This window comes from Prionailurus viverrinus, chromosome D3, assembly GCF_022837055.1.
Source record: "Prionailurus viverrinus isolate Anna chromosome D3, UM_Priviv_1.0, whole genome shotgun sequence".
NCBI classification, from domain to species: Eukaryota; Metazoa; Chordata; class Mammalia; order Carnivora; family Felidae; genus Prionailurus; species Prionailurus viverrinus.
In genome coordinates, this window is record NC_062572.1 from 38,494,460 (window position 1) to 38,782,817 (window position 288,358).

Genomic DNA, 288,358 nt, shown 5'->3' on the forward strand with positions numbered 1-288,358 from the left:
TATGCTTTCAAACTTGGTCACCGCCATGGTTTCCCAAAGGGTTGATGTGGGCTGTGACAAGAAAGGATCCAAGGGACTCAAGAGTTTTGACTTGAGGAACTAAAAACTGTTGCTCTTAACTGAGATCTTAAAAAACTAACATATGGTTAGAATGGATTTTGGCACAGAGATTTAAAAATTCACTTTGAGACATGCTAAGTATGGAATGTTTTAAAGGGGGATATTTTTGCTAAACTGGATAAAAATTTTGCAGCACCAAGATTTGATGGGTTCAACTATCATGTACTCTTAGTTGATGTAAAAATCCAACATCTCCAGGATAAAGATAATTGGAGCTCTATTAAGATTAATTGGATATACAGTAAATGGATTGGTAAAGAGATGAAGGGAAGATTGCTGTCTGATAGAAAAAGCCAAATCCTAATGATCATATATGTATTCCTTGTATATTTGTATGCTAATTGGGTTGAACATAGATTATGGAGGGAAAGACTAAAAAAAAAAAAAAAAAAAAAAAAGGGTGGACGTGACCTTTTCTCTGTCTCTGTGGAAATCTGACCTTAGGTTAACTTTCTGGCTTCTTGCTTCTGGGAACCTGGTAAGAGAATATGTTAGTTGTACTACTGGGGAGCATTGTTTTTAGTAAAAGGTAGATCTTATGATGCAGATCTATGCTTTCAAACCATGAGTTTTGTAACCTTCTCCTCCTGGAACAGAAAACCCTTGCCTCCACATAATGGGCAGTGCAGTGTGTGGATATGTGGTTCTGGATCTATTGGGTACAGAAAGACCAAAGAAAAAATAATTCCTCAGACTCATCCCTCTGTATGAATTACGGAGGAAGAAGACCCAACGTCAGAGAAACACCTGCGACTGCTCCATGGTGACCTCTTTGAAATCTCCGCATAATGATTTTACATGGTGTCCAAAAGATGAGCGAGTTACTGTTATTTGTTGTTGTTATCTGTTGCTTGTCAAGCAAGCTTTTGATATTTGTAAATTCTTACATTCCTTTAAATAGAGGTTGCTAATGGCACACAAGTGTCCTGAGATTTGTTTGTTTGTGAACCTTTTGGTTATAACTATGGGCAAAATGTCATGGAGTGATGTTAACTTGCTAAGCTGACATGGAGGGTGTTAAATTTTTATGTTCAGTATATTTTGTGTTTATTATATGCATCACTATATAATACTTCTTGAACTATTGTATTTCAAGAGTTGTAGTGTTAGAGATTATGTAACTGACAATATATTTGAGAATGGGATAACTGTGGCTTGCTTGTTAGAACTGGCAGGTTACTTTGTAACTATTTCCAAAACATCTGTTATTTAAACTGAAGCAATAAGTCACTCCTTTAAAATAAAAAGCAATGGGGCAACTGGGTGGCTCAGATCTGGGTGGCTTAAGCATCTGACTCTTGATTTCAGCTCAGGTCATGATCTCACAGTTTGTGGGTTCGAGCCCCACATTGGGCTCTGGGCTGACAGTGCAGAGCCTGCTTGGGATTCTCTCCCTCTCCCTCTCTCTGTCCTTCCTCCACTCATGCGCACTCTTTTTCTCTCTCAAAATAAAAAAATAAACATTAAACAGTAAATAAATAAATAAAATAAAAAGTTGTTGCATCATTGAAAGTTTTAGGACACTACAAAATAGCTTCTGCAACCCTGTTTGGCAATGGATTAGTAGAGTGGTGGATTCACTGATTATTAGTGATGGGTATGTTCTTATTGATTTTGGTACTTTTTTTTTTTTTAGCATTTATTCATTTTTGAGAGTGAGAGAAACAGAGCATGAGTGGAGGAGGGGCAGAGAGAGGGAGACATAGAATCCAAAGCAGGCTCCAGACTCCAAGCGGTCAGCACAGGGCCCGACGCAGGGCTCGAACTCATGGACTGTGAGATCATGACCTGAGCCAAAGTCGGATGCTTAACCGACTGAGCTACCCAGGTGCCCCGGATTTTGGTACATCTATGTTCAGATCGTTGTTAAGTCATTGGGTTGGAGCCCTGGGGTGGCGTGGAGTGAGATGTAGTGAGTGCGGGTCACTGATGGGAGAGAAGCCCCTGTCATTTAAGGACACAAGTTACGCCCCAGCACCGGCCCGCAGCTGCACAGTGAAGGAACTTACGGTGAGGTTGCTAAGCAAATACTCGGAATGAATTACTGTTCCCTATAAGCTCATAAGCAAATTGTTAAAAATACACATGCTTGCTAGTTGACATAGTTCAGATAAAACTTTTCAAAAGCATACTCTCCTCATTCCCTTTGCTTCTCACCCCCACCCAGAGCAAGTGTAATTTACTACAGGGAAGATAAAAAGAAACATCTAAGGGGACCCCAGCATTGCCCAAAGTCCTGATTCTCTTTAATCTGCTTTTATGTTTTTATGTTAAGAATTTTTTTTTTTTTCAAAATTCTACAGAAAATTTCAAGCGTAGAGAATATTACTTTGAATACTGGTATACCTACTGCCCTTCCATCGGAAGTATTTTACTATATTTGGCCTGAAGCATATCTATCTTTCTATTGATTCATCAATCTATCTTATTTTTACACATTTCACAATAATAAATTACAGACACCGATACACTTCCCCCGAAATGCCCCAGGATGCATATCATTACCTTAAGTTCAAGATTTCTTATTTGCAAATTATTGTCTTTTGAGGTAGCATTTACATATAATGAAATGCAGGAATAGTAAGTAAACATTCACTGAGTTTTGACAAATATATACATCTTTGTAACCCAAACACTTATCAAAATATAAAACAATACTATCCCATAGAAATGTAACGCAAGTCACATATATAACTTAGAATTTTCTAGTAGTTACACTAGAAAAGTAAACAGAAACTGCTGAAATTTATTTTACTAATACATCATTTTAAATATACAAAATATTAGAATCTAACATGTAATAGTAAAATATTACTAATGAGATGTTTTATATTCTTTCCTACTTACGTCTTCAAAATCTGGTGTGTATTTGGAACACATCTCCATTCAGACTAGTCACATTCCAAGTGTTCAACATGCCCATGTGGCCTGGCCAGTGGTCCTGTATTGGATGGCACATATAGAATGTTTTCATTCCCTGGAAAGGCCCCATGCCCCTTCCACCCAGTCTCCATACCCACCCCCATAGAGGCTCCATCGTTCTAGGTTTTCTCCCCTCTCACTTATTAGTGCTGCCGGTCCTATCATTTCATGTCAATGGAATTGTACAGTATGTATCTTTTGTGTCTGGCTTCTTTCACTCAGCATAATGTTTCTGAGATTCATTTATGTTGTTATCTGTACTCAGCAGCTGGTAGTTGTATAATTGGTCTGAGAGAAACTGCTAGACCCTTTCCAAAATGGCTGCCCTACTTTATATCAGCAAGTATAAGAGTTCTGATTCTTCCACCCTCAAAGTGATCAATCTGTTTAATTTTAATCATTCTGGTGGGTATGAAGTGGTATCTCCTTGTGGTTTGTTTTGCATTTCCCTAATGACACATGATGTTGAACGTGTTTATATCTGCTTCTTAGCCATTTGTGTTATCTCCTTTCATGTAAGTATCTGTTCAAGTCTTAATGCCCTTTTCAAAAATGTGCTTGTTTTTCATTAGAGAATTCTTTATATATCCTGAATGTCAGTCTTTTGTCAAACATATACTTTACAAATATCTATTTTCCTAATCTATGGTTTGCTTGATTTCTTAATGGTCCCCTTGGATAAGCAGCAGTTTTAAATTTTGTTGAAGTCTAATTTAGCAAATTTTGTTTTCTTTTAAAAGTGTTGCTTTCTGTTCCTAAGAAAGCTTTGCCAATTCCCAAGTCACAAAGCTAGTCTCCTGTGTTTTCTTCTAAAGGCATTATTGTTTCAAGCATTATAATTAATACTCTGATCCACTTTGGATGAATTTGTGATATGCATATCTAGTTGCCCTAGCCCCTTCTGCAGAGGGTTTCCTTTCTCCATAGGGTTACTTTGGCACCGGTGCTGAAAATCAAATGATGATGTAAGTGAGCACCACCTTCTGTGCTGTTTTGTTTCATTGATGTAGGTGTTGACCTTCATACTGTATCATAGTATCTTAATAGCTGTAGCTTTATAGTAAGTCTTGAAATCCCTCATTCTAAATGTAATCCCTCATTCTCTTTTTGAGGTAAGATTACTTTAGATGTTCTAGATCCTTTGCATTTCCATATAAATTTTATCATTAGTTTGCCAATTTCTACCTAAAAAGCCTACTGGTGTTATGATTGGGATTGCATTAAATCTACAGATCTATTTGTGGGGAACGGACATCTTGCCAATGTTCTTCCATCCATCTCTTCCCACACAGAAACATGATCTGTCTATACATTTATTTAGCTATTCTTTAATTTCTACCAAAAGTATGTTTTAGTTTTTCCATAAACTTTTTTGATGCTATGGGAAATGGAAGTTAAAACCCTTATTTTCCAATTGTTTGCTAATATAAAAAATACAATTGATTTTGGAGCACCTGATTTTGGGTGGTTCAGTCGGTTAAGTGTCCAACTCTTGATTTCGGCTCAGATCATGATCTCAGAGTTTGTGAGATCAAGCCCCACCTCGTGCTACACTGACAGCATGGGGCCTGTTTGGGATTCTCTGTCTCCCTCTCTCTCTGCCCCTCCCCTGCTTGCTCACATTCCCATGTGTGCGTGTGCTCTCTCTCTCTCAAATAAATTAAAAACCTTCAAAAAAAAATACTATTGATTTTTACGTAATAGCCTTATATACCATGACCGTACTTAATTATCTCACTAGTTCTAATAGTTGAAGATATTCAGCCTTTTCCATATAAATACTCATATCATTTCCAAATAGAGACTGTTTTCTTTCTAATCTTTTGCCTTTCTTTCTTGCCTTTAGCACAAGATATACTGTAAAATGTTGAATTTACAAAAAAATATCATGAATTAGTACTGAATTTTGTCAAATGTCTTTTCTGTATCCATTGAAAAAGTTTTTTTTTTGTTGTTGTTGTTGTTTTTTAAAGACACATTAAAAACAACATCATAACCATCCATTACTATAGTGCCACATGGGTTTTGCACAAGGCCACCATCCAGCAAATGAGTGACAGAGTGGGCTCACACATGTGCCTGCTGACTTGAAAGCCCTGTTGTTGTTTTTTTTGTTTGTTTGTTTGTTTTTGAGAGAGAGAGAGAGAGAGAGAGCAACCTCGAGAGTAGGAGAGGGGAAGAGGGAGAGAGAGACAGAATCTTAAGCAGGCTCCATACCACCACAGAGCCCATCACGGGGCTCGAACTCATGACCGTGAGATCATGATCTGAGGTGAAATCAAGAGTCGGATGCTTAACCAGCTGAGCTACCCAGGCCCCTCAAAAGCCCCCATTCTTTCACCAGGCACATGGTGCCCTTAGACTGGTGGAACATAAGAATTCTTGGGACAACGTTTTTCTTTTTTTCTCTTTATTTTTATGGATAAATGCAACATACATATTATATTTAACAATGGAAGCCAAGACAAAAGAATTAATATTAACTTTTGCAACGGGAGACAACATAAAACATTGGCATTTCTTGTGACATTAAATCATTTTTTAATCAGATCACAGAGTTTTAGAAAATAGTTGAAAAATGGCTGAAAGATTTGTTTTTAAATTAAGGTTATGTGTGTGTGTGAAACCATTTAAAATGTTTGAAAGAAACATTTTAATCCATGTCACGCTATTTTTTATTAAGTGACATATTTATGGAAAATAGCTGAAAATGCCTGTCAGAAACTAGGAACTATTTAATCCCATAATATATATTCTTTTCAGGCATGTTAAACATTTGTGAAAAACAGTTGAAATATGCTTGACAGAAAGAAGGGAATTTCAATCTCATGTTGCTTTTCTGTCAAGTGCAATATGGGTAGAGCAGTTGAAAAATGCCGGAAAGCAGAGATGACTCTTAATTCCTACACTTGAAAACCTGCACTGCAACGTGGTGAAACACACAAGACAATGACTAAGGGACACGAATTCTCTCAGAGTATACCACAGGTCACAGTTACAGAGTATTTTTGGCTTTAAAGCTTTTGCTAACAATATTTTACATCATTAAGTGTGTATTATTAAATGCACATTGAAAGCTAACTGAAGTGACTTAAATAATAATAAGACTCAGGGACAGTTTGTAACAAAAACTGTTAAAGTCCATTAATTTTTTTCCCAAGAAAGGCAAGTGAGGTAGTTTATACTGTATACCCATTGTAATGAAATTAACATTCCAGTTTATTTGAAGATCACTGAATCCAAGAATCATATCCTCCAAGAGCTGCTAAACAAAGGGATCCTCTTCCACAGAATGCAGAAAACAATGAGCCAGCTCTAGGTTTATTTTCTGGGTAAGTGTCACTAAAATGTTAACTTCCTCTAATACTTTCCTGGATATTATTTTCCTAAGTGGGAAGCTAGTGAGAACTGAATCTAGAAGCCCGGGATCTGAGTCTTCTCTTGTTTGCAAACATACTACTCAATTTTACTGACTACTGTAACTATTTTAAAACAACCCTTGAAAAAGCAAAAATAGTTTCAGTAATTATTTGACAGACATTTTTGAATTGTAATTGTAGAGGTTTGTTTATTCTTTAAGAATAAATTGAGTAAAAAGAACCTCTACTCATACAAAATTAGTCTGTATGTCTACTGGAAGTTCTCCTCAAATCAGTCAGTTATCCTAGGACAAAGAACAAAAGTTGTATCCAAAGATAGTGGTATTGACATGGCCTTCCATATCACATAGCTATTTGAAAGTTGTCACACATCCTTAAATACGTTCAGGTGATTCATTTAAAGCTATTTACTCAGCTGAATCTTTGACATCTGACACCACACAAAGGGGGGTAAGAAACTCAGAAACTTACTGTTTTTCACCTGTCATCTGTTACCCACTTATTTCAAAATGATAAGTGGAGTAAATCTCAAAACGTTTAGAACTTATGTATAGGTTCTAATGTGTTTTCAATTCAAAGATAGGAAAATTCTCAAAAAATTAAATGAATATGATCCGTACATCTTCTATGTAAACACGGTAGAATTTAATGATTCTGAAATACAGGAAACAATAAGAAAAACCAGTCCCTGTTTTCATATGTACACGGAAGTATAAGATAGCTAATTTGAAGATTATCTTCCATGTGTGTGGGCATAAATTACCGCCATCTTATGTCCTGGAAGTTAGCAACTGCATAAAGTAAAATGTTTACTCCTGTAGTCTGAATTATAAAATGATAAGAGCATTTTTTGGACTCTTGAAATTCATTATGTAAACTTGCACGCCACTGATTAGCCAACCATGGAAAACTGATGAAATGTAGGAATAAATAAAAACTGATAAAACGCTTTTATCTCATAATGGGTTTTCAGGCACAGGAAATAAAAATTCTCAAACAAATAAAATGAATGGATATTTGCGTTTTTTATAAAAATATAACGAAATATTAGTGGCCAGAAACACAATTATCTACATGGTGAATACAAACAATGTTTTAAGAGATATCAAGGCATAATGCAGCATATAAAAGATTTCTTCTATACATGGGCTTCAGTTATCATCACATTACGTTTTGAGAATTGGTAAGTAGATGAAATGTCTTCTGTATCTGTGAGCAACTTTATTGTTTGAACCGCAAAAGAGAGTCATCTGGGCATTAAATCTCATTAAAATTGATACAAATTCATCAAAATCTCAATCTGTGGATTCTAATCGAAAGCATGCATGTGGGATAAATGAGATTTCTGTCCCCAGTTCTACTGACCCTAGAAGAACTGTATCTGCAGTCTCAAGATGAAAGGCAGAGCCGTCTGACCCCTTGGCACATTTCAGATTTGCTCTCCATTAGCTCGTGGAGAACTGTATGTTCTCACCAAGTGCCGGTCTGGAAAATGCCTCCACAGGATCTTCACAGTGAGACAGTTTCCAGCTCACCAAAACTGCATCTGATTTTAAAGCCTGAGGCTAGTCCACAGTGCTTGGCCATGTCTATGGTTGATGAGCAGAAACAAAATATGCTTTTACAGCATATAAAATCTGGATATGACACTATTTTTCAGTATTCTTGGATAAAGAACAGTTGGATAAAGGCAGTTCTATATTTTTAAATTGGGGTGGCAGAAGTGACTATCTACAGTTGTGAAATATAAAAAAATGATATGTTTGATCAGGAAAGGAAATCTGTGTCTGGCACAGAGAAAGCTATTCGTTGAGCACCAGAATCATGAGGAGAAAATAGTGGTTCTGTGACTATTAACCACGCAGAAGGTCACGAAAGAATAAGGACACCCTCTTTCAGACTAACCTTTGCTATACGGACCAGTGCTCATCAGAAAAGCTTTAAAATTATCAATTTTCAATAGTCCACGATAGAGAAATGGTCACTTGCACCAGAATGCTGATAGTCATAATACAGTACAACATACATAACAATACAGTGTTCCTTCAACAGGAGTTCGCCCTCCTCCAATTTGGGAGCAAGTCAGAGCATAAATATTGTATGCATAACTTCAGGAACCGATTCCCTTTGAAAAGTAGATCTGGATTATTTTACAGAGCAAAAATTATTGATATTTCTGGCATTCTTGTTCAAAAAGGTCCACCTATGTATATAACACAGGTATGAAAACAATTCTCTTCTACCTCTTGTCTTTGGTAGCATTTGCTACATAAAGAAGTGTTTCTTATCTCTAGGTATAGGGCCAAATTCATTTCTGATATGAAACCAAAGTACTAGAAATGATTAGAGTTCCACATACTAGATTGGCCTTTCTTCTGGAAGGATCGCATCATCTTTCCTTCACTCTTATCAAGGAATCATAGGAGAAAGCCCCAGCTCAAACAGCCAACCAGTGCCTCCTCCATGGTTCATGTTGACAACGCTGGGAGACACCACTTGGGCTGAGAAACACCAAGAGAGTTATTGGAGCAAACATGTCAAAAGTAGTCTTGTTTTTTTCCCTACCACATGCAGAATCTTCTTGGCATGTGATACATGATAGCTGCCATCCTGGAGGGTGTTTCAAAAACTTGGTTGGGGTTTAATCACCCACTCTGCTTGAGGATTGACATGATATACATCCAATATATAAGCATCTGGATCCAAGCAATGCTGCCCTAAAGGAAAGAGAAAATCAGAGGATGTTTTTGATGGTGCACACTTCTATGTGTGCATGTGCATGTGTGTGTTGGTAAGTTCGAATAAGGCTAATATCTCAGCCAAAAGTAAGTAGATACATATTAAAATTTCCTTAGCAAAGCTAGTCGGCCTACCTTCTTGCCTTCCTCTATCCCTTCTTTGTTTCTTTCTGACTGTGAAATACTTCACATAAATCCCATGCAAAATTGTGGAAAAACACAGACATACCAACTACAGGCAAACTGTTCCCTAGACTCACCACATCAAGTAGGAAAATCTGGAAAGAACTTATTTAAGGTATAAACTGATCATTTATAAAATAACACACGTCCTCAAATGGTTTTACAGATAGTAACTTGACCAGGACTAGAAAAGATTAAAATTACGTTCATTTTAGGAATGGTCATTTTGTTTCTTTACTACTGATGCAATGCCCAAGGGCAGGAGATCTAGAAATGATAACAACAACAACGACAACAACAACAACAAATCATTCCATGAGGCAAATACATTTGAAAATCTTTATGTACAGTGTTTGAAATGTATACCAAATCTCAAACAAAACTACCAACATTTGATTGCTTGCTTCATTTACTCATTCATTTATCAAATTGTTCTTGAAAGTTACTATATTCCAGGTACTACTCCAGGGGCTAGGGCTACAGAAATGCATCAGATGATCAAAAACACTTGCCCTCGGGGCACTCACATTCTCAAAGTGGTAAAAGGCAACCAGCAAACTAGCAAGCATAATATAAAGTAAGTCTGGCGGTGATGAGAACATGAGAGAACAAAAAACCGGGAAGGCACACCTAGAGAGGGTGAAATCCCGGAAGGTCTCTTTGAGGTGACACAGCGGCCAACACCTCCAAGAGGTGAGGGAGGGAGAAATGAACACTCTAAAGGAGAGCATTCTGGGAAAAGAGCACATGCAAAGGCTCCATGGCAAATGTGCCTGGTGATGAGCTCTGCAAAGTTGGTGTTGAGTGGAAGTCTGGATAGAATATGAGAAGCATCTGCACGCTGGTGTATTTAAAGCGATGTGACGGATTGGGCTCACCAAGGAAGTAATATGTAGGGAAGAAGAGCTTTGAGGCCTGACCCCACAGCTTTCCACGTTGAAGGTTGAGAGGATGAGAAGCAGCGGGCAAAAGAGAGTCAGAAGGAGCCACCAGTGAAGTGGAATGAAACCCAGAAGCTTAGGTCGTCCTTGAAACCAGGTGAAGAAAGTGTGTTTTCAAAGGGAAAGATCAACTCAGCAGGCAGTTATCAAGACAGACGAAAGACTGGATTTCACAACATAAGAGTTCTCCGGTGGCCTCAACAAGAGAGCAATTTGGGTGAAGTGTTGCGGGGTAACGCTTGCCTGGAGTGGTTTCAAGAGAGAACGAGAGGGAGAAATTGGAGGACAGACAACAGCTTTAAGGAGTTTTTGCTGTAAAGTGGAACACTGAAATGGAAGTGGGCTGGAAGGGGGTCAAGAGAGATTTTTGGAAATTTCTCTTATCTTCACAAAACTGTTCATGCAGTTGGAAATAATGCAGCTGGGAGGGAAAAGTTGGTGGTGCAGGAGAATGGGGGACTGGAGCAAGGCTCCGAGTGGCAGGCGGGGACATGAAGCGAGGTACACACAGAGGTGCTGGCCTTCAGTGGAAGCACCGGTCGTTCATCCAGGCTGTGCAGGGTGCAAGCAGAAGACATGGACGAAGGGGAAGGTAAGGACACAGATGAAAGCAGAGGGTATTTCCCTTTGATTCCTTTTTGCTCCCTCTCAGGGAAACAAGAAGAATGAACCTGGGTTGAGGGTGAAACCAGGAAAGTTCAACAAAAAGGGTGTCACGATTTCAAAGTTCCATGATGTTTCTCTGTTTTGCAGGGATCTCTAGGAAGAGACTTGCCAACTCTGAGGCACACTGAAAAGACCCACAAGTCTACTTCATGTCAACTGGAATATTCACATGTAAAATTTGGCTATATTTTAGGAAATTCATACAACTGTTCTCACATGGGATTAAAAAATCAGAATCTTACTGATTTTGAATTTATAATCTAAGAAACTGGTAAAATGTGCTGTTACAATAACAGCATCATATTTCTTTTAGACTAATCAGAGAATTTGAGTAAAGACTGTTAGAGAATGCTTACCTATATTTCCTCCAATTTCATATAACCGTTGGTTCTGAATCTTAATGCATTCTGATGAACCATAACTGAAAAAAAAAGGCAATGCAATTTTAACCCTGTTCTATGATCTGAGGTAAATCTGTGGATTAAATAACCATGGCAACAAACAATTCCTTCTGCCTTGAGTGAAATACACCCACAAATCATTATTACAATTGAAGTTATGATAAAAACTTATTATTTTTTTTACTTGTTTGACACAGACAAGCATTCAAGGAACAGAAAGGATGGGACTATCCCAAACCAAGACGGATGCTGCTGTCCCCTGCAGCAACCTGGAGCCCATTCTGTCCCCAACTGACAGCTTCATTTAAGAGAGTAAACTGTTAGAGACACGCCAAGGCTGGCTAAGGAGCAGCTGGATGTTTCATATTGCCTTGTCATTGGTCACATTACTCTCGGTTCGAAAGAAGTCAGGTTTCATTTCTCTTTTTGCCAGAAACTGAATGGGATTCTCTCCTCTGTCCATGCCATGTTTCTAAACTTGCCTAAAGCTTTTCAGACTGTTTAATGTTGACTTCATTGGATGTTTCTGCTCTATGAAACATGGTGAAAGCAAGTCAGAGAAAATAATTGCCCAGTTTAATTTCAGCATCCTGGAATACTGCAGTAGAAAAGTCTAGAAAGACCACTGCTGATCTCCACCTACATGAGGAATGACTTTCAGCTTGGTTTCTTCAAAAAGATTGCCTTCAGCTCTTTGTGAGGAAGAAACATGTGTGGCCTATTTTATTGTTTACTTAAACATTTTGAGATAATTGTAGATTTGCATGTAGTTTTAAGAAATTATACAGGTAGATCCTGTCTACCCTTTACCCAGTTTCCCCCAATAATAACATTTTGCAAAACTCTAGTTTGCTACCACAACCAGAATGTCAACATTGATTCAGTTAAGATACAGGATATTTCCATCATCACTAGATCTCCCGTTTACCTTTTACAGTCCCACTCACTACCCTCTCCATCATTACTATGCTCATCCCTTGTCCCTAGTAATGTCTACTCGATTCTACATTTTCTAGAAGCTTCTAATTTCAAAAATGTTACACAGAGTAAATGGAAACAGAGTACAGAGCTTTATTTGTATTCGTTTTTCTTTTCTTTTTAAATATAATTTATTGTCAAGTTGGCTTCATTCTGTACGGGCTTTTTTTTCTAATCAGCATAAATCACTGGAGACTCACCCAAGGTGTTGCATTTTCTTGATGAGTAGCATGCCATTGTATGGATGCACCAGTTTGTTTTTTACCTGTTGAAGAACATCTGGTTTTTTTCCCCCAGTTTTTTACTGTTTTAAATAAAGTTGCTATAAGCATTTGTGTTCAGGTTTTTGTGTGAATATTATCTTCTTTGAGCTAAATTCTCAGGAGTGTGCAAGCTGGATCACACGGTAGTTGCATATTTAGTTTTATGAAAAACTGTCAAACTGTTTTACAGAGCAACTATAGCCTTTTACATTCTCACCACCAATGTAGGAGTGATCCGGTTTCTCTGTATCTTTGCCAGTATTTGATGTCATCGTTATTTTTTATTTTAGCCATTCTCAGATGGTTTAATGATAGTCCTTGCGGCTCTGCATTTCCCTAATGGCTACTGAACATGTTTTCATGTGCATATTTGTATCCATATATCCTCTTTAGTGAAATATCTGTTCACAGCTCATTTTTAATTTGGATATTTTTATTGTTGAGTATTGAGTGTTCTCTATATATTCTAGAAACTAGTCATTTGCTGTATATAAGGTCTGTATACATCCTTAGTTTGTCTTTTCAACCATTTCACTGAGTCTTTCAGTATCTAAGTTTTCAGTTTTGAAAGATGTCCAATTTACGGATCATGCTTTTGATATCAACTTTAAGAACTCTTTACTAGCCCTACATCACAGAGGTTTTCTCCTGTTATTTTCTAAAAGTTTTATAGTTTTACATTTTCAATTTAAATATGCACTATGGGTTAATTTCTTTTCTTTCTCTTTCTTTCTTTCTTTTTTGTCTACAGATATTCAACTGCTAGAGCACCATTTATCATTTGTTGAAAAGGCTGTCCTTCAGCCATTGAATTGCTTTTGTACTTTTGTCAAAAATCAGTTATTAGAATAGTCACATTCATAGAGACAGAAAGTGGAAGAGCAGTTACCAGTGCTTGGGAGAGGGAGAAATGAAGAGTTATTGTTTAATGGGGACAGAGTCTGAGTATGGGATGATAAAATCTTTCTGGAGATGGATGGTGGTAATGACTGTGTAACAATGTAAATGTACTTAATATCATTGGAATGTACACTTAAAATTATAAACTTTATGTTATGTGCATTTTTATTTCTTCCTTTAAAATCTGTATGCCTGCTTGCCCACCCACCCTTCCTTCATTCTTCCCTTCTCCCTTCCTTCCTCCTTCCCTCCCTGGCTTTCTCTCCTTCTCTCCCCGCTCTGCCCCTCTCCTCCCCTCCCCTCCCTCCCTCCCTTCCTTACCTTCCTTTCTCTTTCCTTATATTGAGTGGCTTCATCCTCCAATAGTATGTTGAACACAAGTTACAAGTAGTGTTTTTTTTTTTTAAGTAATTTTCTTGATCTTGGAAGGAAAGCATTCAATCTTTCATCATTAAGTATGAGGTTCCTTATAGGTTTTTATAGATGGTAGTTATCAAGTTGAGGAAGTTCTTCCCTTTTCCTAGTTCACTGAGAGTTTTTATCATGAATGGGTATTGGATTTTGTCAAATGTTTTTTTCTGTATCAGTTAATATGATCTATGATTTTTCTCCAATCTGAGGATGGATTACATTACTTTCTGAATATTGACCTAAACTGAAACGAATCCCACTTGGTCATGGTGAGTAACTCCTTTCATATATGTTGGATTAGATTTGCTCATGGTTTGCCTAGGACTTTTATCTCTAAGTTCATGAGAGATATTGGTCTGCGGTGTTTGTTTGTTTATTGTCTTTGGTGTCAGGTCAACACTAGTTTCATAAAATGAGTTAGGTAGTGTCCCTTCTTCTCTTCTATTTTCTGAAAAAGAATGTGCTAAATTGCTATGAATTCTTTAAACATCTGCTAGAATTCTCCAGTGAAACCATCTGGGCTTGGAGATTTCTTTTTTGGGGAAACTTTTAAATTAAAAATTCAGGGGTCCTTGGGTGGCTCAGTCGGTTAAGTGTCTGACTTCAGCTCAGGTCATGATCTCATTGTTGGCAGGTTCAAGCCCCGTGTCAGGCTCTGCGCTGACAGCCTGGAGCCTGCTTCAGATCCTGTCCCCCTCTCTCTCTGCACCTCCCCCCTCACTGTCTCTCTCTCTTGAAAATAAATGTTAAAAAACAAATAAATTAATAAATTAATTAATTAAAAATTCAATTTCTTTAATGGCCTCAAAACTATTTCATCTTGGTTGTGTTTTGGTAATCTGTAGTCTTAGAAGAACTGGTCCATTTCTTTTAAGTTTTCAATTTTGAGCATATAGGTTGTTTATAGTATTTTCATATTATCCTTTTAAGGGAAATATTACATACAGTGATATTTTTTGCTTTAAAATTAGTGATTTTTTTGCTTTTCATTTCTAGAAGTTTATCAATTTTATTGTTTCTTAAAAGAACCAGCTTTTTGTTTCACTGATCTCTATCATTTTCCTGTTTTCAATTTCACTGATTTCTGTTCTTCTATCACTTCCTTCATTTTGTGTTTATTTTGCTCTTATTTTTCTAGTTTCTTGAGGCAGAAACTTACTTGATTATTCTGAGATCTCACCCTCTTTTTTAATGCAAGTATTTACTGCTATACATGTTTCTCTCAGCATGGCTTTAGCTGCACTGTACAAAATTTGGTAAGCTGCAGTTTTATTTTCAATCTATGTACTTTAAAAAAAATCTCCTTTAACACTTCTTCTTTGACCTGTGGAGCTTTTACAAGTGTGTGGTTTAATTGTTAAGTATTTAGAGATTTTCACGTTGTCCTAATGTTACTGACATCTAGTTTGATTCCTTTATGGACAGAAAAGATACCTTGTGTGATTTAAATTATTTTAAATTTACTGAGGTTTGTGTTATGGCCCATGATATGGTCTATCTTTTATAATTACATCTTGATTTATTTACAGAATTTTTAAATATACTACTTTGTATTTTGTGTGTGTGTGTGTGTGTGTGTGTGTGTGTGTGTGTGTGTGTGGTTTCTCAGGCATTACAATACACATATGTAACTTATCATGGTCTACTGGGATTGAGGTTTTACTACTTCTAGTGATGTGTAGAAACCTACTTCTGTCAGTTCTCTTTATCTTCATACTTTAAGAATAAACATTTAATTCTATTTATTCTTAGTTCTTTGAATTAAAAATAACATAAGTTAAAGGAAGAAGACCACTAATGCATATATTATTTCATTTTTAAAACAGAAAGATAATCCTGACATTCTAGCATAACTAAACTTTACCTATTTACTTTGAAATTACTTTACCATTAATGACCAGTAAGTAGTTCTCCTAATTGGTAGAACCCTAACAAGTTTTACAAATAAACCTAATTTTAGAACTTTTAGATTTACTTAAAAATTGTGAAAATAGTATAGACAGTTCCATATTCCCCACACCTGGTTCCCCCTATTATTAACATCTAACATTAATATGGTACATTTGTCACAACTAATGAATATAATACATTGTTATTAACCAAAGTTCATATTTCATTCAGATTTTCCTAGTTTTTACCTAGTATCTGTTTTCTGTTCCAGAGACCCACCCAGAGTATTGCAATATATTTAGTAATTATAGTTGGTTGAATAGTGTCCTTTCCAAAATTCATGTCCACCTGGATCTTTAAGAATGTGACTTTATTTGAATACAGGGTATTTGCTGATGTAATCACTTAAGAATCTTGGGATGAAATCATCCTGGATTCAGAAGATGCCCTAAAATCCACTGAGTCTTTATTAAGAAGGGAAGAAGACACAGAGAAACATAGGGAAGAGGATGATATGAAGATGGAGAGATTGAAGTGATACGTCTATAAGCCATGGAATGCCAAGGATGCTGGCAACCACCAGAAGCTAGGAGAGAGGCATGAGAAAGACTCCCTCAGAGCCTCCAGAAGGAACCAACCCTGTGGACATATTTGTTCAGACTTCTGGCCTCCTGAACTGAGAGAATACATTTCTGTTGTTTTAAGCCAGAAGGTTGAGGTAATTTGTTATGCAAATACTGGGAAACTAATACCTAGTCATGTCTCGTTAGGCTCCTCTTGATTCTGTTTCTCACCTCTGTCTTGTTTTTGACATCCAAGACATCCTGTCTTGTTTCAGGAAGACACATCAGGTATTTTGTAGAACATTTCTAAGTTGGGATTTATCTGATGTTTTTCTCATGGTTAGGCTGAAGTTGTATGTTCTTGGGAGGAAAGCAACAGATGTAAAGTGCCATTTTCATCATTTCTTATCAAGGGTACATACTATGAGCATGACTTAGCATTGTTGATGTTAATCTTGGTCACCTGGCTGAGGTCAGATTTCATGACTATGAAGTTGTTCTTTTTCCCTCTTTACATACTGCAATCTTTGGAAGGAAGTCACAATGCAGACAATAAGGGGTGCTGAGCCTCAACCCTTCTTAAATGTAATTACCTTAAATATGTCCTCTACTTACACTGAGCAGCATATCAGATGTAAAAGTTTTTGCTTCAACCATTAAATATGATTTAAGAAATGCATAACGAGTAGGATAATCTCTTACATTTACTACTGTTTACCTATTCTGATGTTCTCTTTTCCTTTCTGATGCTCCAAGCCTTTGTTAACATTTTCTTTCTATTTAGAGAACTTCCTTTATCCATTCTTTATGGGTAAGTCTGAAAAATCTTAGTTCGGCTTCACCCAAGAATGTCGTTTCCCCTTCATCCTGGAAGGGTATTTTTTGCAGGACTTAGAATTCAAGGTTGACAGTATTTGCTTTCAGTACTTGGAAAAATGTTATGCCACTTCCATCTGGCCTCCAGGGTTTCAGACAAGAAATCTGCTGTCACTGGAATTGGTGTTCCCTATAAGAAAACCATTGCTTCTCTCTGAATACTTTCAAGGTTTTTTTCTTTGTCTTTAATCTTTACAAGTTTAATTACATTGTTGTGCCAAGGATTTCCTTTGGTTTGTCTTATTTGGGTTCACTTAGTTTCTGGAATATGTTGGTTTACACCTTTTGCTAATTTGGAATGTTATCAGCCATTGTTTATTCAAATACTTTTTCCGTTCCTCTGTTTTCTCTACTTTCGGTGCTGCAATGATGCGAATGTTAGCTTTCTTATTATAGTCCATGGATCCCTGAGACTATATTCATTTTTTTAGGTCTGTCTTCTTTGTTCAGAATAAATAATGCTAGTGATATGTCCTCAAGTTTACTGATTATATCCTCTGTCAATTCCACTCTACTATTGAGCCGAGCAAGCGAGTTTTTATTTTAGTGATTCTATTTTTCAGTTCTATAATTTTCATTACATTCTCTTTATAACTTCTATTTGTTTGCTGAGGTTTTCTATTTCTTCATTTTATTCAAGAGAATCATAGTTGCTTGTTGAAGCCTTTTTTTTTCCCTTTGAGAAGGCTACTGTAAAATTCTTGTCAGATTAATTCAGACATCTGATTCCATTTAGCACCAGCATTTGTCCATTGTCTTTTCTCATTCCTATTGTGATTTTCCTGGGTTTAGGTATAATGAGTGATTCTGTATCATACTGCAGACACTTTTGATATTATGAGACTCTGGATCTTATTTAATCATCATTTTTGGCAGGCAGTCCTGTGGAAGTATAGCACAAGGTCTGGGTGGGTGTGTATGTTCAGCTTTTTGCTGGGCCCCACTGACACCTGCCCAGTGAAAGTGGGACACCAACTGGCACCGTTCTGCTGCCTCTGATTGAGGGTGTAAGATCAGCCGCCTGCTGGGCTCTGCTGCCACCAGGGAGGGGAAACAGAAGGCTGCCTCAAGCTGCTTGGCTGCTGCCGGGTGAGGGTAAAGCTCAGCTTATCGTTGGGCCATACTGACTCTGAGGGTGGGATGAAGCTGGGGGATACTGTCTGCCTCGCACAGACTCGTCAGGTCTCCCCGCTGCTGGGTGGAGGTGCTGACACTAATGTGGCTGGGAACTGGATCACTAAGGGATTCTGCTGGGTGGGGCATGCAGATCAGTGGCCTGCTTGGTCCCACTGAGACCAGAGGCGTGATGGTGTGCTCTTCCAGTTCCTGTTTGGTTGGAGCAGGGTAGGTACTGCCAGAATGGTGCTTTGTGGTTAGACCACCCTCTCCCCAGTCCTTTGGCTGGGAGCAGGCTCTTCTTGGAACTCTTTTATTGTCTGCGTCTGTGCCACGTTGGAGGTTTCTGCAGTTCCTGCCTGGATATGTGGGAGGCAATAAGGAAACCCAAGAATTCACCACCGTGTTGTTTCAGAGGCCCGATGTCCTTAGGTGGTCAGCACTCGTTTTTCTACCTTTCAGTGTCTTCCTACGCTTGTCATTAGGTTATGCCCAAGGGTTTTCAGTCCTAAGAGGGAGGATCTGGGAGAAGGAGACTTCTCTCTTCTTTTTTTTACTTACACAGAACAGCCTCTAGTGAAACAGGCAAAAATGGGCCACTTTACAACTAAACTGAAATTGGCCACAGTTCTAACTGGTGAAGAAAATGGACTGGACAAAATCTGTTGAAGAAGTTCATACAAAGAACTTGCATCTGTCTGCAGTCACTGATTCTGACTTACTTTTGCCAGAAACATTTTCATTCTACAAAAGGTCTACATGACAGCACAGAGGCAGTTTTGTCATGCATGTGACTAGGAATCTATTGTGTGTTCAAATCCCCCCAGTGGAATTTCAAGTCTTTCTATTACTGTCTAGTGGTAACTACTTATGGTGTCTTCACAGTGAAGAGAAGTAAGTTTTTGGGGCTCCTGTTGGCCCCTATTATTTTCTTTTTTTATATAGTACATACATAATATGCACATATCCTACATAAAAACACTTGAAGAATTTTCACAAAGTGAACATACCATGTAACCAGCCCCCATAGTCTAAAAAAAGAACTTCTTAGAAGCCACTATCATGGCTTCTTGGTCACTATCCCTTCCACCCTTACAGAAAGCCACTAACCTGGCTTCTAATACTACAGGTTACTTCTATTGGCTACTCCTGTTTTGTTTTGTTTTTTTTTAACTGAAATATTTCTATCAAGTTAGTCGATTCTTACACGTATGAAATATAATATAGAAAGATTCTTCATACTCTTTGCCCACTTTTCCCCAAATGGTAACAAAAATACAGTATAATGCTAGTTAGAATCCTGACATTGATACGATCCACCCATCTTCTTTAGATTTCCCATTTTACATGTACTCATTTGTATGCTTGTGTGTATTAAGTTCAGTACAACTTGTACAGGTTCTTATCTACCACCAGAGTCAAGATACTGAGCAGCTCCAATATCTCCAGGTCCTTGTGTCACCCTTTTATGACCATACCCATCTCTCTCCCATGATCTGCCCTCCCCAACTTTTGGCAACTGCTAATCTACCCTTCATTTCTAAAATTTTGTCATTTCAAAATGTTATATAAATGGAGTGTTACGGTATGTAACCTTTCTCAACTGGCTTGTTCCCACCCTCAACATGGGTACTCCTTTTTAGTATGATTGGAAAGCTTCTCTTTAAGAACCTCCATCAGTTTTACTAGAAACCCTCAAACTGTACCTGCTGTCTAATGGACAGATTTAAACTAGTGCTTCTCATCTTTTAAAAACCTCAGGGCAAATGTTTATCCTTTAATAAGTATGCCTAGACAAAAATTATCCTGATTTATGGTGCTTCAAGATGACTTAGGGCAAACGAGGAAAGGATTTTTTTTTTTTTTGTAAATAGAATTCTGATCTCAAGATTAATTAGCAGTAGGTTTTAAGAAAGACAACAGCAATGATGCCTATTCAACTACATAAGCTTTATGTATAGGCTTTATATATAGGCATGTTGAAGCCCAGTGAAGCCTGGAATGGTATTCTAGGTATCTATAAAACTAACTTGCTATATTTTTTATTCTAATAAAAAGTAAATTCATTGAGTAAATGAAACCATCAAGATAGAAGATATCTATTAAGAATTCTATTTGTAGAAATTTCTTCAAAAAATACCCCTCCCCAAAAGAAAAAGAAACAAACCAAACATTTCTGTTATCAACAATTCTATGGTCTACTTAATTTCTTTCTCTACTTTTCACTTACTCTATTGGTAAAGTCCCCAAAATAACAGGTTCTAATTTTTCAAAAAGGCCAAGTTTGTAAATGCCTGGGAGTTACTTATCTGATAAAAGATCATCTTCCTTGTACAGAGACCTATACTCACTTTTACTCACCTGTTCTCATATTGAAATTTTGCCAGTATGTCTTTGGCTTTGGTGTGACTATTGAGTTGAATGGCCATGGACACCTTAGAGAGAAGCGGAGCATGGACCCTTATGACTCCTTCCGGCACGTCAGACTGCCAATGAGGAAAAATTTGGTACATTCTGTCAAACTAGGATGAATATCGCTTTAATGATTGCACTTTAAAGATGTGAAAATCAGTGGCATTATGAATTAGGAAAACATGTAAATATGACCAGTATTTAACCAGAATGAAACACTGCTTTCTTTTTTTTTTTTTTTTTTTTAAATTTTTTTTTTTTTCAACGTTTATTTATTTTTGGGACAGAGAGAGACAGAGCATGAACGGGGGAGGGGCAAAGAGAGAGGGAGACACAGAATCGGAAACAGGCTCCAGGCTCCGAGCCATCAGCCCAGAGCCTGACGCGGGGCTCGAACTCACGGACCGCGAGATCGTGACCTGGCTGAAGTCGGACGGACGCTTAACCGACTGCGCCACCCAGGCGCCCCAACACTGCTTTCTTTTTAACAGGAGATTCACTAATGAGTAAACTTAACCTGGGATTTTACTTTTGTTACATACTTAAGGCACTTGCTATAGTCCCTTAAAATAATAAGACAAGTAACACTAGGTAATGACAAAATCTCATGTTTCTATCAGTTCATTTTGTGCCCTAAATAAGCTTACTTCAAGCAGGAGTCTGTATTTCAGTATATTTTAAGAAGAGTCACCTTCTGAAAAATTTGAGAATCAATTAGAGAATACAGCTTTTTAAAAATCCTTTTTCTTTAGTTAGTAACAATGATTGGCTGGCCCAAGTTGAATTCCAGATGGGGATTTAAAACTTGATCCCTCAAAGTGTGCTGATAACACTCTGAAGAGCAGGTGTGGACTGCTGAGCATCTCTGCTTTCATATGACAAGACTGGCCTGGAGACCTACCTTGGAGCTCTGATTAAATGAAATGGTCAGAGAATGGCACTTAGGTCTAATTAACATCAACTGATGTTTTTTCAGGACTGGAAAATTTCTTTTGTTTCAAAATTTGGAATGTTTTTAAAAATGAATTCTCCATCTAGGTATGAACGGAAATAAATTTCTACCTGAGGATCTGGCTACTCCTTAGGCATTTTATCAATTTGAACATTCTCAAAAAATGGCATTGTTGATATAGAAAGTTTATGTTGAACTGACTCAATATATACCCTAGAATGAATATATTATGGGTTGAATTGTGTCCCACAATAGATATGTTGAAGTCTTACCCCCCAGCAGCTGAGAATATAATCTTATATGGAAATAGGGTCACTGCAGATGTAATTAGCTAAGACAAGGTCACATGGAACAGAGTGGACGTATATCCACTATGGCTACCGTCCTTCTAAGAGGAGAAGAGACATAGACACACACACAGCGTGTAAAGATGGACACAGAGATTGGAGTGATACATCTACAAGCTAAGGAACACCAAGGATTGCTGGCATCACCAAAAGCTAGGAATGATGTCAGAAACAGGTCCTTCTCTCAAGGCCTTCAGAAGGAACCAACGCAGCTGACACCCTGATTTCAGAATTTTAGTCTCCAGAACTGTGAGAGAATACATTTCAATTATTTTAAGCTGTTCAGTTTGTAGTGCTTTGTGACAACAGCACTAGGAAACTAATAGAAAATATTTTAAAATACAGTCAGTTCTTACGGTCCTTTTCTACTATTACCAGCAAGAACCAGGACAGCATGCCAGGGAATGGATGCTGAGAAAATTGGACTTGGTGGGGGGAGGTGCAGAGCGTCCCCAGAGTCTTGGAGTCAAGACTATACTCCTAAAACCCTCTCTTGGTCATTTCATGCCCTTCCTCTCCCAGCTCCCCAGAAGCCTCTGTAAGATAAATTCCACATTCCTGACATTACTGAACCTGTGATCATAATCACATTTTCCCTATTAATATTTATAGTATTCATACTTGCGTACAGAATGCCTAACCATACATTTTGAGTCATAAGTTAGCATATTCTCTCCCTATACTATTCCTTCATGTGCCACATGAAATGCTAAGTCTGAAGGATGTTTCATGATCAAATTTAAAAAAAGATATGGTACGGGGTGTCTGGGTGGCTCAGTCGGTTAAGCACCCAACTTCAGCTCAGGTCATCGTCTCACAGTCCGTGAGTTCAAGCCCCGCGTTGGGCTCTGGGCTGACAGCTTGGAGCCTGGAGCCTGCTTCAGATTCTGTGTCTCCCTTTCTCTCTGCCCCTCCCCCATTCATGCTCTGTCTCTGTCTCAAAAATAAATAAACATTAAAAAAAATTAAAAATAAATAAATAAAAATGATATGGTAAATATATCCAGAGAATATCATGTAGGGAGTTAATACTTAGAGAGGAAAGGAAATTACTTATTTTCTTACCATTCTTCTTGAAGAGGGTGATTTTTGCAGTACCTTTGAAGTCTTGGGGCTTATAACCTAAATAAAACACATTTAGTCCTCAGGATTAACATTAGGACAACGAGCACATGCTGCTATTAGAAGTGTAAATTGTCACAGTCTTTATGGAAAATATTTGGGGAATATTTATCAAAGTATAAAATGACCCAACAATGTCACATCTGTAAGTTTATCCTACAAATATACTTCATTTGTGAGAAATAATGTCTATACAATTTTGTTCACTGATGCATAAATCTTAATAGCGAAAGGCTGGACATGATCTCACCTTTCACCAATATGAATTGCTTACATAAATTAAGTTACGTCTACAGGACATCATGCAAAAGAAGCAAAGAAGGCTTTGTGAACTGATATAGAATGAACACCATGATTTCTTAAGTCGGTATAGCAAGACAAAGGACAACATTTCATGTATATTACCGTTCATGCTAAAAGGGGGAAGAACACTATTGAGAATTCAGCTCAGCTATCCATGGTGTTGCTGCCTTAGCATCCATTTTGTTTGGCCAAGCAGCCTGCAGTGACCTTAAATGGACAGTAGTCCCTTGTGTAAGCCTATGCCCTAGATAACAGCCCATGGAGTCACAAGCAAATCATAGAGTGCTGTTATGACTTTCCCTGTAGCCCTTCTGATCAACAGTCTCCCCACCTCTCATGGTTGTGCCCTTGTGTGAACCTTAGATAAGACCATAGTGGGATTCGCAAAAATCCCACTCTTTTGGTTTGAATTGACCAAATTGGCCTTAGCCTGGGAACCCCAAAGCATTGCACCCATCGACTCTAACCAAGGAATGTGCCCCAGGTTCTGTGGCTCAGTCTACTTCTTGCCTTGACATGCACTTACAGCTCCTTGGGGGCATGCTTTATACTTCCTCCAGAACCTCTGAGTAATAAACTTTTCTATTTCAATTTCTCTTATGGTTTGTTTTTGAGCTGTGATTCACCACCCAGTGCCTTTGTTCCACTTAACAAATGTTAATTTAACAACATCATAAGAAACATATATTTATATTTGCTTGCATGTGCATAGTGCTTCTTTGGAAGTATATACGCCTGCATATTCCTGGGCACACCCACCCTATCATGGTGACATGATAGTAAGCTCATGGAAGCTCATGGTAAGCTCATGGAATAGACTTCAGTAGCCACACAAAACAAAGAATTCAAACTTTACGAAATTAGCTCAGCAGAAAAGTAATTAAACAAAGCAACAACAGCTACAACAAGAAGCAAGAAACCCTGGGGAGGAGGGGAGAATCTTATTTCCAGAGTTGCCACATTATAATATTTAAAATGTCCATTCTGCAACAAAAAAATTATAAGACAGACAAAAAACATCAAGAAAATGTGGCCCACAGACAGGAAAAAAGGAGTTCCAAAAGTTTCAAAAGAAACTCCTTTAGGAAACCCAGACAATAGACTTACTAGAAAGAGCCTTTAAATCAGATATTTTAAATATGTTCAAAGAACTAACGGAAACCATGTTTAAAGAACGAAAGGAACGTATCTCACCAGATTGGGAATATCAAAAAACAAACAGAAATTATAAATAAGGAATCAAATGGAAATTCTGGACTGAAAAGTCCAACTGAAATAAAATATCCACTAGAGGAGCTCAACAGCAGATTTAAGGATGCAGAAGTAAAAAATCAGTAAATCTGAAGATACGTCCATTGACACTATCCAGTCTGTGGAACAGGAACTAAAAATGAAAAAAATAAACAAAACCTAAGAAGAATTATAGGATAACATCCACCACGAAGTGCACCAACACATACATAATTAAGAGTCCCAGAAGAAGAAAAGGAGCAGAGAATATTTGAAATAATAATGGCTGAAAACTCCCCAAATTTGCTGATAGACATTCATCTATCGATTCAAAAAGCTCAACAAACTCCAAATTGGATAAATGCAAAGAGATCCACAGGAAAATACATCATCATCAAATTGCCAAAAGACAAAGAACCTTGAAAGCAGCAAGGGAAAAGCAGCTCAACACACACAAGAGATTTTCAGTAAGATTAACAGTGATTTCCCAGCAGAAATCACGTAAGTCAGAAGACAATGGGATAACACACTCAAAGTGCTGAAAGAAAAAAAAAAGCTGTCAAGCAAAATTTTCTCTGGCAAAACAATACTTAAAAATTAAGAAGAGGACTTCTAGATGCCATCCCCCGACCATCCCCCGAGAGCTGCCTGTGTTGCCCACCCATGGTCAACCCCTCCATGTTCTTTAATATTGCTGTTGCAATGTTTTTCCTTTGAGCTGTTCCAAATTCAACAGAAAACTTTCATGCTCTGAGCACTGGGGAGAAAAGATCAGGTTACAAAGGTTCCAGCTTTCACAGATTATTTTGGGATTTATGTGCCAGCGTGGTGGCTTCCCATGCCATAATGGCACTGTCAGCAAGTCTACCTATGGGGAGAAATTTGATGATGAGAATTTTATCCTGAAGCACACTGGTCCTGGCATCCTGTCCATGGCAAATGCTGGACCCAACACAAACAGCTCCCAGTTTTTCATCCGCACCATGAAGAATGAGTGGCAAGCATAAGGTGGAAGAGGGCATGAACTCTGTGGAAGTCCCAGAGCACTGTGGGTCCAGGAATGGCAACACCAGCAAAAACATCACCACTGTTGACTATAGGCACATCTAATAAATCTGACTTATGTTTTGTCTGAACCACCAGACCATTCCTTCTGTAGCTCAGAAGAGCACCCCTTAACCCCATCTGCTTAAAAGAGCCTATGATCTTTGTGCTCTTGACACAGTTCTTTAGCTTCCATATTTTCCTTATCCCCCTCTAAGTCAAGCTGATTTACAAAGTTAAGTTTATGATTATTAAATAAAAACTAAACAATCAAAAATGAAGAAGAAATTAAGACATTCAAAGATAAATAAAAGCATTCCTAGTAGTCCTGCCCTAAAAGAAATGTTAAGATAATCAGTCCTTCAGGCTGAGATTAAGGAACACTAGATAGTAACTTGAATCCGTGTGAAGAAATAAAGAACACCAGTAAAGAAAACTAGGTAGGTAAATATAAAAGGAAGCATTAATGTATTTTTAAAAACTCCAATATTTTTCTATCTAATTTAAAAGAAAAGTGCATAAAGCAATAATTATAAATCTGTGTTGATGGGCACACAATTTGTAAACATGCAACTTGTGGCAAAAGCAGCATAATGTAGGAGATATGGAAGTCTCTAGGGAGAGTATTTATATACTATTGAATTGAAGGTGAAATTAATATGAACTAGATTGCTACAAATTAAAATGGTACTTGTAATTCCCAAGGCAACCACTCAGGAGATAATTCAAAAATGTGTAGTAGAAGAAATAATTGTTTCTTTCAACAAAAATATATAGTAAAATAGTTAAAGTGGTATATTAGGAAACACTTATACACAAATGAAGGCAGTAATGGAGGAATTGTGGAACAAAAATCATATAAAACATACAGCAAAAAAAAAAACCCACAAAGAATTCAAAGGATAAATAGTTCTGCAACAGCTAGAGACTTCAATACCTCACTTTCAATAACAGAAGAACTAGGCATAAGATCAGAAAGAAAACAGAAACCTTCATCTAGACATAACAGACATCTATAGAACACTAGCAACAGCAGAATCTGTTTTTCTAAAGTACACGTAGAACAGTTTTCAGGATAGACAAAATGTTTTTCAGGCCATAAATCTCAGTGAATTTAAAAATACCAAATTAATATAAAGTATATTCTCCACCCACAATGGAATTAAATTAGAATTCAGTAACAGAAGGTAATCTAGGAAATTCACAAATGTGTGGAAACTATACCGTACTCTTAAATAATGAATGGGTCAAAGGAAAATTAGAAAGTACTTTGAGACGGACAAAAATGATACACAATATACCAAAACATATTGGATAGAACGAGAGTAGTTCTCAGAGGAATATTTATAGATGTAAATGTCTACACTGAAAAAGAAAGAGCTCAAGTCAATAATCTAACTTTCTATAGTAAAAAACTAAAGAAAAAGGACAACTAAACTCAAACAAGCTTAAGAAAATAAATAATAAAGATCAGAATTTTAATAAGGAATAGAGAATAGAAAAACAAGAAAATCAATGGAACAAAAGTTGACCCTTAAAAACAAGTCAATAAAATGGACAACCCTTTAGCTAGACTGATGGTGTAAAAAAGAATGAAGATTCAAATTATTACTCCAGCATATAAGCAGGGACATTACCACCAACTTTACAGAAATAAAAAGAATTATAAGGGAACACCATGAACAACTTAGATGCTAATAAATTATATGCCAACAAATTAGATAATGTGGATGAAATAGACAAAATCCTAGAAACACACAAACTCTCAATACTGGCTCAAGAAGAAATAGTAAATCTGAATAGAGTTATAGCAAGTAAAAAGATTGAGTCAGTACTCAAAAAAATTCCTACAAAGAAAAGTCCAGGACCAGATGTTTTCACTGGTAGGTTCTACTGTAACACCAATCATTCATTCTTAAACTCTTCTAAAAAACAGAAGGTGGGGGGGGCAGGGGGGGCGCCTGGGTGGCTCACTTGTTTAATGGCTGACTTCGGCTCAGGTCATGATCTCACAGCTTGTTAGTTCAAGCCCCACTATGGGCTCTGTGCTGACAGCTCAGAGCCTGGAGCCTGCTTCAGATTCTGTGTCTCCCTCTCTCTCTGCCCTTCCCCCGCTTGTGCTCTGTCTCTTTCTCTCTCAAAAATAAACATTAAATTTTTTTAAATAAATATTTTTTAAAAATTGAAAAAAATAGAAGATGGAGCACTTCCTAACTCATTCTAAAGGCTAGTATTTCCCTGATACCAAAGTCAGACAAAGACACGACAAGAAATTAAAACTATAGATGAAGATCCCTTATGAATGTTGATGTAAAAATCCTCAAGCAACCTGTCTAGTAGCATATTAAAAGGACTGTATACCTTGACCAAGTAGGATTTAACCCAAGAACGCAGGATTAGTTCAATAAATGAAAACCAATAAGTGTAATACATCATATTAATAGAATGAAGAGAAAAAACCCAATGATCATCTCAACAGATGAAGAAGAAGCATTTGACAAAATCGAACACATTTTGATGGTAAAAACACCCAACAAATTAAGAACAGAGTTTTCTTGAAGCCCATCCATGTTACCACAAATGGCAAGATTTTGAGGGCATCATGCTAAGTGAGATAAGTCAGACAGAGAAAGACAAATACTGTATGATCTCTCTTACATTTGGAATCTCTAGTTCATAGATACAGAGAATGGATTGGTAGTTGCTGAGGTGGGGAATGGGGTACAAGAAGGAGAAATGGGTGAACTGTTTTTTGTTTTTTAAATTTACATAAATTGAATTTTAAAAATGTAAGAAAAAAAAAGAATGGAATTTTCTCAAACCAATAAGGGCAATCTATGAAAAACCCACATACAAATCATACTTAATGATGAAAGACTGGGCTTTCCCCTTAAGATCAGAAACAAAACAATGATCTCTGCTCTTGCCTTCTTATTTAATATTCTACCAGAGTTCTAGCCGGGATAATCAAGCAAGAAAAATAAAAGGCACAAAGACTGAGAAGAAAGAAGGAAAATTATCTCTATTCACAGATAACATGACCTTATATGTAGAAATCCTAAAGAATTAATACACATAAAACCAAACTTTTAGAGCCAGTAAATGAGTTTAGCAAAACTGCAGAATACAAGATCAATATACAAATATCTGTTGTATTTCCACACACAAACAATTAGCCATCCTAAAATGAAATTAAGAAAAACAATTCCAAGGACACCTCGGTGGCTCAGTTAAGTGTCCGACTTCGGCTCAGGTCATGATCTCGCAGTTTGTGGGTTCAAGCCCGGCATTGAGCTCTATGCTGACAGCTCAGAGACTGGAGCCTGCTGCAGATTCTGTGTCTCCTTCTCTCTCTGCCCCTCCCCTGCTCATGCTCTGTCTCTCTCTCTCTCAAAAATAAATAAACATTAAAAACAGAAAAAGAAAACAATTCCATTTGCAATAGTACCAAAAAGAATAAAATACTTAGGAATAAATGTAATCCAGAAAGTGTAAGACTTATATATCGAAAACCATAAAACATTGTTAAAAGAAATTATAGAAAACCTAATAAATGGAAAGATAACCCATTTTCATGGGCTGGAAAATGTAATATTATTAAGATGGCAATATTTCCCAAATCTATCTACATATTCAATGAAATCTCTATCAAAATCCCAACTACTGTTGTTTTTTTCTTCCAGAAATGAAAAAACTGATCCTAAACCTGATATGGAAATTAGGGGACCCCAAATAACAAAATTTATTTAAAAGAAAAAGTTGGAACTCTTAATTTTCAATTTCAAATCTTAAAACAAAGCTACAGTAATCAAAACAGTGTGTTGTTGGCATAAGGAGAGACATATAGATAAATGTAACAGAAGTAAGAGTCTGGAAATAACTACTACATCTATGGTCAATTTTCAACAATAGCGTCAAGACCATTTGTTGGGGGAAAGATTCGTCTTTTTAATAAAAGATGCTGAGATACTGGATAGCTACATGCAAAAGAAAGAACTTGTATACTCCTACTTCATATTACATACTACAAATAACTCAAAATGGAAGCAAGATGTAAACGTAAGAACTAAAACTAGAAAATTCCTGGAAGAACACAAAGAGTTCAAATCTTCATGACCTTAGACTTGACAAAGGATTGTTTGATATGACAACAAAAACATGACCATCAAAAGAAATAGTAGATAAATTATACTTCATCCATGACTAAAAACCTTTGTGCATCAAGGGACACAAACAAGAAATTGAGAAGGCAACCCACGGAAGGGGAAATAATATTTTCCAATCATACATCTGATAAGGGACTTGTATCTAGAATATATGAAGAACCCCTACAACTTAATAGTAAAAGGACAACCGAATCAAAAATTGGGGAAGAAGCTAAATAGACATTTCTCCAAGGAAGATCCATAAATGGCCAACAGGCACATGAAAAGACGCTCAACATCATTAGTTTTCAGGGAAATGAAAATCAAAACCACAATGAGGTACCACTTTATGCCACTAGGATGGCTAGAATAAAACTTTCTGATAATAAGTTTTTGTGAGGATATGGAAAAATCTAAATCCTCACACACTACTGGTGAAAATGTAAAAATGGGGCAGTTGCTTTGGAAAACAGTCTGGCAGTTCCTCAGATGACTCAACATAGAGCTGCTTTATTACCCAGCATACACCCAAGAGAAGTAAAAACATATGTCCACATATAAACTTATAAATGTTTGTAGCAGCATTATTCATAATAAGCCAACAGTATAATCAACCCAAGTGTCCATCAATAAATGAATGGATAAAAAGATATGTGGAAATCCATATAATGGAATACTGTTTGGCCATGGTACATGGATGAACCATGAAATATAATGCTAAAGAAAATATACCAGTCACAGAAGACCACATATTATATGACTCAATTCATTAAAAGTCCCAAATAGGGAACTCTATAGAGACAGAAAGTGGATAAGCTGTTGCTTAGGACTGGCAGGAGGAAATGGTAGAGGTGTGCCTAGGGCGATGATAGCCAAAGGGTATGGTATTTTTTTCCAGGTGATGAAATGTTCTAAGGTTGATTGCATTGATGATTTCACATATCTGTGAATATACTAAAAACTATTGAATTTTACACTTTAAATAAAAAACTGTATGATATGAGGATTGTATTTCAATACAGTTGTTTATCTGTTACACAAACTATGCTAAAGCAAAAATTCTTTGAAATGCAATGAAGATTAAAGACTAATCTTAAAGACTAAATATTCTTTTATTATCCAATCACTAAAGAAATCGTTCTCTATTTATTAGACATACTAGATACTGGAATGCCCTAATTCTAGTTCACACGGGACTAAAAGGTTGACTTTTATCTTTTGTGAGAACCATTTTAGACTTAAGTACTTCACAGAGTATTAAATAATCTTCCAGATAGACCTATTTCAAGAACTTAAACCAGAAGCACATATTTCAACAAAATGGAAAGACCACAGTACTCTGTTATGAACACCATTTCCATAATGTTTATGGTCACAAGACTGATATTTTGTGAGAATATTTTGGTTATAAATTACAAGCTACTTTGTGTTATGCTTTGAGGAATAAAAACCTGGGCAGTAACAACATTTGCGCCCTTAGTTTCTTGCCATTACCTCTCGTTCTATGGTCTTCCTCCTCAGCAGCTTTCTGACACTTGGGAGCTGCTTCTTTAACAGCATCGTAGCTTCGTTCATTCTTCTGACTTGCATGATTAGGAAAGATGGAACCTGGAGAAGAAACACTACTTGAATCGAAAGGAAAGTGTTTGGATTAAAACTCCCCGGTAGACTCCATCTTCAGTTATGGTAACTCCTTCTGGCCACTCAGTATCCTGGAAACAGACTGTGGCATTTGTCTTTACATATTAGAGAAAATGAGAAGCACTCCTGTCTAAGAGGGGAAACATATTCAGGAACAGTCATGAAAGTATTTACAAAGATGCCACAGGCAGCCTGGGATGATCTTCTCATATTTCCTCCTGTGACTAAGGGTATCGCTCGCTCGTGGAGTCTTTACATTTCCTGGGTGCTGGTGGACTTCCAAAGAAAACATCACAGTCATCACACCGTTACTCACCTTCCACAGAATCTTTTGGTATTTAAGCATTAGGCGGATGATGTGGGCTGCAGTGTTTGCTAACTGTAGTTCTTCATAATCAGAATGTTTGCTTCGACTGAAGAAAAGGTTTGGTGCCATTACAGTAGAAATGTTCCATACACTCATTCGGTTTTTTGATTCGTTGGCAATCACTTTATTGAAGAATGTCATGAGGGCCTAGCAAGAAACGGCAGTCACACTATTGTAGATTATCAAAAGGCACCACTAGGTGCTGTCATTCATTTCTATACCCATTCATGGTGCCCTCTAGAAAACTGTCAGAACTACAGCATGGCTATATAGCATGACTAAATGTGTAATGCTGTCCCCTTTATTACTTAAAAGTGCTAATGAGATATGTGAACTGTTCATTCAATTGTCTGCTTCATGAAAGTATTCCATTTTTATAGAGTTTATTATATTGGAGTCTCTATAAGTAAAAGTTTGCATTGTTTTATTTTCTTTATCCAAAATGAGGTTGACAAATATTAAAGTTATGTAGTAAAACCGGGAAGAGGAAACACTGCAATTCAAATAAACATGAAGTGAAGTTTTGTTATGAAGGAAGAAAAGGAATCCTTAAAAACACCTTAATTAAAATAAAAATTAATGTTTATTTATTTTTGAGAGGCAGTGAGAGAGAATGAGCAGGGGAGGGGCAGAGAGAGAGGGAGACACAGAATCTGAAGCAGGCTTCAGGCTCTGAGCTGTCAGCACAGAGCCCGATGTGGGGCTCGAACCCATGAACTGTGAGATCATGACCTGAGCCCAAGCGAAGTTGGATGCTTAACCGACTGAGCCACCCAGAACCCCTAAAAACACCTTAATTTAAAGCATTGTCATTGAAAACTATTTACTGTTTCCTTGGGAAAGGAAAACCCATTAAAAAAAAATGTGTATCTCATTAGTCAGTACAAATGTAAGCTCAATTGAAAAATTAAAAAATTTTACTTTCTGGGGGTCATTTTTCCATGCTTTTCAGTTTTCAAATCTTCAGCAGACCAAAGGGAAATGCTTACATGAAGTTGTTCTTGGCATTTAAAAAGAGAGAGAGAGAGGGGGAGATTTGAGAAAGCTTAAAGTTTGGCTAAGCCACCAAAGTACAGATACTTATCAGAACCTTCTGAAATTCACCAAGAGGGCTGAAATCTTTAAAAAAGAAAGAAAAGAGAATAAAAGATATTCTTTAGTTTTTCAAGTTTGAATCTGTTGTAGTATTCTTAATGAGAAAATGGGTAGCACATAATAGTAATTAATAGTTAACATTAATTTGAGGGTTGATTGTGAGCCAAGCATTATTCTTAATACTTCATGTATATCACTGACTTTGTCATCATTACAAACCCTGTGAAGTGGGTACTATTATTAATTCTGTTTGACAGATGAGGAAGCTAATGAAAAAATTAAAGTAGCTTCACCCAGTGTGCATTAAGTAAGTGGCAAAGCCAGGATTTGACCTGAGGAAATCTAATTCTTGAGTCAGAGCTCTTGACCTTCTACCACACCAGCTTCAATCCTAGATCCAGTCACACTGTAGAGTGGGAAAAAATGTGTGTGTGTGTGTGTGTGTGTGTGTGTAACCTCTTCACCAGTCCCATGATGTTTTTGAGGATCTTGTTAGAAAAGTATCGAATTACTTGTTTCTGAACAAAATATCTGATAGCAGATGCATCCTTTTTTCCCTTTATATATAAAAGAACATTGTTGAACACAAACCCCAAAAACAAGCTAATAAATTTCCAGCTTTTGAAAAATTATTGAATTACATTAGACACAGACATTCTCATGCCATATCCAATTCCCATCCTTGGGCTGAGGATATGATATAATTGACATACATTATAATTGACCTAGATATTTTTATTATGTAGGAGGAAAGGTCCTCACCAAATTGAAATGTCTGATAAGAGGCAGCAGAAAGAATCACCTAATCACCTTTGTTTTCAAGTGTTATGTTTACTGGCCTCAAAATTACGGGCTCTTTCCAGCTCATCTTAACTCAATTTCATTTCAAAGATTCCAAACACCTGTTGTACTTATAACAAATTTCCCACTGTATACAGAATCATTACAAAATAACAAGAGGACCTTTTGATTTTTGCCGACATACAGCAAAGAAATAAATCTGAAATAAAGCAAAGAATATTCGGGAGAATAATGGAGTGTGAATCGATTACATGTTCTATTATATATTAATGGAGAAATTATTTTTCTGAGTCTAATTTTCCTAATCTGTAAAATGAGGAGACCCTATCAGGTGATTTCCAAAATTCCAAGATCTTAGGATTCTTTAATTAAATTATTTTTGTAAACTTTAAGACCCAAACATTTTACAAATTTCATTTAAATCAGTGATTTCAAATTTCCTCCATGAGTACACTCCTTGGATCTTTTACCACTAGACTGGAGTGAGCAGCTTATACAGTTTTATATTCTGCAGCTTACATAATGGTCTGATTTACTTCTAGCATTACGTGCTTCTCCTCCTGCTAACCCTAGCCTGGTGCCGGGCACTAGACAGATACTCAGTACCTCTTAATGGATTGAATGAATAGAACTGAAATGTTCAAAGAAGATTCCAGGATTTACATTCTTTCCTGCCTTCCTCAGGAGAACACCAGTGGGAATGCGCAAAGACAATTATAAGTTGGCAGTGTGCTGAGCTGGCTTAGTCAGTTGTCATCCTGGGTTCCATTTTTCCATCTGAACCATTTTCTCTAAGAAGGGCCAATCACAGACCATGAGGTTGATACCACATACCTGAGCTGTGTCCCTGTTGGCATCGGGCAGGGCCATGACCATGAGGTGTAAAGCTTGAAACTGTACTTTGATGGGAGGCCCTCCTAACAAGAAAACAGAAATAACCACACATTTTGAACACCACTGAAGCATTCTGACAGCATTTCTTCCTAACATCTGGTGGCACAGGAGGGCTCCTGACAGCTTTCAGTGGTAAAGACTCAGGTTTTGTGCCCAACAATGTAAATTTGTTAACCTGGACAAGAGCCTCAGTCTATCAGCTCCTTTTTCACATCCCATGATGCCACTGTAGAGACAGGTGGCCAGTGAGAGCCTCAAAATAATTCTAGATTTGTATAACATTTCCCTTTTCAAAGTACTTCCAGTGGCCCTGCTTTACTTGTATGCTATAAACAGAAGGTTTAAAAGCTCAAGTCAACAGAAAGTAAGTCTTGTTTCCACATGATGAGGCAGCAAAGTATAATTATTAGGAGCACAGATTCTAGAACCAGGTTCAAATCCTGCATCTACTACTTAGTTACTGAATGACCTTGGGCAGGCTATTTAAGCCCTCATTGCTACTATTTTACCATCTGTAAAATGGGAGTAGTCATACCTACCTCACTTGGTTGTTACAAAGACTAAATGAGTGAGTATGTACAGCGTTTGCATCAATGCCTGTACATAGTTACCTCTGTATGTGTCCGTTCTTTTTATTATGATTAATGACACTTATTTTAGATCTACAGTTGGATCTCCAGAGATTCTTGAGTATTTTATTCCTGGATAATGACAGAAGATGGCGCCAGAGGGCTGGCATTCATACTTGAGTATTCTCAAAGCTGGCTTTTTTCCCCCGTTTTAGGGAAAGAGTTTTAGGGATTCCATCCACAACTGGATAATCCACAACCAGCTGTGCTGAAAATGTAGAGCATATCAGAGCATTCTAGGCTTTTCTTTGTCTCTCTGTATTCTCTTCACAATGGTCTCTTGGTGGGGAGTTCCTGAAGGGAAGCATTATGTTCTAGCATCCCTGGAGAGTTTTCAAGTTGAAGGAAAATCTATTTATATTCAGTGGATAAAAGGTAGTCAACTGCCTGTAAAGCTACTCAGCTTTACAGCAGTGGAAACACTCTTGTAACAAGCTACTGGGTTACAGGAGATGGTGCACATCCTAGTTAGCAGCAGATGACTAATGTATATAATCATGTAACAGACAAACAGTTGGGAACATTATTATAGGGCTGTATCATTCTCTTGGCATAATCCCCATGTGGATTTTTGGAAATTTATGTAAAACTTGTAAACAAGAATGACACAGGTTCAGGATGTTTTTGAAAATGGCCAATGTACACTGATGTGAGTTTACCTGATTAATAGGAACTATCAGGAGCATATCTCAGTATAAAGCACTGAGGGACACATAAGGCATTATTGTAATGCATAAACTGCAGGCTAATCTTCTCATGCAACCAAAAGTGTTCTTTGGCTGGCTGGGGGAGCAACAAATGCAGCTGCAGGTTCTGTATTTCTACTAATTTCAGAGCAATTATGAAAATACTTTTAAGACTAAAACTCTGTAAACTGGCAAATAATCTATTTTCATTTTATTTAGGTAACTTGCCCCTACACCATTTCGTGGTTAACCGTTTTGTAGTTAATTCATTTACTGCACCCTGGTTAGGATTATTTTCCCAGGAAGTTATTAAACTTTTCATAAAAGCATCTAACGCTTGATGGATGAACTATTAGTGTTTTAATTTTGTGGACAATTTTGGGGCCAAGTTTGGGAAGAGAAAGCAATTACACTCAACGATTACATTCTCCAAACCCCATTTTAGAGAATAAAGAATGGCAGCTTAAACACACGTATCCACAATTTCTTCCTTCAGAAAATCTCGTTATAACTAGAGCTTACACTAAGGTAGCAAAAAGGCCATTTTCCCTGCTGGTAGGAGTCCAGAACTCTGGGCTTCCTGCGGGGTCGGCTGCTATCAAATCAATCACTGCAACATAGTATTTTTCACTTTCAAAGTCATACAAAGAAACGTGGACTCCTCTGTGAACCTTTTCAGGATATTTTCCAGATTTTCTCCCTTCAATGAGGTGTACTGGCTGCGGTCAGATGGGGAACAATGATGCTACAGAAACTAGTGTATTTGTATACCTTTCTTAATAGGATTCTCTGACCAGATCTGGCATAATTTTATAATACCAAGAAGCCACAAACACAATAAAATCCTCTGTGGCACCACTTTGTTGTAACGAAATTATTTAGTATATACACGACAGATTAAAGTAAAGATAATACTTCTGCAGCCCATTTTCCAGGAGAGCAAACTATGCAAAAAATCCTATTTTGGGGGGCTTATAAACTGAAGGGAGGAACTCTTGCTTCTGTATGGCTAAGTAAGCTCCTTCCTGACCAATCCTCCTGAAGGGAACTATAAACGCTGGACAAAATACAAAAAACAACTCCCTAAGGCAGTGGAGAGTTAATAAAAGCAGGCAGATTCAGAAGACTGGACACCTGGAATTAGAGAATGGCACAGGCAGAGTTTCCCACTTCTCTAGCTTTTAGTCTGAGGTCAGGCTATAGTCAGTATTGCATGAGGTAGCTAAAGCTCCAAAAGAAAACTCCAGTCTTTCTGTCCTCAACAGCTAAAAGACAGGATTCAAGATGCCTACAACCACTGGGAAATTATGGGCAAAGGCCCTGATTCTGGCATAAAGTCCTGGCTGACCTAAACCAAGAATGTATGGAGTAGCACAGGTAAGGATTAAATAACTAGACTGATGGTTGAGCTGCTTCCAAAAGACCACTGGCAATTTGAGTTCAATTTGGGTCGAAATAAATGGTTGGCTTAAATACAAACAAACAAATGACAAAAACCATAACAGAACTCCAAACCTCACTCTTTGGGGAAATTATGGAACACAGAGTCTCCAAAACACAATATTTACACTGTTCAGGATACAGTTTAAATTTACTTGACATGCAAGAGTGGTGCATTCTCAAGGGAAAAGACAATCAACAGAGACCAACCTTGAGATGACCCACATCTGTGGGGATTAGCAGACAAGGATTCCGAGGCATCTATCATAACTATGTTCAGTGATGTGAAGGAAAGTATTCTGATAATGAATGAAAAGATAGGCCATCTCAGCAAATAAATAGAAAATACTTAGGGGCACCGGGGTGGCTCAATCGGTTGAGTGTCTGACTTCGGCTCAGGTCATGATCTCACAGTTCGTGGGTTCAAGCCCTGAGTTGGGCTCTGTGCTGACAGCTCAGAGCCTGGAGCCTGCTTTGGATTCTGTGTTTCCTTCTCTCTCTGCCCCTCCTTTACTCACTATCTGTATCTCCTTCAAAAATAAACATTAAAAAAAAAAATACTTAAAAAGGAGGCAAGAATATGACAAAAGAGGCAAAAATATCCAATGAGGAAAAGATAATCTCTTCAACAAATGGTGCTGGGATAACTGGACAGTCACATAAAAAGAATGAAACTAGACCCCTGCCTTATACTATACACAAAAATGAACTCAAAATGGATTAAAGACCTAAATGTGAGACCTGAATCCATAAAAATTCTAGAAGAAAGCACAGGCAGTAATCTCTTAACATCAGCCATAGAAACACTTTTCTAGATATATCTCCACAGGCAAGGGAAACGAGCAATATTAAACTATTGGGACCACACCAAAATAAAATACTTCTGCATAGTGAAGAAAATCATCAACAAAACAAAAAGGCAACCAACTGAATGGGAGAAGATATTTACAAATGGTATATATGATAAGGGGTTAGTATTCAAAATATATAAAGAACTTATATAACCCAACCCCCCCAAACCCCAAATAATCTGATTTTAAAAATGGGCAGAGGACCTGAATAGACATTTCCTTAAGAAGACATACAGACATAAAAATGGCCAACAGACACATGAAAAGATGCTCAACATCAGTAATCATCAGGGAAATGGAAGATCAAAACCACAATGCGATATCACCCTCACCTGTCAGAATGACTAAAATAAAAAACACAAGAAATTACAAGTGTTAGCAAGGATGTGGAGGAAAAGGGACCCTCGTGCACTATTGATGGGAATGCAAACTGGTACAGGCACTGTGGAAAACAGCATGAAGGGTCCTAAAAAAATTGAAAAGGTAAATACCATATGATCCAATAATTCCAGTATTCAACTAATAAAAACACTAATTCGAAAAGATATATGCACCCCTATGTTTATTGCAGCATTATTTACAACAGCCAAGACAGGGAAGCAACCCCAGCATCCACTGATGGATGAATGGATAAAGAAGATGTGGTGTGAAAAATAAAATAAAATAAAGAAGATGTGATGTGTGCATGTATGTGTATATACACATTCGATGTATACCATGTGGGTATGTATATACATATGTACATACAATGGAATATTATTCAGCCATAAAAAAACAAAATCTTAACATCTGCAACAACATGGATGGATCTACAGGATATAATACTAAGTGAAATAAGTCAGAGAAAAAAAGGGTCACATAATTTTACTCATGTGCAATTTAAGAAACTAAACAAATGAACACAGAAAAAGAGAGACAAACAAAAAACCAGACTCTTAAATATAGAAAATAAACTGGTGGTTGCCAGAGGGAGGTGGGCAGGGAAGGGATGAAAAATACAAAGGGGATTAAGAGTACACTTATCATGATGAGTGCTGAAAAATGTATGGAATTATTGAATAATTACACTGTATACCTGAAACTAATATAACACTGTGTATTAACTATAATTCAATTTTAAAAAAGCACCAACGAGAAACTCTACAACTGACAAAACAGAGTATCTGAAATACAAAAAGAATGAAGCTCTTTGAGAGTTTCTCTCATAAAACAAAACACTACCTCATACGAAGAAAAGAGATACTGGTCACAGATGGCATGTGAATTAAAGCTTAAGAAAAAAACCTGCCTTGCCTATCATATTCTCTTCTATGAAGACCCAAAGGATTATATTATGAATCTGGTTTAGTTAAAATTTTTACAGACTTAGAACCTATTAATATTTAGGACAAGTTTTGTCATAAAAATTAGAACCTGGCCATTATTTTCTTTCTGGTGGTTTTAAGGATTTTATACTTCTGGTAAACCTGCAGAAAGCTGTAAACTGGCAGATATAGATATCATTTGTTAGGCTCACACAGTGTTTTCACATTTGAATCTGTGGCTGATATTTTCAAATTAACAGTTTCCCCATTAAAGTGTGGATTTTGGCTCTCACTCCCGCATGGTAACCATTATCTAGAGTTGAGCAGTGGCCAACCTCTTTATATGGGGTGTGTCCTTTCTGTTTGTCTCTGGTGTTTTCTGTCCATGTGGAATTGCCATTTATTTAAGGTTTGTACACAGTTAGGCTTGTGACCCCCGAGTTCCTCAGGTTAGCAGGCAAAGCCCCCATCATGTAGCCCCATTCTACTTTCCTAAATTTCTCTTTTGTCACATCTCTATAATAGTCAACCCTGAGGCTGAAACCATGCCAAATTATTCCCTCACTGCCAAATACAACACACACTTTCCAGTTTCCATGCTTTTATCCAAGTTCCTCACTTAAGGCCTAATCTAGGGGACTGTAATTTTCAAAAACACTATAGTGATATTGTAATTTTCAGAGACAAAACATCTTCTGTGTAGCCTATATTGTGTGTTACACATCATCAAACCCAGGACTTCAGATTTAAAGAAGGGAGAGACCTTCTATATTTGGAAGGACTATTACACATGAGGCACAATTCTAGATGTCTTCATTCAATAACCATATCAACCCTGACAAGCAATTATTATACGTAATTTGTAGGTACAGCAATGAAGCTGAGAAAGGTTGATTACATGGCTAACAGATGGCTGAGCACAAATTCAAATCTCAAGAGCCTGACTCTCAACATCTTCTCTTTTAACAATTACAAAACCCTCTAACTTTTATCTACCAAACTTAATATATAAATATGAAAAGAGATGACTGTCTACCATCGAACTCAATACTTCACTAAGTACTTCCAGGAAATAGCAAATCTGTACATTTACAACCACATGTGATTATGCATTTTTCTTCTGCTCTGTGGCACTTTATTGACCTGATATGTTAGTCCATTCACACTTAACTTCTTCTACCTACTTTCCATTAGAGTGATGAAGGCAGGTATATATTCCACGGGGAAGAGAGAGGTGGGTAGTTCTCTGAAAAATGCTTTCAACATTACTGCAGCTTCTCTATGGCACATTCTGTCCCATTTAAATTTATCAGAATTAAACTTGGCATCCAGTTCTTCACGGTATTGCTGAAAATCAAGAAAAACAGTCAACATTCAAGGCGTTTTTTTTTTTTTTTTTTACCACCTGACCCCTTTCTCCCTTATAAAAACTGTCATTACATAAATTATTTTTGTAAACAGACTGAAAAGCCAACATCTCCAAAGCCTTACTTTTTCAACATAATTAATGAATTGAAATAGCTATTTCTGAATGAATTCTTCTAAAACCTTTTAAGAATAATGTTAATATGGGGCGCCCGGGTGGCTCAGTCGGTTAAGCACCCAACTTTGGCTCAGGTCATGATCTCATGGTTTGTGGTTTTGAGCCCTGCGTCAAGCTCTGTGCTAACAGCTCAGAGCCTGAAGTCTGCTTTGAATTCTGTGTGTGTGTGTGTGTGTCTCTCTCTCTTCCCTTCCTCCACTTGCTCGCTCTCTCTCTCCCAGAAATAAATAAACATTTAAAAAAAAGAAAAGAATAAGGTTAATCTTGGGACCCTTGGGTGGCTCAGTCGATGAAGCATCTGGCTCTTGATTTCAGCTCAGGTCATGATCTCATGGTTTGTGAGACAGAACCCCATGTCGGGCTCTGTGCTGACAGTATAGGGCGTGCTTGGGATTCTCTCTCTCCCTCTCTCTCTGTCCCTCCCCCATGCACACATGTGTGCACGTACAGTCTCTCACTCTCTCTCTCTCTCTCTCAAGTTTTTTGTTTCTGTGGTTTTGGCAGAATATCACCTATCCCCACAGGATAAATGTACTGATTTGACAAAGCCTTCACTACCCTTTTTTTGGTCATAATCTCTTCTTTCTGCCATCCTTGTCATCTACTTCTAAATTAGAACAAGAATGTATGCCTCTCAACTAGTTCTCATGCAGAACAAAAAATATCCCAATAAAGGAACTCTGACCTCACTGCAACATGCAAATCAATGACATCATCCTGGAGCAGTTACAGTGAAGTTTTAAGCCATGTCTTCCACATGTTTGCATGCTTGCCCAATCCTTCATAAGGTTTGGAACACTGTGTAAATACTTTAAAAAAATTACTAAGCCTCCCTAAGTTTTAGTTGGGTTATACATTTTTCTTATGATTCATTTGATTATCAGTGCCACCATTCTCCACGATTCTTTTTCAAAGCCCAACTCATATCCTACTAACCCCCTTGAACTACATACAGAGTTTGCCTATTAATACTAGGTAGTTGTGGTCAGTTCCCCAACTGACACTACTCCAAAGAGAGAATTTTGAAAACCCTCAGTTTCTTTGAGCCCTCTGCTTTATTTACTGAGTGCTTTGAGTCACACACAGTCAGAGTCAGTCTGCGCATCCGACCTTTCCCAACCAAGTTGCTGCTCATTAACCAGCCCAGACACTAATGCTCTCATCGTTCCCCGAGCCCGCAACACTGGGGACACTCTGGCAGGACACATTCCTTACAGAGACAGACATGATTCCAAGCCACCCTCTAGCCCTTACTAATGACAGCAAGAGATTTTTTTTCTTGTCCTTGAGAAGCTTTCAATCTAATAGGAATAATAGAGCAAATAAAGCAATGTTTTGCTGATAAATACACTCTGTAAAGCACTGAAACATACATATAAAGGCTTTCCTAGAATAAAAGAAGTAGAGAATAGACTGGGCTCTGGTAAGAGGAGGATGCATGAGATCCATTCTCTGCCTTTGGGCATCTTGTGGTCCAGTGAATGGGACTGTCTTGTGAGTTCACGATGTAACTCAGAGCACATACTAGATGCACTACAGCCATGATAGAGGAGAATCTAACTCTTCTCAGGCCAGCTCTCGAGTCTGAGGAGCTTGTCAGGGGAAGAAGAAACAGAAGGATACTCCAAGACAGCAGAAAGCGCTCTAGTGGTGGTTCACATGCAAGGAGACCCACTGTGTTTGGGGAACTCCAATTAGTTCAGTGTTGCTGAAGCATCACGGGCAAGGAGGAGAGAGAGAGAGTTGAGGCTGGGGGGCAATCCAGAGCCGACCCTCAGGGGACTGAACTTTATTCCATGGGCCATGAGGCAACAAGGAACATGTCCGAGCAAGAGAACAACAAGGTGAGATTTATCTTTTCTGACAACCAGATGGGAAAGTGATTTGGAGGAAAATAGAGCTTGGTGCTGACTGGGGAATGGACTAGAAGCAAGGAGACTAACTACTGGGCCATGGCACCATTTCTGGAAAATGGAGGACTAACCTGGATAAGCAGCCAGAAGACAGAAAGGAGAGGTGGCACTGAAGAAATACCTGAGAGAGAAAATTCTCAAGAATCAGTGATGGGTTATTCAGAGGAAACTTAACAGTCCAAGATGACTCTGATTGTGAGCCTGCGTCATGGGTAGATGGTGGTGGTGTTAACAAGGCCAGGGAAAGCAGCAAATGACTTCCATCCATTGCTTGGTGCCACTGCCACACAAAGCAAAGGGGAAACAGATTTCAAGGAGACAGGAAGCACCAGCGTGAACAGAATAATTCAAATTCATCTCCCACGTCCCTCTGCTGTAGGAAGCTGTCTGAAACGTAACGTGACTACCATTCTAACCTGTCAGCTGTTCCCTGCGGCTTAAGAGGCAACATGGCTCCAGAACCAAGAACAGGATCTATGACCAGACTCTTTAGGTTTTCCTCCCAGTTCTACAACTGACTAATTCTAAGGCCTGTGCCCCACATTTCTGTGTAATAGGGATATTGAAATGATTTCACAGATTAAATCAGATCATACAACGTAAAGCTCAGGGGAGAGGGCCCGCCACACAGTAAGCACTCAATAAATGCTGGCTGTTCATAACTCCCCCTTCCTGTTGGTCTGTAATAACCTTTAGTACTATTACTATGGGAAGCCCATGCATATGCAGTTATTTGGGTCATAGTATCTCTTCATCTTGTCTGGATGGCTAGTTTAAAACAAAACTGAGAGAAAGAATGTCCTCTCTTCCTTCTGACTAAAGCAAACTGAGGGACATAGGGGCAGAGCTAACATTTCCACGGCGGTCCTAAACATGAAGCCATATAAACCAGGCGTTGGATTTAGTTTGCCAAAGACAGGAAGCATTTAAAGTTTAAAGAAGTCATGTTTTCTGTCCAGTGTTAATGAGAAAACTAGGCAAGGGTCAGATGCCACGTCCTTAAATCTGCTCTGAGCAAATATACAACCTGCTTCCATTTCAGAGGCTGTTTTATGAAAATGTAAATGACCCACCTTCAGCTTCAAAAACCGGATCAGGAAGGGAAACTAGCAGACCAAGTAACATAATTATGAAACACTGAGAGCAGCTAGTCACAAAAAAAGAGAACCTCGCATGTCAAACAGTCTGCCTTCTTCCATAAAATGTATTCCCTAGTGTTTGGCTCAAATTTCTGTCATTTTTGGAAAAGAAAATCATTGGAAACACCAAAGCGTTAAATTGGTTCCAAATGATCTGAGGCCTCAAATACAGAAATGGGCTCCACTGCTGTGTTCCCTGTGCGGTCAAAGCTAGCAGCTGCCCCCCAGGGCTGTGTCCCTGTTCGTCTCACCAGGCCCTGAAAGCACAAACCTGGGCTGGATTGTTCATAACGATACGTTAGTGTTAGCATCATCCATTTGGCACAATTCGAGGATAATTATAATGGAGGGTTTTTTAACTGTCTTTCCCGAAGCACATTCCTAGAAAAACTAGTCTAACAGATGAACTTACAAAAGTAGTTTAAAGTTTGAACAAAGGAGAGAAATAAAGACCCCTTTAATATATCAAGTTACAATGTCTTTCTAACTACGATAGTCCCCTGTTTCTGTTCGCTGGCCCAGATTTCTTTCACATTGGTTTTCCTGGAGCTCAAACCATGAAAACATCTGGATTACATTTTCAGACTAATAAGAGATGGAAGAAATAGGCTGAAACTACATAAACCCGATTAGGGGAGAAAAGGGACTTTTCCCTAAATGTGGTTCAGGAATGCATGTGCCTGTAAGAACACTCTTGAAGGGATTATTAGCCTCTGGCAAGCATTTTTCAGTCAAAGATTAGCTAAAGAAAAGTAACTTGTGCTATGGTGTTAAACTTCGTGCACACAACAGATGTTGTGTAAGGCTGACTCCTTTTGATTATTTTGAAAAAAAATTTTTAAATCATTTCCATTATGTTTTACACACACACACACAGAGGCCAGGAAGAATGTGCAAATGCAGCTTCCCAATTATGGAGAGAGGTTTAGGGGAATGAATTCTAATTGTGTCTAGGAAGTTTGTTTCCCTGACTTTCCTTTGGTTCTCTGACCCAACAGAGATGACAACTTTCATTCTCTGATTCAGGGTACATATAAGAACCATACCCATCAGAACCTGAGACAAAAAGCAGACTCGATTTAGGAATAATAAACCATGGGATACCTGGGTGGCTCAGTTGGTTAAGAATCTGGCTCTTGATTTCAGCTCGGGTCGTGATCTACCAGTTTGCAAGACTGAGTCCCTTGTCGGGCTCTGCACTGACAGCACAGATCCTGCTTGGGACTCTCTCTCTTTCTCTCTCTATCTCTCTGTGCCCCTCCCCTGCTTGTGCTCTGTCTCTCTCTCTCTCTCAAAATAAATAAACATAAAAACAAAGAAAGAATAAATCTTGAGGAGTCATTAGGATTTTTCTTGCCTTTCAAATGACTTTGTGCCAGCACTTAGCAATCCCCATTCCCAGGGAGGTTACAACTCTCCAAAATGCCCTAATCCCTTCTGCCACTGGCAAAGCATGGTGCACTGCTCAGATCTCCCTTGCAAAACGAATTACCTGCACAAAATAATGCAGGTGACTCCCAGCCAACCGACTCCCCCACAGTTAACACCAGCTCTTCTGCCTCATCCCCTTCTTCACAGGAAGCCCAGCAGTGGCCGAGTGCGGTGTGGAAGCTGGCATCTGGCCCCTCTGCCAGGTGGGGCAACAGGGAAGGACAGCATCAGCCCTGCATCTGGTCTGAGGCACGGCCTTCCCAGTCCTGCAGCAACTCTATGCCCAGAGAACCCTCTTCTACTCCTGACTCCACCTCAGAATCTTCCAACAGGCACAGCTTACTTATTTTCAGTTTCAACTGACAAAAACAGCTCATCACACCTCTAAATAAAAACTCTGAGATTTCTGACACAAATAGGATTGCCCAAACCATGTACCAAAATGAAGTAATGAAGAGATGCTCTTCTACCTCTACACACTGCAACCAAGTTAATTTTTCCCTCATCCTGAGACTTTTTTACTCAAGGACTGACTGTTTAAAACTGCTCAGGTTCTCATGTCTACCAGCCAGGGAGTGATCTGAGAAGAGTGGGACTCCTTCCTGTGATGCACCCCCACCACCAGAGACTAAGTGGAAGGTCTTACTGGAAATTTATAAGAAAAGCTTTTCAGTGCTTCTTTCCATTATGGTACTGTACAGTTTGCCACTATAGAAAAGCAATAAAGCAAAGCAAAAGGAATCATGTTACCTGGGTGGTTTCATATGGAGAAATTAACATCACCTTAAATGGAACTGGGCTGAGTGACTATTCCGCTGGTGACCACCATTCTTACATATTCTTATAAGGACATTCATTAAAAGGAAAGCCAAAGAATGTTTCTCAGTTCAAAGCAACTGATAATGGCAACAGGGCTCACGTAACATTGGGTTGGTGAATTCCATGACTGAGAGGAACACAGCCAACTAAAATGTTTAACCCAGAAAACAATGCTGGGACATTTCAACTTTTCCAAACTAAAGAAAGATAAGCGGCAGTTTTTGATGGTGAATTGGTATGTTGTTTCGCTGTTGTTGGTTTTTTAGTGTTGTTGTTTTAATTTAAAAGGATATAAAACATTTAATCATAGGTATCCAGGAACACGAGGATCAAGTGGTCCTATCAACAACAACACAGCTACAACAACAACAGAGGACTTGCAACCTGGGGCCTGTGTGAACCAGGTCTAGCTGGCTTAGATCTCCAAATAGAAAGAGAGAAAACGTTCAGTACCTTGACTTTGGCGGTACATCCAGAAAGTCGAAAAATTCCTTCAGATTCCAGGCCTGATTCCTCAACTTTCTCAAAAAACTAGAAAGCAATGATATGTTATAAAAATAAATACCTCCATATAATTATAAACATCTGAAATAATAATGATGGTGACAACAATCAATAAATTACCATGCATATATATGTGACTGGTACTTGAATGTTTTGTTCAATGTTTACAACTGCCTCTGAAATCAACAGTCGCCTCCAATTTACAAATGAAGTGGAGACTGAGAACCTCCTGGGGGTTTCCCAAGACCACCTTCAAAAGTAATGGCTCTTGACCACTAAAGTTGGTGGCCACTTGCCCACTTTAAGATCTGACTACTCTATCTCTTTCTGCAGATGGACCAATAGGAAAGATTCTAAATTTGCTATTATCAGATGCAACAAGTTTAGCTGAGAGACTACAGGAATCCTAAAAGTATGACCAAGGAGGTAGAAACTGTAAAGGTTTATACCTCTCATGAGTTCTCATGGCGATGATGATGATGATGCTGTTATAGTAATAATAATACCTAATGTTTATGGTGCACTTACTGTGTCAGATACCCCATTCTCAGAACTTTGCATCTATTAACTCATGTAATCCTCACACTGATCCTATAAGGCAGGTGCTAACCATACCCCCAACCAACTGCTGAGGAGACTGAGGCATGGGAAGGGTAAAGGACTTGCCCCTATTCACACAACACAGGAGGACCCAGAGTCTCTGCTATTTTCCTTTCAAGAAATAATGGTGCCTGGAACTAAGGTAGTTCTTGTAGGGTATGGAGAGAAATGGATATTTAGGCCAAAGAAATATGTCCATAAAAAAAGACTCTCCCATAGGAGTAGACGAATAATACCTCTAGCTGTCTTCAATGAGGAACTCCTGACCACAAGGGGAGTAATAGCTAACATTTATTGAGTTGCTAACATGGTATAAATCCAGATTGAGTTGAACTAGCATTTATTGTGCACCTTCCATTTGCTAAGTTCTGTGCTAGGTTTTTGCATCTACACAATAATATAAATTCATGTGTTGAATCTTCTCAGTCTTAGACTTTTTACGTATTGTTTTCAAACTCTGTCCTTTACCCAGAAGACAGAAGTCATAATTCTATTTCGAGGAAGGAAAGAAAATCTTAGTGTCACCATGGACTTTGGCTGAGGGTGTATATGCTGTGCTCCCTCTGACCCTTCCTCCTTGCTGGCTGTGTGTTCAAGGGCAAGGTAGCTTATCCTTTTGTGCCTTGGTGGCCTCAGCAGTAGAAAACACAGTCCCCTCTGGCTGCTTGCTGCTGACTCCCCACGCTATGATATGGATGGTACCCACACAGGAGAGGTGCCCTACAGATGCCCCCGTGCACACTGGCATATCACCAGCACCCTTTAGCTCTCTCTCATCATCATCCCCTGTCTTCATCAGCAGCAATCAATCAATCAATCACCTGACTTCAGGAGTAGCTCAATCTGAGGCACTGGGAACAAAGTTCAGAGAGAACACAATAAACAGACATAGCATTGTTATGGTGAATAAGATAAGTGTTATGCTTCTGCAGTCAATTATTTTCCTATATTACTTAAAAACTCAATTTAAAATGCAACAAGATTTGTGTTTAGGGCTTGGAATTTTAAATGTGCCACTGGATGTCACTGTTGAATAAATGCACACTTGGGTAAACCCAAGTAAATTGTTGTCTATAAAACACATGACTTAAATCAGGTATTGAGCAATCATGGTCTCAGAGATATTGGCAGATGACAGTTCAGATAATATCATTTTTCAAAACTCCCTTCCACCAAACTTCTTCTTTGTCTAAATATGCCCTATCTCCCTAGTGATACCTGAAAAACCACCAGAAAAGCTGATTTTTAGGCTTTATTAAGCTTTGTTTGGTGAATTCATTTAAATGATTACACATACATATTTAAAAACAGCCATCCTGTGAGATAGCTCAGCAAATACTTGTATAATTAGTCAATGTAATAGCTGATAATTAATGGTCACCTTATATTCTAGAGAGAATAATCAAATACTAACATATAACACAGACAAGCAACCTTTAGAAACTACCGGAGAAAACATAACAGAAGGAAGCCATGTACAGAGTATCTGTGTCCATCACCTGATGCTTTAAGGTCAGACAGTGTCACAGGTTCCACAAGTTCACAGCAAGGCAAAGTGGCCCCGGTGCTGTGGGGATGTTATGGGGATGAATAAGCAAAGCTGAAAATCACCAAGGGCCTGAGGCTTAAGAGGGCTTTAGTGTCTCTAAATCTAAACGAAAACTCATCAGCGGGTTTCCAGATACCAAGCTGCCAGCATGAGGCTCTATCCTTTCCCCATTCATTTACATTCCACTCACTTTTTGCAACACCAGGGGAACCTTCACTCCAGGATCCTTCTTTCGGTCATTGTCCAACAGGACTGTGAGCGGAACTCCAAAAATCCCAGTGTCTTCATTGTAAAATGGGCAAGAAAGAAAGAAAAAAGAATCAGAAAAGCGCTTATTCCAGTGCGCCAAAGAGTTAAAATCAGAAGAAACCTGTCTTAACTACCTCGTCCTTTTACTCTCTCAGTTTTGTTTCTTTTCAGCTGGATTCCAAAGGCATCAAAAAAGGCAGTCAGTTCAATCAGAGACAGATGGCGGATCTTCTTCATATCTTCAGAAGACAGGTCTCCTGCTTCAGTTAGACCGAATCTGGTTTTCTGGACAATAAATTTCTACAATACATATGAAGGATATTTATTTTTTTATGGCAAAGGAAAAGTATCATCCCTTCATTTAAATGTCACCTGGGCATCCTAAATCTGTATAGCAAAACATGCTACTTGTAAGAAATCTGTGAGGAGCAAGCTGTGTCATAGAAAGATTATGAATGGTTTTTAGAACATTTGCAGAACGCTCTTGTGCTACATTAGGAACAAAACAGTGGACTGAAGTGTACTACCACATTATCATCACAACCGTGAAAACTTGTTTCTTCGAAGAGACATCCTCTGTTGTCAACTGATGTCCCAGGCACCATGTGGAATGTACCTACCACGGGCACATGTGACCCAGGAATATAAGGCACAACAGCTAAGTGCTCCCAGAAGAGCTTTTGATGTATCTTTTTGGGGGTGGGGGACCATCAGTCCTTTCATCAGATACAGTCTGTTTTCTTCTACAAACTCTAAAACACGAACGAATCTCCCCACTGAATCTCACTGCACATGCCTGCTGAGACAGCAGTTACTCTCCCTTGAAAATCAAATCGAGAGGACTCCAAATATTCATAAAAAGGAAAAGTACATAGAAAGTGCCAAATAATCCTCCTATAAGTTTTGAGACAATGATATTGCTGTATTCTCTATTTCCACAATAGGAAACAAAATACAGCAAAATGAAAACAAAAAGTCTTTGACAATCCAAAAATACTTGTGAAGACTAACAAGTAAGACCTTTTAAAGGAGAGACTGTTCTCCTATAATAACCACAAGTATGCTTTGTTCTCAAAAAACCTGCTATTGAAACAAATGCTAAAGTAGAAAAATCCCAGTTATTTCAATTACAAATCTTTGTACGTTCTCCATAGGGGCTCCCTCAATTAGAGCTTTCTTGAGGTTTTTAAACCAGCCACTCATTCATTCATTCGTTCATTCAGTCGACAGCTGTTCTGTGGAACCTCAAGTATTTTAAAATTAAAACAATAAAATGCAGAATGTGGTTTGGGGCAACCTTGTCCTATAAACGCTGAGCTGTTTTACCTTCTTTCTGAGACCAAGGCCCCACATAACGGTAATATACAGCAACAACAATAGAGACAAGAACTGCAATTATTCATGGAGTAATTACCACTTGCTAAATCCCACGCAAAGTTCTTCATCAGAGACTGACCTGCACCCCAGATGACCCAAATCTCAGAAGGCGACAGACAGCCTGGATGAGGGAACTGGGGACCAGCATCCTCTCTTGGATGACTCTCCCTAAAGATTGGGAGGGATGCCCCTGAAACCAGAGTCCCACTGGATTTCCTTTTTGCCCCAGAATACTCTTAATGCCCTACCAACATGGAAACTGCTTAGGGACCAGGAGGGGCTTTGGAGTTTGACACATGGAGGTTTAAATCCTGTTTCTACCTCCTATTTGTTGATGGGCTTTGGATATATTTCTTAACTTCTTTGGGCCTCAGTTTTCTTTTTTTCTTTTTTAATGTTTTTTTCATTTTTGAGAGACAGTGTGAGCGGGGGAGGGGCAGAGAGAGGGAGACACAGAATCTGAAGCAGGCTCCAGGCTCTGAGCTGTCAGCACAGAGCTCGACACAGGGCTTGAACTCATGGACTGTGAGATCATGACCTGAGCTGAAGTCACACACTTAATCATCCCATGGGCCACCCAGGACCCCATGGGCCTCAGTTTTCTCAGCTGTAAAATGGGAGCAGTCACCGGGTGATTACAAGAGGATACCTAATGCAGCATCAAGCTGGTAGAAGGCACTCAGTGAGTCTTACAGTTCTTGCTCTGCCCTCCTGCTCCCCTCCATCATGGGGAGGTTGTCTGGGAACGGTCTCTAGGCTACCTAGGCAAAGACTGCCAGTTTTTATATGACCCATTCCTTTAGCCATGAAACTGCCTGACCCTGCTCATCATGCCTCCAGCTCTCATCAGCATAGAATATTCAGGGCTCTACATCATGAATGCTTCACAAATGCATTTATCGAGTAGCCAACAGATCAATGTAACATATTTCTTGTAGTGGGCTTTTAAGATAGAATATCCTGGAGATATATATACATACATACTGAGGCTTTCAGGATAATGAAGTCTATAGCTCTACTTGCCTATTCCATAATAATAATATAAACTCTTGAGTCTATATTTGATGAATTTTTAGTACCTGTCCCATTAAATGCTCACTTCTTATTGTAATGACTGTGACTTTGCAGTACCCCCTTCTGATATGTGGCTTCTAGAGGTACAACTAGGTATACAGTTAGAATCTGCACTAACCTATAAGTAAAGTAATGATATAAAGTGCATGAAAGCACACAAGCCAGGAAATCCTATTTCTTCTATAAAACAGTATTCAAGCGTATACCCTCACAACTCTTCCTCAACCTAGTCCTGTTAGGCAGGCTGTGCACTGCACAATAAATGGTGCCCTGGTGTTATGCAACACCGATGCCTGACCTTTCCTCTACACACAGATGTGGGTTTTGTTTTGTTTTGTTTTGTTTTGTTTTAAATACTAGTTTGTCCCATGGAAAAGTTACAGGAAGTTACTGGAATAATCATGAAAGGCTTTACATACAGTTAAGGCGAAGTCGTCTTTCTTAAATTCAGACTTCTTAAATTTGTTTCTTTTTGGAATCTCTGTAACCATTTCTGAATAAGATACTTCGAAGGACAGCTCTTCAGTTTCTGGCGGAATGTTCTTTTCCAGATAAACATCATCTAAAAAAAAGATGCATAATATTTTATAAGTCACTTAATCAATTACAATCATTTCCTGTAACGTAAGTACAAAATATTTATAAGTTAACTTATAGGCATGTCAGAATGTTTACATCCAAGAAAGCATCAGACTCACTCAGAGGATTTCAGTTAAAGGATAATGTGGGGTCATCAGATTTCCATATGAATGAATTTCTATAATCATTATCCAAACAAACTTCCTATTTCATCTCATGTTTTTAATCTTACTTTTTACATCTCATGAAAGGCACTAGAGGATTACTAGAGGAAAGCCCACAAATGAGGTAGATCTATGTTACCATGATATTACAGTTAAGTCCACCTAAACCCAATGTTGCCACTACTGGGGAAGCAGAAGCTTAAGGCAGAAGGAGGAAGGGCAGAGACCCCACTACACTTCCTGCCTAAATTCATTTCTCTTACTGTTTTTCCCAAACTATGGGATTTTTGTCTCCTAAGATGTGTTCAAATTAAATTTGGACTTCACTGCTAGGTTTGTTCTGGTAAATTAATCCAAATTCTTAGGATCTGATTTGGTTACCTGACCTTGTGTGCTGTTTATTAAGAAACAGCCCAATGGGTATAATGTCCCACATAAATATTTTCCCTGAGGTAGTTTGGAATGTGAGACAATAGATTCCTTGACCAAAAACAAGTGAATCCAGAAATCATCTGAGTAACCCTAAACTCTAATATCTGACTAAGATTCTGGCTTGCCATTTTTTTTTTTCATTGCTTGGAAAAATTGTTCACATGCAATGAAAGACCAATTTGATTACAAAAAGAGAACTCATCTTTTCTACCCTCTTCTATAGACAGTGACCAAAGGACAACCAAATAGAACAAAAGGAACAACAATGAAAAGAAATAAGAGAAGACCTAAAGAATCTTATGTTAAAACCTAAATGGGAAAATTTGCAAATCAACAGTTTGTAAAGTTCTGAACTGAAATACTGATTAGTATTAGTATTTTTGATTAAAAATACAATAAATGGATGCAGTAAAAACTTAAGAAATGGCAAAGGGGGAGTTTTGATGTTCACTCCTCATACAGAGGCTTGCATTTAAAGTGGAAGAAGATGAATTGTTAAATAATACTCTAACTTCTTATAGCTCTATACATAGATTTTTTTGGAGAGTGGTGATTACAGTTCTCCAAACCAACAAACCACCCCCAGTAGACTTTTATCTCTTAGAGGTGTAATTTGAACTGAATAACAAACATCAGAACATTTTCATCACCCCAACTCATTTGAATTTAGAAGTTAATGCTAAAAGTATGAAGCTCTGTTGTATATAAGAAGAGGCACATATTTAAGGAAAGGTTCAAGGACTCACCAGAGTAGGGTCTTGAAGGAGCCTACTTCCTATAAGGAGGATTTCGGATTCCATACTGAGCCCCTGGAGCATGCCCAATGCTCAAGTGGAAGAGGCCCAGTTAAAAGCTAAGCCTGTAACCTCGTATGTTATAAGCTTCTCTGGTGCTGCTTACACTTGAGCGTAAGTAGAGATTTCTGGAAGTGTCCTACTTCCTGGACCACTTATAACTATTAAGCAGATCCAGATTACTTGTGAAAGAGACCTCAAATCAAAGACACTACCCAAGTGAGTACTTTCTAAATGATGTGATGGTGGTGAAGGAGAAAAAGATTCTGCTTCCAATTTGGCTCAATTAATTTTGTCTGGTGTGACAGAATGGGGTGTTTGGAGCTGGCAGGGAGTGAGTACTAGAGTGACAGAATCAAAATGGGAAGAAAAACACACACTCTGCCTTGACAACGTTATTGGTAACTGTGCTGAATGCCAGAACAAAAGCAAGAAGACACAGCTTAAGTTCAATAGAGAAGGAGGTGTTGCTCACCACTCACTGCATTCTGAACTGACTGTCCAGGGTCTGGAGATCCATTGGAATGAACTGGTAGAGCTGGAATGGTCTCAAGTATAGACTGTGAAACAAGGGAAGATGAACACAAGACATTATATCATGTAAGTACGGACTGCCTCACATGCCAATCTGATTTATGTTCTGCAGTTTACAAAAGTTCTTTTCACACCAAGCAATTCTTGATTTCATACAGGGCCTGCACCTGATTTTCTGCTCCTTTGTTCAATCCAGAGCCATACAGCTCACACAAGCTTCTCAAAGGAGAACTGTGTCAAGGTCAAAATAACTGTGTCTTCTTAGCTCTGGAGAATTTGCTATTCATACCCTTCCTAAGATGTAGAAATTACAATGCTTGATGTCACACAGTTTGACAATTACAGTATTTGTTATTTTTGGTGCAGTAGCCACACATTTTAGGCTTAAATTCCAGGTGATGGGGGCACCTAGACAGCTCAGTCAGGTAAGCATCTGAATTAGGCTTAGGTCATGATCTTACGGTTCATAAGTTCGAGCCCTGCATAGGGCTCCACACTGACAGCGTGGCAGTGTGGAGCCTGCCTGGGATTCTCTCTCTCCCCTTCTCTCTCTCTGCCCCTTCCCCACTTGCATGCATACTCTTTCTCTCTCTCTCTCTCTCAAAATAAATAAATAAACTTAAAAAAAGAATTCCAGGTGATGACATAGCTACATGGCTAATGGAAAGGACACTAGGGCCACACTGCTGGAATTCTAATCCAGGCTCCCCCACTTGTTGTGCGACCTTGAGCAAGTCACTTAGGTTCTCTGTTGGTAGAATATTCAAAGAGTTATTATGAATTTCACATGACTTGTCCTGTATAAATTACATCAAATAATATCTGATACACACTGAGCACCATATGGGGGTTGGCTACTGTTGATGATTAACATATTAATTCCTTCATGACAAAATAAAGAGTGATAATAACTACCAAAAGCCTAAGTATGCTCTTCTAGTCCAGCTTCTAATTTGCTAGTTTCTTCACTGAGATCCTGCCAAAGCATTGCCCTCCCCTGCAATATTGTCAGGAGTTGAGTATCTTTGTAAAGCACCCTTCAAGTCTGGAAGGGTACTAGTAAAAAAAAAAACTACACACAAATCTATCATTTCTGCCAATAGAGATTTGAATGTGGGAGTTATTATCTATGAATGTGTGTGACGATGAAAATCTGCTATTCAATCAGCAATCTTTTCAGTATAAAGTCTGTTCATTTTTTCCACAGAGCCTGATGTTATTTCTTTTATTCTCATATTTATTTAGCAATTACTGAACACCTGCTTCATGAAAGATCCTTTATCATGTGCTACAAATTACACAAGGAAAGTCTAAATTTTTGAGCCTTGTGTGTTCTTTTTCCTATTTTATTTCAAAGGAGATAACACACTTGTAATTGTGTAAAAATCATGTAAAGACATGGCCAATTATTAAAACATGGATGCCCAATTACTGGAACTGGTAGGAGAATGAAAAGACATAAAAAGGTCTAAAGCCACACAATTTACTGCCAATCAGATTTCTGGTGGCTCTAAAAACCAATCTGTACACTAAAATCCTTAAAATGATATGGACCACTTTTCAGTGGTCTTCTGAAGTTTTCAAAAAAAAAAAACTTTCTCAAACTTTTAAATGACTCACCTATGGTAGACAACAGTCTTGAAAATGGAGAGGCATTTATTTACAGTCTGAAACTGATGGTTTGGGATGTTTAGACCCTAGTAGATGCCAACTTCTTAATCTGTGAAGTGGAGAAGTATCCACCTGCTGAGTTGGTTTACTTGGCCTATAGCCAACCTACTGGACTGAAGGCATGCATGCCCTTTGTAATGTAAACTATTCTGGGACTATCTTGGGGGAGGCAGAAGTTTAAACTGTGATCCCTGCTCTCGAGCTATTCATAACGAGGAGTAGAGAGTAACATTTATGGAACATTATTGAAAAACGGTCAACCCGCTGTTAAGAGCTAATTTCTTCTACAACACAACTGTGTGTTTACTGGAGGGTAATGGAGAAGGAAGAGGTGCAGCCTGGAAGGGTTTCACCCAGAGGTGGGTAAACTGGAACTGGAATTCAAAGCTTGATGGAGAGGACTTACAGAGCCAGAGGAGGCTGGCACAGGCATTCAGACACGAAATAAAGTTAGAAAGTTCAGGTATGGAAATACCTGAAACATTTCAGCTACCAACCAGGAGAGACTGGTTTACCAGGAGTTGAGGCAAGGTATTATAAAAACCTGAGAAATAAATTACTCAAGACAGTCAACTACAATTATGGAAGGCTCAGAAAGCCAGGCAGAGGAGCTGAGACTCTCATAAGGGTTAAACCAAAACAGAACAGAACAAACAAAAGAACATTTAACACAATTCCCCATGTTAAAGCAGGAGAATGACATGGTAAGAATGAAAAAGGAAGATAAATCTGCTAGTGAATGGACCTTGAGTTCTGAAGTAGGTTGAGTGAAAAGGCTAGGTGCTCTGTATTTACAGTTTTAAAACATCCATTCACCCATTAAACACACTAACACTAGCATCGTTTTTAAATCTTTACTAGTTATTTTAATATATTTCAAATGTTAATGCCATTCCTATTTAAAACACACTTCCTCTGCTTGTCGATAACAGATCCTACCATTTCCCTATGTGCCTGACCACAAGAGGCTGGGCTTCAATGGTAAGGAAAAGGAACATTTTCCAGCCAGTGAAACTTGCTCTGCTGTCCAAATCATGTGGCACTGGGATTGGAGAGTATAACTTATGGGGGATAATGATTTTTCAATTCCAACCTGTGAAAGGTTGGCACTACCGCTGGAGTTCTTTCAAAACCAGACTTTGACTATATGATATTTCCTTCACATTACAGAAACACCATACCAAACATTTTCCATGTTCATTACTTACAGGAGCTGTTTCTGACCTTCCAGACTGGCTGTTTCCTTTTTTCTCAAGGTTTGAGTGTGTGTGTTATAACTCTATGTATACAAGTTGCCTTGAATCAATACAGGTAATAAGGTTCCCCTTCTTCCTCTTCTGCACCTGAGATCAGAACTGATAAATCTACATCTTACTAAATTCTCCATAACTACTCTTTTTTTTTTGAGATTGAAATGTAATTAACATACAGTGTTATATTGGTTTCAGGTGTCCAATATAACGATTCAATACTTGTATACATTTCTCAGTCCTTGTTGAAGTTAAGTGTACTCTTCATCCCCTTTATCTATTTCACTCATCCCCCTGCACCTCCCCTCTGCAACCCCAGTTTGTTTTCTGTACTTAAGAGTCTGGTTTTTTGTCTCTCTTTTTTTATTTTGTTCATTTGTTTTGTTTCTAAAATTCCACAGACGACTGAAATCATATGGTATCTGTCTTTCTTGGTCTGACTTATTTCACTTAGCATTATATCCTATAGGCCCACCAATGTTGTTGCAAATGGCAAGATCTCATTCTTCTTTATGGCAGAGTAACATTCCATTGTATACATATATGCTGCATCTTCTTTATCCATTCAGCTATTAATGAACACTTGGGTTGGCTCCATATCTCAGCTATTGTAAATAATTCTGCAAACACAGGGGTGCGTATATCTTTTTGAATTATTTTTTTCTCTTTGGGTAAATACTCAGTACCCTAGAGATAAACTTAAATAAGTCACATTCACTGACAAATATGCAATCAATTTTAAAATAAAACATATAATAATAATTATAAAATCTATCCAAATGCGAATTTAAAGGCATTCCAATGATATCTTAGATTAAAAATTAAATCACATGTGAAATTATAAGCTAAATGTTAGACAATAAGAACAATAAATTCCAAAAATCCATGATAAAAGCTAAAATATTATTCAGAGATTAATTCTTGCCCTTAAATGCAAATAAGAAAGATCAAAAATAAGTGTTTATAATCCAAGAGACTAGAAAAAATTATACAAGACCAAGAATGAATGAAAAATAAAGATTAAATAAATTAACACAACAGAAAAAGTAGGCTTCAATAAAAAAGACAGTCTTTTTAGCACATAGTGTTGGGAAAACTGGACAGCAACATGCAGAAGAATGAACTTGGACCACTTTCTTACACCATATACAAAAATAAACTTAAAGTGGATGAAAGACCTAAATGTAAGACAGGAAGCCAATGAAACCCTAGAGGAGAAAACAGGCAACAACCTCTTTGACCTTGACCACAGAAAATTCTTATTAGAAAATTCTTATTTCCCCAAGGTAGGGGAAACAAAAGCAAAAATTAACTATCATCAAGATAAAAAGCTGCACAGAGAAGGAAACAATCAACAAAACTAAAAGGCACCTGACAGAATGAGAGAAGATTATTGGCAAATGACACATCAGATAAAGGGTTAGTATAAAAAATCTATAAAGAACTTATCAAACTCAACACCCAAAAACCAAAAAATCCAGTGAAGAAATGGGCAAAAGACAAGAACAGACACTTTTCCAAAGAAGATATCCAGATGGCCAATAGACACATGAAAAGATGCTCAACGTCACTCATTATTAGGGAAATATAAATCAAACCACAATGAAATACAACCTCACACCTGTCAGAATGGGTAAAATTAACAGCTCAGGAAACAACAGATGTTGGTGAGGATGTGAGAAAAGGGGAACACTTTTGCACTGCTGGTGGGAATGCAAACTGGTGCAGCCATTCTGGAAATAACTATGGAGATTCCTTTTTTTGAGAACAGAGCTACCCTACGACTGCAACTGCACTGCTAGGTATTTATCCAAAGGATACAAAAATGCTGATTCAAAGGGGCACATTCAGGGGAGCCTGGGTGGCTCAGTCAGTTAAGCATCTGACTTTGGCTCAGGTCATGATCTCACAGTTGGTGGGTTCGAGCCCCACCTCAAGCTCTGTGTTGACAGCTTGGAGCCTGGAACCTGCTTTAGATTCTGTGTCTCCCTCTCTCTCCCTGTTCCACCCCCACTTGTACTCTATGTCTTTCTCTCTCAAAAATGAATAAAATATTTAAAAAATTAAAAAATAAACAAAGGGGCACACGTACCCCAATGCTTATAGCAATGCTATCCACAATAGCCAAATTATGGAAGAAGCCCAAATGTCCATCAACCAATGAATGGATAAAGAAGATGTGGTATATACATGCAATGGAATATTACTCAGTGATTAAAAAGAATGAATTTTTGCCATTTGCAACAATGTGGATGAATCTAGAATGTATTATGTTATGCAAAATCAGTCAGAGGAAAAGAAATACCATTGATTTCACTCATTTGTGGAATTTAAGAAACAAAACAGATGAATACAGGGGAAGGGAAAGAAAAGATAAAAACAGAGAGGGAGGCAAACCCTAAGAGACTCTTAAATACAGAGAAAAAAACTGAGGGCTGCTGGAGGGGAGTTGGGTGGGGAGGAATAGGCTAAATGGGTAATGGGCATTAAAGAGGGCACTTGTTGGGATGAGAACTGGGTGTTACATGTAAGTGAAGAATCACTAAATTCTACTCCTAAAACCATTATTACGCTGTATGTTAACTAACTTGGATGTAAATAAAAATATAAAAAAATAATTAGAAAAGAAAAAGTAGGCTTCCTCAATTAAAGGAAGTGATTTCTTAAAAAATATTGCTGATACAGACAACAATTTACATTCTAATTGGGATAAAAGACATAAATATTAGAAATAAAAAAAGGGCAAATAGCTGCCTCGCAGAAAATTTAGAAAGTATATGCCTAAATAAATATGTGTATATATTTGTATACATGTGTGTACACACACTCAAACATCTACATATATTAAAATGATAAATAAATTGGATATTTTGCTAGAACAAACATACATTACCAAAACTCATACCAATTGGAATATAAAGGAATATAACTTCAAAACCATATCCATTGAAAAAGTAAAGCACTATATCTACATTGATGCCAGACCTTGGAGGTTTCATAAACAAATTGCAATACAAACTTATATATAATAGCTTTTATAGATTATATATTTACACCAAAATTTAATATATGGCTCCAAAATACTGAAAAAAACAAAAAACAAAAAACCAAGCTTCTTAACACTTTCATACCAAGGTCACTATAACTCTGTAACAATGAAAAGAAATTATATATATATATATATATATATATATATATATATATATATATATAGGCTAATCCCATTTATTAGAACAGCAGTTAAAAAGGCTAAAATTGGGGTGCCTGGGTGGCTCAGTTGGTTCAGCATCTGACTTTGGCTCAGGTCATGATCTCACCGTCCATGAGCTTGAACCCCGTGTCAGGCTCTGTGCTGGAGCCTGCTTCGTATTCTGTGTCTTCCTCTTCCTGTACCTCTCCTCTGCTAACGTTCTATCTCTCTCTCAAAAACGAATAAACATTAAAAAAGTGTTTTTAATGCTAAAATAGTAGTAAATGATATATTCTGCATTGTAATAAAAGAATAATGTAACACAATAAGTAGGGTTCATTTTTATCAACAAAATTATAGTTCAATATTAGAAAGACATCAATAGAATTTCCTTAAGTAATTGCTTCAAGATGAAAAATATATTTATTTTAATAGATGATGAACAATTATTTTATATAATTCAACCTCCATTTCTAATAAAAACAACTAGATGTCTCAGAAACCTAGAACAAATAATATTCTACTTAACAATGAAACTTAAAAGAATTCATGAGAAAATCAAGAACTTATTCAAAGATCCCCATAATTATTATTCAATATAATCAGTGATTGTGATCGGTCCAATTAAACAGGGAAAAGAAATAAAATGACTAGGGATGCCTGGGCGGCTCAGTCGGTTAAGCCTCTCTTCTGACTTCAGCTCAGGTCATGATCTCATCATTTGTAAGTTTGAGCCCCACATCAGGCTCTCCACTCTCAGCACAGAGCCTGCTTCAAATCCTGTCTCCCCATCTCTCTGCCTCTTCCTCGTTCACTCTCTCTTAAAAATAAAAATAAACATTAAAAATTTTTTTTAAAAATGACTATTTTAAAGATTGAGTAAAGAAAACTTTCACTATTTCAGATGATATCTATAAATTATAAAATCAAATGAAAAGTTCTTAGAAGAAGAATTTTCAGAAAGGAAGCTATAAAATATACTCTCGTGAGAAATCCAAAAATTTACTTCCCTTACAGTGCCACAAAAACAAACTAGAAGGTATCATAAAAAAAATCTACCATTAAAATATCAATGAAAACTATTAAGTTCCTAAGTAATTAATCAATAAAAAATGTATAAGAAAGAATATTATGAACTTTTATTGAAGAGCAGAAAACATAAATAAGTGGAAAGACAATTACTATTTCTCAGTGGGAAGAGTCAGTATTTTAAAATGTGAATTTTCTCCCCAACATTAATCTTTAAATTCAATAAAATTCTTAGTGAAGTCCTAACAAGACTTATTTAATGGCTGGTTATAGAGTCATCCTAAGCTCACTTGGAAGTAAAAATTCCTGAGAAGAAAGAAAATTTTGATCCAGAACAACAAGGGTGAACACACCCCAAAAGACATCAAAAACAAACCACAGAGTCATAGTAATTAAGATAGACCCCATACATACAGAGGTTTCAATTATCATAAAATAACATTTCTAATGTACATAAAAGATGAAAGATTGAAAAAAAATTGATCAAGCCAAGGTTATCCTTTTGGAAAAGACCAAGTTAGGTTATCTACTTTATACCATTTCACAACGTAAACTCCAAGGGCAAATTGTTGGGGCCCTCTGAAGTCTTGAAGATGACAATGAAATGTCCTTGGGAATTCACCCTGCCAAGTAAGATATACTTTACAGAAGTCATGGCCAGGACCCCTGAAGTCCTTGCTACCACTTCACTGAATTACTAGAAATCTTACCATCTAGAAGAAACTGCAGAACCAACCTGGGGTGCCAATGCCTCCTTATAATCAAGAAGTGGAGAGGTCAAAATGTATTTCCCCGGTGGTAAGAAGTTCTAGAACGATTTTCAGTATAGGTGCAGTAAGGGTTAAGTTCTCATCTCTCTAGCAACTAGCCAATTTGTTCAACATTTCTAAATAAAGATATCTGAGTAACAAACCATCCAAAGTAAGTCACACTGGAGACTGATACAAATCAGATTTTTTTGAGTCCCAATACTGACACTTTTATTTATATCATAATTAGCATTCAATCAGTTTTCAGAAAAAAAAAGATTTAGTTTTTTTTCTTTCCTTTTAGAAAATCTGAATGATTAACTTACTCCAGGAAACACTATCTATAACTGCTACACGAGACCACGGTCTTTCTCTTATACTCTCAAGCTTTCAAGTATCCTATTTGCAGACAATATGTGCCTAACAAGGATTTGGTGAATGAATGAATGGATTAATGAAAACCTAGAAAATAAGGCCTACCCAAAATCCTCCCCCTCAGCAACTCAATTATGTAACCATTCTGCTTCAAGTGCTACTTGGTGTGTGCATGGAACCACATGCAGTCCTGTGTTGGCTTTTATAAAATGACTGGGGCAGTAAAGTCAGCTAGAGAGAGACGAGTAAGGTGGGTCAGGAGTGTTTATGTTAACTAGAAGACGTGGGGGAACCTCAGTAGGTGTTAAACAAGGCTCGCACTTATTGTATCTATCTATCTATCTATCTATCCATTCATTCATTATTTTACTTTTTATTTATTTATTTTTTAATATAATTTATTGTCAAGTTGGCTAACATACGGTGTATATAGTGTGCTCTTGGTTTTGGGGGTAGATTCCCATGATTCATCACTTACGTACAACACCCAGTGCTCATCCCAACAAGTGCCCTCCTCAATGCCTTGCATTTTTATAGATCAATGACTTTCAGCTGTGGGAAGGATGAATTTGAGGGGTATAAGCTAAAGTCAGGGACAGATCACTTAGGAGGCTATCTCAGTAATACAGTAAGATGATGAGCTTCTGTACTAAGTAAGTAGTTACAGGAAAATAGGGGAGTAGCAATATTCTAGAATGTAGAATATTCTGGAATGCAGAATATTCCAGAATGTAGAATGTAGACATATTCTTTTTTTTTAAATTTTTATTTATTTTTGAGAGAGACAGAGCACAAGTAGGGGAGGGGCAGAGAGAGAGGGAGACACAGAATCTGAAGCAGGCTCCAGGCTCTGAGCTGTCAGCACAGAGCCCTATGCGGGGCTCGAACTCATGAACCGCGAGATCATTACCTGAGCTGAAGTCTGACGTTTAACTGACTGAGCCACCCACGCACCCCTAGAAATATTCTTTATAAGGCAAAATCCATAGGTCTCAGAGATGAGCATGTAGAGGGAAGCATGTAGGTAGAGTTGACGCTAATGCTTAGGGATGGTACCCTGGGCACATGGTAGCATCACCAGCCAAGAGAATATATAGGATCCTATGCAAAGCTTTAGGCAGGAGTCCCCAGTCGCAGGCGCACAGCACAACTCTGAAAGGTCTACTGTAGGTAACTCCTCATTTTAGTAGTTGTCAGAGTTTGTGAATGACTTACTCTGTTTTCAGCCATCAGTACTGGAGATTATCTCTAAAACAGAGACATCCTCACTCGTTTGCATTCCAATGCACAGTCTTAAATAGGATAGTAGCAGCTGAATTTAAAGCCAGTAGGTCAGACACTGTGGGTAACCCCTAACCTATCTGTGCCATAACCTGTAATGCTATTTATAAGTTACCCATCGACGAAGACACTCGCATTCTTTTATGCTTTTTATAGATCACTGTAGCAAAGCAATTTCAAAACCAAAACTCTGAAAACACAACAGAAAAGCTCCTTCACCTGGGGCTAACAGCTTTGTCTCTCTGAACAGTGGGGATCTAATGTGTTATGCATGTGAACATCAACTATCCTTTCTCTCAAACTGGACGCCAGATGACAAACTACTGCCCAGAGGGACTTGTAAATGCGCCCCCTCCATTTGCCTGACTAATGGGCTCTTGCCTTCCAATCATCCTGTCATCAAAGAACTGCTATCTCATTTACCAGGGTCTCTCACTTCCTCTGGTCCATTGTAACCCCCCTGCCAGAGCAGTTACAGAGAGACCCCAGGCGGGGATCCCCAGTGGTTCTGGGGAGGGGGAATGATGAGACTTTCTGAGAAAGAAAAGTACAGAATCTGTCTGAATTGGAGGATTTATATGGGTGTGATCTAAGGCTGGAAATGTAGGCAACAGTGCCTTCAATATCAGGATGAGGGCTCTTTAATTTATCCTGCAGGTAAGAGGACCTTTGGGTCAAATGGCAGAGTTAGGCTGGATCACTGGTGTGAACTCAGCCCAGAGGACCAAAGGTAAATTCCTCCGTGCTTGATACATGTAGAGAACATCCTTTGTTTTCTGACCATAGAGGTATTAGTTTATGGAGCCCTCTTTTAAACTAAGATCTAGTTGTTCCTCAGTTTTGAGTCTCCTACTTCCTAACTGTTCCAACACTGGTGGGTCTACTGGCAGCTGTGGTTTCTTTGCAATCTCAGTTCAAGTTTTTCTTATCTGTTTTGAGGAGATTGCTTCTTCTCGCCTTGAACTTGCAGTTTTGCCCTGATGTGCAATTGTCTTGGCATGTGACGACTTACCACAGAGCCACTCCTGGGAACTGTAAAACTCCCTTCTTCATCTGGGGACCCATCTGACAGGGCGGTACTGTTGAGAGAAGCATCATCTGGCTAGACGGAGAAACGAAAGTACCATTCTTATTCAGGCAGACACTTCTAATGTGTTTGTGTCCTGCACTGTGTGTATGTATTTAGATGTGTGTGACAACATACAAAGTCGTGACTGCCTGGGCAGCCCTTCAGGGAACATTACCGTGAGTGCCTAAATGCCAGGCCCTCTGGCCGACACTGGACAGACGCTGGCCCCCGTAGCAGACACTGCCGTTGCCCGCCACAAACTCCCTTTGCTTTAACAATGTCTTGGTGTGGTTCCAGGGAGTTAAACCAAAGAACTTCATTTCCAGGATTCGTTGCGGCTAAGAGTGATCACGTGACAAGTGTGGTCCATGAGATGCAAGTGTAATTTTACCAAGAGGGCTTCCGGAATGGCTGAGGCTTTCCTGACCAAAAAAGAATCTGGTCAGCTCCTGTACACTCATGACAGCACCGCAGATGACAGCCTACAGTTGCCGGGTATCTTGCTCGAATAAGCATGATGGCCACGGCAAAGGATGGCAGGGGCAGAAGATCAAACCCACCTGGGTTTGTGCAAAGGTATCAGGTGAATGCCCTGTCAGACTTGGACCTCCAAATCAACATGTGAAGCAAAATAACTCCAACGCTTCCATTACACATGGCCGAACACAAACCTGTCTAATCTTACTTTTTAAACACACCCTATGATTATCTTCTGCAGTGACGAGAATTCAGCAGCAACTGCACCACATTATGTTTATAAAGCTGGAAATAGATTTTTGCTTTAGCAGACAACAGCTTCACTAAAATTTAAGACCTCAATATTCTTTTCTTTACTGAAGGAACCTTACTGCAAAATACGATGCATTTGATACTTATGAATACATACAGTATTCTTTTAAAAAACTGTTGCTCACCTTGCTTGACCACATTTTCTAAATTTCTTTTTTTCTGTAATTTTTTAACGCTTATTTATTATTGAGAGACAGAGAGAGACAGAGCTTGAGAATGGGAGGGGCTGAGAGACGGGGAGACACAGAATCTGAAGCAGGCTCCAGGCTCTGAACTGTCAGCACAGAGCCCAATGTGGGGCTCGAACTCACAAACTGAGAGATCATGACCTGAGCCGAAGTCGGATGCTTAACCGACTGAGCCACCCAGGTGCCCCTCTAAATTTCTTATAGAGGACAGGCATTACTTTACAAGGTGAGAAAAGGGCTTTTTTTTTTTTTAAGGGACAAATAAAACACAAGAACTAGTATAAGAAATTTAAGTCAAGATGGTGAACTGACAATTATCTACCCTTCCTATCCCCAATCACTGAAATGGCAGAAAACATATAATTTTTTAAAGGAAGACTTTTTTTTTAAAGGACGACATTTTTAATAGCACTGGGAACCAGTACAGAATTCTACAGCAGACCAACTCATAGAAATTTGTAGATGAAAAGAAAATAGAATGCGTTTGGTAAAATAAAAATCTTTACCCCGAGCAGCATGAAAGAAAATTTCCAGAGAGGGAGAAGAAAAACAAACAACACAGAATTGTACAAAGACTAGGAAAGAGTCCCAGGTACATAGTTAAAAAATGTTTGCAAAATAGGAGCCAAGCAGACCAGCTCCTAAAATATGTAGACAGCCCCTAAATATAACCGAGGAAACCCTCCCAAAATGTAGTCCAAATAAAATGAACTAACTACCTTGGGCGGTGGGTTCCTATTGTGAGTATAAGGGTCTGAGAGAGAAGGAAATCAGGAGGCCACAACAAGAGTCATGGAGGGGAGACTGAAATGAAGTCAGCTTTGCCTGTAAGTAATGACTTAGGTCCTTCATCCTTCATCCTTGGCATCCTTCGCATCTGGGGACAACGTTTACCAACCTACCTGCCTCCTCTATGCACCTTAAAGCTAAGGACACTCCACTCGCTCACAAGAACACACAATCAAAATTTTGGCCTTCAGAAAAATTGATCCACTCAAGTGCAAAGGAAACATACAGCAATTTCCTAATTGATTAAAAATTAATAAAGTCCTGTGCTATGATTCTGCAGAGGATTTTGAGAGCCCACAGGGCTTGTAGTTCCACCTGAGAGTGTGCTGGTACCTTCTGCCTTGTGGAACACTTTCCACCCTATGCCTCCTTGGATGGAGTCTCGGGTGGATTACCTCACCCTCTTGCTGTGACAGGATTCTCAAGGACAGTGTTATGAGGGAGGGACTAGGGAAAGAGATGGGAAAAAACAACCTGGATCCGTAGTCTTCGTACAAAGCTCTCTCTGCAGTGGACACAAAACCTAAAACCTAAAACGCTTGCTGCCACCTAATGGGAGATATGCACTTTCCTGATCAGATGGTTCTCACACTCGGGCACTTCACTGTTTGTGTCACTTATTATTACACATTCTAAAAGCTGGCATTTCTCCACTTAAGAGGTTTATATTTGAAAAATAACTGGAAAAAAAACCCTAAATATTTATATCTTAGTTGATAGTGAAAATACTGAAAAAAAATTTTTTACATGGTAGTCTGTTGTTTTTCTGTATGAGCTTACCCCCAAGGACCAAGCTTTAGCTGACGACATCCTCCACTTGGGAGACACACACAAAAAATTAGTTTTTGCTGTTGCTTCTCCCTATAGACGCTTTTTTTAAAAGATAGAATTTAGTTAGGGGCGCCTGGGTGACTCAGTTGGTTAAGCGGCCAACTTTGGCTCAGGTCATGATCTTGCAGTTTACGAGTTCAAGCCCCACGTCGGGCTCTGTGTTGACAGTTCAGAGCCTTGAGACTGCTTCAGATTCTGTGTGTCCCTCTCTCTTCTCCTCCCCTGCTCATGCTCATGCTCTCTCTCTCTCTCCCTCAAATTAAAAAAAAAAAAAAGAATTTAGTTATTTTTGATTTACCTATTATTTCTTTCTGAGTTTATGAGCTATGGGTGATGGCCTGTGGGTAGGTTGTCTGCCAAAAATCTAAATTATGTTGCATCTTTACCCAAGAGAAATGATGAGAATACACATCCTTTATATGATATGAATGTTCATTGTGGTAACATGCATAATTGTTCAAAACTGGAAACAATCCAAATGTCTATCACCAGGTGAACAGATATACCAATAGTATATTTATGCAATGGATTATTGATAGTAATAAAAGGACCAACTTCCAACACATGCATCAAATGGATGAATCTAAAAATTATTTTGAGTGAAAAAAAGACAGACACAAGAGTACATTGTATTTATAATTCTACTTATATGGAAGTTAAAACCAACCTAAGGGTTAGAAATCAGTGCAGGGCTTGCCTGGAGGAGGGGCAGGAGGATAAGGGAAAGGGCCCCAAAGAGATTTCTGGGGTGATGGAAATTTTCTCTGTTTTGACTAACTTGTGGTTATGTGGGTAAAAACATATGTTAGAACCAATTGAATTATACACCTAAAACACACGTATGTATTGTTTGTAAATCTACTTCAGTAAAAAAACATAAAAATATTTTGATTCCTTAAAAAAATGTGATTCTTTGCAGTACCTGGGTGGCTCAGTTGGTTAAGCGTCTGACTTCAGCTCAGGTCATGATCTCACGGCTCACGGGTTCAAGCCCTGCATCAGGCTCTGTGCTGACAGCTCAGAGCCTAGAGCCTGCTTCAGATTCTGTGTCTCCCTCACTCTCTGCCCTTCCCCCGCTCACTCGCTCTTGCACAAGCATGCTTTCTCTCTCTCTCAAAAATAAACATTAAAAAATATATTTAAAAAAAACAAATGTAATTCTTCTCTTCAGAGTGATTTAAGGGGCTATGGCTACTCTGAACCAAGAGCCCACTGCTACAATAATGGGAAAAAAGAAGACCATGTTTACTGAAATTCAGAAAAAGAGTGAGATAAGCTACAATAATACCATCGTGACCAAGAAAAAACTATTAATCTGCAACATAAAGATGAAGAAATCCAAGCAAACAGGCTAACAGGAGAGGAAATTTTGGAGGTACTGAAATTCAATCAAAGAAACAACCATTTAACGTGTGTTCTAGAAGGCTGGAAACACAGAAAATGGGGAGAAAATAATGTAAAACATAACAGAAGACAGTGTGCAAAAACTGGAGGGAAAAAAAAAAGTCCTTGGATAGAAGGAACTTGCGGAGCAATGGCCAAAATGAATGCAGTAAAGGGCAGATCCTCATGATGGTTCAGAACTCTAGCAGTAAATTCAAAATCAATTAAAAATGCCAAAGTTGAGGGGCGCCTGGGTGGCTCAGTCGGTTAAGCACCTGACTTCGGCTCAGGTCATGATCTCACGGTCTGTGAGTTCGAGCCCTGCATCGGGCTCTGTGCTGACAGGTCAGAGCCTGGAGCCTGCTTCGGATTCTGTGTCTCCCTCTCTCTCTCTCTCTCTCTCTCTCTCTCTGCTCCTCCCCCGTTCATGCTCTGTCTCTCTCTGTCTCAAAAAAATAAAATAAACGTTTAAAAAAAATTTTGTTTTTTTAAAAATGCCAAAGTTGAAAAAATCTGCACAGTGAACAAACAAACGAACGAAACCACTTATACATAAAGGAATGAGATTCAGGTAACCAAAATAAGAAAAGAAAAGAAAAACAATAATATAAGAGTGCAACATTCAATGAGCAATAAGAGGAATTCTGCCATAAAGGTTTTCCCTGACAGCTAAGGTCTTCTGTTAATAAGCGTCACTCATTTTACACATATTCCAATCAGGAACATCAACATGGTATTCAGAGTCTGCTGGATTAAATCCGTACGCTACAGTGGCAGCATAAAAGGAAAAAGTTAAAAGTTCATGCTAACGCTGGCATTGCATTGTACACAGTGGTACCAACCTTGGCCTACCCACCATTGGTTCCTTGTTTTGTGACTAAAACAAACCCCCACTTGTTTAAATCAAAGTTCTTTAGATTTTCTTTTCCATGAAGCAAACGCAGATGTAACTGACATTTTTTAAACAGATGGTATGATGATTGTATTCTGCAGTAAATTATGAATCAATATCAAGTGTAGCCATTTGATTTCACTCACTTAAGACATTGGAAATATACTAGATGAACTGCTTTGCTTTTCGACTAGACTAACACCTCAAATGACTAATTCATTTATGTGGACTGCACATTTTATCTATATAAGGAGTGGTTTGTAGAGTAGGTTTGTTGATGGAAGACTGAGTTGTAAGACTTTTGTCAATGCCCAAATTCAGTGGCATTTGCAGTTCAGAGTCAAGGGTCCACCACATATAATACATAAAAAGACTATTTCTTTACTTAATGTAGCTTGTTGCAAAATAAACACTTTGGATATTAATGAAATTATAATATATTATATGAACTCTGTTTTAAAGGTTTATTTAGGTATAACCTACAATTAACTGCCAATATTTAAAGAGTAAAAGCATGCATTTTGATGTCGTTTTGAGAAATATTTAGACCAGTGAAACCATCACCATAGTCAATACAGTGAACAAAAGGAGCACACCAAAAACTTTCTTATACCCCTGTCAAACCTTCCTTCCCTCCTTTCCTCACCTATCCCCAGGTCTCTAGGCAATCACAATCTCCTTTCCCTCACTATAGGTTAGTTTGCATTTTCCAAGATTTACAGAAGTTGAATCTTTTTGGTCTGGCCTTTTTCACATGGCATAATTATTCTGAGATCCATCCATGTTGTACATATTAATAGTTCATTGCTTTTTATTGCTGAGTAATATTCCATTGTATGGATATACGAGAATTTGTTCATCCACCTGTAGGTAAAAATGGTCGTTCCCTGTTTGGGTCTATTACGTGAGAAACATTTGTAAGTAAGTCTTTGTGGTAATATATATTATGTATGAGTAAAACGGCTGGGTTTTAAGTAGGTATATGCGTAACAGTTGAAGGTTGCCAGGGGTGCCTGGAGGCTCAGTCAGTTAAGCTTCTGACTTCAGCTCAGGTCATGATCTCCCAGTTTATGGGTTTGAGCCCCGCGTGGGGCTCTGTGCTGACAGCTCAGAGCCTGGAGCCTGCTTTGGATTCTGTGCCTCCCTCTCTCTCTCTGCTCCTCCCCCGTTCGTGCTCGCGCACGCGCGCGAGCGCTCTCTCTCTCTCTCTCAAAAATGAATAAACATTAAAATAAGTTTTTTTTTAATATTTAAACAAAAAAGAAGTTGCCAAATTATTTTCCAAAGTGGATGGACCATCTTACACTACCACCAGCAGGGCAGCAGTGTCAACTGCTCTGCACCCTTAGCAGCAGATGAGAGGGTCAGTCCTGCATTCGGCAGGTTATGTAGAGACACCTCCTTGTGGCTGTATTTGCATTTCCATAATCACCAGTGATACTGAGTACCTTTCATGAGGTTAATTTGCCATCCCCATATTTTCTTTGGTGAAGCATCTGTTCAAATCTTTTTCCCATGTTAAAAGGTGAGAAAAGACCAAACAAACCTTTACCAATGGAAAGCTCGGGGTATGTTCTTGAAAGAGAAAGTTGATTTGTTTTCAAAAGTAAAGGATTTGTGTAGTTAAGTTAAGGGAATCAAAGGTCAAATACCAGCAGGGAGCAGACTGGGGATAATTTTTAATATCAAAAGAAATCTTGTGTTATTTCTGTAAACAACCGGGGTTATATTCTGGGATTAAATGGGAAAGTTAAGTCAGATGATCCAAACTCTCTTTCCTAAAACCTAATAGAGTGAACAAAACATAACTAAAAAATAGGAAAAAAGATTCCCAGCAACATTCATATGAGGGGTGATTGGACAGAGATGTTCCAGGAATAACACAAATTCCTTTCTACAGTCCAACTCCCTCTCCATCAAAACTGCACTACTGAAGAAAGCAAATGGAGAAAATTTTGAAAAAGACAACTACCATCATGTCCAAATTAGGAGAGAGGACAACCAAAGGTATGAGTAACCACAGGTGAGCTCAATACATGCACATTCAAACAAAGACTCCCCTGCACCATCTCAGCAGGGAGGAGGGAACCTATTGGGATTCCCCATTCTGCCTTTTGCTAATCTGGGAGGAAGCCAGGACAGGGAACATGAGCATGGAAAAACAAAAAAGAAAACACTACACAACCTCCACCAAAGGAGAGAAAAGACTGCTTGAAGGAGTGTACATAGAAACGTGTGAGAAAAGGCTCTGGGCTGAACTGTGAATAAAGTAAACTTTCTGGTTGTAAATGGATATAACCTTGACCCTTCTTGTGAGGCTTGCCTGACTTTTCCCTCCTCTGGGTCAGCTGGGAGAAGAAGTGGGGATGGGTAAAAGTAGGGAGAGGGAGAAGAGAAAAAGGCACTGGATACCTGGGGTTACATGTATGGTCAGAAGAAAGGTGCCTGGTATTCACCCTGCACTGGGAAAACAGTAGAAAACCTGAGGACACCTGCTTCTCCTCCAACAGATGGACCTATGACTCGATGGAACTAGCACTTATGAGAATTTTTTTAAATAAAAGAAAAAACAAAGAAACTAAATCTGCCCCAGAAACGGCCTACCGTCATTGGTTTTCTGGGTATTTATCTGTTTTTATAGAGCATGTAATTATTTGTGAGCTTAACTATTAAACTTGGGTTTGTTTACTGCTGAATGTTTTCCTATAAATTGATTAAAGGTAGACAGGTATGTTGACAGCTGTGGCTGTCCAGTCATCTTAATTATGGTGCACTGTTTTGAAGTTTTGCCTGATTGTCTTAGGGAAAAAAAATGGCCTCTTCATTCATCCCTACTCCCAACTTTCCTGCTATAACTTACCAAGGAATCACTTGTTTTCATAACTCCTGGCAGCTCTTTTTCCTCCTGGGGACCATCCAACTGAGCAGTATGATTGTCACAGGTATCACCTGGCTAATAAGAGAAACAAAAGCCATTTTTATTCAGGCATATCTGTCCCAACATGACTGTTTATTCAATTATTCATTACACAAACTCTATAAATGGATAGCCATGTGGTGATATACAGAGTTAATGACTGACCTGTGCAATGTCAAGGGCATTTGCCAATTCATCCACAATTATACTGATCCTCATAAATACTGTGTACTATAGCAGAAGTTGGTCTCAAGAGCAGACACTGTTAATTAATTACCTGCCAAAATCCACTTTTATTTCCTTCTTAACTTACGAATATCATGATCTGTTCCAAGATGCTACATCTAAACTAAAAAGACTAAAGTGTGATCATGTGATGGTTATGACCAATGAGATACAAGTAAAATCCTACTTGGTAGAGCATCCAGGAAGGCTAGTATTTTCTTGTTTAAGTGGATAGAATCTGCTGGCTGATGCTTCTTCCAGAACAGGGACATGATGCCTGTGATGCCCAGGCATTAAATATAAGCCTATAAGCATTAAATATAAGCCCACATGCTGCGTGGAGCAGAATGGAAAGATGAAAAAGTCGGTAGATTCAGGGACACCAGCCACACCAGCCTCAGACTTCTTATTTTATAAGGACAATAATCTCTAATTGTCTAAGTCATGCAGCTTACTGATAAAACTATGCTACTTTAAAATCAGACTTTATGACTTTTGGTAATGACTTATAAATCAGCAAAAGTAGTCAGTTTTTTTTTTTTCAATTAAGAAACTAGAAATACAGTAGATTGATGGTCTCACAAATACCTGTGACTGAACCAAACATTTCATTCCCATTCACTGAATATTGTAAAAGCTCTGATTTTCATTATGCAGCAAGTATATTTGGAGACTATTCCAATTGTGATCGATGGCATTATAGGCTTTGTGCATATGCTCTAAGATTTTTAGCAGCACTTGTGATATAATGGCATTCCCCCAAATAAGATGCAATTATTCTGTTCTATGATTGAAGCAACATTGTGCCAAATTAAACACACTGGATAATAGTGAAATCATAAACTTCTACATGAAACTTCAGAAACTGTTATTTTTCATCTTGCTTTTCCATATTTTCTAATTTTCCCCCAAAGTGTACACATTATATTCATAAGAAAAACATACATCTGTTTTGAAGTGAAAACAATGCTAATGAGGCAATACAAGAAGCCAGGTCAGGACAGAGGACTGAGGGCACACCAGTCCCAATCACTCAGAATTAGAGAACGGGATTGTAAGACCAGCTCCAAATGGCACTGGAAACCAACAAGGTGTACTAATAACAGGTGAGAAATTGTTAGAAATTCCTGGGGAATAAAACATAAATAATGTATTTCATAATTGCACAGATTTTAGCCTAAGAACAGCATAAAACAACACTGCTGGCAAGGAAAAGATAAATCTGCAAAAAGCAAACAGACAATCAAGTAACCTCAGTGTGAAAATTAGAAAGGGTAGGATGGGGCCCTAGCGGAACAACTGCAATAATTTATCGTAAAATGTTTTGTCAATGGAGAGGCCAGACAGACCTCCCAAAAGCTCCCTTTACACTGAACAGCAGGCAGCAGCTAAAAGCACTCTGGGTCCAGTGAACCACCTGCCATGGGTAGTAGTCCGAGATCAGAACTAAAACAGACCTCAGTATCAGGTTAGTCTGGGCCGCCATGAAAGACATGGAAAGGAGAATAATGGGAAAACATCAGTTTTGTCTTGGATAGCAAGAAATGAAATCATTTACCACTTCTCCCTTTGGTGTATGCTTGTGTGTGTGTGTGTGTGTGTGTGTGTGTGTGTGCGCGCGTGCACACATGAGCATGCATACTCACCCATATATACAGTGAAACTAACTTCCATTCACACAACGTTCACATACCTTACTCACTTACACAGTACCCGAAATCAACCTTCTTATTCGATAAAGAGTCCTTTGGGAAAATATCTATATCATGGCAGAGAAATCATACAGCAATGACATATCCTAAGTAATTAATTAGTCAACCTAGTCCATTAATAAATATAAATCAATCATTAAGAACCATCAGGCACCAGAGAAAATCAATGTTAGGAAAAAGTCACTCGTGAAGAAAAAAAAAAACCATTCTAAAAAGGTACAGTGATAAACATTCTGTGAAAAAGAATTGAGAAAAGGGAAAAGGCTTAAAATGAAGTAATTTCAGAAATATTTGAGAAAATATTGCAACCATAAGTCAGGAGTAACTATAAAAATAAAGGGAAGTGAGTGAAAAAGAAGGAGTTCTTGTCAATTAGCAGTATGACTACTGAATTAAAAAATCAATAGAGGCTAAATTATAACCACTCATGGCTAAAAGGAGAGTCAGGGATTTACAAAATGACATAGACAAAATCTACTAGCATACAGAACAAACAGAAAAAAAAGACAAGGAAATATAACAGACAATTTAAGAAATATAGAAGTTTAATATAGAGGCAATAAAAGGAAGAATAGAGAAAATGGAAATGATGAAATAATTAAAGAAATTCTGGGAAGAGAATGGTCATAACTGAAAGAAAAGTAATGTTTTTCAGAAACAAAAAGCTGAGTGCTGATCATGATTAAAAAAAAAAAAAAGATTTCATATCCTTATGGCAGTTCAGGTCTCCTGGGTGGCTCAATCAGTTGACAGGTCATGATCTCAGGATTCATGAGTCTGAGCCCCGCAAAGTGTTCTCTGCGGTCCGCACAGATCCTCTGTCCCCCTTCTTCTCTGCCCCTCCCCCGCTTGTGCGCATACATGTACCTGCTCTCTCTCAAAAATAAAAACAAAACTTCAGAAAAAAGATAAATGCAAAAGGCTTCCAGAAATGCAAAAATGAAAGGATACAAAATAAGATGTAGAGAGAAATCAAACTTCTCAACATTAGCACTATATGAAAAAGCAAACATTAATATTTAAAAATTTCTGAAAAATTAATTTAGGGCCTAGCACTTTGATACTCACCAATTTAGGATTTAAGTTTTTATTTTTTTTTTTATTCTTTTTTTAATGTTTGTTTGTTTGTTTATTTTATAGTGAATATAACTTATTGTCAAGTTGGTTTCCATATAACACCCAGTGCCCATTCCAACAGGTGCCCTCCTCAATGTAGGATTTAAGTTTTTAGGTATGAAAATTTAGTATCTGGAGAGATTTCTTGCCAGTCTCGCTCAAAGGATAAAAGGTACAATCTGCTAAGAAGCTGTAACATTTTGTAATATGTAGGATTATGCAAGTTAATATTTTTACTGTTCTCTGTAGTCATTCTGCTATGTTAGCCCTCACCATCTTCCTGGGAGAAAGAATGGTACTCCCTTTCTCATTCTATAAACTGCTCAGTAGTTCAGAGCAGGGCCTGGAATAAAACTTTAATGTCCTCTTCCGTCTTACTGCTAGATTTCTTCGATTGTTCGGCACCACAGTTGCCCCTTGACTCACCTTTAAAAGGTGATAAGACCTTCCAGGAATTGAAATTAAAAAAAAAAATAGTGAAAAAAGGGAAAAGAAACAAAATAAGCCTAGACAATCACGGGAGTCCATGGTTAGGATGGTGTGTTAAGTGTGGCAAGTAAGACTTCAAATAAGCCTCTCTTACATGCTGCCTTGACATCTGGTAAAAGCAGAAGGGCCATAAATGGTCTAACTACAAGCCTCCGTCCCACTCTGCTCCCTTATATAAGGTGCCCTAGCAGAACAATGCTCCTTATCCAGGAGGCCAGACACAATTCCTGCTTATCCTTCAGTAGTGGCTTTCAGTTCCCCATCAGCCTGTGGAATTATTCAAACAAGCCAATCACATCCTCCTATGGGAACCAAGGGGAGCCGTGCTCTCTTGATACTATACAGCCTGCTTGCTACAACCCTTGGTTATTCACTCTGTTCCCAAGTGCACCCCACATGTAGCTCTGTGTGGTGTCTGGTGTCCTCCTAACCCAAGCTGTGAGAACATGTGATAATAAATTGCTGTTGACCTTCTCTGTCCATTGTCAGGTGTCAAGCCACCCCTATAACCCTAGGGTGGGAATCCCTCCCTTACCTACAGGGTAAAGAGGAGGCAATTAAAAGAGAAGATAGAGTCAGCTAGGGTGAAACCTCATAGAAATCCATCATTTGAAAACACTAGTGTCTATTCTACCTGCCCCTCCTCTGGTGGTCTGAGGAGTCAGGGGCAGACAGAGGAATCACAACTCAGATCAAGTGTCCTGGTTGGAAGTAAGGTATGTAAGACTCCCTGTAATTCAGGAACAATCTAAAACCTGAGGACACTTGCTGCCAGCTCAACAGAAAAGTAAAGACTTCTGACTAAACGGAGTTAACACTTCTATGAGAAATATAATGAAATTGGAGGGAAAAACAATTAGAGACAAAATCTACAAAACGGGATTGCTCCCAGCTCCAGCTAACCACATTCCTCCTCCAGAACTTGACCTACCCTCAGGCAACAGAGGAGCAGCCAGAACATCAGGCCACATCCAAACCCTTAAGCAGCATTTGCAAGCGACAAAGGGCTAGCCTGTATTAGGACAATTTTTCGAGATCCAGACAGAATGTCCTACATAAAGTATGTATAAAATGAAAATAAACTGTACAGAAACTAAAGATCATCATCAGCATCATTATTCATCAGATCAAAAATGGTACAAGGGTCATTCTTAAAACAGCAAAAGAATCCCTCTTCCTCTACTAGGAAAGAAAAAAAAAAGTAGAGCTAAAGAGAAGGAAACATGAGTCATACCAGAGGAAAGTCTCTCACCATAAATTTCTGCTGCCATGAGTCCAAGTGGAGGCAGATGTCAATAACTCCATGTCTTTCTACGTCTCCTACTCTGGGCACCTCACTTCAGTAAGAGGACCTAGGCCTTAGGCCAAATGGTACAGATGATGGCATGGCATTCATCTCACACACTCACACACACACACACACACACACACACACACACACACACAGGCCTTCCACTGAGATCACTTCATTGGCAGTGATGAGCTCAGATTAGCCCTTTTTGAAACTTTGTACTAAGATAGACAAGGTGGGCTCCAATGAAAGGTGTTTACCTCCTGTGCTAGATAGTGCACTTTCCCCACCTCCTGTTACACATTGAAGATGCTACGGGGCTGTCCCCCAACAAAATATCTATCTGTAGAAAATAACTGAAACGTCAAGTATTTCATATGTAGAGAACTAAATTAATATTGACAGATACATGGAGAGTAGCAGAAGGTCTTCCACTACATGTTCAGCAAAAAGAACCAAAGTTTAGCTGATGACCCCGCTGACATTTTGACTTCTGGCTGGGGCTGGAACTGCAGCTGTGGTTTTGTTACTCGAAGTGCAGACAGGCCACGGAGTTATTTGTGGATTTAGCTATTTAATTATTCATTCCTGAATTTAAGAGTCTTTGTTTCCTTCTTTGTGACAAGGCAAGTAGGCATTTTGCTCAAGTTCTCCCAACTGCCTTGAAATAATTACTTTTTCTAACCTTCTTACTTTCAAGTCCCCTTGCTTTATCTTACCAGTTGACCATTTCTGCAGGGAATTGCTGATATCACTTCTTCATCCAGGATCATTTCCAAAAGAGGAGTTGGGATACAACAAAAATCATCTGGCTATTGAGAAAAATGAAAGTGCATTTTTATTCAGGTATCTTCTCCCCAGTGTCATTGTGCATTCAGTCATGAGCTCTGCATGACATGTGTCCATTCACACAGACGTGTGGGTACATCCATAGATTTGCCTGCTGTGCACTGATCACCGCAAGTAGCCATCCATCAGCCAACACTGAGAGCCCACTATATTCGGGGCACAATGACAGACACTCTGGTCTCTGTGGAGTATATTGTCAGCTGTTTACTCCAAATCCAGTCACCTGCCTTCTTTAACAGGATCCTGATTTTTTTTTTCTTTTTCAGGGACTTTTGTGTCCAACTAAAAAAGGTCAATTTCTTAGGCTCTTTTGAAGCTAAGGATGATCATAAAACATTTCTGGGCAATGAAAGGTAATTGGAATTCTACAGAGTAAGATTTCCAGGACACTAAGGTCGGGGAGACAGAGTAAGATGGTACAAGTTCCAGGACCATGGATATAGCGCTAGAAGTAGCCTGGCCAACTTGTAAGCATAAGGATGAAGGTTGCATATGAATGACAAAATAGAAAGACAGGAGGAAGATGGATCCATGCTACTGCAAAGGAACACCTACCTTACCTTCTTAAAGAGAGAAAAATACACCTGTATTTGTACAACTCATGATTTCTTGGGTTTTCTGTTACATGTAGTAAAATGTATATACAGGTGATATAATCAAGTTTTTAAAAACAGGGTGCATGACTATATTTACACAATTATGTCAGTCCCACCTCTGACTAGTTGTTTATCAATTATGAAATTGGAAATAAATTAGGCTGACTATTTTACTCAATTAAATGTGTTACTGAAAGGAACGTTTGATTCACATCTTCTAAATATTAGAAACAAATGTATTTGGGTCCCAGAATTCTGCTCATGATGAACAGTACTGCAGATCCTGTCACATATATCCAGAGGCTGATTTAGTATTTGTGATTTAGTGCATAATAGCTCTACTAACACAGGGGTTAAATATTTTATTCCTTTACAGTTAGAATTCCACTGAAAACTTTATTTATTGGATATTTAATTAAATCATAAAATTTTATTTGGGCCCATAGAAACAGTCATTTTTCACCTTGCTTGTTCATATGTCCTAAGTTTCCAGTAAAGATTATGTACTATTTTTATAATAAGGAAAAACACATTTTTTGGAAGGAACAAATATTACTGAAGAATCAGCACAGAACTGGGTCAAGATAGCAAAATGAACACACTGCTTTCTCCTCCCCCCACAAATCACTCAAAGTGTCAAAAGAGATACCTTTTTCAAAGAGGAGATCTAGAAACCACTAAACATTTCCATTAGCAGAACAGAAATTGTTGGATGTTCCTGGAAGATAAAAAGCAAGCAAGAATGGCTTGATAAGGGTAGAGGGAAACCTCGGCCTGAAAAATGTTACAAGAGAAAAACATATAGAAGATAAACGCTCATCTAGAAAAAAAACACATAATCAACACTGAGAATAAAGAGAGCAGTAAGGCATCCCCAATTCAGAGGCCAATGGCCAAAGTGACCGAAGAATGTTTTTCTGAACAAAGCAGCCAGGAGAGCTTCCCTCCCTCTAACACTGAACAGCGGGCAGCAGCTAAATGCAATTCCAGGATAAAACCCAACAAGTGTCCTCTTGTTGACAACATGACCACTTGCTTTGGCGGGGCGGGGCGGGGGGGGTGTGTCCTGGTATAGTGGTCCTGGACAGAAAGTTAAATTGCCCTTCATTGGGGCCTTCTGAAAGAACACAGGAGTTTAAAAAGGCAAGTTAAGCTTGCCTGAAAAGCAAAAAAAAAAAAAAGTAATTCTTTAAGATTATCATTACTTTTGCATTGATACTATATTTGTGTGTCTTTAAAGTGAAGTGTGACAGCTGACTGACACATTTCACCACTCACACAGGTCCAGACTGCTATCCACCAGGAGAGTTTTAGGGAGAAAATAAGTCTACGTAACTGCATAGGAAATATACAGTCATTACTTATACTCATCAATCAATCAATCAATCAATCAACCTAGCCCTGCATTAATAGGAATTAACACCCAAATATCCAAAATCAACTGAACAATAGTAATGTAATGATGCCAAAAGTAAGCAGATGACCCTGAAGAAAACAGTAATTCAAGGAAAAGAAGACCACCTTGGAATTTAAGGTTTAGGGCTATTGCAGCCAAGAAACAAGAACAGATCACTAAAATAAAGAGGAAGTCAGGGGAAAGGAGATGCCTCAGCAAATTAACAATACGGCTGTTAATTTTTTTTTAATTAATGAAAGGCAGAAGTATTGATACCACCATGAATATACGATGGTATTATGGTATTACAGTAAGTTACGGATATAAAAAAATGAAGTGGAAAGGACAGCCACAGATACACACAAACCAAGCCCGGAATAACAAGAGAACATTTAAGAGATACTGAGGTTCAATCCAAACAATGCAACAATTATCTAACGGGAGTTCCAGAAAGAGGTAAGTGACAGAAGGAAGGGAATAAATACTGGTTTTAAATGTTAGAAGGCAATATGCAGAACCTGAAGAATGAATGAGCTCTCATATTGAAAGAGCTCTTTTAGCGGTGACTAGGATGAATGTTTTCAAAAGGTAAAACTGGTGAAATTGCAAGGTTCCAACAATAAACATAAAGTTCAAAAAACTTCCACATTTGTATATAAAGGAACTCATTCCTCATTGGTGGAGATACTGTGCTTCCCATAGACCAACAGTACATGAGAGAAGATAATGAACGAGTAGCTCCAAAATTCTGGAGGCAAATTATTCTGAGCATGGGATTCAGTGTGCAAAATACATTAAGAAAAGAGGAGTGTAATCTACATATCTATCTTTTAAATTACTGAATTTATATCTTCACTAGGTAAGTACACGGGGTCAGATTCACATGCCTAAGATTAATGCAAAATTACCTTATGACACTTATGATGTTAAATCTTCGTTAAGAAAATGAAATGGAAACTTTAGGTGATTTTCTATCAATGTACGTAAATGATGACAAAGAAAGAAACAGCGTAGGAGAGGATATGTGGTGGTGGGGGGGAGACAGAGAGAGAGAAAGGCCTAATAGAGACAGGGGAAGTGAAGGAGGGGGAGACATTGAGAGAGACAGACCAGGGCTGACAGATACTTTGGGCAAGAGAAGGAGGGAGGGATGAATTGGCATTTATGCTGTCAAATTCAGATAGGAAATTTTAAAAGTTTAGGTACTTTTCTAAGAAACTTCCAAGTCTACTTGCAGAAGCAGATGCTGATTTTTTTTTTTTTTTAGGAAGAAAGTCTGTGAAGATGTTTATTAGGCCTGATAGACCTGTAAACTTACCATATTTTTTTAAAACGCTAGATTTATGTATTTTTTATGAAGAACAATCTGAATTTTGTAATGCCAGGCTTTCACTGACTTCCAGGTGCTGCGCTTCTATGGACAGCACAAAGACCTCTACTCCCTAGAATATATGGATTTCTTTTCAACCACTCTCCCTGTTGCACACCCATTCTCTATTCACTTCAGAACTGGGGCTTCAGCAGCAAGACTGGAAGGGAGAAGAGGAAGGTGGGCAGGGGGAAGAGCCCCGGGGGAGCATTCCCTTTATTTACCACAAATATGGTCCTTTCTCTGCCTTTGCTGGAGTTAAACACCAGTTTCCTGCACCTGCATGTTATGGAGAAGTAACAGATCTTTCGTTTCTTTTTGTACTTAAAGCCCCAATGAGTAAGTGCCCACTTTATACTTCCCTTTAGGGTCTGTGGGAAGACCACTGTTTCTATGCATCTAGGAGTCCAAAGTTTTTGGAAACCTAAAGACACACTGAATGCATTTTCTTCAGTACCTGCAGGATTCGGAGAAGCTATAGATAGTTAACCGTTTGGCAATTTGCTAGGGAAGAGCAAAAATCTTAGCCTGAAGTAGTTGGAAATAGAAATAAGAAAGGAAGCATGTAGGTCAAGTTGTTAGGATTCTCTGAAGACGATCTGGGACATACATGTGAAATGACTCAGGGAATTTAAATCAGCAGGGTAAACCTTTTCTTTCATAGGCACCTTGGCCAGGACTCACATGGCTGAAGCCCTTGCTTCAAGTTGTGGGTGTTACCTTGACTCAACTACAGCTACAGAAAATCTCCCTTCCAAAAAGGTACGGGTTTCAGCTAGATTGTAAGTTCGATCAGCACAGAACTCAAAATGCACTGCCTCAGGTATATAATTTTGTACAACAGAAGATTCTAGAACTGTACTGCTCAGTACATTAGCTGCAAGCCATATGTGATGATTTAAATTAATTAAGATTAAACAAAATTAAAATTTCAGTTCCTTACACTAGCTACACATTGGACACACTCTAGCTACCCATATTGGACAGCACAGAATTAGATCATTTATTTCCATCACTAGAAAGTAAGTTCTCAAGGACACTGCTATTCTGGGGCATTATTAACACAAACGCAAAGGTTAACCTGGAAATGTGAGCTACCCTGGCAACTACCCAGTGTGATGAATATATCTAAGAGAAGACTAGACTTACAGATAACCTAAAATAACTCAAAGTGGAGAGTGCCTTCAACCAAGCCTCCTACCCAAATATCCTTGAAGTTTTAATTTATGTCATTATTGATATTACAATTAAACAGATAAGAAATGTAAATCAGAGTGATTAACTAACTTGCCCCAGGCAACTCTCTGTAACTGCAGAAGAATATCCAGTTTCTTTTTTCTATAGACTAATTATCCCCAAAATTTGAGAATCCTATTTGCATAGAGCCTAATATAGGATCTTGCACAGAGAATGTATCCGGTAAGTATTTGTTGCATCAATAATGCAGTTATTGATTTCAGTGATGCAATGAGTGAATGAATAAATGAGTGGTAAGGCAGAGCTAGCAGCAAAACCGTCCTAGCAAGAGGAGAACATGACTAACACCATCAGAAGTAAAATCTGTGGCCATGGAATTGCTAAGGGTAAGCTGGAATTTCAACTAGCCATTTCTCAGAAAACATGTGATGCTTTCCTTATGGTTTTTTGAATCACTCTCTTGCCCACTTAATTAATGTTGGCATCTTTCACTTTTTACCATTTTAATTTGAACATAAAGGCTACCCTACCCACTCTCCCACTCCAACCTCCATTTAAAATTAACTACCCGAACTTGCTTAGAATACTTTGGGCCCACTTCTCTGGGGCTCCTTTGCCTGTCCACAGAATTTCCATTCAGTGTTAGATTTAAGTAAAGGCTCTGTGTATCCCATCCATAAAGATTTGCTCCATTACCAAGTAAGATATTCTCCAACTCAACCAAGAAGGAATAAAAAAGTGTTGAGGGAGGCTGCTGTAGGAGAAGGAATGATCGCTTAAGTTTCAAAGTTGTAAAATTTGCACTCTTCTGTCTGCTTTAGTTTTCTCTAAAAGAGAATGGCCAACTTTTTCTAATATTTTTTTCACGTTCTCCCCATCGCCCCTAAATCAAAGCAAAACTTTTGAGCCAAGTTCATTACTTACAGGAGATTCGCTGACTCCAAAGATGTCTCTGACATCCCTAACAGATTGCTTGTTCTTTTTTCTCATGGTTTGAGTGTAAGTATTGTATCTCTTTTTCACTGCAGCTGCTTGGGTTCGAGTCAGCGTAGAGAGCAAGGCTTTGCCATCCTCCTCTTCATTACCCGAGATCAAGGTTGATAAACCCACATCTTGCAACCACTCTTCTTCGAGTTCTCCTTCTGTCAAATAACATTACCAAGGAAAGGTCAGAACATTCTCCATTTAATTAGATGGCATGTATATCTATAGGCCTGTGCATATCAGTGAATAAATAGTAAACACTATATTAAGACCAATCTTGGACCCTGAGGGCAAGTTAGGTGAAATAAATCAGACAGAGAAAGACAAACACCATATGATACCACTTCTATGTGAAATCTTTAAAACACACACACACACACACACACACACACACACACACACACACACACACACAAGCTCACAGATACAGAGGTAGGTGAAATGAGTGAAGGGAGCAAAAGGTACAAACTTCCAGTTATAAAATAAGTAAGTCATGAGGATGTCATGTACAGCATGGTGACAATAACACTTAATAATACTGTACTGCATATTTGAAAGTTGCTAAGACAGTAGATCTTAAACATTGTCATTGTAAGAAAAAAAATTCTGTAACTATGGTGATGGATATAAACAAGACTTATTGTAGTGATCACTCTGCAATGTATACAGATATCGAATCATTATGTTGTACACCTGAAACTAATGTTATATGTCGACTATACCTCAATTAAAAAAAAAACACCATCCTTTTTTCCAGGGTAATTGTGGGAAAGGCCTATAGGAATTAATGAAAAGTCTGTATGATATTTTTTAAGTAAGTCAAATTTTAAAGTATTTTCTGAGAGAGTAAGGTTAATTGGCATATTTAGTAAGGTAATTTTCCTTGCCAGAAAGTTAAATATAAACCATATCTGGACTCCCAATTTCAAACAATGATAAAATATGAATACTTAAACTAAAACCATAATAGAATAAGAATGGCTTAATGGGGTAGGAAAAGGTTTTTCAATCACTCAAATGCTGGTTCAAATCCCAATGACACCATTTACTAGGCAAACAGCTTTGGAAAGTTTTTAGATATCTCTAGGCTTCTGTTTTGTTGGCAAAATGGAGGTAACAAGATGTACTAGGTGGCTATGATGATTGTTGTATCAATTTATTCATGATAGATGGCAAAGAACTGGAACAGAGCATGAATTCAATAGACACTCATTCTCTTTTCTACATAGTCTGAACATTAGGTAAGTAATCTTTCCTTTTTTTCAGAAGTCAATTAAAAAGTTTAAAATTCATCATAATGAGGGTTAACTGATATTGAAAATTACATGTGCAGAAATAAAAAAAATTAAGAATAACAACATCATGGAACAGAAAATCCACTACAGATACATTTCCGGGAACTATGCTAAACAGGCATTACCTGAATGAGATTTGTTTAAAGAGCAGATCAAATTGATTTGCAAATAGCCTGTCAAATCATCAGTCTAAGAGGCTTGGACCCTGCTCACATTATTGTATCACATAAACAAAGCCTTCTAAATGCACTTTACAGGAACTTCTCTGCGAGGCAATTTTTTTTGTTGTTGTTATTTTGTGTGTGTGTGTGTGTGTGTGTGTGTGTGTGTGTGTGTGTATGTTTATTCATTTGCTTTATAAGTTATCCCTTTAACAGAAAATGCAAAGGTAAACATAAACTTAGCAGCTCTGATCCAAAATAATAAACATTTTAAATTAGTCAGTTATGACTTGGAAATTGTCTTTTACTTAGGCCACAGATAAGATTTTCATTTTTAAGACAAAATTTACAAATATAGTTCAATATGAAAGTTTTAGAATTTGGATTTTTTCCCTTCCAACTCTGTAAGCAGTAATGAAAGAGTAGATGGAAGGAGTTAGAATTAACAGACACTGGGGTGAAGATGATCTAAATCCTTGGACTCAGACTACAGAATCTGCAGAACATATATTTTCCACAGGAAAGAAATGTCTTCAAAATCAATATTACTCCTGTAACATTCATGAATTATGGAATCACAATCCTGTGCTCATTCCTCCAGTTACCAAATGTATAACTTTCACATAGAATAATCCTTTGAATTTCAGCTACATCTATTCAACTACCTACACAACAGTTACTTGACTCTATCAGTCGCACACCACACTCAACAAGTTCAAACCTGAACACATATTCTTCGTTCCCAACTCTAGGCCTCTTTCAGTATTCCACATTTCAGTAAGTGAAACCCACCGTCCATCTAATTTAGCAAAGTAACTAACCTAGGACATGTTGTTGACATCTCCCTCCTTTACACACAAATCCAATATGTCACCAAGTCCTTTTTTTAAATATTTATTTATTTTTGAGAGAGAAAGCGCAAGCAGGGGAAGGGCAGAGAGAGGAGGGGGACAGAGTGGGTTCTGCTCTGGGCACAGAGAGCCCAATATGGGGCTTGAACTCACAAACCTTGACCCGAGCCAAAGTCGGATGCTCAACCAAATGAGCTACCCAGGCATCCCTATCATCAAGTCCTTTTGATATTAATTCCTTATTATTTCTCAAAAATTTCCACTTTTATTTGTCTTCTGCTCTGACCTTGGCCCAAACTACCATCACCTCTCACCTGAACTACTGCAGTTGCCTCCCAGTTTTTCTTCCCATTCTTGATTCACCCCTCCAATCCATGATCCATATTGTAACTAAATCAGACCTTTCCAAATGCAAATAGAAGCCCTTTCCTGAAAGGTCACAGTTCTTCCTTGCTCTTGGGATTAAGAATAAAACGCTTGGGCCGCCTGGGTGGCTCAGTCAATTAAGCATCCGACACTTAATCTCAGCTCCTGTCTTGATCTCAGGGTTGTGGGTTGTGAGTTCAAGCCCTGTGCTGGGCTCCACACAGGGAGTGAAGCCTACCTTTAAAAAAATAAAAAAATAAGCAAAATAAATAAAATAAAATCCTTCACACGGAAGCTGTTGACCTTTCCGGCCACAGCGTGTACCATGCTCTCTTCATTCTCCCCTCACTGACAGTACTTGTCTATGTTTGGTTCCTCAAAAGCCCCAAAAAGCCCCATTATATATTTTGTTACAAGGCCTTTGGACATGCCAATCCTTCTATTTGGACTCCTAATAATTGTCCATTCAATCTTTTAGATCTCAATTTATATATTTCTTTCTCAATGAAGTCTTTTTTTCCTGAATCCTTCAATCAGTCGAGCCCACTGTTACCCATCCTAATCCTGCTGTGTGTCTTTTTCTTCAGATAACTTTTCTCCCAACAGACATCTAGGTATATCATTTCATTAGTTATTTTTTTCCTCCTAGGTTATAAGCTCCATTAGAGCAGGGCATTTCTGCCTTTGTTTATAACTCTAACACCAACATTTTGCAATGCCTGTGAGAAGCAGGTACATATATTTGTTGAATTAATTAAATCCCAGTTGAAATATTTAATTATTCTAAGTGAGAAAATGAAGAATGCAAAACATCAACTTTCAAAACTAAATGTAGCTGTCACACATACCATTCTGTACTAAAAATCCACCTAGTTAGTAACTTTGTTAGAGAAAGATACCAAAAAGGGAATAAAATCTTCTAGTAAAATAGAGTAGCTCGTAGAGAAATAACAGTTCTGCGTATAACAGTTATGAACTCTGAACTAAGTACATAAAATAACTATTTGAGGGTAATGGAGAAGAACCAAGTGTAGGCAGAAACTGAAAAATAATTAAATTTTGATACAAGAAAATGTACTGTGTGAGATTTGTACCTATACAACTCTTCAACTGAGTCCTTTCCCAATCCCTACATTACACCAGGGGTAGAACACAACTGAAAACCACAGCCTTATTTATTTGAAGAGTCAGGGGATGCAATAAGGGATTATTACTAGGACGGCAGGAAAGTGAGGGGCACATTCCTGTTAGGAGGGAGCCACACAGGAGAGAGCTCCAAAATCTGCACAAACTCTGATCAAATCCTTAACTAAACATTAAACCAAAAAGGCATATGTGAGACTCCAGCATCCTACTGAAAAACAGCAGCCAAAAGGGCTAAAATAAATGAGCAAGGTTACAGAGAGTGCAGAGAGCAGAAAAGATGGTGTTGTGAGGATGAGTCCAATCTATGAAAATTGCTATGAAATTAACTCCCTTTAGAGGAAGATAATGGGATACAGAGTCTCTGAAATATATCAACAATGTTATAATATTACATTCTCAATGATGTTACAATAGGTAGGATATAATAAAAAGGAAAACAAAAAAAATAGACTAATTTGTCAAGAGAAAAGGTCATCAATAAAAAGTGACTGAGAGGACTCTGAAGTTGGACAAGGACTTTAAGGAAAAAATTATCATGAGGGAATAATTAATTCCAGCAAAGAAATGAAAAATAGAAAAAGTGAAACTAAAAAAATCTAAAATTCAAATTATAAAATTAAAACATATTAAATTAAAAAAAATTGCTGTAAAGGCTTAATGGTGTATTAGAGACTTTAAAAGAAAGGGCTGGTAAACTTGAAGATGAAATCAGTAGAAATTATTCAATCTGAAAGACAGAAAAATATTTTAAAATATTTAAAACAGAGCCCAAGGGACCTATTGGGAATGGTTAAGTACTGTAATATATGTATGCTTTGAGTTTCAGAAAAGAGAGAGAGTAGTGAAGAAAAAAACATATTTGAAGAAATAATATCCAAAAGTTTCCAAAATTTGTTGAAAAACCAGTTAGCTTAACTAATACAAAGTAGATCAAATACAATAGAAAACTGCACTTAGGCATCCTAAAGAGAACCTGCTGAAAACCAAAGAGAGAAAATTTGAAAGCAGTCAAGAGAACATATTACATATAGGGAAGCAACAATATGAAGGCACTGAGTCCTTATTAGAAGCAGTGAAGATTAGAACATAGTAAGATGATGTTTAAAAAATCCTGAATGAAAATAAAAACTGTCAACCAATAATTATATGTCTAGCAAAAATATCCTTCAAGAACAAAGGTAAAATAGTCATTATCACATGAATGAAAACTAAGAAATGTATCACTAGCAAACTTGCTCTGTAATATATGCTAAAGGAAGCTCTTTAGGGTAAAGGGAAAAGATGTCAGGCGGATACTGGATATACAAAAAAGAAGTAGTGGAGGGGCACCTGAGTGGCTCAGTCAGTTAAGCACCTGACTTCAGCTTATGGTTCGGGAATCTGAGCCCTGCGTTGGGCTCTGTGCTTACAGCTCAGAGCCTGAGCCTGCTTCAGATTCTGTGTCTCCCTCTCTCTCTGCCCCTCCCCTGCTCTCTCGCTCTCTCTCAAAAACAAATAAACATAAAAAAAAAAAAAATAAGAAAAGTAGTGGAAATGTTAAACATTCAGATTTGATTTCTTTAAAAGACATATGGCTACTTCTTCCCTCAAAATTAAGTCTTAAAGCCTAAAGATATTAGTTAGAGCACAGCAAGGCAGTCATTTATGCAGAGGAGCAGGGATGTTAGAGCCCAAGTGGGATGAGCAGGGCAACTATGAAAAGGAAAGGGGAAATTGATAACATATAGAGGGATTAATCAACTAAATATATATATATATATATATATATATATATATATATATATATATATGTAAGATAGTGGAAGCCACTGTCTAAGAAGGGAATCACAAATACAGAAGGAAAAGTAGAATTAACCTAGCTGATTTCCAGATCAAATATGGAACACTTTCAATATCAAAACAGATTATAGTAAAAGATAACCCACTAACAAATAACACACTAAATAAACCAGGAGCCCATTCTGATATAAAAAAATAATATGGGGCGCCTGGGTGGCTCAGTTGCTTAAGCTTCTGACCTCAGCTCAGGTCATGATCTCATGATTCGTGAGTCTGAGCCCCACATTGGGCTCTGTGCTGACAACTCAGAGCCTGGAGCCTGTTTCAGATTCTATGTCTCTGTCTCTCTCTGCCCCTCCCCTGCTCATGCTCTGTCTCTCTCTCTCAAAAAATAAATAATAAAACATAAAAAAGAAATAATTTGACAGCTTGATATAGAATATTTTATTTCCACAAAATATTTATTTTTTATTTTTTTAATATGAAATTTATTGTCAAATTGGTTTCCATACAACACCCAGTGCTCATCCCAACAGGTGTCCTCCTCAATACCCATCACCCACCCCCCCTTCCCTCCCACCCCCTATCTACCCTAAGTTTGTTCTCAGTTTTTAAGAGTCTCTTATGGTTTGGCTCTCTCCCTCTCTAACTTTTTTTTTTTTCTCCTTCCCCTCCCCCATGGTCTTCTGTTAAGTTTCTCAGGATCCACATTAAGAGTGAAAACATATGGTGTCTGTCATTCTCTGTGTGACTTATTTCACTTAGCATAACACTCTCCAGTTCCATCCACGTTGCTACAAAAGGCCATATTTCATTCTTTCTCATTGCCATGTAGTATTCCATTGTGTATATAAACCACAAGTTCTTTATCCATTCATCAGTTGATGGACATTTAGGCTCTTTCCATAATTTGGCTGTTGTTGAGAGTGCTGCTATAAACATTGGGGTACAAGTGCCCCTATGCATCAGTACTCCTGTATCCCTTGGGTAAATTCCTAGCAGTGCTATTGCTGGGTCATAGGGGAGATCTATTTTTAATTTTTTGAGGCCTCCATACTGTTTTCCAGAGCGGCTGCACCAGTTTGCATTCCCACCAACAGTGCAAGAGGGTTCCCGTTTCTCCACATCCTCTCCAGCATCTATAGTCTCCTGATTTGTTCCTTTTAGCCACTCTGACTGGTGTGAGGTGGTATCTGAGTGTGGTTTTGATTTCCACAAAGTATTTATTGATCACAAAGATGAAAGTAGTAACTTCACAGGGAGAGACCTTGTTAATACCACCTGAAGTGATTCAAGTAGACATCATCATTAATGGGAAAATCAAAACTATATGCCACCTGATAGGACGCAATGAAAAGAATACAGACAGCATCATGATCTGCAAAGATGCAGAGCTTGAATCTGAATCATCAGGAAACACCAGACAAATCCAAACGGAAGAATATTCTACAAAATAGCCTGTAATCTTCAAAAGCTTCAAGGTCATGTATGTATATATGTGTATGTATGTATGTGTGTGTGTGTACATATATGTGTGTGTGTGTGTGTATATATATATATATATATATATACACACACACACACACATATATATATAAAAGCCCTGAGAAACAATTCTAGATGTAAAGAAACAAAAGAAACATGGCAATGAAGTACAAGTGATTCTGAACTGGATTCTTTTGTTATAAAAGATAATATAGGAAATATACCAACATTTAAATGCAGTCAGGATTGGATAACAGTGATGTATCAAAAATAATTTCTTGGGACGCCTGGGTGGCTCAGTCAGTTGAATGACTGACTTTGGCTCAGATCACGATCTCACGGTTCATGGGTTCGAGCCCTGCATTGGACTCTGTGCTGACAGCTCAGAGCCTAGAGCCTGCTTCAAATTCTGTGTCTCCCTCTCTCTCTCTTCCCCTTCCCTGCCTGTGCCCGTGCCTCTCTCAAAAGTAAATAAATAAACATTTAAAAAAAAATAATTTCTTCATTTCAGTAGTTATACTGTCACTATATACAGAACAGCTGCACACACACATGCGCACACACACACACACACACACACACACACAGACAGACAAATCCATAATCCACAATCATTAGAGTTGGAGATTTTACCAACTTCCTATCCATAACTGACAGAATAGACAAAAGTGTATGTGTATGTGTATATATATTTTACAAAATTAAAACATATAATATACATACATTATATCTTAGATATATTCTATAGATCTAAAGACCTAAGGTACTTGTGAGTAACAGGGGCAGTTGGCAAGTTACTTTCAAATGGTCAAATGGCTCCAGACCAAAAAGAAGGTTATTTAAGTTGTATTTGCAGTTTTTCTGTAGGTTTTAAATTGTTCCACAATAAAAAAAATGTACGTTCATATAAACAGTGCTGTATTGATGGTGGTACAACATGTGTAGCTGTTACACACCTACAACAGTACCAAGCGCTGTTGCCTATAGCAGGAGTTGCATGCACCACCAGAAGCTAAGAGAAAGGAATGGAACAGAGAAGCTGCTGACACCTTGACTTCCAGTCTCCACAACTGCAAGAAAGTAAATTTCTGCTGTTTTAAGCCACGGGGTTTTGGGGTACTTTGTTACAGCAGCCCTAGGAAACTAATACAAACTGCCCCGTAATAAAAGGAGAGGAATTACTGATACACCAGATGAATCTCAAAAACACTATGTTCAGTGAAAGAAGTGATAGAAGCAAAACCCCAGGGCACCTGAGTGGCTCAGTCGGTTGAGTGGCTCAGTCGGTTAAGCGGCCAACTTCGGCTCAGGTCATGATCTCACAGTTTGTGAGTTCAAGTCCCGCGTTGGGCTCTGTGCTGACAGCTCAGAGCCTGGAGCCTGCTTCGGATTCTGTGTCTCCCTCTCTCTCTGCCCCTCCCCTGCTCTCTCTCTGTCTCTCTCTCAAAAATAAATAACAAACATTAAAAAAATATATTAAAAAAAAAAAAGCGAAACCCCAAACTAATCTATGAAACAAGAACATCAGAATCATGGTTGCTTCTGGCCAGAGAACAGTAGTCATGGGAGTGACAAGATTGGGGAAAAGCATGAAGACATTTTCTGAGTTGACTGAAATGTTATCTTTCTTGATTAATGTGAGGCTACAAAGTTAGCATCAGTCAAACATCACTGAATTGTACACTTAAAGTTCTGTGTGAATAGCTCAAGGGGAAAAATCCGTAAATAAATACGAAAGTCTAGTTAATAGGTATGTTTTTTGTAGAAATTTAGGTTAGCAAACCTGAAAATATTTTCTGTGTACTCTAGGTTTGAGCAAATGATAGTAGAAACCAGGTGTCTCATTATTGGAGGACTTATAAATACAGAAAAAAAAAGAAGAAGGCAACAACAAATCTTGTGGTGGTGAACTGGAATGGAAGGTTATGAGTATGAACTCATGTTTTTTTTAATACAGATAGCTAGCTAGTTTGAAAAAAGGGATGAAGAATAAAAGGTATTTTCCTTCATGTGTCTTTCTAACTCTCTGGATCTAAAAAGGCAAGATGGAAAGGTGTAGGTAAACGGAGTAAGAATACACCACACTGATGGAGACGGTTTCCTTGAACGGATTTTCATTCAATGTGTGGTGGGACTTTTATTTCTAATGATTTGTGACATATACTAATTGTGGTGCACATAAACTACTATTTTTCAGACCTAAGAAGGACAGACTTACAAGCAAAGGAATGAGGAGTGAAAACTTTTTTTTTAATGTTTATTTTTGAGAAAGAGTGAGAGAGAGACAGAGACAGAGACAGAGACAGAGATAGAGAGAGACAGAGAGAATGTGTGCATGCAAGCAGGGGAGGGGCAAAGACAGAGGGAGACAGAGAATCCCAAGCAGTCTCCCTACTGTCAGCACAGAGACCAACTCGGGGGATCATGACCTGAGCCAAAATCAAGAGTCAGAGACTTAACCAACTAAGTCACCCAGGTGCCCCAGAACGAAAACTTTTTAAAAGTTTTGGTCATTGTCTTGAGATTAATCACTGGCTAATGGAAACATTCTTAGGTGGGTACTTACTTAACTACCTTCAGTCTTTCTTGGATATCTTATGTATTTACTTGGTGATAGAGAGCAACTGAGATGACCTATACTTTTAATCCAAAGGTAGTAATTTAGCTCTTTTTAAAAAAATTTTTTTTCAACGTTTTTTATTTATTTTTGGGACAGAGAGAGACAGAGCATGAACGGGGGAGGGGCAGAGAGAGAGGGAGACACAGCATCAGAAACAGGCTCCAGGCTCCGAGCCATCAGCCCAGAGCCTGACGCGGGGCTCGAACTCATGGACCGCGAGATCGTGACCTGGCTGAAGTCAGACGCTTAACCGACTGCGCCACCCAGGCGCCCCTAATTTAGCTCTTTTTAATAATTAAGGACAATTATATTTTTTCTAGTTCTCAATCTTCTGTTTAGTTTCACTAAAAATTGGTATATTTTTTTTTTTTTTTTTTTTAATTTTTTTTTTTTTTTTTTAACGTTTATTTATTTTTGGGACAGAGAGAGACAGAGCATGAACGGGGGAGGGGCAGAGAGAGAGGGAGACACAGAATCGGAAACAGGCTCCAGGCTCTGAGCCATCAGCCCAGAGCCTGACGTGGGGCTCGAACTCATGGACCGCGAGATCGTGACCTGGCTGAAGTCGGACACTCAACCGACTGCGCCACCCAGGCGCCCCTAAAAATTGGTATATTTGACATAGCTTTTACTTTGAGAAATACAAGATAATCTATTCCTTAAATACATTAATACTAGTAGACGCTGCAAAACCAAATATTTTTTTCCTCTACAATTATACTGGCATCTTTTTTCTTTCTCTTTCTTTTTTTTGTAATTAATAGTCAAGTGTACAAATGTAAAAGCCATCAAAATTAGAATACTCAATCTGCCAGATGATAATGAATCAAATCAATGATAGGCACAGCATGCCTAAGCAGTGATACGTCAGAAATCAAGTTGGATGTTGACAGCTCTTCTTGTTAGGACACGTCACTGTTTATAGAAGCCACCATGAGCCAGTCCAACAGATATAAATGAGTGGGAGCTTGTAGCTGATATGCCAAATTCTACTGATTTCATTTGTTAAACTACTACTAGAATGATTTCCATCTGCGAACACAACAAGACATACGAAGAAAGATAGTAAACACACGGGAAGACAGATCCAACACCTTACCATCCACAGGCTTGACCTCAGCTGGTATCTGCTCTTCCTGTGCTCTCATGCTACTCTCTTTAATGCTTTCTATTTCCCGCAAGAAGTCCTCCATGGAGGTGCTGTCTATGGAGGCTTGTGAGTTGGAACGGTTAAATGCAGGCGAATGTAGGGACTCATTGGAGAGCATTCTGTTAATTCTTCGGCAGCGAGGAATAGATTTTCTGAGGAAAGAACAATATCTGTTGTTAATAAAAATTAGTGTCTTTTAATGTTACAAATCATGAAATAAAATTTATGTTTAAAATCAATGGAGAAATAGAGTTAAGTGTGATAGAGTGGGCTTTGAGAGAATAATCTCCACTCAGTGGTGGCCCTTCTTTTTTATTCCCTATAACTCATAATGATTCTCTGGCCATGTAGGAATCACCGTGATAATACTTTTTTATAATTTTCACACACTCACAAAGCATGCAGTTACTTGTATTGGCCAAAGCATAGAGTTTAGGGCAATATCTCTGATGAATACAGATGCAAAATCCTCAACAGATTATTAGCAAACTGAATACAACAATCCATTAAAAAAACCATTCACCACCAAGTGGGATTTATTCCAGAGATTCAAGAGTGGCTCAATATCTGCAAATCAATCACAGGATATATCACATTAGCAAAATAAAGGATATAAACCATATGATCATCTCAATAGATGCAGAAAAAGCATTTGACAAAATCAACATCCACTCATGATAAAACTTCTCAGCAAAATATAGAGGAAACATAATAATAAAGTCCAGATATGACAAACCCACAGCTAACATCATACTCAATGGTAAAAAGCTGAAAGTTTTTCCACTAAGATCAGGAGCAAACCAGGACGTCCACTCTCATACTTATATTCAATATAGTACTGGAAGTTCTAGCCACAGAAATCAGATAAGAAAAAGATATAAGATGCTTCTAAATTAGTAAGAAAGATGTAAAACTGTCAGTATTTGCAGATGACATGATACTATATATAGAAAACCCCCAAAATACCATGAAAAACTATTAGAATTAACACAAGAATTCAATAAAGCTGCAGGATACAAAATTTACATACTGAAATCTGTTGTATTTCTATACACTAATAATGAACTAGCAGAAAGAGAAATTACGTAAACAATCCTATTTACACATGCATCAAAAAGAATAAAAGACCTAGAAGTAAATTTCACCAAGAAGGTGAAAGACCCCTACTCTGAAAACTATATGACACTGATGAGAGAAGTTGAAGATGACCCAAATAAATAGAAACATACACCATGTTCATGGATTGGAAGAATCAATATTGTAAAAATGGCCGTACTACCCAAGCAATCCAAAAACTCAACATAATCCCTGTCAAAATAACAATAGTATTTTTCACAAAACAAGAACAAATAATCCTAAAATTTTTATGGAATTTTAGAGATCTCAAAGAGACAAAGAAATCTTGAGAAAGAACAAGTTGGAGGTATCACGATTGCAGATTTCAAATTGTATTACAAAGCTATAGTAATCAAAACAGTATGGTACTGGCACAACAAGACACGCAGATCAACGGAACAGAATAGAGAGCCCAGAAATAAGCCCACACTCACATGGTCAGTTAATCTATGACAAAAGAGGCAAGAATATACACAATGGGGAAAAGAGAGTCTCTTTAATAAATGGTGTTGGGAAAATTAGACAGGTACATGCAAAAGAATAAAAGTGAACCACCTGCTTACACCAGACATGAAAATAAACTCAAAATGGATTAAAGACTTAAATGTAAGACCTGAAACCATAAAACTCCTAAAGGAAAACACAGGCAGCAAACTCTTGGACATCAGTCTTAGTGGTATTCTTTTCAATGTGTCTCCTCAGGCAAGGGCAACAAAAGCAAAAATAAACAATTGTGACTCCATCTAACTAAAATCTTTTGGACAGTGAAGGAAACAATTAACAAAACAAAAAGGCAATCTACTGAATGGGAGAAGTTATTTGCAAACGATGTATGTGGTAAGGGGCGTATGGTACATACTAGAAAGCTGTTTGTGCAAGCACACCCTGAATGTCTGTGTTAATCACTATCTTGAAAATGCAGAGATCCTATCCTCCTTCTATATTCCCATCAAACAGAATAGGTAGAAGAACATGTTGTTCAGTATTCAAGGTTAGGAGATCCAATGGTAGCCAACCCAATATCTCCCTTGTAACAAAGAATGTCTGGATGCTAGGCCTCAATCTCCTTGGAACACTGGCTGTGCACGGAAGGGAAGGGCTACAGATAGTTGGTAGGCTAGTTGCTACACTATAAAAACTTATTGCATGTGGATTCCAGAAGTGGATGCTTTGTCCAGTTGGCCACTCCTGGATTTCCTGTATGTAAGTTCCCCAAATAAACCTATGTCTTGATCTCTGTCTCTAAGTCACTCTTTTAGCCTTGCCAGACCATCATCTACCCTTGGCTTAGAGTCTGCTGGTGTGTGGCTACACAAAGGGTTAAAATCCAAAATATATAAAAACTCATAAAACTCAATACCAAAAAAAAGTCCAACTAAAAATGGACAGATGATGGGGCACCTGGGTGGCTTAGTCGGTTGAGTGACTTTGGCTCAGGCCATGATCTCGCAGTTCGTGAGTTCCAGCCCCATGTCAGGCTCTGTGCTGATGGCTCGGAGCCTAGAGCCTGTTTCAGATTCTGTGTCTCCCTCTCTCTACCCCTTCCCCGCTCATGCTCTGTCTCTCTCTGTCTCTCAAAAATGAATAAACGTTAAAAAAAATTTTTTTAAATGGGCAGATGACCTAAATAGACACTTTTCCAAAGAAGACATACAAATAGCCAACAGACACATCAAAAGATGCTCAACATTGTTAATCATCAGGGAAATGCAAATCCAAAGCAAAATGAGTGGCACCATTTTGACACCTGACACCAGTCACAGTGGCTAGTTTCAAAAAGACAAGAAATAACAAGTTTTGACAAGGACGTGGAGAAAAAGGAATGCCTGTGTACTGTTGGTGAGAATGTACACTGGTGAAGCCACTACAAAAAAACAGTGTGAAGGTTCTTCAAAATTTTTAAAATAGGAATACCATACAATCCAGTAATTCCACTTCTGGGTATTTACCTGAAGAAAATGAAAACACTAATTCAAAAAGATATATGCACCCCTATATTTATTGCAGCATTATTTATAATAGCCAAGATATGGAAGCAACCTAAGTGTCCAGATGAATGGATACAGAACGTGATGTATATATGTACACATGCACACACACACACAATATGGAATATTAGAGACTTAAAAAGAACAAAATCTTGCCATTTCAACAACATGAATGGACCTAGAGATTATTATGCTAAGTGAAATAAATCAGAGAAAGACAAATACCATAGGATTTCACTTATATGTGGAATCTAAAAAACAAAACAAATGAACAACTAACAACAAAACAGACTCTTAAATACAGAGAACTGATGGTTGCCAGAGGGGAGGAGACTAGGACCATGGGTGAAACAGCTGAAGGACATTAAGAGACATAAAATTCCAGTTATAAAATAAATCACAGGGATGAAAAGTACAGCAAGGGGAATATAGTCAATAATATTGTAATAATACTGTATGGTGGCAGATAGTGACTACAGTTATGGGAAGAATTTTTGTAAATGTTATAAATATATAAATGTCAAATCACTATGATGGACACCTCAAACTCATATAATATTGTATGTCAACTATATTTCAACTAAAAGTACATATAGTAAAAGTTAGCTTTGGAAAAGTATCTAAGATGATGACAGAGAAGGTGTAAAAAGTTGGCTGCTCACACCCACTAGGATGGCTACTATAAAAAAAAAGAGAAAGCAAGTGTTGGCAAGAATGTGGAGAAAATGGAACCCTTGTTCACTGTTGGTAAGTCGAGTTTCTGTGGACAACAGTATGGCAGTTCCTCAAAAAATTACACATAGAATTACCATTTGATGCAGTAATTCAACTCCTACTAGGTATATATACCCAAAAGAATTGAATCAGGGTCTTAAAGAGAAATCCGTACACTGTGTTAATAGCAGTGTTATTCCTGATAGCCATAAGGTGGAAGCAACTTTGACAGATGAACGGATAAGCGAATGTGGTCTATACATATAATAAAATATTATTCAGCCCTAAAAAAGAAGGAAATTCTGATACATGCTATCACATGACTAAACCTTGAGGACATTATCCTAAGTGAAACAAGCCAGTCACAAGACAAATGCTGTATGATTCCATTAATAAGAGGTATGTACAGAAGTCAAAATCATAGAGACAAATAGCAGAGTGGTGCTTTCTGGGCTCTGTGCGGATGAGGAAATGGGGAATTTTTGTTTAACGAGTATAGAGTTTCAGTTTTACAAGAGAAAAAGAGTTCTGGAGAGGGATAGTAGAGGTAGTTGCACAACAATGTGAATATACTTGATACCACTGAGCTAGCTGTATGCTTAAAAAATGGTTGGGATGCCTGGCTGGCTCAGTCAGTTGAGCGTCCAACTTCAGCTTGGGTCATGATCTCACGGTCTGTGGGTTCGAGCCCCGCGTCGGGCTTTGTGCGGACAGCTCAGAACCTGGAGCCTGTTTCGTATTCTGTGTCTCCCTCTCTCTCTGACCCTCCCCCGTTCATGCTCTGTCTCTCTCTGCCTCAAAAATAAACATTAAGAGAAAAAAAAAATTAAAAAAAAATGGTTAAGAGTGGCAGTGCCTGGGTGACTCGGATGAGCATCCGACTCTTGATTTCAGCTCATGCCATGATCTCAGGGTTGTGGTATCAACCTTAAGAGAGACCTTAAGATTTTCTCTCCATCTCTGGAGCACCTGGGTGGCTCAGTCGGTTAGGTGTCCAACTTTGGCTCAGGTCATGATCTCATGGTTTATGGGATTGAGCCCCACATCAGACCTGTCTCCCTCTGTCTCTGCCCCTCCCCTGCTTACTCACGCTCACTTTCTCTCTCAAAAAATAAACACTAAAATATATTTTTTTAAAAAGATCCCCTCCTCTCTCTCTCTCTCTCTCCCTCTGTCGCCTCTCCCCACTCACACTCTCTCTCTAAAAAAAAAAAAAAAAAAAAAAGGTTAATATGGTAACTTTTATCAGAACTATTAAAAATTGAAAAAAAATTTTTAAGTTGGCTGCTTAAATACTGAGATAGTAGTGTGAGGAAATAATCTGTAACATTAAATGGAAAAATCCTACATGAGGATGAGGAAGGGGGCACCGACCTGGAACACAAAGACCCATACATAGTGAGTTCAGGGAGAACTGGATCACTGCTACGGGCAGGGTCGGACCACTGAGGAGGGCAGCGCAGACTCCTGCGATCTAGGAGGGCCACAATAGGGCTACCTCCAATCTAGCAGATACACAGTTGAGCAGAGCAGGGAGCAGCTTCATGGGGGGCACTTTGTCACAGGACTGCTGCGAGGACTAAATAAGTTAGCACATGTGTACATTTAGAACACAAAAATATCCAACAAATGTGAGTTTAAAAAACAAGAGGCACGGGGCGCCTGGGTGGCGCAGTCGGTTAAGCGTCCGACTTCAGCCAGGTCACGATCTCCCGGTCCAGGAGTTCGAGCCCCGCGTCGGGCTCTGGGCTGATGGCTCAGAGCCTGGAGCCTGTTTCCGATTCTGTGTCTCCCTCTCTCTGCCCCTCCCCCGTTCATGCTCTGTCTCTCTCTGTCCCAAAAATAAATAAACGTTGAAAAAAAAAAAAAATTTTTAAAAAACAAGAGGCACAGTGGGGGAAATACATGCGAAAATGCTAGAATTCTGGGAAATTTTTGAGATTTGCATAAAAATAAAATGAAGTATTTTTATGTGAGGTGGTGATGTGTTAAGTGACCTTGTTGTTGTGGTAATCATTTTGCAACACGTCCACATATCAAACCAACATGTTGTGCATCTTAAATTTAACCCAATGTCATATGTCAATTATATCTCAATAAAACTGGAAAAAATTCAAAAAATATTTCACTTCTATGGTATCTGATTGACAAATCTCACACTCCCTGGGAACAATGTTTGATTAACAAGAACACTTTGGTTCTGAACCATGAATAACTGAGCTACTTTATGCAGTATGATCTTCTAATCTTGTTCTGACATTATTTTTTTTCTTTTTAATTTTCCAATTTGGAGTGACTGTGCACCTTCTTTCAAAGAACTCCAAGCCTGCCTTGTTCTCCCCTGGCTCAACTGGAGTTGACCAAAACGCTGAGACTACCTCTTCACCAGTGTGCAGGCCGAGCTGTTTCACCCAAAACAAGAACTCCCAGATGAAAAGAGGCCACTGTGGCATTATGACTCACTTAGGGCAGTTTCATTTTTATATGCAGAGCAGCAGAGGACTGCTATAGAATTTAGCCATGTCCTATAGCATATGCAAAGCACACTGATATGCAGGAGCAAACAAAGAGACAGGGGAGTAAGAAAACAAATCTGCGTGCTCAATATTGTCTCTAGGAATCCTACATTTCTAAATCACTTTTAGCAGAAGTTTCTGGCATTTTACCACTGATCCTGACACTACCATACTGTTAAGCAGTGTGAGTTTTGAACATCAACTGGCAGGGAGTTAGCCAATTTATTTTTAAAACTCAAAGCATTTCAGAAAATTATGAACTATCCCTTTTATTTTCTTATGCTGTGAATTTTAGGCAGCTTTAACAATTGGGTGGTAAGAGTTTTCTACTGAATTCTTTATAGTCTGAAAGACACACATATTCTTTTTTTTTTTTAATGTTTATTTATTTTGAAAGAGAAAGAGCATGAGTAAGGGAGGGGCACAGAGAGAGAGGGAGAGAGAGAATCCCAAGCAGGCTACAGGCAGTAAGTGCAGAGCCCGACGTGCGAACCATGAGATCATGACCTGAGCCAAAATCACGAGTCAGTCAGCTGAACTCACTTAGCCACCCAGGTGCCCGAAGACAGATATATTCTAATGGTAGAGACAGAAATCAACACAGGTATCATGATGGCTGTAGCTTCCTTCATTATTTTTTATGCTTTGAAGACTTTTCCCTTTTGCAACAAGACCAATACTGAAAGCCACTAACTAATTTCCAGAATTCTAGTATAGAAACAGCTTATAAACCGTATCCAATTACCACTGCTACACAGCTTACTACCCTTCATATACCATATTCAGAAGCCCAAAACCTTCTCTACTTATGGATATTTTTTAGGTTTATATCTTTCAAAAATGAATGTGCTTGACTTCTGAAAAAGCTACAGTATTAATGACAGACATGGACCAAGTTTTGTTTGTTTGTTTGTTTGTTTTTAGTGTTTATTTACTTTTGAGAGACAGAGAGAGAGAGAGAGAGAGAGAGAGAGAGAGAACGAATGGGGGAGGAGCAGAGAGGGATGGAGACACAGGATCCGAAGCAGGCTCCGGGCTCTGAGCTGTGAGCTCTGAGCTATCAGCACAGAGCCTGACGCAGGGCTCAAACTCATGAACCATGAGATCATGACCTGAGCCGAAGTCAGATACTTAACGGACTGAGCCACCCAGGTGCCCTGTCATGGACCAAGTTTTTAAAAACTATAACGCAGTACTGAAAGCATAAAAGTTTAAATCATACATAAGTTATAAAGTGGAAATTGAAGGTCTTCTCCATCTGTATCACATCAGTATTTGCCTAGTATTTGCCTAAAGCTGCTCTGTTTCCCCTACTCAAAAATATGTCATGGATATATTTTCCATGCCAGCACAGAAATATCACCTCAATAACTGCATGGACTGGCATAAGTTATCTTAGAAATTAAGCAAACACGCAGATATATCCAGGCACCGAAAATGTCTGAAGAAGTGAGAAACTTGAGAAAGAATAAGTACATCTTAGAAGATGAGGAGCAGACACATTTAGGGCTACTAATGACAATTTTAGTTACAGCACACAATTTCTTACTCATGCCAAGCTTACATTGGTGGAATCTCAGAGAAGAGATCACCGTAACATTCTGCTGGGGTAGGGGAATCAAATGTGAAATACAGGTCATGAGTATCTGAGTAACACATTGGTTCATTCTGAGGTAATCCACCCAAAGAATCCTATAATTGCATGATTTTTTTTTTTTTTTTTTTTGGCAAAGAAGTAAGACAGTATTTTGGGGACAAGCACATTTGGAAGAGTTCTTGCTTTTTCAGTTAGGGATCCAAATATTTCCCTCTTCATCCCAGGGTGCAGTAGGGACCACGACCTACCAGTCTTAAAGCATTACATAATTAGGATCCTCAGGCTCATCCAACACTTTGATGAGCCTTTAATCTGTAGCTTCATACCTCACCATATTAGGATAAATAGAGCTTAATCTTCATAAACTGTTTGTATTTTTTAAATTCCAAAACAATACCAGGAAAATATTACTTGAAACACAGACGGTAATTGTATCACACAGCAACTTTTGTTGGGAAAACAGCATTAGGTTTCAAATTAGATTTTGAGTGCATGGTGATTTCCATGAATTCAAAGTGGCATTAAAAATGATTTTATTATTCCATTTTTCCCTCCGTTATTTTTCTAGATATAACTTGTATTACATTGCAATGATTATTGGAGATCTGTAACTTCTTATTGTCTACACTGAATGAGTATTTCGTAACTTCAGAACAATGTAAATACAAGAGTATAATTCTCCCTCCACAGATCAACTGACTTTTAAAAAGTCAATAATCTTTTTACAAATCAAATAAGTAGTCTTTTATATGTATCCCTTCTGGCGCTCTTTCTTTCTGCATGCCCCTGTACCCATAACAGATCATTTGTTACCAGCCTCGAGGACTTCATCTATTTTACCTCTATTTTACCTTCCTCTATTTTACCTTAACATTTGTCATACTGTGGACCTGGTGGCAACAAACTCCCTCAGGTTTCTTTCTGAATACGTCTTTAATTCATTTTCGGTTTGGTGAATTTTTTTTACTGGGCACAGAATTTTAGGCTGGCAGTTTTTATTGTTGTTTTTCAAAACCTTTTAAAGATGCCATTCCATTGTCTTCTGGACTCCTGAATCTGATGAGAAGTCCATTATAATTTTTATTGAGATTCTTATAAATACAATGTCTTTTTTTCTCTAGCCACTTTTTCATAGATTTTCTCTTTGTTTTTAGCAATTTAATTATGAAATGCTTACACTGGGGTTTTCTTTGTATTTATTCTGCTTGAGGTTTACTGCGTTTCTTGAATTTGTGGGTCAATGTCTCTCATCAATTTTGAAGTATTACCCATCTTCTCTTCAACCATTTCTTTTGTCCCATTCTCTCTCTCTTCGTCTCCTGGAACTCCAATAACATGAATGATAGCTATTTGATATTGTCCCAAATGTCCTTCGTGGTCTGCTTTGCCTTATCCTCCACTCCTTCTCTGAGCTACAGTTTATTTTCTACTACTCTGTCTTCAAGGTCACTTTTCATTTCTTCTATGCATCTAGTATGTCTAGCCAGTGAATGCTTCAATTCTGATATTGTGGGGTTTTTCATAATACATATGTCAAATTAGCTCTTCTGAGAGATTCGATTTCTCTGTTGGCATTATTCATCCTTAATCCATTCTGTCCAACTTTTCCTCTGATTTCTTTAATATATTATCATTATCACTTAATGTATCATCATATCATCATTATATATCATCATTATCATATTATATTATCATTTAATATATACCAATATAATATATCATCATTATCATATTATCATATATCATATAATATCATTATCATTTCTTTAATATATTATCATTGTTACTTAAAAGTTCTTATCTCATAATGCCAACGCTTGTGCCATCAGTGTGCCTGCTAACATTGATCAAAAACCAGTCAATTGTTAATGGGGGCCACATTTTCCTTTTCTTTTACAAACCTCATAACTTTTTGTTGTATGACATTTATTATTTTTTAAAGGAGCTCTAGAAAACTGGAATAAATAGTAATTTCCCCCAGAAGGGCAAGACTTTTCCTCTCTGTTGGGTAGTTAGAGTGAGACACAGATCACTTCACTCCAATCAGGAGCTGAGCGGGGTCTGAGCTGTATTGCAACTTTAACTAGTTGTAGGTTACCTCCAGTTCTAAATGCTTTAAGAGTCCTGTGTGTTTACAGGTTCTTCCCTCCAGGAGGGCTATGCGATAAACACTGTGGGACTCCGAAATCTCTCTGTGCTTTAGAGTCTAGCCCCCAGCCTCCTGTGTTGTTGCTCTCAGAGCAAAAATCCCAAATGAGAGGATTATCAGGTGTGGAAGACCTTGTATCTGGGCTTCAACAGATTCCAATCTGCTGTGCCAGTGCACACAGCCATTAACAGCTGCACTGGTGACTCCTTGCCCCTGCAGATGCCTTCTGCCCAGGCAGGTATGATTGTCTGCCCAGCACTGCATAGACTCAGGGGCAGAAACATGCCCAGGGAGGGAAATGACTACTGGACTCTGTCACCTAGGAAGAGCTCTGCCCTCCGTGGAATTTAGCTCCTTTAGACATCGTGTCCGCAGCGTTCCACTACAGTGTTTATAAAACAAATGATTTTTACATTTATCCGTTCTTCTCTAGTTGTTACAGTAGGAAGAAAGACAGTCAGCTACCACCTAGTCTACCTCCTAACTGTTAGTGGAAATCCCACAGAACGTTGTAAACATCAGATTTCCTTTAACATTGTATTTGCTAATGAACTGCTAGCTCTGTCTAACCACAAGTCCAAGTTTTCTGAGTATATGCCCCAGAATATTTTTAAAAGACGTACTTCTTGCTAAGAAATACTCTATGGGTCCTTATTGTCTCTTATAAAGAATTTCACATATAACAATTTACTACCATACACATTACATCATTTGATCCTTACATTAACCCCATAAAGCAGCCAAAGCAAAAATTCACATTTCATTGAGGGAAAGAGTTACTGACAGCAAAGCGGAGACACGGAACTTCCCACTACAATTACAATAAAATGCAAATGCTCTTCTAGGACTCCATGGCCCAGCATGTTCTGTCCTCAACCTGCTTTTGCAGTCACACCTTAGATCACTCTCCCCAGCATTAGCACTAGGCATGCTAATCTTTTCTCAGTTTCTTTAAAAAACCAAGCTGTTTCTTCTCTCAGGAAATTTTCTCTTACTGGTTTTTCTGCCTGGAACATTCTCCTATTTCCATGCCAAGATGCTTCTCATCGTTCAGCTCCCAAGGTAAATGTCACCTCCTCGGGGGATCTTTTCCTGGCCATCCTAACTTAGCATTCCTCCAGTTATCCATCATCTCAGCTTTCTGCACTTTCTTTTTCTCATCCATCAACAACTTACACTTCATCTACTCACTTACTTCATTTTTCTGGAATGATTTTCCCCAGTAGAATACAGAGGAACCATGTCTGTCTCATGTACACAGTATCTGGCCAGTAACAGGAACTCAGAAATATTTGCTGAATGAATGACTATTGACAATGGAGCCAGAATATAAATTCAAACCTTTTCAATACTGTCCAAATGCTTTCCCTAACAGTAATCTTTCTTAATTTCAAAAGTCCCCTCAGGTATTAGTGTATCTGTGTATTACTATACATATCTTTGTACCAGAGAAGAAATATGTGGTGATTTAGAGAAAAACTGTGAAGCCAGCTGGCCCAGGTTTCAATGTGGGCTCTGACACTTGCTGGATCTATAACTTTGCACAAGCTATTGAACCTCTGTCCCCCACTGCCTAATCTGTAAAATGGGAATATTAATCATACACATGTCCTGGGGTTATTATGAGGATTAGTGAGGATTAATAATATGTGAAATGCATGGCACATAGTAAACCCATATGTAAAGTGACTGCTATAATTTAATTTTTTAGCATGCCCATAACTAGATTTATGTTCAGGCTATTATGGAGGGCACTAAAATATCTCTAGAAATAAGATAAATAAAACTGCATTTATCAGAACTTCTCTCTGATCCAACCCCACCCCCAAGCCTTCTTGTTTCCTCAACTCCCTTAAGTTCTGGCCAAATCACATCAGAAAAATTCTTACCCATGGTTTCAGTGAGATCTTTTGTTTTCTTAAAATAAGTGATACTGCTTTCTCTTCTCCTTCTCCCTTCTTGGAATGTAGACAAGATGACTGATACTTTAGCAGCCATCTTGCAATGATGAGAGAAAAGCCAAGAAAATTACAGTGATCAGCCTCGATATTACGGAGTCTCAGAAATAATGTCAGATGCTGCCTATCTCTGGTCTTCTAGAAATGTGAGAACAACAAGCTCCTATTTTTGAAGACTACGCTAATCTTTGTTGTTGTCGTTATTATTACTTCCAGCCCAGATAATTCTCAATGATATAACTAGAAGAAATACTTTAATAAGTCATTTAGAGTAGATTATATGCCTTCTCCACTCCACTAAGAGGATTATTCAAGTAAGAATCCAGTCAATAACCTGCCTCCTAAAGGAAGGTGTGTCTAATGTAATGATCTTCAATATTAAGAGCTGCCAAATTATTAGCCTAATCTCATGTCTTGGTCTGGCCTTGCTCAGTGTACTACAGAGTTAAACTATTCCTGCTGAAGATATCCCTACCTAAATATACAAGGAATATAGTCACACTGTTCTCAAATCAAATATATTCCAAGAATATTAGGAAGAATATACCAAAATCAAAGATTTCCCCCTCCTCTTTCTAAAAGAGGATTGGATTTTCCATTGTCATTGTCTTTAATTATGTCAATGGCAGCACAGCATGACCATCTAGAGACATCATCTTGGCTCCTGCCCTCAGTGAGGCTTTGCTGCAGGGCTCTTGCAAAGTGACATTGCTCACTCTGTGGGACAGACCCTAGCTAGGCACAGTCCCGGTAATGCAGCTCTTTGTCCCTTAGCTCCCTCAGGAGGCCATTTAGATAAAGTAAAACGACAAATCCCTTGTTTTTATCCACTGGCTTCTCAGCAATCTTTGGATTCTAACATGTGTATAAACACGCTCAACTTGGATGTCTTGCAAAAAAGCACTTGAAAGGCAACGGTGATAAAGGGAAGCTATAGTTTCAGAGTAATAGAAGCAAGAACACACAGTAGGTTCCCACTCTCTTTCTCAGGCTCAGTGACTCTGTCTTTCAATATCATCTGGCATCCTTCATTCTCTTCCTGCCATCCCGGTTTTCTGTTCTTCTCCTGGCCTGCCTCACCCCTCTTTGGGGAACAAGAATAAAGCTGATGAAACCACTCCATCAAAAGGTAAGCAGGTCTGCCTGAACCTCTCTGTTGGCAGGAAAAAAAAATACAGAAAAATGTGTTTGTAGATTAGGTGGAGGCTTAAAACAGCAAACAAATCTCAGTCACTCATCAGGGAATATTTGAAATGGTTTTGAAAGCTGGAATTTTGTTAACTAACTGAGGTTCCTATCAGCAATTAAATTCTTAAGCATGTACATAACACCTCTGAGCACAAGCACTGGGCTAGGAAGGGCAAACGTTACAACATGGAGAGAACAACTTCTAACCATTAAACACTGAACCCCAGGAACTTGCAAGGTGGGGAGACTTTAATGGGACAACAAGCTCTTCTGCAAGAGAGAATGATGAAATCTTTTTTCAGGATGGATGGGGAGAAGAGCATGCTTTTCTGTACTTCTAGCTATGAAAGAAAGTCAACTCCACATGCTTGACTTTGAAAGTAATCTATGCCAGGGCATATGGGTAGCTCAGTCAGTTGAGGGTCTGACTTTGGCTCAGGTCATGATCTCACAGTTTGTGAGTCTGAGCCCATGTCGGGCTCTGTGCTGACAGCGCAGAGCCTGGAGACCATTTCAAGTTCTGTGTCTCCCTCTATCTCTGCCCTTTTCCAGTTCATGCTCTGTCTCTCTCTCAAAAAAAATAAAATAAAATAAAAATAATTAAAAATATAAAAATAAAGTAATCTATGTCATGTTCTATCTACTGCTTTATCAAAAGACACCACTAGTGAGAATCAATGCTTGTATAGCTACCACATAATTAGAGTATATCACCTATATGGGCATATATAAACACACAGATGACAAAATCAAAATATAATCTTTCTTCAATTTCACCTACTTTGGTTGAGGGAATGGGGAAATAGAGACTGATTGCTAACAGGTATGGAGTTTCTTTTTGGCATGAGGATAATACTCTGAGATTAGATAGAAGTGATGGTATCACAACTTTGTGACTATATTAAAAACCACTGAATTGTATACTTTGGTTTGTTTGAATTGTACACTTTAAAAAGAGTAAATTTTGTTATATGAATTATTCATCAATTAAAAACTGTATGAGAAAAAATTCCCTTTTTATTAAATTTTGATAATTAAAAGTGTTTTGACACTGATAACACTAAAGACTGGTGAGGATGTGGGGCAAGAAGTATTTTCATTCACTGCTGGTGGGAATGCAAAAAGTACAGGTGCTTTGGAAGACAGTTTGGCTATTTCTTGTAAAGCTAAACATACCCTTATCATACAACACAACAATCACTCTCTTCAGTATTTACTGAAGGTGAAAGCTTATGTCCACACAAAAACCTGCAACATCGATATTTATAGCAGCTTTATCCTATCCCTTAGTAGGTAAATGGATAAACGTGGTATATCCAAATAATGCAACATTATTCAGCGCTAACAGGAAATGAGCCATCAAATCATGAAAAGACATGGAGGAAACTTCAGTGTATATTTCTAAATGAAAGAAGATGTTCTGAAAAGGCGACATACCATATAACTCCAACTATATGACATTCTGGAAAAGGCAAAATTATGGAGACAGTAAAAATATCAGCGGTTGTCAGGGGCTGAAGGAGAGCTGGGAGGGATGAACACATGGAACACACAGGATATTTAGAGCAGTGAAAATATTCTGTATGATACTTTAATGACGGATACAGGTCATTACACATTTGTCCAAACCCACAGAATGCACAATACCAATAATTAACTCTAATGTAAACTATGGACTTTTGGGTGATAACGACGTGTCAGTATAGGGTCATTAATGTAACATGCAATACTCTGGTAGGGGATGTTAATAATAGGGGATGCTGTGCCTGTGGGAGGCAGGAGATATACAGGAAGTCTCTGTATCTTCCCTTCAATTTTGCTTTGAACCTAAAACTGCTCTAAAAATATCTTCAAAAAAATATTTTGGGATTTCAAATAAGTTTTAAAAATCAAAAAAGAATCAAGTTTTCAAAAAAGGGTCATGGATGGAAAGACACCCCTATGAAAGGTTCTTTGGCTGCTTGGAGCAAAGAGTAATAGTCACAGATGGGAAACAGTGTTACCTATTCAACTAATAATCCTCTAAACAGGTGACAGGCTAAAATGGCTGTTTTTAAGGTACAGGAAATCACCAAGTAAGAACGCTTTATGTTGTATTTTAAAACCAATATACAGTTTATGAGTTTGATGTAGATACTGATTTTGGTGAAGCTCAGTCAGTCCCACAAGTGACTCATCACATTATCCTCAAAGATAAGTTAAAATTATTAGTGGAAAACCAATTTGGTGACACCTAATCATTACTCAGAAGCTGGTATTTTTTATTTGATTAGGAGATATCCAGGAAAATATATCTATAAAATAGAATGTAAGCAAAAAGAAGCTTTCCCTTGCTCTTTAATAGAATTCTATCCTTTCTACATTCAGTGATATATGTCATTATAACAGTTTTAGACATCTATGTTTGGTGCTTCTAAAATTACACTTATCCAAGAAATCTAGATAAATAATTTTTTTAAAGATTGTCTTTTTCATTCAAAAGCAAGTTATACATTCTCTCTACTGTTTAGTACCAAATGTCAGTGTGTATTTTTATTCTGTGGTTTTGAAGGGCCTGCTGTGGCTGGTGTTACTATGCATGACTTGTCAAAGTAACTAACCAGATGAGTCTCCCAATCTGGTGTCATCTGAAAGTTTGCCTCTCTGGGGCTGTGACGATTTGCTGGAATGCAACCATGTAATCTCTTTTCTTCCACATCTCTGGTCTCTATTTATTGTTGCTATCACCTAGTCATTCAATGGTCAGCCACAAAACACGAAAACTCTATTCTGTTGCATCCTTATACTTTTTTTCGATTTCTTTTTTGTCTGTCGCCCTTCTTCAACTCCAAAAGTTCAACCATAGCAGGACAAAATCATAAACAAGATCAAAGGGATAATCGGGTAGTCCCTCTGCTTGGAGCTTCATGTGGTCATTGTCACATGCACGGGTTTTAAACAGCTCTGTAGTCCATCCTGTTAAAGGTTTTCCTCAGCCTTTTTCCTCATGAGGCAATAACAGCTCAACTTTAAACTACTCAGTAAAAATCCAAGGTAAAATATAAACCCAACTTACTAAATTCTGGCAGGAATGAGTTGGTCATTTGGATGAATAATTATCTCTCAATTCTTTCTTTCACAATACATTTTCCACACTCAGACTTATTTTATTCCATGATGGTTTTAGTTCTATGGGGTCCCCTTGAGCAATAAAAATTTTATGTTCCATTTGTTTTTACTGGCTAACTTTAAGATGGCTACCCCTAACTTTTGTATAAACAGCTTTAAATTGGAAAGCCATAATAACTAGGGTTTCCAATGAGACAGAAAAGCTAGACTTGGGGATCTGAGAGGGAATTTGAGAAATACTCAAATACATCACATTTAAAAAAATGAAGCTCCTAGAAATGAAGTAACTCATCCAAGAGCACATAGCTAATTACTGAGAACTACAACTACAAATTTAATCTCCTGATATCGAATTCCATGTTCATTTTCCCCTAGTCACCAGTCTCTTGATCCATTTACACTTTACATTCTTCACTCATTCACCCAAAAAAACCAAGAGCTTCACACTTTTACAGTAGAGGCTATTCTCTTTTTTCCATTAATGTATTTCTTAAAATGCAAATGATAATCAAGTGGATCTTTTTATCAAAAAATATGTTGGAATTTCCGTCCCCAAAGTTTTCATTAAAGAACAAAGATGTATGCAAAGGTGCTTCACAAGAGAGAAAAGAAATTTAGTACAAATTTCTCTAAAAAATCTGAAAGTAAACTAATAAAGCTGACAGGTGTAACAGACCAAATACACTGGTTATATTAAGTTGTATATAAGATACAGATACCACACATAAAAAAACAACTGCTAAATATCTGGTCTAAAAGGAATATATTAGCACTATTAAATATAAATCCCATTGTTAATTTATCCATTGGTTGGCATTTTAGAATGTATTAGAATTTCTTGAAATAGTATCAGTAATTCTTGTATTTTACTTAAAACCATTTGAGGAACTAGAAGCTGAATTCCATTTTACTCGATTTTCCTTGTGGCATATAGAGACATTTCCCAAGTATCACAGCCAGGTTGAAGTAAAATAATAAATTCTAAATTCACATTTTTATTACAGTTGCTATTGGTAATCATCATCATCATCAATCAATTAAAGGTATTTTCAATTACTTGTCTACCTCACCATCTCCAATTTACTTATAACATTGTTCATCCTAAGATAAATTCCTTCAGCAAACCATTAAGAGGCAGCAGTCGGAGCACTTCACATGCTTTAAAAATGCCATACAAAACAACTGTCAGAATTTAAGGTCATCAAAGTCCGCCTCACAGAATGACAGGAAAGGCATAGAGTAGTAACCTGAATGCCCACGTTAAATGTGAAGGTAAGAGTTGCAAGTTCCACCAAAAGAGAATCAAATAACTAATTTCATAATGCTTGACTTCATGTGGTGGGGGCTCTTGTTGCCAATGCCTCTGAAGCTCTACCACGTTCAAGATGAATAGCTTGAGTAGTTCAGTACCTAATCTCTAAAAGCAGACAGACAACTATAAACCCCAGATCAACAGTTTATGCCCTGGGGAATGGAGAGTGATTACTTTTCTGTCATCTTAGAGGAAGCTTTTTCTTTCTAAGAGGAGTAACCCCAGCAGGAAGTTTTCCCTCTCCGAAGGCTTCCTATCCACTCATTTGCAAGTAACGTTATCTTCTTTCTTTACCACTGGCTGGGATTAATTATGATAATCAGTAATTCCCTGAATACACTCTGTTGTGCCCCAAACTGTTGAGCTTTTGTCCCTTTAAAGAAGAAATACAAATGACACAAATGACTTAGGTCTTTCATTTCACTGTATTTACTTGCATTTATTTATAAAAGAAGCTGAGGCTTTTTTGGTTTTTTGATGAATGGGCAAGAGAGTTTTCATTTTCCATGAAAAAGCTCCTTCTTTAAAGTAAAAGAATACCAGATTTTGCTTAACAGGATACCTGTATTTAAGTAGAATTATAAAATGAAATTCTACAAGGGTTCCTGCTAGCCGATATATATAGCACCTCTGTATGAATTCAGTAAAGTCTATCCTCTCTGAAAAAATGTGGTTTGGCTAATGGAGCAAAGCTCAATCTCTGCCCCACTTGACCCCTTGGCATTCTTATTCAATAAACAACCTCTACAACTATTTTCATTGACCTTGAATTTTACTAAATGACTCATAGTTTCCCATTTATTTCCATTATAGAATTCTTCTAGGAAAATGTCAGTCTCCAGTCAAAACTTTTAAAATCACATCTTTAACAACAATACCAAAGAACAGTTTTCTTAAATTTTTGGTAAATGTGGATATATAATAATTCATTAATGAAAAATGAGTAACTATGGGAAAGGTTGTGACTATTAGTTATGGCTACTTGAGTAACCTTTTGGGAAATGCGCTCTTTCATAAAAGATTTTATTGGTTTTATTATTCTAGAAAGAAAAAAGGAAAAGAGGCACTATGTATTTCTCAAAAGAAGACATAAAAATATATTGTAATAGAAAAAGAAATAGATCTGTAGTGTTAAAAACTCCAGGATGATGGTAAGTGAAAGCTTCCTGAGAGCCTCTCCTACACACCTCTGCACTTCTGAACATAATAAACAGAAAGATGTAAGGTCTGCGGTACTAGGAAGTATATTTGGATGTATTTAATAAACACATATTAAAGGAGTGCTGCATAGCAAACCCTTAGAAAATGTTTACTGAATGAACAGAATAGACTTTGCAAAGGAATAGAGGCTGGACCATTTCCACTTTTAAGGAGCGACCGCATGATAACCAGCAAATTCAAAAAGCATAACGATCAGCCAGTTCAAAGATGGTGCCTGCCCCTCCTCCTCCTTCCCCCAAACTACTACTTCTCTCTAATCTACCAAAAGAGTTACCAAAAACATTCAGAATCTTACATTTTAATGATTTATTCATTCATTCAATGGATGCTTATTACATTAACACACTATTTGAAGAAACTTGGCAAAACATGACTCTAGTTTCTAGCAACAAGATTCAGAATCCAGGAATATTCTTCAAGTGGCCAAACACTGTGGATACTTTTACAGTCCAACTGGACTAGTACTTCCCTTTAAATTTCACTGGGTTGATGAGTCTTTCTTCTTGAAACTTTACTCCAGTGGCTCATAATTTCACTCTGAAAAATTTCTTAGGGAACTTTATAAAATGCACATCATTGGTTCCTACTCACAGAAATTTCTATTCAGATTTGGGGAAAGACCTGAGTGTATGTATTTTTAAAAACACCACCCGCCATGCCTAAGTAATTCTAGCAAAACAACTCTGTCTCCTAGCAAGACCACTCTGTCCTGATTCTCATTAAACCTTTCCAACCACTATTTCTTTGTGTACTTTCTGAATCCCCTTTAACCACCAATCCCTATATATATCCCTATATATCTCTCTCAAGGTTCTTCATACTCTATGATTCTATATAGTCTAGACTCTTCTCCTTCAAAAAAGCTCTTCCTATGTCAGAGTTTAGCCTTGACCTATGTGCTAGTATCTTTCCAGTCCTTAACTCCTTTCCTGACTACTCTCTCAGACTCATCCAATGGCATGCTGGACATGTCTACCTGGATGTTACAATGAGACTTCAGGACAATGTCATACATTGTGTCCTCAACCACACATTGTGTCCTACAGATTAAGGACTAAGTGCCTTTGATCATGTTTTCCCTATGCTTGGAGTCTTCCCTCCCCTCCTGACTTAAGATCCATTTTAGGTAGCTTCTCCTGAAGGAAAGAATTCCTCAAACCCATTCTGCATTCCTCTCAACCTGGGCTGATGGAATTCTGAGCATACTTCTATCTATGCACTTACTGGCAATTCCATGAAAGCATGAAAGACGTAAAAGCAATTTGTATGTGACTGCCTTAGAATTCACACGAAGATACAGACCATTAAACTCAAATACTTCCTCTACTCAGCTCCAACTTTCTTAACAATCAGCCAAAATTTTGGTTTGGCAGCAGAACAGAGAAAACTAGATTTCTGCAAAGTATCCAAGAATTTAATCTGAGAGTGATTTAGAGGTGAAGATGAAATAGGAAACATATGCATAAAGAGAATAAAAATGTATTGCTGACTACAATGACTACAATATTATGATGATGATGAATAATTTAACAAATATTTACTGGGTACCTATTAATACTAGATATGAGGTCCAAGGTGCCAGACACTATTCTAAATACTATAAATACAATAAACCAAAAAACCTAGCCCTCATTGAGATTTTATTCTAAGAAGGATGGATTAAACTAAAACAAATACTACTGCATGTACTCATGCATGCAGATGTGTAATTAGAAATTCATAAAGTGAGCTTCCATCTCCAACCATGAGAGACCAACAGGGTTCAGAATTACCCTACTTCTGTAAACAATAGGAAACTGGACAAAAAAGGGAAGCGATTGTTTTTAAACTTAACAACAGGCAGTGCAGGACTGTGGTGCCTGGAGAAAGCAAACAAAGGCAGTGAGTCTCCCAATGGATATGCCTATCTATTTGGAGGCAATTTCACAGAGAAAGAGATACTGAAGATAACCCAGCAGCAGTCTCAAAGAGGAAAAGGAGCAGATATCAAAGCTCAGAAAGGCCGAGTCAACTAGAATTTGCTTGTCAGAGTACCAGAATGGCAGGATCTAGAAGTGAAACTATTCCAGGCATCAGCATGGACACTTTGGTTAAACACTTATCAGGACTCCAGAACTGAACCTTCACAAGAGTAGGTGGGAAAAGAACCAGGAAGCTTTAATACGAAAAATTTCCAGAGTTCAAACAGGGCCAAGAAAGTGGTGTGTATACTAAAAATGTGTCAGGTGGACTTCTGCTTTCACCTACAACAAAGCATCAGACTTCACATAAGCCAGGGTAAAGGGGCACACAGTAGAAACCTTAGAAGGCTCATGTCTTATTAGTAGGATTGGATTTAACCTAGCAAGAGGCTACTTTAGAATGCATTTGCCCCCCCTAAAATTCCACCAACTGTCTGTCAAAACAAATTTGTGAAGTCTTTAAAAAAATACAACAAAATCTGTCAAGCCACAATCTAAAATTCACAAGTTCAACTAGCCAATGAAAATTAATAGACATATGAAGAAGGAATAAAAAGTGACTCAGAATAAAGTCAGCCAGTAGAAATACACAGCGATGATGGAATTGGCAGGAAAAAAAAAAGTCAAAACAGCTATAAGGAAAATATTACAAACACTTAAGGACTTAAAACATGAACATAATGCAGAAAGAAACAGGAGATACAAACCATGAAATTTCTATACATAAAAAATACATGTGAAATAAAACATCCACTGGGTGGAATTAACAGCAGATTCAACATTGGGAAAAAAATCAGTGAACTTGAAGAAACATCAATAGAAATGGCATAAACAGATGCACTCAGCTAAAAAGAAGCAAAATAAATTGATAAATAAATAGAGCCTCTGTGACCAACACAACATAATGTGACCACAATATAAATGTGCTGACTTCCAACCGAGATTAAGTAGCAGGAACTAGATTTACCTCTTGCCTAAAATAAAGAAAACACACACACACACACACACACACACACAATACTATATTAAAAGATTCTCAAGATTAGTGAATGACAGTAGACCAAAAACAGTGATCTCAAAAAATAGAAAACAAACAAGTTGAGTCCTACAGTGGCCCCAGATTATGGCCTATGGAGAGCTTCCAGGTCATGGGTCAGTAACAGGGAACCCAGCTAAGCCTGCTGGTCTGGGTTTAGGAAATGGAGCTAGAAGTCAAGGAAGCCATGGAGCTCACAGGGCAGGATAATGGAGAGGAGAAATCTCCAGATGGAGAGAACTCTAGAGATTTTCAAGAGAATTCTACTCACATCTTCAGTTCTCATATATGGAAACTAGCCCAGGCCAGGAGTCACCAGAGGAAAGGATCCCAGTAATCACAGAGGGCTGGGAATAGTTTGTGTTCTCAGCAACTAAAGTGAAAAAGCTCATGGTTTATAGGACCTTGGATGAGGTACTCAGAAGCATTTCACCTCTACAGTAGGGAGAATTTTTCCTTAGATGAAATACTACTCTGGTCACACCCAACAAACCTTAAAAGCAAGACACAATAGGATCAAACAGTTTCCAAATGCCAGAAAAAAATTCAAAAATACTTACAGAAATGTAAAAATATCCAGCCCCCAAAAGATAAAATTCACAACTTTAATTCCAATTAAAAAAAAAAAATTACCAGGTTAGCAAAGAAACAGGAAACTATGGCCTATAATGAGGAGAAAACTCAATTAATACAAACAGACTTAGAAATGACATGGGATGATGGAATTAATAAACAAGGACACTAAAACAGTTATTACAACTTTCTCCTGTATGTTCAAAAAGCTAGAGGATGGGGGTGCCTGGGTGGCTCAGTTGGTTAAGCATCTGACTTCAGCTCAGGTCATGATCTCGCGGTTCATGAGTTATAGCCCTGCATCAGGCTCTGTGCTGACAGCTCAGAGCCTTGAGCCTGCTTCAGATTCTGTGGCTCCTGCTCTCTCTGCCCCTCCCCCAATCACATTCTGTCTCTGTCTCTCTCTCTCTCTCTCTCTTAAAAAATGAATAAACATTAAAAAATTTAAAAAAGAAAGAAGAAGCTAGAGTAAAAGCTGACATGTTAAGTGAACACAGAGAAGATTTTTTAAAGTCCCAAAGAGAATTTCCAAATTTGATGAAAACTTTAAAGCCACAGATTCCAGAAGCTCAATAAACTCAGAGTGTAAGAAACACACAGAAAACTACTGTGACACACCATAATCAAATTGTTTAAGCCAGATATAAAGAAAAAAATTTTTTAAATCAGAGTAAAATACAAAAACAGTATGTAAAGAGGAACAAATAAAAGAATATCAGCAGATTTCATGTCAAAAACAATGCAATCCAAAGAGCACAGCAACATCGTTTAAATACTTGAAGGAAAAACGATCAACTTGCAATTGCATATTCAGGGAAAGTATCTTTCAAAAATTAGATGGAAATCAAATTTTTTCAAACATAATAAAATTGAAAGATTCATTAGTCACAGAACTTTCCTTCAAGAAACATTAAAGGAAATCATTCAAGCAGAAGGAAAATGATACCAACCAAAAACACTGATCTATACAAAGAAATGAAGAGCAGAAGAAATGGTAATTAAAAGACAAAGATTGTCAGATTAGATTGAAAAACAAGATACAAAAAACACTGTCAACAAGAAATGTACTTTAAATATAAAGACACAGGGGGCACCTGGGTGGCTCAAATAGTTAAGCAACTGACTTTAGCTCAGGTCATGATCTCACGGTTCATGAGTTTGAGCCACACATCGGGCTCGCTGCTGCCGGCACAGAACCAGCTTTGGGTCCTCTGTCCCCCTCTCTTTGACCCCCTCTCTATACTCCTCCCCTGCTTGTGCTCTCTCAAAAATAAATAAACATAAAAAGTAATAATAATAAAAATAAACATAAAGACACAAACAGGTTAAAAGTAAAAATATTTTTGGGGTGCCTGGGTTGGCTCAGTCGGTTGAGCGTCCGACTTTGGCTCAGGTCATGATCTCGCGGTCTGTGGGTTTGAGCCCCACGTCGGGCTCTGTGCTGACAGCTCAGAGCCTGGAGCCTGTTTCACATTCTGTGTCTCCCTCTTTCTCTGACCCTCCCCTGTTCATGCTCTCTCTCTGTCTCAAAAATAAATAAATGTTAAAAAAAAAATTAAAAAAAAAATTTTTTTAAAAGTCATGCTGAAAAGATTGAAAGCTAGATGGCTCTATTAATAACAGAAAAAGTTGATTACAAAGCAAAAAATATTATTAGAGATTAATAAAAATCATTTTATAATAGAAAAAAGGTCAATCAAGAATAAATAACAATCTTAAACTTTTAAACTGTACCAAATAACAGAGAATCAAAACATATAAAGCAAAAACCGATGGACCAGCCAAGAAAAACAGATAAAAATTATAATTACAGTAAGGGATTTCAAAACCCCTTTCAACAGTGTGGAGAACAAGTACAGAGTAAATCAATTAAGTATAAAATGAAACTTACTTAATTGAAAATTAAAGAACACTCCACCTACCAATATCAGAATACGTAATCTTCTCAAGTACGCATTTACCCATATAGATATTTGGTCCATTCAATCAGTGTCAGTAAATTAAAAATAATTCAAGTCATAGAAACATATTCTTTGACTACAAATGAATTAAATTAGAAATCTACAGCAAAAATACATGTAGAAAATCCTCACAAATTTTGAAATTAAATAACAAACTTCTAAATAACCAATGGGTCAAAAAAGAAAACAAGGTGAAAATATGAACTATAAAAGTATTAAAAATACAGCATTACAAAAGTTGTGGGATACAGCAAAAGTAGGGGTTGGAGGGAAATTTATAGCACTAATCATCGGTATTAGAAAACAAGAAAACAGCTATCCAACCAGTGACTTCAGCTTTCACCTTAAAAAAATCAGAAAAAGAATAAATTAAACCCAAAGTAAGCAGAAAACAAATAACAAATCACTGAAACCAAATGCTTATTGTTTTAAAGATCAATAAAATTAATAAACCTCTATCCAGACAGATGAGGTAAAAGAGAAGACAAACTAGCAATGAAAAAGTGACATGACTACAAATTTTACAGATATTAAAAGGATAATATGAAAATATTATAAACAACTTTATGCCAGTAAGTTCAACAACTCAAGGGTGCCTGGGTGGCTCAGTCGGTTAAGCCTCCGACTTTGGCTCAGGTCATGATGTCACAGTTCAAGAGCTGACCTCCACGTCTGGCTCTGTGCTGACAGCTCAGAGCCTGGAGCCTGCTTCAGATTCTGTGTCTCCCTCCCTCTCTCTCTGCCCCTTCCCTACTCACGCTCTGTCTGTCTCTCTCTCGGAAAAATAAATAAACATTAAAAATTTTTTGAAAAAAAAAAATAAGTTCAACAACTAAGATGTAAAAAACAAATTTCTTAAAAGACACAATCTACCAAAGCTCACTCAAGAAGACACAGATAATCTGAGTAGCCCTGTATCTATTAAACAAACAAATTGAATTTGTAGTTAAACATCTTCCTACAAAGAAAATTCCAGGTTCAGGTGGCTTTACCAGAGAATTCACCAAACATTGAAAGAAGAAATAATACCAATTCTACACAAATTCTTCCAGAAAATTAAATAGAAGGAAACATTTACTAACTCATTCTATGAGGCCAGCTTTACCCAAATACCAAAACAAGGCAGGTGAATAGATGAGAAGAAAGTCACAAATACCCTCCATGTATGCAGATGCAAACATTCTTGACAAAATTTTAGCAAATCAAATCCAAGAATATTTAAAAAGGAAAATGCATCATGACTAAGTGGAGTTCATCCTGGGAAAGCAAGGATGATTTAACATTTGAAAATTGTTAACTCATTTAATTCACTGCATTTAATTATCATCATTTAATTATTTAACAGAGTAAACAATGAAAATCACATGATCATCACAAGAGATACAGAAAATCACAAGAGATACAGAAAAAGCATTTGACAAAATCTAGCATCCATTCCTGTAAAAATAAACAAACACTTTGCAAATTAGGAATAGAACTACCTTAGCTTGTAAAGGGTATCTAGGAAAAACTCCTAAAATCATATTTAATGGTGAAAGACTGAATGCTTCCCCCACTAAGATCAAGAACAAGCCTGGATGACTGCTATCACCACTTTTAATCAAGAGTGTGCTGGAGATTCTAAGCAGTGTAATCAAACAAGAAAAAAAAAGTAAAGGCATCCAGATTGGAAGGAAGAAAGTAAACTATTTTTACATGGAGATATCATGATTGTCTAGGTAGAAAACGCTACAGAATACAGAAAAAACAATACTACTAAAACTAACAAATTAGTTTAGCAAGTAACAAGATAAAGACCAATATACAATGTTGTAGACAACATACAATACAAAAAGCAATTCGATTTCTACACATTAACAGTGAGTAATTAGAATCAACATTTAAAACCAATACCATTTTCTGGGCAGAAAACATGAAAAGACACTTCTCTAAAGAAGACATCCGGATGGCCAATAGGCACATGAAAAGATGTTCAACGTTGCTCCTTATCAGGGAAATACAAATCAAAACCACACTCAGATATCACCTCACGCCAGTCAGAGTGGCCAAAATGAACAAATCAGGAGACGATAGATGCTGGCGAGGATGTGGAGAAACGGGAACCTTCTGGCACTGTTGGTGGGAATGCAAATTGGTGCAGCCGCTCTGGAAAGCAGTGTGGAGGTTCCTCAGAAAATTAAAAATAGACCTACCCTATGACCCAGCAATAGCACTGCTAGGAATTTATCCAAGGGATACAGGAGTGCTGATGCATAGGGGCACTTGTACCCCAATGTTTATAGCAGCACTCTCAACAATAGCCAAATTATGGAAAGAGCCTAAATGTCCATCAACTGATGAATGGATAAAGATTGTGGTTTATATACACAATGGAATACTACGTGGCAATGAGAAAGAATGAAATATGGCCTTTTGTAGCAACGTGGATGGAACTGGAGAGTGTGATGCTAAGTGAAATAAGCCATACAGAGAAAGACAGATACCATATGGTTTCACTCTTATGTGGATCCTAAGAAACTTAACAGAAACCCATGGGGGAAGGGAAGGAAAAAAAAAAAAAAGAGGTTAGAGTGGGAGAGAGCCAAAACATAAGAGACTGTTAAAAACTGAGAACAAACTGAGGGTTGATGGGGGGTGGGAGGGAGGGGAGGGTGGGTGATGGGTATTGAGGAGGGCACCTTTTGGGATGAGCACTGGGTGTTGTATGGAAACCAATTTGACAATAAATTTCATATATTAAAAAAATAAAATAAAATAAATAAAATAAAATAAAAATAAAAAAAAATAAAATAAAACCAATACCATTTCCAAAGCATTAAAAATGTAAACTACATAGAAGGATAAATCTGACAAAAGATGGGTAAGACCTGTATACTGAAAACTATCAACATCGCTAAGAGGAATAAAAAAGACCTAAATAAATGGAGAGATATAACTGATACATCCATGGATTGGAAGATTCACTACTTTGTAATATTAATTCTCCTCAAATTGATCTATAGACTTAAAGCAATCCCAATAAAAATCCCAGCAGGCTTCTTTGTAGAAATTGGCAAGATTTCTAAAGGTCATATGGAAATACAGAGAACATAGAATAGCCAAACAACTATGAAAAGAAAGAAAGAAAGAAAGAAAGAAAGAAAGAAAGATCAGAACACTTATAAAGCTACAAGAGAAAGCGATATAGTATTGACATCAAACACACTGAGATCCAATGGAACAGAATAAAGCCCCAAACTATATCTGCACCTATGCTGTCAACTGGTTTTCAACAAAGGTGCAAAGCAAATCAGTGAGGGAAAGAATTTTCTCAATAAGCAGCGCTGAAACAACTGAAGATCCACTTAAAAAAAAGAAGAAATAAAAAGAACTTCCATCCATATCTCATACCATATACAAAAATCAACTCAAAATGGGTCATAGACCTAATATAAAACCCAAAAGCTTTTAAAACTTTTAGAAGGAAAACATATAAGAAAACCTTTATGACCTTTGGTTAGGTAAGGATTTCAAAGGTAAGATACAAAAAGCATGATACATTAGATAAAACCTATATAACATGGACTTAAAATCTGCTCTTCAAAGATACCATTAAAAGAATGAAAAGAATGAACTTTTCTACAAGAAAATATTTCCAAATCACATATCTCATAGTTGACTCCAGAATATTTAAAGAACTTTCAAAATTGAATAATGATAAAACAAGCAATTGAATTTTTGTAATGGACTAATGAACACTTTACCAAAGAATAAAACTGTACATGTTGTTGAGAGAAAGATGAGATGTTGCATAAACCAACAATTAAAATAAGTACCACTTTCTCTAAGATACTGTCCCTGATCTTACCAGATGAAAATTATCTGCCAATATATGTCACTTATTGTTGTGTACTACATTGACTTGAGCATATGACTCACCTAAACTATTAGTTTTTAAAACTACTTGAAATTAGAAATTACATTAGATTTAATCTGACATCCCCCAGCATATCATAGTTCTTCACATGATGACTGCTTCATCCAAGTAAATATCACATGTACAGAGATGGAAAAATAGTAGGTATATAGGGAATTCCTTTTTAAGTGAATGTTGTAATGAAGAAATATGTTTCAGAGAATTATTTTATAGGTTGAGTCATTTTATGATTTCTCTTAATGTTCCAGAAAATTCTAAATTTTATTAAACAAGTAAGAAACCTATCTTCTTCTTCCTTCTAAGTTTAATACTTTTCCTTTAAACTCAAGGCTTCATTTAAAAAAAAAAAAACTTGTTTTTATAAAACCATTATCTGAGGTTAATCACTGTTCTCTAATTTCCTCTCTCTCATGGACCTCCAAATTGTAGAAATCAGTTCCAGGCAGTGCCAGCTCCCAAAAGATAACAAAGCTATGCTATTATGGAAGAGAAAAGGAAACAGAAGACTGAGGAGGCAGAGAAGGGGAGAAATACCACATACGATTTCACAGAAATCCAGAGTCCTTAAGTTGTATGTACTGCTCCAGAGACAACTGCCAGGATGATTCTAGCCTCAAACGATATTCTCAAGACAGGGATCTAGGACTTGACAGCCATCTTTTCCTTTCTAGTCTCAAAGTGACAGAGAACAAACTCCAAAAAGCATCAAAGTGACCTAGGTTTTTTTCCATTTCTCAAGTCTTGGTTCAGGTGGGGCAAGGCCACCTGATGCCAAAAGGGGAAAAAAAAAAAAAAAAGGAGCTGTCTTCCACAAAGCAGGACAGATTTTGAAAACGGGTATATCTTACACAGAAAGTTAACCTTACATAACACCTGAACCCTAACAGACAAACAGGCAGGGATCTATTAGGCCTCCAAAGTCTATTTACTTTCAATAAATATTTATTGGACATAGGCATGTAAGTTTTGCCACTCTGCTGAGCTCTGAAATCTGCCTGCATAAATCTTATTTTATTGCCATTATCAGTTTCCAGAGCTCTCTACCAGCTGCCACGCTGGCTAATATCTCATTTTCCATTTGTTATTTGTTAAATTTATACATTTAAATTAATTTTTAATGACATGTAAAATCACAGAAGACTGTGCGTGTGCATATATACATGAAAAGGAGAAAGAAACACAAATAGATTCCGACAGACATTGGACTTTGCTCCTTTCATTCACCAAAGGCCTGATGGGACTTTGTTAAACAGGTTAACTTGCTGATCTCATTATTTATAAGAACTATAGGATATTGTAATGAGGTGTTTTTGAAAAGCAACAACAAAGCTGAACTTTACAGAATTTAGAAAGGAAAAAGGGGTGTGAAACATTAACTTTAAAAAAGTGCAGTTAATTGGTTACCACTGAATTTCTTAGCCTACATGACTAGCTAACCTTTTCTGAAGAAAATGAGTAATATGTCCAATAGAAAATGTTGTATTCAAATAAGTGGTTATTGATTTAGAAGAGGAAGCATTTTGAAGGCAGGGGCAAGAAGCTTTTAGAAAAGAAAGATTGATCTGTAAGGAAGGGGCCAGTGGGAAATGAGCAAGGCTGCCAAGGGGGCAGGAAGGCATGGGTTCAAGCTTAGCGTAAGTCCTGTTTCTCTCAGTCAGGAGTACAGAGAAGAAAGATGAAGATTTGTAATGTAGGAAGGTAAGCCCACGTGGTCTCTATATTCTCCCAAAAAATGTATATACATACGTGTATATTTTTACCCATACATAGACATCTGGGTGTGCACATGTACATACTGTATTACCATTTATCAAGAACTTTCTGGTGAGTACTTGCTAATAGAGCCTTGCTGGCTGTCTACTCCTAGGATCTATTGCTCTTGGTAGGCACCTGGACCTAAGAGGTATTAAATACCTGGAATATCGCCCTTGCGTGCTCCTATACATTTTGTTAACCATTTCTATCCATCCATTTACCAGACTGTCCTCAAACACAGAAAATGCCTATAGGTCTTCGATGTGATAGTTTGGTTTTGCCACCTGCTATAATTAGAACTTAGACTTCAACGTTACACATGAAATATAAGGGTATAACTGTTACCTGGCTGTATGTTTTAAATCTTTCCTTACGATGTCCCAGGCATTGGTCTGGATCTCACAAGTGCTTAGGGAGGCCCAACCTCTATAAATATCTGGTCACCCTTTATGTGAATGAATGGGAACTTAGGGCCCCAAATGCCTTTCACCTTAAGGGTTGGGCTACACCCAGCTAGCCCAATAAAAACGTGGGACGTGACCCAGAGCAGGGGTCAGTGAACTACATGTGGACAATTCCGGTCTGCTGCTGCCTTTTTAAAGACAGCTTTACTGACACATAGCCACTCCCACTTGTTTGAGTATAGTCTATGGTCACAGTCACTTGTGCTGCAGTGGCTGAGTTGAATAGTTACAAAAGAGATCTTATGGACCACAAAGCTGAAAATATTTACATCTGGCCTTTTACAGGAAGCCTGCTGACCCCTGACCCAGAGCAAATGAATGTGTGCAGGGTACAGGCTGCTGCCATGTGCCTGCCTAAGACACAACAAGAGAAATCCTCTCCCTTCCCCAGATCACAAAAACAGACCATTTCCTGAGCAGCCATGGCTGTTAGAACAACACTCTCCCACTTCTCCACCAGGAGCACAGGCTGTACCCCACTGGAGCTCTGAGAAACTCCAAGACCTGACTCACCTTGCTGGACCTTGGGAAGGACAGGAGGCTCAGTTAAAACTTGCTGGTGCATTTTTTGTACTGAGTCTGAATCCTTGTAGAAAAGCCCATTCATCTAGAGAGAATAGTGCTCTGAGCTCCACTCTTTGATTTAGAAAATTAGTCTTTAATAAAACAAATATGCAAGAAAACACGCTAATGGCAATCTGTGAGAATAAGATTTCAAGGCTTCAGTTGATTTCTTCAGAATGCCTGTTTAAACCTGCTTAATATTACTTAATGCATCTAGGAAAAAAGGATAATTGAAAAGTTAAATTGGTCATGTAATTTTAAAAGGTGTGTATTTTTACATATACATAGGGGCTCAAGTTCTGTTAAATGACCAAAAAGCAAGATCGGAAATATAAACTTTAGATCTGTTAGTGAATCTTAGGAATGTATAAGAAAAATTTAAAACCACTGTGACTTTTTAGTATCACAACCTAAGGAACACAAGGCACTCTACAACAAAATTACTGGAGCACAGATGTGTCTGCAAGGGACCCAACATGATGTCACGGGCCAGTGGAGGGTGAAGCTCCTCCTGGCGGTACTGATCAGTTCTAACACCCCTCTGCAGCTCACAGCACCATTGCCTCGTTTTCCCATTACATGCTGAAGGTCAATGAACCAATTCTCAAAAGTGCAATTTCTCTAGCATTTCTGAAGTGGGGCAAAAACATTTAAGCAAAAGCCACTGCGATTTACTTATCACATTATGAAGGAAAAAAAAATGGACCTGAACAAAACTTGCTGCTCTATTATGAAACTGAGTTTGTGGGGAGGGGCAGAGGGGCTGGGAGAGGAGTATTCATCATGTGTAGGGAGATGTGCTGTGAAAACTAAGAACTTGGAAGCTATTTTAAGTGCAGTCAGTTTGCTGTATATCTATTTTGCAACATCTCAAGTCTAGGATTACACACCATACACATTCTCTTAAAGAGAAATACTGTTTGACTTTAAGAGGGAAAATAGCTTAACAGTGTTTGTTATCTAATATTTTTGTTTTTCCTAATTGCAAATGAATAAAGAATACAATTAACTTCGTGATTATATAAAATGTAACCCCTCACTCCCCTTAATAACCACTGCATGAATGACCTAATAGAGGCTTGAGCAAGTAAAGCTCAAGTAACTCTCACAATGATGAATGAATCCGGGTGTAAAATTTTCCATTCATGTTGTGAATTATATTTTCTGAAGTCCTTCTTAATTACCCTTAACCTTCGTGGGCCTCCCTGAACGAATGATGAGTCTAGATCAAATCCTCAGCATACTGGAACGAAACACACATCCTTTACTAATGACAGCAAACAGAGGGTGACCTGCCACCTTTTAAATATCACTGCCAAGAAATACATACTGTGCTTTACAATTCATGGTGTGGATTCCATGGAACTGAAGTGGGGGAAGGAAGGAGAGCAGAGAAAGCCATTTAAACGGTTCCCAGAAAGTTAACTATAATTCTGTATTCTCATTCACTCAGAACATACCCCCCAGAACCCTGGATTTCACTTTTATTCCACATTGTTTCTATTCACCTCAAGTGTGCCCATTTCCCTTAGGCAGGGGAAGGCAGAAAGAGGAAGAAAAAATAAACATGAAATGAAATAGAGGTATATATAAGATTATCCATGGTCTGAACACTTAAAGTAACCGTTCATAGATACACTGGAGAAGCAATTTCCCTCATTTGTCATTACTGCGAGCATAAGAAGACCCTGCCTATTCTTATATTCCAAGGTCTTCGATATTAAATCATGGTCCATAACAACTATGGATGCTGTATTTTATGGTATTTTAGGGTTTCACATTTATCACATCTCATATGTATTTTAACTATGAAGAAAGGTAAGCCTCAGATGTTAAGTGACTTGTCCAAGGTCACATGACTTAAAATTGAATGGTCTTTCAGGAAGATCTGTGGAAAGATTTTGCACCCAAAATGATCGGTATAAGTGACACAAAAATCATCCAGAATAAATGAGGCATTTCTTTCACGATCCTCATTATGTTCTGCTTAATGTTTAAAATATAAGTTTGAACCAGGTAATTAGAAGCATCGGCCTGGAAGCAGCTTTTAAGGAACAGATTTTGTGCAGAGGCAGGCTGAAAACTGGCTAGATCAGAGCCACTGGTAAGGGGAACTGCAACACTGTGTGTCTAATGAATTAACCTAAGAACCTATAGTTGAGAGAGGACAGAGGGATTGGAGCGATTTATGTAGAAACAGTGGACAAACTGTACCATCTGAGTAGGGAGAGAGAACCACAGAATTCTACAGAGGTCATGATTGCTACACTATTACGTTATTTCCCCTCTATTTCTTGCTTAGGCAGAACTCTAAAGACTAAAAGAACTCTGAAGACGAAGAAGGACCATTTGACACTGTGAACCTATGCTTCTCTCTTGGACTTCTCTCTCTCCATAGGGAGTGTTCTGGAATGCTGTGGGAGGGCTTTTTGATAATTGCAATGACTGGGGCTCTTTCTGGTATTTAATCATCAGTGCCAGGAATGCTAGGAGTCCTACAATGCAGTGGACAGTCCTGTACCAAAAAAGAATTGTCCTGTGTCACACATGAATTTCAAATACCCTGCTGGATATTCACCACAGCTGAAAGACCTGTTTATAATAGTTGGAACCTAAGCCTAATTCAGCTAAAGTATTTTTTATATACTGAATTTTCCATCGACACAATTATAGTAAAAATTGATAGGAAACTGTATTTACTTTTTAAATTTTTTTAAGTGTTTATTTTTGACAGAGAGAGAGAGACAGAACACGAGCAGGGGAGGGGGAGAGAGAGAGAGGGAGACACAGAATCAGAAGCAGGCTCCAGGCTCTGAGCTGTCAGCATGGTGCCCGACGTGGGGCTTGAACCCATGAACCGTGAGATCATGACCTGAGCCGAAGTCAGACACTTAACTGACTGAGTCACCCAGGTGCCCCAGGAACCTGTACTTGCTTTTGTCTGAATATTCACCATTCTGGAAATTTATGTCATGTGCAGCGATACAGCTCATGTGGACTCGTCTCTACTCGCAGCATCCCCAACCATGGTACTTCTATGTATCAGAATAACCATTTGACTCTTTCCTCATGTCATCTCATTTAGTTACATCCCAGTGTTTACATATCAAAATACTTATTATATAAAATAGAATTTCATTTGCTTTATAGTATAGTTGGGCTATTATACTGATTTTTAAATTATGGGCATTGGTATATTATATTATCTATAAATTTCATTTGGGGATGGTCAAGGAGACAATGCATCTGATAAGAGTTGACAGCCAGGGCTTTAGACCATTTTTTCTTTCCTGGAAAATCTCACTCCTGGCCTCTGCAACAATGCTAACTCCTGGTTTTCCCAATCACTCTTCACCTATTTTCATGGCTCCTCTTGTCCCCAACTCTTAAAAGCAGCAATGTTCCCCTGAATTTCCTCCCCCACCCCTCTATTTTTACTGACATCTCTCTCCCTCTTGTGTGACTCTGACCAGCACTTTCTTGCCAAACTGCTCTCAAATCTAGACTGAGTTTTCAACCCCTTTTTCTGATTTCACACCATAATTTTAGTTGCCCACTGTATACCACTTGGGTTTTCTCCCAGTACAGTCTCTCAAATGCAGCTAGCTCCACACAGAGCTCATTTTCTTCCCTGCAAAGTCTATTCCTCCTATATTCTCTTTTCCCTTGGCTGGTGGTGATATAGCTTACCAAGTCTGCCAAATTAGAAAACTGGGATCATTTTAGACCAATTCACATTTTTTACTGCCCCAAAGCAATTGTTCACCAAATCCAACCAAATTATCCTATAACTTGAATATTTCTAAAATCTAAAGCACAAGTTTTTTATACTTTTTCTGAAATGCAATACAGTAGCATTAAAGTCTTAATGTTAAGTGTGATTTAACTCATTAATTCTACTTTTTATAAGCCTATAAAAATAAAAGTTTTAGACAACTTTGGCACAAAGATGTTAAATATAAAGTTATTTATGAAAATTTGGAAACAACCAAAAGGAAAGGATTTGTTTTTTTACTGTGCATCCATGCAAAAATGATTCTGTAACCATTAAAATTACGCTAATGGAGCATCTTTATTATAACAAGAAATGCTTTTCACAGTGTTAAATGAAAAATCAGGACCTAAAATTACCTTTACCCTTTAAAATGTGCAGAGAAAAGTGGAACAAATCATTAATAGTGGGTACCTCTCATGAAAGGATTGTAGATTATTTGTATTTTCTCTTAATGTTTTTCTGTGATCTTCCAGATTTTCCACAAGGTTCATGCTTTTCCTATAATTATTTTAAGTCCTTTTCAAGTCTCATCAATGGTGCCTGTACCATAGTTCAGCCTCCTAATGCACTTTCCTTGCTTCCTGTTTCCTTTCTCTTCAGTCCATCCTCCAGGCTACTATGAAATGAATCATTTCAAAGTGCAGATTTGTTCACGGAGCTCCCTTTTTGCTGGCTTCCTACCATGCAAAGGTCCAGGACCAAATGAGTAAGCATGTCATAAAAAGGTCGGACAGCCTCTCTCCAAGTCTGTTTTTTCAGCTTCATACCCTGTAATTCCTCACCAACAAACACCTTCCCACTTCTGCGTGAACAAGCCATGGACCATGGCATTGTTTTGCAAGGATTTTTCTTTGACGGGAATGCCCCTTTTTCCCCTTTGCTGCCAGGTCAAGTAACATATCTATCCTTTAAGATGCAATTCAAATGCCATTACTTCTCTGAAGCTTTTGCTGACAGTTGGGAGCCATTTACACTCTCCTCCCAAACACTGTTATGGATTCTGTATTTTAGCACTTATCTCTTGGTGTAAGAAAGAGCCAAAGAGAAGAATTCCTCTTTGTGGGAAAATACTGTGTCTCAGTCATTGTTGTATCCCAAGCTCTGACACACAGTCTGGCACACAACAGGCACTCAGAAAGTATTTGATGAATGACCGAAGTAATGAATGCAGCCCAAAGCTGTAGGAAGAAAAACAACGAGTACCTCAGATAAGCAGCTGGCCTGGAGAAACTATAAAGGCGAGCTATAGTTTCTGACTACACAAAAGGCAGAAGGAGCCAGAATGTGTTGAAAGTAGAACTACTCAAGTTAGTTATAAAGGGAAAATGACAGATGGGTTATGCAGTGATTGATAACTACTGGAGATTGCTGGAAAAGATGGATTAAACTATTACATTAAAAAATCTCTTGTGCCTTCATATTTGAAATACAAAAATCTTTGAGAGTTGTGCCTAACACCTTTAACAAAGAATCACAACTGTGATTAAAAACAAAAAAGAATCATAACTGTGATTAACTGTGTTTTTGTGTAGCAAAACAAAATAGCCACGGAATGCCTCTGGGAAGCTGAGACACCAGAGTGATGTTCAAGGTATCATCTCTTTGCACAATACAACTTTTTAAAATCTTAATGCCTGGGCTATATTCCAGATCAACTGGGGCCCAGATATTCACCGTTTTTTAAAAGCTCCCACAATTGAGAATCACTAATCTATATGAAAACAGTTTCCCCAAATGTAGGCTGCATCCCTAAAAGGAAATAAGTATTTTCATGATTATGGTCACTGATAATCTCATTCCTAAAAAGAGAGCAAATGACATACCCTTGGTATTAAAGTAAATAACAATGCAGCTTAAAGAACTTCACTCAAGGGATGTTAATTTTTATTTTAGTTGATTTTTCTCCTATTCTCAAAATACATCTTCAATACAAAATTCAAACCTGAATAAATGATCATATTGGAATACTATATTCTAACATCATATTTCGATATTTTAAGGCCAAAGGAAAAAACTTGGAGAATAAAAAATTTTATGGTAACAAATAAGCTCTAAGAAGAAAATTTGCTATTTTAGGGATTTTCTTTTCCCATAGAAAAATTTTAATAGCTTTGAACGGCAGTTCTTGGGGTCGGGAGATTGTTTTCATCCTTTTGATCAAATTTTAAATGGTACAATCTCACATTATTTTTAAGGGATTCACCTATCAATAGAGGAACATTGGCATGATTGTTTTGAAGAACGAAGAGAACTCTGGTCAGTCACCCTAAGTGGACGTGTGATAGGGGGTCAAAGAAGGGCAACAGTGGGGACAGTGAACTGGGAAATGAGGCTGGTAGGGTAAACTGAGTTCCCACTATCCTGTCCTGAGGGCTATTTTCCTCTGGGTTCTCACATTTTACCCTCAGTGTTGCCAAATGTCCTGACTTGGGTATATACTCATCCCCTTTTAGATTCTGGCATAGTTAGGAAAATTTTCTTTAATTTTTCTTTAAGTGTATATGAACACGATAGCTTTTCAAAACAAAAAATCCTTACTGAAAACTAGAGAATGGTGGGGGAAAGAAAATGAAATGGTAAAAAAAAAACAAAACAAAAACAAAACAGGAAATCTATAACAAGCATATAATAAGCATATAATATATAAGAAGTATATATATATGCAACATATATATATGAAACATATATATATGTATATATATAAAATGTATGTAAAATAAGCATATAATGGTATAAGCACATGACCAATAGTGGCTAACAGTGAACTTTAGCTGGTATAAACTGGCAACTCTATAAATCATTATCCTGGTCACTTGATCTCAAAATGCTGTTTTGTTTAACTGACTTTTCCTCCTCCATTTAAAGATAAGCACCTTACTCCCAATCTGTCCCCACCACAACGTCCAATAACATTCTCCTTATTTTATTTTTTTAATATTTATTTGTTTTGAGAGAGAAAGGGAGAGAGTGCACAAAACATGCAAGGGAGGGGCAGAGAATGAGAGGGAGAGAGAATCCCAAGCATGGTCCTCAGCGCAGAGCCTGACACAGGGCTCAAACTTATGAACTGTGAGATCATGACCTGGGCCAAAACCAAGTGTCGAACGATTAATCAACTGAGCCACCCAGGCATTCCAGACTTCTTATTTGAAACCATTGCGTTATCTCCTAGGGGAGTATTTTTCAAAAAAATTTTAACCTCAACCCCTATCAGGAATAGAATATATATATCTATCCAACACACACATGCATCACACATGCAACAAATATAAACTTCATGGGAGTCTCATTATGTATGATATACTATGACATATTTCCTTTTCTATTCCATTTTTTCAAATACTGATAGCTACCTATTAAATTGATTGCATGACCTACTACTGGGTAGTACCAGCAATAGTACTGAAACCAAGCGAAACCTGAAGATTTCCACCTTGTCTAATGCTCACATTAACACGAAGCTCATTTACACATCGAGGGCATAATCCCTTTTGTCAGTTTCTCGATTCTGTCCACTTCTCTGGAATTCTCAGAACCTACCGGTGGGTTCGGTTATGCCCTATATAGTAAGGACGATGAGAAACCAGGGAGGTAAGAATAACAGAGCCACAGTCAACTGTATGTGCTGACAGACTCCAACCCAAATTCCAGCAGAGGAAGCAGAGAGCAGGGAGCAACATGCACTGGTCTAAGGCAGCATCTGGGCTGAAGAACAGAACGCTGCGCTCCAGAATCCAGAATGATGAAGACATCTTTTCTCTTGTCACTCAGTTCTAGTGCCAGGAAGAGGTGGCAAAACTGGGTGAAGAGTATGTTTTGAGTAACACTCTGGTCGTCTTGAATGAATCGATGATTAAATCACTATTCACAGGCCTAAGCCAATCTCCTTTTAAAAAATTCATCATTGTATAAAAAAACTGTCCCCCACTTTACTTGGGTAATTTGGAACCTGTGTTATTTCATTTACATGGATTATGCAGAGACTTGAAAGGAAACGTTACTTACAGGTGACAAAAGATGGGGGTCTTATTGGGAACTCCTAAGGGAACCCTTATGAAAAGGGCTTTCGATTCCTTAACAAGCAGTGAAATTAATTCCAAGAACAGCTTATGAGGTAATTAGTAGGGGTTTTTTTTCTCCATGAATTTCCTTCCAGAAAAAATCAGCCCCTTAATTTCTTTAGGGCCCTGGTTGTCTGTAAGCATCAATACAAATGGCTCTGACTCCACAGACTGCTGACGGTTCCTGGGAGAGACACTGCTATTTGTCAAATGTGACATTAGGATGAAGTGTGAGGACAGGGGATTACAATTAGATATCTTTACTCAAGGTTGTCGAATGTGACTAGAATCAGAAAACACGATATTTCACAGGATTTTACAGGGGAACTTCCTCACATTCACCAAGCGTATTCATACTTAGTTTGGTAACTCTGGCCTTTGTTTCCACCTCATTTTGTTCCTATCTCCTGCTGTCTTGGCACTGACTATGAACATGTCTTCATTCCTTTACTAAGTCCAGTTGAAAGCAGGCATGCGGTGCCTCATTCTTTGTGCACTTAACATCTATGACAGTACACACTTGGAGTTTAGAATGGGTTTAATAACCCATTACATGAACAAATAAGGAGAGGGATATAATGGATGTGAGTCTTGTTATGGAATGGAGGGTGGGGTGAAGGTTGAAAGCAGGGCAGGAGAAGCAAGGGGAGTTATGGACTTTCCCTAGATATGAAAGAGCAAGCAAGTTTAAACCCAACAGGGCTCCTGGCTACTTACTCCCTTAGGAGGAAACTTATTTCTAGAGCAGGGCTTCTCAATCTTTAGGGTGCAGAGAAATCACCTGAGAATCTTGTTAAATGCTTCTGATTCAAGACTCTGATTCAGAAGTCTGGGGCAGAACCTAAGAGTCTCCATGTCTAACAAAGTTCCCAGGGGTTACAAAAACAGCAGGTCCACAATTTAGACACACCTCAAGAAGCAAGGTGGCCTGGGACCTGTGCTCTAACATCTGTAACTGCATCAATTTGAGGTCCTGGGAGGAAGCAGATAGCAAACTCAAACAGAGAAACTGAGATCTTGCCAAGATATGAGCAGCTTAAGGGATACCAGCAAGAAAAAAAAAATTAAGGAACTTAAGGCTAGCGACTCAGAGAATGAGCCATCACCAGCCCCAGACCAAAACAAAAGGGGGAAAAGGAAAGAGAGGTTACCAGAACTAAAGAACTTTGGAGCTGGGACAGGAAGAGCAGTGTTTTTGAGTATCTTAGGTAGAACACAGATACTTCCCAGAGTGTGAGAAGTCTCACTCCTGTCCTAGCTTCTGATACCCTACGGTGATTTTCCCTGGCCAGACCCAACTGGGACCTTGAGGGCAAGGTTGTGGGGGGCGGGGGGGGGGTGGGTGTTGGGGGTTGTAAGTGACCCCCAAAACAAGAAAGAAGGGAGAGTAGACTGGAAGGCACAGGGAGCTATCCAGCAGAGGAACTTTGACCAATTTAGCTATTATTCCCTATGGTTAAAAGTAAATACCCTTACAAGTGAGTAAGCCTTGTCTAAGGGGGCTCCAGATAAAAGACTGCCATGAATCCCTGTTGCTTCTGTTAGGCAATCTTTAGGAAGAAAAGAACCTCAAGGAGTTTGGTAAGTAGGGGCAGCTTTAAAGATAAAAGAAAAACAAGCTGAATGCCTGAGGCAGAGGCAAAAAGGAAGTGCTGGGAAGGCATTAAAAGACCAGCTCTGGAAGTTAAGAACACAGTGGCCCCTACAGACCTTGGAGAAACAGGACTGGCAGGTTGGGGGTGGGGGCTGGTCTCAAAAACACTCTATCTAAAATCCTCCAAATCCTTTTTAGAATTTAAATGCAATATCACTGGTAGGTTTCCAAGATTTGGGGAAGAAAGCAGACCCAAGGAAAACTAGAAACAGTAAGCACTATGACTAAATAGCTCTTAAGAAAACCCAACCAGAAGTCTGGAAGAGAAATTCAATTATAATTATATGCATGTGTGTATGAGTATATACATGTACATACACATATTAGATTCCTCATTAAAGCTTCAATCAAGGCTCTTAGGAAAACATTAAGAAATGGAAAGAGCGACATCTTCATCTTTGGGTTTTCAACATGTTAAAAACCCATATTCTTTTACCCTAAAAAGCAAAACCAGTGTCTTTTCAGCCCCCACCCCCCACCAGGGATGTGCTTTGTTCCTCATCAGTAACAGTAGGACAATATGAAACACAACAGTCCTTCCAAGGTGTGACGTCAGCCAAAAATGCCCAGAATCTTAAGAAGTGAGAGCCCAATCTGGATCCCGACTGATGAGTCAGATCTGAGTGCCCTTTGCCAGGATATGATACAATGTCGACTGGCACAGTCCTTCTTCACCATCTCCACCCCCTTCCCTAAACCCATATTCCAAGAGATATGGGGTAGTTAGTTCACCACTGGCCCCAGGGGAAACTGCAAGGAGAAAAAAAAAAAAGACAAACAAAGATTTCAAATTCTTGGTTCCAGTTCAAATGAGAGACAAAAGTTGTTTTGAAAAGAGATATAAACTGGCAGAACAAGTTTTTTGTTTCTTGTGTGTGTGTGTATGCGTGTGTGTGTGCACATGTGTATATATGTGTTATGTATTTTCTTACCACTCCATTCTACACTGGGAAGATGGGAAAAATTTGGAGAGAAAAAAAAGAGTATTATAGGCCATCAGACCATGCATTCTGTGATCTGTCCCCAAAATAAAGCTCCAGTGTATCAGAGTGGGATTTGGGGTCAGCACAGGTTTCCCACAAAAGTTTGGGAGGATCTAGCAGGATGTGTGCTTTCTGCCTCCCTTCTTTAACTGTTAAGGGAGGCAGATGCAGAGACACCCTGTGTGGCAAGGGCAGGAAGAATGGGTAGGAATGAGCTTGGTGAGCTAAGGCAGTCAGGAGTTGTCTGTCCTGCCTAGGGGTGCTGATTTAGTTGACAGAGAGAAAGAGGAGAGTGACTGATTCTTCATCTGGCTGGAGATAAAGGTCCTGATAGCAGGGGCCACCAAGCAGGTAGTTCATAACAAGGATCCAGGTGGGAGGTACACCCATGCCCACAGAACCATAGACGTATCTGAGGAGCTCCACATCCAATTCCATCAGAGTCAGGGGGTCAGTTTGGGGCTCTGAGAAGTCAGGGGAAAGAGAGGAGGCTGAGTTCAGAACACAGGTCCCCTGACTGCCTCTACAGCAGTACTTAAAGCAACATCCAACAAGGAAGGGATGGAGGGGAGACAGAAAGATCCTGAATATTCCTGAGTCTTAACCAGAAGAAACTTAGAAAGCGCTAAATTGAATGGAGCAGACTGGCTGTGGCTGTAACTAGATTAACTTTTTCTGCTATCTGTCAGAAATGGGGGATTAGAGTTAGAATATAAATTTCGTTGCCAGAAATGAAGAAAATTATATCCTGTGACTGTGAAATTCATGTGCATTACAAGACTGATTGATTTTCCTCAGCCTCCATTTCTTTAATGTTATATGTGAATATTCAGCTAAGGTCAAATTGTACCCAGAAGCAGCAGCCCCATGGTCTGCAAATACCAGAGGAGCAGATTCTGGCTGGCCATCTGGCCTTGACCTTGGATCTTTTACCTGAGCTCTAATTTAGAGCTGGGGTAGCTTTATAGGTCCAACCGAGGCTCAAGAAGAGGGCCCGGCCTGGAAGCACGTGGGCTCAGGCAGGTCCTTGGTCCTTCCTGAGAGATGGAATGCACCATCGGTCCCTGCTTACACGAGTCAACATGCTTCCAGCTCCACTGCTCACAGGAGGGGCCTGACCCCTCTGCTCGCCTCTCCTTTCCTAAGTTTTGCTGCAGCCTCTTATTTTTTCTGCAGTTTACCAAACAACTCCAGTTCATAAAAATCTCTTTTATATAAACTAGGGACTCTTGGGTTCCACGTCAGTGACATTTTGGGTTCTCTTTGACTTACTTTTGTAGCAAGATGAAGTTCTGCCAGAGGTTTGTTAGAAAGATGCACATTAGCCAGAGTCATTTTGAAGCAAGAAAGAACTGTCAGGGGTTTACATAAGTCTTGACAAATGAATTTTTACCACTAACGAACCCATTTTCCCAATAGTGAGGATGTTCAAAACGCTATACACGAGGAGACCAATATTTCTGCTGTCCACAAGGACTGGCAAGCATGACCTTTGCCCTAGAACCAGGGCAGGTATTGTTCATAAAGGGCTGTTTAGGGGATTACAGTATACCCTTACCCTGGGACTCTGGGAATTATATACTGAAACTCTGTAGCATTCTGATAAAAACAACATGGAGACCCCAGAGTACAAGAACTATGTTGGTATGTTGGTTTTATGAAAATCGAGTAGCTGCAATGGTAAAGGCTCTTGCAATCTGGTTCTACCCAAAGAAATGTGAAAAACATATGTAACTCCTGAAAATGTCTAGCTTGCCAGGACTATTATTCATTTTCTATCATGCAAGTTCCATAGCCCTGATCAGCAGGCCAAGGAGGATACATGTGCTTACTTGCAGAGCTTCAGTATCTATCTCAATATGCAGTTTAGGGGAATTTCACCAATAACATAACATAGGGTTGTGTTTTTTTGAGAGAAGGATAGAGAGCAAGCAGGGGAAGGGCAGAGAGAGAGAGGAAGACAGAACCCTAAGCAGGTTCTAAGCCATCAGCGCAGAGCCCGATGTGGAGCTCGAACTCACGAACTGCAAGATCACGACCTGAGCCAAAATCAAGAGTCAGATGCTTAACCAACTGAGCCACCCAGGTGCCCCCAAAATATAGGGTTGTTTTTATACACAGTACACAATGCACCCTTCAATAGTGTCTGGGCCCAAACTAAATTTGATATTTATGATGGCCTACAAAAAGGCCTGGGCTCTTATGTCTGCATGATTGTATGGCAAGAACATTAAATGAAAAACCTCTATTATAAAACTCAGGCAAGCATTCTTTGAGACCTGGGCTGGAGAGAAAGGAAATGAACACACCATAATTTCAACAGATGGATTCAGATGTTCTGACTCCTGCTTAAGTTGCGGAGTTAGGCCAGCCATCTGCTTACAGATGTGAAGTAGTGATTCTGTACAAGGAAAGGAGGGATATCCTAAAAAAGTAGTCTTCCAGATGCATTAGAAGGAACTTCTGTGATAGGGCCATATCCCCTAATATCAGAGAATCTATTATTCACAGGACCATATAGTTAAGAACTGTATTACATTCAGGAAAGTCTGATTAAAAACATTTCCAGAGAATGCAACACTCACAAAGGTATTTAAAACAGAATAAAACAGAGAAAGTAATCCTAGTCAGGGCACCTAGGTGGCTCAGTTGATTAAGTGGCCTACTCTTGCTTTTGGCTCAGGAGATGATCTCACGTTTATCAGTTTGAGCCCTGTGTTGGGCTCTGCGCTCATTGAGCAGAGCCTGTTTCAGTCAGATTCTCTGTCTCCCTCTTTCTGGCCCTCTCACGTGCACGCATGCTCTTTTTTTCTCAAAAATAAGTAAATGTTAAAAAATTTAAAAAAAAAGAAAGTAACCCTAGTCGATGTGCAATAATACTCAGCAATTACCCAACATTCGGTAAAATACCTACTGAACATCCTCAACAATTCTATGAAAAATATTACCAGTACTATTAAAATTTCTTTTTACAGATAAAAAAATAAAGGCTTAAGGAGAGTTTGTCACTCATCTGAGGACCCATAGCTGGTAAGACTAAGATGTCAGTCAGATGTAAGATGTAGGATTCAAACTCAGGCAATAGGACTCCAGAACCAAAACTCTTTGCCCTGTGCCTCAGGTATTTCCCCCAGGCTACCTGCACTATTGTTACCTCTCTTGCGGTGGTCACTAATAGCGGTCTATGAATAGGCAACATGGCCAGTTTTCAGGGAAGTTCCTCCTCACTACCAAAAGAGCAAACCACAATAGAATCAAAGCACTCATATAGTTCTAGGGCCTAGGAAGCTACCAGTCAGGTTTCCAAGACGTTTCACAAGAAACTTGGAGTTCATTAAGGGATTGTTGGACATTTCATGTGGATTATATCACTGCACTAATTTATTTTAAAACTAGAAATGTAATATGCAAACTTCATGAAAAAAAATATCCTAAAGTAAAGCTGGGACATCTAATGACTGATTTATGAGTGAGTTATACATATCTCCAGACTATACCACTCTTTAGTCAATTTACAGAGAGAAAACTATTTCCCAAGTTCAGAGTTGATCAATCCTCTGCGAGTGATACTAGTAAAAATCAACAGCTAATAGCTTAGCCCCTGTCCAAGAAAGCCAACATAAAGAACAGCTTATAGTCATGTTGACAAAAGATTGGGAAACATCTACTCCAATCAAAGAGTCCACAGTGTAGCCATCAGATTAAAACACCACTAAGGAGGGTCAAACCTTCAATATCGGGTTTTGTCCCTCATCCTCTTCCGACATCTCTTCACTTGCAGTACCTGAGCCCCTCCCCATGACCATATCCATTGTTGTGGCTTCACTTACTGGCTGAGGATTCTCTACTCTTTGGACAGATCACTCTTGAGCTCAGATTCTTCAGGATGTCAAATCATCTTCATATGTTCTCCTTTACCTGAAACTCATCATGTCCAAAATCAGCCCCTCCTTTTCCCCAGCCTCAGGAACCACATCACTACAACTCTGACATTTTTCACACCTCCCCCATCTTTGCCCACCATACTGGACAGGTCCATAAATTGGGCCAAATCTGAGAGACACATCTCTCAAAACATCTTTTTTTTTTTTTTATTTAGTTGTATATCTAGTATACAAATTTATGATATGTCAGCTACTGCACACCTAACTTGTCTCCCAATATCTTGCTCTGCCATTTTAATATCCTTTACATAAATCTGCAAAGGTTGCTTAAACAACAATTATATAATGCCATTCTTTTGTTAACTGTTCCAAACTGTTCCAAACTCATTAGCTGGTATAAAAGTATCTTTACAACCTGCCTTAGCTTACCTTTTCTAACTCATCTTACCCTACTCCAATCACAATTGCTACAATTCATCCATAATAATCTAATAAGGGATCCTTTAAGTAGGCTGGTAAACAGGAATCAATGACAAGAGAGTATAATGGTTAAGAAAGAGGGCTTTTCAGTTGGACTGACTGATGTGAACTGAATCACAGATTTACCACAAGTAACTTATGTGATCACTCTGAGACCTGACCTTCCCTTGTCTCAAAAAAATGGGATAATAACATAAGGTTATCATCAGAACTAATTAAGATAATCTGTTACCTATTATAATACTTCCTCCTCATCAGATATATCTAAGAGCAAATTTTCAAAGAAGAAACACTTTGTACAAGTATATTATTATTAGTTAATTGTTGTCCTCAAGGCTTATATTCGTTAGTTTCTAGAGGTTCTTGAAGAGACAGTTTGGAAAGAGAATTGAAATAGTTTTGTAGCAATTAAGAAACATCCTGCTGAGGCTCTTATACTACCCAGTTTTCTATGCCACTGACTTAGTAATTCACTGAGTACATAACTATAATATGCCCATATTATATTACCTTCATTACTGTGCTGTATCTCCAAATATACCTAAGTACAGAAATTTCACCTTCTACTTCTTAACATCCTAACATAACCTCACCCAACACAGGATTCTTGGTAGACCTTCAATAAGTACTGAGGTCAGAGTGAGTTATCAGGCTACAGATTGCTAATCCTCATGATAAATACCAACAGCTAAATGCATGAGTTTCTGATGTTGCTTAACCAGGATGTTTTTTTCAAGGGAATAAAGATTATACTTCATAAAAGGGGGAAAAATGCTTTACAATGCCTTTTGTCATGCCGTACTAAGCAAAATGCAAATCAGCATAAACCCATGGGCACACAAATTAAAATTAAGCTTTGAGCAATTAACCATTTTATAATTGCAATGTTGAGAAACACAGTTCATAACAGGAAGACCATATTTCTCCAGGTTATCTGCACTTGATACAAGTAAATGTGCACAGTGCTTATAAAAATGTTGACTAGTATTTGACTGCAAAAGAAAAAGGCTGTGAGTCTGGCCACTAGTTGGAGATCATCTCACAATGCTTCCTTAGAGAAATGTTCCTCTCTAATATTCTGTCTCCATAAATTTACAAACGTTTTCTCTGACAGACATGTTTTGAGGATTCAAAAACTTGTATCCAGGGGCGCCTGGGTGACTCAGTCGGTCAAGCATCCGACTTTGGCTCAGGTCACCATCCCACAGTTTGTGAGTTCAAGCCCCACATCAGGCTTCGTGCTGACAGCTCGGAGCCCGGAGCCTGCTTCAGATTCTGTGTCTCCATCTCTCTCTGCTCCTCCCCAACTCATGCTCTGTCTCTCTTTCTTAAAAATAAACATAAAAAAAAATTTAAAAAAAACACAACTTGTGTCCATAAGTTATTCTGAACTTCATCAGCAAAATTCAATTTATTGAGTACCATAGATATGGCTGACCATCATAAGCAATTACTATGTACCAGGCACCATTCTAAATACTTTACACATACTCACTGGTTCGATCTTCACAATAACCCTATAAGGTAGGCACTACTACCTCCATTTTACAGATATGACAAGTGAGGTTTAAAAGAAAAATTCACAAGTCCATGATATAACATTAATAAAGGGTACAACCCAGATTTACACACAGCCTATCCATTCCCAGAGCCTCTGCTCTCACTCACCATATCATACATATTGCACTCCTAAAGTAGAATTCAGTACGTGTTAAGAGTTTTAGGCCAAGCTTTGGGAACCGAAAAGAAGGAGAAATTACTCCCTATTAAAGTTCAGGAAGGACCTCAGGGAGAAGGATGTGCAGGATGCTGACTGGTTGAGATGGAATAGGAACAATGTGCATTCTGGTGAACAAAGTCACACAGCTAGGCAGGTGCAGGCAATGGGGTGGGATGGACAAGGAATCTGATTTGGCTGGTGATGCAATAGAAAGCATAGCTGTAACAACTCTTCAGTTTTCACAGGAGGACACGATGGGGTTTTAACTACCGGCCTATGCAAAGTTCTCTCAACAAGGTAACAGGAGTAGAGACATTCTTTGGGAAGATTAATTAGATTTTTTTTGAAAGCTTAGGAATTTTTTTTCTCAGAAGATCATTTTCCTTACTTTGTCTAATAGACTATTTTGGATAATAATCCAAAAATCAAGAACTCTTCACTGGGAGGCCTACTGGACTGAAACTAACAGGATAAAGCTTAATAGGAATGAAGATGAAGTTTAGAAACTTCAGCTGTACATGTTTAGGATGACTGCTTCCTGGCAAGAGTACAGTTCATATGAAAAAGATGAAGAGATTGTGGCCAAATTCAAGGTCAGTACAAGCTAAAAGCTCTATAAGGATGCCAAAAAGACTAAGTGGAAGGTAAGCAGCATAGAAGTATAGAAGTGTATCACACAGAAAGGGGAGATGATTATCCTAAACACAGCAGAACTGGAATTCAGCTCTGGGCATCATTCAAAGGGTAGAGGTTGACAGTCGAGACTGAATTCAGAGCAGGATTGATGAAGACAGACAGTCAAGAAGCTGTACCATACGTAAAAATGTTCAAAGTACTGGAGAAATTTAGAAGCATGATCACGATCTCCAAATATTTCAAGAACTGTCTTGGGAAGAACAATCTGTTTAGACTCACAATACAAAAATAGAACCAATGAGAGGATAATATAACCAATTAATCATTAATACTAAAGGCCAGTTCTACATTAGCTACACAGGAGGGATGTTACTGAGTTACATAAAGGAAACAATCAGTGTCCAATGGGCATCTACAGGCTAGCCAAAGACAAGATAATGCTTTTCAAAAGAAAGTTCACCTTGGGGCGTCTGGGTGGCTCAGTCAATTAAGCATCCAACTTCAGCTCAGATCGTGATCTCATGGCTCATGAGTTCGAGCCCCACGTTGGGCTCTGTGCTGACACCTCAGAGCCTGGAGGCTGCTTCAGATTCTGTGTCTCCCTCTCTCTCTACCCCTTCCTCGCTCATGCGATCTCTGTCCCTGTCTCTCAAAACTAAACAAATGTTAAAAGAAATTAAGAAAAAAAAAAAAAAAGCTCACCTTACTGAACATGGGAGTATATAAACACTAAAAGACAGAAACTGCGAACCTACTCTTCGGGAATTTGGAGAAGAGGTCAGAGAGAGGGGAGTGGTAACATGGGAAGAAGGGAGAAAGAAGGTGTGGAATGTGAGCTGGACTTTGACAGATGAATTTGTTTACAATCCAAAGTGGTCAAGTAACTGCCAAAAAACCAAATCTGCAGTAAACTGAATTGTAAACAGGTTACTGAAAATGCTCAGTGAGTCCACTTAGGGCTTAAGAACATACAATAATTCTCTGCAACACATTCCTTCTCAAATGTGTACAGTTCATAGAGGGTAATGTGATCCTTTCCCTTCTTTTCTTCCAACAGTATCCCCTCCACACACACATGCATGCATGCGTGTGCACAGAAGCACCAAAATGTATATATATAACACCATGGAAGAAGAATAGATACTACCTTCTCCCTCAAGAGAACAGGTCAGAAAAGGAAGTAAATATGGTCAAAGAACAAGAGCGCCTGGGTGGCTCAGTCAGTTAGGCGTCCAACTCTTGATTTCAGCTCAGGTCGTGATCCCACAGTCTTGAGAACAAGCCCCGCATCAGGCTCCATGCTGAGCATGAAGCTAGCTTGCTCTCTCTCTCCCCTCTTCTTTTTCCCTCTGCCCCTCTCTCCCACTCCCACACAGTCTCTCTCTAAAATTAACACACACACACACACACACACACACACACACACACACACACAAACCAGAACGGTCAGAGAACAGAGAATATGGGGGCCCCTTTAATAGGAGAAATGGCCTCCCTGGATTGTTCCTAGTCCTGCAGTGACTTCCACCAACACCTCAAAGAGTTTTCCTATTATCTCTGGAGTGGAAAACACAGTAACAAATTTTGTCATTCACTCAGCATCATGCGGGGAAAAAATGCCCAGGCTTCAGACTCAAACAGATTTTGGTTCACGTTCTTGTCCTGACACTCATCAGCTGTATGAAATGTGGGCAAGACACTTGGCCTCATTTTGCCTCAGTCCCCTTACCTGTCAACTGTGAATACCCATTTCTGCGTGAAGTTTCTTGTGAATATAAAGGAAACAGTATTCATAAAACGCCTGCAACCACTCTGTGATTCTACTCCTACCATTACCACCAAAATCTATAGGTCGCTAGTGTCGAATGTTTTGATAGCTCAGACATTTCTGAGACTTTGGAAATGACACTTCTTGAAAAAGCTCAAAATGGGCTTATCTAATACTGGCTTCTCATTTCTTCTATTTTATACATTAGAAAGCAGTTTTGCAGGGATTGCAACCTCTCAGTCGTGAGGGATATCCACAGACTTCCCTAATTTGAAAAGAGACTAAGCTTTGGGGTGTTTTGTTTAGGGATAAGGCAGTGGGGGAGGGAGAGCAGCTGAAGCCAGGGATGGATAAAGTGATAAACCTTGTCATGCTTTATAATTAAAACATACGAGAAGATTCGTACCTACTGTATAATTCGAGGTTGGCAAAGAATGTAAGACAATTACTATATAATATGCTATTATTTAAAAAGAATCTTTTCAAGTAGGTGAACGGTCTGTGAGCGTCCATTTTAATTCTACTGCTACGAAGCACTCAGTGTTGAGCAGTCACGTAGTTCCCGTGGACGCCCTACACCAGCACGCAGCAGGCTTGGGCTGCCGTGGGCTTACTGCCTCCACATCTCCAGCTCTCCTTCTGAAGTTCATGGAGGCATTATGTGGGATGAGCTCTGTAAGCCATGGAACAGGAAGAACTTAGTCCAGAAGTTTCAGACAGTTATGTACTGCTCTAGTACACAAATAACTGAAATATTATGTCTTTTCTATCGTTTTAAACAGAATAATGGACCTTTCATGTCCAAAATAGTGATTTTTGTAAAGCACCTGGTTGGATTCTTGCGAAGTCTCCACCAGAGTGAGTGCCGTGCATCTGGGTAGGAAATGTCCCTTGATATAAGGCCCCAATTTTACTACTATGTATATTCACATGAGAAATTTTAAAAGTTTACATCTTCATGTTCATTTAATTAAATACTTTAACATACAGAGTATTAAGTACACTAATCTTTCTAGCTAACAGAGACAAGACCTGTTTACTCTGCTCACTTACAGGGGGCAGAGTTTGCTTGGTCCCTGAGCTTTGTAAACCTATCATTTATTCATCACTAAAGTCCCCTGGCAATGAATGGCCATCTCATCTGCACTGACGTTGTCCAAACACTGCTCTCAATAGTTGTCATCCCCTGAAATAATCTACAGCCTTCGCTATCACTAAGAAACCATTCCGTTTTTCTCAATCCCCCCCCTTCCTTCTGTTTAGATAAGCACTTGGGGTGTCGATTGTTCGCGGTGCAATCTTCTTTCAGTGAATGGTCTTATCACGAGGTCACACTACACCTTCAGAATAGCTGAAGGGCTGTTACACTCTGTCTCCCAAGATGGTGGTGAATCGCTTCCCCATGTCTTTACTATAATGATATTGCACATCTTGACTGAGTTGCCTTCACACTCTGCTTTTGGAAAATTTCCAGGCAGGGTCTGCGTTTACGTCAGCAAGATGGATTCAAAATACCACCTCTGGGGTTTTAAACGGGCTTTGAAACACATTCCTGCACTGGGCTCAACTCAGGTCAGTAGGAGGCCTTCCAGTAAATCTGTTACTTCACTTTGTCATTCTACTTAATGCAGAGGGGTACTGATTTCCTCGTAGCTCATCTCGTAAGTGGTTTTACTTTTCTACAATTTCTGCCGGAACCTTGGCTAAAAAGCCTCACATTATTATGCCCATTTTCTTCAGAGCTCCTTATGTTTAAAGATTCTGCTTGCTTAGGTAAGCTAAACATTGTTCTGTTTTCCATCTGATTCTTCTTCCTTCAGCTTTAGGATCATAAAAATAAAGTCCTTTTTTATATTTTGAAAGTTAAATACAAGCCTTATCTTGTTAAACTTGCCTTTGATTGGCATGGTTACTATTCAATTGGTCCCTTAGTTTATAGTTTATAAACTATAGTTTATAGTTTAACAAGGGCCTTACAAAATTCATAACAGATAGGACATGTACCACGGGGGTGGGTCAGGGGGCAGCTACTACATGCAGAACTCTAGGGGCTATCAAAACAAAATTATAGAATGTCAAATTTAACAACAATTTCCAGATATAATGCAAATCCCTTACTACTTACAAGACTTAAAGTAAAAGAAAAACTCCCTTATTTAGTAATAATCATCAAAGCAGGGAAGTATACAATTATTTTCACAAACAAACGAGCACATCAAGCTACCGCCACATCCTGGACATTATGCTGGAAAACATATCCCCTATGAGGGACCTTGGTTTTGCTTACCACACTCTGAAATCTAAAGGTAAAACGAAAAGGAAAAAAAAAGCCCTTACCCCTCTACACACCTACTATACAAGAAAAGCAGTATTTCATCTAAATGGACTTTCTTACCACACTCCAATCTAAAAAGACAGTTCAATAGGGCTAAAGTAGAATTTACCTCTGATTACAAAATACACTAGTAAAACAATTTTAAAACAATAAAGAAACTATAAACACAGTGGCAAAACAAAAGATGATGCTACTTAACTAAAAAGAACCTAGAACAGTCTGAAGCAAATGATTCTAATTTGAAGGAAATGAAATTCAAATAAACAACAAAACCACCCTTCCTAATACCTCCCCTTCCTCTGAAAGACAACGCAAAGGACAAAAACAAGGGAGGAAGAAAGGAAGAAAGGAAGAAAGAAAGAACGAACGAATAAGGAGTCACTGCCAGAGGGGCTCTGTGGATAATAATGCTCTAAAAATTAAACATGGAAGTAGGTTAATAGACACTGTGGAATCCTTTCTGGGAAGAGCATGCATTTGTGTTTCTTGAAATAGACCTTCTGCTTGCCGTGAATCAGACTAATGGATGGCTTTGAGGGTACGCTCTAACACAGGTACTGATTTCTCCGAGAAGGTGCATGAGGGAGGAGTATGCGGAGGCCGGGAAAAGATGAGAAGACATGGACAAATGTGGCACACAGAAGTCGCAGGCACAGTACTTTTATGCAGGGCACGTACATAACGGGCACTCCACCCACCTGGCTTCTCTAGGACCAGGGCCACAAACACAGCTGCTTCTGCTTGGCGCGCCTTCTCCCAATGTGGAAAACAAGAGGAGAGACTCAGCAGCCTGACCAAAGAAATACATGAATTCCACTAAAGAGTGGAAGCACTTGCTTGGGTAATGGAGGCTACCTCAGGAGATGTTTCCAAAAGTAGATGATTATCAGGAAAGACTGGATTGGAGTTTAAAAACTCCTGCTCAGAAGCAGGAGAATCAAAAGATCTCTAAGACATTAATTTTTATGCATCTATTAAGATTCCATTTTAACTAGTCTTCCCAAATTAGTAACAGTACTTATGTGCTCTCCTACAGTTGAGCTTTAGAAACTTACATCCACACTGTAACAAAAATCTTCTTTGAAAGGATAAAAAACCAGTTTACAATTGCTTAACATTATGTACCTATAACCCACTAATAAAACCATAAGCCCCACTTATACATTCACTTGAAATGGATTTTAAAAAAGCTACAGCAACCATTTACCTACCCTCTTCTCTCCCTTCTTAAAAGAATCAGTCTGTGGAAAGCAGCCTGCAGCCCAAGTTACTGATCTAGGAAGTGCTCTGTACCTTACCTTTTAGGAGCTTAAAAGTCTCACGGATGATATTCTTAAGGGAGAAGCATAGAACATCTGTGCGACCGTGTGTCCTCATGGCCCAGAGGTGGGGAGGCCATCCTCCAACCCACATCCACCACCACACACCCTCTGAGCACTGCCTTCCCCTCCGGGACAGGACAGCACTAGCTGCCTCCAGCTCAGCCGCCAAGAAACAAAGGGTATTGGAGTTTCTTGTCTAAGTGGTAAACTAATTCCCACTGCACGGTAACTATTTAAAGAAATAGTGCCTGCAGGACAGATCTGCCTCCCAGCCTTCCTGTTTGTGTCCCAGCTCCAATTTTCACCCATTTCCTAAGGAAGACTGCAAAGTGTAATCAGCCTCAAGAAGCCTGAGATTTATGAAAACCCGTGGAGTGTGTGAGGGCAATTTTTGGACACAGTCTCTCCCCCTTTCCTTCTTTTCCCAGCTAAGCAGATAGGAGGCTTTATTACAAGTACTTCCAAAGTCAAAAGCAAACACACTGTATCTAGAGTGATTTGGTGAGTCTTGACTCCGGAAAGATTTTAAACCTGAAATGTAGAAACAAAAGAATTTGTAGATAATTATTCCAACATGTATCAAGTAGTAATGCAGACAAAAAACCATGCAACTTAGGGTCAGAAGGCAAAGGCTTGATTCAGAAAACCTTTGCAATTTGCTAGCTTTAAGTAAAGAAATTCATCCAATCTTCCTGGGCCTTCCATATGAAATTCATCCAATCTCTCTTCTCAAAGCCTCACTTTTTTTTGTCTGAATAAATGGGACTAATAACAAGCACTTTATGTGTCTACTCTGAGAACCTCATAACTGTAAAAGACCCCATATTTTGCCTTATATAAAAGTCAAGATCATGCTGTCACTGCATCATGGCATCCAATTTCCCAGCTGCTATTACATAGTATCAGACATTAGTAGCTGAATGCAATGACCTAATACATCTCTCCTCTCTCCAAAATTATATTATGTATACATTTGTTTACTTGTGTACTGTCTGACTTCCCCATTGGTAATGAATACTTAATAATGATTCCCAGGACCAAGAATAGCACTTAACATTTATTAACCTGCAATAAGTACTTGTTTTTAAATAAATGAAGAGATAAATGCATAATTTCAGACAAAATAAACCACAATGCTCTACACACAGTAAGCCTATAACGAATACTTACTGAATTAATGAATGAACCACAATTTTTTTCTCTAGAAAAACATCCCAGGAAAAATGCAATGCTATAGAATTTTAAGACAAGTTGGAGCCCTTAACAACAGTTGACATAAATACAACTCTATGTTTTGTTAGATCACCCTGTTCAAATATATGAAGATGGTTAATGTACAGATTTTTTACAACATGGATATGAGGTACAAAATCAGTATGAATTAATTCACTGACAAAGAGTTTAGCTTAATTTAGAATATACCTAAAATCCTTCCTCAGGCCTGTTTCTGTTAAAAATGTAAACTCCTTTCCTCTGGTGCCCTTCACGTCCTCCAGCGGTGGCGGTGGGATGTGATAAGGACTCATTGATTTTTTTAAAAGCATTACCCAGACAATAAGGATACAAATGTGTGGTCTCTTGTGGGTCTTACGATCCAACTGCTAATGTTTAATATAACATAACATGCTGGGAGACAGGATAGTCTCAGGGATCTGAAACAAGAGATTTAGTTTTGAGCCTTCACATCATTGCCTGAATCCAGTTCAGGCCAGTTCAGGCCAGTTCAGGCTAAGAGAGACTAAAAATCAATTCTTTGATGGCTGCCCATTAATCTACCATGCATGAAGAAGACAGCAACTCTAGTGGATACTTGTCCATCTTATAAAATTACCAAGAGAGGAAAGATTCTGCATCTTAAAAGATCATGTGAAACATAATTCCCTCTTACTTCTAAGGAGTTCTCTTGCGTTGCTTGGGAAATAGGACCCTCCGCACCCTTTTTCTCTCCTCCCTGCCCTCTCTCTTGGCTCTCTTGACTTTATAGACAGAACAAGAGCTTATACAGATCTTTTTGCAAGTGTTAAAAATGGAAAATAAAGATTTAAAGTTTCTCACTCTGAATGAAGTCATTTTGGTTCCGCAATATGAGGAAGCATTTCATAATCACTGAACCTGAAAGTTGTATAGCTTTTGGCCAACGAGAAAGAATCCCTGAAGAACAGAGCGTGGTGGTCAAATAAAAACAGAATTTCCTGCCTTTAACAGGTTCCGATACTCCGTTTTTCTGAGCTCAAAGTTTCAGACATTGTGACGCGTTGTTTTCCACATATACCCTCCTTCACCTCGCACGCAACTTCCCTGGGGGTAAAGGCCTTTTTAATTGAGTAATTACAGATTCTAAAGAAGTTCTGAAATAGATTTTTGACAGTTTCCAGCAGCAAGACTTTCTCACCTTACATGTAGCCTCTAGCCTGACAAATACCAGTCTACAGGGAGCTTGTAAGTTCAACTACAAGGGTTATCAGATGTGGCTTAAATGCCTCCTGGAACATGTACATTTGACCCTGTGGGAGGAGAACAAATTGTGGAAACTGCCATCCAACAGCCATCTAATGTAAGAAGAACCTTTGGGAGACCCACCTGGAAGCCCAGACACCCTCCCCTGGGGATGCTGATGTACCGTCAGCCATTTCCTGTAGAACAGCTTTATTGCCCTGGTTCCTGGCAGACTTAATCAAGATATCACTGTGTATTAGACTAGCAAATAAAAAGATAACTTCAAGTTACTGACTGGAAGGTTTTGCTATGTTATTAATATTATTATTTGAGACTACCATGTATCTTATTTTAATAAACACTTATGCTATAAAACATAAAACAAATCTTCTAAGGGAAGATAATTTATAGGTATGACTAAAAGGAGAAAACATCATGGAACACATTATCCCAAAGTCTGCCATTAAGTAGGCATATACACTGCACAACAGAAGAATCATGAATTTTTCCTTTTTGCCATCTGTTGTTTTATAGGACAGCTGATTTCCTGTGAGCTGACTCTAGCGCCTATGATTAATGACGAAGAAAGTAAAAAAAGTTACATCAAAAGATCAGTCTTATTGACAAGGAAGTATTTCAACAGCAAGTTAATTATCAGACTATTTCTTTTCCAAAGTGAGAGATAAAGATGATATTTGCCCCTCCTTTTCTCCCTTTCAACTTGCTCTAGGCAGGGGTTCTGCTAAACACTGAAGACCTAAGATGTGTAAGCACAGGGTTCCTATTCTCAATCAACTCATGAACTGGTAAGACAGGTATAGAAGTAGCTATGGTACAAAGGTAGTGTGTACTAAGGGGGAACGTATACCTCAATATCAAGAGTGCAGGGCACGAAGGAAGGACATAGGTTCAACTGGCTTTGCCACTTGCACACTGCGTGAGCTTGGGCAAAGTTAATCCTTTTACACTTTGCTTTACTCATGGATAAAACAGAGGTCATATTAGTGCCTGCCTCCTGAGACATTTTATAAAAATAAATGATTTAGTACAAATCCCTAACAGAGCACCTGGCTTTCAGAAGTCCTCAAAGAGCACTGATGCTGAAAAAAAGATTAAAAGAAATACTTAAATTTGGGTGCCTGGGTGGCTCAGTCAGTTAAGCGTCTGACTTTGGCTCAGGTAATGATCTCACAGCTCGTGGGTTTGAGCCCCGCGTCAGGCTCTGTGCTGACAGCTCGGAGCCTGGAGCCTGCTCGGATTCTGTGTCTCCCTCTCTCTCTGCCCCTCCCCTGGTTGTAACTCTGTCTCTCTCTCACTCTCTCAAAAATAAACAAACATTAAAAAAATTATATATATAAAAAAGTAAATACTTAAATTGCCACGAACATTCAATAGAGAAAGGAAGTTCCATCCATAAATAAGAGATACAGAATTTTTCAGCCAGGACACTCCTCTCTTGGAATAGTTTGAATGTACAGGTTGCCCTTGATTTATGATTGGGGCAAGGGTACCTGGAAAGAAAAGGGCCCACTGCCACCCTTTATCTCCCAGTTGCCTTACCCCCTTCTTTCTGAAATGCCCAACCACAGTGCTGTGTCCAATCTTAGCCTGTGCCAACCCAAGGCACAGTAAATGGCCTTGGAGTCTCTGCAAAAAAATCGCTTCTTGTTCAACAACAGAATGTTCTCAAAGGCTACCTTATGTAAAAGAAAACATCCAGAATATTCATAAAAACTGAAGTTTCTGGTTCTCACCATGATGGATTAACTGGGACTGCAGTAGCCTTCCTGCCATACAATTAGAAAACTGGATAAAATATGTGAAAAACTGCTTATAAATGTTAGAAGAAAGTACAAGATGTGATCCTGAGAGAAAGGGAACAACTGAGGTGAACTCTGTAGTTACCGCAGCTTCCATCCTGGATGCACATTCCAGACTGGTAGGGCAGTGACAGAAAACCCAGGAATACTGGGGTCTGAATTAAGGGGACACAGAACAGAGTTCACAGAGGCTAAGGCAGATGGAATTTTCTAGGACAAGTATAAGACAGGAAGGAGCTATGCAGACAAAGGCTCAAGAAATCCATATATGGGTCTCCCTGAGTTTGTTGCTAAATGGTAAGTCACATATAAACAGGGTTAACTTCACAATGCTGGACAAAAACCAAGTGAGGATCTTTAAGTTAAAGGATTCACAGAGTTTGCAAAGAGCAAGGAGACACATGAGTTTTTAATTTTTTTTTTTTACATTTATTTATTTTTTTTTTTAATTTTTTTTTTCAACGTTTATTTATTTTTGGGACAGAGAGAGACAGAGCGTGAACGGGCGAGGGGCAGAGAGAGAGGGAGACACAGAATCGGAAACAGGCTCCAGGCTCCGGGCCATCAGCCCAGAGCCCGACGTGGGGCTCGAACTCACGGACCGCGAGATCGTGACCTGGCTGAAGCCGGACGCTTAACCGACTGCGCCACCCAGGCACCCCATACATTTATTTATTTTTGAGAGACAGAGAGAGACAGCATGAGCAGGGGAGGGGCAGAGAGAGAGGGAGACACAGAATCAGAAGCAGGCTCCAGGCTCCAAGCTGTCAGCACAGAGCCTGATGTGGGGCTCGAACCCACGAACCGTGAGATCATGACCTGAGCCAAAGTCGGACGCTGAACCGACTGAGCCCCTCAGGCACCCCCACATGAGTTTTTAATAGTCAGACTAGAAAGTCTACGTTCAGTGCCTGGGCATTCAGGTCCTAACCCCAGAAGTATCTTAGTAGTATGAAACTTTAAAGTATCAGTTGAGTTGTAGGGCTAAATCCAACATACAGTAAAGGCTACTGCAGACAAACAAAACACAGATCTAGTATTCAGTAAAAAAACAAAACAAAACTATACATATAAAGAAGCAGGAAAATGAGACATAGAAACAGACTCAAAAGGACAGAGGTGAGGAATTGACACACAAGACAATTATAAATATGCTCAACATATAACAACAGAAATGAAAAATGATTTGAAATGATAGTATACTAGATGCAATTATCAGGACATTGATTAACTTCAGAAAAGACCAGCACATTTGAAGACAATACAGAAAATAGTCAAACTTCAACACACAGAGGGGAAAAAGGGCTGCAAAAAATGAACAGAGCCTCAGTGATGTGCAGGATGACGCCAAGTGGTCTAACACATATGTTACTTGAGTCCTAGGATGGCGGGGGCTGGGGTGGGGGGGGAGTCCCAGGATAAAAATGAGATAGAGAAATAATGGCTGCAATTTTTCCAAATTCAATGAAAACTACAAACCAGAAATCCAAAAAATTCAGTGAACCCCAACAAAGATAATACAAAACAAAGATAAAGGGAAAACATCAAAAGCAGCAGAGTGGAAAAAACAGACGTGATGAACAGAAGAGCAACAATAAGAATGACTGCCAACTTCTCATTAAAACAATACAAGCAAAGAGCAGTTGGATGACATCTTTAAAGTGCTGAAAGAAAAATGAAAAGGTCATCCTAAAATTCTATATCCAGTGAAAAATCGTTCAAAAACGAAGACTTCATAAATACTATCTTAGATAAACAAAAGTACAAAGAATTCATGGCCAGCAGATCTGCACTACAAGAAATGTTAGAGCAAGTTTTTCATGAAAGAAAATAATACCAGATGGAAACTTGGAACTACACAAAAGAATTAAAAGTGTGGAAATTTGTAAATATGTGAGCATATGTAAAATAAAAGCATTCCTTATTATATTTCTTTAAAATATAATTGTTCAAAACAAAAAATAATAACAATGTATTATAAGGTTTTTGACATAAGTACTTAATAAAATGCATGACAGTAATATTATGAAGGACAGGAAGGAGAAAATGAAAGCATAAAATCATAAAGTTCTTATGTACCACATGAATGATATATTATTTGAAGGTGAAAAGTGAAAAGCTAAAGTGGAATACTGTAAACTCTGGAGTAACCACTAAAAATAATGAACAAACAGCTATAAGAATGGAGATAAATGGAATATAAAAAATATACACAAATAATCCCAAAAAAGGCCAGGAAAGAGAACACATGGGATAAATAGAAAACATATAGCAAGGTAACAGATTAAACCCAGGGTACCTGGGTGGCTCAGTCAGTTAAACGTCCGACTTTGGCTCAGGTCATGATCTTGCGATTCGTGAGTTCGAGCCCCGCATCAGGCTCTGTGCGGACCGCTCACCTGGAGCCTGCTTCGGATTCTGTGTCTCCCTCTCTCTGTCCCTCCCCTGCTCACACTCTGTGTGCGTGTCTCTCTCTCAAAATAAATAAACATTAAAAAAAAATTTTTTTTAAAGATAGTAGATTAAACCCAACCACATATGCTGCCTACAAGAAACACACTAATTATAAACACACAGAGTAAAATGATGGACTAAGTTTACCATGCAAATATTAAGCCTAAGGAAGCTTGGGCGGCCATATTAATTCAGACAAAGCAGACTTCTGTGGTAGTTTGGGTCCCAGGGAAGCAGATGTCAAGACTAAATCGGAGGTTCAGGAGACTTATTTGGGGAAACCATTTGTGAAAGACAAAGGTGAGAAAGAGCAGGACTGGACAGGGAAAGATCTTCAGATATGATTGCTGATCTGACACCGGTGAAAGGAGAGAAGGGGAAAGAAGATTTGGGTCGGGAGGGCCTCAGGCTGCAGTGCGAGTGGGAGAAAGTCTCAGCCAGGCTGATGGGCAGTCCCCAGCAGATACAGCTCAGTAGAAGAGCTGGCATTGGTCAAAAATGGCCCAACTCTAGTACCCTGTTGTGCTCCATCACGAATGGGGAGTGTCCTGGGGAGAGCATAGCTACAGCAGAAATATGTGGCAGATCCCAAAAGTATGGCAGCTAAAGTCATGGGCTAAGTACACTACTTTTTGGAAAGGATGTCTGAATAGCACAACTCTATGGCAGGCACAACTTTGAAACAAGGGATATGACTGAGGACAAAGAGCATTATTTCTTCATGAGAAAAAGCTTATTTTATAAAGAGAACCCAACAACCTACCCTTAAATATGGATACAATAAATCACAATTCAAAATATTTGAAGTCAAAACTCTCAGAACTGAAAGGAGAAACGGACAAACCCCAGTTACAGCTAGAGATGGCAATACCTCTCTCTCAGTAACGACAAGTAACCAGAAAATTGGGGAAAATATAGAAATGTTAAACAACAGCATCAACCAAATTAACTTAATGGATATTTATTGAATACTCTCACCCCAAAGGGTGGAATACACATTCTTTTAAAACTCACAGTGCACATTACCAAGATAAACCATATGCTTGTCCATAAAACCGATCTCAATAAATTTTAAAGGACTTAACTCATAAAGTATGCTCTCTGACCATAATGGAATTTATTTAGAAATTGGAAAAAGAGATCTAGAAAAGCCCCAAATATTGGGAATTAAACAATATGTGTTTAAATAACCCAAAGATCAAAGGAGAAATACTAAGGGAAAAAAAAAAAAAACTAACTGAATAATACAAAAACTACAGCATCATCACACAAAACTACACAATTCAATATTTGTGGGATGCTGCTAATGCAGTCCTTAGAGGTAATATAGCATTAACTTCTTATATTAAAAATATGAGAAGTTAGGGATGCCTGGGTGGCTCAGTCGGTTAGATGTCTAATTCTTGATGTCAGCTCAGGTCATGATCTCATGGTTCATGAGATCAAGCCCCATGTGGGGCTCTGCACTGACAGTGTGGAGCCTACTTGGGATTCATTCTCTCTAAACAAACAAACAAACAAACAAACAAACAAACAAATAAGAGAAGTCAATAATCCATGATCTAAGCTTCCATCTTAGGAACCTAGTAAAAGAAGAAAAAGTTAAGCCCCAAATAAATCAAAGAAATAATTAAGAATGTAAATTACAGAAACAAAGAGTAAACAGGTAAAAAAAATAGAGAAAATACGTTTTTTAAAACCTGGGTTTTGGAAGAGAGGAATGAAACAGATAAATTTGTAGGAATTTCATCAATAAAAAAGGAAAGAAGACATAAATTACCAGAATTGTGGAGGAAATAAGAGGATTATCCTAAAAATCCTACAGATAGCAAATGAAAAATAATGGAATATTATAAACAATCATATGCCAAGAAATTCAACAGCTTACATAAAATGGACAAATTCCCTAAAAGATATAAATTACTAAAACTGACAGCAGAAGAAATGGAACCTACCCATATTTGTTAAAGAAACTGAATTCATAATTTAGAACCCTGCCACAGAGAGCTCCAGGCCTAGACGGCCTCACAAAATCATTTAAAAATGAAAAAATACCAAACCTGCACAGGAAATGGGAGGTACAGGGAACTCCTCTCAATCCACTGTAAGAAATCAGAATTCTCCTGATAGGAAACCCATACAAAGACATGACAAAATCTAAAACCAACAGACCAACACTGTTCACAAACACAAACACTGAAATCCTCCACAAAACAGGAGAAAACAAATCTAGTACTAGCTGATGACATCTCGTATCTGACTGCTAATGTCTACAGCAGTACTACCGTTGGGTCATATTTTTTCTAAAAAAAATTTTTTAACGTTTATTTATGTTTGAGACAGAGAGAGACAGAGCATGAACGGGGGAGGGTCAGAGAGAGAGGGAGACACAGAATCCGAAACAGGCTCCAGGCTCTGAGCTGTCAGCACAGAGCCTGACGCGGGGCTCGAACTCACGGATCGTGAGATCGTGACCTGAGCCAAAGTCGGACGCTCAACGGACTAAGCCACCCAGGCGCGCCATATTTTTTCTTATGTCACTGTAAGTCTTCTGTTGGAGATAAAGACTTACATTTACACTGGCCGTTTGATTTAAACTCAATAGAACAGACCCTCCTGGTTAAATACATTGTTACACTGGCTAAAATGATGCAATAAAATGGCTGGTACACAGTAAGTGCCCGCAATTTTTTTTTTTTTTTTTTTTTTTTTGAGAGAGAGAGAGGGAGAGAGAGCAGGGGAGGGGCAGAAGGAGAGGGAGACTGAGAGAGAGAATCTTAAGCAGGCTCCACACCCAGCTCAGGGCTAGAAGTGGGCTCAATCTCCCAACATGAGATTATAACCTAAGCCGAAATCGAGTCAGATGCCTAACCAACTGAGCCATCCAGGTGCCCTACAGTGCCTACAATTTCTTTTTATTTTTTTAATTTTTTATTTATTTATTTATTTTTTTAAAATTTTTTTTAACGTTTATTTATTTTTGAGACAGAGACAGAGCATGAACGGAGGAGGGTCAGAGAGAGAGAGGGAGACACAGAATCAGAAGCAGGCTCCAGGCTCTGAGCCATCAGCCCAGAGCCCGACGCGGGGCTCGAACTCACGGACCGCGAGATCGTGACCTGAGCCGAAGTCGGACGCGCAACCGACTGAGCCACCCAGGCGCCCCTCTTTTTATTTTTTTAATGTTTATTTATTTTTGAGAGAGAGAGAGACAGTGACAGAGTGTGAGTGGGGGAGGGGCAGAGAGAGAGAGAGAGAGAGAGAGAGAGAGAGAGAAACAGACAGAGTCTGAAGCAGGCTCCAGGCTCTGAACTATCATCATAGAGCCTGACACAGGGCTCAAACTCACAGATCGTGAGATCATGATCTGAGCTGAAGGTGAACGTTTAACAAAGCGAGCCACCCAGGCACCCCAATACAATCTCTAATGCTACCATTTTTTAGCAACTAGGTTGGGCTATAACATGTAGTTAGTCAAATAATTGCTTGCAGACTTGAATTGATTAGGCATAGCGATTCTATTAAAGTGACATCTTAAATACCCTTGTTGATAATATAGAAAAACTAATGACAAAGCATGCAGAGTGACCTTACAAGAAGTTATGATTGATTTGAATTCCAAGGCAGGTTTGGAAACAGGATCTAAGGGTCTCAGCTTGTTCAGTGGGCTAGTATATCGTTCATACCCAGTTGGTCAGAGAGCACACTGCAACCTCAGAAGGTAGAGCCTTGAAGCTTCTGAAGATGAACAGGCTACTGCAAAACGCCAAGGCCAGCTTAGTCCCTGGCTAGGAACCCCTTGATTATAGCAGGGAAAGGAGACATCCTCTTGTGAACTCAGCGCTCAGTCCTCTCTATTAAGACACAGTTTATTGTCTCGAGCTATTCCTGTGGTGATTAGGAACAATCTGATGGCAAAGATTAATGGTGCTTTATCCTATCTGTGTATATGGTGGAAGTCTTGAAGTTACTTTCAATTTTCCCTTAGCACAGATGTAAACATTGCTATTGCACGGAGTCAAACTCACTTTATGACTAAGAATCAGTATTAGCTTTACTTGTTTTCCTTTTCAGTTGCTAAAGCAATGGGTGATTAAGATAGTAGATTATATAGTAGACTCTTCTTCAGGTATATTCTGGAGATCTACCTGAATACCCAAATTTGCTAATATAAAAATGTTTTTCACAGGCAGATGGCTATCTTACAACTTACACTTCTTATCCTCATATCACAAATAAACTTTTCAAGTTTCACTAGTTTCACTAAATTTTTCTTTTTCACTTAAAGATTTACTGAAATGGTCAAACATCACTCTGTTCATTCTAAAACATTCACAGTGGGAACTTCGTGTCTGTGTGGACTCCCGATATGAATGAAATTAGATTTTTCTCCTGTTTAAAAAAAAAAATTCATAGTGGGCTTATTTATATCTTGTTTATGTAAACTAATGCAGAATTTTACTTTCTAAGAACAGCTTAACTTCCTGTTTACCTTTATCCCCCACACTCTCAGGTAAGTTTCTACACACTCAAAAAGCAGAAAATATACAGTCATGGTGAGATTCAGATCTCGGCCAACAGTTAGAATCACTCTTAGCTAAGTGACTCCCCATTAACCACTCCTCAATACACACACACCATGCAGTTCATTTCATAGAACTTCCAACAAATAGTAAAACAAAATGGATTAAATCCATAAATGCCCATTTAGATTGCTACACGATGGGTATTTTAAGAAGAAAAATGCTGACAGAAACCAATGTTATTGATCCTATTGAACATCGAGGTAAAGCCAGTCACCATTCCGACTATTTTTTATACATCAACATTTGTCTTTTGCAAATGAGAAATCTTCCCGTAGTGGCAACAATGCCAGATTGTAGCAGTTTAGCAATGGACTTCATCTTTGTAGGTAATTGCTCTATCACAGAGGTTTCTATCTTAGTATCAAGGGTACTTGTCTTGTCCAATTAGGCTACATACGAGCCATAAACACAAAACAACATAAGCCTTTTATTTATAAAGTGCCTTTCTTCAGAAATACCGACTTATCTGATTTCCACATTTTCTTGTTCTAGTTCTATTAAGTAGTAATAATGGCAGTATAACTGATTAAGGCAATTTTTCAGTCAGCTTTACACAGTGGGGGCAGGGATGGCAGGGAGGGAGAGAGAGAGAGAGAGGCTAAGGAGAAGGAAATGGAGAGTAAATTCATCCTCGGGCCTAAGTAGAATCTCAGCTAACAAACGCATGCTTCATTCAGATTGGTCTAGTGCTGACGTAGAAGAAACCATTCCTTCATTCAACAAATGTCCTTAAGAATCTACCAGGTACCAGGCCCTGTGGTGAAGACAAGAGATACAATGAGCAGCAAAGACAGACATTCTCAGCCCTTTTCAAGACTGCTCTCAAAAAAAAAAAAAAAAAAAAAAGACTGCTCTCTGAAAGGGAGACCAATCATACGGCTGCAATTAAAAAAGGGTGATAAACGTCATTGCAAATGAAGGTTTCCCTGAGGAAAAGCTGCCTGAGCTGGAATTGGCCACATGAGTAGGATCCAACTAGTGCACAGGGTGGTGAGGTTGATGGCCAGGAGAACAGTACAGGCAGGACAAATGCGGCAGTGGGGAGCGTGGGGCATCCGAGCAGCTTGAAGAAATGGCACGAGCACAGATGGAGCTGGAAAGGTGGATATGGCCAGGAGATGTGAACCTTCCGGCACGGGAAGGGTTTCACTCCTTATCCATAAACAATGGGAAGCCATTAAAGATAACTTTAAGTAGAATTTTATTATTGCCTCCTCAAGATTTTTTTTGTACAAGTACACTATGAGAAGCATGGAAATCTTAATGAAAATAATGAAAATAATTGATGAAATAATTAATGAAATTAATTAATTCATTAATTAATAATTAATGAAATAATTAATGAAAATAATTCCCATGAGTCTTCCAATATACAGTGTAGTATATAACACAGTTCCTTTTAACATGCAGTAAAAATGACTTTATGCAAAGAGAAGACTTAGGCATAATTTTCATTCATCAAACAAATATTTACTGAGTACTTCACTATATGCCAGGCATGATTCTCAGACATGATTCTTGACATTCATTAGTGAACAGGAAAAGACCTTCACCCTCAGAGAGTTTAACTCTAGTAATGCAGATAAAAATGATAAAGACAAGAAATAAGTAAGTTACGTAGTAGTTAAGAAGATAGTAAGCGACATGAAAGTAAGAAAAGATGAGTAGAATTAAGGAGGATCAGAAGGGTGGGAGGAGCCAGAGAGAGGCAGCCAAGTTACCATATTATAATTAATTAAACAAGACCTCACTGTAAGATGAAATTGGTACAATTTTGGTTGAACAACCCAATTTTAACTGTTTTTGCTGAAATAAAAGAATAATTCTAGTGCCATTTCTAGACAAACTTCAAGTTTAATCTCTGAGACAAAGAGATCAAAGGAAATACTAGCTATTGCTCAAAACTTACTGCTTCCGTCTTTTCTGTCTTGCAATGGTCCTTCTATTAACAGTAACATTTTGAATACTGACTCATGATTTTATTGCACTCTCCATATGGCAGTGATTTATTCATGAGCAAAAGAAAACCAGCCTCGCCAGTGTCATAACTTCAGCTTTTTCAGCTGGCAAATGCTGACAGATTTTTATCTTCAATTCAGTCCTGCCAGTAAGGGTAAAAAACCCAAAAGACACCTCACAGTAACAGGTACAGCAGGAGAGGGAAATGAAAGGTGAATGTATATTACTAAAGTAATAGTACCTGCATAATCAGTGCAAAATTATTAATTAGCTAATACCCTTAATTACAAGCAAGCTTTAAAATGGGTTTTAATACATATCAAAGATACCAACTCATCTCTTTGGAATAAAAGTCTGGAAGTGAAACTAGAGCTTCCTTGACAACACAAATGGTCCCAAATGAATACTGAGAACAAAAGAAGCAAAATGATTGTCAGAGGAAATGTGCTCTAAACCCAGGACAGCAAATAGTTCTTGTTTACAGTAAGCTGTGAACAGCCAGCTTTGACTATTAGCAGTTATGTGCCAATGACTATTAACTCAACTACGCAGTGAGGGCATTAAGTCACAGGATGATTGTTGCTTTTATGTTGTACTTCCACTAAAGCTTGATTTTATTGCCCATTTTCCACAGCTCTTAGGTAGGCTTCGGTTGTAAACAATAGACTTTAGTAATTCTTCTACAAGAAACAAACAATGCAGCCTATGAGCAAAGCCTTTATTGTTTATATTTTATAACATATACACTATAATATCGATATATATTCAACAAGGGAAGAACCACAAATTTAAGCACAATTTTCCATTTACAAGTTATGTGAGTTATATGCCGTACCTACTAGATTATGTCTTTAGTTTTGATCATTAGTGGCCATTAATAAATGAAACTACTTTTATTTTTCTCAAGTGTTGATGTTTCTTCTATTAGGAAGCCAAACTTTCTAGTCTAGACTTTCATAGGGAGACATGTACAATCAAGATGCCATGCTGGACTTAAAATAATGATAGCAATAGTAAAAGATTTTCGATGTTTGCTAGGTGCCAATTAGCATTCTAAGCGCTTCACATATACTAACTAATCTCATCCTTGGTACTACCCTATGAGATTATACTATTACTAACATCATTTTACAGAGGAGGAATTGTATAGCAAGGCTTCTGACTCTGTAAGAGGCACAAAGAGGTTAAGTAATTGGCCCAAGATTGCACAGCTAGGCTTCTGATGTCGTATGAGGCACAGAAAAGTTAAGTAATTTTCCCAGAATTACACAGCTAGGCTTCCGATGATGTTCGAGGTACAGGAATAGACAGCTAACCTCTGCTGCTGTACAAACTGATGAGTAATCTCCCTCTGTGCCAGTTTACTACCCCTGCTTTCACATGGCAGGAATTTATATTTCTACAAGTTTTCTACTCCTGGAAATGATTTTTCTGGGGGGGGGGGGAGTGTTTCTATAGGTATAATATGCCGAATCAGGAAAAATATAGCATGAGGAAACAGTAACATGGCTCTGTGAGCTTCTTGGCCAGCAGGTCAACTTGCCGGGATGAAAACCCTCTCTAATAATACAGTAGCACACTCCCAAGCCTACCAGTGCATCTGCAAGCAGCACAGTAAGAGCCTGTGAGAAGGTGTTACATTGACAGGTAAGCAAGGGTAGAGCTGTGTCAGGCACAGATGCCTGGTTTCCGGAAAGACACCAATTCAGCTCTAAACACAAAACTTAACAATCCCCGTATCTTAGAATGAGAAAACGATGCTACATCTATCTACACAACCTCGTTCTGTAAACCCACCCATATGACAAGAACAATCACACTTGCTCGGGTGTTCTCTTTGAAGAGAAGACCTGCAAGGAACATGTAATCACTGGATGATGTTATTTGACTTATGGAAACGCAAAGGGGAGAACACAAATATTTACTGAGTTCCCAGATTGGGCCAAACACCATGCTACAGGTTCCCATTTCTCTAATTAAATTTTGACAATCTACCCATAAAGTACATTTATAGCGTTATGTTATTCTCCTTGTTTGTAAGGAATAGAGAACCTGAGGGTAAAAGGGTTATGTGAATTGCCTATGTAAATCTAAGGGGAAGTCAGAGTACCCCCTCAGATAGGTCAGACTCCAAAGCTGGCACCACACCCACACTGCCATGGCTCTCCTGCCTCAGATGGGCATCTCCGTAAGAGGTGGTCTGCTTCTTTTGGAAGACTAGATTTTACATCACGGTCAAGGGCTGAACTCTGGGGTGAGACTCCTTGGGTTTGAAACCTAGTACTGCTGATGACTAGCCATGTAAACCTGGCAAGCCACTTGACTTTGGTGTGCTTTAGTTTCCCCAGCCATAGGTAACAGTACCTATATTGTAGGAATGCTTTGAATACTAAAGGAGTTAATATACATAAGTCTTTCAGGTAATGCCTGGCACATAAATGCTCAATACATGTGTTATTAAGGAAATTCTCTGCTGTTAACATAAACTACTTGCAAGCAAGTATCACATCTGAAGTCAAGTATTACAAACCTATTGCATCCCCACTGCTTCATATAATCCCTGATAACAAAATAGATGTTCAATATAGTTTGGTAAATAGATGAATATCTAGACCAAAGGATTATACATAAAAGTTCTTAAAATGGCCCAATCTCATCTGACCTGCCATTACCTCTCTCACATCATCTCTTGCTATATGCTGCCTTATTCTCTCCACTCCAGTAAAACTGGCCTTCTTGCTATTTCCTGGAGGGAAAAAAAAAAGGCACCCTAGGGCCTTTGCACTTGCTGCTCCCTCCAGCAGATTAGGTCTTCTTCAGATCTAAATTCAAATTCTTTTCCTTGGTAAATCTCTCCCTCCCACCTCATTTTAAATTGCAACAACCCCTCATCATCCAGGTCTCCTGGCACCCCTTTCCTTTGTCCCTCCTTTATTTCCCCCCCACTATGTTCATGTATCACAACACACTACATACTGAAACGTAACTTGTTTATTTCACGTATTTTCTGCCCCTAGAACGTGAGCTTCATGAGAGCAGAAAATTATCACCTATTTTGTCGTGTATACTACTATACCTTCAGTACTGAGAAGAGGGCCTGACAAGAAATATTTGTTGAGTGGTGAATGAATACAGGCCATTAATTTACTAAAGATCTTTATTTCAATTCTGTGTGAGTCTGAATATAGAACTGCATTGTGATGCATGCTGGGAAAATAACAAAAAGACTGATCTTTGGGTAAAGATGGTGATGAGATGCTAGTAAAATATAAATGCTCCTTTTCTAGAAAGCTACTTTGTATGTAAGTTAAACTGGTATTTCAATTCCTGTATTACATCTATATTCATGGAAAGCAAAGGAAGTTACCTGTTTTGTGGGAAATGAAAAGATAAGTGTTTTGTTTTCCACTAGCACACATGGTAAGTAGACACTGTTAAGCTTTCTCTTTGTCTGAAACTCTGCATTTCACCTAAGCTAAATGTCTTTTTTTTTTTTTTTCAGTCAGCAAAAGTAAGATCCTCTGTCATGGCTTTTTTTTTTTTTTTTAATGTGTATTCATTTTTTGAGAGAAAGAGAGAGACAGTGCAAGTAGGGGAGCTGTACAGAGGGAGGGAGTCACAGAATCCGAAGCAGGCTCCAGACTCTGAGCTGTCAGCACAGAGTCCGATGCGGGCTTGAACCCACAAACTGAGAGATTGTGACCTGAGTTGAAGTGGGCCACTCAACCAACTGAGCTCCCAGGCGCCCCCCTCTGTCATGCCTTTCTAATCGGAAAGTCCTAAGGGGAAGAACACAAAATCCCCTGTGCCCTGACGAGGTCCTACCAAAATTCACTAAAATAACAGGTACACAAAAATGCAGAGATGTTACCCACTCCCACCCCCGGGGAAATCTTTTAAAATCTTACTTCTTCCTAAATTATTGTTTTATTGATCTGGATATAAAAAGACTAAGACAATACAGATGATATTAATAAACTATGCTTTTTTGCAGATTCTTTATAAATACAATAGACCTAAAAATGCCTGTCTTGTGTCACATACGTTGCAGTACAGATAAGTATGGTAGGTTAGTCTAAACATTTATTATATTTGATATGCTATATAAACAATCCTCCATAAACACTGAATTTAAAAGTTAATGCTCAGGTTTTCTTTTTTCTGTTTCTTTTTAAAATTCCAAATCTCATTTATCCTTCAAAACCCTACCAAAATCTTACTAAATCTCCAAGCTATCTTACCAGTTTCTCTCACTATTCAGAGTTAAACATTTACTGTTGGGTACCATTAACACCTGTATTCTAAATGACTTATTTACATACTTGTCTCTCTTTGAGATTATGAGCTGGAGGGCAAGACACTTACCTGTGTATATACCAGAGCCTTGAACAGTACGTGGCACAAAGTAAGTGTTCAATAAATGTTGAACTGAATTACTGAATCGAAGTAAATAAATAAAATGAAGTCACACCAAGAATACAATAAAAATAAACTTTAGTGTTAAAAAGTAGGTATAGTTGGATTCCAGCAGTATTAACTTTTAGAAAGTCACTTTTGATAATGATCTTTTTCTCAGAGAAGTTTTATATGTGCCCCCAAAATTGTGCGAAATGATGAGCTTTACCTCTAAGTGGAACTGTATTTGTTTCACGTGTTTCTCTCAAGCACTCAGCTGCAAAAGGCCACCGCCTCCGCAAAGCTCTTCAATTTCCCCAGGTAGGAATGGTTGCTGCCTCCTTTGTGCCCCAGGTCCTGACCATATTCTACCCCAGCCCCTTTCTCCTCCACTAAGTTTATTTGCTCTCACATCTGCCTCTTTCACTAGACTGAAAACCCTCTGAGGGCAGAGACTCTTTTCTTCTTATCTATCCCTGTTAATTGGCAACACTAAATGCTTAAAAAAATTCACCCCCAACCCCCCCCCCCCAAAAACCAAAACACACACACACACACATGTTTCTCAGACCTTGAAAGTTCAATTTTGAACTAACCTGGCTCAGCTCTTACGGGGGTCCCAGATCTGGACACAGGCCCATTTGCCAATGTTAACAGACCCTGAATTACCGGAAGTGCTTGTGAAATCCTAGAAAACATGCCAATCTGCAGTATTTTTTTTTCTAACATCAAATCATTCAGTAACAGAGCTTTCTGCCCTTCATTTCACTGCAGCTATTCAGTCTCACTCTTTTATGTTTATGTGGACCCTTTCCATGGATTTTCCAAATTAAATTGTGTACAATTAGATTTTATCACCCATATCCTAAATTTCTGAAGAAAACTTCCTTTAAAGTTTCAAAAGAACAAAACAGCCAAAGGAGAGTCAACCAGATGTTGGGATACAGAATGGATATGTAATATTTCTTGATAATTGCCTGCTTTCATACTTTCCTTCCCTGACCCCAAGAGCCAGAACTGCAAGCACCGTAGAGAAAGAAGAGGGAGAAGTTACGAGACGCCATGCCCACTTGAGTCCTCTCAGCCACACCCCTGCCCCTTCACCCTCTCTCCCTCCTAAAAGAGCACCGCTGCCATTCTCCTTCCCTACCTGCAGGCCACCCACGCAGGACCTCTCTAGCAGCCCACTCGCCTCAGTCTCGGAGCTGGGAGCATCCCACAGATATCAGGAGGCCACACGCTGAGCTGGACACTGGCCAGCAGATTGGCAGGAAAAAGTCCAGGCAGAGCTGTGCTCCTGGAACTTAGAGACTAGCAGAGAAGAAAATGAAACAAGTATTTGCAATATGTTAGACGAACGCTATGATAAGGTAAATAAAGCTAAACTGGGGTTAAACTCGAACACTTGTGTTAAGAATATTCTACCTTGACAAGACCTGAAGAAAAGAGACTGGGTCTTTTGTACATGAGTGTATGGCTGACAGCTCCTCTCCTCCCCAGTTTTCTCATCAGTAAATGTAGGATGACAAAACTACCTCCCTCTTAAAGTAGTTCTGAGAATTAAATGCGTGGCACCAGGTACAGCACTGTGAACAGGGCCTGGCCCACAGTGAGTGTCCAATGCACCCCTGATGTGATGTGTCTCATGGAAGGGCAGCCAGTCTAACCAGGCAACGTCTGAGATGAAGTGGCTTCGCAGCTTAGTCCTGAAGAATGGGAGTGGATTCACTACAGATACGTTACTTTGCTAGGGCTGTCATAACAGTGTTCCACAGGGTGGGTGGCTTTCACATAGAAATGTATTTTCTCACAGTTTGAGAGGCTAGAACACTAATATCAAAGTGTCAGCAGGTTGATTTCTCCCGAGGCCTCTCTCCTTGGCTTGAAGATGGCCATCTTCTCACTGTGTCTTCATGTGGTCTTCCCTCTGTGCCACTATGTGTCCTAATTTCCTCTTCTTGTAAGATTAGTCAGACTGGGTAAGGGTCCACTGGAATAATCCCATTTTAATTCAATTACCTCTTTAAAAGCCCTATCTCCAAATACAGTCACATTCTGAGGTACTGGGTGTTAGGACCTCAACATATGAATTTGGGGGAACACAGTTCAGCCCTTAACAGTGGGGAAGGCAGGGAGAGGCACAGAGAAGAGGGCTGTTTCTAACAGAAATATTACTATTAAATAAATATTACTATTAGAAATGTTACTATTTCTAACAACCTATGAATTGAAAGAGGATAGTATATGGGTGCCTAGGTGACTCAGTAGGTTAAAGTGGCTCTTGATTTTGGCTCAGGTCACAATATTACAGTCCTGGGATGGAGCTTTGCACTGAGCATGGAGCCTGCTTAAGATTCTCCCTCTCCCTCTGCCCTTCCCACGCTCGCATGCACCCTCTCTCTCTCTCTTTCTCAAAAAAAAAAAGAGGATGGTGTAGCATGTTGAAAAGAAACTGAGTGAATCTAAACCCTTTTACAGTATAGATTATAAAGAGGGAATAGCGAGAGCTGAAGCTAGAGAGGGAAGGAGAAAAAAATCAGGCCATGGGGCCTTACAAGAGAGCTTATATATTAAGCAGTGGGATTTTATCCTCAGGGAAATGGGAAAACATTTTGGAATTTCAAGTAAGGTGCATATGTGGCATGACTGAACTCCATTTTAGAAAAATCATCCTGTCTGCATTATAAGGAGTTTTTTGGAGGCAGAGGGAGCACCTGGGAGACATTTGTTTTGTTTTATTTTGTTTTGTTTTGTTTAGGGGGGGAGACATTTGAAATAAGACAAGTGAGAAAGACTGATGGCTTGAACATGCCTTGGGGAAGAAACTGACACACTCTGGAGAGCTAATCAATGGACCTTGTGATTGATGGGGAGCAGGGGGAAAGGAAAATGATTCCCATGGTACCAGGAGGTGGGTAGATGATGGTGAAGGAAGATGACAAAGTCAAATAGACATTCTGCATTTGAGAAACCTATGGGACTGCCAGGAGATCACTGGCTGTTGATAGTACCTGTTGCTTATTAAACTCTTATTACACGGCACAGGATGTGTCAGGAACTCTACACATATTATCAAACACCTTCCTATAAACGAGGAAGCTGAGCCTTTAATGAGATACTCAACCATGGCACCACATCCCTTCCACACCCCAACCTGCCCTGAATCCAGGTAAGAACAAGGCCCATTTTGGTGTTGTATCCCTTTGAAGGCACTCGGTCACTGACCCAGACTAACTGTATAAATTAAAGATTAGAATGTAAAGCAAATAGTAATGGTGAGAGCAGTTTTAAAGGGAAAGTTCTACTGCAATACTTAAAGTAAATGCAGGTCAGTTTTGGATAATAACAAATTTGAAATCAACTCTAATTATTGCTTTAATAAAGTAATCCCTTTTTCTAGTTAGGAATCGTTCACACTGCTAAGGAACTGACAGTGACCTTAGAAAGTGTTTTGAATGTTTTTAAAACAATAGAAATGTCAGTAAAAGATCAACTTTTTATTAGTTTTAAAAATTCTTTTCTAAAACAATTCCACAGAAGTTGTGCATTTAACTTTCAGTATTTTACTGTATGATCAATATACTACATAATTTTACTATGTGCTTGCTGAATTCTGAGTTTGTTTCTGACCTGGACCTAAGAATCTCTTGGTGGGGTGGACATTACAGTCTTATTTTTAGGATAAGATCTTGCCTCTGATAGTTCTCTTATGAAATTTATTATTTTTACCTTTAATCACAGTATAAAAAACTGTTAAAAATTTTACTTGGAGGATGAAAACAATCACATCTGCAAATTTATGGCTATCCAAATTTTACAGATGCTGAACATTTGTTTTTTAAAAAAAAATTTTTTTTTCAACGTTTATTTATTTTTGGGACAGAGAGAGACAGAGCATGAACGGGGGAGGGGCAGAGAGAGAGGGAGACACAGAATCGGAAACAGGCTCCAGGCTCCGAGCCATCAGCCCAGAGCCCGACGCGGGGCTCGAACTCACGGACCGCGAGATCGTGACCTGGCTGAAGTTGGACGCTTAACCGACTGCGCCACCCAGGCGCCCCTAGATGCTGAACATTTGTAAGGGGGGGAAAAGCTTTAGTTCTCCACAAAAGTTTTGTCTGTTTGAACTTGCATGGGCACACATAGTTACGATATAATTCCATTGCAGAGAATATTCACATCATCTTTTAGCATAGTGAATCCTCTGTGTAAATTCCTTCTGCAAATCTTTTGATACTAAGTTCCTCTTACACCCCTAAAATTCCTGATTGTATTCTGATGTCTCTCTCCCAGAAAAGAACCAACAATTAGCGTAACTTCTTGTTGAACCAAACAAAGTTCTGATTACAATCTTAATTAATCTCCTTTTGAAAAAAGAATCAACCACCTGTGACCAAAAGTTTGACTGCAGGACATTCTGAATTTAAAATCCATGGGGAGCAGCAACTTGTGCATGAGATTTAAAGTCAGGTTATTGTTTAGCGGAGGAATTCTACACTTGAATGTGAAATCCTAGTCTCTCTCTGTATTAGCTTTAATTTTTTTTCAAGGTCAGATAGCTAAGAATCTGTGAACATGTGCAAATGTTACCTATTTTTTACTTTTCATTTTTGCTCTTGTAATTTCCACGTTTATTTCCTGTCATTGATGAATTGTAAATTTCAGTTCCTTCACTCATTTAAGACTGATGTTCCATTAACATCTCTGAGTTACTTAAAATTCTTAATCTCGTGGTAGAGCTCAAGCTCTGAATATGCATCTATTTAGATATTTTTAATATTGTACTTATTTATATATATGTATACATACATATTTATATTTACTTTATGTATTTTAAATATTTATATAAATGAATACATACTTGTATATTTTATATATTAATTATATCTACTTTTATATATATTATATTTAATATTTGTATATATTTTAGTTAATCAATCATACAGGATGACTTGGCAAAAGCTAGCAACATTTTAATAATAAATTAGAGAATCACAGAAATGAGGATAGTTATCACAACTTTATATATAGAACAAAAAAGGTATAAATCGATAGAGACCATCCGAAGTGGGGCTTTTACTGATCACTACCAGGATGTTCTAAATGAGAATTAGAATTTCCTTGTGCATTGCTAAGCTTTTCTTTTTTGAAAAATCTAACTTTTTCCAAATTTGCCAACCAAATCTTTAATAAAACTTTGTGAAACTTACTTAAGTAATTGTGTCTAAAAGCATTAGAGTAAGAACTAAATCCACATCTGCTAAGATATCTGAATTTGCCTCCTTTCAAATTATATATAAGGCATCAGTGGTGGCATAAAAATGAGAAGAAAAGAGAGTAAGCACTGAAAAGAAAAAGCCCATTCCATGCTTGCTAAGTATTACATTTTAATTGATTTTAACCAGTATTTTATTCAAACTTACATTATACAGTGTCACATGTGAAGTATGATTAAAAAAAACTTTAGTAAAAACCCAATTTCCACATTATTTTAGAACAAATCTAAAGCAGTCTTATGCCTTACCTGACTCTTACAAATAAATTATTATTTCCTATTTTGCCTTTGATCTTCTCTGATTAAAGACCACAACTCTTGTTTATCTAAGACAATCAGTGGACAGATACACGGCAAAAGAAAAAGTCATAAATACCATAAAATCTCATTTTCAGGTCTACCTATAAATCTTTAACTAGACCAGCCAACTAGGAGAAAAACTAGATAATTTGTATTCCCCCTTCTCTCCCTTCTTGCCTCCTGGTATAATATTAAAAAGCAAGCAAGCAAGCAAGCAAGCAAGCAAGCAACAGACTCTATCTAGAGCCAACTCTATGCCCTATATCAAAGGAGAACAGAGCAAACTTACGATGTATGGATCTTAAGCATTCCACCCCATTCCCATTTCTCATCTGATACAATTACAGTTAAGTCTGACACAGGAATTTCTTACTTTGAATCTTCTAACAGCATTCCTAGCAAACCTACAATGCAATGACATATAGCCATCCAGGCACCCCTCTGTAATTGCTTAATTTTTAATTCAATGGGATAAATAGGTAGAACACCAACCACTACTTAAATGATCTTTTACCAAATCTGTAAGAATTTTCCTTCCCTAGGGTAACATCAAGACAGTTGTAGATCTGGGGCACCTGGGTGGCTCAGTCGGCTAAGGATCCGACTTCAGCTCAGGTCACGATCCCACAGTGTGTGGGTTCGAGCCCTGTGTCGGACTCTGTGCTGACAGCTCAGAGCCTGGGGCTTGCTTCAGATTCTGTGTCTCCCTCTCTCTCTGTCCCTCCCCCACTCATGCTCTGTTTCTTTCTCTCAAAAAATAAATATTAAAAAAAATTTAAAAAAAAGATAGTTGTAAATCCAAGCTGTGTATTAATCACCAATATGTCCCTATGATTCCTAACTCAAATCCTAACTCCTAATATGCAATGCTGGCCAAGTTTCTGCTCTCATTACATCTGCTTCTGATGCATCCCTCTAGAGACGTTTGACTTCTTTAGGTTCTGCTCCATGTGTTTCCCTTCCTGTCTTTCAATCCTGCTCTGGTCCCCCATCTTCTCCATGTATCTCCACAGAATACATAACAGGGCTTTCTCCTGTTTTCCAAACTTTACCATGTTACAGAATGGCTCACTCCACTAATCACTTTCCAAGCGCCCCAAAACTACTGCTATTTTCCATTTCTGATAACTATTAAACAGGAAATATTCTCTATAAAGGGTCAGAAAGTATATTTTAACGCTAGATATTTCTGTAAGAGTTATTTTCATTACTCAGGTTTTCAACACATCTGTGACAACATGGATGGTCCTAGAGGAGATGATCCTAAATGAAATGTCAGAGGAAAACAAAAACCATATGATTTCACTTATATGTGGAATATAAAAAATGAAACAATAAAACAAACAAAAGCAAAAACAAAACAGAAACAGACTCATAGATACAGAGAACTACCTAGTGATTGCCAGAGGGGCAAGGAATGGAGGTAAAGGGAATTAAGAGGTACAGCCTTCCAATTATAAAATAAATTAAGACACAGGGATGTAATGCACAACACAGGGAATACAGACAATAATACTGTAACAACTTTGTATGGTAACAGATGATAACTAGACTTATCATGGTGAACATTTCTTATGTATATAAATGTCACATCACTAGGTTGTACACCTGAAATCAATACATATTGTTTGTCAATGATTTTTCAATTAAAAAAAAAAAGGAAAAACAGGAGAAAATAAAAGTTAGTTACAATGGGGTATTTCCACTGTGCTAGAATAAATCAAGGAGAAAGAAAAAATAGGTGAAAAGTTCTTTTCAGTAGAATCTCTAAACAAAAGGAATAATTTCAACAGCCCCAAGCAAACTTCAGTGTCACACAGTCAAGGCCAAAATGTTCCAGATAAGATGAGGAGGTTAAGACTATGACCCCGTGTCTGTGATATTATATGGAATACAGGCATTGGGCCTGTGTCCCCAGAAGGTATTATATATATATATATATATTTACATATTTACATTTATATCTGTGAAGTTAACCTTATCATTGTATAATTTGTACATCATAAAATTCACACATTTTAAATGTACAATTCAATATTTTTAGTAAATTTAACTAGTTGTACAACCATAACTATAATCTAATTCTAGAACATTTTCATCAAATTATTTTGACAATCATAATGGTTGCTCAGATATCTGTTCTTTTGATTTGAGAAAGCTGAATTTCTTACAAGTCTTGTGTCTAGTTCAGTGGGATGTTTCTATGTTAGCCACAAGTGTAGGCTTGGTCAGACTGCTGTGGATCCTGAACAAATAGTAAAAAATGGTGTTTTATTTCATTTATTACATTTAGATTTTTCTAACAGGGTAACCTAGAAGGGAAAAAGATATACTGTAACATTAACTAATATATTTCAAGTATGGTTGTATAAGACTGACTTCAATCCTTCATTTGCAAATAAACATTTTGATTCTTTAAAAATAAAAAGGTGGAACAGGGAGAGGGGAAAGGGAAGGAGAGTAGGAAGTGATGATCAAAGGACTGTGCAAAACATGAATGGTGTTTCATGAGGGGAGAAGTTGTTAATTCTTATACAGATCTTACTATGTGGCAGTTGATGTTCTAAGGTCTTTATTTACATTGATATCTTTACCTCACGAGAGGTCCGTGAAATAGATGCTACAACTATCCTCAGTGAGGAAACTGAGGCCCTGCAAGGCGAGATAACTTGCCAAGGTCCCACAGTCAGTAGAAGAGCCAGGCTCCTCACCCATGCAGCCTGGTTCCAGCAGTCTCCCCTTTCACCAGATTTGTTCCTTTCAAACCTAACATAGTTGATTATTTCAGCATCGGTGAGGCTGAAAGTTAAATTAGCAGTGACTTGTGGCCAAAATGCCCCAATTCTTTTGTGATCAATACATGAACCGTAATGGTTGAGACACATACTAATTTAACTGATATTTCTAGTGTATATTGGCAACACAAAGAAACTGCTCAAATGCTGTCCAGGAATGATATTCATTTTAGAAAACATGGGATACATTTTGTATTATTTGGATTCAGGCTTAGGGTGACCATATGTACTGGTTTGCTCAGAAAAATCCCAGTTTATACCTGTTGGCCAGGCATGATTATATAGCACCTGCTTTTGCTTTCAAACTGTCCCACATGGACAGTAAAATATATAGTCATCCTACTCATGCACAACCAGCGTAAATGGAACAAGTCAAACTGCATAAAATTTATATCCAATCTCTTTATTACATTATTTTTCATGCTATTCTTTATAGCAACTTCAGAAGCCACTGGTATATCCCAACAACAACAATGGCTGTCCAGCATTTATTCTGTTTTCATGTATATCTTTTTCTTATTGTATGATCCCATCCCCAAGCTTTCCATTCAACAAGATTCTTACTCTTAGTTATTTCTACCTATAAAATTCACTAGGACTACCGATTATCACCAAAATTTCTAAAAGACAAAACCAATACAAAACAAACACCTTTCTTCCCCATCTCAAAATATATATAATTAAAAAGTTTCTATGAACCTAAAGCTATATGAAGTTATCTCTGTAAATGCTAGCTTATATTCATACATGCTCATAAAATGGAGTGTTCTATCGAACTTGTCTTAACATGTTACAGGATCTGATTCATCCCCACATGAATTTTAAAGTGTCTTTTATTCATTTTCTTAGATGAAATATCTGCATAAAGCTGACAAGTGCTGCATTTGGTTTTAATAACTGTGATTCTTTCATTGTCTTATCCTAAAATCAGTTGCTTTTACCATTGTGGTACCTCTTCCCATTTCTCTGCCTCTTCTTTCAAACACTTCACTTCCCTCTAATCTTTCTGCCAAATGACTGCCTTTATTCCAGTACTTTCTATTCTGTGATAACCACCCTAATGACATGTCTTTCCTAAGGACTCCATGGACATTTTTTGGAAACAAGCCATTATTCAATCTCACATTCACATTATGCTTCCCATAACGCTGCTGACTCAGCAGCTGCCTTAGTGGGCCTATGCTTTCTCCATGTTGCTTAAAATTTTTCTGAAAAAACTACTTACTTATGGTCCCCTTATGCAAACTCCCTGACCTCCTTCCCTTTGGGTCAGATTTATCTATCCACCCGGAGGTATAATCTTCTTGAGAAACTCAGCTGGCAAATAAACCTCCCCAGCCTCTGGGCTTCACTTACCATATTGATTATGAATATTCTTAGGAAACTGACCTGCAGAAAGAAGGGAGGAAATTCCTGTCCTTGAACTGAGGCACTGGATTCCATTACTTTACTGTTGTCTCAGTCCACATAGTTACAGATGGTGGAGGGTATAACCAATCACTAATTCTGGAAAGCTGTTCCACACCAGTGTGAATTAGTATGAGGAAGACAACTGTCCACTGTATTCTGCTTAATGGTTTGAAATTTCTGACAGTTTTCTCCCTTTTTTAGCCAGCAAAGATTCTTCAGATCTCAGTTTTTAAGCTTACCCTGATTATGATACCCATGACATAACTGTATTCATCTTTAATTTCCCTATAATGTAGCTTTTACCATGATTTAGCTCCACTAAATGGTCTCAGTTATCCAAAGACAGGTTTAATCTCCCTATGATAATGACATATCATTAAAGGGCTTTCTATAAAAGCAGTTTGAATGTGTGGTACCCTTCTGGAAGAAACTGCAATAAGGTCTGAAGATCACATTTAATAGGAAGAAGTGGAGTTCATTAAAGATGTAAAAAAGAAAAAGTATTTACAGTTTCAGAGTCACATGGGCCAAAGATAAATTACATATTTCATTCTATAAAAATATTTTAAACAGTCACTTCTTCCTAATTATCTGTTACCTTGCTCCTTTATGAAAATGGTCTCATTTGAGATAAGTAGACATCAAGAACAAAGATGAAATCATTGCAAACAGAGAATCAATTGTGGCTTATATTTTAGAGCCATTGATGTGATACTTAAGCACAAGTTTGCTAAGTTAGGCCCAAATTTGACCAAATCTTTATCATGAAAAGTGAGCATGGTTCTTTGTGCCATCTTTATATACTTAGGCTCCTGGAAGAATTTCAGCAACCTCTTTGTCTTTTATGGACAAAGAATCTACTACGACAAACATCAGTATGCTCGAGTGAAATGCTTCCAGATGAAACTGGACCACAGAGTGAGAAAGATGCAGTAGCCACGCTTCTGAGAAGACCATCAGAACTCAAAACAGGACAAAAATAAGATGTCTCAACTCATTCCATTCCATTCTTCCATATATTGCCTTTTAATTTAATTAAAAATATTTATTTTATTAAGAATGATTTTTAAGAGTCAATCACAAATCAAACATCAAACTATGTGAGGCTTTATATCTGATGTTCTTCCAACTCTGGTCTGCAGTTATAGAACAAGGGGAAACTTTACAATATGAGAGTAAATCATAAGATTGCATTATCCCCTTGAATCAATTATACAGATAGGGAACAGAAAATATACATATATATTTACATATTATATAATTACATATATAATATAAATATATATATGTATATATATATAGTTGATCTCAATTTTCCCTCACTGAAAACATAATATGTATTCTATTGTCACTTTGCATTAGATAACATAGGAATACCTTAAAAAAAAATTTAAAGGCTAACATGAAGGAATTTATTTTTAATTTAGACAAGAAGAGTCATTCTCATGTCAAAGTATTTTTTTTTACTTTAAGCTTTCACAACTGTAATACTGCACTGAAAATAAGCAGAAATATTCCATAGTTCCTTTCAAAGACTCATTCTTTCAAAAAGAAAAAAAGAAGTACTATTTCCCACTGGGCACATAGATAGCACCAGTTCCTTATTTCTCCGTCCCCTCTCAAATTATAGCCTAGACTCAGAATCACTTAACTAAGTGACATTTTTGTAAGATACAAAAGTTACTGGTTTATTAGGAAAGGTCTGAGCTCTATTTTTACCTAATACTCCCAGGTATAGTGTTTACAGCAACAACAGAAAAAAAAAAAAAGTAACCAATCACTGGGGCGAAGACAAAAATAAGTTGAATGATTATGAGCACATTAAGAGGAAAAACATAAACCCATAACTTGGTGCGAGGATACTGACTGCATTTCTTAGGAGCCTAACCTCCGCATTCCTGAACCGTGACCAGAGATGATAAAGAAGTGTTGAGAGGAACAAGCGACCTCATTGTTACCTGGCTGTGCTCTTGAGCTGAGAGGAGGCAAAGCCTGTGTGTCACCACACAGCAATCCCAGGCTAAGAACTGACCTCACCCCAGATGAGAAGTTTCTAGAGCCTGTTTCACAGCAGTCTTTTCTGCTTAGACATGGTCCTCTTTGTGCAGTGGTTGAAGTGGATTTAGCAATTGGTTTTGCTGAGTCTGGAACCTCTGTCATACTACATGAGGTCTGTGTTAATGGAGGACACAAATGGTTTCAGATGTGGACAGAAAAGACTGTGAGAGAGCAAACTAGAGAAAGAGGGCCAAGAGAAAGCTCAGAAGGAAATCTGAACATTAAGCAACAGTTTGTTACTGACTTGTGATGCCAGTGTGATGCCAATCAGAATAGGTAGGAAGGTCTGTTCTGCTGCCTGGTTTGAATTTGTGTCTGAGGACACAATAATTGATGATAGAATTCATAATCTTTTGAAACAGTTCCAGAAATAGTGGTTGCTGAACTCAGTAGGGGAAAGAATTCCATTTGGCCCCACTCATATTTTTCCTCCAAGAGTAGTAATGGGGATTAATAAAAAACATGGCAGAGTAGAAATCTTATTAGTCTACCAAAGGTAAATGGGCACTGGCCAATTTGTAAAGGGAGCTAAAATTAAATTCTTAATATGATTTAATGTCAATTAAATGCTTACAATAAAGAATGACCACCCTGAAAATGAATCTATTTAATAGTTAAAATATAATCAAATTGGTCTGTTCTACAAATGTAGCCCTCCATCCATCCTAATTAAATCCCTATTTTATGAGGTTGGATTTGCCAGATGCTTGGAATTTTTTTAAGTTTTGGAGATATGTCTTCAAAATGGAAGGGACTTTGCTATTTTTTGTAATAGGAAAATTGGCTTCTTGTCTTAGCAATTGACAATTAACTTCATAACCCTAGAGAATTTCAAAGACAAATCCAACAAAAATCAGGAAAGAAAATTAAACAGCAAAAAGCATGATTTAGACAATTACAGAGAGACAGCATTCTAGTATTTTGTAATCAATCTATGTTGCTGCTCTTATTAGTTCTGGCAGGGCCACCCCCACAGAGAACCAGTGGATACTCCAGACAGCCCAGTGGAGTAGACGTGTGTCTGTGATATCCTCTGAATCATCCCAGGCTACTGAGCCCTAAATTAGATGCTGCATTTTAACAGGAGACATATTATCTCCAAAAAGAGGGACTGTCGCACAATGAGGTCATGGAAATTTTACTTTTACAGTGCAGAAAACAAAAGCATTTCCTTTCTCATTCACAATTCACAGCCTGGGACTGTTGTGTTTTTATTTTTGTGTGTTTTGGGTTTTTTTGTTTGTGTTTTTTTAACAAGCTAAACTGGCAAAGTGAAAATATAAGCAACTGGAATCTGACCTTGATTATCATTTCCCTGTGTTTCTTCAGGGTTCATTTTCTATTTCTTACTTTATACAAAACTGTCTTCTATAATCAGTTTTATAACCAGAGTCAATTATTTTGTTTTTCAACTTTGAAGAAGAAACTTCATGCCATCCCCTTCCCTCCATCCCATAAATATTTATAGGACATGTTGCTGGGTACTGAGATCATAAGGATAATGGCTCCAGATCTTAGGGAGACAGGGGGCAGCTACAGAGGAAACATCATAATTATTTTTGGAATAATAAATGGAGGGTTGTAGTGGGCTCTGGGTTCACTAGGAGCACAAAGGAAATAACCTGGTGCCGGATGGAAGAGAAAAGGAAAAGGTAGCCAGGCAGGATTCCTGGACAATGTAACCTGTGACCCAAAGACCAAAGATGATAGCCCCTAACCTGGTGAAGAAGAACGGGGAGAAGGCTCTTCAGGCAAGAGAAGCAGGGTGCGCAGAAAGGGGGCACAGTGTCGTGGTTAAGAAGCATAGGCTCTGGTATGTATATTTTACCACAATTTTCTTTGTTTTAATTTTTTTTAATGTTTATTGTAAGAGATAGTGTGTGCGGGCACACAAACAGGGGAAAGGAAGACAGAAGAAGAGACAGAAGCCCAAGCAGGCTCTGTACCATTAGCACAGAACCCAATGTAGGGCTCTAAACTCACAAACCGAAGATCATGACCTGAGCCAAAATGAAGGGTCAGTCATTTAACCAACTGTGTCACCCAGGTGTCCCACCACGATTTTCAAAAAACCAGCAGCAGAGGTTTTGGAGGGAGGCCAGTATACTTCACTTGGGCAAATTATTCACCCTCTGGGTCATTTCACAATCTGTAAAATGAGAAGCAAAATAGTACCTACCTCCTAGGAGTAAAACCCTTGGGACTTTAATTCACGTAAAGCACTTGGACCTGTGCCAGCTTTATAGGAAGCACTAAATAAATGTTAGTATTTATTATTCTGTATACAGACCCAGAGATGAGAGAGGGCAGGGCACCTTCAAGGGCATGATGAGTTTAAGTTGCCTTCTCTAAACAGGAAAGTCCAGTAGACACAAGAAAGAATCCAGAAAAGAAAACTGGGCTGAAGTTTATCTTTAGAAGTATTTTTGAAAAAACGTTTGCTGTTTTCTTTTTTAGCTATACAAGATGATGGATGTTAACTAAACTTGTTGTGACAATTATTTCACAATATAGGTAAGTCAAATCATCACATTGTACACTTTAAACTTAGTGCCATATAACAATGATCTCTCAATAAAACTGCAAAACAAGAATTATTTTAAAAAATTAATGACATTTTAAAGATATCACTTTTTCCTCCCTGAGGTCCTCACTGAACTTTAAATGTATACTGAGGGTATATCTTTGAAGCCATCTATACGTCAACTGCTACTTAAGAATAACCTGTCAGTACAAAATAATTATGTCTTCCAGCATGAAAATACCCCTTTACAAAGAGCAGGCTGATCCCCCCACTCTAACTACGACTTCTATCCCAACATCTGAGAAGGAGGGCACTTTTACATCTATGGATGCCAAACATTCCCACAAAAACCCGTATTTGGTTTCACACACCCCATTTGATAGTCTGTGACTAGAGGAATGTTATGTTATGATGCCACATGTTATATGGAAAGGCATGACAAGAGGACAATATGAGACAATGTAATGAGTCCTCCCCATAAAATAATGGTACAGCAATATTAGAATATTGGAGGCTTGAGTTACTTACCATCTTAGTTTCCTCACTGGAAAAGTAAGGCTAGATGTTTTCTAAGGACCCTTGGGACCTCAAATGTCCTGTAAACTACTTGATGAACAGGATGTCTGGAATCAAGGAAGAACAGAAAACCCTGAGTAAGAAGGAATATCTGTCCAATCCAGAAATCTGTCAGATAATGCTACCAAGGAATATTTGTAGGAAAGGGTGATATTTTATTTGGCTATTATGTCTCTAACTTTCCTAGAAAGATACACTACTAATTTACTACTCAGACTTCAGCTAACCTTTTTTCAGTCTCTATTTTGAGTGTAGTGCAGGCTACTGAATAGATAATGTACAAGCAGATGAGATCAGTTGTTTGCCCTGATTGACTTCTAGCTCAAACATTTTTTTTGCCTCATGTTGTTATGATTATATTGGCTAGAGATGTACTAAAAACTTTATCCCTAATCTCAGAAATGCTTCATTTGCATAAACAAACATTTCTCTCTGTCTTGGCACACAAGAGTAAGGACTGGTGGTCACATGTGCAGATCACACACCTGCATGGGATCTGAGGAAAGCACTAGAAACACAGAGCAGACTCCCAATAAGGAAAAGGGCTTTGGACTGTGGGTGTGAGGGTCAAAAGGATCATTTCTTTTGTCTTCCTATTAGACAACAATTTGCATAATTTCTACCCATCGTATGTGAAATACTGAGAGGCTTCCACTTCCTCTACACCTTCCTTGAGAAGTGGCTAAAACTCAGCACCTTCTTATGCCATAATCTCATTAGATGTTGATGCCAACATTGTTCACTTCTGAGAACAGAAATATTCTATTCAAACAGGTATTAAATCGTAAGCCTAGGCACTCTGAGGCTCGGCCCAGTCAGCTTTCTCACCTTGGCCCGAAATGCCCAAGCCAGAGACACTGCCCATCCAGAAGTGTCCTGATTATAGGGAGACAGAATCAAATGGCAGCCTCCCACACAGCAGGCATTCTAGCTGGCCCCCAGGTTAGCCTGGGCTGTTTTTATATTGAATTTGCCTTCCACTTGTTCAAAGCTAATCTCTAGGTACCAGGGAAACAGCCCTCTCAGGGGACATAAAATGATCATAAGACCTATAAATGTAAAGATCCCCAGGATGAAGGAGGGGGGCGGATTTTGAAAGCTAATTTGACCAACATCTTCTTAACTTGTGCTTCATGAATTACCTACAAATGCAGGCAAATGTGCACAACATACATATGTGTACTTTTCACAGTGGCCTAAACCTTTTATTAGATTCTCTAAGAGTTCTGTGATTTGAAAAAGCTAAGAACTACATGATAAAAAATAGCTCTTTTTAAAAATACAAGTCAAGTCCCCAAGCCACAAGTAACAGGAAAACATAAAATGCATCACTTTTTGCTTTCATTTAAATATCTTTGAGTAATGAAAATAACTCCAAATTAAAAGACCATATCTGCTATATATGTTCAGTTTGTGAAAAGTTATCTCACTTCAATAGTTCATCAAATAATTTTGACAACAGTATTCACAATTTGATTTTAAGTAGATTCATCCTAAAACCAGAAACAAAAAAAAGAAAACAAAAAAAAATTTCCTGAATGGAAAACAGTTTCCCAAATTAGGTACTGCTGCAGTAAATGGATCATTTAATTGAATACTTGGTGAATTTCAGGTCCACTCATGGTTGGGTATGTGGAGAATTCTATTCTAGGGGTAGCATCATTCAAAGAAGGCAGAAAACCTGTAACGGAATCTCTTTATCATTTTCCCAAAACAAACAGGGTTGCATTCCATTACCCCAGCAGCCATGGGCTTAACTGCAGCTGACCAAATTTGAGATGACCTCCAAAATCTGTTCTTAGTAACATTCTGGTCTTCATGGAATTGCCAAAATGCCGGTGGGGGTTGGGGTTTCAATAGGGTTGAGTTTAAGTCTCCCCCTCTGCCTGCCCTGTCTGCCTCTTGTTCACACACTACTAAAACTCCGTCACCCACGATACCCAGCTGTGTCATCCAACCACAAGGCAAGTTAACTGGGGTAAGAGCTGTCTATGGCTCTACTAAATGTGAAGTCTGAAGACTGGGACTTTGACCGAACCACTAGGATTCTGGTGTATGTTTATGATTATTATTAAGCCAGCTACCTCCAATGTGTAAGTTAGTTTCTATCAGTTATTTGACTGGGAGGGTACATCAACTGAGAGTTCTAAAAGAAGTTTAGGTTTAAATCTGATTCTTTCAAAATTAATTCTTCAGTAAGTTATATGGTATCTATAAAGAGTTGAAGACAGCCTCCCAAACTGAGGTATTTTTATTAATTTATTTTCATTGCTTTGGCTAAAACAATCGGTATTTAATAACTCATTCATTAAGCCAACCCCATTTCACAAATAAAATCCTGCAAATGTGGGGATAGAATCTACTACTACTTCCCTCACCAATCCTCAGTACCTCCAAGCTGAATTACTGGACCCTTCCTCCACCTTCTCTTTGACCACACCCCCATCCATACACCAATACATGCACATCACACAGTACATATCCACATGCCTTTTCTTCAACGAAGCAAATCCTGTATTCTCTCCCTTAGTGAGATCAAACCCCGCACTGGGCTCCATGCTGGGTGCGAAGCCTACTTAAACACGCACACATACACGCACATACACACAGAGAAAATATTCAACGACATGCTCACACACCTCTTGGAAGTCTCTGCTTATTCAAATTGCATTAAATTTATCCTAATTTTGTACCAATATAAATAGAAATATTAAATCTAGTACACATAATATGGATAAAAAAGTAAGTTACCAATGAATGCTCTCTTTAAACTAGAACAAAAAATAAAAATAAAGTGCTGTGGGAGGCTTAAATGGTATCCAACATTCCTATTAATTGGGCTATCAATTTATGATCATCTGAAAAATCAGTTCTGCTTACTGGCAGGCTCTCTTTTTCAAAGAAATGCTGAAAGACAAATACTGATACACTGATACCGACTTGAAGTAGGCTGGTTGAAATAAACCAAACTCTACTTTGAGTAACTGAAGCTAACAGTGAGCAACAACTCGTGCTTACTGTACAGACAGCTTAAGTACCCAAGAGATCAACTAAATAAGCAAAATTAAGAAGGGGAAAGGTGTTATTATGCAATTAGTACAGATCTAAAGCCATGTTTTGGTTAAAAATCTAGGATTATCTAATTACCTTCATTTCCAACCTACTAAGAGAGAAAAACAGAATTAAGTGTTCAAAGAATCCCTAGAGATCAACTAATCAATGGAACCCCTTCATTATCCAAATAAAGAGATGGGTGTGTACTGAGTTTGATCCAACCATAATCGTTTCACCCAAAGTGCACATGGAGTGGTCTCTACCTCCTTGAGGAGACTCACTTCACCCAGCCTCAGTGATACCAGGAAGTGGCTGCTATGCCTTTTCCTCCCACAAGCTCTTCTGCCAAAGATACTTCCTGCTCACATTCCTCCTACTGACCTGTGCTCATCTTTTTTTTTTTTTTAATTAAAGTTTAGTTGACATCAAGTGTTGAATTAGTTTCAGGTGTACAACAGAGTGATTCGACAATTCGATACATTATGAAATGCTCACCATGTAAGTGTAGTCACCATCTGACACTATACAACATTATCATCATATTATTGACTATATTCCCTATGCTGAACTTTTTATCCCTGTGACTTATTTATTTTATAGCTGGAAGCTTATGGTCATTCTTGGAGACTTTATTTAGCTACAGATTCCTTTGAAGCTTTCCTTAACCACTGTATCTCTCTCACCAACCTAACCCGGAGTGGCAGTTGAACGTTCTCTGCTCTCTCAGAGCATCCCACACATTGTTCCTCAATCGTTCTTTTCACAATTCAAATACCAAGTGTCCACACTGGGCCACTGGGCTAATGCTGGGGATACAGAGGGAGAGGCAGCATTTCTGTCCTCAATCAGCTGCACTTCAGAGGCAGATGAAATAACCTGTTAACCAGTCCATCTGGTCTCATCGAAGGATGAACTATTAACCATTTTTGTAGTCCCAGAATCCAATATATGGTATACAGAGCTTAAAAGATGCTTGTTCAACTTCACCTTTATTGTGAAAATTGGAGTTTAAGTTATTGTTTTAATGAGTAAAATAACCCTTACACAAAATTTAATCTTTAAAATGGAGGGTTTATTTAACTTCTCTTCATGATCCTTTTCTGACTTTTATGTGTTGAGGCATACTCATTTACAATTGTCACCAGATTTTTTTATTAATTATTCTTCACTTCATAGCATATTACCATGAGTTTATATTAAACTATGAATAAAGGCTAATTCAGTGGTTTCTGAGAAAGCAGGTAGCATATAAGGTCAGAACAGTATATTCCCTAACAGAATACCAATTCAAGATTTCTAATACTTCTAGGGTCAAAAATAATAGCAAATTCTGAAAATATCATCATATAGTTGACAGATTATTAATTATTATGAATTGTTCATATATATATATATATATATATATATATATATATATATATATAGTACCTAGCTCTGTATTAGACAAGGGATACTGAGATGAGTAAGACATGGCCCTGGAAATCAACAAATTCTTGGCCTTTAGAGAAGTCAGCTATAGAAGCACCGCTACTAAGTAGAGGGTAAGTGCAATGCTAGAAGAATGGATGAGGTAGAGAAGGCACAGAAAGGGACATGACCAACTTGATTGGAGGGGGAGGCAGCCAGAGAAGAAGATGTCACAAAATAAGTAATGCTGAGATTTTAGAAGACCTCCTTGGTAACTCCCCAACCAAAGGACAGGTCACATGTCCACATTTCAGCCTCCACAACCTTCCCTCTGCAACCATTTGTTAAGACTCTACTGAGCGCCAGGCCCTTGGATGGGGGAAGGGGAAGGTAGTTAAAAATTCTGCAATGAACAAAACAAATTATGTTCTTGTCTTCACAGTGCTTATCTACTACTGTGGGGCTGGGGTTAAAGTTTTATCCTATATGCAAAAATCAACGGATTTTAAGTAGGACCAAATGTGTTTGAGTCTTGTATTTTAGAAATCTAGGTTTCTTTCTTGATTTTGAGTGAATTTTCAGCTTTTTGGGGTAAGTTTTATAAGCTCCCTCCCTACAGTCTGCCTTTTCTCTCTCTGCACCTTCCCATAAGCTAAGTTTTTATAATAAGTTCTACTTGCTCTATTTCCTCACCTCACTTTCACCCTTAACCTGCAGCAAACTGGCTTCCACCTCTACAACTTCATTAAACCCACTCCAGCCAAGATCTTCACTGCTATCCACCCAATAAACCCTGGGGGGGATCTTCAGTCTTAACATTTTTGGTCATTTAGCCACTCCTCACACGGCTTTCTGCTCATTTTAAACCTAATGCCTTGGTTTCCAGAATGCTCCTAGGCTCTTGATCTCCCAATGCTCTGCCCTTCCCTATTTGGCACTGCTCCCCAAGTTTCTATCTTTGTTCCTCTGCCATCTCTACAGACACTTTTCTCCCCTGCCAGATTGCACGCACGTAGTACTGGTTTTAATTCTCTCCTGAATGCAGACATCTCTCATGAATAAAGAGCTTAGAATGTCCAGCCTTGATTTCCCTCCCAGGCTGCCAGCAGGTAGAGCCAACTACCAGCTGGACATAGACAGTTAGTATAATTTTCAATTTTCACCTGCTACACTCATCTCCCCATCTACAATCTGCTCATCCACCAGAATTCTCAATTTCAGTTAATAACACTCCAAAACAGAAACTCAAGTAATTTTCTCCTGGTCCCCAGTATGCATTTAACCATCAAATACCAAGTCCATTGCTTGTTCCTCCCCCAGAATCTATTACTCCCTTTCCTTTGTATTCCCACAACCCCTTATCATCTTTACTTAACAATGGCATTATCCTCCTAATTATTTCTCTACCCCCAGTCTTGGTCCCTCCTTAAAACAATCTTTTACACTCCAGAAAAATAAGAAGACTGCAAGCAAACTGTTGTAAGATTACAATTATGATTTTATGGATTTTAATGCAATAGCTCTGAATCCAGCTTAAAATAGTAAGAATGATCTGAATTGGGTATGAACAGTTTGGAGATGGAGACTGGAAGAAACAGAAGAGAGAACAAACCAGGTTAAAATTTGGTTAACTAAAGAGAGTTCCTTCTTAAGACACATAAAAAAGTCCTTCCATGGACTCTAAAAGAAAATTGGTGCTAATTTTTTTTTTTTAATTCCCATAATAAGAACTATTTTAGAGTCTGGATAAGTATCATGTTTGTTTAAGATTGGTATAATAGAAATCAGCTTCACTCGGGATTCTGCTAAGCAGTGACTCATGTTGTTTTAGCTGGTGTTGACTCACTGCCCCACAAAGGATGACACAGCTTTAAATAGGCAGAGCATGGCCTGCTTTTTCCAATTACATACTTCCAGCAACTAGAAGAGGCAGGGGTCCTCCAGAGCAGAGCTTTCTGCAACTAAGCACAATTTAGACTTTACAAAAACAGTTGCCAAGTTGACCTTGTAATCACTGAGCTTTATAAATGAGGAGGGAGAGAAGTTAAGTTGTGGTATGTTAAAAATCACAGGGGCCAGGCATCCTCTGTTTTTCAAAACAAAATCTGCGGAAACTTACAGTCAGCTCTTTTCCCATTTAATTGCTTACTCTATTGAGGTCAGCAAATGTTTTCCTTTAAGATTCCAATGAAAAGCCACAACAAGTGTGTTTTCAAGACTGTCCACGTTAACTTAGTGAGATAACGTAGGGGTAGCTACAACCGTGTTTGAAAGGAAGCTAAGGAAATGCCATTCTCATAATTGTTGCCACCTTTTCTCTGCTTCTGTACCCTTAATGTTTCCCGGTGAGAAAGCCAGTTTCCCCCACTGCCATGATTTCCACGCTGTTAACCTGACTGCTCCCAGAACACATGAGACCATGTTGTGGGCCTGAGTGGGTGACCAGGGGTCAGCAGAATGAATTCAGAGTCTGGCTCAGCCAGTTGGTTATTCCTTATGAGGCTCTCGGCAAGACACTTTCCCACACTTTGCTTCCCTGTTGTACCACAGAGAGTGTTCCTTGCAGTCCTTACTCATGAGGAGTCTTTCATGATGCTTCATTCCTATTTGTAACACACTCTGAACTCCCTGACTGGTTAAGAATAGTTAGAAGAGACTCCTAAAGACACAGCAGTTAGCAGAAATGTCCGAACCATGCTGTTTATATATAACTACAATGACCGCCAGTCTCTGTAGTTCTGGTGTCCCAAGAACCTAAGTTTATCAAAATGAATACCTTGTGAAATAAACACAAGTGCACACAGCCAGAGGCCATTCTGACTCTGACCTCTCCAGATGACTCAAGTCCAGATGACAGTGGGCTCCGAAATAATTTTCAAAACAGGAATCCTCGCTCGCAGGACAATTTAAGTCGGCATTATGCATGGTTCCAAGATCACTGATGGATAAGGGCTATGCTTAGACTTAGGGAAGGCGAGGCATGGCTCAGGGGTCTGGATTGCCACAACCTACCTTATCGTATCTAAATTTTTGAACAAGCTTTGGAAAAAACTGATCTTCACAGAAGTATGGTTTAAGATCTGGATTGGTCTCTTGGTTGGTTTCAAATCATGACAAGGCAAAAACCTGACTGAATATTGGGAGAGAAAATAGGAAAAAGCCCCATTAATTCTCATGGAGTACTGTTTCTCAACTTGCATTAAGATTTCTTACACTGTAGCATTTTTCACAGAACTGTAACAAAAAATCCTACAATTTATATGGAACCACAAAAGACTCTGAATAGCCAAAGCAATCTTGAGAAAGAAAAAGCAAAGCCGGAGGCATCACAATTCTGGACTTCAAGTTATTTTACAAAGCTGTAGTAATCAGAACAGTGTGGTACTGGCACAAAAACACACACATAGATCAACAGAACAGAATACGAAACACGGAAATAAAGCTACAGTTATATGACCAGTTAATCTTCAACAAAGCAGGAAAGAATATACAATGGCAAAAAGTCTTTTTTTCATTTTTTTAATGTTTATTTTTGAGAGAGAGACAGAGACAGAGACAGTGCACAAGCGGGGGAGGGGCAGAGAAAGAGGCACAGAATCCGAAGGCCCCAGGCTCCAGGCTCTGAGCTGTCAGCACAGAGCCCGATGTAGGGCTCGAACTCACGAGCCATGAGATCATGACCTGAGCCAAAGTTGGGCACTTAACCGACTGAGCCACCCAAATGCCCCCAAAACACAACACATGGTGTTGGGAAAACAGTTCCACTACATCCATAAGAATGAAACTGGACCACCTTCTTAAACCATACACAAAAATAAACTCAAAATGGATTAAAGACCTAAATGTGAGGCAGGAAAGCATAAAATTCCTAGAAGGGAACACAGGCAGTAATTTCTCTGTCATCAGCTGCAGCAACATTTTTCTAGATATGTCTCCTGAGGTAAGAGAAATGAAAGCAAAAATAAACTATCGGGACTACATCAAAATAATAAGCTTCTGTAGAGCAAAGGAAACAATCGATAAAACTAAAAGGCAACCTACTGAATAGAAGATACCTGCAAATAACATATGCGATAAAGGGTTAGTATCTAAAATATATAAAGAACAGATACAACTCAATACCCAAAATACAAATAATCCAATTAAAAAAATGGGCAGAAGGCATGAACAGACATTTCTCCAAAGAAGACATCCAGATGGCCAACAGGCACATGAAAATATGCTCAACATCACTTATCATCAGGGAAATACCAAAACTACAATGAGATATCATCACACACCTGTCACAGTGGCTAAAATAAAATATGTAACAGGGGCACCTGGTGGCTCAGTCAGTTGAGCATCTAACTTCGGCTCAAGTCATGATCTCACAGTTCGTGGGTTTGGGCCCTGCATCAGGCTCATTGCTATCAGCGTGGAGCCCGCTTCAGATCTTCTGTACCTCTCTCTCTCTCTCTCTGCTCCTTCCCAGCTTGCTCTCTCTCCCTCTCTCTCTCTCAAAAATAAATACATCTTTAAAAAAAAAAAATATATATATATATACATACATACACACATATATATATACACATACACATATATATATATATATATATATATATATAAAACAAGTATATACATGTATATATACATAAAACAAGTGTTGGTAAAGATATAGACAAAAAGAAGGGGCGCCTGGGTGGCTCAGTCGATTAAGCATCCAACTTCAGCTCAGGTCATGATCTCACGGCTTGTGAGTTCAACCACCACATCAGCTCTGTGCTGACAGCTCAGAGCTTGAAGCCTGCTTCGGATTCTGTGTCTCCCTCTCTTTCTAACCCTCTCTTGCTCACACTCCATCTCTCCCCTCCTCAAAAATAAATAAACATTAAAAAAAATTTTCTTTTTAAAAATGTGCAGAAAAAGAAGCCTCCTGTACTGTTGGTGAGAATGCAACCTGGTACAGCCACTGTGGAAAACAGTATGGATGTTCCTCAAAAAGTTAAAAATACAACTACTCTAAATCTAGTAATCGCACTACTGGTATTTACCCAAAAGTACTGATTGGAAGGGACTATGTTTAGAGCAGCATTATTCACAACAGCCAAATTATGGAAGCAGCCCAAGTGTCCATCAATATCATCAATAGATGAATGGATAAAGAAGATGTGATGTGTGTGTATGTATGTATGTGTGTGTGTGTACACATATATATAATGGAATATTATTCAGCCATAAAAGATAATGAAACCTTGCCATTTGCAATGACATGTATGCAGCTAAAGTGTATAATATTAAGCAAAATAAGTCAGTCAAAGAAAGACAAAAATGAACAAAAAAGCAAAGGAAAAAAAGAGAGACAGAAACAGAGACAGAGACAAACCAAGTAACAGACTCTTAACTATAGAGAACTGATGGCTACCAGAGGGGAAGTGGGTGGAGAGATGGGTGAAATAGAGGATGGGGATTAAGGATCACTTGTGATGAGCACAGGGTGTTGTATGGAAGTGATGAATCACTATGTCGTACACATGAAGCTAACATAACACTGTATGTTAACTATGCTAAAATTAAAAAAAAAATTAATTGAAAAATAATTTATTGGAGCTTTCCCCAAAAGGAAGAAAAAAAATTATGAAGAATTATGTTGTGAGTCCAATTTCAAGGAATGAAGTGAAAAACATATTTTTAACCATAGAAATCTAACTTAGTAGTTAAAGAAAGCAATTAATAAAACTGAACGAAAAGTTCTAAGAGCTAGTTACTAAGAACATCAACCTAAGGATTAAAAGATTAAAAATTACCCTCCCCCACTTCTGCCACCACCCCCCTCCCCCCCCCAAAAAAAAAAAAAGCCACAGGAAGATTTCCTGTTACTAATTGCTTAGATCTCACTGTCTTGGTCAAAATGAATGACTTTTCCAGTACGTTTTGTCTACTTTAAAATACTGTTACCTAAGATTGCATGAAGGGCAAGAATACAGCTTTTAAATTAATGGGAAAAAAATTCCTAACATTGCACTTGCTTCAAGTGATAACAAAATGTTTCAAACTATTTCTATCCACTCATACTTAACCCACCGATGCTTATTACATTAAAATAAATATTACTGCAAAAGGAAAGACTAAATCAAAACTGAGTATCTGTAACACCTACTGTGTGAAAGTTGTAAGTTTGCTAAGGAGGACACAATAATAATACTGTCCCTCCTCTCAATTAACCTATGATCAAACTGAGACAGGAAAACACTAAATCCATAATATACTAAATGTTTCAAGATTTAAACAATAGTTTTGGAAGGGCTGAGTGGGAATCATTATCTCATTGTGTGACCTTGGACTACTTCTCTGTGCCTTACTTTCTTCCTACTTTCCAGGACTGTTGTAAGGATTAAATAAGATAATGTATGTTAAGCTAAATAAGTTCTCAATAAAAATAGGCCTCTAAAAAAAAAAAAAAGAAATGACATCATAGGACAATACGTGATTAATTGCCAAATGATCATTCTGTTATGACAGATGAAAACTCTCTGGCTACTACTGTTAAGGAAATTTTCTGGAAAGAAGTTTAGTCCTTACTTCTCTGACTAAATTTATTCTCTTTTGTTTGGCTCTTCATTTCCAGCTACTGATATATGGGTTTAGTTCCAACCACAGAGGTATTAACTTTAGTTACTGTGTAAACTTTTAGGTGTGGTAATGAGGTAGAGAAAAGTGTCAAGGGAAGAGATCAAATGTCATATTATTAACTATAATGCCAATTTTGTACTTTCAACCTGTCAGATATCTCCACAGATCTGAAAATGTAAATACACTGATGGACCTTTGCATAAAGGCAAATGTATTGGCAGTGTTTTCTTTTTTTTTTTTTTTTTTTTTTTTTTTTTTCAACGTTTATTTATTTTTGGGACAGAGAGAGACACAGCATGAATGGGGGAGGGGCAGAGAGAGAGGGAGACACAGAATCGGAAACAGGCTCCAGGCTCTGAGCCATCAGCCCAGAGCCCGACGCGGGGCTCGAACTCCCAGACCGCGAGATCGTGACCTGGCCGAAGTCGGACGCCTAACCGACTGCGCCACCCAGGCGCCCCGGCAGTGTTTTCTAAATTGATTTGCAATAAATGAAAACTGAATAGGAAACTTTAGAGGGATTCTTCTCTGTATACATTACAGATGTACAAAAGTAAACTTTGTGGCTAACCAACCACAACATTTAACACAGATGTAAAAACTTCTCTCTTATCCATAAGATAATCAGCACCCTAACTTAGAATTACTAAAATGGTATAAATAAATCTCAAGTGTTTGACAATTTTTAAAATTCTGCATACTTTAGCTTCCTGCCTTCTCCATTGTGTGCCTGTTTGCAGTCATCATCTATCAATCTGAGGGATCACAAATGGAATGCAGAGGTTTAATTAGTTTTTAAGAGTAACATGAGACAAGGCAGCCGGTTCTCTGAGTGATACTTAGTATATGTTCTTCCACCCTTGGAATCACTGAGCACTTAATGCCTGTCAAAGGGACAGTTTTACCTATAATATTCACTTATTCAAAGTGATGTAACACATTTGATACTGAAAGAATGTGTCATAAACCCCAGATATTTAAGATGAATATGTGGTGAAACCATCTACTACTTTCTTTAGCTCCCATTATAGAGACCAAAGTAACCGGATGCGTTATTATTTTGTTCTGAAGTTCATCCTCTAGTAATCACAAAGAAACGGGCACATGAGATTCCATGGGTGAAGAATGACACATTGTACAAAACTCACTAACTCCAGTAACCAGAACACAACAAGAAACTGAAAGCAAACAAGCAAACCAAGAAACACTCCAGAAACTGAAATAAGTGCTATCAAAGTCTTGTGTTAGATTATGCATTCTGGTCCTCTGAATAGCATTTTCTTTACACAGTTCTCACAACCCTGATTATCCAATGAAAAGTAAATTATAAAGCATGTTAAAATAACAACATTAAAAAGAACATAAGTATGACTAAAGGGTTTCAAGACTGCCTTGGGAAATAACAACAACAAAAATATTTACTGCTTCCGATTCTGTGTCTCCCTCTCTCTCTGCCCCTCCCCCGTTCATGCTCGGTCTCTCTCTGTCCCAAAAATAAATAAACGTTGAAAAAAAAATTTAAAAAAAAAATATTTAAATTACTGAAGACATAAAACAATACACCAATGCAGGCTATTTACTATGAAGGCAAGTAAACTTTCGCATCCCAATAGGGTGTCTTTACTACACAGAGCACTGTAAATTATACTGTCTTAATGATGACAGTCATTCATTAAGAAAAGGTTCATTTCTGTCCTAGGTAGGGGTATGCATAACCTTATAGTTTCATCCAAAGAGGCTTAAAACAAACTCTATCACTTAAATGGATAACCTTATTTCTGAAATTTTCTTCTGAGAAACATTTTATTCTCTTCCTCTGCTCCATAACATTTAACTTTTATTTTTTGCTAGAACTGATGATATCTAGAGACCACAGATTAAGAAAACAGAGAATAAGAACTACTTCAGAAATGAAATAGTTTAAGAGTGGAATGAGAAGGCATTTTGATCATATGTGAATTAAATGTTTACTTTAGTTACAATACATTTGCAAAGGTTCAAATAACACCTCAGGGACACTGGTAAAGGAAAAATGTTTTCCAATAGGTACAGACATAGTTCTAAGAAAACAGATAGCCTCAGTAATACCTCCAGGCAAAGTGGGATTTAACAACTACCTCTCTTATTTTAATTTAGTAGCCTTCTGATTATTTTTCTCCTGACTATAATAAAATTTTGCTTCCAAAAAATCATGAAACTTTGAAAATTAGGGAATAGGTTTTATAAACTCAGACCATATTATGGATATTAAACCATTTTTTATATTTGGTTGATTTTTAAAAAAATCTTTTTTAATGTTTATTTATTCTTGAGAGAGAGAGAGAGCGTGAGCAGGGGAGGGGCAGAGAGAGAGGGAGACACAGAATCTGAAGCAGGCTCCAGGCTCTGAGCTGTCAGCACAGAGCCCAAAGCGGGGCTCAAACCCAAAAACCGTGAGGTCATGACCTGAGCTGAAGTCGGACACCCAAACGACTGAGCCACCCAGGCATCCCAGTTTATTTGCTTGATTATTTATTTATTTATTTATTTATTTATTTATTTATTTGGGGGGGACAGAGAGAGACCGAGCATGAACGGGGGAGGGGCAGAGAGAGGGAGACACAGAATCGGAAACAGGCTCCAGGCTCTGAGCCATCAGCCCAGAGCCTGACGCGGGGCTTGAACTCACGGACCGCGAGATTGTGACCTGGCTGAAGTTGGACGCTTAACCGACTGCACCATCCAGGTGCCCTTTGCTTGATTTTTTTTAAAGGAAAGGGAGATCAAACAATAAAATAAGAGAGAATACTGAATATGCATTTTATAGTATATAAAATACATCAATGTAGAAGAATTGAGAAAAAAAATCAGTAGAGGTAAGTTTGAGAAGAAAACAGGAAATATTTCATAATCACAAAACATCTCCCCCAAGTTATTTATTAATTATATAGAGGAAAATAGTAGTTCACCAGTAGAGAAACCCAGCTGACACCATTTTAACCAGGTGATCAGAGCCAACATCAACATCAGTGAGACAGATCACCATCATGTCTCCTCCAAATATAGTGCACTTGAGAAAGGCCCAACATCATCCTGTGGAATTCTTACCCAAAATGCACAATCTCTATCTAACCACGAGAAGATATCACACCAATCCAAATTGAAGAACTTCCTACAAAACAAGCAACCAGTACTCTAAATGTGCCAAGGTCATAAAAGATAAGGACAGACTGTCAGAGACTGGAGGTTTGGGAGGCAAAATGAAGTTCAACATGGGATCCCAAGTTCAATTCTACAACAGAAAAAGTGATGAAATCAAGTTAAATCCATGGTCAACCATATGCACCCCTGTTAATTTTTCAGTTTTGATAATCAAACTAGGGTTATGCACAGTGTTAACATTAGGAGAAACTGAAGGAAGTTTACATGAAATGCTGTACTACTTTTGCAAGTTTTGCAGAAGTGTATTATATCAAAATAGAAAGTTAAGAAACAGTTATCTATCCTCATGAATGTGATCCCACAACGCCCTAGATCCCTGAATTTTTGTGAATACATTAAGGATTAATGATCAGGGAGAAGAGAGCAGGTTAAAAATGGACAGAGCAACTGGCCAAATGTTTAGCCAAATGACATGATCAAAGGAAATGTGCCAGATGTTTTCCAACAGCTCCACATATGGAGGCACCTACACTCAGCAGGGGCCCCACTGTAGAAAGAAACCAGAGACACTGACTCTGGTTTTAACCATAACATAAAAATGACCCACAAATATCTTATCCTCTCATAAGAATCCTACTTTGATTACTATTTCTGAATCTTCTAGAAAAAGTTTTCAATAAAAAGTTTCTGCCCCAGATTTTAGTGTACCTCTGTATATATCCAGAAGCTCACATAGTCCTATATAAGTACTTAACTGAACAAGAGTTTGCACCTTGAAATAAACGTTTTAATTAATTTCCATCCAGGAAAGTACCAATAAAGATGGCGCTAAGAGTTGCTAAATTTAGTTTTTTTCCACAAAGTACAATAGTTACTTTCTAATTATCATTAATTCCATTTTAATCAAATCATTCCTGTTACTATGCACAGTTATAATATTACAAAACAATATCCCCTTTACAAAAATTTTAACATTGCTATAGAACTAGAATTCCTAGGATAACCTTGGTTAGCTTCTTTTATTTGTTTTTGAGGAAGAGCTGGTTCTCTTCCTCTTCTATTTTTGTTCTCTCTCAGGAAGTTTATGGTATAACAAAATGAACATCAGAAATACTCATGGACATTTTATACTGTACACTCACCAAAAAAATCATATATATTTCTTATGTATAACTTAGAGAACCTTTCAAGATAGCCAGCTTTATCTTCAGCTACCTTTCATTCTGTAAGTGAAATAATTTTGTATGTATGTTAATATTTTCACTCTGGATTCCGAATAAGGGTCTAGAAGCTTAACTTCTCTAAAAAGCACAGGACTGTAAAGACAATCACTTAACAGAAGTAAGAATTTACAATCCTTCATTCTCTTTCATCATTTACAAATAGAATGTAAAGATAGAATGTTTGTGAAATAAGGAATCACCCTTCCTACTCCCAACAAATACTTAGTACTCGAGTCTTCTTCCTCCATGAATAAATTTTGGGGATAGGTACCAAAAATATTTTACTCTCCTCTTTACATCAACAACTGTGATTAAAAGTGATAGCAGTAGGGGTGTCTGGGTGGCTCAGTTGGTTGAGCATAGGACACTTGATCTTGGCTCAGGCTCAGGTCATGATCTGGGGTTCGTGGGATCGAGGCCCAAGTTGGGCTCTATGCTGACAGTATGGAGACTGCTTGGGATTCTCTGTCTCTTACTCTCTCTGTTCCTCCCCCACTTGTGCTCTCTCTCTCTCTCAAAATACTAAACTTTATTTTTTTATAAGAGACTCTTTTTGGGGCGCCTGGGTGGCGCAGTCGGTTAAGCGTCTGACTTCAGCCAGGTCACGATCTAGCAGTCCGTGAGTTCGAGCCCCGCGTCGGGCTCTGGGCTGATGGCTCAGAGCCTGAAGCCTGTTTCCGATTCTGTGTCTCCCTCTCTCTCTGCCCCTCCCCCGTTCATGCTCTGTCTCTCTCTGTCCCAAAAATAAAATAAAACGTTGAAAAAAAAAAATTAAAAAAAAAAAAAAAGAGACTCTTTTTTTTCAATGTTTATTTATTTTTGAGAGAGAGAGCTTGCACAGAGAGAGGGAGACAGAGTATCCGAAGCAGGCTCTGCTGATAGCAGAGAGCCCGACAAGGGGCTGGAACTCACAAACCGTGAGATCATGACCTGAGCCAAAGTCAGATGCTTAACCAACTGAGCCACCCAGGCACCCCAATAAATAAACTTTAAAAGAAAAGTGTTAACAGTAATAATACAACTACAGAGTCGTACTGGATACGACTCTAAGCAGTTGAAGCAACTTACCCAAGGCCACATGGTAATAAATGCCACAGATGATGTGTGGGGTCCAGGAGCCTGACCCCAAGCCTGAGTAACTGGCAAGTACACTTTATTCTGGCTACTTAGTTTAATAAAATAAAATGGGCAGTCCCTACAGAAATTAAAGTAGCCACCCAGCTTCCCTGTTGAAGAGTTACAGGGGGAGGCATGTAATGGAGCAGCCATTACTCAGCTTTAGCCAGTGCTAGCAGGTAGCAGCAGAGGCCTGAGTCGCTGGATCCTTTATTTTTTTATTATAATTTTTAATGAGAAGCTGACAGTCCAGATATACATCTGAAGCCCCTTCATTTCAAAATGTTGCCACTTATTCCAAGTTTTTTTTTTTTTTAATAATCCTATTGGTCTGAAAGACAAAGGGCCACATTCTCAAGGTAGGGACCTTGTCTTACCCATTCTTGTATTACTGAAGCGTAATGTGTGACTGGCACATAGCAGGTACAAACACAGTGACTTCTGTTGTTTAAAATCCTGCCATTTTATCTTGGCCATTTTATAATCTTGGTAGGAATTCATTAGTTTATTCAACACATCTTTACTGAGCTACCACAATGTACCAGACACTGCTCTAGGCACTTGGGATACAACAGTGAACAAAAGAGAATAATGAAGAGAGAGACGCAAAGAGAAAGAGAGAGATTGAGATTTTATTTTAGTGGGAAAAATAGGCCCCCCAAAATCAAAAGCACATAAAGTCAGATAGAGTGGAGGCTTGGAAAATGAGAAGATGGTTTGGTCTGAATTGAACCTTTGCTGCTCAGAGCTCAAGAATGATGATACAATAGTCCGTGTTTCCTAGTGCCATACTGGTCACTCCTCCACAAATACGTTACACATATGTAAGCAATTTAAAGGAAAGAGTATTTTTGAAAGAGAGAGTCCTTTCTTCATAAGTAGAACAATACGATCTTGCTCCTTGGCTTGAAAGGAAGTATTGATCAGTAGTTAGTGAGTCAAAGGTTAATAACTCAGTCCTGATTATTTCTGTTATCAGACTCATGATTGATGGTGTCCTCCGGCTCCTTGTAAATACAGGAACTTCTTTTTGATTGTTGTTACTGGGAACCAAGGAATTAAGCTATTCTCTTGTGATTTAGTTGCAGGGGACGGGGTCAACTATCTCCTGCATCAGAGGGTGAGTGGTACAAAGGTTCCTATAGAGAGGGTGCACACGGTCACCAGAAATGAAAACTTGGAGCAACATAAATCTAACTGGCAACCGTATGACAAAACACTAACTATGACACACAACTCTTTTGCTCTCATGCATTATCATTCCACAAGACCACATGCTGAGTTAATGGAACTTCTCCTCCAGTTTGCTTTGGAAACGGATGTAGTTTCGGAAGGCCCAAATGGCACAATCTGGCTATTGCTCCTAGACAGCTGCTGGGAGTTACAGACAAGACAGCTACACCAGGACCATCTAAAAATGCACAAACTAGGCCCTGCTTCTCATCAACTCACTTATGTCTGTTTAGTTATTCATAATCTGAGTAGAGTCAAGGATAATGTTTAAGAAAAGAAAGCACCCTAAAGACAAGTAGCCTTTAAAACAATGTGCTCCTAAAGCTGGAAGAAAAATGTTACTTTCTTACTGTCTTAACATAAAAATAAGATTTCACTCAACTTGCTCTTTTTAGAAGAAACAATATTGTCTTTGTTAGTCAAGCCCAACATAGATCTCATGCCAATGTAGTTTGTTCTTCTCATGGATACTAGCCAAAAGGATATTCCTTGAAATAAAATCACAATCTGTTGAAAGCCTCACCAATCAGATTAGGAGACAGAAGTAATCATTATCACATAATTAATGATAAAAGTATGGGAAAAAGTAAATGAAAATGAGGATGCAAAAAAGCACATCAACCCTCAAACTTCCCACTCGTAAAGAAAACCATTCACCAGTGGATCCATAGTAAACAAATAGCCACATTTAAACAAGCAAAACTTCCCCTAAATATGAGTCAGATATCAAACCATCTCACTTATTATTGTAACACTTTTGTTCTGCCCAGGGAACTTTCCTAAGGGTCTAACATCTTTGTTTAGTTAATGGAAGTCACATTGGCCTTGATCTTGCATCAAACAGATGAACACTGATACAGAGTAATTTGACATAGATCCCTGCTTTATTAAATCTAAAATACACATAATGAGATGATTATAGACTTCTGTTGACCCAAAATAAATAAATTATAATTGCATTTACAGCACTGGGTCAACATCAGTAATAATAAAATAATACCAATATATTTATACAGTTGAGTGGTTTTTAAAATCTAGAAATAAAATTGTCCTTTAGAAGTCTACTCAGATTTACTTTTTAGAGACTCTCTCCAGCTATGTTTTAGCTCAGGTGGCATGCAGTTAATAAAGAAACTCAATAGTATTCGAGGATTTAGGATAAAGTATTCAAAATTTTCCCCTTTTCTGTTTGTATCTCATTTCCAATGATTTTTTTAAAAATAATCTCCAATATGTCAATGGGTGAATTTGGCAGAAATGAGGCATATGCCTACTTATCATCAAGTTGTATCAAGAACATAGCTCCGCTGCTAACCTCTGCTAGCCAAGGACCTTAACCATTGCCGGCTGAGACTTCGTGCACTTCCCACTTTCAATCAAGGACAATACAAAGAACAGGAGGCTCACTCAACTAGTCCACCAAAACTTGAAACGACAATGTGACGGTGCTCTCACGCCCTGGCAGAAAACACAGCTGGGAGGTGAAAGCCCCAAGCCCGGGAAACCTCTGCTCCCTTCGGAGCAGCTCTGGGTACCTGCTGCCCGGGTGGCTGGCGGCGGCCCTGGGCGCACAGCGCGGCTCGGAGCTGGGCGGCTGAGAGCGAGCGTACGAGTGATAGGCGGTCAACACCACGCCGCCCGAGTCCTCCACTTCCATCGTCAGCCGTGCATGTCCCCGCTCCGGCCCGAGAACAAAGGCGGGGACCAGCATGGACCAGCGCACCGGGGCCCGGTCACCAGAGGGGTGGTGTGGCCGGTCCAGCTCCTAGGTAGGGGCTAGCTCGCGCAGCTGTCAGGGGCGCCCCGGGAAACCGGCCCCGCCCGCGGGGCAGCCCTATTAGCAGGGACTTAAAGACACGCCCACGAGCCCCGCTGGGGGTGGGGGCGGGGAAAATGCTGGAGGCGGGGAGGGCGGGGGGCGGCGGTTAGGGCCGGGGCTGGGGGTGGGTGGAATCCCTGTTTCTAGGAAACTGGAAACCCGCTGTGATCCTTCGGGGCTTGGGCTAGCAGCTCTAGCAGTTCTTGCTTTGTTTCTTTTTCTTTTCCTTTTCTCATCTCCCCCCTCCTCCCCCCCTCCCCCGCCCCCCCAAACGGGACGCTTATCCCATAGCTAGGAACATTTCCTGCCTGGCAGCAAGAAGTGAGAGAAAGAAACCTTGCCTTGGGAGCCTGGGCAGAGAGGGAGAGGGGCCCGGTCTACAACGTGTGGTCTCTGGAAGAAAGGGAGTAAATGTGACACTCTCTCATTTAAAGCATTCACATCAAAAATTGAAGAACCGGATTACGTTGCTGTGTACTTGGTCAAGTTACAATAAACTTGATTTCCTTTTGGGCAGGTAACTCCCTCTTACAGCAAGCAGAAAACCTCCCTCCCTCACCCTCAATACCACTGCAACCAGACTCTTACCTCACTCCACATCCCTTTCCTCCCAATCCTGATCAAATTAAGATACTGCTTTCAGTTTGTCTGAAAATTAGACTTGATTATCTGGGCTGAATACATGTTTTTTCCAGAGGTCTTTATTTAGGGGAGAAAGGTATGGCAGGGAAGCAGGTAAAAAGGGACATAATCAGAAATGATTTTCAATGATTTTACCTATATAAGACTAACAGCACAAATGGAAAGACAACATTCTTTTAACAATTTAAAAAGGGAACCAAAATATGCTAGAGGCCCACAATGACTCCATTTTTCATACTATGACAGGCTGTTTTACCTGTTGTCTCTCACACTCCCCTGGGAGCTAGGTGGAGGGAAAAGAGAAGATAGTTTACCCCTTACTGAGGGGTGACCTAGGTCATGCTACTAACATCTCAGAATGTTTCTGCATCTGTGAAATGGGGAAAATAATATTCTCTTCATGGGGTTAAAAGCATCACATACATGGTAGGTTCTCAAGACCTGTTGGTTCTCCCTGCTACTTCCTTCACATCAAGAGAGACATTTATTTTCACTGTACTTTCAGAGGTTGGGAAAGAAAAAAAATTCCAAAATGCTTCTTAGAAAATATTTTGATTAAAATGGTTGGATGACTAAAATACCCTTTATGTGTTGGATCCTGTTCATTAGCTCTTTAAACAATTCAAAGGGATCAATAGTATTATTATCCCAATTTTATCAATTAAAATTTACCAAACATCAGCGTATGGAAAAGGCACATACAAAGAATGCTTCATTCTTCAAAAATTTCAGATACAAAGATGTATCTTGTTTACCTACTGTGTTTGATGCCAAATGTATCAAAACTAAGATAATACTTTCTTAAAATGTAAAATAAATTCATAATGTAATTATTGAGACATATCTACAATGCTTCATCTAAAACTTTGGGACCAGATATGTTTCAGAATTTATAAATATGTTTTATTTTAAACGGTAATTTGATACCATTTACTATAGTTTGGGACAGAACTCTTTATTCAAACTTTATTCAAACTATAAAAGCCTCACATTTATTCAGATCAGGTTTGTCACCAAGTAAGTTTTGGCACTAAACTTTTTAAAACCATGCAATTTTTAAGGCTTTTTGCATTTTGGAATTACCATAAGGAATTACAGTAGTGGAACTTTTTCTGGACATGGAATTTTTCTCCTTGGCATTTTTTTCCCCTGAACTATAGGCTCGGAATTTTAAATACTTGCAGGGCATCTCCTTGTGAATATTTTGACCATAACTCTGCCCCAAGATGTCCAAAACTACAGTGGTACTCCCTCATGCCAGCTTCAGTGGCCCAGGCCTCCGTCTTATGCATTCACATTTTATTTTATTTAATTAATTAAAAAAATTTTTTAAATATTTATTTATTTTTGAGAAAGAGAGACAGAGTGCAAGTGGGGGAGGGGCAGAGAGAGAGGGAGACACAGAATCCAAAGCAGGCTCCAGGCTCTGCGCTGTCAGCAGAAACTGATACGGGTCTCGGGCTCAAGAATCAGAAATCATGATCTGAACCCAACTCGGATGCTTAACCGACTGAGCCTCCCAGGGACCTCTATTTTATTTTTAAAGTTTATTTACTTATTTTGAGAGAGACAGAGACAGCATGAATGGGGGAGGCTCTGAGAGAGGGAGAGAATCCTAAGGAGGCTCCCTGCTGCCAGCACAGAGCCCGACCGACCATAGGGCTTGAGCCCATGAAACCGGGAGGTCATGATCTGATCCGAAACCAAGAGTCTGGTACTTAACTGACTGAGCCACTTAGGCAGCCGCCCCTGCATTCACATTTTGGACACCCTGAATCACTAGGACTTCTCCCTCCAATCTCTCACATCAGATCTGTCATTTCTTTCTCAAAATGTCTGCCAACAATTCCTTTTATTCCCAATGCTGTGATCTTTGTTCTTATATCACCGTCTCTTGCCAAGCTCACAGCTATCCTTCTCCGACATAGATTACTTCCAACCACTTTCTTCTTAAACCCTCCTCTTCAAAGTGCTGGTAGAATGACTCTCCTAAAACAGTTCCTCCCCTTCTCGAAAGCCCTCAGTTTTAACCCACTTGCTACAAAATAAAGTCCAAACTCCTTTGAATAGGTGCTTATTAGTCTACTTTGATCGCCTATTACTTTTTTACTCCTAAGACCCTGTGGCCCACTCACACAAGCCTGTCATTTTCCTATCTAGAAATCCTAAAAAACCCTCTACCTACTGCCATGAAGCCTTCTCAGGTGTTCCTAATTCAAAGTCACCCCTCTTGCTTATGTTATAAGAACAATCTCACTCTGCCACCTAGTTAGAGCACAGTCAGCCAAAACTGTGCTCCGTGGACACACTCTGCTACTGGGCCCGTGGCATAAGTAGCTACTAGATCATAGTGGTTTTTTCCACTGAGCCCACATATGGTCAAGAAAGCCCTCTTGAAACAGAGCCTCCAACAGCAAGGCAGCTTTGAGATGAAACTATTTGCTAACCTAGGATTGCATTATTATTTGCCAACAAATTAAAATTAGTGTCTTTTACTAAACTGCAAGCTACCGGAATGGCTATTGTCACATTTTTGTCTCTGTACTCCAGAGCCCATAGATTTTGCAGAGTAGGCAATCAACAAAGAATACTGGTAAAATAAATGAACGTGTGAATCAATGAATGAAGGAGAGAGCACTCTTTAGTGCAGTACTTCTGATCTTTCAGAGTAGCCAAGGAATTATACTACATGATTCATAAGCCTGTAAGGCCCTATAAGCTCTGACTGCTAGCTAAAGGAAAAAAAAAAAACAACCAAAAACGTTTCACTTGTATGTATTAATATTTTCTTGAATGTAGGCATATACTATTACTTAATAAAATACAACTCTAAGCATTCTTGAGTGTTTGAGTTTCAGAAAGACAGTAGAGGGCATATATTGAATATTATACAATACGCTGTGCAGGACATTTTCCTTTTTGCCCTCCAGATCCACTTCCCACCCTCACTACCCTGTGGGGGCCCCAGCAGTTCACCTTCTGGTCTACACCTCTAGGCTCCCTTGCCTCTGGTTTTAGGTATGGTGCCACCAAAGAAAGGCACCAGCAGGATATCTGCAAGGAAGAGGAAAAGCCACCCTGGGTATGTATTTCCCAGACTTCTCTGCTGGATTTGCTATCAGCTGGCTCCTTCCACCTTAAGGCCATAGCTGCTGACAGTGGCCTCTTTCCACGCTGTTCTCTCTGGATTCCAGTAATGCTACTTCTACCTAGCCCTTCAAACCGAGGGGTACTTACTCACATCTGGTGCACCAAGTAAACCCTCCTCTGGCCCTCCTGTGCCATCCCTTTTGGTCCCTCAAGCCACACACAGCCTTACAGACAATCCCTTTACCAAGCTCTCCTCATTCACTTGTGCCAAGTGCCCCCATCTCTTCCTGCTAAGACACTGACTGATAGGTATTCCCACTGAGATCTGGGGCAGTATCCTATAAGCAAAAACATTAGTATGTCTTCAGTAAACTGTAAAAATACACACACCAGGAAGAATAAATACAAACGATAAATAGCCTCCTGTCAGTTCAGGTGACTTATCACTAGATAAGTTCAGGTCCGAACAAGTTTTACAGTCATATGATTCATGAAAAAGCTTTCGGATTAGAGAGATTTGGGGATTTTGGAATTATAGATATGGGACTGTGGACCTGGTAGAATCTGTTAACATTTTTGGCATTCTGGGAACCACTGGACTAGGGGTTCACAGCACAAGTCTGTGACAGCTGGCTCAGCAGCAGAGTAACCAGGGACCCTGGGACCCCGGGAAGGACTGTCCATCTGGGAATTGGGTTGATAGACTACCCCTACAGTGGGCAGTGGGCCTTCCGAGCACAGAAATAGCACTGGCACTTGGAGTAAAAACAATGGTAGAGGGAACATTCTAGTTTCCTGTGCATACTGCTCTGGATGTCACTGCAGGAGCCAGCACTGGACCCAGAACAGGAGACCTGGGTGTCAGCACCAGCTCTACCACCAACAGAACACAGGACCCAATCAAACTGCTGAACTGCAGACCTGTTTCTTCACACGTAGAAGAAATAAAACAGCCTGCATTTATGAAATACTTACCATGTGCCTGGTTCTACTCTAGGCATCAGAACCTCAATTCATGAAATGCTCACAGCAGCTTTCTGACAGAAGTATTACTGTTAGCATCTTCATTTTACAGTTAAAGCAACTGGCTTCATTAACTTGTCTGAGGTCACTCAGGCTAGGACATGGCAAAGCTGGGACTCAAACCCAGCGAGTCTGACTCCCTGCATCCAGACTCTTGTATTTCATTTCTCTTTCATAAAAAGGTTTCCTGAGATTCAACATATACTCCTCCTTTATACTATAATGAAATGGGTGTTCAGATTTATATTTCTTTGTGACGGCTTTCCATAAACGTATCTAGCATTTAGGAGGATAGATCTCACTAGCATATAGTAATAAATGAAGAGTGAATTACATGTATTTTCAATGCACAGTAGTAAGGTAGTTCACAATTTCTTCATATATAACAACAGTTCATTAACTGCTCTTGGAATGTGTTGAAGGTTAATTCAGTATTTCAATCTACCTTGTAAATTTGTCAGTCAATACACATAAATAAGGCATTAGAGAATATCATCATATAGGAACCCTAGGTGCACAAAGACTCTGTGCTTTCCAAAGGAACAGAGGAGGCAGAGTGGTAGACCAAAGAGGGTTAGACAGAGTTAAGTCTGAATTATGAATTTGCTACTTACTGCCTGTATTACTTTAATTTCTACTTCAATTTTCGAACTAAGACGTAGGGAATCTTCTCTGACAGTTGATGGGAAGATTAAAATGAGAGAGCGTCTTTAAAACATCAATCATAATGCTAAGCAATCTTAGATGTTCAAGAGATGTTGGTTCCCCTTTCTCTTTTTTACTATCTCCTGTCACCTGTCCTCCACCTCCACCCTTCCAGAAGCATCATTTGAGTTCAAAGGTCAAGAGTAAACAACCTGATCTTAGGAATTCCAAAGGCATTTCATAACCTTTACTGAAAGATGAATCAGATTCAACTCACAGAATGACTTAAGCCTCACCAACTCTGGCCCCTGGGTGTAAGTGATACTACAGTAAGTATTATGAAGTATGGTGATATTCCAACATATTCAATCCTACCAGGAAAGGCAAGAAAACAAGAGCATTTATGCAAAATGTTAACATGGACAAAAGAAAAGTGCCTCTTGTGGCCTTGCCTGCTTATCTGGCCAAGCTGCTTCTGGAATAATCGCTTACTACCAGAACAGGAAAACAGCTGCAGCAGCATGAGTCTTTGGAGCTGTTGGCTGCCGAGCTCTTAGCAAGAGGGCTTGAAGTTACATAGTCACTAGTCCTATCTTACAGGAAATGAAGGCACAGTTCTCTCCTACCTAGGGGGACATGTTAATTCTGTCAAAACTCCACTTTACATGCATTCCCACTTCCCCAACATTCTCTGGAAAGATTGGGTTGGGGTCTCTAGGTGGCTCAGTCATTAAGCATCTGACTCCTGATTTTGGCTCAGGTCATGATCTCATGGTTCGTGAGACTGAGCTCCACGTAGTTCAGGGAGGATTAGGCTGCTTGGGATTCTCTCTCTCTGCCCCTCCCCCACTCATGTGCTCACACGTGCTCATGCACACGCACGCCCACTCTGTCTCTTAAAATGAATAAACTTTAAAAAAAGAGAGAATTTTTGCATCAGACTTATAAAAATCACATTAAAATTTTCCTTCTCAAACTGCCCTTGTCTAAGATTATACTAAATCTTTAAATGAATTTGACGAGGGTTTTTTTTGTTCAGATATCTATTAAAATTAAAAAACAATTTTTTAATGCTTATTTTATTTTTGAGAGAGAGACAGAGGATTTGAAGTGGGCTCTGCACTAACAGCAAAGTGGGGCTTGAACTCACAAACGGTGAGATCATGACCTGAGCCAAAGTCGGATGCTTAACCAAGTGAGCCACCCAGGAGCCCCTAAAATTTTTATATGCAAGGATTGCCTCTTCTTTGCAAGTTCTTGTTATCCTGAAGTAGTTCTCAAAACTTATTGGCACTAACTAAATTATTTTCCGAGTGCTCTTATTACGACAAAGAATTTTTCGACTGCTCTGATTTTCCTATTGCTTTCTTAGCATCTATTTTTAAACAGATACCAAATCCTACTCTTCTTCAGTAACTGTTCTGTGCTCTATGATCAATTTGGTCATTGGGTTAAGCAGACTTAACCCACCTTAACTCACCACAAGAACCCGTCAGCCATGTCAAGACTCATGTTATTTATGTCATGGACATAACTGAGTCACTTAAGTGACTTAACTACTCCTACAAATAAACTGAATCATTATTGATTGGAATTAAATCACTACCAATACACCCAAGCAGAGTAGGGGAAGAAAACAGATCAGCCACAGACATTTGGTCTACAACAAACTTGCATTATCTAATACTTTCTGCAGTGCTATATTTTGCAATTATGCAAGGGTTTTATTTATTCATCCTTCTCTCCATCCATCCCAAGAATTTACCATCATCATTAGTACCTACAATGTGAAGTACCAAGAATGTAAAAAGAAATGCAAATTTGAAAGCATGTGTCTCTGCCAGAGGTAGGAGCAGGGCTGGAGTAGGAGGTCATCAAGGAACACTTCCCAGGGGAGATAATGCTAGAGATGGGTCTTAAAAGATGAATAACATAACAATTGGCCAGCTCAGCAGTAGGTGTGGGCAGTTGGGGGGGATGAGAAGGGTATTTCAGAAAGAGAGAAGAGACTGAAAAAAAGGCAAAGACGTAATAAACAATGTGACACATATAGGGAAACACCTTTAGTTTAGCTTTGCTGGACAGTAAGATGTGAAGAAGAGAATGCTGAAGATAAAGCTAGATTTGGAGGCCAGGCACTGGGGGTGGGGGATCTGAATGCTGTGCGAGGTGTTTAAACTTAGAAGTTTGGATGAGAAATCCACTGTAGGTTTCAAACAGGGTAGTACTGGGATCCACTTGTGCTCTTAAATGGTCCCTCTGGGCTCTGCACAACCTGTCTGCACTCAGCTTTTCTGACCCACATCTCCTGCACTTCCCAGCCTCCTTTGGAGAAGAATGTATGCTGGAGCCCTGGAAAAAAGAAAGCCGGTTGTAAATGGCCAGATGCTAAGCCTCAAACGGAATCCTAAGACAAAGCCAAAGATGGATTTTAAATAGCTGTTAAGAAGTTTAGCTCAATGCCTCAGCAAGGAAGCTGAGAAAAGAACCCTATCAGTCCCCTCTCCCTGTCACTAGCTCATTACTACAGATCAGTTACCTGTTTTATTTACAGTAACCCGGGCAGGACAGACCACCTGACTTGGAAAGTGATGAAATAAGCACATCAGGTTTCCACTGAGTTGAGGAGGGGAGAACAGGTCAGCGAGATGCTCAGGGAGCAATATGGCATGCAGGGCTACCAACGAGGAGGGAAGGTTTATTATGAGAGTTCTCTGGTGGCAAGCCACAAAAACATTTCTGATTCTGAAACAAGGAACAATGTTTTAAAAAGATCGTGAGACTGTCACATGATGGGAGGTCAAAGCTTAAGAACAATGTTTGGGACAGAAAAGAGAACACAATCTTGCCAGAATACAGTCCTGCCAGGATGCTTCCTATAAAATTAACCAATTTTGACTTCTTCCCCATCTTTGCTTCATTCTTCTCAGGATACAGAATATCAGAACATTGCATCAGATTGGCTGTGCTTAGGTTGCACACTTACCTTCCATTAGGCAGTCTCTGGGTGTTAAAGAAACAGTCTGGCTGACGTGGACTTTAGCAACTCCTTTGCCTTCTATAATGCTAAGCTAGCCCCCAAGATCACACACCATGTTGGAGGAAAGTCCCTAAATTGACATCTGGGTGCATTTAGGTAGCAGGAGTGGATTCTGAGACACCCACAAATAATCAGTGTTTATTAGAGTAAGATTTGGTGAAGCCTCAAGCAAGCAGAGCTGGCCAGAAAGCACCAGCTAAGAGGCACAGTCAGGTTGTGGGGGTAAAGATAACTAAGAGCTGAGAAGGGAAGAGATCTTACAGAGAGTGAAGTGGAGAAAGAACACACTTGCCCACCTTGCAGTTTTGCCTAGATGTGGCCCTGAATATGGAGGGTCTTATTTCCTGAAGGTCACAAATCAAATGGACCTGTGATTTTGTGATGAGAATACAATGGTTCAAATCTACATTGACTCATCAGTTCTCAAATATGGCTCAGATTACATCATTTAATGAAATTTACATGAGCTGACCTGAGTCACGTGGGTCTAGAGAAGTATAACTGAAAGTATAATTAAGTAAGTTTGTGAAATGGTGGTTAAAAATAGTAACAGTGGAAGGAAGGCAGGGTTTGAAGCAGGACAGACATAGAAATAAACTGTTTCTTCCATTTAGTGCTGTACGACTATAAGCATTTAATTAATCTCTCTAGGATGTGATTTTTCTCATCTGTAAAATGAGATGGGAATATCTAGAGTTGTTGGCCAGAATTTATAAAGGAAAACTTATAAAATCGCTGTGTACATAATGCTCAATAAACATATATTCCTTTTATGATGCTATGCTTTCAAGAAATTGTTACTCTACCTTCTACTATATTAGCAATACCTATTTGAGGTTCCAGGGAAATTCAATAAATTCTAGCCACCATTATTAGTCAACCAAAGAAGATAACTGAATATACTCCAAAGACTATAAATATTTCTACAGAAAGGATTATGACTGTGTTAACAGAGCCATGCATTGACACTGAGCAGAAGGATTGTTTATCAGTTGAAACATTATTCAGTGATGTACCTAGTTATTACTGATTATTATCCAGCTCCAAAAAGTCATAGAAAGCCTGAATGGCTCAACATCTCAGGCCGGAATACTGGCACGCCCCTGAAGAGGAAGTCTTGATTCACAGCACTGGTATTCCGATCAGTCATTTCTGGTTGGTTTCTCAGAAGGCAGCTAGCACACTTAGTAAAACATCTGGTACAAGGTAGGCTTAAACAATACTTAAGGAATAGGAGCCTTCCTCCACTTAATCCTCCATTATTACACCTGCAAATGTAAAATGAAACTATAGGTCTGCTACCTGACTGTGCCTTTCTCAAAAAAAAAAAAAGAAAAAAAAAAGTGGGAGGACTGGACAGTCATAAGAGAGCTGTGCCAACGGGCCTCAACACTAGAGAAAAGGATGCTGTGTACCTCATGCCCCTGCAGTTGTGCAATGCAGCCCCATTAGAATGGCTTCAAAAACAGGAGTATAAGGCTAAAAGAAACAATAATTGTAATAAAACTTGTGTTGGAGAGAGGCCAATTCTGATCTCTGCACTGTCACGTGACAGCCAGAAGACTGTATATTATATTGATTTATATTTCTTCCTGATCCCTTTCTTTGGAATATCACCCCAAGTGTCTTTTCACAGGAGCCTTCCTTAGGCTACGTGGTTTGGATTGAGCACTCCCAGCACCCCCCACCTCACCAGTTGCCACAGAAGTCAGACCTGGGTGCAGGAATGGGTATTTGACCAAAGCTGGCCCACTTCCCTGGGACCTCTGCCAGATCTTCATAACAAGATTTTTTTTTTACTCTCTCTGTAAGGATAGTGCAACCCTGCAGCTGCAAACAGCCAGGTTGCTACCCCAAAGTTTGTGTGATATATGTTGAAGACAAGAAGAGACAAAGATGCTGGGGACCTTTCTAACAGCATAGTTTGACCCTATATTCTAAGGCATGTCTGAAGCAAATACTACCACTTCTTTTGCTGCTTAAGCTAGTATAAGCTGGGTTCTTCTATCTGGCAACCACACAGCCAGCACTCACAGGGCCGTAAACTGTTTCTTCCATTTAATGCTGTACGACTATGAGCCTTTACTCAATCTCTCTGGAATCTGATTTTTTTAAAGCACTTGACTCGCTTATCCCCACAACAACCCCATGAGGAGTTACCCTCATTATCATTCTCTCCACTTTGCAGATGAGAAATGGGAGCACAGAGAGGTTAACTCACTCAAAGTCACGTATCTAGAAAGAGACAGAAGTGGAATTCAATCCAGGTAATCTGGCACCAGAGTCCAGGAACTTAGCAACTACACCGTGCTGATTCTTCATCGCCCAGACTAGTATCATGAACCTGGGGGACAAGCAACTCAACAACTCTGAGCCTTCCATGTAAGGAGCAAATACACAACATTTTATCAGAGCAGGCTCTTAGTAAATAGTGGTGATTGCAGTATTTGTACTAACCTACTTCATTCCAATTGCTTCATTCTGAGTGGTGCTTGGTTGGGGGGAATAAATGACCTTATCTTTACAAACAGCTTTGGGGATTTGGAATGAATGCTGGGTTGTAAGAATCATGACAGCTTATTCCCTAAAAACAAGTAACAGTTTTATTCCCTTCCACAGAGAAAGAACGAACCACAGTTTGGACCTCATAACTTGAGTGTGTCTGTCCTTGTCGCCATCACGTGTAGTAATAAATGGTCACTTGAGGTTTAGAGGTTTTTTTAAAAATCCTCTCACAGTGATTGAAAAAAAGGCTGAAGATGATGAGATACTTGAGAAAGAATTAGTATACCCTTAACAGTGCTTCAAAGAATTCAGAATCCCTTTGTTCTGAATTCTTTTCAACTGCTAATGTTGGAAAAGGGGTATATTTCCTAAATTAGATGAATTCCTGTTCTCTACAGATCACAAGTCTGATCCAAGTGAAATATAATTCTAAAGGTAATGTGAATAGTAGAAATTTACCTTCAGATAACTGCAGTCATTTAGAGTATGCTCCTTTTACGTTTTTTTTCCCCCTTGTAGCTTCCCCATTCTTATTTGGATCTGTTCTCTGCAGACACAGGACAAATTGGCCACTTCTCTCTTCCTGGCTGGTTTGCCCTTCCAGGTCCCTCTGGTGAAGAGCAATGTGATCAGTGCTGAGGCATTCCTAGGTGGAGTCACTTGGCTGTAGCTACTGAAGGGAAAACCCATCCCATTTATGTCCCTAATTATAAAACTAGCGTGGGGTGTGGGTGAGATACTATATACAGTTCTAGTTGTTCTATTCATTCATGTATTTATTCCTTGATTCACTTATCACACATAAGTTTACAAATTTATATATTTCTTGAGAGCATCTATGCCAGACAACATTCCTGGTTCTGAGGATACAAACTCAGTTGAAATGACATTATGAAATTTCTTCGTATGCTTTCATTTTGCATTTCCCAATAAAATATTCTTCCTGTTCAGCCAGAGAATAGAACTGTTTTAGTGTGACTTCTCCAAAGGAGAATCATGAGCAGATCAAAGAAGGGCAACATGATCTCATGGCTAGCAGGTGACAGAGCAGAGATCAGAACTGGCCTCTCCCTCCAACACAAGTTTTATTACTGTAACTATTGTTTCATTTAGCCTCACACTCCTATCTTCAAAGCCATTCTAACAGGGCACAACTTTAGGGGCATAAGTCACACAGCATCCTACTGTCTGCTTCTGAGGATCTTGGCACTGCTCTCCTATGATTTTTGAGTCCTCCTACTTTTTAGAGGAAGTTGCAGTAAGATAACAGTCCTGTACTTACATTTTTGAATTTGAAGATATAGAAACTGATAAAGTTGTCATAGTTGGAACAGAAAAACAGCTAAAGCTTTAAAGTCAGATTTTCACTTTCAAGGAGGGTCCTTGAAGGACGTTCCAGATATCTAGCCAAGAAAACTAGGATTTTTATGACTAGAGCTCAGCACTTGAGTTTCCTAAATTGTAAAAACTTCCCATTAACATCAAACCAAAGTGTGAAAGATTGAATGTGGAGATTTTTAAACCAGGACAACTAAGGCTGCACACAGTGATGTAAAGAGAGAGCAGCATTGCTTCCACACAGAGGGGGCTTGAAAACTCTCAGATCTTGGGAGACATGGTAAAGAGAAAATGGAATTATACTCAAGAAGTATATCCAATATGCCCCTTCCTGGCTTAAATCCATGGGATGCAGAATAATAGGAACAGCATGATTGAGTATTCAAGGATGGAGAAGCTTATGTGCCATCTCCACCTGAAATTCTGGACAAGGCCCCCTGCAAAGAACCTAAGATGACCTCCCAGAAACTGGCATGGAAGACCTAGAGAGGACCAGTAATTTCCCATGGCCCCCAGTGAGAAATGACTGGCAAGCTCTCAGAGCAATCACTATAGCTGAGATGAAGTGACTTTGTGGCAGAGGGCCTCATTGTTGATAGCCCAAGAGATCCCCAGGGCCGGCAAGATCTGAGGTGGGGTCCTATGAGCAGGGGGGAAATGTTAGGGCTCCCAAGGAGCACTGTAGGGCTCCCAAGGAGCACTGCCTATGCTTACAGAGTGAATAAGGAGCTCCACCAGCAGTGGGGGCAATGTCAACAGTCACCCCTCCCCACCTCCCACCACCAAAGACTAAAGCAGATGAGCCAAGTCTGGAGGCACCAGACCCACAATGTTACAAATGTCTCCTGTACCCAGACACAATCTCAGGATACCAAGCAAAAGACAAGAACCCACCACAGAAAAAAAGAACCATAATGGGAAGTTGGAACTTAGAATGACTGAGCTTAACTTGTGAATTAAGTGATTTCCTAAAAAAGACATCTTTAAACCAAAATGCTGATTATTTTTGAAGTGGTATAATAGAATTGAGTTTAAGGACAGATGAATAAAGGTACACCTTCTGTAAACTGGGCTTGTGACTGTATTCAAAACCCACTACATGAAGATAAATGAGATAAAATTCCTGCTTTAAGAAGCATATAATCTTGGGATGTATTATAAGGTGAAGCATCGAAGCTAAGAGTTTTCTGCCTTACAATTTTGCATATAATTGGTCTTGGCATTTTATGAATAAATACATTTCATGCTTGTAAAGTGGGCCTATGGGGGCTAAGTGAGAATAAAGCCTAGGGCCAGAAGAACTAATGTTCTACTGCAGAAATATGATGTCATTTGAGGGGTGCCTGGGTGGCTCAGTTGGTTAAGCATCAACTTCGGCTCAGGTCATGATCTCATGGCTCATGAGTTCGAGACCCAGGTCGGGCTCTGCGCAGACGCTCAGAACCTGGAGACTGCCTCAGGTTCTTATCTCGGTCTCTCTCTGCCCATTCATTGCTTGCACACTGTCTCTCTTTCTCTACCTCTCAGATATAAATAAACATTTAAAAAAAGAAAGAAATATGATGCCATTTGAGAAAAACACAGTAGAGCTGGATGAAAGCCCAGTAAAGGACAATCGAACTAATCACCAAGTTGAGAAAGATGCTTGACGCAAAGAAATATTACAAAGATAAGCCAGTCAAGAAATGAAAATGCTGAGATGGAACAGACTGATATCTCTGTTTTTCCTAAAATATTGCAATCATCATAAGCCATTACTGGATTACGATCCAAAAAAATAAAAAATGGGTTGGCTAGCTCCAGAGTCTGATTCACTTTGACAATTTTTTTGACCTAATAAACCCCACATGATATCAGAAGTAACATGATCTTAGGTATTTGTCTTTTTATGTGCTATGGAGGCAGGCAAGGTTCATATGGTATGTTTATTGGTGTTGCCCAGTTAATGTCTCAGCAATGGAGGATCTGTTTTGGAACAGCCTCCAGTCAAGGAAGGATTTTCCTCCAAAATACTTTAAAACCAGACACTGAGAAAACCCAGATGTGATGCAGAAGAATGCTTATTACCCAATGAAATCCCAGCCACAGCAACACTGTCCACATGGAGCACCTTGGGGAGAGGTTCAGAGAGCTGCAGATTTGGACAGTCACTCCCAGGGCAGACAAGACAAGTGCTACAACTCAGCGTGGGCTTTGGGAAAACGCATAAGAAATGGTTTGATTTGGTACCTAGGTCTTTGAAGCAAGAAGCAAACATTTCAGGACAGAGCAGATTTTGAGTTATGGCAGCAATCTGAGCCATGTGGCAGAAGAGGTGGCTGGGGCAGCAAGGCCATTCAATCATGCTAGATAAAGCACTGTCATCAATTCCTTGGCAAGGAAGAAACAGACACCTGTATAAAAACATACTCTGCTTTCTTTATAGTTACTGGTTGCTTTTACATGTTTGAAATTGTAAGGAGATCTTATTACAGAGTATAGGTTTAGTCATTCTCAACAAGTGCTTTTGATGTCTCCATAAAAATCTAAGTTAAATATCCCCGTCTGCATGGATCCTGACTGGTTATTAAAATCGAGATTCTGGTGAAGAGTGGCAAGGACTTTTTTTTTTTTTTGATGAGAATGCTAAATGGGATATACTTATTTATGCTTCTACAGCTCCTGTCCCCTATGATCTTTCCAAGCTGTACAATCTCATGGTGATTTGAATCTCATGTGTATCTAGGCTGGAGGATGTAATTTTCTCCACACACTCTTCTAAGTCAGCATCTAAGGCCCCCAAACTTGTGCCAGTGGTGTGCTGGAGCTGATTTGCGTTGGCTCATAAAAGCTGGTTATTAAATTTTTAGGAATTCTGTGAGCCAGTTGTTAGACACAGCTGTTACTAAAATTAAATTATATAAACTTACAATTAAATAAATTACATTTGAAACAAAGGTAGGAAATACTAATTATTTAATTACATTTTGCTATTTTTATGCCTTTAAGGCTATTTACGTCTGTTGTTCCTGATAGTGGAAATACAGCACAATGGTGTGCTACTGTGCATCTCTTCCCGGCTCTGCCGTCAGTAACATCATGTCAGTAGTTTGAAATTGGCCATGATGGAGGTACTGAGGCTAAGAAAATTAGCAAATTACTACAAATGAGGGTTTGTTTTGCTGATTGTCTAGAATTTAAAAAGTGAAGAAGAAAGTGTTCACAATACAGATTAAACCTACAAGTATGTTGTATCTATAGCCACTATGTTATAAATAACACAAATAAACAAAGAAATATTCTTCCATTATTCAAAGACATTTTCTGATTCAGCAAAATGACTCATGTTATCTACAAAACAGTGATATTCTGACACAGGTCTTGATTGTTTCACTGTTGTCTTCCTGATTAACATAGATACAAATATCAACCAACATACATGTCAGAATACACTCATTCATCAATTGCTACTATAGATTACCAACAGATAGAAGGGTTCAGTCAAAAAAAAAAAAAAAAACAACAAAAGCATTTTATGAGAATCAATTGATTATATGGAGGTTATAATAAGGATATAGTGTATTTATTATTTGTAAATTGTGTGGTACACATCCTATATATAAAATTCGTAATAACCTTATGAATAAAACACATACTTTTTTTCCAGAGTGACAGTTGTTAAACATTTACCAGAAAATCACTGCCTGTGCCTCATTCTCATATAGGGAAAAGGGGGATTGGTCCATTTTTCTCTGTTTTTTTTTTTTTGTTTTTTTTTTTTTAGGACAGTTATCTCTTTTTATTAGGAAATACTTAATTTCAGATCTCTGCCCATTGGCCCTCTGTTGTTTTCTATAGGGTCAAAGGAGCTTGGCTTAAGTGCTACTACAAGGAAAAGAATGCAGTAATTACCTATTTTCTTTACAATTAAAAGTGGTTTTTAAGGATGAATATAGCTGACCCTTGAACAACACAGGTTTGAATTGTGTGTCCAATTATATGCAGATTTTTTTATAGCACAGTTCTGTAAATATATTTTCTCTTCCTTATGTTTTTCCTAATAACATTTTTCCTCTAGCTTACGTTATTGTAAGAACAGAGTATGTAACACAAATAACATACAAAACTATGTAATAACTGACTGTTTATGTTACTGGTAAACGCTTTCCAGTCAACAGTATGCTACTACTAGTTAACTTTTAGGGGAGTCAAAAGTTACAGGCAGATTTTCAACTGCGTGGGGGATGGGGCAGGGAGCGACGCCCCAACCCTTATGTTGTTCAAGGGTCAACTAACTGTATGTACACACTGCATTATCTGTGCTAATAATCAAGCTGACCCTAAGCGTATTAGTTGTGCCTTTGAAATTATTTCTATAGGAGTTTGAAAAAGATTTATATTTGTGATGTTTGAAAGAAAATGACCAATTTGTTTTGTTTTTGTTTTTTTATTTTTTAAGAAATCAGTGTGTACTATGAAAACCAGAGTGCCTACATTTTAAACCCAGATCTGTAATCTACCAACTCTGTTATCTGCTTAGATAACCTCCCTGTACTTCAGTTTCCCCATCTGTGAAATGAACATGGTAATGGAATCTACTGTATAGGGTGGTTGTGATAATTAGATTAGTCAATGTGTATAAAGTATTTAAAAAAGTGCCTAGCACACAACAGAAGGCTTGCCATTATCATTACCACTGCTATTACTACAACTGCTGCTGCCGCACAAAGGAGTCAACTCACTGACTTAAGGATATTAAAAGTAAACTGTAAAGAGTCCTGACCTTAGATTCGTGCTGGTGCATAAAAAGTGGCTTACCAAAATCACACAACTTGTAGTATTAGAACCCAAAACAGATGTCCCATTATGGTTCTTCTCTTGTTAACTCACTGGCTTCTTTCTGAGCTTTTTATTTATCTTCACTAGTTAGTCAATTTCCAGAAGTGATGTGGTTCTTTTATGAAAAAGAATGCTTTTATCTAAGTATACTTGGATGCTCTATAGATGCATTTTCCAATATGGTAGCCACCAGCCACATGTGGCTACTGAGCATTTGATGTGTGACTAGCATGAACTACAATGTAACTATAAATGTAAAACACAAACCAGACTTTGAAGACTTGCTATGAATATAAAACATAAAATACTCATTAGTAATGTTTATGTCAGTTACAAGCTTAAATTGTAATATTGTGAATATACTGAGTTAAATAGAGTATGTTATTAAAATTAGTTTCACCTGTTTCTTTTTACTTCCTATGGCTTCTAGAAAACTTAAACCTATATATGTGCCCCACATTTATGGTTTGCATTATATTTATATTGGACAGTCCTGCTCCATGCAAGAGTAATCTTTATGTCCAACTTTGAAAGCTGAAAATACTGCTTTAATAACCCAAGAAGTGTTCTTTGCCTCAGTTAAAAAAAAAAAAACAACTAATAACTAACATCCACCTAGTCATCCAAGGTAGAAATCTAAGAGATACTGATGACTCTTCCTCTGCCCCACACACAATAATGGTCGAATCATTCTCAAATCTATCTCTCCATCTCTATCCCTTCTGCCAGTTCCTTCCTTATCATTCCTTATTTGGACATTACGAGAATCTTCATGCCACTCTACCTGGCCACAAGTCTTGGCTCCCCAAATCTGTCTCCTACACTGCTGCCAGGATAATATGTACCTAAACACAAGTCATGTATAATGACACTCTCCCGAGAAAGGTCCTTCCTTCCTTTGCTTCTTAGTACCAAGTTCAGTGGCATGGCACATCTCCACTTACCCCCATGGCTTTGATACTGCTTACTTTCCCAGTCTCATCTCAATTCCTTGCACATGCTACCTTTGAAGTGATATAAAGAAATTCTTAATTATGCACATTCTGGGGGTGCCTGGGTGGCTCAGTCGGTAAGCATTTGACTCTCGATTTCAGCTCAGGTCATGATCTCAAGGTTCCTGAAATCAAGCCCTGCATCAGGGCCTGCTTGGGATTCTCTCTCTCTGCCCTCCCGTGTTCGTGCACACAGGCATGCACACATGCGCTCTCTCTCTCAAAATAAATAAACATGTTTTAAAAATATGTACATTTTGTTAGGTATTAGGTTGTTGTGGGGGTGTGGGGAGTGGAGAGGAATGGAGAAGATGACCTGGGCAATGGTATGAAATGTTCACTTATTATATTTATAAACTCATCGGTAAATTTTTTTGAATGAAATATAAAACATAGGCTCAACATCCTATAAGGTGTCCTGGCCAACGTGTTAAAAACAAGAGTAAAAAACAATTTGTATGGTTTATCTGACACATCTTAACATGATTCCTCTGGTTTCCTCAAAACTGTGACATCCTGAAATGAAATCCTGTATGAAAAGAGTTTGGTGCCTGGGACATATTGTATATTTAATTCACAATCACTTTCTACCCCTTTGCTCATATCTTCCCTCCACCAACCCTACCCCCATCATCCTAAGCCTCTAGGTAGAAGTCCAGGAGGTGAAATCCAAATTTTCAAAAATAATGGATGATTTACATGGGAAATCACTTTCAAGGGCTTTATCCATGTCACAGACCAGTGATTACCAAGGAGCTTAAATATGTTATTGCATGGAAAAGCCTTATTTGTTGAGAATAGTGAAGAGAGGAAAAGAGGAGCACATGAGGCAGAGTAGGCAATAATTGGAAAAACAGGGAAAACACATCTCATGCCTGCTTCCTTCCTGACAAATTAAACAAGAATAAAGAAATCATGTGAATGGCCAGGTTACCTCTATATTTCAAAAAGCATATACCTCAATATGGAGATACATTGGAGAATTTCATTTAGTATTAACATGACACTTTCATCTTGATGAAAAATAATCTGAGTCTGGCTAACATTCTCAGTACCTATCCTGCCCAATAACTATCTTCACACTCTCTAGTAAATTCTAAAAATTAAAAGGTAATTATATAACGACTGATTTACACACTTAGGTAAACCAATAATTATGGAAACATCACTGGCACCTTGATGAAAGTTGCCATTTTCACCTTGATAATGCCTAGATTTTTTTTCCTTCAGAGATGTACAGTCATTTTTTTTAATTTTTAAGATGATACGAATTACTTAATAGTCATCACCCTTGTGACTCAGTACGATCGGTACTCTGATGGATTATTTGGAACACATAATTAATACTTATTTGCACAGTTACCAAAATGAAGACACATTTACACAACTGAACTTCTCCTTTATTTGACAGCTGGTCAAAAACAAACATTCTCATAGGCTTTGTTATTAAGCTGCCTATATTTGTAGAATCTGCAAGTCTGAGAAATATTTAGAATCCGCCTAATTATCCACCTTCAGACCCAATTTAGGCACTCGATTCAATTCATCAAGAGGTTTTCCCTTTTGCTCTCAAATCTAATTCATCAGACTTTTATACAATTCTTGAATAGCCTTTAAGCTTTCTGGAAGTTTAACCATCAAAATGACACCCCTGGCTAATTACCGCCCTAAGACGCTGATTTCCTATGTCAAAATTCCCCACTTTGAGAGAGTTCTGGCACAGGGTGGTACTTGCTCGTAACTGGATTAAGATTACTCACGTTTCTGAAAGATTTCGCTTTCAGAGCCCCCACTGGGCAAGACAAGATGAGATCATCATTCTTTTCTGGTTCCCACAAGTCATGTTTTTCAATATAGAAAGTTAAGAGGATTTTGATGTAAAATTTATAACTATTTCTGTAAAATAGTGGTAGCAGCCACACTAGAAGTTTTAGTTCTCTGAGGATGCTAAAATAAAGTCGCAATGATGTTTCTGGGATTTTCCCCTAGACTTTGCTGTGTTTCCAACACCCCATATCCTCACCTGCTCTCCAATCCCAATCCTTCAATCCAGGGAAAGTCAAATCATGCCACATGGGCCAAATCTGGACTGCCACCTGTTTTTGGTAAATAAAATTCTATTAGAATACAGCCACACTTGTTTGCTTACATGTCTATGGCAGCTTTCATGCTGAGTAATTAGGACAGAGATCATACGGTCTGAAAGCCTAAAATAATTACAATCTGGCTCTTGAGGATAATGTTTCCTGACCTTAGATCTAACAGGATCACTGAGTCTTCTCTTTCAGCCCTTTCTTCTCAAAACATGTATGTGGTGGATGACCAAGTCAAGGGAACTCTTCCGCTTTTTCAAGAACACAGCAAATACTTTCAAGCCACAAAATGCTCTCTTTGCTAGTAATACCCTCTTTTACCTTCACTTTCTTGAGTTCCTACCTATCCCCTAAAACTCAGCTCTAGTGTCATTTCACTTGAGATTCTTTTCTTGACTATCCCATGAAATAAAACTCTCATATCATTTTATTCTATTAATGCATTTGTCTCATTCTCTTTTTAAGGATATCTTTTGTGTACTCAAGTACATCAACAAGTTCATTTGAAGAGACCTGATTTCTTTACTATATTATCTTATCATACAGACTCATGGTATCTATTTATTCAGTTCTTAAGGGCTGTTGTGAGCTATTCTTCTTCTAATAATAGCACTTTGATACAGAGATATTATTGTATACAACTCTGTATTTCATTTTCCCCAAATCCTCCTCCAATCCACCCCTGACACTCCCCAGGTAGCCCAAAGCACAGTGCCCAGTTTACCATTTAAGACAAATTCCAAAAGGATCAGAGATTAAATGTAAAATATTAAACCACACCAAGTACAGCCAACCCTTGAATAGCATGGACTCGAAGTGTGTAGGTCCACCTATATGCAGATTTTGTTCAGTAAATATACTACAGTACTATAAATGTAAATGTTTTATCTCTTCCTTTTGATTTTCTAAATAAAATTTTCTTTCCTCTGGCTTACTTTATTATAAGAATATAATTTACAATACATAAAACATACAAAATATGTGCTAATCAACTGCTTATGTTATTGATAAGGCTTGCAGTCAATGGTAGGGTCTCAGTAGTTACGTTTTTGGGCAAACATCATATGCAGATTTTTCACCATATGGGGGATAGGCTGGTACCTCTAACCCCTGCATTGTTCATGGATCAACTATACTTCAAAAACCATGGATGAATCCCTTTATAATTTGATAGTGGTAAAAACTTTCCTAACTATAACTCAAAATTCAGAAGGAGTAAGAGGAAACACTAATAAATTTGATTATATAAAACCTTAAAAACAGGGTTTTTTTTATATAGGAAAGGCAACATGAGTAAAGTAAAAGCACAAATGACAAACTGAGAAAAAATATTTGCCATTTCTATCACAGAAAAGGGATAACACTCTGAATATAAAAAGAGTTTCTAACAGAGAAAAGAAATAAACTAACACCCTACTGAAAAATGAGCTAAAGATATTAACAGATAAATCAGAAAGCAATACAAATAGTTCTTAACTGTATAAGAAGATACTCAACCTTACTCATAATAAGAAAAATGAAAACTAAACTACAGTGACCTAATAGGACCTGGCAACAAATAAAAAAATCTGAAATATGTTCATGAGACCTTGGGGAAACAGGCATTCACATACTGCTGATGGGAATTCAAAATGGTACACTAATGGGGGAGAATTCGGCCTCTTCTAGCAACACGACTATGCATTTATTTTCTAACTCAGCAATTTGACATCTAACAATTTAATCAAAGATATACTGGCAAAGTATGAAAAGATATATACAGAAGGTTATTCTTTATACCACTTGTAACAGCATAAACACGGGAATAACCCAGGTGCCCATCTATAGCAGAATGGGTGAGTCCACAGAAAACTATGAAGCTATAAAAAGGAAGGAGGAATACCTCTACATTATTGCTATGGAGAGATGCCCACCATATATCGTTAATTGGAAACAGCAAAGTGCATATGGTATAATGTCTGCGATTTTTCAGAAAGGTTTTTTTTTTTTTTTAATTTTTTTAATGTTTATTTCTGAGAGAGAGAGACAGAGTGCGAGCTGGGGAAGGGCAGAAAGAGAGGGGAACATAGAATCCAAAGCAGGCTTCAGGCTCTGAGCTGTCAGCACAGAGCCTGATGCAGGGCTTGAACCCATGAACTGTGAGATCATGACCTGAGCTGAAGCTGGATGCTTAACCGACTGAGCCACCCAGGTGCCCCTTCTTTTTTTTTGTTTTTAAAGAATTGTTTTTTAATGTTTATTTATCTTTGAGAGAGAGAGAGAGACAGAGAGAGAGGGAGCAGGGTAGGGGCAGAGGGAGAGCGACACACAGAATCCGAAGCAAGCTCCAGGCTCTGAGCTGTCTGCATAGAACCTGATGTGGGGCTCGAACCTACGCAGTGAGATCATGTACCTGAGCTGAATTTGGACACTTAACTGACTGAGCCACCCAGGCGCCCCAGAAATAGTTGTTTTTCTTAATCCCCCTCCCTACCACCTATACACACATACCAACAACAGCACATAACTTCCAGAGAAGGACTGCCTGATGCCTCAATTCACTCTGGGTCACAAAAGCAGAAGTGAAATATTCTCCTACCACCACCTCTCATTCAGAGTTTGCCTAGTAATACTCAGAAACTTCACAGGCAACAGGGTCTGTAGTACTCAGCCCTTTCTTTTAAAAATGTTTTTAACATTTTTATTCATAATTGAGAGACAGAGAAAGAATGCAAGCAGGGTAGGGGCAGACAGAGAATGAGAGAGAGAGAGAGAGAGAGAGAGAGAGAGAGAGAGAGAGAGAGAATCCAAAGCAAACTCCAGGCTCTGAGCTGTCAGCACAGAGCCCGACACGGGGCTCAAACCCACAAACTGTGAGATGGTAAACTGAGGCGAAGTCAGATGCTCAACCGCTTAACTGACTGAGTCACCCAGGTTGACCCAGTACTCAGCCCTTTCTGACCTGACCTGGGGAACGTAAAGAGCTTTTCAGACCAAATGGATTTAGTTATTTTAATCTCGAGTTGACCAGGTCCCAAAACAAGGTCAACTTTTTCATAATAAAGTTTCATTTACAAGGAAACTGAGGCACAGAGGGATTAAATAAGTTGTCCAAAGTCACAAAGCTAGCAAGAGGCAGAGCTGGGATTTGAACACAGGCTTGGCTATTTACTATACTCTGTCACCTCTCTATTCAACCCCTCTCATTTCAGTTCACAATACGGGCTCCCTTTTTCTTTATAGCCAAATGTCGCATTTCAAGCATATAAGTCAACGTAAGTATACTGGCAATTTTTAAAATATCTTTGAACATGTTCTTAAAATCCAGATAAAAGTCTTCAGAGCAAGGGTCAAAGGGAAGTTAAGAATAGTAAGTACATTGAGTTAAACATACAATTCTTTCCAATGCTTCACAGATGGTTCCCTAACTGTTCATTTACTTAAAAAAATATATGGGGAAAATCTTCTCAATCTGCTACAAATTATAATGGCAAAAACTCATTAGGTTAAAAAAAAAGTCGCAGGTTTATTGGCTTATATGAGCACGTATCATTTTATTTGCCAAAAGCTCACCTCCCCTCAATACAGCATGCAAGCTGGCTCATAGGAGATTGAAGAGTACTGCTCCAAGAGAGAATTTTGGGCGTACAAAGGTGAAAACATAAGCCCATTCCCAGTACATGCCCACAGGAGACACATATGAAAGGCAGTGAATATGCCATGGCAGAAATTTTGTAAAATGTAACATGACTATCATCTGTACCTTTGAAGACAGATTAGAGACAAAGTTATATCACCATATAATTCAAGCTTATGGCAGTCTATTTTACAATTAAGTCAAAAAATGGACAATGACAAAGAGATAGTATCTTACACCTCTCTGTGGCTGACCACACCCCTCCTCCTCTCAACTGCATTCTCTACCCCTGAAAGCTGGCACTGCCTACAAATAAAAATATATTGAAATTCACTTAAACTCAAGAGATTAGTGATACAGGTATTCTCGTGCTAGAAGGCAGTATCTAATGAAAAAAGGTCTTTGTAAGTCCTGTTCATTTAGACATTATAGGAACAATGGAAGAGGTAGGCAAAATTCCTTAACCCATTAAGACAGATATAGGATATCCCCAAGCAAAGTAAAAATTCTCTTGATCGTGGGAAATAATAAAACAATTTTAAATGGTCTTAGGAGATCTTAGTGCAAGGGGGTATTTAAATTAGTGGGAAAAAAATCCAGTGAGGGTTATAAAGAACCAATAATGTAATCAACTCGCCTGCTATTACGACAAAAACACAATGAAAATGTATTTCAGTGCAATATTCAGGATAGACCAGGGGGAAAAAAAAAGACAGAAACGAGGAGAAGTAAAGACCATCACTTCAGGCCTACCTCCATTACCATTTCTGTAACAACAGCAACCATGCATGAGACATTCTCTTGAATCACTCCAGTTTCAATCATTCTGTATTCCTGTTTAGACACATTCATCTGCACTCATCACATGTTGTGTTTTGGGTTGGAAAATGTTGTCTTCAAACCTACTTGCACCTAGATCACAGATGCACTCTTGTTGTAGTCCCAGGTCCTCCTTCCTGACCAGTAGCTGGACAAAAGTGACCTTTTGGCTCCCCTGCCATTTGCCCCTTGTCCTCCCCCACACCCAAACAACACCAGCCCTAATACGTTTTGGCACTGTAACTCTACCTTCCCTCTCACAGTGACAGCCAGGATTCCCAACCTGACCAACCTCAGCCTTCCAGCCCTGAACTGCTCTCAAGGCTATAAATCTAATCCTATCCCCCACCTCAACTGAGAAAACTTAGTTTGCTTGGCTCTGTGCCCCAAACTCCCTAATACTCCCCAGCTGTTTTTGGCCACAAGTTCTCTTTCCATACACCTGAACAACAAAAAGACATATTTTAGGTACTTACCTATCCAGCTAACTTTAGTTCCTCCCTCATTCTAAAAGGTTCTCTCACAGTGCAGTAAAGATGAAGAAATAGTGAAGGAAAAATCAGTTCAATTGCTGAAATATTTACTGAGCATCCACTCTATATGTTCTATGTAAGCACTGTACTCTACACTAGCTGATAGGGGATGGGACTGACACACCCCAAATGAATGACATACACCCCTCACTCTCAAAACCCTTAGAATTGAATGGGTAGGGAGCAGGGGTGAAAACGGGTAGAGGTGATTCTTACATGAGATAATCTAGTTTCCTTGAGGAATGAAGTATAGAGGGAAAGGATAAACCATGCTTGCCTCTCTCTGTTATGAGCACCAAATGAGAAGCAATAGCTTCTGACCAGAAGACTGGGGAAGTCTCATTGGTGGAAATGGCTCTGGAATCAGACCTGGAAGAATAAGGAGGATTTCAATAGGGGACAATGAAAGAAAGTACAGGAGAATGTTCTTGGTGCCCCTGCCTATGTGTACAGCCCCCTAAAATCTCACTACCCTCACTCATTTTCCAGTGGGTAAGTAAATTAGTTTGCTAGGCCTGCTATAACAAAGTCCCACAAACTGAGTGGCTTAAACAAATTTCTTTTCTCATGGTTTTGGAGGCCAAAAGTCTTAGATCAAGGTTCCTAGCAGGGTTGGTTCCTTCTGAGGGTGGTGAGGGAGAATGTGTTCATGCCTCATGCCTAGCTTCTGGTGGTTTGCTAGCAATCTTGTCATTCCTTGGCTTGTAGAGAGGTGGTGACCCTGATCTCTGCCTTCGTCCTCACACGGTTTGCTCCCTGTGTGCATATCATTTTTCAAACGTCCCCTTTTTATAAAGACACCAGTCATACTGGATGCAAGCCCACCCTAATGACCTCATCTGAACTTGATTACCTCTGTGAAGACTGTTATCTCCAAATAAAGTCACATTCTGAGGCGCTGAGTGTTAGGAGTTCAACTTAAGAACTGAGGAAGGGGAACACAACTCAACCTGGAATAGGAGGATACTTAAAGTACACACAAATAGGTGAATATTATATTAATTTTATTATTAACACTAAAATATAGTATGTGTATATTAATTGATACAATTATTTCTGAGTAATATAGTTGTATTAACACTACATTTATTATAAATGTGATAGTATATAATATATATAATAACCTGAATCTTTACTGACCACTTACTATGAGCTAAATTCTTTTTTCAATATTTTTTCATTTAGTCCTCACAACATTCTATGAAAAAATTCCTATTTAACGATAAGGAAACTGTTATTTAGAGAGGTTAATAAATTGCACACAACCACAGGTTTGCAGGCAGCAAAGCTGAAACTTGCACCAAGGCCTATGTATTTCCATCCTCAGAACTCTAATCACTGCACTAAGTATGGTATTAACATGCACATACATTCAGCAATGGACAGCTGTAAGTAATAAAATGGATTCTTCTGTATGGCTTGTGAAAATTACTCTATATTTACATATTATGTAGATAAATTAGAAATATTCCTCTTAGCACAAAGGCATTTTAATATTCACAGATTTTTGTTAGGTGAAATATTGGTCTTTTGCAAATTCTTCACCTCGGATCCCACAACACTTTGAAGAAACACCTCAAGTTTCATGTTTTTATAGTGTCTATTTCTGAATAGACAAGAAGGGCACATTTTATGCCTACAGATTCCAAGTCAACAAATGACTTGTTTTCTTTCCACAAGAGGTAAATGAACAAAGGGGACAGATAATGTATTACTGTACAAGTAAGATCCAAATAAAAATACTAGAGAACCTGGCTCCTGAACAAGCGATAAGAGGTTTAATACCATCTACTCTTACTGTAAGTCCCGTTAAGAGGACACCAAATTTAAAAGGGAGGAAAGCAAACGAGGGTATTTTCATCTTTCTGTTTGGGTAACAGGAGTTCTATTGAAAGAGAATCAAAATGGTAATAATACTTTAGATTTTCATAGTGCTTTTGAATTTTCAAAGTGTTCTCACATATTTTATTTCATTTGACTATAATTACCCTGTTTGGTGGGCAAAATAAGGGCAATGACCTCCAATTTACAGATAAAGACACCAAGGCCCAGAAAGTTTAAGTGGCCTCCCAATGTGACCTAGCTAATAAACACTAACACGCACTCACGCGTGAACACACACACACACACACACACACAGATTCCATACCTTTAGAACAGCTTTCTGTTATCCCCTGGGAATGCTAAACTTTGGGAATAGCATGTAGCTCTTTAATGTCAAAAGTAAAATGACTTATGAAGCTCTTTATCAAGAATCTTTTGCAAAAGATGCTGAATTATTTTTCAGGCAAAATGCTTATTAGCTGTTAATCACAGTGCTCCTGATAGATCATTATATGATTTCATGAATGGCTACCAAGTATCACATGAAAACAATGAACTACAGAAAAAAATAAAACACCACTAGACCATATCATTCATCCAAGGTACTGGAACATAATATTAATTTATTCACTGACTCAATGAATGAGTTGAATGTTGAGAAACTACCAGACGTTAGACATTGGGCTACATACTAGGAATACAACGATGAGCCAAAGCAAAATCATCCCAGCTTTGTGGAGTTTACTATCTGGCATGTGTATAGTAAGTGTGTGCATGTGTGTATATGGGGGGGAGGCATAACTATATACTTATAATTAAAGAAGTATGTGGGTGAACTTCACAAGGACCTATAGTGGTGGGGGAGGGTGCAGCAAAGCGGAAAAGATACCAAGCGGAGGAAACAGAGTGTGCTATGGCCTCAAGTTGGGATGGCACATAACACACTTCAGGATATAGATGAATTGTCTAAAACAGTCACCTCTACTTTCTTACTTCTGTTTCTCTCTTTAACACTCTTCATTCAGGTGTCCATCTCCACCACTCCAAACTGTTCTTAAGGTCAACAATGACCACCATATTGTAAATCCAACAGGCACTTCTCTTTCACCTCAGTCTCTCACTGGCATTCAAACTGCTAGTCATCCCCCTTTCCTCTCGAAAAAACTGAAAACAATTTCTTGGCTCATCTTCTGTTTTCTTTGCTGGCTCCTCTTTTGTCTCACCTTTAATATTGGAGCCCTAGAGTTTAATCCTAGGTCCTTTATTTTTCTCTATTTGTATCTTTAAAAGATGTCACCCAGTCACATGGCCTTAATCCCACTTAGGTTGTAACTCTCAAGTACATACCTCTAGACCTGATTTTCCACTGAGATTCAGACTCTTACACGTAATTGCCTTCTCCACATCTCCACTTGAATACCAAACGTAGCTCTTAAAGTTAACATGGGCAAAAAATTGATTCCCAATTCCTCAAATCTGCTATCCTTTAGCCTTCTCCACCTTAGTGAGAGACTCATCCCTCATTCTTCTCTTTCCTTTACCTCCATGTAAATATATTTGCAAGTTTTTATCTCTAAAATACATCCTATAATCATTCACTTCTCTCCACCTTCAATGCTATCACCCTAATCCAACTAACCAACTGCAGAGAAATGACATATTCCGTAACTAGTCTCACTGCTGCCATTCTTTCCCTCTTTAAATCCAATTCCACATGGCAAACAGATGTTCCTTTTAAAATGCAATTCAGATCACTCCACTGCTCTGCTTGAAATCCACCAAGGACTTTCCCTTTCTTGGAATAAAATCCAAATTCCTTAACTTAGCCTACAAGCCTTTCAAAATCTGGTCCAAACCCACTTCTTTGTCCTCATCTTCTGCATTCTTCTACCTGTGGTAGGTGGAATGTCTCTCCCACAAGATATCTACACCCTAATCCTTGGAATTTGTGAATATGTTACTTTATATAGCTAAGGGGAATTGAGGTTGCGAAATTAAGACTGTAATCAATTGACCTTAAAATGTAAAATTATTCTGGATTCTCTAGGTAGTCCAGTAATCAGAAGGGTTCTTAAAAATAGAACAAGGAGACAGAAGAGTCAGAGAATAAGATGTGATGACAGAAACAAGGTCATCAACATAACACAACATAGGACTCACACCACATTGCTTTGAAAGTAGAGGGTGAGGGCCATGAGCCAAGCAGTGTGAGCAATGTCTAAAAGCTGGAAAAAGCAAGAAAATGTATGTTCCCTGAGAGCATTCCCTTAAAGAGGAATGCAGTGCTGCAGACACCTTGGTTTTAGCCCACTGAGACCCATTCAGACTTCTGACTTCCAGAACTGTAAAACGGTAAATCTGTGTTGTTGTTGTTGGTGTGTGTGTGTGTGTGTGTGTGTGTGTGTGTGTTTAAGCCACGATGGTAATTTGTTACAACAGTAAGAGAAAACTAATATGCTACCTCACCATGGACCAGCCACACTGGTCTATTTCATAAACAAACTTGTTTCTGCCTCAGAGCTTTTATCTTTGTTATCATCACTCCTTGGAATGTTCTGTTCCCATATACTCACAAGGCTGACCTGGCTTCTTCTTGTCATTCTGAGCTCAGCTTCACAGAGAAGTCTTCCCTGACCACCCAGTGCCAGGTAGCCTGTCGTCACTTTCTATCACATTACGTTTTATTTCTTTGTGGAATTTTTGCCCTCTGAAATTACCTTTGACATTTATTGGTATGGTTGTTTGTAGCCTAATTCCCTACTCTGGAGTACAATTTCCATCAGAATAGGGTCCCTGACTTTGTTCACCATTATATCCTCAGTATCTGAACAGTATCTGGCACAAATTGTATGCTCAATCATAAATGTTGCCTGCTGAATGAATAAAACCTACTACGGGTGAAGTATAAAGAGTGATATAGAAAGGGGGTGGGAGAAGAGAGTGGGGAAGTAGACAGGGGGCAGATCATACGCTACCTTAGAGTCCTTGTTAAGAACTTTGAACTTCAGCCTAAAAACATTGAGCAGCCACAGTAAAACTTCTGACAGAGAAGCAATGTATTCATACTTCTGATTTTAAAAGATTTGGAGACAGATTGGAGAGGGGCAGTGATATAAGTGGATGTAAGGAGAATAAGTAAGAAGGATGCTTTGGGGCAGTCCAGGCAAAAAATGATGGTAAACTCAGACTTACGGTAATAGCAGTAAAAAAGCTAATGTACTAGAGATATAATTTGGAATCAAAATGAATTAAGACTAGGTGATAGATTGAGATATAAGAAGTCCAAGTGAGTATATCTCAAGAATGACTTCCAGATTTATATTCTAAGCAATTTAGTAGAATATGATGTCAATTTCTAAGAGGGGAAAACTGCAGAAGAAGCAGGGCGTGCATACATCAAGGGGAAAGATCAAAAGTTCAGTTTTAGCTTTGTTAAGTTTGAGTTGTCCTCAACACATAAAAGTGGAGATATTATTCAGACAGCTAAATTTTGAGCCAGGAACTCAAATTAGAAGCAGTGGTGGTGGATAATGTGTTCTTATGATAAAAACACATGGGATTGGGTGAAATCATCTAGGGAAACTGCATGAAGAGAGAAGACTGGAGACACTGCAAGTTCACCTGTACTGAGAAGCCTTACCAATGGTGCTCACTGCACCCAGAAAGCTGTCCATCGCCCAGCAGGAAAGATGCCTGCTTACACTTTGGGAATTTTTTCAGCCCATTTAAATTACCATGGATGGAATTCCCTCTTTTCCACTCCCCTCTGCACATTTAGGTAGAGGAAGGGCCAGCAAAGGAGACATTGAAAAGGAGTAGTTAAGGTGATCGAGGAAAACCAGAATTTCATTTCATAGAATCTATGATAATCCCTCCAAAAAAAGAATACGTAATAAAATAGGAATTTATGTGGGCTAAATGACTCCTCCCTTGTCAGAGCATTCTGAAACCAAAGCCTCTCATCCCAGGCTAAATGCTTCTCGCCCTGGATGAAAACTTAGGAACCATGTATCTCAAAGAAACATCATTCTTGATGCAATCAGTTTTCCTATAGCAATATTATCAAAAGGATGAGGGGAGGGGCACCTGGGTGGCACAGTAGGTTGAGCAACTGACCCTTGTTTCCACTAAGGTCATGATCTCACAGATGGAGCCTCATGTCTGGCTCTATGGTGACAACTTGAGGCCTACTTGGGATTCTCTCTCCCCCTCTCTCTGCCCCTCCCCTGCTCACATTCTCTCTCTCTCTCTCTCTCTCTCTCTCAAAATAAATAAACATTTTTTTTTTAAAAAGGATCATTTGTCAGAAAACCCTCATCTCTAGGTGGATGTTCCTGGCAGCAGCTAATTTCAAACACCCTGATCTGTTTCACTGTGGAGGTCAGATGACACTTCCCAATTTCCTCATTCAGAGGTTCTCAAAGTGGGAACCCTAGAGTTCCAAGGACCCTTTACAGGCAGTCTGCAAAGGGTCTGTAATACCAATTATGTTATTTTTAATAATACCGAGATGTGGGGTGCCTAGGTGTTGGTTAAGCATCCAACTCTTGGTTTCTTCCACTCAGTTCATGATCTCACAGTCCGTGGGGTTCAAACCCTGCACCCTGCTCTGTGCTGAGGGTGCAGAGCCTGCCCGGGATTCTCTGTCTCCCTCTCTCTCTCTCTGCTCCTCCTTCCTTCCATCTCTCCCTCTCTCTCTCTCAAAATAAATAAGTAAACACTTTAAAAAAATACCAAGATGCTCCTTATCTTTTTCAATCTCATTCTCTCTGGAGTGTATGTATAGTGAAGTTTTCCAGACTACGTGACATGGGATATCACAGCAGACTGAATGTTGAAGGAAACAGAATATATTAAAGAGATAAGCAAAAATGTAAAACAGTGCCCCTCTTTGTTTTGTAAAGTCATTTTTTCATAAACATATTAACATGTAAGGGGTTCACAGGGCACCTGGATAGCTCACGTTGGTTGTCAGTTGGGTGGTGGACTCTTGATTTTTGCTCAGGTCATGATCTCCTGGTTGCTGGGATGGAACCCCACGGGGAGCTTGAGCTCGGAGGCCCCTGGGAGGCGGGCTCCCGGTTATTAGCTGGGAGCCTACTTGGGGTTCTCTCTCATTCTCTCTCTCTGCCCCTCTCCCACTTGTGCTCTCTCCTTCTCAAAATAAGTAAACTTAAAAAACATGTAAGGGGTTCATCACTGAGTTTTAACTAAACTGACATTTAAAACTTTCCCTGTTTTAATTTCTGACAGTAAATACTAACAGATAAAACCCATATGAACAGAAGCTCTTTGGTCCTCAGTAATGTTAACTGTGTGAAGAAGTCCTGAGACCAAAAGCTGAAGCACCCTCCTAAAAGGCCACCAGAAGGATTCCGAAACCTGGGACAAAGGACAGCAGGCTCCCCATTCCCTCCTTCTAGCTAGCAAAGGCTCAGCAGCACCAGAACCTTAGGAGGCTCTTCTCCCTGAATCCCCAGCCTCCACCCTGGATGCATCACGGACGCCCAGCCTCACTCCAAGCCCCCCGCCCCCCCACCCCCACTCCAGGAGCCCGGCCTGCCCCTCACACCACCAGCCGCGGCCCCGCCGGGATCTCCGCACCAAGGCCCGGGCACTGCCAGGCCCTGAACGGTCCTCGGCGGGAACGGTACCCACGGGCGGGAACCACCGTCTGGCCCCGGGGGCGGCCGGGGTACCACCGTCCCCCGACCCGTCCGCCTGCTCACCGGGTCCCGGGTCTCAGGAGTCACACGATCCGGCCGAGGGCGCGACGGCAGCGACCACGCCACAACCAGCCCTGCGCCCGTCCCTCGGGTCGGCTTCCTGGGACTCTTGAAGGAATATGCGGCCCCGCGGGGTTCTGCAGATTCGCCGTTCTCTCCGCCCGTTCGCTCTCTTTAAGCACACAGAGAGCGGGAAAACACGGGGCAGAGTCCTTCAGAGCTACGCCGTTTGGGCCACCGTGGTGAGGCGAGGACCTGGAGGAGTTTGAGGACCAGAAATATGACGCCCCGAGAACGGGACGCGCAGAGCTTCAGCCTACTGCCCGGAGGGCGAACCCACGACTCTGAGTCTGCGCAGTAGAGGTGGTGTAAGCTCTCCCACAGCGCCCGCGTTGCACGTGTCTGCGGCGTGGGGGCGGGGCATCCTCAGGCCGGGGCGGGGTCAGCAAACTGGGTTGGGTCTAGCACTGATCGGTTTGATAGGTGAAAGCCAAGAGTATACTTCGGTTTTTTGTTTTTAGAGGGTGGGAATATATTTTAAGAATTAAAAACAAATACTCTAAGGAGCAGAGCATGGCATGTATAAATATATACAATAGCTGTAAAGAGAATAGAGCCAGACTACCCTTGCGAAAGAGGATTGTATATGGGGAGAAGTGGCATTGGAGGAGCAGAATCAATGTTAATACTTAGTTCAGCTCGTGTCAAGAAAGCCCTGGGAATTGCTTGAAGTCACCTGGTGTCCACTGTCTGTCAGTGTCTGAGTGAGCACCACCTTCTCCTGTCCTGAGAAACCACAAAGCAGCGGATGACCCAGCAGGAAAGATTCCTGTCTGCACTGAGAGACTTTCCCCAGCTCCTGGACCACCAAGGGTAGAACAGTGGATACCCCAGGGGCACTGGTGGTGCGAAACAGAAAGTCCCTACCGCCTTGACATGGTTGGGAGTTAAAAGACCCAGCTCAAGATTTATATCCCTCTCCATTCCCAGACCCAATCTGGAACAGTGGTGAAGCCCCCTCCTTCTCAGGGAAAGGGACTTGTATCCAGAAGGTCATGACTGAGATTTGCTAACAGGCCAAGGAAAGACACTTAAGTTCAAAAGAGCTAGTCAGAGCAGGGCTGAGCAGAAGGCTCTGGGAATTTGAATTTCAAAGGCAGTGGAAAACTTCAATAACTCTCAGAGCAAAAGGGGCTGTGTCTCACAAACTCTAAACAATTCTGCAATATCAGCATCTCTGTCTCTACTCTTGACACTCATTAGTAGATACTATAAATATAATATATATATATATACACACACGCATACTAGTATAGTACTCTCTTGATATATATATACAGTACTCTCTCTATAGTACAGTACCATATATGTATATATATATAATATATATATATTATATATTATATATATATACACACACATGGGGTAGCCTCAGGAAGCCACACTAACTAAAATCAGAAGAACTATTAGCAAATTAACAAATTATAGTTCTGATGATCCTTCTATTGTTAAGTCTAATGATTTTCATGTAAACAGGGATTTTGGATAGATGTATATACATTAAAATGCAGTCACCTACTGGCCTTCTAAATCTAAATACAGATTTAGAAGCAAGTGTCCCAGTAGAGATTCCAATTTTCATGTACCAAATTTTCACAGTCACTTGTAGTGCTAATCAATGCAGGATGTCTTGCATTAAACAAAATATTACCTGTTTCAAATGATAACCTTCATAATGAAAATGCAAATCCTGGTTTGAAATTCCTGGGCCAGCTATTGAAAAGCTTTATGTATGTAAGATCAAGGCACATTACAATACACATAGTTTTAATGCACAGGAAAATGTGAAGAAAGTAGCGTATGAAATGTCTAAAGTACATTCCTGGATGTCATAAAAGCATTTGGCGATCATTAGTATTGCATCCTGGCAACTTTTCAGAAGTTTGACAACTCTCAAAAGTTTACCAATACACATGAAAAATTGAGTGAAGTCAGCCTGTGTTATGTTCAGTCCTGTTCAACTTTTCCTTTGCTGGTGTGTTTGAGAATGCAATAAGGGACTTACAAAGCTGTGTCACAATATGTAGCTTGACACCTGGGAGACTCTTTCACCTTACCAGATTATAAATGTTATCAGTTATCATTGACAGTGACAAAGAAATTGTGGGATGTAAATGGATGACCGCCTTCTTAAAGCACAGAAGCCACAAGAGCAAGCAATTTATCACTCACTCCTTTGCGGAGTCAGCACAGCATCGGGGGCTGACAGAGAGCCTTGAGGAGCCTGAGATCCAATACCAGTTTACACAAGGGAAATACAATCCCAAGTCCCCAGGCCCATGAGGTTTCTTAAAAAATGAGAACTGTCGCTGGGCTCTGCCTCTTAGGTTAAACATTATCCGGTAATGATTGATGCAGAAGGAGAGAGCTGCCTTGAAAGGAGGTGAGAAAGATGTGCACCAGAAGAACAAGCAGCATTCTTATCATTTAGAGATTGACAAAATATGACAATCACATGGCTTCCAGGTAGAAATTTAAGGTAAGTGGCATAATGGTTAAGTATCAGGACTCAGGAGTCAAACTGAGTTTGGATCCTGGCTTTGTCACATCCTAACTTTTTGAATTGAGTAAGTGAATTTCAATGTATTTAATGGGGATGATAATGATGACATGATAAAGAACTAAATAAGAAGATGCATATCAAGCACTTAGCACAGTGCCTGGCACACAATACATGCTCTAGAAAGTATTGGGCAGGCAGTGACAGGACAAGGCCACCAGGAGTGAAGTTCTAGACTTAGCCCAGGTACAAGTATTGAACTCATCTCAGCCCCATGATGGGCCAGATGTGAAAGGCACACAGTCACAACACAGACTGCTGTTGTAATGAAAGCAGAACTGAAGGGGTCACGAACAGGAGAGTGTTACAGACTACTGGAGGATTCAGTCCGACGCGAATCCAAGATACAGACGATCATAGGTTATTTGGGCTCCGTGAGGGAAAGATTGTTGGCTTTACATGATTTTTGCAGCCTCAACCACCCAGATTTCCAAAGGCATAGTGCACAGAACCTAGGACAGGTTCACTAAACTGGTCTCCACTCTTTATTGGCTTCTAGCTCATTTGAATTTAGGCGTGTCATTGAACCTCTCTGCTTCTTCAATCAATAAATGAAGGTGATAGAATTTTGACTACTTGCTTAATACATTTTGTTAAGAATACAGAGAGAATAATTTACAAGCATTTTGAGGAGGGGCATGAGTTTAAGAGATACAGGAAAAGAATACAATTCTAAAGTTTATTATGAGATCAATAGCTATTCTTTGAATTGAATTGAATATTTCACTGAGGTAACAGCTGGTGGATATGCATAACATGCACATAAATGAGTAGAATATACATGTAGTTATGCAATCAGAGCTATGTATTTAGAAGCAGGTGCCCTGGGGTCCAGTCCCAGCTCTGTGTCTTTGAGTCAGTTCAGCCTTCTTCTCTTTGGTTTCCTTAGCTAAAGAACAAAGACCATAAAATCCTAACTCACGGCATTATTTTTGGAAAATCAAATGGACGTGAATGGACAGTTTATGATTTCCAATAAAAATTACCATGTTCATAATTATTATCAATAGGCTATTTAAAAAATTTTGATTGTAGTAAAATGCACATAACCTAAAATTCACCATCGTAACCATTTCTAAATGTACGTTTCTGTAGTGTTAAATACGTTCACATTATTGTACAACCAATCACTAGAGCGTTTTCATCTTGCAAAACTGAAACTCTGTACCCATAAGATAACAACATGCATGCTCCCTCAGATCTCAGCTCCTGGCAACCACCATTTTCCTTTCTGTTTCTATGAATATGACTACCCTAGGTGTCTCATGTAAATGGAGTCATACAATATTTGTCTTTTCATGACTGGCTTACTTTGCTTAGTATAATGTCCTTAAGGTTTATCATGTTTTAGAATTTCTTTCCTTTTTTTTCTTTTAATGTTTATTTTTTGAGAAAGAAAGAAAGACAGAGCATGAGTGGGAATGGGCAGAGAGAGAGGGAGACACAGAATCCAAAGCAGGCTCCAGGCTCCCAGCTGTCAGCACAGAGCCCGACGTGGGGCTTGAACTCACCAGCTTGCAAGATCATAACCTGAGCCTGAGTCAGACTGAGCCAACCCAGGTGTCCCGGAATTTCTTTCCTTTTCAAGACTAATATTCTTCCACAGAATATTAATGTAAATACTTTTCCTTCTTTTTTAGTGTTCATTATTTGTAACTCATTTGCCTTCTTCTGGCAATATTTTAAGCTTTGCCCTGTACCCATTTTTATATCTTTAAAATGCGGTTTGGGGCGCCTGGGTGGCTTGGTCGGTTAAGCGTCCAACTTCGGCTCAGGTTATGATCTCACGGTCTGTGGGTTCAAGCCCTGCGTCGGGCTCTGTGCTGATGGCTCGGAGGCTGGAGCCTGTTTCGGATTCTGTGTCTCCCTCTCTCTGTGACCCTCCCCCGTTCACGCTCTGTCTCTCTCTGTCTCAAAAATAAATAAACGTTAAAAAAATAAATAAATAAAATGCGGTTTATTGAGGCACCTGGGTGGCTCAGTCAGTTAAGCGTCCAACTTCAGCTCAGGTCATGGTCTTGCAGTCTGTGGGTTCAAGACCCACATAGGGCTGTGTGCTGACAGCTCAGAGCCTGGAGCCTGCTTCGGATTCTGTGTCTCCCTCTCTCTCTGCCCCTCCCCCACCCATACTCTGTCTCTCTCTCTCTCAAAAATAAACATTAAAATTATAATAATAAAATAAAGTAAAATGTGGTGTATTTATCACAACCAACATGATAAACTCATTCTTCTAGGAGCACCTCGTTAAAAAAAAAAAATGAGGAGCCTGACAGTAACTATAATAGGCTAGTAGTGTATCAACTTGACATAAAAAGCATTTCAACAAATTTGACATGATTGATGATAGAGCCTCTTAATTTAGCTGTGCAGAGAGAAACTGTTAAGATTTGGCGTGTCTGTCACTATCCTCAAGGAAAAGCCATTTTTTTACAGGACCTATCATGACTGTTATTATAATTGATAACATGGTCTAAAGCTAAACTCTAGTGTTGCTGTTTCTGCAGAGAATGAAGTTTGCCTAAACAAGAAAGCATTTATTTTACAGGCATACCTTGGAGATATGGTGGGTTCAGTTCCAGACCACTGCAATAAAGCCAGTATTACAATAAAGCAAGTCAAATGGATTTTTGGCTTCCCAGTGCATATAAAAGTTATGTTTACACTATCCCATAGCCTACGAAGTGTGCAATAACATTATGTCTTAAAAAAACAATGTATACACTTTAATTTAAAAATGCTTTTGCGCTAAAAAAAAATGCTAACCATCATCTGAGCTTTCAGCACACCATAATCTTTTTGCTGGTGGAGGGTCTTGCTTGATGTTGATGGCTGCTGATCCATCAGGGTAGTGGTTGCTGAAGGCTGAGGTGGGTATGGCAGTTTCCTAAAAGAAGACAATGAAGTTTGCCACATCTATCGACTCTGCCTGTCACAAATGATTTCTCTGTAGCATGAATGCTGTTGGATAGCATTTTACTCACAGTAGAGATGGAGTCAATCTTCTCAAACCCTGTTGCTGCTTCATCAATATTCTAAATTCTTTGCTGTCATTTCAAGAGTCTCCACAGCATCTTTACCAGGAGCAGATTCCTTCCCAAGAACCCACTTTCTTTGCTCATCCGTAAGAAGCAACTCCTCATCCATTAAAGTTTTAACATGAGATCACAGCAGTTCAGTCCCATCTTCAGGCTTCACCTCTAATTCTAGTTTCCCTGCTATTTCCACCACATCTGCAGTGACTTCCTCCACTGAAGTCTTGAACCTCTCAAAGTCATCCATGAGGGTTGGCATCAACTTTCTTTCAGACTCCTGGGAATGTTGATATTTTGACCTCTTTCCATGAATCATGAACGTGCTGAATGGCGTCTAGAATGGTGAATTCTTTCCAAAAGGTTTTCAATTGACTTTGCCCAGATCCATCAGAGCAATCACTATTTATGGTACCCATGGCCTTATGAAATGTGTTTTTTTTAATAATAGGGCTCAAAAGTCAAAATAACTTATTGATCCATGGACTACAGAATGGATGTTGTGTTAACAGGCATGAAAAAATGTTACACTTGTTGGACATCTCCATCAGAGCTCTTGAGTGACCAGGTACATAGTAAGTGATATACTTCAACAGTGGGCTTAAAATATTTAGTAAACCACATCATAAACAGATGTGCTGTCATCCAGACTTTACTGTTCCATTTATACAGCCCAGGCAGAGTCGATTTAGCATAATTTTGTATGGGTCCTAGGATTTTTAGAATGGTAAATAAACATTGGCTTCAGCTTGAAGTCACCAGCTGCCTTAGCATCTAACAAATGAGTCAGCCTATGTTTTGAAACTTTGAAGTCAGGCATTGACCTCTCCTCTCTAGCTCTGAACTCCTAGATGACATCTTCTCCCAATAGAAGGCTGTTTCGTCTATAATGGAAATCTGCCATTTAGTGTAGCTACCTTGAGTAACGATCCTAGCTACATCTTCTGAGTAACTTGCTGCAGCTTCTACATCAGCACTTTCTGCTTCACCTCACACTTCGAGGTAATGGAGACGGCTTCTTTCCTTAAACCTCATGAGCCAACCTCTGCTAGCTTCAGACTTGTCTTCTGCAGTTTCCTCACCTCTCTCAGCCTTCGTAGAGCAGAAGAGCGTTAGGGGCTTGCTCTGGATTAGTTAGGCTTTGGCTAAAGGGAATGTTGTGGCTGGTTTGATCTTCCAATCCAGACCACTCAAACTTTCTCCGTAAGAGCAATGAGGCTGTTTCATGTTCTTATCATTTGTTTGTATGTTCAGTGGAGTAACACTTTTAATTTCCTCCAAGAACTTTCCTTTACATTCACAATTTGACAGTTTGGTGCAAGAGGTCTAGCGTTTAGCCTGTATTGGCTTTTGACTTGCCTTCGCTAAGCTTTAATAATCATCCTGAGCTTTTGATTTCAAGTGGGAGATATGTGACTCTTCCCTTCATTTGAACATGTAGAGGCCGTTGTAGGGTTACTCATTAGCCTAATTTCAATAGTGTTGTGTTTCAGGGAGCAGGGAGGCCTGAGGAAAGGGAGAGAGAAGGGGAATGGCTGGTAGGTGGAGCCGTGAGAACATACACATTATTTATCAATGACATGCACTATCTATATGGGTGTGGTTTGTGGCACACCGAAAACAATTACAATGGAAACACCAAAGAGCACTGATCACAGAGCTCCGTAACAGATATAACAATAATGAAAAAGCTTGAAATATCATGAGAATTACCAAAATGTCACACCGAGATACAAAGTGAGCAAATGCTGTTGGAAGACTGGAGCCAATAGACTTGCTTCAGGCAGGGTTGCCACAAACCCTCAATTTGTAAAAAATGCAGTATCTGCAAAGGGCTATAAAGTGAAGTGCAATAAAACAAGGTATGCCTGCTATAATTTTTTGCAACTGCTTCTTAAAGGAAAATTATCCAAACACAAATACGTTTATAGAAAATAGTATTCCACAGAGATTTGTTACTGTATTCTTTCAAAGATTTTAAGAAATCATCTTATTTCCCCCCTTTATTAGCAAGAATACTTTTATGTAGCTTTCTTTCTTACTGCAGACAGAAAGCTTAAAGCTACTCTGAAATCTTTCTGAATTATTTCTTAGAATTGTTTGGATTTTTTTTATTCCAAATAAGGAAACGTCACTATTTCTTTCTCAGCTTTTATTTGCCTGTGGTTTGAACTGTTTTCCCAATGGGAGATATATCCATATACAGAGAATGAAAGAAATTTGAGATAAATATCAAAGTGCTTCCAGGGAGAAGTTTAGACCTTTTCTATGTCTTGGCTCACCATTTCCCACTGTAGTGTTCTCTCTTAATCTGAGCCAATAATTTCTCTGCCTCTTTTAGCAAACCAGTGTGAATGATGCAAAGCACAGCATCAGTCACCATCTGGAAGAAATTCTTCTCATGGGTGGTTTATCCAGTGTGCTGAGGCAGGGGTGGTAAGTCCCTTGGTGTGGGGTACCCAGGATCCTCCCCCTTAGGCTCAGCCAGGTGACTGGAACAGCTCAGCCTCACTTACCCTACTGGCTGCATCTCCGTTTTGAGATTGCATCTATACAATGGCTTCTTTTTGTCTTTTAAAAAAATTTTTTGATGTTTATTTATTTTTGAGAGAGAGAGAGACAGAGACAGAGCATGAGCGGAGGAGGGGGAGAGAGAGAGGGAGACACAGAATCCAAAGCAGGCTCCAGGCTCTGAGCTGTCAGCACAGAGCCTGACATGGGGCTCGAACTCACAGGCTGCGAAATCATGACCTGAGCCGAAGCTGGGCATTAACCAACTGAGCCACCCAGGCGCCCCTATACAATGACTCCTTTATTCAAAGATGCTTTATCTACCGTGCCATACTATCCCTCCAGGAAGAGTGAACACCTCCTATAGCAGAAGGGAAAACGCAGCAATAATCCCCTGGGAATCTACCCATGTTAGAAATATCCACTGCCTATATTCCTATGCCATGCCACCAAGGTGTTCTCAGCCCACCATCTTTCTTCTCCTAGGAAAAGGAAGATGGCTTAGATAGCCACCTGTACCAGCCACCTGTTGGCTTCCTTCATTAAACACACATAGGCTGGGGCCTGGCCTAGGGGAAGATGGCTTACTTCCAAAAACTGTTGGCAATTCCTAATTATTTGCAAGTATTTTTTAGCTGCTTGTGAACTGAAACCTTTTAGTGTAACATTTTCTTTTTTCTGATTATCAGAGTAATCCAATCCCACGTCTTGTATCTATCCCAGAGGAAAAAATCTGATATGTGGCTAAACATTTACATACTACTTTATCACATCATTATTTGTAATATCAAAAAACTGGAGATAGTCTTTTTTTTTATTTTATTTAAAAAAATTTTTAATGTTTATCTATTTTTGAGAGAGAGAGACAAAGACAGAGTGTGAGCAGGAGAGGGGCAGAGAGAGAGGGAAACACAGAATCAGAAGCAGGCTCCAGGCTCTGAGCTGTCAGCACAGAGCCTGATGCAGGGCTAGAACCAGGAACCTGAGATCATGACTCGAGCCAAAATCAGATGCCTAACCTACTGAGCCACCCAGGTGCCCCAAAACTGGAGATAATCCTGCTTTCATTAAAAATGGTGTTTTAAAAACTGAGGATAAGTAAAAGAGCTTACCATACAACGTTAAGCAGAAGAAAGAAAGAAAGAAAGAAAGAAAGAGCAGGATACATGACTGAACAGCCAGTATCAAGTCAAGTTTAACACATGCACATTCATATGAGTGCACAGAAAAATATGGAAATGGGATATACCCAAATGTTAACAGTTATTTTCCCTAGGTGATGGGGTGGTGATATAATCTTTATTTTTTCCCATACATTTACTTGTATTTTCCAATTTCTCTACAATGGTCATGTATAATCATGAAAGGGGTTTTTAAAAATATATGCTTATTATTGAAAATTTGGAAATTACTAAAAAGTGATGTGGGGGCCCCTGGGTGGCTCAGTCAGTTAAGCATCTGACTCTTGATCTCAGCTCAGGTCTCGATCTCAGGGTCGTGAGTTAAATCCACGTTGGACTCCATGCTGGTTGTGAAACCCAATTTAAAAAAAAATACCAAAAATGACATAAAAAATAAAGTGAAGTTACCCATAGTCTCAGTATCCGGAGTTTAGCAGTTTAAAAAAAAATGTGTTTTTTTCTCTGATCTCTTTTCTATATGTATACAGTGAAACTCTTTACAAAGATTTGACATGCACGTTTTAATTGATATAAAAATAGTACCATCCCAACCTCTGCTCTCCTCATCCAATTTCCTTCTCTAACTCTACCTTCCTTCCTCCCTCTTATAGGACTCATGGGATTACTTGGGACCGACCTGGATAATCCATACTAATCTCTCACTTCAAAATCCTCAATATTTCAACATCTCTATACTTTTTCTTAACAGGCTTCTGGGATCAGAACATGGACATCTTTGGAGGCACATTATTCTGCCCGCCACAGAGATTAGTCATCAATTAAAGCTAAGTGTGAAAGCCATCAGGACTCCTTGGCAGCATACAAAGAAATCCTCATTTCCTGCAGCTAGAGAACAGAAAAAGCTGAGGATTAGTTTGAGGGCCTAATTAGAAGACTATCAGAGCTCTTAGCCCGTCTCCTCTCTGTTAAAGGCAAGTGCCCTCCCTTTTATCTGAAGAGGAAACAGAGGTCTCTGCCATGCAAGACAGAACATGCTGTAGTATCTAACCCCATTTTCCTCCCTGGTCATCGGTGACCTAACCAGAGTTAATTACAATATAACCTCACTGGAGAACTGTTGGATCTGTTAAGAGAGGAAATTAATTGTATTCCAAAGAAGCTGCAGCATATTGCCAACAAAGACCACAGGAAGCAAGAGAATTTGAATGGTTCTGTGTCCTGAGGGTGCTTGATGAGGAGAAGTAGAACATAAAGTTAGTTAGATAAGGGAGAGTTTATTTGGCGATGTTGCTAACACACTGCTAGGGTAGTACTTGAAAGCAATGCCTTACATTAAGTGAACTAGAAATGCCAACTGTCACAGCAGACTATGGGAGAAGGGACCCAAAAGCCTGGAGAAATGGGCATTCTAGAAAGAACTTACTACGTAAGGACTAAAATCACACCATATATGGCTATGCGTCAAAGGAGGGCCCAGAGGACATTCCATATATCAAAGTGATAAGGAATGAGCATCACAAAGATACTCACAGGTGGCCATCCTCTGTAGGCAAGGCATCTATCATTAGATTGAAAGTGCTGGCACAAAACCACACTCTCAGATAGCAATGGGAATGGTAGGATCTTGAAGTAAGAGTCTGGCTGGTGGTGCTTCAGTATCAGAAGAAAGTGGGTGTCATTACCATAAACAGCAAGGTTGTGACATATACAGGGTTCTGAACACCCCTTGGGATTTGATAGATAACATGAAACAAGAGTATGTCTTAGTCTGTACAACCAAAAGAAACCAAAGATGTATGATCAAAACTGAAGGACCACACCCAAATTCAAAGTCATAATCCCTTGCCCAGTTTCCAGACCTGAGCCAGTTTCATGACCATAGTTCATTGACTCAAGAAATCTTAGGTCTCCAGAAGAAAGGACCTTGCTATACAAGTATACAAAATATCTCCCAGTTCTCCCCACAAAAGACATATGGCCATTTACTCAAGTAACTATACATGTTGAAAGGGGAATGCCAAACATTTCAAAGACTGTTGGACACAGAGGCTGAGCTGACACTGAGATATGAAGACTCATCACGGTCTCTGTTAGAGTGAGTTTAAGAGATCCAGGTAACAAATGGAGTCCCGGCCAATGTCCAGCTCACAGTAGGTTAGTCCACAGATGTAACCAGTGGCAATTTTCCCAGTTCCCAATTATTTAATTGGAATTTTCATATTTGACAAATGCATTATTATTTCATAATGATGACACATATTTGGCAAATGGTGAGAACCTCACATTGGTTCCCTGGCTCGTGGGGTAAGAGTTATCATAGTCATCAAGTCTAAACAGAAGCATCTGGCACAATCCCCACTCATCTACCACCGTCACACACACATACTCCCTGGCCAAAACAGTATTTTGTAGAAAAAGCAGAGATCAGGGCCACGCTTACAGACCTTAAAGATATAGAGGTGGTAAACCCCTTCTCCATTTAATTCATCATGTTGAGATGTTTAAATGAATCCTGTCAAAACCAGTATAAACAAAATCAACTTTGTAAATAACCTCAAACTTCACTTTAGCCAATGTTGACTTTACTTCCTCTATTAGTTTTTATAGACCAGCTATCACTACCACATATTCTCCACATAAATTGTTAGTATTAGCTAAATTCTGGTTGATGCACCACTGAATTTAAGACTAGACAGAAATCAAGTAACTTAGTCTCACTGGAATCAAATTTGGCACGATATCCCCATATCAACCAGGAAGACAGACTTATCAGACAACTGTACTATAATCTGCTCTACCTTTACACTCAAAAAATAAGCTTCTCATTTCTTTAAAGTGGTTATTTCTAATTTCACTTGGAGATTAAACATTAATTCATATTCTAGGAAAGCCTGTCCAATCAGATAATATCTTAACTATGGAAGGGAAAATAATAAGAATAACCAATATGGACTCGGAATGCAGGGATATAAGAAATGCAGAGAAGAGAACATGGCTCATCAGACTTCAGTTTATTCTTCAATTTTATCTTTTTTGGGGGGGGCAAGCCCTCAAAAGTCTTTATTAAGGATCTAATACATTCTCTAATGATTCTATGTCAATTTTCTTACAACTTCTGGAAGGTATAGAACAGTGATTATAACCTGATATTGAATCTCAGCTCTACTAGTTAGTAGCTGTCTTATATGGCAAGATACTTAAAGTTTATGGTTCTATTTTATAGTCTAAAAAATGGGACTGACACTACATGGCTCACAGGATTTGTATGAATATCGAATGAGATAATATTTGTGGATACTTAGCATATTATCTGTACATAGTAAGTGTTCAGTAAAGTTTAGCTATGGTTGATGAAATTATGCTAATGATAACAATGATTTTCCATAATGAGGTTGAGTTTCTACTTTAAATGTCTTTTGGCTAAAGGTATGTGGGAGACTCAGTTGGTTACATGTCTGACTATTGGTTTTGGCTCAGGTCATGATTTCATGGCTTCATGGGTTCAAGCCCCACGCTGGGGCTCTGTGCTGACAGTGCAGAGCCTGCTTGGGATTCCATCTCTCCCCCATCTCTCTCTGCCCCTCCCCCACTTGCACTGTCTCTGTCTCTCTCAAAATAAATAGATAAACTCCAAAAAAAAAAATCTTAAAAAAAACATCTTTTGGCTAAATGCAAATCAATTTGATTTGGCTAAATGCAAATCAAAACATCTTTTGGCTAAATACAATCAAATTTTTGACTGCAATGATAAAAAACCACATTATTACTTCTTGATTTGTGGGAAATTTCAGAAAGTGAAACTTCGTAATGCAAAATTTATATGAGAGGTTTTATATGAGAGGGATAGGAATTCTTTGTTAGAACAAAACTGTTGTTGTTAGAAAAATTGGAGAGTATTCTTTTTAATTTGAGTTTATTTATTTATTTTGAGAGAGAGAGAGAGAGAGCAGCATGGGTGGAGGAGGGGCAGAGAACAAGGAAGAGAGAGAATTCCAAGCAGGCTCCATGCCATTAGCACACAGAGCCCAATGCAGGGCTTGATTCCCACAAACTACGAGATCATGACCTGAGCTAAAATCAAGAGTTGGATACCCAACTGACTGAGCACCCAGGAACCCCACTGGAGACTATTCTAATTGATTCTAATTAGCTATCTCATAGACTTTAATGTTCTAGCCAAAAATTTTCTTAGAAATCTTTTCAATAATTTCAGCTTCAGTCCTGTAGCTTTCAATTTGGCATAGGAGAGGATGCAAGTCCCTACGAAGTGAAATTTGAGAAAGTGTTTGGATCATAAAGGAAGACAGTGTTTCTCTTCATGGAGAAAGAAAGTGTATCTTCAGTGTGCAAAATTGACCTGCCTGAAGGTTGAAGGCTGAATTAGGGAATTTAAAAATTCTTTTATCACGACATACAACTTACATACAGAACCATGCAAAAACAAGTAAACGTCACCCAAATCACGAAGTGTAATTATCACCTAGGAAACCCGAGATCAAGAGTGAGAACATTATCAAAATCCCAGAAGCCTCGTGTGTTAATATCCCAATCATGAAAACCACCCTCATTTCATTGTTTTCAGCAGGACAGTTGTTCTAAATAATCTAGCTGGCCATTTCCAGAAATGGAAGTTCTGAGTGACTTTCAGAGGTCTCTCTTAATCTTCCCATTCAATAATGAGCTCAAAAGTGTGATCAGTATGATTACACTCCCATGTAGGTCTCTGATGTCACAAACGAGAGCTACATACGCTAAACTGAAGGCCAATGATTTCCATTGAGCATCAGTCAAAACTCAACTGACTTGAAAAAAACACTTAAAAATCCTTACATAATATTCATGAATGTCTCTCATGATAGGGTCTAGTTGCTTGAAAGAATTACTAATGGCTTCCTCTTTCATTGAACCTGGCAGATATTTATTACACCTTATTTCCTCCCTCTCTTCTCTCCTGTCTCCCCAAAGTGCGCTCTCTCTCACTCAATCAGTCACTGAGCAATTCTTCAGGGAGCTCTGGAGACTTACTGACTTTTACATCTGAATGTTAAATTCCATCATAAACAAAGACCCCTTTTCCTATTGATTTTGCCCCAGTTTTCTGGAAGCTCTAAATGATTCTTGGCTTTTGTACATCAGTCTCAGAGTGATGTCTTCCTTTCCCCTTTGGAACTTCTTAAAACAAATCAGCATAATTGTGTCCACTTACTCCTTTAGCATCAAGCCTTTATTCTAGTCTTTCAAACCACCAATGACCTTAGAAATGTTTTCTTCACATTTTTTGTTGACTATTTTTAAAGCAAGTAAAAGCAAGCAATCCAAATGTTAGATTATTTTTATTAACAAGAAGACTCATGCTCCTCTCCCAAAAAAAACTTTCTTTCTGAGAGGTAAAGGTCTATCTGACAATAACACTAAGTGCTTCAAATATAATTCCTTAAAATATAAGACTGTCCTTTGTTAGGAGAAAAACATAGTCAAAGCCATCATTATTTAGCTGAACTGTGTCAGATGAAATGCATCTTTTTTCTTCTCTCCAAGATCAATATTGTACCATACACAAGAGGAAAACTGTATCCATACAGACAAAAAGGGGCTTTTCAGAATGAAATATGAAACATTAGATGCTCTGTTTCTCTTAGTAAAAATGTAATTTCTACTCTGGGAAGGGTAACATAGTTACCATGCAATAGTTGCTTAAAATCACAGGCAATGGTAAAGTCTGTCAATTCCACCTTCCACGAGAAAAGAAAAATCATTGCTTGGGTATGTCCAATGGTTTCCAACACATAAAGTGAATTTTTTGAGCACTTCCCCTAAAATAAGTACTCATACTTGCAATAAGAATATTCACTACCATATTTCTTCTTTAGAATGATAAATTCTGAAAGCAATCTAAAAATTGATGAAATATTCATTTGGAGTAATGTTTACTTTCTTCATACTGTTTTGAACTTCCTCAAGGTTAAAATTAACTGGTTGTTTTGTGATATGGATTTTACCAAAATTTCAATCCATAGAAGACTACTTGTATTGCTTGATTTTTTTCCCCATGAGTATACGTTATAATTGAAATCAGGAAAAAAAAGTAAAATTGCCTTTATTTCAGAAAAGCATGATCTGGCTAATTGATTTAGTTCTTCATTTTGTTTCAATAGTAACAAATTGGCCAGAAAGTAACAACCAGAGATTTCAATGAAAGAATCACCATTGGTGTGGACTATGTACATGTCTCAGAGATGGTCCTATACTCCAGTTTGCCCAGAAATACTTTACAGCAGATTTTGATTTGGGTGTTTCTACCAAAAGTTTAAAAATTTGCATTAAATGTAAAAGACCAAATGACAAATAGCTAATTATGACTTGATACTTTTATGACCATATTATTTCTATGTTGTAGCCTAAGCAGAAAGTTAGGATTAAAAATGCAAAAAGCACTTCGATTTCTTGCCCTCTTGATTTTTCTATGAACCTATTTGGAAGGCTGCCAAGCATGTGTTCAACAAATGTTTTATACTGGAAATGCTTTGCCATAATCACAAACTGATTGAATAACCGTGATAATTTAAGTGTTCTTTTGTTCATATGCTTCAATGTTTTGTTCATTTGCTTGAAATATGTGCTTTGCTTTTAGCTAAAATCAGGTTCATATGTGTCAAAAAATAAAGAGCTGTATATTTCCATAGCCATATTCTTGTAACATGAGATCTGTAAAAGATTTGAGAAATAAGTTAATAATCGTTTGGCTATATATGGGATATGTTTTCATAGTAAGAGCATTTGATTTTGGTCAAATTCATGTCAAAGAAGAATTAGAATTAATTTTAACTTTGGTATGCCTAAAATATGGACAGCCAGATTATCTTAATAGGAAACATATTTTTACATTCACAATTGCTTATTCTCAGGCACAAAGTTTCCATTTCAAACACTGCAGCCCTGTACGGCAAATCCCTCGTTTATCTGAAAACTTCAGCTATCCAGATCACCTTTGAGAATCAGGAAAAGAAACAAAACAAACCAAAACGAAAAAAAGCTTGTCAACATCAAAATCAAAGCCACAAATCCTCGGCACATGGTAGAAACTAGTTGATGTGGACACTACAATAGCCCAAGAGGAAACAGCAAAGCTGTAAAGCAGGCATCACGATCACGATCAGAATATTACAGTCTGGGGTACGGTAGGATCAGTGTACTCTTTAAGGGCACCAGTGTGGACTGCAAAATATAATAATGGATATCTTAATGATACTGATTATTTGCTCCCCAAACGCACATCCTGCAACAGTGCTTCTTGCATTGGATCATCCGTGGCTCTCAATGCTCCCATGGATTGACTGTGGCATGCCACTCATAAAGTATGCGGACAGCAATTCTAAAGGTGTTCAGGGCAGGGAAGGGTCATCCAATTATGTACCCTCCTCAGTGACCCTGGTCTTATCTCCACTGCCTATATTTATAGGAATTCATAGGATGGAAACACCAAGAACACAATTTGCCTTACAAGTGAAAATATGGTGAAAACACGGATGTATTTTGACCGGGAGCATTTTCGTTATTTATATTATGAGACATTTCCAGGTTTTCTTACGGAAGGCAAAATATCAGTCAAAGACACATAATCAGCTGTCAAATATAGCTCACAAATTGATACTGTGATTTTACATGTTTACTATTAGGTTCCACCAAAAGAGAGGGGATTCAGGTGAGTTTGTTTTCTAATGAGCAAAAGCATAGAAAGGTCAAGAAAAAGATACAGGGATATCCTGTCTGGACTTTGCAAAGAAGGCTTTCTTTCTTTGCAATCACAGAAAGTTAGAAAAAAAAAAAAAAGACTATTAGAACCATCACCAAGCTTACAAGACCTCACAGGCAGCAGGAACGTCCCTTTGCATATGACACATGTGGCCTCTGGCCTTGCTGCCTTAGCCACAGATAGTGAAGCTGGAGCACGCGGGAGCTGGTAAAATAAAACTTACAGAAAGTTAGGCAGAATTGACAAGGGATTCTGTTTTGTTGAGGGCTTTTTTTTTTTTTAAAGCACGTGTCTTTTTTTTTTTTTTAACTGGAAAAAAAAAGTGAAATTTCAGCTCAATTCATTTGGTGGGGTTGATATTTTATAATGGAGATGTTTAGCATTTGCTTTGTCCACTGCAGGAGCAAGGCATGATATGTTTTTCTTCTTATAGCTGTTGGGAATTTATTGCCGGTGCTAAAAAAAGCAACATCTTTGTCACTCTGCTTTTGTGTGGATTGGGTAACCCTGGAGTAAGTGATTAAGTACAATGTCCTCTCTTGCTGAGAGGCAAAGAAACATGGGGTTCACATGCCTGCCTTTTTACATCTAGGATCACGCTGGAGCTCATAACAGTCTTGATTGAAATCATGTTATTAATTTTGTTTTGGATGAGAATACTCCATTTTGAATATTGAGACATTTTTATAGAAGGCAAGAAAATGATGAATGCAAAGAGCAGCCTCCCTCATGAGAGCAGACTAGGAGTGCTAGGTCTTACCAACATCAGAACATGCCAGAGAGGGGCGCCTGGGTGGCTCAGTCAGTTAAGCGTCCGACTTCTGTCGGCTCAGGTCCTGATCTTGTGAGTTGTGAGTTCGAGCCCCACATGGGGCTCTGTGCTATCAGCTCAGAGCCTGAAGCCTGCTTCAGATCTGTGTCTCCCTCTCTCTCTGCCCCTCCCACACTTCCGCTGTCTCTCTCTCTCTCTCTTTCAAAAATAAATAAACATTAAAAAAATAAAAATAAAAAAGAATAAAAAAGAATGTGCCAGAGGAAAACTAAACAGTTATAGGTTTTCTTGAATGTACCTTCTTTCTTCTTGCTTTCCACTACTTAAGCTGTCTTTTCTCCTCAGTGAGGCATCACTAAAGCTGCTAGGCACACTGGGATGGCAAAGAGGTTGACAGCTAGCACTTAAACTTCCTATGAATATTGTCACTGGGAGAATGCCAGGGGGAGCAGAGAGGACAGAGACAAGGAAGGCTGAAAATGAATGAGGAGGCAACAGAAAAGAATGAGAAAGTTGTTGTTTCTGCGTATTCTGGTATACAGATATTAATGGTGTTTTATATCAATCAATGGTTATCAAAAGTACTTCTTTTAAAATTCTTGATGTTTGAAAGACTAATTCCAGACTCAATAATTAGCGTATTTTTGTAAATATTATTTACACTGCAGTTGTCAAGTGTGCTATATCCTGCTTCAATAGTCAGGAAAACATTAGCAAAGATTTGCAGTAATTCCCTAAATTAATTTGTTTTTTTTTTTTAATTTTTTTTCAACGTTTTTTATTTTATTTTTGGGACAGAGAGAGACAGAGCATGAATGGGGGAGGGGCAGAGAGAGAGGGAGACACAGAATCGGAAACAGGCTCCAGACTCCGAGCCATCAGCCCAGAGCCTGATGCAGGGCTCGAACTCACAGACCGCGAGATTGTGACCTGGCTGAAGTCGGACGCTTAACCGACTGCGCCACCCAGGCGCCCCTAAATTAATTTGTTTTAAACTTCTGTTCTCTGAAACAATTAGCCCTCCCTGAGCACAGGTCCCAACTTCCTGAACCCTCAGCTCATTCATGCCTCCCCCTCCTTCAGGTCTTTCCACTTAGATGCCACTTGAACTAGAAAACATTCCCTGAAACTCCCAAGTCCAGATTCAAGACTACCAGCATGTTGCATCAGTGTCCTACCCTTCTCCAGTCTGAGCCCTTAACACACCGTAATAGAAGGGTCCACTCATCTGTCTTGATTCTCTTCTAGACCCCAAACTCCACGAGGACAGGAAAGGGATAGTTATGGGCATGGGTTCTGGAATAATAAAAACACTTTGTAGTGCATATTTGTGCAACGTGTTAGTCTAAGCACATTACACGTGCTAAAGCCTCTAATCTTCATAACAGCCCTATAGGAGAATGGGGCAGAGGCAGATTAACTTGCCCAAAGTCACACAACCAGCAAGTCGCAGATCCAGAATTTGAACCCCCGCCTTTGTTTGCAGAGACCATGCTCCTTACCATAATACACTGTTGCCTCTGGAATCAGAGCGTCTTGGGTTCTAGAACAAAGTCAGTCACTTACTAGCCATTTTACCTGGGGTAATTTCTTATCCTGAGTGAACCTCGTTTTTTTTCATCTGAAAAGTGAGAGTACATCACAGAATTTCCTTCAAGAAGTTGAGAAGATTCAATGAGATAATGCCTCCAGTAGACAGTAGATAGTGTATTCAGCATGGTACTTGGCATAGAATAAATACTCAATGATTATTTCTCTGCTGTCTTTTTATCCTTATTCTTATTATTCTCATCCTTCTTTTCCTCCTCTTCCTTTTTCTTTTTCTCCCCCTTACTCTTCAGAATTGGGTCTGCAGCTCTGAGCAGAAGATGGACATGTAGGAGACATTGATAAACATCTCATGAATGAAGGAATAAGGGAATGGATGAGTGAGTGAATGAATGAAATAGCAGGCAAAATTTCTTTGATGCCAATTTGCATCTTCCACGTGTCCCAGCCATATATTTTCCACCTCCACGGCCTGAGAGCGGCCTGGCTGTAACAGCTGCAAGCCTGGATAGGTTTGGCCTCCCAGGCACTTGTTCTCCTTCCCAGCAGCAAACTTGGCTAAAGAACAAAATCTTTCTAGGCTAAAAATGTATGACTTGGTTAAAAGTGGGTGAGAACTCAGGCTGTCCTAGAACTATCAAGTAAATGTTCAAGGTCCATTTGCAAGAACTTTAGAAATTCCTATAATACCAAGAAATACTGTTTAGCCCCAAATTCTAAATTACAATTGACCTTTGCACAGTATGGGGGTTAGGCACCCTGACCCCTCATGCAGTAGAAAACTCATTTGTACCTTTTGATTCTCCCCAAACTTAACTACTAATAGCTTACTGATGACTGGAAGCCTGACTGATAACAGTTGATTAACACATATTTTGTATCTTATATGTATTATATACTGTAGTCATACAATAAAATGAGTTAGAGAAAAGAAAATGTTATGGGTGCCTGGGTGGCTCAGTTAAGCATCCGGCTCTTGATTTTGGCTCAGGTCACGATCTCAGGTTCTTGAGATCGAGCCCTGGGTAGGGTTCTTCACTGACAGCTGTGGAACCTGCTTGGAATTCTCTCTCTCCCTCTCTCTCTGCCTCTCCCCTGCATGTGCTCTCTCTCCACATAAAAAAATAAATAAACTTAAAAAAAAAGGGAAGAAAGATAATGTTATTAAGAAAATCCTAAGGAGGAAAAAATACATTATAGTACTGTACTGTATTTATCAAAATAAAAATTCATGTATAAGTGGACCCATGCAATTGAAAACTGTCTTGTTTAAAGGTCAACTGTATTCAGTTTTCAAACAACCTCAAAAATTTGCATTAAATGAACATTGTGGATATATCAAAATTTTGCTAAATTAAGCTAACAAGTATCTTGCAAGGCCATTACCATGGTATTATGTTATTGAATATTAATCTTGAACAAGGATAAGGAAAAGAGTTATTATAATAATTGCTTAAATTTATATGAAATCATTATTTTTTTGGAGTTCACAGCCCCAAAATAGTGTCAACATCTGAAGCTGCCAGATTATATTGGGCTAAACATGATTAGCACACATTCCTCGCTGAACGCACCCAAAGGTTAAACATAAGCCAGAAACCAACACCAAATGCAGCTCAGGCATTCCTGAATCAAATACCTTAGTGAAGAAAAATGATAAAATCTCAGGTCTTTTCATTCTTGGCAAGTACATCTACATTTTTTTTCTAGTGTTAGGTTGTAGGGAGAATTCTTATGTATGAGGAATTTCCCACGAAGTGGTAATTGTCACTGATGTGTCTTTTCTACTGCTCCTAGGTCAATTCACCAAACTTGCCTTGTTCCCTAACTGATAGGTATGATTCCTTTGTCTTTTCCACCTGTGCTCATGCTTCCTTGTGTGGATGGGAAATATGACTGGTGCAGAGATGAGCATAAACAGCGTGCCCATTGGAAAATTCACGTGGGAGTCTGCTTAACTGGGCTGTTTTCAGCTGGGGTTTTGCTAGTTCTTTGTATGTTAGTTCCCTTTGTTGCCCTCTTTTTGATATGGTTCTAACTGTTCCTTTTTTTTTGTGGTCATTGGGGGTGGTTTCATTTGGGAGAATATTCAGTTCCTGGCTTTCTCTTTTGGCTTCTTCTTCTTCTTCTTTTTTAAATGTTTATTTATTTTGGGGAGAGAGAGAGACAAAGCACAAGTGGTGGAGAGGCAGAGCGAGAGAGGGAGACATAGGATAGGAAGCAGGCTCCAGGCTCTGAGCTGTCAGCACAGAGCTCGACGTAGGGTTCCAACCCATGAACTGTGAGATCATGACTTGAGCTGAAGTCAGACGCTTAACGGACTGAGCCACCCAGGCGCCCCTCGCTTTTTGCTTCTTAATCCCAACTGGCAACTAAAAAGGAATCCAAATTTGTGTGGAAATGACAGGGATTTCAGGAGAGTCTCTCCCCAGATTGTTTACAGTTTCCATGTGGAACATTCAGAACCACAGGCAGAGACCTGCCCTCTGCACTAAGCGTATTGCAGCTCTTGTAGACTGAGAGAATGGGCCCAAGGGAATGAATGCCTGTTTCAACTCAATTCTTTGGCATTTTATACTTGTCTATTCCTTTCAGGAGATCCCACTGGCCTTGACCATATTTGGCGTGCAACCAAAGAAATTGAAGATTTATCTCAAGTTTTAGTACATCTTTGATTTTTTGGCTTCATCCAATGCCGTGAAAAAGGTAATAGAACCTCTGAGGAAAAAAACAAAAGTCACAAGGATTCAGACTCAAACATATCAGATTCGTGGAAATCCCTGTCTTTCATCTGCAGAGGGTTTTGAGCAAATATCTCTGACATTATCAGGTTCTTATCTATTTACCAGAAATCTGTATCACTATCTATTGAAAGTGAAGCAATTTCCAAGGGCTCCACAAATATATAGAGATTAAAGTACTTAGCTTTTTCTTTATGGAAAACTTAGTTGGTTAAAATCAGATTAATTAAATAGGAGCACCTGGATGGCTCCAACTCTTGATTTCATCCGACTCTTGATTTAGGCTCAGGTCACGCTCTCAGGGGCATGAGAGCAAGCCCTGCACCGGGCTTCTTGTTGAGTGTGGAGCTGGCTTAAGATTCTCGCTCCCTCTCTTTCTCTGCCCCTCCCTCGCTCTCTAAATAAATAAATAAATAAATAAATAAATAAATATTTTTAAAAATTAAAAAAAGATTAAATAAATCACAACCAGTGACTTCTATTTTAATTATTTTTTTTAAATTTTTTTTTTCAACATTTACTTATTTTGGGGACAGAGAGAGACAGAGCATGAACGGGGGAGGGGCAGAGAGAGAGGGAGACACAGAATCGGAAACAGGCTCCAGGCTCCGAGCCATCAGCCCAGAGCCCGACGCGGGGCTCGAACTCACGGACCGCGAGATCGTGACCTGGCTGAAGTCGGACGCTTAACCGACTGCGCCACCCAGGTGCCCCATCTACACTTAATTTTTAAAATACATTGTGAAACTTAGCATAGGCCTGGCCCATGTTGACATGAACTATTAATAATTAAAATAGAGGGGCGCCTGGGTGGCGCAGTCTGTTAAGCGTCCGACTTCAGCCAGGTCACGATCTCGCGGTCCGTGAGTTCGAGCCCCGCGTCGGGCTCTGGGCTGATGGCTCGGAGCCTGGAGCCTGTTTCCGATTCTGTGTCTCCCTCTCTCTCTGCCCCTCCCCCGTTCATGCTCTGTCTCTCTCTGTCCCCAAAATAAGTAAATGTTGAAAAAAAAATTTAAAAATTAAGTGTAGATAAAAGAAATACGATTCGATAAACTAAAAATAAAAAACTTACTCTGGGAAGTGTTTCGTTTCAAAATACAAAGTTTTGTTGTTTCATTGTTAAGAGCAGACCAGTCTCTCAGGAAAGGAGTTTCATCATGTTTCATACCTGAAACTAATATAATGTTATGTGTTAATTATAACATAAGGAAGGAAGCAAAAGAAAGATTCCTAAAATTGGAGCTATACTGCAGGGAAGAAATTTATAGAATAAAACCTCTCTGTGGTATATATATGCAAAATTTCTGTTTGAGATATAAATGATGTTTAAAGGAAGTGTTAGAATAAAAACAGAATAACTTAAAGCAAAATCTTTCAAATAATATTGCATCTGTTACTGAATGCTTATGGAGTGTCTGAGGCTGGAAACCTGAGCTCGGAACAATATGTAGGGATAACAGATGTGGTCCCTGTGCAAGAAGAGAAATAGCTGGAAAGTGCAAAGGTCAGACCTACAGCGAAGTCTTATTATATATAGCATGGGCTTCTAGAAGCAGTCTGCCTCCCTGACACACATAACATGCACCACACACACACACACACACACACACACACACACATTTTTTTCTTTTCCTTTTATGATGTTATAGTGTTTGGGGTTCCTTAATCTCAAGTTCCTATTAATTCTCACCTGTTACCCCTCTACTAATTTATATCCTTCATTTTAAGAGTCTATGTATCTATTTGAATATTATTCTATGTGCTTTTAAAATATTGTTTTAGGGGCACCTGGGTGGCTCAGTGGGTTGAGCATCCGACTTCGGCTCAGGTCATGATCTCATGGTTCGTGGGTTCAAGCCCCACATCGGGCTCTGTGCTGACAGCTCAGAGTCTGGAGCCTGTTTTGGATTCTGTGTCTCCCTCTCTCTCTGCCCCTCTCCTCCTTGTGCTCTGTGTCTGTCAGTCTCTCTCTCTCTCTCTTTCTCTCAAAACTGAACAAAACATAAAAAACAAAATAAAATGAAATATTTTTTAAATTTTAGGTACAATCCACCCCCCAACATGGGGTTCAAACTCACCACCCCAAGATCAAGACTCGCATGCTCCACCAAATGAGCCAGCCAGGCGCTCCTACCTCCTTTTAAATTGGGACTTGATTTATGCTCTGACTCTCTTTGTAAATTCTACCCTGGTGGTCCCAGAATCTCAGCGTGCAGGGATCATTAAAGGCATCTGTTCCAACCTCTGCTTGGTGTGGGATTCCTGCTTAATTTTCCTCTCAAGAAGGCTATTGGCTTTGTTGCTTCGAGAAGGAAGTGAGGACTGCCTTCACTGCAGGCCTTCAAATCACCGCTGGAAAAGTCCTCACACTGTATGCCCACCCTCCCTATTTTCAGTTCTTCTCATATTAGTCTCTTTATGGCCTATCAAGTGACTTCCTAAGTAACCTTTTTCACTGTATTGTTGCCCATGCTCCTTACTCTCTCTGTCTTCCTTCGCCTTCCAACCTTCCCCATCCCTCGAAAAAGACTTTAAAAACAAAACCCTGTAAAATTATCCCTACCAAGTACTTATGCTAATCTAAGTATAGACCAGCTTCCACTGATAAGTGGGCACATAGACACACATACCACATATACACACTCCACATACACAAACACCACACCACACCCAACACACATACACCACACCACACGTCATACACACCCCCCCCCACACATACATGCACGTGCACACGTATACCACATACACGACACACAGGTATACACTGTAATACACACACGTATGCTACACCACACATAAACACACATACGTCACACCACACGCACACAAGTCACACACACCATACACATATGCATACACACCCACATCACACATACCACAAACGCACATGTACATATGTATATACATATATCTGTATATATATGTATATATATGTATATATGTGTATATATATATGTATGTATATATATATATATACACACATATCAGTTTCCTAGCATCAAATTTTGATCCACCATCTGTTTCCTTTCGTCCACGAAGAACTTTGACCTTTTCACATACATCTGGCATTACTGACATTTGCAAAGGAACAAGGGTGCTCAACATGTAGCATTCTGAGCCTTAATTAGCCTTGTAGAGATGAACGCCCCTAAACTCCCAATATCAGGGCTTCGAGCAGGCAGAAGGCACCCTTCACCTTCCTCTGGTAAAGGAAAGGCCTGGGGGGGTCACTGCTCTGATTTCTTCTTAGCCCTCATCTTTACTCACAAGGGCAGAAAAATTAAAACAGAGGTTGCAAAATGGCAGCCTGCCAGCGGAGTCTGGCCTTCAGATACATTTTGCATGGCCTGCCCAGAGGTTTAGAGATAGTCTAGTTGGTGGCCACCATGTACAAATGAGGACATGTTACTTAAAAATCTGGATATCTGTGGATCTCAAACAAGTCAAAACTTACACCCCTAGGGCTGTATTCCTTCTCCGCAGCAGTGGGCAATGTAACTCCTGGAAAACACAGATGCTCTCCCGGTTCCTGGCATCCTCAACGATTCACTTTCTCTTAAATCTACCCCACAGCATCCTATTGCCTTAACTCCCTGACCCTTCCTTAGAGGCAAGGGAGATGTTCCTTGGATGGAGACACTTTGAGTCTGGTTGAGAACCGATGTGGAGAAGCAAACAAAACCTTAGATGAGTCACAAGTGGTGGTAGGTACTGATGGTGAAGATAGAAACTTTGGAAACATGGACAAAATAGAGTCAAAGCTCCAACCTGAGTAGCTTGCTCCTTACTGGGGTAAATCCCATGCAAATAACCTATGCACAAAAAATCATTAATATAACAAAGATGGAAAATTGGGGGCAATGAAATGTGAGGGGGGGGACTGCTGTGTGCTTCCTAAGCCCCAGTTCCTTTCCTTTCTGGGCACTTCACCAGACTGCCTATCTCAGCCTCGCCTGCACTTGGATGCACCACATGACCAAGAACTTGGGCAGAATACAAGGTGCCACCTACAAGCTCCACCCCAAAAAGCTTCTTGCACAATCTTCCCTGCTCTCTCTTGGTCCCCAACCTCTAATCAAACGGAGAGGACACCAAGGACCCAAGCAGAAAGAAGATAGGAAGGAGTCTGGGAAACAGCCCCCAGGCTCATCCCACTCCCCCACCCCCAAATTCCAAACTCCACAATGACCTGTGACTTGAGTGAGAAAGAAGCATTTGTATTCCATTGAGATGCTAAGATTTGGGGGATGTTTGTTACAATGCAATGTTTGTTACAATAGTGACAATAATACAGAAGGCTCAGGAAAGCCAACTAGGAAATGGATGGAGTAAAGTGTTCCTGTTCCGATGGTAATGACTGCTAATAAGCATATCTGTGCCACCAAAGAGATAAGATGAGATCCCAATGGAGGAGCTTAGGTCCTTAATAGGCTAGAAGCCTTCTGCTTCCAGGTTCCAGCTCCCTGCTGAACAGTAGCCGGAAAGCTGCGGATGTGTTTAGGAAATCTTTTACACAAAACTACTCCACGCAGCTGCGCTTTTCCTGCCCGAGTGGAGAGGAACACAGAAAGGGAAAGCCCATCTGTTTGGTGACTGTGAAAGTGCCTCCAGGCTCCCAGGGAACACATACCTGAAGAGGGGAGCAGAGAGGCAATCATGATGAGACTTAATTTTGCATTAGAAAAGTGTCTGAACCCAGTGGCCCCCTAGAGGGATACACAATTCCAAGCTAGAACTCTTTATTAGTTTAGTACTGTTGAAGAGATAGGAGTTTTGAAAATCTGATTTACATTAGCCTTCAACTAGGGATATGTTTTCCAATAGCAAGTTTTCCCTTTCCTGTCGTGTGGCGACAACTTAGTGGGGGTTTCTAAGGGTTTGGCAATTTGTTGAGATAATTAGGAATAAAGGAAGAGATGGCATAAAACTAGTTCATTATTTTGGACTCTTTTTTTTTTTTTTTCTCTACTAGCTATGGGTTGTTTGTAATAGAGCAATTTAATATAGAACATTTTAACAGTAATGATCTTATTTCTTGGGGATTTGTCCAAAGTGAGAAGGTGGTCTCAAAGTGGTTCCAGCTTGGTAGGGAATTGTGTCCTGGAAGCAAGGTGGATTGTGATCCTGAGAAAGGCTGAATGCAGGGTGACAATCCCAGTGTTTAATTCCATCCCAGGACACAATGCCATGGAAGAGTGTAGACCCCAGTCTGTCCAAAGGAAGCCCCTTGGTTAAATTATCTTAATGTGTATGCTCAGCCTCTTTGAACACAGTGAGGAAGATCAAAACAAAGACGTATATAAGAAAATTAGTAAAAGAGGGATAGATAAGGAGAACAAAAGTTTTCCATAAGGTTAGCATAATGGCTTTATAATGGTTGCCATAATTGGATCAAATCTGGCTCTGGGCTTCCAACAATGTACACAAAGAGGGCATGGCAATTGTAAAATCTTGCTCCTAGTCAACAGAGACTGAGTCTTCGCTGGCCTCAAATTCTTAAAGAAAACTTTGGACCTGGAATGTCATGTGGGCATCGTTGGGTCACATGACAATCTCCTTAAATACAATAATAAAAAAAAAGAAGTTCACTAAAATATATGTTGAAATTATATTCACTGTTTTTTTTTTATGGTATCTAAAGCAGAGTTAGGTATTTAAAGAACTGTTTATTGGGGCATAATACGACAAATACAATTTTATTTTATTTATTTATTTATTTATTTATTTTTCAATGTTTATTTATTTTTGGGACAGAGAGAGACAGAGCATGAACGGGGGGGGGGGGGGGGTAGAGAGAGAGGGAGACACAGAATCGGAAACAGGCTCCAGGCTCCGAGCCACCAGCCCAGAACCTGACGCGGGGCTTGAACTCACGGACCGCGAGATCGTGACCTGGCTGAAGTCGGACGCTTAACCGACTGTGCCACCCAGGCGCCCCACGACAAATACAATTTTAAATGATCCAAGGGTGCTCCTCTATGTGATACCAAGTGTCTGTGAAGCATGCACTAGGTTTGGCTGTTCAGACACTGTCTACAGAGAATGAGCATAGGCTCACTGACATTTTATAGTTCAAGGCATTTACCATTTACTTTGGAAAAATCCCACTGGATTCAGGCAACTCTGTGGCAGGTGACATTATACTCGTTGATGCCTTATGTGTGTACGGCACATGTCAGGGAGTGCACAGTCTCCTGGACATAGTGAAGGAAGAGGCATTGTAGCTTTTTAGTTCCAAGGTTCAAAGACCTGTTTTAAAGCATAGATTTCTTAGAGACTGAGCTCTCAGGCGTAAAAACGTAATAAAAATGGCCACTATTCATTGAACTCTTACCAGAAGCCAGGTACCAAGCAAGCACTTTGCATCTGGCATTTCATAGAATGTATTCAACAACCCTCTGGTTTCAGTATTATTGGCGTCTTTCTATCAATGACGATTCTGAGACTCATTGTCTTGTCCGAAGGTTACAACAGCTAAGGAGCAGATGAGGGAATAGAGGATGTTAAATAACCAGACCAAGGTCAATCAGATTTAGGGTAGCAGCCTTGCAATTTCAACCCAGTCAAATCCCTGCGCCCATGCTCTGAACATCTAGTTTATATAGTTTCCCCGCCCAAATAGTCTTATGCTAGAAGAAAATAAATGCAGTTTAACAGAGATCCCTCAAGCACATTGGCTCAGAGTAGCATCCATATTTCTGAACATGAAAAGGTTAAGGGGGAAGGGAACAGTACGAGAAAGGATCAGAAGCAAATCAGGGTAGGAAAACGCCAAAGAATTCTGCTTCCCTCCTTTATTTTCTAACTTTCCACCAGCAAGTATGCTGGTGTTGGGGTAGGGTCGAGGCCAGGACTCTGGCTATCCTAAGAATCACATTTCTCTTCAGCCTGACCAAGACACTGGGATGAGCTGAATACTCTAAGCTCCTTCATTACCAATAAACCTTCAAGCTACATGTAGACTATGCGTATGGAAAAATTTAAAAATGTTTAAAAAATATTTATACATTTTTGAGAAAGAGAAATAAAAAGTGACAGAGACATAGCACGAGTGGGGGAGGGGCAGAGAGCGGGGGAGACACAGAATCCAAAACAGGTTCCAGGTTCTGAGCCGTCAGCACAGAGCCTGACATGACGCTCGAACCCATGAACCACAAGATCTTGACCTGAGATGAAGTTGGATGCTTAACTGACTGAGCCACCCAGCCACCCTGTATACATGTGGAATACTTTAGAAACCTTCCCCGTTAGGGTTAGTCTGTAGATAAGTGAATGAGTGCTTGAGTAGCCTACAGCTTTTCCCATGCCCTCCGCAAACATGGCTTCAAATTTTTTTAAAGTAAGGTTTTTATTGTCTCTACAAAAAGAGGCTTTCTGTTTATTTCAGGTGAAAGCGAATTACCTGAGAGCTAGCAAGGATGAATTGAAGAATGGGTTGTTATCTAAAATTGAAAATTTTCTCCTTGGCTTATCTTCCATTAGCATATCTGATCACTCTTTGTTTATTTATCCAACACTTACTGAGAACACCCAGCATGCCCCAGTGAACTTGGAGTGCTATTCTGAGACAGAAAGAATAACTGACAATTTGTAAAATAGATCTCTAGGGCCAGGTGCCATGGTGTGACCCCAAATTGGGATGGGGGACATGTGGATTGCTGAGGACATGAGGTGGGGGTTGGTGCTGTGGAGCAAACCAGAGAGACTCTGATTAACAGTGTGCCAATCCGTGGAGATTTTCTGTGGAGAAGGACCAGTCCAAACATAATGAAATAAGAAGATGGAGAGCCAAAGACGAGACAAATGGGGCATTTACTTGAAGGGGTGAGGAGGGGAGGGTTGGAAATGGGAAGATGAGAGATGAGACTAGGTACCAACAAACTGAAGGGCAGGTCAAGACCAAATTCAGAGAATACATCCCATCCCCCGCCAGGCCTTCCCTACTGAAGGGTTCTTCCAGTTTTTTTGAAGCTGTAAATGTACTTGTGAAGAAATAAACTGCTTCATGTCGATTGACCTTGGTGAGCGAATGCAGTGCACGGAGTAAAGGAGAAAGAGTCAAGAGTGCAAATGACAAGAGTCAAGAGTGTATGGGGAGGTCTGCCTGCATAGTTGGAGGAGCCTGTGGTACATTCAGCTGGGGTTTCCAGTGGGTAGGTAAAAATGTGTTCTCGTGTTCAGGAGGCATAGATGCAAAAGTCACTGACCTACGGGCAGGGCGCCTCCTACAAAATACTGTTCTGCTGTAGACCCCACGCTGACGGCAGGTGATCTGTGTGCATACCAGTGTGATGGGTCGCTAAGTTTAAATTCCATTCCAGGATTATGATTCTGTGATGCTGTGTTTCAGTTTCCCTTTTGGTCCCTCATGCCATAGGAAAAGAATTGGTTAAAACATTGCCCTTATACTCTTGCATTTCTCATCTGCTTTCAAAGAATTATGTACATTGTTATGGAAGAATGCCCTCTTCTAAAAATAAGCCTATAAAACTCCGATGAAGCATATAATCTACATTGCTGCCACCGGAGGTTTTTGGTATTTCACCCAAACCAGGGCAAAATAAACTCACACTAAGAAATCTGACTCTTCACTCTCCTATTTTTAATCCTCCTATCATAGAAATTCCTGGTTTGGGGAAAGATGGTTCCCGGAAAGCTGACACGCTTACGAATTTGAATAAGCAGATCTAGGAAACCTCATTTTGGGGAGAGAAATGTGGAAAAAGCCACATAAACTCTTGCCAACTCAGCTAAGGAGGGCAGACAGAAATGCTGCCCTGAGATCACCTATTAGGAAGGCAATTCATGCATTTGTGCCCTGCCAGACCCCTGCAGTCTTCAGGTGGAAACAAACATTGAGAAGGAGAACCACTACATTTTACATAATGGGGAGCCATGCAGGAATCTCATTAACAACTGCTAAGAAGCAATGCATGGGAAATGGTCAAAAAAAGAGGTTAGAGAGGGAGGGAGCCAAACATAAGAGACTCTTAAAAACGGAGAACAAACTGAGGGTTGATGGGGGGAGGGAGGGAGGGGAGGGTGGGTGATGGGTATTAAGGAGGGCACACCTGTTGGGATGTGCACTGGGTGTTGTATGGAAACCAATTTGACAACAAATTTCATATTAAAAAAAAAAAGACTCACTTATATGTCAAAATGTTCCTGACTTTTATTTTAACAGTGAATAACCTCTAAGCCAGGGAGGTGGGGAATAAAGCATTTCTGTTTGCAGTTTTACACTGTTTCCTGCTTGTTTGTTCCCTTTGTCTCTGTCCCTCTTTTGTTCTAGACTTGTGTTTTTATTCTGTGAGATTTGCTACCACTTCTGTAAGCAAGCAAATTGTAGAAATGGATTACTGATGCTTTTGGGACTTGTCTTACTGGGCAGAGCGTGGTCAGGATGCTGATGTCTGTAGTGTAAACCTCTGGGTGCAAGCTCTGTGGAACAACCCCCACTCCCATCTATCCTGGCCCAGAGCAGGTCTCCCACTAGCAGGGCACCAGAGAGGCTTGTTACCCTCTCTTCTGTCCCTGAATCCTTATTCCTGAATTTTAGCTCCTTCCCCCTTGGTTGTTGTCCCCCCCACGCATGAAACCCTGTCACAGGCTCCCATAGACAGTTAGGAAATGAGGCTGAATAAACCCCCTGCTCTGGAGGTGAACTGGGGCTCTCCACCGAGGAGGCCCTGTCCTGGAAAGCTACCTTCCATATCGACAGCACCACCTAAGTAAAAGAATAGAGCTTTGCTTCACCGTCTTAAAGCTCAGGCTGTAAGGTTTGAAAGATACATCAATTCCAAAAGCCAGACTTGCAGTTTTGCAACAGGTGAATCAGGAAACTGATCAGATACATGTAATTAGGGGCACCTTAAAATCTAAGCAGCCTGATTTAAGCACCCTTCAATAGGGATGCTACTTACTGAAAACTGGGTGTCAGATTCCACACCGGTGCTCTTTCAAAGATGAAGAGAGATCAACAAAGATGTGAAAATGTGAGCTGGGGTAAAACCACCTTGGCAGATAATGGACAATAGGACACCCTCACCCCTGCCCACTGCCACCATCCTGATCAAAGGAATCTCAGCTTTCTTACATAGCTTCTTTTGATTTCTACGTTCACAAAGAAGGTCCCCAATAGCTTAATCCTGGCTGGGTTTCTCACTTGGGTAATCTGCTCACCATGTCTCTATACCTTGGTCATTTGGCCCATCTGTGCGTGCTGCAGGCTTCTTCTGTCTTCCTCATCAGCTCTGGCAGTCTCTCTACAAACCTTGCTCTGGCTGCTCTCCTGCTCGATGTCACTGGATAGGAAAATAGCACCCCTATTCCAACACTCTTTGCCCCTCTCCCCTAAAGCCCGTCTAGGCCAAGGGCTTTATTCATGGCCTCTATTCAGGCCTGCCCTGGACCTCAGCTCAGAGCAGAATGAGTACAATTGCCAACTGTGTCCTCCTGTTTCAGATGACCATCATTCAGAGCCTACAAAAGAGATGTTTTTCTAGGAACTCATAAAAGAAAGGCAAAGGGCCAATGGAGAAATGAAAATGATTAAAATGACCTTAAACAATAAAGTGTATACCGTTCAAAATAAAATATATACTTAAACCTTCCTTTCCATATGAACACTGTAAATGTTGTATGATGTGGGTCTGGTATTGTCGATCTCTTGCCGAAACAGCCAATTAAGTGTGGCAAAGGAAATCGGGCCCCTGAACTATAGCCAGACTTTCCTCTGTGTTCATGACTGTGTCCCACCTGGTTCCCATTCCCTTGGGCCTGCATACCAAGCCCTTTGTCTCGAGTTGTGGTTTCTCCGTGTTCAGACTCTACAGGCACTTCATCTATCATTCATAGAGTTTGAGCTATCTAGATTCTACAAGCAGTTAGACAAACCCCTGCAAATCTCAAACTTAATTGCTTTTGTTTCCACCAAATTACTCTTGGCAAAATGTTAGCAGGAGCTGTGTGTTACCCACAGAGAGATTCTCTACTTTCAGGCTGAACTCTGCTTTAAAACTCCTTGGTCCTGACACTTTTGGAGTAAAGTAAATGAGTGAAGGTGATCAAAAGGCAAAAACTTGCAGTTATGAGATAAATAAGTCCTGGGGATGTTATAGTCGGGTGAGTATAGTTAACGGTACTATATTGTATATTTGAAAGTCACTAAGGAGGGTAGATCTTAAAAGGTCTCATCACGAGTGAAAAAATTTTGTGGCTATGTGTAGTGATGGCTGGTAACTAAACTTACTGTGGTGATCATTTTGCAATATATCCATATATCAAATTATTATTTTGTGCATCTAAAACAAATATGATGTTTAAAAAAAACAAAACTAATACAATGTTATATATCAATTATATCTCAGTTAAAAAGATTAATTAATCTTAAAGAGAGACGGGGAGGCTTTGTAAGACCAAGTGATAATAATGTATATGCCCCTGAGGACCAATAAAAATATTTTAAGTGTAATAGATACTTACTGCAAAAAAGTGAATACAAATACATTCATCAATCCTTAAAAACAACAACAAACATCCCCAAAAGTTTTTGGTCATAATACTTTCTAAATTCCACTACCAGAAATAGTCCCTGGGCCTGGGGACCTGAGACTTTGCTACTGAATCATTTCCCACCCAGGCTTTTTCATGCTTCCTTGGAATTCTGCTCACTACGTGAACCAGGAAGTCTGCTCCTTGGTGCATGCTGAGATTTGTCCGTGGCCTCCGCAGGAGCGCACGTGGTTCCCATGCTCCTGAAACCCTGGATACCACTGACATTACCTCATCTTTTCTTCTCTCTTATTTCCAAAAGCATAGTGGCTCCTTCAAAGGTGGTAAGAAACAAAGCGTGAGTGACTAAAAGGCTGCATGTTCCAAAATGTAAAATACCCAAGCAGGAACCCTTTAGACACCACCTAACACTTTCCTTCAGTGTCCTTTGTTCCATCAGACTACCTCTCCAGAGAGCATACCGAGCACATTCCTATTTGACAGTTTGATTTGAGTGCTATCATTTTAATGCAAGATATCATAGCTTTTATTTTTTGTAAATTTTTTAATGTTTACTTTTGAGAGAGAGAGAGAGAGAGAGAGAGAGAGAAAGAGACAGGGCTTGGGCAGGGGAGGAGCAGAGAGAGAGAGGGAGACACAGAATCTGAAGCAGACTCCAGGCTCTGAGCTGTCAGCACAGAGCCCAACCCGAGGCCCGAACCCACGAAATGTGAGACCATGACCTGAGTGGAAGTTGGACACTTAATCGACTGAGCCACCCAGGCGCCCTTCGTAGTTTTTATTTATTTTTTTATTTTATTTATTTTAATTTTTTTTAATGTTTATTTATTTATTTTGAGAGACAGAGACAGAGCATGAGCAGGGGAGGAGCAGAGAGAGAGACACAGAATCCAAAACAGGCTCCAGGCTCTGAGCTGTCAGCACAGAGCCCGACGCGGGGCTTGAACCCATGAACTGCGAGATCATGACCTGAGCCAAAGCCGGAGGCTCAACCGACTGAGCCACCCAGGCGCCCCGCTTTTATTTTTTTTAACTGAGTGATTATTGGTTAAATTCTCACATGACTTCATATTTTACCACCAAGTATTTTTTCTTTTCTTTTTTTTTTTTTTTTTAACATTTATTTATTTTTGAGACAGAGAGAGAGAGAGCATGAACAGGGGAGGGTCAGAGGAAGTGGGAGACATAGAATCTGAAACAGGCTCCAGGATCTGAGCTGACAGCACAGAGCCCGACGCGGGGCTCGAACCCACGAACTGCGAGATCATGACCTGAGCCAAAGCCAGATGCTTAACCGACTGAGCCACCCAGGCGCCCCACCATCAAGTATTTTTTTTATGGCAAATACATGTATGGTAATGAGAAAATGTACCTTGGTAATAAAGTTGTGTTTTTTTTTTTCTTACAGGAAAATGCTCAGAAACATTGCTATGCCAGAAATGCAACGTAGCGTGGTGAAAGTTTCCATGCTAGTAATCCGTTTTAGCCCAGATTTCTAAAAATCGGAACCTGAGGCAAAGCTCTTACGCCAATGTTCTGTTTGGGGGTGCAGTCTCAGGGAAGCAAGAAAGCAAGGGAGGGAAGGAGTGAAAACTAATATAAACAGGTATATGACCGAACTGGCCAGAGCTTCTCAAAGAAGCACAGCTGCTGGGGCGCCTGGGCAGCTCAGTCGGTTAAGTGTCTGACTCTTGATTTTGGCTCAGGTCGTGATCTCATGGTTTGTGAGTTTTTATGAGTTTGAGCTCCACGTCAGGCTCCATGCTGACAACGCAGAGCCTGCTTGGGATCCTCTCTTTCCCTCTCTGTCTGCCCCTACCCTACTCATGCTGTCTCTCTCTCTCTCTCTCTCTCAAAATAAATAAGTAAACATTTTTAAAAAGTTAACAAAAAGAAAGAAACGCAGCTGCTCACTCAGTTGCTCTTTGAGGCCTGAGTCCACTGGGGATAAGAAGGCAAACATTTCATGGCTAGGCTCTTCCTAATTTCCGGGTTATGGCGCTCAGCCCCTCCAGCAGCTGCTGGAGACTAGCTCTTCTATGGGTCCATGCCAGGCCCGTGGGGCTGCTGTGGTGACTCCTACAATGGCAGATGCAGTGGGGACCACGCCTTAGCCTGGCCCTCATGTCCCAGGAGTGCCTGGAAGGATCTCTGGTGTCAGAGGTAACGATGGGGCAATGAAGGCCCCCCCCCACCCCCCCACTAGAACTTTAGGACTGTGGGAACAACATGAGCTGCTCTGGGAGCCATGCCAGCATCCAAGTGGAGGCCTGGGAGCAAGCAGATGTGGGCAGTGGTGTAAACCTGGTCTGACACAGGAGCACAGGAGGAAGTAGGTGTTACCAATCCCTCACTCTTGGCTGTGTGGCTTTGAGCAGGTCAGCTAAACTTTTATGCCCCAGTTACCGTGCCTGTGAATCCTCAGAAGAGGAGGAGTAACCTTGAGACTGTCCCTGTGTGCAGATACATGGTTGGCAGATCTCAGACCTAGAGAGGTATAAGCTTATCTCTTGTATTGGTAGCAGGATCTACAATACTCTGGTCTAACACCCTCATTTCTTACATGAGAAAGTCACAGAGAAGGGTCTAGGTCTTTTAGTTATATCATATAATATTTACAGTTGGCAGAGAGCTTTCACACTTACCGTCTCATGTGACCCTTTCCACAGCCCTCAAAGTACACGTCAGCTACCATCTGCATCCAACAGTGCTAGAAATGGAACCTTTGCATGTGGACTCCAAAGCTAAGGATCTTTCTATTACACTTTGTGTCCTATTTTTCATGCCATCCCCTTCCAGCTCAAGAAGGCATGCCTTTCTAATGCATTCCAAACAACCCATGCTTTGTTGTCTAAGAAGCCCAGTGATTTCCTTCCCATTAACCCTCCCAGTACTTAGTGGATAACACGTTCTAAGTACTTTAAGTATTTTGGACAATGTGCTTGATTTATGTTCCCTGGCAGGGGTTGGATGGGCTGGCCCAGGTGGTGTTAGTTCCGAAGCCCAGACTGTGACAGAGAGAACACCTATGATTATGGCACGAGTTATAACATGTTGATATTGACTAGTCCCAAGACAGGATGCCAAGAATCAGAGCTGGGGAATCATATTTGGAGATCAAATGTGCCATCAAGCCTAGCAAGGCCAGAGATAGGATTCAATGGCCAAGGGATCGTGAAAGGAGAGCTCAAGGAATAAGGGATTGAGAGAAGGGAGGGAGGAAAATCTGGGTAGATAATCAAGATGAGATGGTGATGGGTTTTTGAGGTATTCAGGAATGTACAGCATGGCTGAGCTGAGTGCATTTGAAGAGCCAGCCACAGAACAAAAATAATGCATTTTTTGATGCCTAGTGGAAAATTCCAAATTTGTTTGTTTTTTAAGTTTATCTATTTATTCATTTGTAGACAGACTACACATGGGGGAAGGGGCAGAGAGAGAGGGCAAGGGAGAGAATCCCAAACAGGCTCCTCACTGTCAGCATGGAGCCAGATGCAGGGCTCTAACTCACCAACCGTGAATTCATGACCTAAGTGGAAGCTGGACACTTAACTGACTAAGCCACAAAGGTGCCCCTGGAAAATTTCAAATGTGATAATTATTTGTACCATGGTTACTTTGGCCATAGAATGAAGGGCTCAACTCTTAAAGCTTGCATTTCATAAAGAAATGCAAATTGTCTAGGGTGCCTGGGTGGCTCAGTCAGTTGAATGTCAGACTTTGGCTCAGATCATGATCTCCTGGTTGGTGAGTTCAAGGCCTGCATTGGGCTCTGTGCTGACAGCTCTGAGCCTGGAGCCTGCTTCGGATTCTGTGTCTCCCTCTCTCTTTCCCCCTCCCCTGCTCATGCTCTGTCTCTCTCTCTCTCTCTCAAGAATAAGTAAACATTAAAAAAAAAGTTTTTAAATACAAATTGTGTACATATTGCTAAATCACAAGATGGTGTAAGTTAAGTATCACATGGGCAATATAAACAACATACTCTATTCAGAGGGATAAAAGATCTGAACTTTGAATTTTAAACCATAGGTTTTTGAAAAGAAGTGCATCACACTTTGTGAAGATTTACCAGGAGGCAGAATACATAAGAGACCAAAGATGAAGTGACTGAGACAGAGAAATCACTTAGAAGATGATGATAATAGTCCACATATGAGGACAGAAAGGTTTAATGTAAGTCATGGCAATAAATATATTTTGTATACACACACTTAAGGTCATCCCTTCATATTTTGTTTCTTTAAGTAATAATGTCAAAGATAAAGTACATTTCATTCCTTAAGTTCACACCCAACTGAATACCCTTGAAGCCATCTCCCTTTATACACTGGTCAAGCTTTGTTCAGGGGGGTTTGGAAATTGGAAGGCAGGTGTTAAATAAGAGAGAACAATTATAGAAGGAGAGAGTATGGTAGTATGTTTGTGCCTGCATGCGTTTTGGGACCAGACACATCTGAGTTCAAATTCTTTTACCAGTTGTAATCTTGGGCAAATTACTTGAAATTTCTCTAAACCTTTATCTCCTCACCTATAATACGAAAATAAAAATTTCCCTAGTGGTATTAAGGTAGGCTTTAAATGCAACTAGCTATTCTTCCTAGATAACCAACACTCTAGAAATACAACCTGGGGGAGCCTGGGTGGCTCATTCGGTTGAGCGTCCGAGTTCAGCTCAGGCCATGATCTCAGAGCTTGTGAGTTCGAGCCCAGGCTGACAGCTCAGAGCCTGGAGCCTGCTTCAGATTCTGCGTCTCCCTCTCCCTCTGTCCCTCCCCTGCTTGCACTCTGTCTCTCTCTCAAAATAAATAAACATTAAAAAAAATTTTTTTTAATAAAAAAAAGAAAGAAATATAACCTGTTATTTCCACGGGACCATTTAAAACTTCACATCTTTGTCATTTTACATGAGAATGACACGACTGGAAGGTTATCTGGAATTATGGACCTCTCTGGTCCCACATGGAGCATGACGGTGTTCTCGTCCTGTTACACCAGGTGAAGTTGTCATAACAACGAATATTGCATCCATCTGTTTCATGTTGCAAATATTAGTTTTAAATTATAGTATGTTCCTCATTTTTATAGTTGAAGTTAAGACTTGTTAACTCGATTTAACATATATATAAATGCAAAGTAAACATTTAAATCCACATTATACTTCTTAGTATAAAGCTCTAACACTTAAAACGAACTAGTTTCAGAATACCAGGCACAAAAGTGTATGCTTATGTTTTAGTATCTTATTTTTAATTTTGGTATTAAATATCTTATATTTTTATACCGTAGTATCTTCCTGAAGCAATTTCTTCTACATATGTCTGTGTGTGCATGTGTGATGTACATAGTTTTGGTGATTAGATCTGAGACATGTCTGAAAATAATTAGGCCTCGGAGAATGTGAAAGAGGATTACCTGTTTCTCCTTTGGTTTCATGTGACTAAGTCCAATCAAGAAGATTGTAACCCTGAAAACACTTTGATGCAGAATTGTGGCCTGAGGGGGGAGGGGCACACATAGAGTCAAGAGAGACAAAGGCTCGGGAACAGAATCTTTAGGACCTGTTGGATGTTCTGGTCTCTGACCCGTGATGACTGGGTACAACAGGCAGCTAATGGCGCTCAGTGGTCATTTGGTGCTCCAAAGCCCTTGTCAGGGAATATTTATTCAATAGTCCTTTTCATTCCCAGGGCGCCTGGGTGGCTCAGTCGGTTGAGCGTCCGACTTCGGCTCAGGTCATGATCTCGCTGTCCTTGAGTTTCAGCCCTGCGTCCGGCTCTGTGCTGTCAGCTCGGAGCCTGGAGCCTGCTTTGGATTCTGTGTCTCCCTCTCTCTCTGCCCCTCCCCCGCTTATGCTCTCTCTCTCTCTCCTTCAAAAATATAAATAAAAGAACGTTAAAAAAAATAGTCCTTTTCATTTCCTATCCCCCAAATTGGCTTTAAATCCCAGTGCCTATATCCACACAAAGACAAAAACTCTCAGATTAATATCAATCTGAGACTACTGAGCTGCTATTTATCCATACAAGTCAGTGTTAGTATCTATCGGTAAAACAAAAAATAATCGCCTGCAAGAATCCACAGTTTCTTTTTTAAAGTTTATTTATTTATTTTGAGAGAGAAAGAGAGAGAGAGAGAGAGAGTGTGTACACATTCAAGCGGGGACGGGCAGAGAGAGAGGGAGAGAGAGAATCCCAAGCAGGCTCCACACTGCCAGCGCAGAGCCCGACTTGGGGCTTGATTTCACGAATTGTGAGACCATGATCTAAGCTGAAATTAAGAGTTAGAAGCAACTGAACCACCCAGGCGCCCTAAGAACCAACAGTTTCTTAAATGTCAAAATCCCCTCTTCTATAAAAAGAATGAGGGAAAACTCCAACATATAAAAAGAGTTTGGGCCAACTAACCCCCACCTCCTCTAATTTTATGGTAGTGATCAGCATAGGTGATATCTGCAACATGTGTAATGTGGTATGGAAAAACCTATGATTTATTTTGCTGACTTTTACAGTGGTTTGTCATTGGCATTCAAATGGGAATAAAATCATAAATAGCACTTTGAAGATAGTGAAAAGACAGTTATAATTTTTTCCATCCGAAAATAAATAAATAAATAGATAGATTGGCTAGCTAGATAGATAGATTAAGTCAAAGAAAACTTCAAATAGGATGTGAAAAATGTTGGTTTCCAGCACCTTTCAAGCCTAAAGTATATTTCATATCCATTGGCTCAAACTTGTGGGGACTGTAACAAAGGAGACAAGAACAACAAAAGAAACTTCTTGAAAGGCCTGGCTTATTCAAGACCTCGCTGGATACTGAGGATGAAGTTTAATGGTCTGTGATTCCATGGCACAGACCACCTAGTTAGCATCATTGAATACCTTTGATTAGCTTGGCCAGAAGTAGTAACCTACTGAACCCCGAGTAGATGTGGCAGACAGAAATCTAAACATAACCCAAAGCAGCAGAGTCATAGGCATTAACCTTCCACAAATATTTATTGAAAATCTGGCAGCCTAGACGCTCTCCTTCCAGGAGGTTCTGACAAACTAAAGGAGGGAGAAAGAGAGACACGCATGTGACCAACCACAATTTATTTTCACAGGCAGTGAGGAACAAAGAACTAGGAGAACACTTCAAAAAAAAAAAAAAAAAAAGGCAATATATTCTGACCAGGGGGTTGGCGTCGTCTGGAAGAACTCACTGAGGTGGTGACATTCAGGGAAGGCCCTAGAAAGTAAAGAAATTCTCCCAGCACAGCAAGGTGGGAAGGACGTTTTGTAGGAGAGTGGGAACAGCGTGCACAAAGTTGGGCAGCAAATGGTCCCACGTGGATGGAATATGAGGGGTGGCTGTAGCAAAGTTGCAGAGGGGATTAAAAAGTGCCATTTCCGATCGTATTCTGGAGTCTGAATGCCATGTTAAGAAATGTGGGCATTATTCTATAGCTATTATGAAATCATTGGATCATCCCCTCACTCAACAATATTTAAAAGGGCCTGCTATGGGCTAGGTACAGGTTTTCCTCTTATCAGAAAGCACAGCATTCCCATGGCATCCAAAAGATATCGAGTCAGGAAGCGATTGCCATTTCCTGAAAGCGAAAATCTTCTTCAGATTTCTTTCATTAGCAAAAGCCGGTATTAACGTAGGTGTTTTGTAAAAACGAAATGGTGTAAGGCCACTTTCAGAAAGCAGGGGAAATCTGCACTATGTTAGTTTCTGAAGAGAAGGTATGTTTACTTAGGGATAGTCTTGTTTCGTTCATTTGCACGTCCATTATTAAAATGATGGAAATCGTCTCTATTTTTGGAAAGTACTTAAAGTTACCAGAATTTTGAACAGACAATTAGGGGTTCCCTCCACCGATATTTTACAGAAAACTGTAATTTTTACGTCGCCCATGATCTTCTGGTTCTTACCCAATGTCAGGTAATTACTAATTGCTTTCTTAAAAATATGAAGTATGCCAGAATAAAAAATATATGTTTGTATATTTTTATAACTCTTTTCAGTCCTTTGGGGTTCCTGTCTATTTAGGAAAACCTCCATGTCTTTCACTGACATATTTATGACGCCAGCGCTCATGTTTTCAGGAGAGAGGAAGCAGAGAGGGGTTCCTGGGGCGGCTGGCCCCCTCGCGTGAGGCTCGGGGGCGGCCTGTGGTCCCATCAGAGCACGCGGCTGGGCAGAAACTGAGGATCAGATTCACCCGCACCCACTTCCCTCAGGATCATTTTGAGTGTCCCCTTCGTTGGGGAGGGCTTGCTCTCCTGGCACTCCCTTCCTCAGCTTGGTCAGGGCATGGTTCTTGCCAGAAAGACTATGTTGAGAAAGTTGGGGATGTTTCTAAAATCCTTTCTTAAGAGAAAGGACAATAGTCTTCTCTCAAGGGGCACATAATCTAACAGGGAAAAAAGGCAGGCCAACAATCCCAACACAGTTAGTTAAAGGCCAAGGCAGAAGTGGAAATATTGGGAAACTCAGGAGACAAGACAGCCTGTAAAAAATAAGGGAATCCTAACCACCGCCACATTACGTAGGCAGTTTCTCTGTAAGTGCCGGGAGCTACTGTGTTCTATACACACATATTCACTGACTCTCACAACAACCACACGAGGTAGGGGCTCCTGTATTATTGTCCCTGTTTTATGGGTGCTGAATCCGAAACCGTTTGAGCTGCCAGACCATAGGGCCGGTAGGCAGCAGAGGTAGGATTTGAAGCTGGAAGTCTGGCATTGAGCCTGTATATTTAACTACTTCCCTGTTTTGTCTGTGAAGGAGAAGCTCAGTTGTATAAGAGGCTTGTGAGGTGAGAAAGCAGAGACCTCTGAGTGGAGCTGGTTGGAGGAGCTCATATTCCGCAGGTTGAAGCCACATGGGGCCCGGGGAGGGGAGGGCAGTGAGCACAGCTCAGCCTCTGGGGCCAGGACAGGGGGAAGGGGGAAAGCGGGAAAGGGCCAGGGTAGCCCAGGAGAGCGTCCCCAGGCCTGTCTAGACTCCAGGCTTCAATCACCATCTGTCAACACAGTCAAACCCAAAGAGCATTTCGGGGACAATCATTTCCTGGCTTGATATTTATAAGTTTTCAAGGTCCTAATTGTTCTCTTTCTCATACCATGCCAAGGCAGAGTATGTTTATATCTCCAAGATATCTCCAAGATACTGCAAGAGGGGGTCAGGGAGTTAAGATGTTGTCTGTGACCCTCGCCCAGCTTAAGGCAACCGTGAAGAGACTGGGCCCATCTGGGTGGCAGAAACTCTTAGGCCTCAGTGGGCACCCAGCGCCCCTCTACCTGCCTGACCTCATCACTTGCTCTGGGATGCATTGATGTTTCCACCTCAGCCACTCCCTGCAAAACATATCGCCGCTCTGCCTGAGGGCCTTTTGTCCCCTAGGCTTTCTCCCAAGGCCTTGGGCTCACTGGGCCTGAGGTGCAGCCTAACAGTGTGTGTTGGGGGCTGGGGACCCCACAGGTCGGTGGGTGCATAAATACCCCATTTCAGGCCCTTCAGGTGGGGAAATTCTGATGTGCTTTCTGCAAGCTCCTGGGGTACCTCCAGGGTTGAGCCCCCCCCACTCCCCTCCCTCACAGCATGAGTCCAATGTTCATTTGTTCCTCTTCCTCTGACCCTTTCTCCAGCTCCCTCAATCTTCTTTGCCGGGACCACCTCCAGATAAACTACCTGCACCGAATCCTCACCTCAGGCTCTGCTTTCAGGAGATCCAAACTAAGACGATTTCTTTACATCCTGTTGAGTTTCCTCCTTTCGGCATTTCCTTTGCTACCTGCCCGAGAGGTTCTCAGGCTGCCACAGTAGCCAATAAGGGAGTCTAACGTGTCACTGACTTAAAAGAAAATGACGTCCTCTTTAAACAAAGGAAGAAAAAGCTGTTGGTGGCTTGTAAGCATTGGTGTAGAGAATCACTTTAATGAATGTTCCACCCTGACCCTTGAGATTTCTGTTGCCAAAATAAAGGAAAGGAAATGGAGTATATTACTCCATTGGTCATAACCTGAGGGGTCTGTAGCTAGAGTACCAATCCCACCCCATCCTGACCTCTTGGTGGGTTTTGTGATTGATTATCCAGAGCAGGGGTTCCACCAGATTTGAGGATCTGAAGATTTGGTGAATATCTTTACTCCTAAAAGCTTTTACTTCATTGAATTGTTTGGTTTCCTTCCTTCCTTCCTTCCTTCCTTCCTTTCTTCCTTCCTTCCTTCTTTTCTTCCATTTCTTCCTTCCTTTCCTTCTCTTTCTCTTCTTTTCCCCTTCTTTTGTTTTCTTTCCCTCTAAATCCCAAACTAGACTCCTCCAAGTCCCAGTATTCTTAAGGCATGTGTGTGCCTGTGTGCGAGTGTACATGTAAGGAGAATGAGGCAGTCGGTGGGGAGTCTCAGAGCCCAGGGGAGTCACTCTGGTCTTAGGTCTTCACTTCCTGGTTTATACATTCAGGATGGAGGGAGAATGAGACAGATGACCTTTGAGAATTCTTTTTTCTTTTTCTCTTTTGGTTAATGTTTATTTATTTATTCAGAGAGAGATAGAGTGTGAGCCGGAGAGGGGCAGAGAAAGAGACAGAGACAGAGACAGAGAGACAGAGAATCCCAAGCGGGATCTGCACTATCAGTGTGGAGCCTGATGCAGGGCTCGAACTCTCAACCACAAGTTTATGACCTGAGCTGAAATCAACAGTCAGAAGCTTAACCGAGTAAGCCACCCAATCGCTCTGACCTTTAAGAATTCTTTTTTTTTTTTTTACTTTTTTTTTTTTCAACGTTTATTTTATTTTTGGGACAGAGAGAGACAGAGCATGAACGGGGGAGGGGCAGAGAGAGAGGGAGACACAGAATCGGAAACAGGCTCCAGGCTCTGAGCCATCAGCCCAGAGCCTGACTCGGGGCTTGAACTCACGGACCGCGAGATCATGACCTGGCTGAAGTCGGACGCTTAACCGACTGCGCCACCCAGGCGCCCCTGACCTTTAAGAATTCTTATGAAATTCTATGATTTGGAAGCAGACTCAACAGCGAAATAAAGCTTCTTCTAAAGTAATAATGAGGCCACACGAACGTCTCAAAGAACAAAATTAAATTGTCATCTGCTGAACATGAAAAAGGCTTGGTTGGAGGCACTAGCTAGTAATTAGCAGAGCCTTCCAAAGAAAAGTTTGAAGGTTAAAATGGGAGTACCCCAAATACAAGGGGAAATACTGAAATGGCAGTAGCAACTTCTGTCAGGACCCATCCCACAGCCTATTCTTAAAACGTCTTTCTCCTAACTGGCCCTCAGCTAATTCCTGCTGATGTGCTAAGCGATGCTAGCAGGGAGATTTAACTTAATGAGGAACTCTTAAACATCAAAAAACCTTTAAGATCAGAAGAAATAACGAGCTCATGGAGCGAATCCAGGCATGGTGACAGGCACGGGACAGATAACTTGACAGAGAGAGGAGTTTGCATGGCATCATTAAATTTACATCTTGTAGAAGGCTCCTAATCTGGCTACTTGTAATCCCAGACCACCGCAGCCACCGTCAAGCCTCTGCTTGATGAGGTGGGGCATCAGAAAGCAAATTATTTAATTGGCCTAAACCTGCACTCACCCACAAAAACCTTGAGAATTTCATGGAAAGACAAACATATTTCAAAAAGAAACTTTGAAGCTGAAAAATACAAGCAGGCTGCTATTTTCCTGCACTGAGGGTGAGCCCACATCAGCAGCCCCGGGCTGTGGAAGAGTACTGCTGAGGATAATCGGTATTCCCAGGGCTGTGGTGGTGGATGATGATTTACTCTGAGACCTCTCAGCCCAGGTGCCCAAAGCACTGACAGGCGTGCTGACAGCATGCTCACGGCAAAGCCTACTAGGACATTAAAAAATAATAAAACCTCACTTAGAAAGAAAGGAGAAGCACAGTGATGTTCAGGCATGTGCTTCAGCACGATAAAGTAAAAATGCAGTCCATCTGATGGCCTTAAGGTGAACCCAGAAAAGCCCTTCATCCTAACTATTGTTTTGTTGGCCCAGACGTGATAGTTTACCGGGAAGAAATGTACCGAAAAGCCTCCTCCTTCTTACGATGTTGTCCATATTCGAGAAAAGAGAAAAAGACACAGAAGAAATCTGGTTTCAAACATTCACAAGAATAAGTATTAGTGGCTTTTGCTGAATAACAAACAACCCCAGAAGTTAGGGGTTTCAAACAACCACTATTTATTTGGAATCATTCATGATTCTGGAGGGCACCTGGGTGCCTCAGTCAGTTAAGTGTCTGACTCTTGGTTTCAGCTCGGGTCATGATCTCACAGGGTGAGTTTGAGCCCCACATAGGGCATTGCGCTGACAGCATGGAGCCTACCTGGCATTCTCTTTCCCCCTCTTTCTTTGCCCCTCCCCTGCTCATTCACTCTCTCTCTCTCTCTCAAAATAAATAAATAAACTTAAAAACAATTTAAAAAATCATTCATGATTCTGTGAGTCAGCAATTTGGGCTCATCTGGTGGCTCTTCTGGTCTTGACTGGGCTCCCTGTGTGTCTGTGGTCGGCTGTGAGCTAGGTAGCCTCTAGGTCCACAGCTGGACTGACACAGTCAAGAGCAGGATAGTCTGAGCGTAAGTACATATAACGAGGGGTGAAGAACTGTGCCCATTTTGACAATTTAACACAGATACCATGCTGTGCCTGTAGAAGACAAAAAATATTAAAAATGAAAAAGAAGAGAGAAATCTTGGCATTATGACTACTTTATTTTCACTGTTCTACTGGAACAGAATCAATTCTAAAATAAGTCTGTGGGACGCCTGGGTGGCTCAGTTGGTTGAGCATCCAGCTTCAGCTCAGGTCATGATCTCACGGTTCATGAGTTTGAGCCCCACATCGGGCTCTGTGCTGACAGCTCAGAGCCCGGAGCCTGCTTTGGGTTCTGTGTCTCCCTCTCTCTCTACCCCTCCCCCACTCACTGTCTCTCTCAGAAATAAACAAACATTCAAAATAAATAAATACATAAATACATAAATAATAAATAAAATAAGCTTGTTTGTGTTTTCTTTCTCCAGCCTAAAGTCACCTTAGCATGTAACATTATATAAAGTTACATCTAATAAGCATAGAATATTATATAAAATAATACTTTTAATTTATTTTGTCTTCTTCCTATGACTTTACCACTCTCTTTCCAGTCACATTCACCTTGAGTCATGGTTGGACTATCATTGGAGAGAAAAGAAGGATCACAATTAATGAATAACATGCCTAATTCCTGCTAGTGATGGAATTATTCACATAATGCTCAGAAAATATAAACAATTCCCCCAAAGTCTGTTAGCTGTGGAAACAGTACTGGAAATCCCAATTTCTTGATTGTTGTTTCAATACTCTAGTCCTTTTTTTTTAATGTTTATTTATTTTTAAGAAAGAGAGAGAGAGTGTGGGGGGGAGGGGCAAAGAGAGAGGGAGACACAGAATCTGAAGCAGGCTTCAGGCTCTGAGCTGCCAGCACAGAGCTGGATGAGGGGCTCGAACTCCCGAATCGCGGGATCGTGACCTGAGCTGAAGTCAGACCCCTAATCGACTGAGCCACCCAGGCGCCCCTCAATACTCTATTCTTCACACCATGCTGATTGCCAGGGATGACCTTTACTAACAAGTCTAATGATTTAATTATTTTTCATTTGGCCAGAGTGTCCAGGAACATAGTGCCCAGTTGGAAAAAGAGCTGTCTGCTAGAAGAAACAAGATCAGCCCGTAGATCAGGCCCTCCCTACTGTGCTCCGAGAAGCTATTGCTACTTGCTGCCCCCAGCAGCTCCTTCTGGCTTTCATCGCTTCCCCCTTTATACTCTTGGTTGTACTTCTTGGGGAGGTTTGGGGGCACTGTCGCCGGCAGTTCATGCCTTGACTCTGCCCTCAGTGGCAGTAAGGATTAGTTCAGGCTGAGTAAAAGAGAAAACCCCAAACAACAGTTCTATAAGCATCATTCTCTCATAAAACTCTTCTCACATCACGGAAATTGATTTAGGCAAATGGGGCCAGGAAGGCAGCTCCCCAAATACCCTAGAGACCCAGGTTTCTCATTTCTGCTTCTTTGGGTTATCACTTCTGTCTTCAAGAGCATCACAAAGCTTCTGAATCTTCAGCGGTCACATGTGCCATCCAAGCAGCAAGAAGGCAGAAGGGAGAAAGGAGGAACAAAGCATAGCTTCGTCCAACTAAACACTCTTCTCGGATGTCCCATCCAGCATTTCATCTTACTCCTTGTTGGCCAAAGCTTGTTACAAAGTGTTGTAACACTTTGCTGTAAGGAGTCTGGGAAATCGAGTCTTTTATTTGGATGCATCCCTAGGCTGAATAAAAGCCGGGACAAAGAAGAGGAGGAGGTTGACATTGGGCAGGGGCCTGTCAGTCTCCCACGCTTGCTGACTGAAGACAGCCAGCCTTGGGTGAAATCAAATGTTGTCTCTCCTCAAAACAATATTTCCCTCCTCATGATTAGGGAAGGGCCCTGGTGGCCAGAAACTCTATCTGGTGACAGGGCCAAATTCTCTGACAAAAGATGGCAACAGGGCTTCCCAATAGCTCATGTAAGAGGGCCTTTTTAAAAAAAAAAACAAAAAACAAAACTAAAATACATTTGAGCTCATGAGATTTATCCCCACCCCCTCCCCCCATGAAGTTTCTTTAGCACTGAACACTTAAAAGTACATTTTGGTTGGGGCACCTGGGTGACTCAGTCAGTTGGCCGGCCGACTTTGGCTCAGGTCATGATCTCATCATTCGTGGGTTCGAGCCTGGCGTCGGGCTCTGTGCTAACAGCTCAGAGCCTGGAGCCTCCTTCAGATTCTGTGTCTCCCTCTCTCTCTACCCCTCCCCCACTCACACTCTGTCTCCCTCTCTCAAAAGTAAACATTAAAAGAATTTGGTTAATATACAATAAGAATAAGGTTACTTAAAGCAACAAAAAATACTATGTTAGTCATTAGGAAATGCAAACTAAAGCAAAAAATATTGGCAATAGTAAGTACTAATAAAGATTGTTTACTCATAGCAACTGCAACACTTATATGTAGCTAATGGTAATGTAAAGCAGTATAGCCATTTTGGAAAATTGGAGATTTAAAAAAGTCAACTTTTAACCATATATAGCCCTGCAGCTTTAACCAGATATCTCTGCAATTCTACTCCTACACATTTACCCCTAAGAACTGAAAACATATGGCAATACCAAGTTTGAACTCTGATGTTCACAGCAACATTATTCACAATAGCCCTAAATCAGTTTTTACAATGGGCCAAGGTTGAAGAAACTTATGACAAAGGAGAACCGGTGAGATAGATGTTCTAAACCTTAATGGCAGTGGTGATTATGGGTGTGTGGCTTGTCAAAAGTGGGTGAAGTGGGTGCATTTAGTGTACGTAAATCCTCAGTAGATTTTTTTAAAATAATTGTTTTAATGTTTATTTATGTTTGAGAGACAGAGAGACAGAACACAAATGGTGGAGGGACAAAGAGAAAGGGAGACACAGAATCCAAAGCAGGCTCTGAGCTGTCAGCACAGAGCCCGATGCCGGGCTCAAACGCATAAACTGCGAGATCATGACCTGAACTGAAGTCAGACACTTAACCGCTTAACTGACTGAGCCACCCAGGTGCCCCTAAAGTTGACTTTTTTAAGGGAATCTGGATATACCAAGAGGTCATTACCCATTTTCCTCCAGAGACCTTACATGAGGAAGTCTCTCTGTGTCCACCCTTGGGACCACAGAACACTGTCAGCTCAGGGGTCTTGGATTACTGAGGGGAAGGAGAAGCCCATCTTCAGCAGGAGGTGGAAGCGGTGTAGGTAACACCTGAATCTGGTGTGTATTTGAGAGTGGTTAATGGGACAGAAAAATCCTTTGGCTGATAAAATGGGAAATTAACTAGTGTCTGCCTGAGAATTAGTTACAGTAGGTCTTAAGCAAAGCACTATGGGCACAATTACAGACACTTTTTTAAACTGTATCTAGTAAGACTTGTTAATAGCAAGATTATAAAATATCAGACATAGAAGTGGCTACTGGAAGCAAGGTATATAAATGGGCTCGACTCTGTCTCCAGGATGGCTCTCTAGATTTTATGAGACCTACCTCATGCAACCTGCTCAACTCCTTTCACTTTGTCCACATGGAGCAGTACCAGCTTCCAGAAAAATACCTGGAGAAATTAGCTGTCTGTTTTCAACCACTGCGACTGTCTTTGCATACACACTTAGGAGATAAGTAAAATCTGTATTGCTATGGGAATGCAGGCAAGCTTGTGGCATAAGTTAAAAGCAATTGCTATGATAACATGGATATGGGAATGGAAATGATCTTAACAAATGTGTAATTTTGATTAATTCTATAAGCATTTCTGTAGGCCCTACAAGATCAAATACATTTGGAAAATGCTATATATTCTGATGCCCTCTTGGAGATCCATAAAGAATATATGCTCATTAATGGAGTCTAAAAGTACTGCTTTAGAACTCTAAGACAGTATTTCCCAGACTTACATGATCAGACCCTCCTTTTCTCCCTTACCATTTGTTTCCCACAGATGACATTTTAAAATTCCATGTCCCTTGGGACACCTGGGTGGTTCAGTCGGTTAAGCACCAGACTCTTGATTTTGAGTCAGGTCATGATCTCACAGTTCATGAGATTGAGCGCTGCATAGGGCTCTGTGCTGTCAGCTTGGGATTCTCTCTCCTCTGTCTGACCCTCCCCACCATCCCCAAAATAAACTTAAAAAAAAAAATTAAAAATAGAACAAAAGTCCATGGCCCACACCTTAGGAAATGCTACATAAAATGGAAAGTTGGTTTAACTGCTCCAGACACACTCCTCAAAGGTCACTGGTCACTGGTGTATTGGTTTCACAGGTATGTGATGATGACATTCAGACAACTTTTATGTGCACATTTTGTCTTAATTCAATCATTTTATGTCTGTGAAAGTGACATATGAATGCACCACCAGATAAAAAAAATGTAGTTTCTACATTTAGGGTTAATTTTACATGCATAAAATTCCAATTTATATTCATAATTTGTCCACTTACAGATGCAAAATTTGGTACCCAAATGACCATGCAGAAAAGCAGTGTGATCCTGGCAAAATAAAGTACTCTGCGTACAATTAGCCAGCTGGCATTGAATAGATACAGTCCACTAACTGGCTTGCTTACACGTGGAAGCTAGAACTATTTTCCTATATTTCTTCACTTGTGGAGGAAATGTTGGGCATAATTTTAAGGGCAAAAAGAGGAATATTAGAAGAACATCGGAACTATTTCAAAAGACCACTATTCTAGAATAATTTCTTTTTTTTTTTTTTTTTTTTTCAATGTTTATTTATTTTTTTGGGACAGAGAGAGACAGAGCATGAACGGGGGAGGGGCAGAGAGAGAGGGAGACACAGAATCGGAAACAGGCTCCAGGCTCTGAGCCATCAGCCCAGAGCCTGACGCGGGGCTCGAACTCACGGACCGCAAGATCGTGACCTGGCTGAAGTCGGACGCTTAACCGACTGCGCCACCCAGGCGCCCCTAGAATAATTTCTTAATGACATAGTCTGACTTAACCCATTTTTTAAAGCTTTCAAAAGTGCAATGACATACTTTTGGTTTCATTTATTAGAAAAATACACTTTTATTTACCTGAGAGGGTTAGATATTTGATCTCATGAAGAGGTACTTGCATGTAATTTCATGATTTCTTTATATGTATGTCTTTCATTTTAAGATCAGTTCCTTAATCATCAGTTGATTCCTGCCAGTGACTTTGGAAAATACACGTACATCCAGTCAACAAAGGCACTATCCTCTGATCACCTGAATATGTATATTTAATAGAAGCTCAAATTGTAATAAACTTCCACACCCAGCACGGGGCTTGAACTCAAGACCCTGAGATCGAGACTCGAGCTAAGATCAAGAGTCAGATGCTTAACTGACACCCTTATTGTAATAAACTTCTTTGTGTATTTTTTGCTTAGATCTAGATATATCTATATTTATATAACCGAAATAAAAATGGCTAAAATTTGCTTCCCAGAGGTACAGGCAACTGAACATGTTCCCTGGTGGCACTCAGAACTCTCAGCTGTCCTGGAACTGAGCCAGGTATATCCTTGTGTTTGATAGTTTATTGACTAATGATTAGAGACATTAATATTGAAAAACTTAACTATGTGACTGTGACTAACACCAAGCAGTACTACAGATTACAGATCGCTCTAATCAGAAAGAGTCAGTTTAACGAGGAAAGGGTGAAAAGACACAGTTTGGAAGCCCTTAGCATTCCAGGTTTCATTAGCTTGATACTAGAGAGTATACAACTTATCCCTTGTGTATAGAAATAACAGTGCACCAGGTGCCTGAGTGGCTCTGTCGGTTGGGTGACTAACTGGATTTCGGCTCAGGTCATGATCTCTTGGTTTATGGATTTGAGCCCCATATTAGGCTCTGTGCTGACAGTGCAGAGGCTGCTTGGGATTCTCCCTCTCTCCCTTTCTCTCTGCCCCTCCCCTGCTTGCCCACTCTCTAAACAAACAAACAAACAAACAAACAAACAAACATTGCACCTATTTTGTGTATGTGAGAATATGGAGGATTTACTTTGATTTTGCATAAAGACATATCAGACATAAAAACAATTTTAAGGATTATAGACATTTCTTCCTAATCACTTAGGCTAGCTAGGAAGACCATATCATTTTGAACGCTGCCAAAGGATCATGGAAGGAAAGAAGAGAGGGAGGGAGGAAGGAAGGAAGGAAGGAAGGAAGGAGCAAACGAACGAAGGGACAGAGAAAGGAAGGAAGGAATTGGCAATTTGGATTTCATGCTAGTTATAATTAAGGATTTCCCAAGGGGCTCATTATTTTTAAAATGCTTACAATATTGCCCCCGCTGGGGGCGCCTGGGTGGCTCAGTCGGTTAAGCGTCCGACTTCGGCTCAGGTCATGATCTCGCGGTCCATGAGTTCAAGCCCCACGTGGGGCTCTGTGCTGACTGCTCAGAGCCTGTAGCCTGTTTCAGATTCTGTGTCTCCCTCTCTCTCTGACCCTGCCCCGTTCATGCTGTCTCCCTCTGTCTCAAAAATAAATAAACGTTAAAAAAATTAAAAAAAAATATTGCCCCTGCTGAAATTTGTTTATAATAACTTGATTACTATTATTATCACTATTTTTAAATGATATGAGATATGCTTCACACCCAGGCTCTGTTGTTGACTCTATCTACTACTCAGTAGAATGACCCAGGAAGCTCTCAAAGAACAGAGGCCTAGACCCACTCTAAAATAACTAAACCCTAATCTCAGAGGTAGGCCCAGGACTCTGTGTTTTGTAAAGATTCCCCCAGGTGATTCTGTGCCCTGAACCACTGGATTACATTTCTCATCATTATAGAATTATTCAACATAATCTCATAAATGTTAAATAAAATGTTTATGTCTGTTTGAGATACTTTTCATCAGAACAAACTAATACACATTTTTAAAATAAATGTTGTGCTCGGGTAGATCACAGAGGGGAAAATCCCAAAATACCCCTGTAATTACCCTCATCTGTTTCCTCTAGATCATTTTCAAAAAGGATTGAGATGTGCATCCAAATCTATGTAAATTATATAGCCTTATAATTAGCACCTTGAGGTTTTTGGGTAAATTTCTCCTAAGCTGTAGCTATGAAGCTCTAAATTCTGAAATTGTCTGCAGAAGGAGGATGCTTTCCAATTAGGGTGTTTTCTCTTGACTAAATAATTAAGTAGCTCAGTTGATTTGAACAGCCTGTAGGTAAGAGCAGACAAAAATGATAATGTATGCCCTCATCAGGGAATACTATGCAGGAAAAGGATCCACAAAAATGAAGGAAAGAAATGGAAATTATGCCTTACGTATGATAGCTCTTGAGTGGAATTTTGTACCATACCATCACTTAAAGCTATGAAAAAGTTTAGATGTCTCCGTATATTTGATAGTAAGCCAAAGTGGTTCATTCTAATTCAGAATGTACCATTTCACTTAAATCTGTACAGATTAAAAAAAAAAAAAGGATTGGAAATCAGATAGAGTCTTTACAATGTATACTTTTTGTGTACTAAGTAAGTAACCATCCAAATGTATTGGTAGATTGAGTTCACTTACATTGCCTTTGAATCACTTAAAAGACTACAGAGTCTTTCCAAATATTGTTTATCAAGCTTGAGGCTTTTCTCCAAGTTCTGCCTTTCTTTTGGGATCATACCTACCTGCACTGCTTTGGAGGACTGTAAGGCTCAGATAACCAACAGCAGGTTTAACTATTTTGGAATGTTATTTAACAACTGAAAATAATTTGAGGCCAGAAACTCTTGATACCAAAAGTCTCCTTTAATTTGCCAGTTTAATTTGTGGGATGATTTATTCATTCAAAAGGCTCTCTAAAGGATTGTGGGTTAATTCAATAGCTCATCTGGTAGAACTCCTAGAGTTCAGAGGACAGAGTTAATCTAAACTTCAAAGAATATAAAAATAAGATAAACACAAGAAGAGAGAAAATAAAACAACACAAAATGATGCCATACTTCCCTCCTATAAACTGGTCATGGTTCTCTTCAAATGCCATTGGCTTTGTTTTGTTTTTTCATATTTAGAATGAAAATATAAGACAAAAGCAGAAAATGCCCCCAGGTAGTTAAAATTTAGAAGTTTCGATGGTGTTTAAAAGCAGAAGACTGTACTCAGTCTGCTGATGTGGCAGAGTTTACGAACACGTGTCTCGAGACAGAAAGACAGATGTTCAATTAACAAAAGTTTTTCTTTGTTGTTTGGTTTTTTGGTTCTGTTTCATCCTGAAAGCTCAGGATAGGAGACAAGAATATTTATGAAGGGAAACAGATTCTACCCAATAGCCCCTCAACAACCTTTACCACATTAACATATCCTTGAGTGAAGAGCAGAGTAAACAAATTAGAGGCATTTAGAATAAAATGATCTGATTTGAGAATTACAAGCAGAGGCTTCTCATTAAAGATGGCAAACAGAACACTTACATCTATGTCTCTGCCCACCTAAAGTTCCTCTGAAGTTGCTTAAAAAATATTTTTAGGGGCACCCGGGTGGCTCAGTTAAGTGTCCAACTTCGGCTCAGATCACAATCTTGAGGTTCCGGGGTTCTAGCCCCATCTCCGGCTCTGTGCTGACAGCTCAGAGCCTGGAGCCTGCTTCGGATTTTGTGTCTCCCTCTCTCTCTGTCCCTTCCCCCCTGTCTGTCTCACAAATAAATAAACATTAAAAAGTATTTTTAAAATGGTATA

The 288,358-nt window shown here is 39.2% G+C and overlaps 1 protein-coding gene across 7 annotated transcripts; it reads right to left on the minus strand.

Annotated features, from left to right (window-relative positions):
• Nucleotides 1–7,423: 7,423 nt before the first annotated feature.
• ARHGAP28 (Rho GTPase activating protein 28) lies at nucleotides 7,424–233,668 on the minus strand. Of its 7 annotated transcripts, none has more exons than XM_047827011.1 (20): nucleotides 233,405–233,668; nucleotides 181,048–181,142; nucleotides 94,742–94,944; nucleotides 83,880–84,097; nucleotides 78,268–78,360; nucleotides 72,659–72,751; nucleotides 64,870–64,959; nucleotides 54,254–54,338; nucleotides 52,229–52,371; nucleotides 49,493–49,658; nucleotides 49,300–49,391; nucleotides 46,910–46,987; nucleotides 40,796–40,958; nucleotides 34,642–34,724; nucleotides 31,861–32,058; nucleotides 31,398–31,511; nucleotides 23,125–23,181; nucleotides 20,710–20,834; nucleotides 11,307–11,371; nucleotides 7,424–9,139 (listed from the first exon to the last, which is right to left on the minus strand). In XM_047827011.1, the coding sequence occupies exons 3-20, from the start codon at nucleotides 94,908–94,910 to the stop codon at nucleotides 9,045–9,047; spliced, it is 2,127 nt and encodes a 708-aa protein (XP_047682967.1). In that variant the 5' UTR covers nucleotides 94,911–94,944; nucleotides 181,048–181,142; nucleotides 233,405–233,668; the 3' UTR covers nucleotides 7,424–9,044. The 7 variants fall into 7 exon arrangements, with proteins under 7 accessions (XP_047682967.1, XP_047682965.1, XP_047682968.1 ...); XM_047827009.1 differs by lacking the exon at nucleotides 233,405–233,668 and adding an exon at nucleotides 200,414–200,501; XM_047827012.1 differs by lacking the exon at nucleotides 181,048–181,142.
• Nucleotides 233,669–288,358: the final 54,690 nt, after the last annotated feature.

Excerpts from the sequence above, each read along its gene's own strand:
- ARHGAP28 (XM_047827006.1), bottom strand. The coding sequence starts at position 200,589 with ATGCTGGTCCCCGCCTTTGTTCTCGGGCCGGAGCGGGGACATGCACGG. Across the intron at positions 84,098-94,741 it reads TGAGGTCAAGCCTGTGGATG|AAGGAGAACTCGAAGAAGAG; the intron begins GTAAGGTGTTGG and ends GTTATTTGACAG. Across the intron at positions 64,960-72,658 it reads TGAAAACAAGTGATTCCTTG|CCAGATGATGCTTCTCTCAA; the intron begins GTAAGTTATAGC and ends TTCTCCGTCTAG.